General features: G+C 39.0%; 2 protein-coding genes and 1 long non-coding RNA gene across 10 annotated transcripts in view; 2 read left to right on the forward strand and 1 right to left on the reverse strand.

Annotated features, from left to right (window-relative positions):
- Positions 1-6,415: 6,415 nt before the first annotated feature.
- Positions 6,416-194,996, reverse strand: MSRA (methionine sulfoxide reductase A). 6 transcript variants are annotated; one of them, XM_034421299.3, is made up of 7 exons: positions 188,630-188,891; positions 187,047-187,171; positions 127,284-127,352; positions 113,036-113,155; positions 93,578-93,682; positions 79,905-80,011; positions 6,416-8,104 (listed from the first exon to the last, which is right to left on the reverse strand). In XM_034421299.3, the coding sequence occupies exons 3-7, from the start codon at positions 127,324-127,326 to the stop codon at positions 7,943-7,945; spliced, it is 537 nt and encodes a 178-aa protein (XP_034277190.1). In that variant the 5' UTR covers positions 127,327-127,352; positions 187,047-187,171; positions 188,630-188,891; the 3' UTR covers positions 6,416-7,942. The 6 variants fall into 6 exon arrangements, with proteins under 6 accessions (XP_034277190.1, XP_034277192.1, XP_034277188.1 ...); XM_034421301.3 differs by lacking the exon at positions 188,630-188,891 and adding an exon at positions 188,102-188,120; XM_034421297.3 differs by lacking the exon at positions 188,630-188,891 and adding an exon at positions 187,807-188,037.
- LOC117667709 (uncharacterized) lies at positions 45,991-73,781 on the forward strand. Of its 2 annotated transcripts, XR_009622938.1 has the most exons (4): positions 45,991-46,004; positions 53,129-53,196; positions 56,333-56,371; positions 73,515-73,781. It is a non-coding gene; the product is annotated as an uncharacterized LOC117667709 (long non-coding RNA). The 2 variants fall into 2 exon arrangements; XR_004592107.2 differs by lacking the exon at positions 56,333-56,371.
- Positions 194,997-265,254: 70,258 nt separating the features above from the next.
- The window catches only part of KIF13B (kinesin family member 13B), a 147,755-nt gene continuing 124,651 nt past the window's right edge, over positions 265,255-288,358 (forward strand). For both annotated transcript variants that reach the window (XM_060693089.2, XM_060693090.2), the window contains exons 1-2: positions 265,255-265,362; positions 276,977-277,070. In XM_060693089.2, the coding sequence (XP_060549072.2) occupies positions 265,308-265,362; positions 276,977-277,070 (149 nt within the window). In that variant the 5' untranslated portion in view covers positions 265,255-265,307. The remainder of the gene's footprint in view (positions 265,363-276,976; positions 277,071-288,358) is intronic.

The following is a 288,358-nucleotide window of genomic DNA, read 5'->3' on the forward strand; positions in this document are numbered from 1 at the left end:
CATGCAACATAATACCAGTTTTTTGGTCCTCTTTCCATCTCAATTGTAATTGATTATATTGTAACCAGGTTAAATTAATCCCTTCATCCAACAGTGTCTGCAATGTCTTCAGCTGCCATCTGCCCGCATCTGTAAAAAGAACCTCTTTGTATAAAACCCCCCCGAGTGACATTATATTTGTATTCCACAAGGTATGACCAAGATCCAGCCATAGCGGTATTTTATAATCCCATTTGAGTCGGTGCTTCTTCCAAACTCTCATCAAAGAGTCTCTAAGTATATGACTTTTAAATACTTTATCAACTTTGTCATCATAAAATAGGTAAGCATGCCATCCAAATTCAAGATCAAAACTTTCTGCATTCAATATTCCAGCCTTTTTACCCCCAAACCAATCACTTGTTAAAGTTAAAGCTGCTGCATCATAATATAACTGTAGGTTTGGAAGTTTAAGGCCTCCTCTTTCTGGAACATCTTGCATAATTTTCAATTTCACTCTCGGCTTTTTCTCGTTCCAGACGAACTTATTAAGTCCAGTTTGCCAAACTTTCAGTTGTTTATCACTTTTAAGCACCGGAATCATTTGAAACAAAAACAGAAATCTTGGCAAAATGTTCATCTTAACTGCTGCTATTCTTCCAAGTAAAGACAGTTGCAGCTTTTTCCAAGTCTCCATGTCTTTCTGAACCTCTCGCCACAACACCTCATAGTTATTTTGAAACAATTTCATGTTTGATTCTGCAACCTGAACTCCAAGATATTTTACCTTAGGTACAATTTCAAAACCTGCCCTCCTTTCAAGCTCATGTTTACGATCTTGTGTCATATTTTTGACTATCATTTTAGTCTTTTTTGAATTCAGTCTAAAACCTGAAACTCTACCATAGTCTTGTATAATGTCATTCATCAGGATTGTTGATTCCATTGGTTGTGATAGGGTAACCACCAGATCATCTGCAAATGCCTTTATTCTATAATCCTCTTGCCTTATCATTATGCCTTTCAAAATTTTTGAGTCCCGTATTGTATTTAGCAAGACTTCCAATGTTAAAATAAATAAAAGTGGGGACAACGGACATCCCTGTCTTGTTCCTTTTTCAATTTTAAACTCTGTCGTCAAACTTCCATTAATAATAATCTGTGCTTTTTGCTCTTGATAAATTGCTGAGATCGCCTGTGTAAATTGGTCCCCAAAGCCCATCTTTTTTAAAGTCTTTAGTAGAAAATTCCAATCCACTCTATCAAAGGCCTTCTCCGCATCCAAAAAGACCAGCACTGCAGAAATCTGTTTATTCTTATCAAGATATTCCAATAAGTCTATTACTTGCCTTACATTGTCCTTCATGTATCTGCCCTCAATAAATCCCGCTTGGTCCTCATGAATCACCTTTTGGATTACTGGCATCAACCTGTTGGCTAATACCTTCGCATAAATTTTATAGTCTGTGTTCAAAAGAGATATTGGTCTGTAGTTCTCTGGTTTTTTAGGACCAACTTGTTCCTTTGGTATCAAAGATATATAAGCAGTTGTCCAGGATGGGGGTATTTTACCCCCTTGTTGAATATTGCAAAATAAATCTCTAAGTTGTCCCACCATTTCAGCTTGTAAAGTTTTGTAATACACTGCAGTCAAACCATCCGTGCCAGGAGCTTTAGCTGTTTTTAGCTGTTTAATTGCTGCTATTATCTCCTCCTCTGTTATAAGATAATTCATTCTTTCCTTTTGTTGATCAGTAATTTTTGTAACTCTCTTATCCTTTAAATATTTTTCTATAAGTCCATTCTGCACCTCTTCTTTAGCATATAGTTTAGTATAATAATCCACAAAAGCTTCTTTAATTAATTTTTGTTGAAAAATTTCTTTCCCTCCAATATCGATACTGTCAATAGTCCGCATACTTTGTTTTTTCCTCAATGTGTAGGCCAACCATCTGCCCGGTTTATTAGCATTGCAAAATGTATTATGCTTCGCGTATTGTAAACTTGTTGCAACTTGTTCCGCCATAAGCATTTGGAATTGGTCTTTCAAAAGTTTTATAGCACTTCGTATTCTTTCATCTGTTGGGTTTTTAATAAGTAACTGTTCTTTATTCTTTATTTCCATTTCCAACTCAGATCTTTTCTTTTGTCGGAACAGTCTATGTTTAGAATTCATGTAGATAAGTACCCCTCTCATATAAGCTTTACTTGCATCCCAAACAATTTCAACTGGGGTACCTTTATTCAAATTTATTTCAAAAAATTCTTTCAAATGCTTTTTAAGTTCTATTATATTTTTTTCATATCTAAACAAGTTCTCATTTAATCTCCAAGAACGTCTCTCAACCTTATCCATCTCGATTTCTATCCATACAGGACTATGATCAGTCAAAGTTCTTGGAAAAATCTTTGTTCTTTTTGTCTTAACAAGTAGATCATTTGACAACAAGATAAAATCAATCCTAGAAAAGGATCTATGTCTATCAGAAAAAAAAGTGTAATCCAATTCATTTGGATTATGTATTCTCCAAACATCTTTTAGTTCCATATCTTCTTTCATATCAAAAAAGGTCTGTGGTAATCTAATTCTAGACTTTGCCAAGCTCTTTTTATCTAATTTAGAATCAATTACTCCATTCCAATCTCCCATAATTAAAATAGATCTGTAGTCCCATTGCAATATTTTAGTATGTAACATCTTGTAAAAATAATCCTGTTGTTGGTTGGGAGCATAAATTCCAATCAAAAGAATTTGACCATTTGCTGTAAACAATTCAATTGCTACAAATCTACCATCTTGATCTACTTCTATAACTTTTGCTGTTAATTTTTTATTTACATAAATAACCACACCATTCTTTTTCTGCGAAGTTGAAGATATATAATGTGCTCCTAGTTTTGAGTTTATCAAATATTTTTGATCTTGAGTTGTAATATGCGTTTCTTGTAAACATATTATATCATTATTAAATTGTTTCAAATATGTAAATAATTTTTTCCTTTTCTGTGCTGAATTCAACCCATTGACATTCCAAGATAAACACTTAAAGGTCATTAGCCTCTTTCTGGAGCGCAGAGCAATATGCTTGAAGTTCATCCGAGAGCTTCGATCTCGCTCCTCCCATAGCGCCAATCTCTTGTGCAGTGCTCTTAACTGCCTTCTTGTCTTGTCTTTCCTGTTGTTGTTGTTGCTTTTGTTTAAGTAGCTTGGATTGAGCTCTAGTTATACGTTGATCTTTAACTTCAGTCAACTGAATCAAATCCAAAATTGGAGAAGAATCCAGCGATGGCTCACTCAGAATACCTCCTTCTGCACCTTGCACGTTTTCTAATTCCTGCTTAGACTGTTCTTTCAATTGCCTCTCTTCACTCTCCTTAATCTCCAGAACTGTAGATGTACGTGGAGATGGTGTTCTTTCCTTAAGAATAGTACTGTAAAAGTGTTGCGCCTTCTCCACGGTATTCAACCGATATCCTTCTCCCTTATATCTGAAAATTACCCCAGCTGGTGCATCCCACCGGAAGGGTATCTGTAAATTTTTCAATTCCTTAACAAGAAAACCAAATTCTTTTCTAGCTTTCAGCATTTTAGGAGGTAATTCTTTAAAAATTACAAGCCGTGAGCCCCCCACTTGTATAGAAGTGTGAAAAGATTTTTGCAGGATATCATTTCTAATTTCTCTCTCAGTAAAGTATATGACCACATCTCTGGGTAGTTGTCTTTGCCTGGCCACCCAAGAGTTCACTCTGTAAATTTTATCTATTTTATGAAATACCAAATCAGGATTAACTTGTAAAATCTTAGCCAGGGCTTCAGAGCAAACTTGTCTCAAGTCCTGTCTTTCCTCCTCTCGAATTCCCCGAAGCCGTATGGCAAATTCCATCGCCCGGAATTGTATCATAACAATCTCATCTTCAATTCTCTGCATTTTATTGTCAACTTCATCAATTTTATAATCATTGTCTTTCATCCTAACATTAACTTCTGATTTAAATTCTTCAACTTTAAAATCAACTTTCCCAATAAAATCTGCCAGGCCAGACGCCACTTCTGATATTTTTTTGGTCACCATAATTTGATTCTGTTTCACCATGTCTTTAACTTCATTAATTTCCTGCAAAAATTCCTGATGTGATTTTTGAAGTTCCTGTTGTGATTCTTGAAATTTATCATCCAAAGTTTTAGAAATAAATTCTTTTAAATCTGCCACATCAAATTCTTTTTTCTGAGTTTGTAACTGTTGAGCAGGGGGAAGTTGCGTTTGATGTTTATGTGTGGGGGATCCCCCCCCTGATGCCTTCCCTTCCTGCTTCTTTGAAGCCATCGTGCCACGTAAGCTAGTTTTTTTGAAGAGGGAAGTTCTTTTTCCTTTCCCTCTTCCACAGAAACTTCTAAAAAAGTCCCCCAGATTTAATCAGGTAGAACTAGAATAAAGCAAAGTCAAATTTTAGCAAAAGAAATTTTTTCTTTAGATAGAGCAACTTTGTAGCAATTTTACAACTTTGTAGCAAAGCAGGGAGGCTTCACAAATCCACTTTCACTAGCTCGTTAACTCAAACGCTGGACGCCATATTTTTTCAAATCACTTTCACTCGCTCACTTTCTCTTTTGATTTAAAAAGTCAACAAAGCACCAATACTTGCAGTTTTCAAGTTTCTGGATTCAAGTTGATATTTCCGCTGTTTGTTAAAATTAATTCCTCTCACTTTAAAAGTTTGCTGCTGCCGGCTTGTTCTGCTGAAGGCAGAATCGTCCCACGCCGCCCGGAGTCTCCGCAGGTTGGAAGGGAGCCACACCTGTTTTCACCCCCAGAAGCAATTCCCTGGGGGGGTTACAGGGGCTCAACCTGTACCCTGCTGTCTCTGCTCCTGCAATCCTCAAGATTTCGGAGTTTTCGAGCCGCACCTCGTTCGCGGGGCGGCTCTACAGGCGGCGGGGCTGGCGGTCTTTAAAAAGTCACCGCCGTCGCCGAAGCTCGCAAACCGGAAGTCCCTACTCAGCCATTCTTGAGGTGGCAAAAAAATAATGCCAGATTGAATTTTGATGTTCCCATTGTCAAACTCTAACCTGCCTGTATTCTCAATCATTTCTGTCACTTGACTTCCCTTCAAGGTTACTGGTGACAAATCCCAATTGATTTTGTACCATTTTATATCTTGGATAGTGTTGAAATGGGGGAGGAGCAGCAGTATTTTAAATCTGGTAGGGATAGGAATTATTTAAGCTGTCTCACTTATGATTTGAAATAAGATGAATGTAACATCATGGGAGGGGACATGGCTGGCAAACGATGTTGCCAAATATGTTTATGCTGTGATTGGGAAGAAATGGAGTCAGGCCATGATTCTCTTTAAGGTACCAGAAGTCTCTCCAGTTTTCTCGCAGGAGGCAAATGCAGCAGCGCATCTGAAAATAAACTTATCCTATATTTGGTTTGGTTAGATCACATTAACATATAATGACTAAGGAGACAAATTATTCATTACCTCTGAACAAAGAGCACAAAGGTCAAGAAGCCAAAAGCAATGAATAGATCAGTAGCATTTCTAGGCAATACACAAATAAATACAATCTTAAGGCAGGCTGGGCAGGACCTGTTTGAAATGATGCTCCGACAGCATTACATTAAGCGACTACTATGAGAAATAAGTTTCCTGGTAGGAGAAAACCTCTCTTGATGCTTTGCTAAACCCAAAATCAAATGGTATCAAGATGTGCTAATGAATACAAACTCCAACAGCACTCTTCATCTTAAACAATGATGATTCTAAAGCTGTAATTTGTGATTGCTCCTTGGCAATGAACGCTGTTTTGCCAAAGAGATCCCACTCAGTAGAATACCCACACCCACACCAACCAATATTAGCCAGAAGCAAAGATAGCAGGAGTAAAGTACCAACATCATCATTATACCCGTTCTCCCTTTCATTTCCTTTTCACCAAGTGGCTGGGAAATTATAGATAGTGCTGGTTTCCTTGACAGTGAACAATAGAACAATTCAGAGGTATAATGCTCAACACAATACATTCTGTTACTATAGGAACCAGGCATTTCAAGTGGTGGGGCGATCCAAGAGGGAAGGCAGAGTTACACGTTAAGACCTTGCCAATGGCCGACACTGAAATGCATCATACGTTTTGCTGATTTCCATCACTGACCAACAGGATGAAAAGCAAATAGCTGGAAGTGGTTGTGTGAGTGTGGCTTAAAGGATGTGACCAGTTCACAATTTCACCATTTTCTTTGTTACAAGAGAGCATTTGGAAGAGAGATGCACCACAAAGATTGAGGCTACATATTTATGGCTTTGTGGAGACCTCCAGGAAGGAGTATCTGATCTAGAGTTACCAACCTGTAAACCAAAAGTCAAGTCCCAGACCTGGATTTCAAATACAAGATAATAGCATAACAGATAAACACAAAGAACCATTATCTATATTTGCAGCCCTTTTATTGTTATATATTTGATACAGTTTCCCTACTAATATAGACCAATTCTCAGGTCAACAGAATCTACTTTGCTTCTTCTGCATGTGATACATTCCCACTATTGAGAAACTGACTCTGTATGTGTGTGTTGGTGTAAGAGATTGCGACTGGTGAAAGAATTAGGGAACACCTTTTTAAACATGTTTGTATGAAACAAATATTTGGGGCATGAAAGAAATCTGTGAGTGGAAAACCTCCTAAAACTTCAAGCTTTCTTTTTACATTTCAGAATCAAGCTGAGAAATCAATTAAGAAACTTACTCAATATGTTCTCACATCCCTCACTTACTTTCAGCAAATACCCAATTTCTTGAATAATGTAATAGTTTTTAAGGGTAGTTATAGCTACATAATGTTCCCACTTGAAATTTATTTAGCAGTTGACTTCAAAAAGCATATATATAATGGTACCAAAACCTGGGGCAGAGCTATCAGGCTAATAGCTAGTTGTTAATATTGTAACTCTGGTGCTAATTTATAAAGTGAATTGCAAGATTGGATATTTTGAGTAAAGAAATGGGAGAGGTGTGGAGATGCTAACCCTGCCCTTGCCTCCTGTTTCTCAAATTCAATTCATTCCCAGGACATATTCCCCCCAATAATTTTGCTAATATTCTTTCTTGTTACTTAAACTTGACATGCATACATTTGCCTTAACTCTTCAGCTTATAGTATTAATGTAAAAAGTTATGTTAGCTTATATTATACAAAATCCCACCAAATCTTACCCACATGGCACTAATGGGATTCTGATGCATACATATTCAGCAAGATTATAAGTGTGCAAAATTGCAGCCTATATGTCACATATGACCATGACCACTTTTGCAAATCTGGCCAATGAACAGAGCCAAAAAATGAAAACTGTTCCCTCTCATTTTAGGGGTTGGGAGAGTGCTTAAGGAGTGAGATTTCCTTAACCTTAATCCTTGCAATAGTTTGTGCATTCATTTGTTTACAAAAAAAACCCACAAATCTTTTAAACACTGCACCAATGGATATTGTACAACTGGAGTTTAGCCCTCAACATGCCATAGAAAGACATTATGGCCTTCATGGCTTCAGAAATTGCATGTCTCTGATATAAACCATCATGGACTGGGCCACTTCAGATGTTCCTATATTTTTAAGAGTGATCCTTCACAGTTTTAGGAGGTTATTCATCTTCTGAAAAGGCAGGAATACTATGCTTAAGCAGAAAATCCTCCTCCACTATGCAGATTTTCTAAGTGTAATGAATTTATTTCTATTTAAAAATGTTTTTTTCCCCTATCTAAACTCAAAAGGATATAGTCCAAGGAAGATTGCACAATTAATTTTGCATTACTTGATACTATGCCTTTCCTTGAGAATATATGCCACTGATTTCATATTTGTGAAAACTACACTGAAGTCTGCGGTAAAAATCCAAAACACATTTCTTTAATTTTGACATGTGGTTTAGGGAATGATTGCCCTGTGAATAAGGATCATCATTTAATACCAATAGGACAGGAAACCCCTGTGCCTCTGAGTCCACAGTAACCATTAGGGTGCTTGCTTAGGTACTGCTGATGATATTCTTCAGCATAATAGAACTCTGGAGCCTCACGGATTTCAGTTGTGATGACCCCATGATTATTCTCTGTCAATGCCTGCCAAAGACAAAAGAAAGAAAGAGAAGGAAAGAATCTTATTAGGAATGTTTACAAGAAGACATATGATATGATTAATAACAGAACTTTGAACTTGATAAGAAAGAGAAAATATTTATCAGTTTAACGGAGAACATGCTTCCCTCTAAATCTAGGGTTAATGTGAACATGAGCAAATATAGCATGATGGGTAGAGAATTAATTTAGGAGTGGGCTACCCAAATTCAAATCCATACTTGTTAGAAGCTCCTGGATGACATTGGTCTACTCACTGTAGAAGGGGAGACGTGCCACTTTATAGTAGTCAAAAATCAGAGATTAGTTAATCTGAATAGATTCCTTCAAATTATAAATCTAATCAATATTCCTGAGCCCCGATTTTTGCAGGTGACTAGATACAATTGTAGAAATATGAATATTGTATATCTATAATTCTTTGGATAAAGGATTTAAAGACAACTATCTGTGATAGTTTTAGTTTACTATAGAAGAATTACAGGCCTTGCAGAGGTGTTGCAAAGAGACTTAAGATAAAATGTGGAGACTATCAGTATTAATACTTTCCTATTGCTTATAATAAAAAAATCACCCTCAGTAAAATATTTTCCTATGTTTCGGTTGAATGAAAACTAAAGCAATCATCTCCATAACTTTAGTTTAAATGGGGATATTTTAATAAATGAAATGGGAAAATAATCCTTGGAATGAACTCTCTTATTACCAGTATTTACTTTTCTACATTATTGTTACCATTCACTGCATACTTTTTACAATGGACAATTAAAGCAATCTGAAAGAATTCAACATTTTGTTTCTTCAGTCAGATCGTGATAGTCTTTTCCACCTTTTCATTTGCACGAAACAGATACCCATGGGGGTATTCCTTCAATTTGGAGAAAAGATAGAAGTTTCGCACAGCAAGTCCCCCTCAACTGAAGTGAGAGAGCATGCACTAAAGAAAATGTCAGAGCATTAATACATTAGTACTTTTGTCAATATACAACATTAAAGGAATTACTTTTCATTCAACCCGTTATGCCACTTTACAAAAACAAGAGATGGGGTGATAAGCACCCAAAATTTTGAGATAATTAGAAAATTGGATGAATTCTGGATATATACAGTATATTTGCTTCCTCTAGAACAGGGGTGACAAACTCACATTGTCACGGCGGTGTCACGTGACATATCGGGACTTCCCCCCCTTTGCTAAAATGGGCGTGGCCAGCGCATGACATATCCAGCCTGCAGGCTGGGAGTTTTGACAGCCCTGCTCTAGAAGGAACAAAAAGAGATTCTGCTTGATCACGGAGTTGGACTAGAAGACCTCCAAAATTCCTTCCAATCCTGTTATTCTGTCAATTCTGTAATAATCTGATAACGGCTTTTATCATTAAGATGCACAAATATTAGGGAAACTTTTCCCAGATGGGCATCCTTGAGACATATAAACTTCAACTTTCAGATTCTCAGAACTGCCTACATTGGCAGCCTAGCTTTAATTTTGATACCAATTAAATGAGTTTGTACTTTTGATGCCAGATTTCAGTGGATTGGGAAAGTAGAATTTGCTTGAAGCTGGGTTGCACTCAAGCTTTTGAGTAATATCTAGAATAATACAATATGGTTTTGGAAAGTTCAAAATCTCTTCTTCTAGGGACCCATCATTTAAGATTGGAAATGCAATTTGGTCCAGCATCCCGATCCAGCTGGCAGAAAAGATTCTGTCAGTTTATAATTTTCCTAACAGATAAAAGTCCACAAGTCCCCATGCTGCAGGATCAACTTTCAATCTTAGTTTGCAAATAGGTTCTTGGCATCGAATAAAATTGGGAATTTTATTAGATGCCAAGAACATATCAGAGCTAGCTGATTTCCATGCTCTTCCTCACAGGGATCTGCTAGCAAAACAATTACTAAAATATCAGCATTGGATTATGGTTTCCATGAGCCATTGAGAACTTCAGACAATTCTATTATGTACAAAATTAAAGTTCACATTATGCAACTTTTTTCAGCAATCAAAAATTAAGAAGAATCTATAGCACTTGAAGCAGAAATAGCGCCTTTAAACATCTAGGGTTCTTATTAAACTTGATGACAGAGAATTTATTTTAAAAATAATTTAAAAGAAAAATATCATGTTGAAAATTTTGCCATGGATAAGGTATATGGTTTTTAAATTAATTTAGCTATAAGGTAGCCATGGGGTACATGTGATGGTCTAATTCTCTATTGTACAATAATTTTTCCAGTTGTGTGTAGTTTCACTGGCATTCCATACTTCAGTTAAATTCCCTCCACTAAAAAAGGCAAAATCTTGAAATTCCTTCCATTGGGAGTTTTTCAGCAGTCCTACAGTCACTTCTATAGGTCATCTTCTCCTTGAGAAATTGTTGAAGATTTCCTCTTTCTCCTACAGTCTGTCTGTCCTCCTAACCTGTCCAAGAATTAAGTTTCTGTTCTCCAAAGCACATCCAGGTGGACCTGTTCTGCTGTGACTTCTCCAAAAAGGGGTGGGAGTGCCTATGTCTGTCTGAGGAACATCACTGAGCTACTTGGGTCATTGGTCTTACTATCATGAAGCAGCTTTCTGTGTTCTTCACTGAAATGTGAGTTTGTGTGTGTATTCATATAAAAGTGCTGGATATACAATGTTTTTTTTGCATTTGTGCAGAGGGAATGTGCTTCAGCGACTGTTTAAGGGACATGTTCCCAGAATTCTGCTATCTTACAATTTTAAGATCTTCATCTGAACCTAATTTATCCTTCAATGCTTACAGGTACAGGGCCAGCCCTTTGAGAAGTTTTTTGCATTTTTTCAAGCAGCTTCATATGCACCCATAGTATACTGGAGGAAAGGAACAAAACCAGTAGAAGAGGGAGAGACAGGGAGAGAGAGAGATGTGAAGAATGCATTGTGCCTTTCCAAGAGAACTTGGCATCAGTAGCCTCTCTCATCCATGCTAGCTATGGAACAGCAATGACTTGGCAAGAGTCAAAGAAGCAGATGTCAGCCTCATCTGGTTGCCTCGACTCCAGTTGTTTGTTTAAAATGAACAGCAAAACCAAGCTAGCATGGGGGTCTTGGTGCCCGGGGAGAAAGGAAATGCACCAATCCCTTCTGGTCAGTTCTTTTTCCTCTGGCTTGAATGAATGTGATGTAGCCATGGAGAAAAAAAACCCACCAGGAATCAAAGCTTAAACAAAGAAGATTATGGTACTCTTGAATGCAAGCTTCTCAGAAGGTATCGGCACTTAGCCAACTTGTGATGGTATGTGGGAGACCTTGGTCTGACCTTGGGAGACACCCACACACCCACACACAAAAGACCTACAGCCGGGACAACAAAGGGAACAAAGTCCACAGATTAGGGAAAAGCATGGGAAACATTTCAGGAGAGATCCTGCCTAGTTTCCCTGGAAGTTAAAAAGACAGGATGGGAGAAATATTTTCAGTCTGGCAAGATTCTGTTTAATGGTTCCTTATAATAAAGTTAGTGCTGATGCCCCTGGTTGTGCTCCTTGTCTGGATGAGCACAATTTGACTGACCTCAAAAAAGGTAAGCAGAGTTAAATCTGGTTAATAGTTAAACGGAGGATCACTCCAGAAAATCTCAATGATATAAATTAAAGTGGAGGACTGGGGGGAAAAATCCTCCCAAAGGCAAAAGACTTTTCACTTTGACCAGAAACTGCATGGGAACGCCAAAGGAATGGAGTGCAGCTTGAGAATCATTATGGTTATCTGATGGTATGAAGCAGATACGGTCTTTTAGCATATTCCAGAGCTGAGTTATTCACTCTCTGGAGGTGCTAATTGAAGCCTTAACTGGAGCCATTAGTTTAGATACCAGTGACTTCAAAGCAACAGGGTCATGAAAGAAAACCTGCTGTGAGGTATGAAACTGATAAAAGGGAAGCAAGGAGTTCAAGTTACACATATACTACAAAGCAAGAGAGGAATTCCATTTTTAGATAGCCCTGTGTATAACTGCTTCAGTTGACAGACACACAATGAACACTTCCCTTCCCTATGCATCCCATGTTATAACTGCTTCAATTTAAGCAAAGGAATAAAAGCTATTATTATTCTCTCCATTTCCGCACTTCGCAGAGCATGCACCTATCAAGACCAGATGAAAAATAATTTTCATCAACCCAATGGCCAGAGTTTCACTTGGTGGACTGCAATACAATTTAAAATATTAAAAGTACCAATACTAAAACTGTAAAAAGAAGCACAATGCATTTATAAATAATACAAAACAAAAGATGCAAATAAAAATTTACACAAGCCATTATTCCAAGTAAAATTAGGGACTAAAAATCGAAAATAGTTAGTTGGAAATAAGTACCATTTAACTGCAGAAAAAGATAAAGTACTTTTACAGGCAGGATTGTAGAATGATGGAAACATTTGTGTAGAGAGGACATATTCAGAATTGACTACTAAAAAGTGAGGTATGAAAAGTAATAGACCAGCTGTCAAGCAGAAAACACTACCAAATTGTTTGAAGCTGTATGAAAAGAGGTAGCTAAAGTATTAACAATTCTGTGCCAAGAGGTAGCTATGGAACAAAACAGTGTGGCCTAGATATTAGGGAAAAAATGGTCTATATATTTGTGCAGAAGAAAAAAAGGTACAAGAGAACAGATAAATTACTAACGATTTGTGAATCATTATATAAACAACTTATTGAAGATCTTACAAAGAATAATGGAGAGAAAAATACTAAATGAATACATGTTCTGCCCCAGCTACGGACCCCAAAGAACACAGCACACACAAAGTCTGTATAAATCTTAGTTTACTAAATTAAATCAGTCTTTTTCAAACAAAGGCTGTTAATTAACTTTCTTAACAGCCTATAAGAATCCAAAGAATAAATAATCGTAATCTTACTATGGTTGGCAGAAAGCCCAGAAGCAATTTGCAGGAAGCTGATAAAAGAACTAAGATCAAGACGAAAGAGAGTGAACGAAGTTGTTCCCTGCAAATTGCCTCAGTTGTCGTCCTTCCTTAAATAGGCTAAGGGAGTGACCAATTAGCCCCAAGCCTTACTCTCGAGGAGACTTCCTCCTGAGGAGCCACTCCTGCTTTTTGGCAGCTCTGCGCCAAAAAGAGGCTCCTCCTCTTCTTCCTCTTCACTTATAGGAGCTTCTGGAGGTTCTGAAGGCCCTGGCTGAATCCCCGCCTCTAGCACCACATCTTCTCCAGCCTCCTCATTGTCTGACTCAAGTGCCAGCTGCACAGGCTGCTGGTGCAGCACCACACCAGCCTCCTCGTTGTCGGAATCAGCTACTATGCACAGGCCGCTGACGGGCCACAACAATACATAGGTTTCCAAAAAGGGCCATGAGATCATGCTACAGTGAATACTTTAAAGCTAATGGTTATGCTAAAACACTTGAAAATGCCAAATGCTCCCTTGAGATGATGATGAGCAGGCAAAAATTCACACTCTTATTGTGGTTGATGCCTCTATATGGTACTACTAAATCTGAACTTTATCCTGAATGTGTTACAAAGGGATTGCAGTTGTGTCACAAAGGGTGGCATTTTACGTTGTTTGCCATTATATAGGATTCTGCTGTGGAAAAGTCAGTACATGCGACATTGAAACAGGCATATCTATGAAACCAGAAAGTCAGCTCCATGAACACAACCCATGGTCAAAGATTGAACAGATGCATTTGCACCACACATTAAACTGATTAGCAGTAACGTGGCTGGTTTCTTTGTAACTCAGCATGTTAAGGAAATCAAACTGTATAGGCTAGTCTCTAGGTTGGTATAATATTAGCGGATTAATTAACCAGATTTATTTATTAGAAACATATTCCGTTCAGTTTAGTAAGTAACTTAGGGCAAGTTACAATTTGCAAAGATAAAAAAGCAAGACATTAAAAATACAATACAATGTTATAAACACTATTTCTTATTTCTATTTCATTATAATAGAAATAAGAACAGCATTGACCAAGGTCAACTCACACATATCTCATTCAACAGAAATGTCAGCACCATATGAGAGAACAAAAATCCCACACATGTCTGTTGGGCTGTGCTTTCTTTTCTTTTGTGGCTATGCTTTTAATTCTTTGGCTGAATGTTTTCATTACAAAGCAATGTTGCTTTTTTTTTAAATGAGCTTGACTTTTGGTTTGCCACTGTTATCTTCTGGGATATTCCCTCAATTCTCCAATCGAGCCTACCATCCTGGAATTTCCTGCTGGATTCCTATTCCAGTGCTAACCAGAGAGCTCAATCTTTTGATACCAATCAAGATTAGCTAGGTACTCTTTCCTTGCTGATATTTAAAGTTGGCATAGTAAAAACTCCATTTTATAGCAGAGGCAGTTGAAGAATCTGACTCTTCAGAATGACAAAGCAAGCACTATTCAATGGAAAGTCTGCTCTTGACATATGTCATGGCACACACACAAAAAAGGGGGGAGGTTGCATTGTAGTGTCACAATGCTTATTTCATCATGTACCTCCGCTTCCTTCCCTCCCCATGCTAGTGAGTAGAAGTCAAACCTTGGTTTACTATACCATTTGGTGCAAATAGGCTATTTTTTCAATCTGAACATCCACTGCATCCGAATTTATGTTACTGACATCTTTTACATTATTTGAGTAATTGACTAAATAGTAAATCTATTGCATCAATTTATGTCATTTCAATATGTAAATAAACAGGCACACATAAAACATCATTTATGTAATTATACACATGAAGTAAATTGATATATATTATATCTGTCTATATTTTGTCTGATTGCCTTGGAAAAAAACAAAAACAAATTTAGTCCATTATATGAGGAGTTGCAGTTTAAATAACATTTTGTCCGTTGCATTGATCGTCTGAAGAATCAGGCATTTCCTGTACTACTTACTATTGCTGACTACTAATAAATGACATAAGCAGATACTTGAATATGCAGCCAATCATCCTCTAGCCTCCTTTGCCAGGTTTAAATTCTCTCATTGAGGGGAGAAAGCAACTGACAGCCAATGATGGGCAAATCTTTATGGCTATTTATGGGCTGTATCATTTTCATATCTGTTCAACCTGAAGTTAATCTATCCAATTCCCACTGTATTGGGGAATTTAAAAAAGGATTCAGCACATCTGTATATGAGTATGTTACTTCTATATCTATTTTCTCACTGGAAACATATTTTTAGCATATTTTAGCTAAATATGCAAATTTGTGAATACATTTAAGACAAAAATACAGAAACTTTCAGAATATTTCTTAAATTAAGAATTGCACCCTAAAATTGAACAAATAAATGCAAATTTTAGATTTAGTAGTTCTAATCTCACAGAACAAGATAGTTCACATCATAATTTACAAAGGTCAAATTCTGTAAGATCCCCACTAATGGGTGCCAAAGATAAAAACCACAGACTGATTACAGAGATACACCACTCACTATTTTTTACTTGATCAAATAACTTGCTTTTTGGGTACAGGAAAGGGCAGAGGCACGTATCATTTAAAACAGAGGTCCCCAACTGGGCTGTGTGAGCAGAGGGCCAGCATACATGCATATGTGCACGCAGGTCAACTTGTGCAAGTCAAGCTGTGCACAGATGCATGTGCGGGATGACCCACTGTTTGCACATTGAGCTGTGCACCCACCTGCCACTTGCATGGCCCAGTTCCCCCCTTCCCCTACCCCCCCGGGCCGTCAAGCTATAAAACTTGGGGACCACTGATTTAAAATGAAATGTGGGAAAGGGGAAATTAGGCAAAGCAAGTAAGCTACAATCAATATTACCCAGGTTGAATTGCCTACTTCACTTTAGGACCGATCTCAGTGGACCATGTTTTTATGTCTGTTTGCTGAAGAAAGTATCTCTAATTGGAATAATCTGCACTACCTCTTTAAAAAAAATTCAAAACACTCAAGCTTCAATATCAATCTAAAGATATTTCACTGTTTATTAAGGGCCCATCAATACATGTTTCTTTAAGTGAATTGGATATCATAGTAGGGAAAGCCTGAAGGCATTTGGTCTGGTCCTTAAACTACAACCCTTCTTAGGTCACAATAGTTATCAGGCCAAGTCAGAGCCTTCCTCTCACTGGCCTTCTATTGCAAACTGAAGTGCTCTATAACAAAAAAAAAAAAAAAAAATGGGTCTGACTGAGTGTGACACGTTGCATACACATCAATATATGTGAGAAGAAGGGTTGCTCTGCAGAGGCACTTGCCAACAAACTCACTTTTGGTGCCATCTGCTCTAAAGAGAGCCAGCACCTGTTCGGAGCAGCTGCCGATTGCAGAACGTAGGTAAGAGAAAAATCAGGCTCATTCTCGACTTGGCCGGCTGCAGGTAACACATGGCCTTCACCAACGGGAATGCCAACTGTTCCCTTTTAAGCATGTCCTAATTAGGAAACGGAAAGCATTGTGAAATCTCAAAACTGTTCAGTTATATGATCACAGGAAGTTTCCAGAAACAGGAAGTTTCCTCCCTCTCCTTTAATGTCAGGTTCAGTTGATTCATCAAAGTGAGATGGGAAATGAAATGAACAGTCTAATTTTTCTCTCTCCATCTTTTAACTGAGCTTGGTTTAACCTGGGGATGAATGACTACTCACATCACTTGTCATGTAGACTGACTGCAGGAATCATGAGCCATCAGGAAGGCATCAGCTTAGAAAAATCTGTCCTGATCTACGCCTCTTTTTTTTTCCCCTTTGGGGGCAGCTTCCCTCATTATTGTTCTTTTTCAGCCATTAAAACATAACACGTTCCCCACGCTTTTCATTTATAAGCAGCTCCTGTGCATCATTTGATATTTCTACTAGATATTAAAAATAGGATCTTCTCACTTGAAAGACAACATTTCTACAACCTTTTAGAAGACTAGGCTTAAACAAAAACATATACCCAGCACAGCCAGATACCTAAATTTCTGAAAGGACACAAAAGGCTTTTTTACCACCTAAAAAACCTAGACGAACAAGAATATAAAAAACACCCTGCTGTAGTAAATCAAGGATTCAAGTGAATCCCTCAAAGGACTCCTGCCCTTTAGAAGCTCCATAATGAGATTGCTTCTTTACAAGCCGTAGTTTTTTTAAACTTACTGCATCATCCAATAAGTAGACTTAGATAGTTCACCAAAGAACATTCCTAGTTTGTTTCTAGGAATGCTCTTTAGGTTAGTTGTGACTAGAAGAAACCTGTGGATGACATGCTAAGTTTAAAATAAATAACAGATGGTTTTTCTCCCAACTGCACAGCTCCACATGAAACATCTGATGACCAACAGCCCATTCAGAATCTCTAGCCATGCCTTGATATTTTTCTTTCCCTTTATTACTGTAACAAAGCCGAAAGAGGATAGAAAGTCAGAAAATAGTCTGTCTCTGCAAAGTGTTATCCCTACTGTTGTTACCTATAAACGTTTAGTCTCATTCTCACATCCCACTTAACCTGCTATGAAGATGCTCACCAACTATTCCATTCCCAGCCTGCTGCAGTGGAAGCCTTAAGTTGTCTGTAATTGTCCACTGTTAAAATTGTGTTTTCCTCTTTATCCTGCACAATGCTTGCTAAATAAATGATCAACATTTTCATTATAGGGCGGGTGATAATACACTCCAAGGCAGGGATCTGGCAAGTTCCTATTGGCTAACGTTTTCTATGAACATGACTTGCTCCATCTAGTCATTTGAAGCTAACCTCTATGGTTTGGATTGAGGAAGAGATCACACACCTGGTTTATATAGTGGGTAGTTTGTTTTTGACACAAAAATATCAATCTAGTGGAAGATTAGCACAATGTAGTATTCTGCTGACACAGGATGATAGGTCTACACATTAATATTAACATACTACAGATGGGGAAACTGCCTGATGATGTCATAATATGCACATCCCTGGACATGATCTCAGAGACCCAGTAATGTTGGCAACAACCCTGTAGAGCTGGGACAGAAACTCTTACAAAGCCCTTCAGTTTTGCTATTCTTCTTTCAACTTGCAACTATTTTTGATTTATTGCCTTCTCTGAGAAAATAGATGGGCGTAGGAACAAGGAGGAGGGGCACCCTCTGTGAAATACAGGGATTGAGGAAGCAAAGGAATGTCAGCAACTGTCAAAGACAAATGAGAAAGTTCATAGGTAGAAAGTTAGAGCTTCCCTTAGTTTAAGAGCCCCCTACCACTCAAGCCATCAATTCATTCTCTCAATGATCCTCTTCCTTGAGAAGAATTGAAATTATAAGCCAGTTTATGTTGTAACGTATAACAGTATAAAAATGTTTGCACCAGGCTTCAAAACAATTACCTGAGAGCAAAGGACAAAAGCAATACCACAACAAAACAAAGCCATTTAAAAAGAGTTTTACTGAAGAGACAGAACCACCAGATCTGGAACACAACATTTCAGACGGTCCCAGCTGCTGTCATTCAGTCTTTTATAGCCCAGATCTGATAGCGTTAGAAAAGGTGTGTGTATGGAAATCAGTGTAGCAGGAACCTTTCTCTTCACACAGGTTCCTATCCTCCCCTCCAGCTGTCCATTCATATGAGCCTGAAAGTCACAAAGTTTGCACTGTAAGGTCCTGGCCATTTCTTTGATTCTGACCACAGGACTTGCATAGTTCTGCCCAACACTGTTTATACTTTTCAAGCCAATTCCATTATTTCACTAGGACTCCCTGGTATACATGAAAAAGGTTTCCCTTCACTGAAGTGTGCAGGCAATATAACAGCAGGGAGGGACAGAAAGAAATCTCCTTGTTTTGCAACAGGAATTGAGCCTAACATACTGTCATGAGAAAAAGAAAGTAAACCCACTTTGAGTTCTATAGTTTTATATATCAAGACATAGTAAAAAATTATCTGGTCCTTAGCAGTTCTTAAAAGTAGGTAAATGCAACCTCAGATGGACAACAACACATGACATATAATACCATGTCATCATTTATTTTACAAAAAGAAAGCCAAAATGGATTTTAACAGATTCAACTGATATTTTTTAAATCACTTTCCCCTTTCTTTTTCTTTTTTCTTGGGCAAGTGATGTACTTACTTCAAACAAAAACTTGGACTGGGACAGCCTGCCTAGTTTAGTTTGTAAGAATAAAGATGGCACTGGGTGAGTGCTTTGCTTTTTCAGTTTCCTAGCTGCTAATATATATATATATATATATATATATATATATATATTAATATATATATATATAATATATATATATATATTAATATATTGTATATTTTTGGATATACAAACATATCCAAAAAATGCACAGCCATACGGGTTCAGGAATCTGACAGACACCCAAAAAGAGATCTTGGTGTTATAAGTGGTGGGTTGCCCCCAGTTTGGACCGGTTTGCAAGAACTGGTAGTAAAACTGGTGGGAGGCTCCGCCCACTGACCCGGACGTCATCAGGAAGCTTCTGCGCATGCAGCCCCGTTGTGAACTGGTAGTAAAGTTAAGTAGAACCCACCCCAGGTTTAGAACCACTGTTCAGAACATTGAGTTGCTGTGACTTATCAAAAAGCTTGAATTTTGTTTCATCTATCCAAGGAACATTCACCCAAAAATCTTGTGACTTATCAACATGGATTTTAGCAAATCTCCATCTAAGTTTTTGTGCTGGCTTTCAGAAGCCTAATCTTCCTGGGTCTTCTACCATGGAGGCAGTTCAACAGTAAGAGATGGTGGATTTGATATTGTTATTTCTTGATCTTAGAGGTCAGCTAGGGTCTCTTCTGAGGTTTCTTTTCTCCAGCATTCAAGTTTTCATTCCGTTCAGTATGGTGTCAGTTTTCCTCTTGTGGCCATGTCCAGGGTGGGTGGCCACGGTCCCATGTACTTTAAACCTCTTGATAACATTATCAATCATGGTCACAGCAACATGAAGCTCTTTGGGGGTAATTTTTGAGTCTTTACCTTCACAATGCTTATTTACTTTATTTATTTATGTATTATTTATTTATTTATTTGTTTGTTTGTTTATACAATGGAGAGCATTGTATGGAGAGTAATCTATAACTAAGGAAAACTTTCCTGACAATTAGAACAATTAAACAATTATCCTATATACTTGTGTCTGTTTCAATTCATTTCCATGGGATATTGGGATTCTCTGGAGAAAAGTGGAGGGGTCCAATACTTTTGACCATTTTTTTAGAAATGCCGTCCTCTTCACGAGGAATGAGAAGTAAACCTCAATAACATACACTGTTAAAGTAAAAAAAATAACAGTAAGACTTCTCAGCAGAAGTACACACATTTGTATTCTTCAGGGTGACATTGTATATATTGCCCTCCAAGATTTCATTAAACTCTGTGAGGAAAATGTTTTTGCATATATTTGTCTGCTGAAGTACACATGGCCCAGTTTAGGTTTTGAGACATAAGAAATCTATGTGCTTCGTTTAACATAGAAAGTAGAAACCAGTGTTGTGAGGGAAATGCCCACTTATATTAGGAACCAAAGGAATTCGAGGAAGATGCAACAAAGGGTTGTCATTGTTTTTTTTGTATGCACACCATAGAGATGACTAGGCTCATCAGAAAGCAGCACCCCCAAACCAACAAGATTACAAGTTACATATTCTCTGAAACGGTATATAAGACTTGCAAAAGCATGATAAACCTGGTTCTGCCAGTGGGCCCAGGGAACCCAGAGCGGGATGGAGCCCATTAAATGTCTCGTGTGATTGGCTGTCGCTGGGACGGGCGGTGGGGAGTGGGGGATGATTTTATTACATTAATTTGTTTGATTTTTAAATTAGTTTTACTGTTTTTAAATGTGGTTTTTATATTCTGTAAGCTGCCTTGAGTTGCCATGGGAGAATAGGCGGCAATATAAATTTAATAAGTAAATAAATAAATAAATAAATAAATAAATAAATAAATAAATAAATAAATAAAAATTATAGCATAGCCTTTACAGCTGGAATGTAGCATCTGATAAGAACAATCAGGTGACCTTAGTACGGACTCACCTGCTGAGTCTAAATTCTGTGTTTTTAAGGAGGCTCTAAGCCCACTCTTTCTACTGACACCTTCTTATATAAACAATGTTCTTTCATGCCAAGAAAAAAATAACAACTTGGTTTCTTTTCTCTATCTCGTTCACTGTCACCGGGCAGTTTCATTTTGCTTGCTCTTTCTGCTGTGCAATTCAAAATCCCTCACAGCTATCAGATATGTAAGAATGGAATATTTGTCCCTCACTTCAAACCTGTGTAGGGTGAGGTGTGAAGGGTCACAGTGATGAGGTAATTCATGCTACCAGCAATAGGGTAAGGGTTTGTTTTGTTTTCTTTTTTCTTTTTTGAATATAGAAAATGAAGTGAGGGGAGGAAAGGCAGTCTTTCTGTTAAAAGGAAGAACCTTTGGTTTATTTTTAAAAAAGATGGTGGAGTGCTAAATATTGCCTCTTCTAATGTTTCAGCTGAACTGAAAGATGCTTCCCTACCAGGCTGTTACAATTTAACTTCTGCTGGCATCTCTATTTCCAAAAGGAAGACAAGCAGGAAGTTGAATGCTCCACAGCTGAGAACACGCAGATTTGGAAGCAGCAGGCTGGACCAGATGGAAGAGTGATTACTGACGCTGAAAAGTTATCGTCTTTCAAAAAATCTTGGCATTTGAAATGACAGGATGGGAAAAAAAATAAATGAAAAAGAGAACATAAAAGTGGGTTAGGCTTGTTGCTGGAAAGTTTTCTTATCACACTCCCTTCCAACAGTGTGAAGCTGAGAAAAGTTCCTCCACTTAAAAACAGGCCATGGCAATAAAGCACCCTTTCTCTAAACTGGTTTCCTCTCTGAGCAGCATTTTCTATCCTGCTATGGTCTGGAAGTACTAGACTACAATCTCCATTATGGCTGTCTGGAGATGATGAGAGTTGTAATTCAGGACCCTGGAGAAACAGCAGGCTCATATATTTTTTTGCCCCTCCTCTCCCATTTCTGCATTAGAAGGCAGCTTCTAAATATAACACAAATCCAGGTGTGTGGGTTTTTTTAATGTAACTGGTGACACTAAAATCAGAGTAAAACAACAAGTTACGATAGATCAATATGGGATCTAAAAATCCCCATATTGAATCATCTCAACTTGTGTATATTTTCTCATAAAGCAAGGCTTTTCACAAATTTGAAAAGGAGAAAATCAGGCAGTTGCTACTGAGGAAGTTCTTGAAAGTTGAAGTATAAGCGGAAGACATCAATGGAGAGAAATCACAATGTAATAAGGCCTTTAATCATGCTGCAACTGAAAAGATGGGGTACCAAATCTAGACTGCAAAAATCCAGATAGATAATTACTGTTTTCTGTATTTTTTTGCTCTCACCTTGTTGCTTGGATTTCTGAAATGCAGATATGGTAACTATACTCTTACTTATTCCTTACCCACAGATTTCACTGGCATCAACTCAGTGCTTAAAAGTACATGAAGGTTTGTAATATCTAAATATTACAGAATTTGCTTCCTCTAATTTGCTGATAAGGAAACACTTTCTCTCCCAACAAGGGAAGTAAGGCCAACAACAGCAACAACAGTGAAAGCCTACATAAACATACACAGAACATGAAAGTATTTCATATACATGGATATCTAAGGATATGAGTAACTCTGGGGAATTTAGATAAAATAAGTGACATAACAGTCACACGGTTGCCAATTCCAAACAAATGAATGCCTTTGTTTTGATATGTAAACATTTGTGCCAGTTGTGCAGAAGAAGCCTGAAATCACACTGTTCTTTCAGCCTTGCATCTTCAGATCTAGTCTGCTACATGTCAAACATGATATCAGAAGAGAGAAATTTCTAGAGAGTATGGGTTAGAAGGAAGCATGCTGAGGTTTTTTTTTCATTCTATAATTACTATCACATTCCAGAACTGTCTATATTACAAACCTTGGCCAGCAATAATCCTGGGCATATAATTTTCCTGGCAATTCTCATTTCCTAGGCTTTTAATCATGGTATCACTATAGACATTTTTTCCTGGCTGAAATTTCCAAAAAACAAGGAATGGAGTAAACAAAGGTTCCTCCAATTTTATTCTGAGACTCAACAACTTAACCCTCTCATACACCAATTAAACTAAGAGTGTGAAGTATGACAGTGTTAGCAGATAAAAAGAAAATCCTGTATCTTGGAGATGTACCACTTACACCAAGGACAAACATTGTCAATGGGCACAAATGAGAGAATTTTCCCAGGCAATTTAACTGAATTCAGAGCAAGGTAACCTAAACCATAGGTAAAGAAATTCACCTGATAAATACACGTCCTTGGGGTAGGGGTGACTAATCAGAGACTGAAGTGTTTGCTGTGTAATGGTGAATAGACTGCCATGGCATTGTGCCAAAGAATAAAACATTTCAGGAGAAGATGACAAGAAATTCTTGTTTAACAGTAAATGGAATTAGCAGGGAGTAGAAGCTTAAGAGGACAAAAATAACATCATGAGAATTAATTTCCCTGAGATGTCTTGCAATGCAGAGAAAGCCAGTTTGTTTTCACCGTAGGTTTCAGGTTAAATGCTACTTAATGAACCAGTGAAAGCAAAGTTTTTGAAGCTTCAGAATACTGTAAGCCTACATAGATAGGCCACTTGATAATGCTTCCTAAATAACTGAAATATCCAAGAATCGTCAATTATATGAAGCTTCCATTGCTTAAAAAAAAAAAGCTCATTCAAAACCAATTTAGCATTGTCAGGGCAGACAAAGCCTCTGTGACAAGATACTAATTTCTATTCTCATTTTCAACTAAGAGATACTTATAGATCAAGGAAAGCTGCTAGCCCACATGCATGTATAAAGGAAGGGCCTTGTATCATGTTTGATTACTGGGCCACCTAGCTTGGCATTGTTGATACTGATTTGTAAACATTCCCCAAGGTATCAGGCAAGAATCCTGCCCAATTTTATCTGGATATCCCAAAGACTGAACTTCATTTCTGCATGCAACTTCAGAGGAGGTTTGAAAAGACAAACCTTATTGTTTTTTTACCCCCTGCAACTTCCCAACTGAAGATATTATGAGGAAAATGATAGAACTGTGGCACTGATTACACATCCAGAACTTGCAAGCTACTCCACAACCATTTAGGACCATGCTTTAAAAAAAGAGCAAAAGATAAAGAACTAAGAGAAAGGGGGAGAGGGGGAATGCTAGTGTTGTTGCTAGAGAAGACGGAGGGGAGGAAGAGCAGAGACAAAAACACAATGGAGGGAATGACATCTGAGATCCTGTGGCCAGATGCAGCTGATGTCTGCAGTAGCTGTGAGATACCCACAACCCTCAACAGCTTTATGGTGTTTCTGCTATAAGCCAACCTGAGCAGAAGGACAAATATAATTTATCAAAAGCTTTAAGGCCAGCAGGACTTCTTGTTGACAATAGGAAGAAAGACAACACAAGGCATTATGTGACTGAACTAAAAAAGAAAATCTATTGCAAAGAAACCCACAGTAAAATACCTCCTAACCCAGCAATAGCAATGTGTGTGGAATGAAATATAAACATTAAAACGTCAGAATAGGACAGCATAGCTTTAATGGAAGAGCAAAACCACAGAATGGTAATCAAACTTCTTTTCCCTATTGGTATTGCTCAGAAGTGACTGTTTTAAAGAAATATCAAGTCACACATATAAGCATAGGCATACATATCAAACTCCTGCATCAACCATTCCAACTTTATGTGGAACCTGAAGATGTCTGAGGTATTATTTACACTTCATCTATTTATCCATACCTCCTCTAAAGGTCATTTTTAAAAAACATTATAAATGAATAAGAAGGTTCTTCTTGTCTGCTGCCATCCGAAACATGAGGTAAATTCCATTTCAAAACACTTTTTAAGGGAGAGATGGCGCAGAAAGAAGAATGGATTGCTTAGGCACACATTGCAACTCTTTCCTCTTCAGTTGCCCCTAACAGGGATGGGAAAACCGGCAGGAAGACAGAAGTTGTGGTCACATGAAATTCTTACTTAATGACCCATATAGTCCTCATTTAACAACACTAACTGAGAATGGCAGAACTGCTTGTGTTAAACAGTGTGATCACATGACAGAGGACAATTAATCAGTGGAACAGTTTGCCGCCAGAAGCTGTGGGTGCTTCATCACTGGAGGTTTTTAAAAAGAGACTGGACAGTCACTTGTCTGAGATGGTATAGAGTCTCCTGCTTGAACAGGGGGCTCAACTAGAAGACCTCCAAGGTCCCTTCCAGCTGTATTCTGATTGATTTAATAGCTTCACTTTGTGATGGAAATTCCAGTGCAAATAACAATTATTAAGGGAGTTTACTTGTACACATAAAACTAATTGCATTTTGATATCTGTGATATTGAGTTCATGCCAAGCGAGTTATGCCATGCCATTTATTTTACCTATCATGAGTAGACTTATTCCCTGTAGGACACACAGAAAGAAGCTAAGCTGTTAGCTCAAAGAGTTTACAATCAGAACAATAAAGTACAGGCTAATGCCCAAACAGCGGTACTATGCTTATTTTCTATATAAATCAAAATCTGCATTTCTTTAATTAATCACTGGAAAGAAAAGGCACTTCTCTGAAAAAAAGAGTCTATGGATGATTACCCTTAATACAGATAATGTGCAAATGATGCCAACAGCCTGCAAGATAGATGGGGCTGAGAGAGAGTGACTGGCCCAAACCTACCTCTTGAAATTTCATGGCTGAAGGTGGATTGAACCTGGATTGAACCCCAGTTGCCAGCCAATATTTCATTACCCATACTTTCTCTTTATAAAATTTCTAGCTTAATGTTTCAAAGCAAGTCCTTTGCACTGCACTCTGAAGAGTCTGCTGCACTGTAGCTGCAGGAAGAAAAAATAATAATAGGATGAATCAAAGCAGCATATATCCAGATGATGCAATATGGCAACAGTCTCTAGAAGAAAGTGATGCTGGGTGCTGCCAAGTTTCAAATTAGCTCCCTGCTTCATTAAAAACAGCAGTGCTGTTGACAAATTCCCCCCACGTCTTACCACCCACATCACCCAGTGGAGGCAGAGAAGCCCAACAATTGTTTATTTCTGTTGCTTTCTGTTTTTTTTTCTTCTGAAATTTTTTGTCTTCTGAAAAGAATTTAGGAGGGCTGAGGACTCCTGTTAACATTGATTCCAAGGTAACAGCTAATATTCAGACTGTAACTGAGATCCTTTGTTGCTGTATAGCAGAGGTGTGCACATTTTCCAAGCCATGGGCTAGCTTTGATCTGTAAGTATTGTGTTGATCATACAGTACAAAATTTAGTGTCATGCCATGCAATTTAATATTAGCATTTGATTACATTAACGAAGGCAACATGATTTTCCCTCTAGCAGTGATGGCAACTTTTAGAGGGCATCTGCAGGCTCATCCCAAACCACTCCATAGACTGTAGCTGGTGTGCTGCCGTGTGTGGCAGCAGCCAGAAAAGCTAATATAATCCTTGGTTGTATAAACAGAGGCATAGAATCAAAATAATGTGAAGTATTACTACCACTTTATAAATTCTTAGTGAGACCACTCCTGGAATACTGCATCCAGATTTGGTCACAACATTACAAAAAAGATGCTGAGACTTTGGAAAAATTGTGAAGAGGAGCAACTAAGATGCTTAAGGGCCTGGAGACAAAAACATATGAAGAACGGTTGCATCAATTGGGTACGGCCAGTCTAGAGAAAAGAAGGACTGGAGGTGACATGATAGCAGTATTCCAGTATTTGAGGCACTGCCACAAAGAAGAGGTGGTCAAGTTATTTTCCAAAGCACCAGAAGGCAAGACGAGAAACAATAGATGAAACTACTGAAGGAGAAAAGCAATTTGGAATTAAGGAGAAACTTCCTAACAGTGAGGACAATTAACCAGTGGAACAGTTTGCCTTCAGAAGTTGTAGGTGCTTCATCACTGGAGATTTTTAAGAGAAGGCTGGACAGCCACTTGTCTGAAAAGGTATAGAGTCTCCTGCTTGAGCAGGGGGTTGCACTAGAAGACCTCAAAGGTCCCTTCCAGCTCTATTCTGATTGATTGGTTGGTTGGTTCTAAAATACCAGATGGTCTGTGAATGGTCTGGAAGAGTTTCCCAACCTCTCACTCACTTCTGTATATACATATCTAGATACATATCCATCATGCTGTTCTCTTTTAAAGTATTATGCACAGCCCAGAAATGGAGTAAATAATAGAAAACAACAGGCATTAAAGATATGTGGTAAGAAAAGGAAATACACACACACACTCAGGAAAGAAAAAGAGTAAAAGTGCAGAGAAGAGAGAAGTTGGGGGGGGGGGAAGAAAAAAGTTAGAAAAAATGACTTCTCACTTTTTAAATAAGATATAGATGTCAAAAGTCTTTTCATTCATGAGGATTGTCAATTTTTCCATCTCTAATTCTCCAGCTTCACAATTTATTCTACCAAAATGTATTCAATTTGTTGGTATTTGTAGATCTTCCACCTTTAAGTTTATACAAGTCTCACTTCATTTATAGAATGCAGGTATAGAAATAAAATTATCTATCTATCTATCTATCTATCTATCTATCTATCTATCTATCTATCTATTTAGCATACATAAAAAAGAGTCCCGTAACATTTTTCTATTTGTTTGTTCATTAACTCCAAAAGAAAAGCATCCGGTTTCAATTGTACATTCACTATTAAAATCTTCTGCATCAAAATACTGTATATACATGACTCCAATATTATCTAGCTTTGTTACATGTCCATCCACCAAATATGAAAAAATGTTCCTTCAGTTTGATTACATTTCCTACAAATATTTGAAATGTCTTATATATTTCTGACAATTTCTCCAGTATCCTGTATTAACCATGCATTGTTTTATAATAATCTCTGTAAGATTATAATTCAGTATACATTTCAACCCTTTCTTCCACATACTCTCCCATAGGTCCAACTATATATTACACTTATTTGTAATATAAATTTATATTTTAAAAAATTGCCCATTTTATCATGCAATCTTTAACTTGTTCATCCTTTATTTCCATTTTCAATAGAAGTTTAAATACTTCTAAGGAATAATATGATCAGCATTGCTACAGAGCTGTACATCTTATTCAATTTCATCTTTTTCAAATTCATAAATTAGCTGAGCATAAGAAAACCAACAGCATGTAAAATCTTCCAACTCCAAGTTTTCTTTTTAAGTTAAAACTTCCTTGGGAAAAATGCAGCAAAGCAGCATAAATTAATCGATTTTGTTTAACTATCAATTCCCTTCTAAAAAAGACCTTAGGGGTGACAACTATAAAGGGATTTTAGGAGACAATTTTGCCTTATACCTATTCCAAATTCTCAGTATGGTACGACTAATAAAATTGATTTTGAAACCTACATTCACCTGAATTTTGTTGTAGCACAAATAACTGTGCCATCCAAACTTTAAATCATGCTCTTCCAGTTCCGCTAACCTCTATTTCTTAAAGTCACCCATTCTTTCATCCAAACTAAACCACAAGTTTCAAAATACAATTTTAAATTTGACAATCTTAAACCACCATCCCCTTTCTTTAGCATTGTGCAGGAGTTTGTATTTAATTCTCAGTTTCTTGCCTTGCCAAATAAATTTAGAAATACCTTTTTGCCATTGATTACATGGTATCTCAGGTTCTGTCTCAATAAAAATAACATTATAGGTTATTTTTATTTATTTATTTATTTTAATTATTTTAATTATAGGAATTCTTCCCAACAATGATAATTGTAATTTTCCCATTTCAGCATATCCTTTTTTAACTTCATTCCATAACTTCACAAAGTTATTTTGCAACAACATGCAATTCATATTAGTCAAAGTAATTAATCAAAGTAACACCCAATTATTTAATTTTTCTCAAATTTAAAACCACATTTCTTCATCAGAGCATCTTGATTTCGTGTAGTCATATTTTTAACCAACATCTTTGATTTCTGTTTATTAATCTTAAAACCCACTAACCTGTTAACATATCAAAATATTTCAATTTTTTCATCAAAGATTCATTCCTTTACAAAGGGTTCTGTAAGATCTAAACCAAATCGTCAGGAAAAGTTCTCAATTTTAAAATCTCATTTTTAACTTTTAGACCTATTATCTGCTCATCTTGTCTAATAAAAAACTTCAAGAACCAAAATAAATAAAAAAGGGGACTGGACTTTCTTGTTTTTTTTTTCCTTGAAAATATTTTGCTTCATATCTAAGAAATTTCTTCAGTTCTAATTGAATGGTGGAAAATGGTAGGATTTATATCCATTTTTCACCATTCAGTTAGAACTGTAGAAGCTTCTTGGATTAGAAGTAAAATATTTTCAAGGAAAATAAAATCCAAGAAAGTCCAGTTACCTTCTGGAAAAGCATCTTTGGGACAATCATGACCTGGATGAATGAGAATGTCCATAGATATTATATATGAATGAGTCAGATGACAGTGAGATAAGTGGCAAGTAAATTAATAAATAAGAATATAGTCACTATGATTTATAAAACAGAGTTTATAGATTTGCCTGTTCTACAAAGCAGATCATTATGGCTTATTTTTATAACTGAAATAAATCTCAGTTTAGAGAAGTGGTTTGATTATAATATTGGCTTAGAAACCAGGAGACCATGAGTTCAGCTAGGTGACTTTGGGCCACTCACTCTCACTCACAGGGTTGTTGTGGGGAAAATAGAAGGAGGAAGATGTGTTGGATATGTTCACCGCCTTGAGATATTTGTAAAAATAATAAAGTGGGTTACAAATAAACAAACAAACAAACAAATAAATAAATGATAAATTATGTGAAAACCTTTTCTACAAGATTCCTGGTGGGAATATCTTTCAGATTTATCTCAAGGGGTCAAGGCATGGTATGATGGGGTGTTGTTGTTTGTATTTTATTCATTGAATTTATTTTCTGCCCATCTCACCACAAGGCGATCCCATTGATGTAGCCCAGAAGGCATAATGCATTTATCAAGTTGACATATTCATCATTTTTATGCTGCACGTTTTTCCAAGAATTGGGTAATTTGAGAAAAATAAAAGAAAAGAGGATAATGACAATATGATTTATTCCATTTTTATTCAAACAAATAAACCCTTGGGGGGGTTGCCTCCCATACACTTCCTTCCTATTTGTAATAGAGCTTTAGTTGGTAGACCGATGATATTTCAACTGAATGATGCAAAGGATTATGCTTTTGGGGGAAACAAATGTCAGAACTTTTAAAAATCTGATGGCAGACAAGACAATACGCAATGTCATTTTATCTGATGAAAAAATTAGTCTAATAAAATGAAGTAATAAAAATATGGTGAGATGGAGAGACAAAGAATGCTGCAAACTATGGGGCTCATTGTGTGCCCAGAGAGCCAACCCATTTTCCTCATCCCGATCAGACTTGGAATATGGGAATGACCGTGACAGAATACTCCTTTTTGATGCTTGAATGGAGGCTCAGACCATCACTGATGAACAAATCAATAACAGCAAAGTTTTACACACACCCCTTTCAAAATGGTAGATGAGATATTTTCAAGGGCTCCAAAGTTCCTTTATCAATACCTGCTTGAACTGAATAGCAAGATTAAAACATAGCACTCCTTCTGATAAATTTTTGTTAGTGCTGGCAGTGAATACAAACAAAGGCTTGTGACCCCTAGCATCCACCCTGCAAACCATAAAGAATAGATGTAGAAATATAAAGATGGCAGCTTTATAGGCAACTCAAAAGGATAAAAATGAGACCTTCACACACAATTGAATTGCACCTATATGTCGCATTCTCCTCTTTTTGATGGGCTGGAGTTAAAGCAAAAGGAATACTAGATTACATTCCCATTATCCCTTCAAATTCATTTTTGTTGCCTTGCAACATAAAAACTGCATGAGGAAAGCAGAAAATATATTAATATTTGAAGGAATTTTAAAATTTATTTTTATTTGAGAGTCCTGTCCTACCATTCCTAATGATTTTGCATCATTCAGAACATTCTGCAACAATTTAAAGCTGTGATACAATATAAACAATGCATTTAGTAAAAAGGAAATAATATAAAAGAAGAAAAAATTATCAAGATAAAAACCACAATCAAAGGATCTGCATGTAGTAGACAAAATCCTGCTGAAATAAAATGGCTCCCCACAATTTGCAAAACAGACATGAGGTCATCTGTCAATCATACCTATATTCTTTGTGGAAGACAGAACTTCCAATGAGGCGAGGAAAGCCAGTGACTGCATTTTCTCTGCTCCATGCTGGTAGCAGAGTATTTCAGCCTTAAAGGCAGCTGGATGTCTGAAAAGAATGCACCAGTTCTGGAAAAATAGTACTAATAGTCATAGGTGCCTTGCATGCAATCCCAAAACAACTGAAGCACTACTTGAACACCATCGGCATTGACAAAATCATCATTAAGTCAATTGTTAAAGGCAGTTTTACTCAGAACAGCTTACATCCTACAATGATACCTTTAATGTCATCAAACAACAATATCTTCATAGGGTGGGACTCAATAGGCGGATAAAAATCCTACATCCAGTTTAAACATCTGACTGACTGTGCAATGAACTGTCAAGCACCAGAGAAATCAGAATATTCAGGCTGTTCAAATAAGTATAAAGATATATATATAAAGCTTAAAAATCTATTAACAGTTAAGAGAAATTAGTGGGAGTTAAGAATAGAAAGGAATTCAAGATGGGCTGGACTCATGACTGATGACATATTTGACCCCACCCTCAGGCTCAGCCTGGTCATCTCATACATGAACCATAATAAATAATAACTAAAGAACTGGCTTGCATACTGGACAATAAGAACACTCAGCACCATCCTTCTCCCCTCATTGTGTAACATCTTGTCTTTCTTTTTATTTTTCATTAAACTAGAAAAAAAATCCAACTAAAAATATGTACCCATACAAACTTGGCAAGTTAGAAAAGTGAGAAAAATTATTTAGAAGAATACTGCAGGAAAGTAGGTCCCTCTTTTCAGAGAAAATATTAGTACAAATTATCACCTATAACTCTATGGTTTTTTTATGGAAATATATTGCTACAAAGTTGTATTATGATAATATACTTCATGAGTCAGGGAATGCACAGGAGTTGCAGAGAAGCCTTTTCCTATGTAGGCCACCATATAGTGCAGATCTTCCTGCTTTCAGCCAGTTTTTTTATCTCCATGGCACCAAAACTGTTCCAAGAAATGTCATTTTGGAATATCTGTGGTCTGTTCCCTTCATGACTGTAACAGAAGCAGGGTTTTTTTTAATAATTATGTTATCAAAGCAAGTTTTGCAGTAGAACCTATTTATACCTCTGTGGGGCCTGAAAATTTGATTCATCCCTGATCCAAAATAGTAAACATCTGGGCATTTACATTTATGGATAATGTCCCTGCCCAGAACAAATACAGGTAGTCCTTGAAATATAACCATTCATTTAGTGACCATTTGAAGTTGCAATAGGACTGAAAAAAGTGACTTATGACCATTTTTTACACCTATATCCATTGCAGCATTCCCATGGTCACATGATCAAAATTCAGATGCTTGGCAATTGTCAGGTATTTATGACGTTGCAATGTCTGGGGTCATGTGATCATCTTTTGAAATCTGCTGACAAGCAAAGTCAACGGGGAAGTCAGATTCACTTAAGAACCATGTTACTAAATTAACAACTACAGTGACTCACTTAAATGGGGGTCAATCAATCATGAACTTGCACTTTCAGTTATAATTTTGCATGTGGTTGACCAACTAAACATATTTTATTTTTAAAACCCAGCTTTTATAAAACAAATAGGTAGAAGATGATTATATTCTTATATCATATTATAAATAATAAACTGTCAGCCTAGATCAAGTACTGAAAGAAGCAACCAAAGGCAACAACTAAACATTGCAACTGGCTTATAGAACTTACAGTTTAATAATAATCTACACATTTTAACTCAGTTTGTTCTTTGGATGTGTCCTAGATTTGATCTATACTAACATCTACTACAGTTCCTGTTCCAAATCCATATGTCCTTCTGGAGGATAGTTGATAAGTTGTCTTTCCATCATATCGTCACAAACTTTCCAAACATGGACTGTCTCATTACTCACTTCCAATGTTTGCTGCTGCTTTGGCAGTGCAGAATTGAACAATACAGGTGGAGGTTAAAATACTGCTAACTTTGTGTGTGTGTGTGTGTGTGTGTGTGTGTGTGTGTGTGTGTGTGTGAAATCTCTACTTGCATATACAGTTTTTGAGAAAGCAAGATAAGTTACATCTTCTCTTCTCTCCCTTTCTCCTTCTCATTTGCAAGCGAGATGCTCAGCAACCCACCTTCCAGGTTGCAGTAAACAGAGAAAGAAGAATTTGTAAATGACATTGTGCCCAAAATATAAAAGTAGCTATAAATACCATACAATATCATATTTCTTTCCTACCTATTTAGATATAGCCTGGCATGCTTGCATGAGTCTCTGCAGCGCACCTGCCCTTTTTCTGTGCAGTATTATGATCCAGATTTTGCAGGATATATGAACTGGGAATGATGGGGGAAAAGTCCTGCATCCTTGAACTTTCTGCTATCTTTTTTCTTATTCTGGGTTTCTATAAATACATAATATAGACTGCAAGGAGAGGGAAAAAGCAAAACAGACCTTTCAATTCTTTAAAGGTGTCTGTAAGTTTTTTCTCTTTCAAGCAGATTTGGGGAGGTCTATTTCTCTATTGCTCTCTCTTTTCCTTCTTTTAAATTCTGGCTGACTTTCATCACTGAAACCTGATGCAGAGAGTTACTTTGTATTCTAAAGGCGTTATTTTAAGAAGAAACAATGCAAATTTTGATTTGGATGGCAGATGGCTGGCAGTTCACTGCTTGGCAGTGCAACATGTATTCTGTGTTAGAAAGTCAGAGCAGCAGGTAGTGCAGCTCCATTTGAAACAATCACAGATGCTAGGAAAGGAGCGGGGGAGGGGCACAAGCTGGTCAGGAAATTAAGAACAGTAGTCAGACTCACAGGGGGAAAGAGAGAGACCATCATTAACTGAAAGTTTCTTTTTTCAATCAGCACTTTCTTTTTTTAAAAAAAAAAGTGCGTGCACACACAAAAGTGAACAGAGTGATGGAAATCAGACCTCCTTTGAGTTCAATGGTTGCCAAGTTGTTTCTAGAAGTCTGAGGTCTATGCGCATCCTTGCTTTTAAAAGGGTGGTATTAGCACCAGGGATAGAAAATGTTTGGGACAATTCATAGATAAATAATGAGGATCAATTTGGAAATGTTCCTGTGGTCTATTTCTCTCTGAAGGCCCTTTCTTACTGAACACAGAACATAGAATAACAGAGTTCTTCTAGTCCAACCCTTGCTCAAGCAGGACGCTCAATACCATCTCAGGCAAATGGCTGTCCAATTTCTTCTTTAAAAGTCTCCAGTGATGGAGCAGCCACAACTTCTGAAGGAAAGCCATTCCACTGGTTAATTGTTCTCACAGTTAGGAATTCAGTTGCATCATATGTCTGTACAGATCCAAAGCAAATCTGTTTTGTGACAGAGATTCCCAGGTGTTTCAAGTACAGCATTACAATTTATGTGAAATTGACAATGGCAGAGCTTTAGGAAGTGGATAACACTTCTCACCATATGCTGCATATACTCCCACCAGCCCTGAAGGTCTCAGAGGGCAGTTCCTGGAAGTTACTTTTCCTGCATAATTTTGATTTTAGGGAAGAATGTGGTTAGGACACTGGACAACTTGATGGTAGCAGACTGGAAGTGTGCAAATACTAAAAGCACAATTTGGATTGGAAGCCATCTTGATTCAACAGGATACAGTTTAAAATGAGAATAATTTAAATACCTCCTGAATCAGAGTTAAATAGATCTTTTGAAAAGAATGCAGGTGGATGGGAAAATTTCCACTGGCAATGGGAGTCAATTTATGTATTTCTTCTGTAAAAATTTAAATGTAAATTCATTTCTGTGGTAAATTCACTTATCTGGCAGTGATTTTGATTAAATTTCCTCACAAATGCAAGAAAAAGTATGATCAATTGTCATGCGGATTCCAGATTGATGGAAGATGCTCATGGATGAAGAAAATACACTGTCCAAAAGAGACTGTGACTCATTTCTGAGATCCTGCTACCTACATCTAAATTAACACTATTTTAACTAGTTAATTCCACTATCCCTTCCAAATACTGATAAATTTCAGGCATTGCAAATCACATTTTTTCCACTACAAAGTTTTTTCAATATTCAAGTTAGGGGACACATTTGGAATTGCAATCTTTGTGTTTTTAGATCTGGAGAGGAGTAGGATAGCTTCTCAGACCATTTTTTTCCTGAATGCTAGGTACTGATAATACTTATGGTACCTCTGATTAATATTTGCAAGCTAAACTCTCGAATATTAAGATCGAATTACCTAAATCATTCACTAAAATGATGTTTTGGATTCCCCCCCCCCCATTTGATGATTTGTTTGATGAAAAACTGCTAAACTTGAATTTTTGTGCCTTCTTTTGCGACTTTTTAATTAATCATAATGACAATATTCTCATATTGTGGATGTTGGATACCAAATATTTTGTGGGAATATATTCTGGATATATTGTGGGCTATTTTCTGTTCCATTGCCATTGCACTGGCATAAAAGTTAGTACAACTATGGAATCTGGTTTAGGATGCTGTAAATTGCTTTGTAATTCTGGTTTTTTATCCATTTTTGAGTGAGAAATGAGAGAAAAGTGCCCAGAAAAGAATTACAGTAGATCAGGGGTGTCAAACTCATGTTGTCACAGCGTCATCACAATGGTATTGGGACTTTTCCCCCCTTTGTTAAACCAGGCATGGCCGTGGCCAGCGCGTGATGCATCCGGCTCGCAGGACAGGAGTTTGACAACCCTGCAGTAGATAAAGAAGTGGAAGCTACTGTACACCCTTGAGACCCTCAGCTATTTCCTAATGCTTACATTGGGGAAGCTTGATGATTATTTGTTGAGATTTTTACAATGTAGCTACCAAAACCAACCAATCATGCCCACGGACAATGTCAGAGACCCTTCAGAATTTCAGACAAATATTCTCCATTAGAAGACATTGGAGACATTAGGAATTGAATCTGTGGCAATTTATAAGAAAAGTGTTTTGTGGAGCCATTGATATTAGCTGAGCTTGACTACCTGACTAGGTAACATTATCAGTAGTACTGATTGTGATGTTTGCTGTTTATATATAGTAGCTTTCCTTGCCATTGTTTGATGTGAAAGAAGTTTTTTTTCCTCAGTAGTTCCTTGATTAGGGTATTGTTTTCTGTTTGATTGTCTGGTGCTAATCCCTACATACCTAGGTGTTGTCTGCTGGAGAGGATGTGTTCTAGTCTTTTTGTTTCCTTCTTACCTTTTTTATTGTCCCTTTTCAATGATGTGTAAATGTGGTTTATTTATGTGTCTATTGATGGTTGATTGGTCTGAATGCCAAGTTTTCGGGAATTCCATAGTGTTTTTGGATTTGACTTGGTCTAAGATACGCACAATTTCCCAACTGTAACTATGGTTGAATCTATATATGTGGTTAAGGAGATTTCAGCCTGTCTTCTTACCACTAAGAAGTATCATAAATATACTCTGCTAGTCTTTTGCTTGTCTGTTCTGCATAGTGGCTGTTACAGTCCTTACAGTGTGGGCTGTAAATGATTCCTGTTCCCCCCCCCTTTTTTTTTTGATTCTTGGATTTTTTGGTTTGCTTAAGATGTAATGGCATCTGGTTGTAATACTCTGCTGTTTGTTTCTGAGATGTTTCAATGTATGGCAGTATTATCCTTTTCATAGTTTGTACTGGTTGTGCTGTAGTGAGTTGAGTGGTGAGGCACTATTTAATAAAGTTGCATAGGTATTCATTTTATTGGAAGGAATTGTATAGGTTATTATCAATCATGTTTTAAATGTATTAGTTCCTGAGAAAATCATACATATAGAATTCAGAGCTGTTAAATGTTAAGGTATAAAGCTTAATTCTTGTCTTTTAGGACTGGGTATATCTTAGTAATGGTTATTAGACTCTAGAGCTCAAAACAGCTGATTCCAGAATTATAAATACCAGCAATTGCCACACTAAGATATGCAGTTCAGTTAACAAAGCCTGAATATCTCAAGTCTAGAGATTTGTAGGATTTATTTCTTGGCTCAGCCATCAAAGGATATTTGAACAGGGAAAAGCCCAGAAATTCCATTGCCAAATCAGTAATGAGCGATCTGGTTTTCTCCAGCTGTTTAGGGCTACAAGTTCTACATGCTGCCTGGAGTTAGTAGGGTATAAATTCTAAACATATATGGGTACCAGTTTGCATACCAAGCACAAATGGAGCATGGTAACTATTATTTCATATATATTGTATACATGCATTCCCATCTAGGGGTAAGCAATATTATGCAGAATATAAAAAGGGAAAAAGCAGTAAAGCCAATAAAATTAAGGGCAGTAGATAAAAAAAAAAAAGAACATGAAGACTAGCTGAAACAATTCACACCAAGATAATTCACTGTAGCTGTTCTTACCTCTCTTTCCTTATAAACCAGTCCTTTTCTTGCCAATCCATTCACTTCTTCCACTCTTTAATTTGATCTTCATTTTGTCATCATATATGATTAAATCACCTCAGTTGCTCACTTCTCTTGCAACTGTAATTAATTCAGCACTCATTTGTTATTGACACTTTTCTTCTTGTTTCATTACACAAGCATGCAAATCCGCACTATACTGTATTTATCTTTATGTTTACTCTGGCATATCTACCTCTCAATTCATATAACAGAGTGGACAAAATCATACAATGTCATTTTTGCTTCCTTTAACAAACATTGATCAAGCATTAGCCACAAGCATCCTACCAGCATTTGCATATCTTTAGCATTCTCTATCCATTTTCCAAATTTTAATAAACATTTTACCTAGGTATATAAATTCATCTATTTGATCCATTTTTTGTCAGTTATGCGCAATTTACAATTGTTCACTCTATTTTCCTTCTGTCAGTATCACACAACCTAGTTAGCAGCCATTGCTAAGTTCACAGTCAGTATGAAGCAGGGCTGAACCAGTAGTGATGACGGCCGGTGGTTCGGAGAACCAGTAGCGATGGCAGCTTGAGGCTCCGCCCACCTGCCCGGTCGTCGTTACTTCCTGGTTTTAACACTATGCGCATGCGCAAAAGGGTTTGCATATGCGCAGAGAGTTGGTGCGTGCACTTCTGAAGCGGTAGGGAAGGTAAGTAGATTTCACCCCTGGTATGAAGTATTTGAAGATTCAGGTTCTCTGCACACAAATGTATTTATGTATATTCATGTTGTCAACCAATATATTTTTAATATCATTACAAACATTTTTGAATTTTATTTATAAATACATTCAATAAATCACTTGTCCCTTATTTTTTGCTAATGGAGGTCTCATATACTTTCACTTTTTTTCTTCCACATCCAATTTTTTCTCAAGAACTACTCCTTGCACTGCCAAATAATGGCCTGTCACCACATTCAGAACTTTCTCCTCCCTTGACTCCTTCACTAATTCTCCTAATCTTTAATCAGAAATAATCACAAACATGCATTTCAATTCACTCATTTGCCATAAGAGCATATTAATAGTTTTTCCCATGAATCATCTTTATTCAGAATATTACACATTTTTTCCAAAATGCAATAGTGATCCTTCAACTGTTATTATTTACTGGAGTAGAATATGCAATTGTCACAAACATATGGATTCTTTCTTTCAAGCATGCCCACATCTACCTAGATTACATCAATTGAAATTTTCTGACACATTATAGCTGTTTCATGATAAGTAACCTAACTTACACCTTCAGTTCACAAGATACACATTAATCAACTCATCCCATAAGATCAGACTACCTTCATTCACATCAACCACTCCCTTCTCTGTTCTTAGTTCCATTTAGCGTATTTAACTTTCTCTCTTTTACTTCATTTGTTAATAAGTTCTAATTATCATGCACTCTTCCTATATTCTATTGTATCATCATGAGATGGAGCCATATATATGGACCGCTGCTGCCCATTATGGTTTTAATCAAATAAAGCCTTCAATAACTTTTATTTTGTCTTAAATGTTCAGTGTTATATATAAATAAAAAACAGAATACAGGGAGGGAGGGAGGGAGGGAGGGAGGGAGGGAGGGAGGGAGGGAGGGAGGGAGGGAGGGAGGGAGGGAGGGAGGAACGAAGATCTCCAGCTCAGTCTTGTCCAATCTGTACATTTGTAGATGTTAAATGAATATAACTTTCAGAAGCCTCAGCTACAACTCTTACAGTATATTGGCAGAGGCTGCCCTAAATATTATGTTTGCAAAGTATTGTTTGAAATTTGTGGGTCAGGTGAGGGAAGCAGGCTAACGATACAATATCTGTTGCTCCCAAGCTCTGTAGTTTCACCCTCTAAGGAGTTGCTTTCTCCTTCAAATGTCTGTTTATAAGGAAGGAGCCTAAACATTCTTTTGCTTTATCAATTTGAAGAAGTTGATTATGACTTTAACTTTTAAAAACTTTTAAAAACTTCTTTTATTGTCAGCTATCATGGGCAGAGAGAGAGAGAGATACATTGTGTAAATAAGGAAGTGGAGGAAGGTTATAGATAAGGCTGTGGTTCAACATATATATTATATTATATATGGATGTGGTGGCTCAGAGGCTAAGACGCTGAGCTTGTCGATCGAAAGGTCGGCAGTTCAGCGGTTCGAATCCCTAGTGCCACGTAACGGGGTGAGCTCCCGTTACTTGTCCCAGCTTCTGCCAACCTAGCAGTTCGAAAGCACGTAAAAAATTCAAGTATAAAAATAGGGACCACCTTTGGTGGGAAGGTAACAGTGTTCCATGCGCCTTTGACGTTTAGTCATGCTGGTCACATGACCACCGAGACGTCTTCAGAGAGCGCTGGCTCTTCAGCTTTGAAATGGAGATGAGCACCGCCCCCTAGAATCGGGAACGACCAGCACATATGTGCAAGGGGAACCTTTACCTTTACTTTATGGTTCAACAATGAAACTTTTGCAAAAAAGTTCTTAGCCTTTCATGGAACCCAGTTAAAAATGCAATACAGGTAGCCTTTGACTTATGACCACAACTGAGCCCAGAATTTCCATTGCTAAGCGAGACATTTGTTAAGTGAATTTTGCCCCATTTTATGACTTTTCTTGCCACAGTTATTAAGTGAATCACTGAAGTTGCTAAATTAGTAAGATGATTGTTAAGAGAAGCTGGCTTCCCCACTGACTTTGCTTATCAGGAGGCCACAAAAGGTGATCACATGACCCCAGGACATTGCAATCATCATAAATATGAATCAGTACCAAGCATCTGGATTTTGATCACATGACCATGGGGATGCTGACATGGTCATAAGTGTGAAAAATATTCATAGGTCACTTTTTTCAGTGCTGTAATTTTGAACGGTCACTAAATGAATGGTTGTAAATCGAGGACTACCTGTAGTAACTCCAAGGGTTGCAGTTAGTTACTTCATATATTCAGAAGCATTTTAAAAATATTTCTAAGCACATAATTTGATTACAAAAGAACATAGTTTTTCTCTGCCACTTGGGGAGACATGAGAAATTGTTTTAAAAAAAAAGTTCAGAAAAAAATCTAGGAAAGGAATACTCCCATTCCTGTATTCTCGCATGCCCTTCTGTATTATTCTGTCATTTTCAATGGCTCTTTCTTGACATGTATTGTAATATGCATAATTTCTTGGTTTTCAGAAGGAACACTGAGGAAGAAGAAGAAAAGGACTGTCATCATCATACTGCTGCTTTGGCTAGTTAGAATTAATAAGACAATCTCGCCCAGAATGCACTTTCCTATGACTGACATGATATCTAGCTATTGTTACCACACTGGATTATTGCTTGACCCATGGTGGCAGTTTAGATACTGTATATATGAAGGCTGATGCTGCAAATTGGATCCCGTTAATATAAAAATTATTTTGAAGAGGTGCTGAACTATACATTTTTTTTTCTTTTCCCAGACTATTTTCTTGCCATAGTTTTGTCTATCATTTTGCTGCTAATGTCTTTCCCACACACAGCTAGAAAATCAGGACTATTAAAATGACTGTGCTAAGTATACTGTATTGGCATGGAAACTGTATCTTGGCTCTGCAGAATACTTCTCTTATTCACTTATGTTTCTTGTTCCCCACACCTATAATTACAGTCTTCTGATCATGACATCACAGTTAATTACCATAGGAATGACTGATGAGGGAAGGAGGGAAAATTCTGATCCTCCAAACAATTATTCCAGTGTGGTTCTTCCTGCCTCCCACTAAGGTCAAGGTAGTCAATATTATTCAGAATACAGCAGGTTTGTAAAACTAGCTTCACTATATTGCAGAACTGGAAACTGATTCAAAGAAATGAAACCACTCCACAAAATATGGTTGTGGAGAATGTTTTGCTTTCAAGCAGTTATTGGATTTACTACTGCGATTAGAAAACCAAGTTTCTAGCTTATTGGGCTACATGAATGTAATCACAATGGCTTATTAAACAGATCACTGTAAAAAAAAAATGTGAGCACAGATGTGCTAATTGGACTTTTGCAATTAATGTATCCCTACAAACACAGCTTATGTATGTGTATAGTTTAAAAGATTTAATTAAGGATGGACAATTGAACAATGGCTAAACCAATATAAAAACATAAAACTTTAAATAAATATAGGATGACTTTCGATATAGAGAGGTTTTTCTTCCTGCTGCAGGACACGGACCATTTCTTTTGAGATAGAAGAATCCCCCCTTTTGAAAGCAGAAAACTCCCATTCAACTCAGTTTTAACCTGCCAATAATAAAGCTGGATTGCAAAACCATTTACATATTCTGTGAAAAGAACACAGATTTACACAGAGATAGTAGCTGCAGCCCAGATATGCTGTAAAAGAAAGATAATTAAGAGAAGGAGAGAAAGAAAAATATCTATGCAATTAACTGCTGCCTACCCACCCCAGGTCCTCAGTACAGGCCCTGGCACCTCTCCCCATCCCTGGAGTTTGGTCCATGTTTTGATTCACAGACTGCATCATGTTTGTACCAGATGGCCCAGAGTTAATGAACACAAACTCATCTCTTTTGTTCACCAGGGAAATGTGCAATACTGTACAAACTGATTCATACATGATGGCTAAAAATATCGGAATATTTTAGGAAGCATTTTAACTGCTAAAAGGTGCTGCTTGAGAGGAAAGTGTTAAAAAGGACATGGTGTGCTTATGCAACATGTTCACATTGTGGCTACGCTGGAGAGCTGGCTTTTGATTAGTTTTTGTTTAACAGCAGCCTCAGATGAAGTGCTCAAATCTGAAAAACCTGCCTGAACATGTGCCATACCATAATAGGGATCATATGGACCACTGGCTGTGTTGGCTGAGGATGATGGAACTCATACTCCAGCACGTCTGACAGCAGCAGGTTGAGAAGGCTGCCATAGAAGGAAAATTCTCACTGATAGTTCATGATCTTAAACGTACTGATATTTATCTAATTCAACTTCAAGATAGGAAAGCCTTATTCTTTAAAATTTATTCCATAAAAGAATCAAACTATGTTGGCAGATCCATAGGAGGTCCATTTCAAGCAGTTATGATGAATTTTATAATAATCCCCATAATGAAGAGTGGGGGGAAAGATAGACACCATGTCCTGTTAATTTCCTCCACTTTTAGTTTAATACTAGAGCTATTTTTTTTTACAAATATATCTTTGAGATATGAGGCATATCCCCAAAGTCCCCAGTCAAGATGGACTATGAATGTTGCTGTATGAAACAGCCTGAGAAATTTCTCTTGCAATTTGAACTCATTTACCTTATTTTAAGGTAAAAAAGTGCCATACAGAGAAATGGTTACTAGTTTCTGGCAGCTCATGATGTCCAGGTTATAAACTTTTGCTGTGCAGCTATTTTACTGGCATAAGGCAAGAGTCCTCTCACTAGAAATGAAACAATAAAAGAAGAGTTTATATCAAGCAAGTCATTTTGAATTTTTTTTTTTAAAGTCAGGGTGTCAGTGTTCCAGAAAAAAACCCAACTCCAAGTAAAAACTCTGAAGCAAGCATTTTTCAAAGTTCTATTTACTAGAATAGGTAAACTGGCACATCTGGGAAAACCCAAATCTGAGAGGTTTGGGTTTTCCCTCAGTAAATCAAAACCCCCCAAACCATCCCCTTACTCAGTCGATCACATGCTCCAATCACCATCCGTCCCATCTCGAGACAGCACTCCGACCACTCCTTCTCCAAATGCAGGATCGACCTGACCTTGACCGACAGTATGAATGCTATTATGTCTAAAGACAACCCCTCTACTAAATCCCCCCTCTTACTTCCCCACACATGAAAAGGTGGCAGCATGGAAGCTTCCGGATTAATATGGCTTCCAAAGCTGACACAGAGTATGTCAAGCCACACACACAAGCAATATACAAGGCTTCATCAATCCTTCCAAGTGCCCTGATGAAAAATAGCAATGTTCTTTCTTGCGACTTCAAGGATGAAAATACACAAAACAGTTGATCAGGTTAAAAAAAAAAAGCCCACAAAGCTTCAAAGCCCTGACTATCCAAACTCCAGCCATTATGCATCATGGCTTCCTAACTGTCATTTTCCTAAAACACTCATTATGGACCAGTTGAAGCTTCTGGTTAGTCTTCAAGGTCAATACCTTCTAGAGCTCTTTGGAGTAGTCCAATTGGAAAATAACTAAAGTGTGAGTGATCGTAAGTGGGGCCTCCCAGCCCAGGAATGAGTGCAACCAGCACAGAAGATGGATCTATGTAAAAGCACCTCCTAGCCATGGATGCCATTGGCTGCTTAAGCAAGAGCCATGAGTCCAGGAGGGCTTGGCTTTCTGGAGTTTTAAGACCTGACTGTTCCCCTGGGTTTGGCCAGGATGGGGGCTGAGCAAGAGCATCGTACATGGTTAGAAGTGCTATGATGCTTGGTTGTATGCAATGGTTTTAATTTTCCTGAGTTTTGTGATTTCGGTATGTTGTGATGAGTTTCCCAGAATTATGTTGCATAGATGAACAGCCATATAAATCTTCTAAATGGATAAATCAATGAAAAGGAGCATAAGGTACTACTTTACACAAAGTTTGGAGCAGTAAAATGTCATTAAGCAGTTTTCTTAACTCCTACAATACAGACACTGCAGAAGAAATAATGTAGCAAGACTAGAGATTAAGACTGTGAAATAAGAATCCTCTCATTCAAATCTTCCTATAGGCATTAACTCTAGTGGAAGGTCTGAGAACATGCTGCATTCTCTCACTAGCTTACATTAAAGAACAATCAAAGTAACATCCCTAGAGCATGAGAGAATAAAGCATGATGATGCATATTACATATTATCCCTAGTAGTTAGATTTCTTTAAATCATTTGTTTTATAGCTTCATGGAATTGAGCAGAAAGGCTAGTGATATATGGTAAATGAGTTACCATATATCATGATCCAGGTTCCATCTGCTAAGGAGTGTCAGGTATTAGTAGGGTTCAGAAAGAGAGCCTTCTCTGAAATGGCACTATCCCCTAGACTATCACCCCTCTGGGGTGATTGGCCCTGCTCCATTGATCTTGAAGACTTGAATCTGTGCTCAAGCTTACTGTAGGTCCTGGCTGTGTTAATGGAGCCATTTTCTTGGCTGTGTCAAGTGACTGTGTCAAATGCAATTTTTGTAATTTTTCTGGTCTTTTATGTCTTGGAGGAAAGGTTGTATAATTTTTAATATTATTAGCTGTCCAGAGTCATGTATTTGAGATGGATGGCCATACAAATCTAATAATAAATTAATACAGAAATACAGAAAAATATTAATATCCTACAGTATGTTTCTTCCAGGAGGTCATAGCATCCCATGCTGCATGAATGTGAATCTTATAAGAGTGAATGGCCTAAAATTATAGAAAGGCAGACTTAAAATAGGGTCTCACTAATCCTATTTCAAAACCCTATTACACTACTCTAAATTCACGTATTTCTTTTATAGATCACTAAAGCTTTGCACTTGTCATACGACTCCTGATGGCTTACAGGGTTAAAAACAATTTTAAACAATATTACTTTCAAAAAGAAGAAAATCAGCCCCCCCCCACCCATATACCCAATACCTAGGAGTGTACTGCACAAACATTAAAACAGCCAAACACAATATTCAATTTGATTCTTGGCAATGTGGTACTGAAGAAGGTTTGCTAATATTCAGAAAGAAGAGATTAGTTGGAACTGGGCAGCTGGGCTTCACAGCTGCCAGAATCACACCAATAAGCAGCCTGTGCCAAACCAATATACAGTATATAGGAAAAGCACATTCTTCCTTTCCCTCCATCAGGAGGAAGTCATGCCAGGCAAGCACTACTCTTTTTCATATCTATAGACAATGCTGAAAACAACACACAACATGGAATTTAGTTTATCTTCTTGAGGAATATTCCCCAAAGCAAAAGTTTTTTTAGAAAAAAGCAAAACATTTCCATTATTTCTGTTTTGAAATAATTTTGCAAGCAAGACAAGACAAGCAAGCAAGCTCCAAAGACATGGTAAAATTACCGTATCACTAACTAGAAAATGTTATCCAGATATCTGTGTCGGTATCTATTTCTCTTTTTCCCTATTTCCATATAAAGTCACACATATCTTCCATATCTCATTGTGCAGATTAAACAATTTTAAACTACAACATTGGAATTACAGATGAAGCTGTTCGAGTTAGATTTGCCAGAGTTGGCCGCTGGAGGATATAAACAGAAAATTAACCCATATGTGAAATGGACTGGAGAGGACTAGCATTCTCCGTGTGATGGAGAATGTATGTATTAACACTTTGTTTCCCAAACATCTCTTTTTATCAGCTTGCTCATGGGAGGAGAGGAGAAATTTATCTAATAGACCATCCTTATACTGTATGCGCTTTTTAAATACATTTTCATTTTCCCTTCATTCTAGTTAGTTGAATTTACTGGCTCCATATTCTGCTCTTCTCTCAGGAGATGATTCCTAATCAGGTGGTTCTTTTGGATTGACAGCTTCTGCTAAAACAGCTGGGGGAAACTCCAGCTATGAGTGCTCCAGTGCCTGTTACATTATTCCTGTAGTGGAAAACACTGTCAAGTTTCACTCATACTTTTATCATTTTTCAAATGGACTTCCCTACGACTAACCCTGAAATCATTCTAAAGCTGGGGCAGAATGCAACTGCCTATATAATAATGGAAACATCTCAATATTGCCATATAACACTTGTACCCCACAGCACAACACACATTGGCTACTGGTTAATTTCTGGATAAACTGAAGGGACTAATAACAACAACATGGCTTGGGACAATGGGATATGAATCTATTTATTTGAAGAAGAATCTGCCCATCCCTGATAGAAAGTCTCTCCCCTCTCTGAGGTCCAGTGAGAAGGAACTTGAACCTGAGCATTCTCTGCCAGAACTCCCATTATGCTGAATTCCCTTCCCATGAAATAAGATCTTCCTTGTTGTTAATATTTAGAAAATTTAGATTTAAAGGGTTTGTGAAAGATCAGCATTTAGGGATTAATATGGTGGAATTATGATCCTAGGAGGAATATGGGCTTTCCTAATGATGATTTTGGTAAGCAACTGAGATTTGTTTCTTGACCAAAGCAATAGAAAAGCATACACACTGAATAAACGAATACAATATTGATATTACATTATTTATTTATTATTTATTAATTAATTTAATTTGTATACCGCCCTTCTCCCAGAAGGGACTCAGGGCGGTGAACAGCCAATTATTATATTGATATTGTTTATATTGGGTCTTGCCTGATTCAAATTTATCCAGCTGGTAAATTCATCTATATTGGACATATAGAATTAGAAATACACTACCAGTTGAAAAATGAGTCCTAAAGAAATGTTTACAGAACCTTGAGTGGAGGAATGGACATATAGATCACATCACTGCAAATTGGATATTAAATCATGTTCAAAATCTTACTGCTAGAATCTAAAGCCCAAAACCACTTGGGACCAAATTATCTTCCCTGTTATAAAACTGAGTGATGGCTATAAAATTGATTTTTGGAGGCAGCTTTCCTGATTATGAATATAACATTGAATTATGAATGTAATTTAATATAACTTATTATGAATACTTGATAACTTACAATTACATGTTCATTTATCATTTATCATATATCAATTACATCTTTGGAATCTTCTCTCTCACATACACCTGGTATTTAAGAAATTTCAACTTTGTACTGCCTTAAACACCTGCTAAAAATATCTCTCTTTCCCGAGGGTTTCTTTATATGCATGCTAAACATGTAGTTTGTTTCTTAAATAATTTATAAATGATGATTACTTATTTCTTCCTCTATTTTCATTATTTCATATTTATGTATAGCATTTTAATTGAAGTTTTCTAATATCACTATGTTTATTTTAATTTCTTATACGCTGTGTTTGAGAAAATAGGAAGCCATTATAAATTCCTTAAAGAAATAAATAAGTATTTAAAAGAAAATATAGGAAATATAGGAAATATAGTGCTCAATGCATGTCATATCTTGCTATGCTTCTTTAACCACAATCATGAAAACAAAGTTATGTGTTAACTGTTTAGCAAATCAAAGGTGATACGTTTCATAAAAGCACGACGCCCTTTATTTATTTATACTCATTCTTATGATATATCTACATCTTTAAAATGTGAATTATTACAACTGTCTCACCATGCATTATTAAATAGATGAAATATGACATATATGCTTTGATGGTAGGCTCTAAAATGATTATTTTACTATTTGAAATTTTCTCTGTATTTGTTTTCATATTGAAATTCTTGTGGCGGCCTTCTTTTCCTAAATATAAGTAACTGCAAGAACAAGGATGTATAATACAATGGTGGGCTAATGAGCTGTTTTTCAAATATTTTTTAAATAAGAATTTCATTTGTTTTTTTTGAAAATTTTTCTTTTTCAAGCATGATTGTCATAGAGTGACCTTGAGCAAGTTATTTTTTTATCCAAACCAACATTCAACAAGGTGGCAATTACAGACCCTATGCATCTGTTCCACACTAAAATGGCAATGGCAGCTCACCCATTCCCCCATCTAGAGACAGAAAAAGAGACTAAACTTCTTGCTAAGATTGCCATAATTTTGTGCCAATTCAATGTTTTTGAGTAAAATCTTAATTAGAAATATTGACATTCAAATATGAAATCTTGTGGTAAGAATGCTAAATCTCTCAATATTTTGACCTTTCAGAAGCCAATGTTGAGATGAGATTTGGCAGGTATTCCAATTACTGGAAAAGTGAAACTTATTTAGTATCCAAAATCACACAATGGTATCAGGCATGTAAGACTATGTTAACCCTATTCAAAGCTATAGTTCAGGAGTGTGATAAGCATAAAATTGGATAACCTGGTACAGGTAGTCCTTGACTTATGATCATAATTGACCTCAAAATTTTTGTTGCAAAGCGAGACAGCCGTTAAGTGAGTTTTACCCCATTTTAAGACCTTTTTTGCCCCAATTGTTATGTGAATCACAGCAGTTGTTAAGTCAATAACACGACTGTAAAGTGAATCTGGCTTCCCATTGACTTTGCTTGTCAGAAGGTTGCAAAAGGTGATCACATGACCCCGGGACACTGCAACGGTCATAAATATGAGTCAGTTGCCAAGCTGCCAGTTTTGATCATATGACCATGAAGATGTTGCAAAACATCTTCATGGGAGATGAAGGAGCCTGGTTTAGCTCAACAGACAGAAGCACTGTAATTTAACCCCAGCTGTCTGCAATTAAAGTAAGATCGAATCTCGCCAGGCTCAAGGTTGACTCAGCCTTCCATCCTTTCTAAGGTAGGTAAATTGAGGACCCAGTTTGTGGGGGCAATAAGCTGACTTTGTATAAATATACAAAAGTATGAAGGCTATTGCTTAACGCACTGTAAGCCGCCCTGAGTCTCCGGAGAAGGGCGGCATATAAATCAAATTTTTAAAAAAAGTTGTAAGGGTGAAAAAGGGTCATAAGTCACTTAAAATGGTCTCTAAAACAAACTGTTGTAAGTTGAGGACTATCTCCACAGGCTTTCCAACAAAACCGTGAAGAGCTATACTTTCCCATTACATGCTGCAATGTGAACATATTAAGAAATATGATTCTTTGTTTACCACAGAATTATTTGTTTCATCTGCAATTCCTTTCATCAGAGCTTCAGCTCTTCTATTATCTGACCTTTTAAGCTAAAGATGCCATATATTAAACTGGTAGTCTTTGTGACAGAGCTATATTCTTTCACCATTAAAACAGAATCAGCTTTATCTTAAAGGGACTTTGACAGAGTGATAATATTGGTAAGTGGAAAATACATTGGCAGAATGTGCTACAGCACACACTTATTCATCAAGATATAAAAGATGCTGTCCCTGAATTATTTTCAGATGAAATATTCTATAGTGTTCTACAGAAGATCTATTGCAGTACAAATTGACATGTAGTATCTGTCTGCATTCAGCAGGAAAAAAAGTATTGGTTTCAAAAAAGCGTACAGTATAATTGTTTGACGCTGGGACACAGCAAAGGTCATAAATATGAACCAGTTGCCAAGCATCTGAATTTTGATCACATAATCATGGGGATGCTGCAAAGGTTGTAACTATGAAAAACAGTCATAAGTCACATTTTTCAGTGCTATTATAACTTTGAACGGTCACTAAATGAACTGTTGTAATTTGAGGACTACCTGTATATCTGTGCTCTACTAGGGCCACGGGGTACAAAGCAGTGGTAAAATCCAATTTTTTTTTTACTACTGGTTCTGTGGGTGTAGCTTGCTGGGTGTGGTGTGACTTGGTGGGCGTGGCTTGGTGGGCGTGGCAGGGGAAGGATACTGCAAAATCTCCATTCCCACCCCACTCCAGGAGAAGGATATTGCAAAAGCCCCATTCCCTCCCCACACCTGGGGGATGGATATTGCAAAATCTCCCTTCCCACCCCACTCAGGCCAGCCAGAGGTGGTATTTGCCGGTTCTCCGAACTACTCAAAATTTCCGCTACCGGTTCTTGGAACTGCTCAAAATTTCTGCTACTGGTTCTCCAGAACCTGTCAGAACTTGCTGGATTTCACCCCTGGTGCAAAGGTATTGCCTTTGAGGATGACCAGGTTGCCCTAAATAGTAGAAAATGAACCAGCATTTATGCTTATGGATTTATAATAGCAACCATCGACCACTGGCAACACCTGCCAGTCTTGCTCGTGTAATGTGGTCCTACTGCAAAGACCACTACTGGTTGGTTTATGGATCACTATTACTTACATCAAAATAGAAGCCTACTCTTTCCCTCTGCATATTTTCTAATTTAAATGTCCCTTTCTTTTTCATTTGAAGGAAATTACATGTATGGCTTGATGCTGTAGTTGAATTGTTAGACTGGGCTACTATGATTCATTACACAGATGTAATCTATGCCCTTCCACAAGTCCTATTCAATGTAGTTTATACAAAGAATCTATGCTGAGCAGAGTGTATTTTTAAAAGCTAGCAATGCAAAAAAGCCACTAGTAGATCTTATAAAGAATCAGAAGATGAAATTAAACATCAAATTAACATCCTCCTCCACTTCCTCCTCCTCCTCCAAGGTCTATAGATATTCCCCAAAGCAAATATATAGCTGTGATGGCAGAAATTTCCCTCCCTGAAATACAGGAGGGATAGATTAAGAATGAAATGCTAGTTCCATTCCATCTTTCTTCTTCTTGGAAGAATTCTAAGTACTTTTATTATAAATACCTTTATTTTGTTTTAAGCTACATGAGACCACCTGGAAATTAAATGCATCTGTTTTATTTTCATTTCTATTTTAGTGGAAAATTATATAGGTTTGCAGCACTGATAAATCAAGCATAAATTCAGCTGCTTGCTTTGAAAGGGGGCAAGAAAGATACAGTTTATGACATACATGCCTTAGGTTGTCCAGCTTGGCCATCCCGTAGCAAATTCTAAGCCATGTGTGGAGGAATTTAACTTTGAATGAAGCTAGAGAAGGGAAACAGTTGCCTGACCCTAGAATGTAGAAAGCTCGAGAAAGATTCAGAACAACTCTGCCTTGACTTAGTTGTTCTTAAAAGAGTCAGAGAAAGTTTTAGACAGGCTTTCAAGACTGTGTTAATAAACCCTACGACAATAAAGTAGTGACCCACCTGAAATCCCTGCTTCTCTGTCTTTTGACCTTCCCTACCTTGAAGAGTTGACACCATGGCTTTGTAGTGGACAGGGTTACCAACCAGCAGTGCAGCAAGAACTCAGGAGAAAATCCATCAAAGAGCCTTGATTTTGAGGAATCTTAAGTTCAAATAGCCTTTGAAAGCTACATTTGGGTCCCAACCTCATGACACTGCAAATTTATCTGCCTGTAGCAGAAGGAAACAATTTTAAGAAGGTTTTTCACATATTTCCCTTCTGCAAGGCCATTTTGCCTAAATTCTCCAGGGTATCTCTGTACTTCTCTATCCCATCTTCATTCTGCTCACAAATAGGATCTCCCCTCTGTTCATTTTCTTTCCCCCAACTCCCCATTCTTGGGATTTAGTCTCTCCACTCAATTTCCTGTCTACCTAATATAGCTCTCTAGTTTAAAGTCTTATTAGTATTGCATTAGAAGCACAAAGACTAGCACTGTCATAACAAAGAGACAGAGAGCTTGTAGGCCCACTTTGCAAAGGGATTAAGAGAGAAGCAAGGTACCTTGTTGCATACTAATGATGCTTAAATAATGCTATTCTAGCACCCTTGTGGCTATGTTAACAGTATGTATGCTGCACAATAAGCAAGGAATGCAATTTGCATACATATAACACGTTAAGATAATGGGCAAATGTACAATTCAGCCAAACAAGTTTGCCATAAACAATACTATGTCAGAGACAAAATGCTCTTTGTTTCATTTTGTTCACTTCCTTCTTTCCACTTGCTATATTTTTACTTATGGATTAAATGAGATTTTTCACAAATTTCTCTGATTCCAGCTAAAGAAATAACGTTACCAATATGTTTCACATCAATAGTTTGAGAGGGATTTTTTTTTTCTTGAAAAGATGTACTGCTTTGTGGATTAATTATGATGTGTCAGGGTTAAAATTTGCCATTTTTTAAAAGTAATACTACGTGAAAAGAATAAAAAATTCCCTGCATATCTTTTGCGTGTATGGAAGCTCTCAGAACAAGAATGATAAAAGGCCATCTGGATCATTTACAATTAAGGGAATCCCACAGATGTGGAAGAAATTGCTGCACTGTTTCTTGATTCACTGATACATTCATTCAAAGATTTAATGCCCCTCCTTTCAGAACAATGTTTTTCAAGGTCAAGTACAACAAAAAATAATGCAACATTTTTTAAAAAGAAAAAGAAATCAACAATTAAAATCAGACACCCCTACATAAGTATTAGTGTTCAATAATGTATTAACTGAACTATATATGGTAGCTAAGTAAACAGGAAAATCTGAAAATATGTACTAGTCAATAAATGTGACCATTTTTAAATGTTAAACAAAACAAAACACTGAGGACAAAGACAATATGAGCATTTAAAAAATTACAAAGTTTGAAGGAGCCATTTAAATTATGAAGTCCATTGCTAAGATTCCAATGAAGGCATCTATGACAGATGATCGTCTACCTTTTCATATCAAGGGAAGGGGAGCCCACCATTGATAAATTACTATTATGAAGGGTTTTTTTAAAAAAACCATTCATCAGAATCTCGTTTCCTGTAATTTACATTCATTATTCTATATCCTGTACTATGAAACAATAGATAACAGGTCTTGAAGACCTTCTGCTGTGCAACTATTTGAGAGCTATTACATGCTTATTTATCAGCTTCTAGTCCTCAACTAAATATTTTCACTTGGTTTGTATTTTCACTTGGTTTGTAGATCAAAGATGACTTATATCAACTGTGCCTCCTCCCACCCTCTGAAGGAGAAAATTGTTAACAATACAGGTAAGGAAGGATCATGTTTGTCGGTTTTTCTCCAGACAGGTGTCAAGGTAATTAAAGACTCCCATCACTACTGCTACATGACTTTTGGAAAGACAGGTATAACAGGAACAGGAAAGACAGGTATATCAATATCTTTTAATCTTAGTTATTGCAAATTAACAGACAGGTAAGCAAATAGCTGCAATATTGATGAATAAATTGTAGCTATAGTCAAAAGAAGGGGCCGGTAATACTATGCTGCCATGATTGAACAAGGAAAAACAAAGAACCTTAATTTCAGCAGGATGCTTTTGGCTATGTTCATTGAGGTGGGGGGACGACTGTCACCTCAGATGCATCTCTTGGCATACTTGAGTCAAAGTAGCAATAATCTTGGAATTGCTGCTTAAAAATTTCTTATTAGCCTGAAAATAAAGCTTTTCCCTCTCTCTCATTTGACTTTGAGTTAATTTCATCTAGTGCCAGACATGAATAAAATACTGCTACTAAAGTTTCAGTTTCCCCATGTTGATCCCCTATTGTCCCATTTCATTAAAAAACAGGTAGTGAAGACTTTTATTTGCCTTCCTCTAATAATGTCCAGGAATGGCAAACGACCTTGTCTTGTTGGAGGACAATGGCTCCTAGCTCCTGATAAAAATGCTTTTGCATGCCCTCAGCATGACCAGTAACAATCTGCAATGTGTTTTAGAAAATATTATCTCCGTGTCCTCTTTGGCTGATGAACAACTATAGGTACCAATAAAAGTATACCTTTTTTTCATTACTCACTTATTTTAATCCAGATGCTCTGTACATGTCAGCTCTTCGAGGTAGATCTGACTAAAAGAACCAAATCATGTAAATCAATATTGTTTGTGTGTTTAAATTTATTGGCTGCCCAATTCCAGTGGACTTCAGGTGGCATACAAAACTAAAAACCTCATAATAACAGCAAGAAAAATTAAATCAACAGGCAGCCAAAACTAAAATATTCTACTAACAAAACCCACAAAACAAAACAGGGGTCATTAAACAATGACAAACATCAGTCCTGAGTGTGGGTTTTTTTTTTTTTTTATAAACATATAGTAATTTAATCTTGAAAGTCTGAATATATGTCTTCCTCCTTCCTTTTATCATCATGTGGACTAGGAGAGGGCTAAGATATACCTTATAATTTTACATCAGATTCAGATTTTTTAAATCTAACCTGTGGCTCTTCCTCCTATTCCTCAAGACTTCTATAGTACAGTATTACTTGCATGGACTTCTGAGCAAATGTAGATACTGCTAGTTGTAAATTGCAACTTTTTAATTTCTATTGTTTCCACTCTTTTTCAATCAACTGAACCTCAGGAATGGATTAACATAAGATGTGGTGAGGGGCATTAATTTGGAAAAGGGAAGTAGGTACGAAGTGTGGATCTATGAAGAGCCATAAGCCTTAAAATTCAGTGTTACCATGGAGTTGGTGTGGGGTGGGGGTGGGAGCAGCAAGAGGAAATGGATATATCGGTACTGTATTTCCAGACTCTGTTTGCAAGCATCCCATTGGCAGACCACTATGAGAAACAAAATGCTGAACTAAGATGCACTTGCCCTGATGCAGTTGGGCTGTTCTTCTATATGCTTCATTTGTTATATTCCTATTAAGGGAATATAATTAGATAATTAAATCGTATTTCCCTATCTTTAATAAATGTTCAAGCTCATTTTGTGTACCTTCCAATGTTTGAACATTAGTGTTTAGACTACAAATACTTATGAACCTATGCCCCAATGTTCTTGTTTTTTAATTTAGAAGTTTTTAATTTAATAATTTCATAAACACGATTAAAGCAATGTGTACAGCTCCTTCTACCTCAGGTCCTTAGTTCAGGTTTTATCTTCAGCACCCATAGATAGAACTGAACTTCTAATCAAACCTGTCATGCTTTGCCTGAAGATATATTTTTTAATCCTTGTGAGGTGAAACCGACCAGGCCTGCAATGTTATCATCAGACTACAGTTCCAGACTATGCATGCAGCCAGCCATTCATTTGCAGTTTTATTTTCCCCTTTCCAGTATTTTTCCATGGAATAGAAGGACTAATGACAAACCACATGAACTTTTCCCTAGATATTCAGTGACCATATTCAGATCCACTCCTAGCTGTCCTTGACCAGTGCTGCAAAAGAATAGCAGTGCTAGCAGCAAATTGTGGTAGCACCAAAAAGTCGGTCGTGGAATAGATAAATCCATTATCCATTCCTTTTTCATTAATAAAAATAGTAATAATTATAGCCATGTGAAATGCCTTCTTGACAGAAATAATGGAAACCTGTAATGCACTAAGTGGTCATAGAATCAGCCATTCATAGCTGTAAAGATCTGTCTTTCTTCCCTGGTTTAAATAGACCTTCTGGGAAGCAGAAGTGTAGTTTACAATACAGGTCTAGTGCTCTTCCAAAAGACTACTAAACCTGTGTATACCAGGACCTTACAAAACTCTACTAAGGCATTTCACAGGTAAATATTTCTGAAATCCAAGCCAACCAGGAGAAGGGGATTACTTCTCTTGGTTGGCTTGGATACTAAATATGGCTACAAGGCAGATCTCAGCCTGACTCTCTAATTCAATGAAGCATGCTACATCATGTTTACAACAAAAAATATATCAGGAGAAAACAAAGTACTACATTAGACCAAGAGGAGCTAAAAATAATAGAATCAGTGTTGAAAGAGATCTTGGACATCATCTAATCCAACCCATTGCTCAGTGAAGGATTGTCTGCTTGTGCAACATCTCTGATGGATTCTTATTATTGTAATATTTGTGATAAATCAACATATCAAAATACCAGAAATGTCAACTTCTGAGGAAGAAATGGCAAATTTTTGCAAAAAGCAGTACAGATGACAGACAGAATGATTAGCTGGCGAGTAGATCAGTTGTTCCTAATTCCCCTCTCAACAAGGAGTGGACTGGAGATCACACACAAGTGTTCCAAACAGTTGCCCCTTGTGAGACACAAGATACTGGTTTCTGGCAGGTTTAAAGCTGGGGGGGGAGGGGGGAGTGGCCATTTTGCTCAAATCACATTGCCTAATATTGGATTTGCATATTTTCTTTTCTAATCACTTTCAAAAATTGCTTATTAACTGCTTTTCAGCTATTAGGAACCTATGGGTCAAGAGGTTTTACAGCACAGGTGAGTTTCCTTCAATATGTAGCAAAGGAAATTTTAAATACACATTTAAGAACTTCTTTAAAATGTTGGGGAATAAACAGCAATTACAACTTTGATTAAAAGTTGTTTATATTTGCTATGATGAAGGGGGAAGAACGTTTATATATATATTCTATTTTTTTATTTTTATTCTTTTATTTTTATAGCGTGCATTAATGTTTATTGTAAATATCAGTCTTTAATAAAATTGATTAAAGAAACAGAAATCTCACAAAGTCAGAAATTAATTGCTTTCTAAAACTACTGAATTGCATTTTTAAAGCCATCTCCTTCAAAAATAATAGAATGAGTGAAAGACAAACTCAGGTATACTTGTTTTCAACTGGCTATTTTTTATAACGGCAAGTGGGGGGAGGAACACTCATTGATTTTTCTAGAAGCAGGTTGATGAGATTTAGTTGGAAGCCCATTAATTGGGCAGTACCAGTTTATTCATAGCTGTTGTTCCACAGCAGGACCAGGCTGAAAAAAAAAAAAAGAGCCTTTTTATTTCCTTTAAATCCTAGCAACCACGCCTTTTCTGCTTACTGTTCTTTTAAAATTTCTGTAATTCTTTCTTAGAAATTTGCATCTCATCCATTTCTTTCTTTCATCATGTGTACATCCTGGGGAGGAAGCTATAATAAGCATACATGCTGGCAATGTTGTTTGGTTGTGGGGTGGGGTGCAGTTGGGTGGAGAGGGGAGGGGTAAGGAGGATGGGGAAGGGAAAGAGGAATGGAAATGGAAGCTGCTTATCTAATTTGAAGGAAAGATACCTCCATTTATGCTGTTGGGTTAACTTAAAACAGGTAGTGAAATGCTTTAATGGATAACACCAAGAAGCATTTCCCAGATGCCAAGTGTAGAGTTTAAAATGCATGAGGCGTAGCTGTTTAAAAGCAGAGGAAGGAAGACTGAAGACAGTGCAAAACAGTTGTTTTTTATTTTCATCATACCAGTGGTCACCTTTGATCAAGTTATCTTTGTCGGTCAATTGTAGGCAACCTGGTACCTCCAAATTTGTTGAACTACAGTGGCCACAATCCTGGCATGCTAATCAGGGCTTCTGAAAGTTACAGTCCAATCTAGAGAGTTCCAATTATTTTCCTCCTAGATTTTTCCTCTTTTTTGTAAATTATTAAAACTTCTAAAACTTGCTAAAATTTCCAGATTTGTTGATATGGTTTTCGATCTCTATATCTCACCAAGGAAAGCTTTCTTCTGACAAATGCAGAACCCTTTAAACAAATAAGGAGCAAGCGGTTGACAGATTAGCTGGAATGCATCTATCTTGCATGCATAAGGCAACATATTCATATTAACATATTCAGTTAGCATCGTCAAGCTCAGTTTACATGGACAAGATCTTAAATTTGTCCAGTCACCTCCAACTCCCCTATTTCAATTCTTAGCTATCCTACCTACTTTTAGCAAACATTTCTGTCTCACTCAAGACAAGAAAAAGATGCTGTGCCGAAACATTATTTCAATGAAAGCAATGCTCCTATTCACCAACAGTGGAAAAAAACCAGGAGTTTTTTTTTCTTTTTGTTTTTAAAGCAAGTGCCATTACTTTTGTCACAGTGTGCAAGTGCCATTATTTTTGTCACCTCCCAACTAAAGCCCAACTTAAAATTGTCTCGGTTTCTTAATTATGCTACATAAAGACAAAAAAAAAATCTAGAAACATCATTAAGCGAAGCAGTCACTAAGTGAAACAGCAAGATGTGTGATCTTACTTCAGCTTTTCTTTGCTTTGCAAACCTGCAAATGTTGCAAATGTGAGGACTGGTTGCTTTTCATCACCATCCTAATAGCAAATGATCATTAAATGAGTCAGTCGCTAAATGAAGACTGGCTATATAGACCTATCTAGTATTAACCAGGCTGATAGGTACTATAGACACCTTTACTGAAAAAGTTAGGGATGGCTTGAGCAAAGAAAAATCTGGCTGAGGAGCCAGGTAGCTTTAGAGAGGCAGATCCATAGTTAACTGGTCCTTTGTGCTACAGCATGGGTGTCAAATTTGCAGCATCATGTTGTTGTCATATGTTTCGTGACATTTTTTCCACTTCGTGGAGCTGGGGTGGGCGTGGCTTGCACATGATGCATCTGGCCCGTAAGCCACCAGTTTGACATTCCTGCTCTACAGTATCATTGAAAAACGCTCTTCCAACAAGCCAACCTTCTTATATATGGCACTTATAGATCTTAAATGCCACATACAAATGCTATTCTTTTTTTATTTGAAATCTCAAGTCAGACTTTGACAGAAGTTGGAAGGCTCTTCAACTGACCAACAGACAATCCTTTGATTTTCTCTCTTCATGCATATCTATCAAGGTCAGGCACAATCCCAGAGGCTTTCTTCTGAATGTCATTCTAACGCAGAAGAGACTCAAACAGGATGTATATTCCCTCCTCTTTCACTTTTACATTAATAGCATGGTAAATTATCTACAGAACCTAAATTTCCACTCTTGCAAACTGGCCAACAAATGCATTTCAAACCTGCTTTATGCAGGCTCTGCTGTTATTCTCTCAAGGATAGAGAATAAGCCTCAATAGGCCTTTAAAAGAACATTGACTGCCTTTGGAGATTATCATAAAATAAATCAATTAGATATAAACTATCTAAACTATAAATTTATAGTCTTTGCCAAGTGGCTTAAGCCCTGCTTTTGAAGTATTGAGGGACACAGGGTAAAATATCTCTTGCATTTTAAATTCTTAGGGATGGTTCTTCATAACTTCACCTCCAAAAAGGCCAACACCGATCATGCCAAACAGACTGCACCGAGGAGCTCATCTGCTGTTTTTAATTTCTTGAGATCAAGAGGTAGTACATGCCAGCAACACTTAGAATGTTTGATGCTGAACCTTTAGCCCAGCTTCTCTGTGCTGCACAGGAGAGACTTCTCACTGCTTTGTCTTGCGAGGGATTGGATCTTTCCTAAATTTTTGTTTAGCCCTCCATGTTTTGTGCTCTATCTCTAATGCTATCCCATGCCTTGAGACAAGAATAGTGAATGGCCAGTTCATCTGGTGTCATATACATTAGCTTTTATAAAACTTCCAAAAGTTGCTATAGTTCTGCCAGACATCTCAACCATTTATCAGATGGGGCAGTCAGCCTCTGATTCATGTCCCATTTGTGTTGCCAGCGTCAGAGATGGAAGTATGGTAAATTCTCCTCCTCCTTTCTACATCTGAATTGGCAGAGAAATATCAGTCTTCACTCTTGAACACAGAATGCTAGTGACTAAATTTAGTGCGATGCTTTGTAAAATGGCTTTTTCCTAGAAAGTTTGAATAAAAATAATGTACTTCCAAAAGAAAGGATTCCACCATTTGTCTCCAGGTTTATCACACTAGAAAGGAAGATAGAAATGTCCCATGCAACTTTTGAAAAGTGATATTTGCTAGATATTCCCTTGATGTAGTGGGAATGGCTCAATAGTTTCAATTATCCTTAATAATGCCAGCAGGACCATGAGCTTATAATAGAGTCATCCTTGCTGATAAGGTCAAAGGGGAGGGATGAAAGTAAAGATAATCAGATAAAACAGTAAGTAAGATTTTGCAAGCATCTGAAAAGCTAACCTATCTATAAGAAGGAACTACAAAATCAAACACAGAGGAAAATAATGACAAACACTATGACATAGTGTTGCCATCAAAATAGTATGAAAAAGGCTATAATATTTAGACAAATTTGCCAGATAATGACATTTTAAATCAGAAAGCACTCCTTTGGTTACTGGAGAAGCCACTTTAAATAGATAATTAGATTACATACTATTTAGGGCATGAGACCAGATGAAGGAATGGAGTGTCAATGAAATGTTAAAAGGATATTGCTAAATATGTAGTTGACTATACTTCAATAAGTGGTGATATATACATTAAAGTTTGTGTATTCAGTGAGAATCACATAATATACTATTATGTATACTTATTAAATGCAATGGAGAGAGAACATTTATTTAGTTATGAAAATTCATATGACCACCCAACTCACTCTCAGTGATTCTGAGTGGCTTACAAAGATAACCCCCCCTAAAAAAACAATACAATACCCCCACCCCCACCACCAGTGACAACAATCAAATGAGCCACTTGATGGGCTCCATATCATTCCAGAGTCCCCAGGCTTGTTGACAGAATCATTAAAGAATGCTATGGCAAATTGACCATAGTGCTAAAAGTAACACCTTACAATAATGTAGTAATGTATAACATCTAAAACAACTTACTAACATATAATTGGAACATAAAATTTGGAAAAAATAGAGGAACCTGGAACTATAAAAGGGCTTGGATTGGATAAATTCAACAATGAAGATAGATTAAGCTTTGCAAACAGACGTGTTTATTTTCGGTTGATTATAGCATAAATGTATATTCTACATTCAGACATCAGCAGATGATAACATCAGAATCAAACTATCTATTGGAAACAGAAGGAAGTGAAATCTAATCAGCAATTTTCAGATGCTGATGATAAAGCAGAACATGACTTATTAGTGTCATATGTAGAGGTTAAATTTAGAAAATTAAGGAGATCAGGTGAGCCTGTAAAATTTGGCTTAGAAGACATTATTAAAATATAAGTGTTAACATATGGAACAGTTTAGTATACTTATGCAAGAAATTTGAGAAATTATGGAAAGAGGAAACGGCCAGTATAAAAATGAACTGGAAAAAATATTCCAAAATTTCAAAGAGGAAAAAAAATCAAAATGTTTTTCAAAATATACTATCATAACAACTAGAGAAAGACAGATGAGGAAAGCCTTGAGCAACAACAAGAAGGATATATAAGAACTATACAGACTTTGAGCATGAAACAAGAATGATAATTCATTCAGCTGATTACCACAGTGATATCAAACTAAACAAAGAGAAACTTTTACCAGCTAAAAGATATGGTCTCAGAGGGTTCAATTCTAGGTTTTGTTCTCTTATCCTGATGTTGCAAGCAAAGTGTAACCACCCTCTTCTCAGTTTTATGTTATGGCAACAGGATAGGTGTTCAGAAAACTTTGTATTCCTATCCTTCCCTCTTTTCAGTTTGCTAACTTCAATCCTGGAGTTACTTTCTTTTACAGCTTCATCCTTCCCTCCTTCTTTAGATCCACAAATGCCAGGAGATTTTCATTCCCCTCCTTTTTTCATCTGTTCTTTGACATGTTTCTCTCCCTTCAAAGGCACTATTACCGGTACTTCTTATCTTGGCTGGGATGGGTAGAGGGGGGGGCTGTTAATGTACATTTTTGTTTACCAGTCTATATCTCTTCTGCCTTCATAGCATGGGCACAATGGGGAAGTGGAGACTTTAATTTCTTTAATGGACTCCAGGCAAGAGAAAACCCTCTATATCTTCATCAGTAGCTTCTCTCACTCCAACACCTTCCCCCTCTAATATTGGGTAGGGCCATCTCTACCTTTCTTTGGGTAGTAGAAAAACCACTCCCCCCCATAACCCTTCTCAGAATCAGCTGATTGCTGGTGCAGAAAACAGAATGCAGGACAAGTCCATAAGATTGAACATATAGGGGCTAGAAAACTGATTTCACAAGGAAGAAATGTACCAAAAGCATTGAACCAGCCATAAAATGGAGAAAGTCCAAGCCTGAAGAAATGTTTACTGAACTATTTGAAGCTGAAAGAGAAAAGGCTACTAAAAGGTTAACAGTTCTCTCAGCTAATATAGAAATATTTGCCTAGAGACTGACAAGGATCAGAACACATGCCTATATAAAAGAAGAGATGCATGTGAATCTGCCTTGTATACTGTAGATCCATTATACTTAGTCCCCACATAACAAAAGCAAGACTCTTCTTCTGTAGCTCACATTCAAATGTTAATACTAATAGGTGGGTCATGAATCTGCTTATTCTTCTAAGGATGCTTTGCAGTGAACAGTGAATTATCGTAAGAATGGTGGGATTAGAAAAGGTGACATTTGAAATCAAAATTGGAAGCCAGAACACAAACAATTTGAAATATAAAATTTCCACTTGATTCAGATTAACTGAAAGTAAACAACCACATAGATATCATTATTAAAATAAATATAGAAATCTGAAATCATATCAAATATTAAAATAAAGGTAATATTAACCAGCAGGTGAATGAATTTATCGCTGATGGTGACAAATTATTAGATTATTTCATTTTCTTCGGCTCAAGAATAGATAGATAGACAGTGTGCTGGAAGCGGTTCTATTTTAATACAAATATGGAAATAAACTTTTTCCCCCAATGGTAATGTAGGACTGTGAAAGTTGGACACTGTAAGCAAAAAGTTTAAGATAACTACCTTTGAATTAGGTATTTTGAGAATCTAAAAATTCTCAATCTAAAAGATTACTAAGAGAATCACAGACTATAAAAGAACCACTCAGTTGATCCTAGATGATATAAAAATCAACTGCTCTCTTGAAGCAATAATCAACCATTAGAAACTCATATACTTTGGGCATATGATGTGAGAAGCTACTAAGAAAATAATTGATTGAGGGAAGTAGAAGCAGAAGACAATGACTTAAGTAGATGGATGGAATCAGAGATCACTGAATTACATCTAAGTGTTAAATATTCCCCCAACAATTTTTAGTCTGGAAAAACATCTTGATAGCATAGTGTTGTAAAATTGCTACACACATAAATACAGTGAACATTAAAATGATTACAGAACTGGAGGTGGAAAGATAAAAATCATAAAAACGTCTAAATGAAATGGAACTTTTTCTATTTTCTGGCAGAACAGAAACTTTCAGTGGAAAAATTCTCATCTGCCTCCCTAAAGCTTCATTGTTTTGTAAGATTTGAAGACTGCAAAGAAGCTCAGGCTGTTGTATGCCAGGATGCTAGAAGTATTAAGATTGTGCTGAGTTTATTTATACTTATATTTAAATATTTCTAATTTTACAAATAAAACACCATCAGAATCTATATGCATGTGTGGGTGTATATATGTACATATATGTGAGGAGAGAAGATCAAAGGAGAACCAAGTTTAGAATTTAATCTGGTCCAGGTGCAGAATAGCCCTCTTGGTTGCTCAATTGTCATAGCAATTCTGATGACAGCTGTGCTGTAAATGGAAGTTAATTATAATATCTGAGGCCTGTCATCTGCATTTCCGCTATTTGAACTGGCAGGAGGAAAGGCCCCACTTGCAACTGCATCTGAATCCTAAACAGTTCAAAAGGAAATGTGGCAAGATGTTAAACAAAAGAAGTTCCCTGCTTGCATTTCTCTGCGGGACTCCTGTTCTTTGGCAACATCCACTTCCAAGGGTCAAACTAATGGTATTGACTCAGGGAGAAGGAAAGGGGCTCTTAGTGACACAGCAAGGCAAGTAGGGTATACAGCTGGCAATTCAAGTGACCTCCGGGTGTTGCCCTTTCTTCCTCTTAATGGGTTCTGAGCTAAGAGTTGATAGGGAACAATGGTGGGTAGCTTTTTTCCTTCTTCCTCCCAAAGATGCATCCAATGGACATGGTTTTTAGGCTGGTTACTATGGTAACTATAGCTGATTCTGCAGCATATTCAAGGTGTCACATGGAAGAAGATAAATGTGTTGCATGTAAGGGTGGAGGCAGAAATGAGAAGAGGGAGGCTGAGTAGAAGATCAGATTTGGGATTAAACATTCTTATCAGAAGGAGCAAGTCTTGTTAAAGTGCTCCATTTCTGTCTTCTTTATAAGTTTCACCCTGCCAACACAACAAACTTACCCATATTTTTAAAGAAATGTAGTTTTCTCAACAGGACATGTGCAGCCCCTCTATATAAAAGAAAGGAATTATTTTAGTTAATTCAATGTAAGTCTTTCATGTTATTTTTAGAAAAAAGAGGGGAAACGCCAGTCTCTTTCATAGAAATATACTGTATAGAATTTATTTCTGTTCAAAAGTTAATAATATCTGAAACCAAAATTTCTTCTCTGCTTTTAGGAACATTTCCTTCACTATTGTATATTAGTTATTACTGTATATTATTCTTTACTGTAAAGTTATTTATGAGAACCTTGTCTAATTGTCTGATTTTAAAACTGTATCTATAGTGGTTTGATGTTGGAGCATCAGGCTAGAAACTGGGAGATCCGTGAGTTCTACATGGAGGGAAGCATGCAGTAGGGTACCCCAAGGTTCTGTCTTAAGCCCAGTACTCTTCAACTTCTTCATAATATGATTTAGATGAAGGATAGAAAGGGAATTCACCAAAGCTGCAGACAAACCAAGCTTGGAGGAATAGTCAACACTTTAGAAGTTAGGCTCAAGATTCCAGAACAATCCTGACAGACTTGAATACTGGGCCCAATCCAACAAAATGCAATTCAGTGGTAAGAAAAGAAAGGTTTTACACTTAGGCAAGAAAAACCAAATGCCCGAGGATTGAATAGGTGGTACCCAACAGCAGTAACTATGAAAGAAATCTAGGAATCCTAGTAGACAACCACTTAGGTATAAACCAGCAATGTGCTGAAGCTGCTAAAAAAAACCCCTAATGCAGTCCTAAGATGCATCAACAGAGGGGTAGTGTTGTAGTCTGCCAGCAGCCTGCAGAGCTGCCAGCGGAGTCAGACAGTGAGGAGGCCGGGGAGGACAATGGGCCAGTCCTGGAGTCAGGGGAAGGCCCGGACAAGGGCTCTGCGTCAGAGGCAGAGATGGGACCAGGGCCATCTGGGAGCGATGCGCAGACTCCGGAGCCTCCAGAGGCGGATAGCAGAGAGGCAGAGGAACAGGAGGAGCTTGTTCCTAGTGCACGCATACGAAGAGCTGCCAGAAGGCAAGAGCAACTAAAGCAAAAAGGACGACTTGGGAGTAAGGCCAGGAGATGATTGGCCCCGCCCATAAGGCTTAAAAGAGCAGCAACGGCTCTTGGGATCTTTGTAGGAAAACAACGTTGTTACAATTGTCTCTTGTCTTGCTACATTTGTTTTGTGTCGGAGTCTCTTGCTTCTGAACTTTTGCCAAGAAAAGCCTTTGGCAGGGTGCCAAAGAAGGCAAGGTTGGTGATAAGGCCGAAGAACTGTTTATGAAGAATTTGTTTTGGACTTAATTTGGACTTAATTTGGACTAAGATGAAAATGAAGTAATTCTCAGTTGTTCTAATAAAATGTTCGTTTAGGACTGATTGTGTCTGGTAATAACCACTTGGGCCTAGGTCACAACAGGTAGTATCAAGATAATGTAAAGTATTAGTACCACTCTATGCTTCTTTGATAAGACCACACTTGGAATAGTGTGTCCAGTTTTGGTCACCATAATACAAAAAAAAGACATTGAAACTCAAAAAAGAGTGCAGAGAAAAGCACTCTTGGGGCAACATATGAGGAAAGGTTGCAGGAACTGGATATGTCTAGTCTAACGAAGAAAAGGACTATTTATTTATTTATTTGATTTGATTTGATTTCTATACCGCCCTACTCCCGAAGGACTCAGGGCGGTGCACAGCCAAACAATAAAACACATGCATACAAAATTTAAAAGTAGAATAAAATCAAATTAAATAATTTTGGCCCCGACAAATTTAAAACCCCAAACTTTTAAAACCAATTTAAAATTGAATATATAAAATACTAAAAGATATTTAAAAATTAAAAATCTTTTATAAAAGAGGGAGAAAATTAGGCCGCCTGGTGAAATAGTAAGGTCTTTAAAACGCGGCGGAAGGTGCGCAGATCCGGGATCCTCCGTATCTCTGGGGCGAGCTCGTTCCAGATAGTAGGTGCCCCCACAGAGAAGGCTCTCCCTCTGGGGGGAGTAACTATGGGTAACATGATAGCAGTCTTTTAATATTTAAGGGCTGTCACAAAGAAGAGGGAGATGACCTATTCTCCAACGCACTTGAGGACAAGACAAGAAGTAACAGATGGAAACTTATCAAAGAGAGATCCAATTTAGAACTAAGCAGAAATTTCCTGTCAGTGAGAAACAATTAGCAGAATAGTTTGCCTTTGGAAGTTGTGGGTGCTCCATTCCTGGAGGTTTTAAAGAAAAGATTGGACAACCATTTGTCTGGAATTGTATAGGTCTCCTGCCTGAGTAGGGGATTGGACGAGAGCACCTCCAAGGTCCATTTCAACTCTGTTATTCTGTTGTTCTTGTTCCACCTTAGACATAAAGACACTTGAGTAATCTTGGGGTAGTCACTACCTCTCAGCCCTAGAAAGATGGCAACAGCAAACAACTTCCAAAAAACCTTGCCAAGAAAACTGTGATGATTTGTCCAGGCAGTCATCAGAAGTCAATACTGACTTGAATGAAATAAAACAAAATAAATAAATAAATAAAATAAAATAGCAGAACTATTTCCATCATACCTGTTAAGGATATTGTTGTGTTACCAACCAGCAGAGTAAGTGCACAGAGAAACGGTACTGAGAGCAATGAATACAATACATACAAACTGGTTTAACAAAGCTTTTACTTTGTAGTGAAAAACAATTGCATAGTCTTTTAGTCAACCCAAGTCTTTAGCCATTTAAATCAGTCCGAAGTTACAGATATTTTCTTACCATACAAACAGCAGTTGGTAATAAACAGCAATTTAACGCTGGTAACAAATCACGATGGTAGCATATCCATCCACAATGAAAACTCCTTCATACATGATGAGAGCAGGTCCAAAACAATGAGAGAAGGTCCAACCAATAAGTCAAGCAATAAGTCAAGCAACAATGACTATAGCTCGGCTCCCTTCTTATATACAGTTTACACTAGTAATTTTTTTTTTTTAAATTTGATTTATATCTTAAATTATCCACTTAAGATAAGTGAAGTCAGCAGTGTGATGACTCAACAGTACAATTAGGATAATTGCAGTCAGCTGTTAGTCAGCAGTCAGTTACAATGACTCATCAGTACAATTACTCAGCATTACATCTTAAAGTTACAGAATACATTTAAAGTGATAGAACATATATATTGCCTGGACAACTTGTTAGACTTATACCATATCCTAACATTCTCCCCTTTGGACAGGCTAATATATCCTGTTCAAATTCTCAAGCCATAGCTTTCGCAACATATTTTATGTTTAATTGCACCCTGCGCTTTGGTGAAATTATCAGCTACATTGTTTTCAGACATACAATATTCTAACTGAACCATATTACTTTGAATACTCTGACGAACATTCAAATAACGAATATCAGTATATTTTGATCTTGTCTTAAGTGCTAAATTTGTTGCCATTTTTATAGCAGCTTGGTTATCCTCATAAATTACGATGGGATAATCTACCTTTAATCCGACATCAAGCATCAACTGTTTATAATAAATTAAATCAGTACATACTAGTGACAAGCAGGAAAATTCTGCTTCCATAGTGGATAAACTAATATGTTTCTGCCTTATTGACTTCCATCCTATTAAACAATTACCTAACATTATCGCAATACCTGATATAGACTTTCTGGTAGTCAAATCAGTAGCGAAACTAGCATCAGCATATGCGCTCAATATAAGATCACGGTTAGGTTCTAAATATAATGCATAATGCATTGTCATCTTTAAATATCTCAATAGCCGCTTTGCGGCTTGCCAATGCCTATCTGATGGTTCTGCATTATACCTTGCTAATTGGTTTATGCTATATGAAATATCAGGTCTCGACCAACTGCTAATATACAATAGACTCCCTATCAGAGATTGATAGATCTCCTTACTAAATCCAGGACTTTGGATTTCTTCATGTTGAAAATCCTGTGCCATTGGCATTTTAGCTGGCTTACATAGCTCCATGCTATAGCATTTCAACATCTGACTTATTTTGCTAGCCTGTGACAGTTTATACCCTCTAGCTGTTTGAACAATATCAAGACCTAAATAATGTCTAATATGTTCTAAATTTCTAATTTTGAATTTATCTTCTAACTGTCTAACAATATCCATTGCTTCCTTGTCAGTTTTAGTTTCAATTGCTACATCGTCCGTGAACAATAGCAAAAACGATACTAAACCATTATTCTCTCTTTTAAAGAGACATTTGTCTGCTACACCTTCCTGAAATCCAATATTATTAAGCTTTTTAACTATACATTGGTTCCATTCAAACCTTGATTGTTTTAAACCGTAAAGACTTTTATTTAACTTCCAACAATCAGTTTGATCATTTGTTTTCACTCCTAACGGCTTCCTCATATAAATGGTATGTCTTAATGGAGTATGCAAGTATGCTGTCTCCATCTATATGATTAATAATATACTTATTCTTTGCCGCCCACACTAGCATAGTTCTTAATGTGCTAGCTCTTAAACTTGGAGCGAACACCTCATCGAAACCTTTCTCTGTTTGAGCAAAATCTTGAGCTACAAGGTGAGCTTTATGGGCTACTGTCCCATCTATACTTTTCTTTACTTTATACACCCATTGACAACCAATCAATTTCTCTCCAGGTGGTAATTTCATATCCTCATAAACACCCAATTTAGTTAATGAGTTGATTTCTCTACTCATTGCCTCCTTCCAAGCATTCTGTTCTTTTTCAGGATACATCCTGATAGCCTCATAACTTGAAGGTTCTATATTAACCTGACAAACTACCATTGCTTTATACCTATTAGGTGGATGTCTTTCCCTACTGGATCTCCTAGGTAATACAGGACTCATTGCAGGCGATTCAATTTCATCCTCCCCTAAAACTACCTCCTCTTCTTCAACCTTAATAGAAGAATCTACATTATCTATATCCTCATCAGGAGTATCGTTACTCATTTGATGCTCAATGCTAACAGTATTATCATCCTGTCTATAATCTGCACATTCAAGTTTCTCCCATCCTTCGTGCTCTAGAAATTTTGCATTTGCACTACAGTGCACTCTAGTAGTTCCCTTTGCCCAAAATCTAAAAGACCTATGGTTTGAATCATAGCCTACAAAAAACATTTTTCTGGCTCTTTGTTGTTCCTTCCTTCTCACATTTGATGGAATATGCACCCAAACTGGGGCTCCAAATGTGTGTAAGTAACTAAGATTTGGTTTCCTCCCATTCCATAATGTAAATGGTATTTCAGCAGTAGATGAATGTACCACATTGTTTAATACATGATTAGCACACATAACAGCCTCATCCCATAAAGTTTCAGGCAAACCAGAATCTGCCAACATTGTTCTAGTCATGGCTTGTAATGTTTGACCCCTTCTCTCAACATAAGCATTGTGTTGTGGTCTATACGGAGCAGATCGTTATGCTGTATTCCTGCCTCTTGCAAAAACTTCTCTAACCTTTGGTTAGTGAATTCCGTACCGTTATCTGTTACTAAGCACATTACTTTATACTTCTGTTTCCTTTCAACAAATCTCAGCCAGTTAGTTATATGGTGGAATGTTTCACATTTCGTTTTCATAAGATAACAGAATCTGTACCTCGAGTAATGGTCTACTATGCTTAGAATATAGCAGGCACCTCCAGTACTGGGTTTCTTGGGTCCAATCAAATCTACAAACACTACTTCTAATGGCTTTTTGGTTTTAAAACCATCAAAACGATTTGCTGGTGTTACCTTACTCTTTTGCTGATTACAGGCATTGCAATTCAAATACTTACTACATGATTGTAGTTTTATACCTTCAGATAGCTGAACTGTTTTCTTTAACGTCCTGAAATTTATATGCCCTAGTCTCCGATGTAATAGATGAATACATTCATCATGTGGTTTATCATTCCTGTACACTGACTTAGAATTTGCTACTAATGCTGGGTTCTCTCTTAAAATAAATAAATCATTTTCTAATATTGCAGTAACAACCTTTCCATCTTTTTCAATTATACATTTATCATTTCTAAACGTTACTGTAAACCCAACTTGCAATAATCATTTAACAGAGAGCAAATTATATTTTAACCCAGGAATATATAACATAGGCAATGGTTCATTACTAAATGACCAACGTGCAACACCCTCTCCAGCTACCTTAACCTTCCAACCATTTGCTAATCTAACATGTTGGTTACTCTTATTCATTTTCACAAAGTTGTTTTATTCAAATAAAAACAGTTTTATTTGACTAAAAGTGTACATTGCAAATATTAATCTTTCCTCTACAAGCCCAACTAGAGCAGTTGTACGTCAGGTTTCATTTGCTTCAGGGATGACTAGCTCTACAGTTTAGAATCTGCCATCTGGGTACAGTTCAACACTGGAACATGAAAATAAAATGTCTCAACTGGGCAGACTGAAACTCTGCCATTTTTGAAAAATACCAATCCTTCTGAATAAAGAGACTTTGTAACTGAAGGCATGCATTCCAAATAAGTTTCAGCTGGAGTGGGGTGAAATTGTGATTCAATTAAAGTTCTGTGAAGTTGATCCAGTAATTCAGAGAATTTATTTCCCTAATTCTCTAGCATAAATTCCAGAGAGCTCATAAGATCCAATTTTGATCAGACTGACACTGAACTGAAACTGGAAATTTCTAGTATCCCCAACCCTGTTCAAATATTAAATAAAGCTATGGAAGGGAATATCTCCAGATCTGTCAAACCTAGCCCAATAGACTAATGCTCAAGAATGATTGAAGGTGGTTCAAGAACAGCTGGAGAATACAAATTTCCCATCTTTGGTATAAAAGAATCTCAGTTTTTTCCAGGGTATTCTTGAAACCAAATTAGCTTTAAACAATTTGTACTATTACCCCAAAATAATATAACTGATTCTTCTCATGAAATTTATTTATTATATTTGCAACTTGCTTTTTCATTAAAAGGACCTAGAGTAAATTAATGAGCATATCGCAGTTAAAATACTACAGTAAAAATTTAATGAATAGGGAATATAAACGTCTACCTCAAATTGAGTTCCATCTTGATGACCCATGCTATTTTCTTGCAACAATAACAAAAATAGAATATGCTGTAGGCTTCTTTTGTTTTTTGTTCTTTTAAACTTTCCAGCTGAGTGTACTATTCAAGTTCTAACTACATCCAACACTACTGGATTTTTTTTGAGATTGGTCAAGTTTGGCTAGGTGCCGCAACATTGAAATAATAAGCTGTCAATATTTGCAAGTCCTCTATTAGCCCACAGTAATATCTCAGATCATGTTCACCATATAAGTAGGAAGACTGATTCATAACCATCAACATTTATAAACTGCTTTTATCTCCTTACAAAAACTTGTCCTATACTACCGGAACTGGTAGTAAAAATGCTTTTAAAAAGTTTTTTTAAAAATTCGCCCGAAAAGGTTATAAAAAATGCTTTTAAAAGTAAAAAAAAAAAAAAAAAAAAAAAAGAGGCTCTGACGATCACAGCAGTGATGTGCGATCGTCAGAGCCTTTTTTTTACTTTTAAAAGCATTTTTTACAACCTATTCGCCCGAAGTTGGATGCTTTTAAAAGTAAAAAAAAGGCTCCAAGATCGTGCGCCACAGCTGATCACACACACCCCGCGCGCTGTTCTACTTACCCCATGTCTCCTTTTGGTGTGCACTGTGTGCGCGTGCACACCTTGCATTTGGTGCATGGTGGGTACTGTGCATGCGCGTGCGCAGGGTGCGTTTGGCACGTAGTGCGCATGCGCAGCCAGCAAACCGGTAGTAAACCGGTTCAGATTTCACCACTGCTTCTATCCTTCCGAGGTCAGTAAAATAAGGACCCAGATTGTTGGAGGCAATATACTGACTCTGTAAAGTGCTTAGAGACGGCTGTAAAGCACTATGCGGCGGTATATAGGTGTTAGTGCTCTTTTGTTTTCCTCATGCTATTGACAGAGCTTTTTTGAGAACTGTGCTCAGTCTCTTTAGCTTTCAGAAAAGGACTTAAGGCTGCTTACTTTTTGTTTTATTTTCTCAATATTGAATACTCTTGAAGATAAAGTCAGAATACAAATTAAATAAATAATTTTCTTAGCCTTTTAAAAAGAAAAAACCCTATTGTCAGGCTAGATTAAAGCTTTTCTGACTATCATATTTAATTATTCAATTTATAGGCTGTCTGACTCCCAATGACTTTTTCTTTGGATTCAGAGGCATTCCTTTCAATTGAGCTAGTTGGATGTTGATTTTCTACTTAATTTCTCAGTTGCAAAGAAAAGCATATCATGTTTTTTTATATGTTTGCAGTTTGAAAAGACACTATTATCTATTTCTTCTGGATTCTGCAGCAAGATGAACTGGAATTGGCTTAGCTTCTAATACATGTTAAAACATGGGGAAAATATGATACGTACAATATGATACTTAGACGTCAAGATTATTTCTGCTACATAATGAAACATGCTCAATGCAGGGAATCAAAATGGCTTGCATTATTTCCTACAATGAAACATTTTTTACATAGCTTCTCTTAACTTCTCTGAATTGTCTCATACTGTTACCAATACTGAGCAATTGGCAAGTCCTAGAGAGAAACCTCTTATAGACTATTTGCATGAAACATAAAAAAAATGCACTTGTGACTTCTAGTTTTGATGATTTAAAAAATGGGTAATAGAAAAAAGTGAACTTTTTTAAAAATCATACAATAAGAGAAAATTTTGTACTTATATTTGGTGCAGACCTTCTTTTTATTTTTTTATTCATTTTTATTGCAGTTTTTTTCTTTCTTTCTGTATTGCTTCTATTTTGTATTACTTTGTGCCAGTATTTATGGTCCTTTTAAATTTTTTAATAAAACTTATTTATTTATTTATTTATTTAAAAAAGAGGAATATGAACTGTTCTCACAATGTTGCAGACGTGTCCTAGGGCCACCAGAGGGCAATGAAATAAACCAAGTTCTGCCTTGATCAAAATTCTGAATTTCCATACTATTTCTTGGAGCTGGCAAGTCAGTCACAACAGTATTTCTCATTTTTGCAGTAATAAAATGCCATTGAGTAATGTGAATGTTTATTTGCTGCTTAAGTTGACGTCTAACACCAATTTGCACATGTGGAAGCGCTGATAATGAATTTGGAGTGGTGGATGATCTGTCAAAATATAATTAACTGAAATAGTTTAAAAAAGAAATTATACTAACACAAAGAATAGGGAATGTAACACCTATATCATGACATACTAATGCCATTGTAGAATGTAATACAAATACAAAGTGCAGAGATGTTAAACCAAAGATACATTCCACAAAATATCCTAACTATTCTGTTGTCCCCAAATTCAGGTCTTACCCTGGCACCAAAGCCGATGAAGACTACCAGACATGAAGTGCAGGATTGATTTCCTTTTATTGAAGTGCTTCAACAAAGGGGGTCCCGGCCAAAAAAATGCCAGAACCCACAACAAAGGATTCAACAAGCTTTTATAGTTTTTTTAAGGTGGGATAAAAAAAACTGTCTAATAAGCTTTTTGAAAGTTATCTAAAGAGTCCTCTATTGGCTCTACACCATCCCTATTTCTAAGTCTTAACTAATAAACACTTCAAAAGTTATCTGACAAGTATTCTATTGGCTCTACTTCAACCCTATTCCTAAAAGTTAACTAATAGGCATCCTAGAAGACTTTTAGTAAGTCTTCTATTGGCTCTGTCTTAGCTCCTGTTTTCTACATTGAAAGGGACCCCACCTGTCCACACCCCTCTTTCTTTATCTTTGTTATGCAGGCTTTGCAAATATACATCTCCTCCCTTCCTTCTGAGTTCATGCCATAACCTTGCATTTTTACAGCAAATGGCCCATCAATTCAAACCCCAATCAATATAGCACTTGAATCCTGACTTATTCTAATCATGTGTTTGGATTGGGAATTTGTATCTTTTTGTGATCCACTTGCAATGTATTTTTCTCTTGACAATAATTAGCTATTAGACAATAAACCCCTAGGGATTGATCGGTTGTTGCAAGATGCTGTGCATCTTTTACACACAGCAGCAATCCTGAGAACATTGTAAAATTAGTCCGTCTACGTTTCAGAAAGCCTGTATTGAAGAGGCTGGAAAATGCAAACTTTTCCTCCCTATGTCTAAAGAGAAGCACAACTGTATGTGAGGATTTTTCCTCTGTTTGGTGCTTTTTGGAGAGAAGTGAAGCTTTTGGAATATAGCAAATTCTTTTTTGTATAGTAGATCCACAACTGTTCAAAAAAAATAAAATAAAATAGGAATGTCTCTATGTTCCCTGCCTACTTGCAAGTGATAACTAGAATTCAGAAGCAAAAGACGGCTGAAGATCAACACTGATTAATGGCTAAGTGACTGTGATGCTGGAGTGTGGAGCGTGTTAGAGGCAGGACTGACATTTTTGATCTTACAGCGTATTTGTTTTAGAAAAGAGAAGACACAAGTCCATAAGAGAATGGTACGTGATAGCCAGAAGGAACGCTAAATTGTTATGGGCTCAAAAAATATATATATGAAAGAAGTAGAGTCAACTGAGAGCTATATTAAGGATAAGCAATCTAAAGTCTGAGGACAAATGAAGAGAGACAGAGAGAAAAGCAAGTGTTTATACCATGAACTGGGAGGCTAAGAAAATACTGCACAGTGTGTAAAGGACTGTAAAAGTAAATACATTTTAGAGAGAATGGGGAAAAAATTCTACTGCTCTTAGAGGAATAGAGTTTGAAACAAATGCAGAGACTGTTTGTGAGCTGGACTCACTCTATTTTGCAAATGGTGAAAAATTACTGAACATTTTTGTAAATAAATTAATAGATCTATAGAAAATAAATAGGGTGCAGAGTAAATTAGACATAAGAGTATGATTAAGATGATACATAAATAAAACCTAAACACTACCTGTGAAGCAACAAACAAAATACTTCACAGGCAAAACATATGTACCTACAAGCATGTGCCTGCTTTCCTCTGTAGGAACAATCCAAAACAATTATGTGGCAAATTCATACTCTTCAAAGTTTTCTAAAGGCAAGAGTCTGGCAGCATAACTCTGCAGAGAGCCCTATTCCCAGACCCAGGAAAAATTACATCAATTAGAGAAAATACCAGGGGTGAAATGCTCCTGGTTCAGACCGGGTCACCCGATCCAGTAGTGATGGCAGCGAGTGGTTCGGAGAACCGAATCGGAAATCCCCCCCCCCCGCCGCCCAGCTGAGCCGCGCAATCATCAGAGGCTTTTTTTTAATTTTTAAAAGCATTTTTTCTACAACCTCTTTGGCCGAAAAAATGCTTTTAAAAGTAAAAAAAAAAGCCTCTGATGATCGCACGGCTCAGCTGGGATCATCAGAGGCTTTTAAAAGCATTTTTATGGTTTTAAAAGTTTTTAAAAAAATGTTGACCATGCCCACCCAGTCACATTATCCCCCCACCAAGCCACCCCCACAGAACCGGTAGTAACAAATTTTACATTTCACCACTGGAAAATACCCACATAAAGCTTATTTTATTTAACCTTATAAAATGATTGGCAGTTCCCCATTGTGCTTTTAAATCTACCAAACAACAACCAAATGAAATAACTGTCTACAGAAGTTGCTCACAGAATATTACAGGCTGAATATACATAAAAGTGATTTTAAAACAGCCGGATTACAGAGAGATAACTTGACTTGAGTTAAATATCTAAAGCTTAAATCCAATACTGCCAATCCCCAGGACAAAATTCTTTCAATCTCAATAAGACTTTTTTTCTGAATTGTTGTCCATTTTATTTAAATTCGATAGACACAACTGATAATGTAAAAAATTATATGAATAATTCTCAGTGATCTGACCTTTTAAAAGCTTCTTGCATCTGACTGGAGAAACTAAGATGTAAAACATTATATTAAGAAAAAGAGATATGGAGAAAGGGTCTGATTAGGATGCCTGGAACTACTTCAACCTTTTCTATTCCTGAAAACATCTTAATACTTTCCATTTAAATGGTCAAATACCTACCCATAAAATTTATTTATGAAAAACTACCACATCAAGAATGAAACAGCAGGAAAGAAGAGGGAAAAGTATGAATAAAAAAAAAATCTCACAATTTGAGCAACTTCTTCTGATTAAAGGACCTATACTGCCATGTTGTCAAAATCACAGATGACCTTGTAACGGTCAGTCACAAGGCAATACTTCTCTCTCCAAGTTGACAGAACAAAACAGATAGACAATGATAGCATGATAGGCTGTGGTCTAAGCCCAGGACGAAGTAGAGAAGAGTTGTTGGCATGAAACCTCAGTTATGTGAGTGCTAAAGCGAGACTCAATTGCTGACAATCTGTAAGAATGACAGATAGCAAGCTTTCCCCCATTTTTTATTTATTTATTTATTTTTCAAATTTATATGCTACCCTTCTCCCATAGGACTCGGGGTGGCTCACAAAACAAAAACAACACAACAATCCCAATACTAAAATTAGTCAATTTAAAATCCCCAGACAATTAAAAACCCCGCGACAGATTAGGGAATTTGCTGAAAAAGCTATGTCTTCAGCTCGGCGCGGAAAGTGCGGAGGTCAGGGGCCGTCCGGAGCCCGGTGGGTAACCCATTCCAGAGGATCGGTGCGGCCACAGAGAACACCCTCATCCTGGGAGCCGCCAGCCGACACTGTGTGGCCGGCGGCACCTGGAGGAAGGCAGTCCTATGTGAGAGCATTGGGCAGTGGGAGGCCAGTAGGAGGTGGTCCTGCAAGTACCCTAGGCCCATGCCATGAAGGGCTTTATAGATGAGTACCAGCACCTTGAAGCGGATCCGAAGGGCCACCGGCAGCCAGTGCAGATCACGCAGGAGAGGTATTACATGGGAGTAGCGGGAAGCTCCCGTAACAACCCGCGCAGCTGCATTCTGGACCAGCTGGAGCCTCCGGGTGCACCCCAAGGGCAGCCCCATGTAGAGGGCATTGCAGTAATCCAACTGAGAAATGATGAGAGCATGAGTGACTGTACGGAGGGCATCCCTGTCTAGGAAAGGGAGTAACTGGCGCACCAGGCGAACCTGTGCAAAAGCCCCCCTTGTCATGGCCATCAGATGATCCACCAAGGACAGCCGTGAGTCAAGGAGGATGCCAAGATTATGAACTCTTTCAGAAGGAGTAAGCAACTCCCTCCCCATCGGAAGTGATGGGGATACTAGATCACGAGATGCCGGTAACCACAGCCACTCAGTTTTGGAGGGGTTGAGTCTGAGCCTGTTCCTGCCCATTCAGACCCGTACCGCCTCCAGGCATTTAGACATCACTGAGAGGGCATCCCTGTGTTGATCCAGGGTGGAGATGTACAGTTGGGTATCATCAGCATATTGATGATACCTTACCCCGAAGCTGCGAATAATCTCACCCAACAGTTTCATATAGATGTTAAAGAACAGGGGGGAGAGAACCGACCCCTGCGGCACCCCACAAGTGAGAGGCCTTGAGGAGGATCTCTGACCCCCCGCCCAAACAAACTGCGTACGGCCCGAGAGGTAGGAGGAGAACCACTGTAAAACAGTGTCCCCCACCTCCAATCCCTGGAGCCGTCGCAGTAGGATACCATGGTCGATGGTATCGAAAGCCGCTGAGAGGTCAAGTAGCACCAGAATGGAGGAATAACCCCCATCCCGGGCCCGCCTGAGATCATTCACCAGGGCAACCAATGCCGTTTCCATGCTGTGTCCACGCCTGAAACCCAATTGGTACGGGACTAGATAATCCGTTTCCTCCAGGAATTGTGGAAGTTGGTATGCCACCAAAAACTTCCTTTCAGTATATAACAGGAAAGATTTTCTGGGGCAAGAAAAAAAACCCAGACATTTTTCAACCTTAAACCCATCTGTTGAAAACTACACATAAAACTAGAGGAAAGAAAACAATATAAATTAATGAGAACCATCCTTAGTCCTCTTGGGAGGGGGAATGAATAATAATGATGCAGGTATTCCTTAGAATAAAGTTTATAGTTCACTGGAAAGTAATAAGGAGACGACTTTGGGAAAGGACATTAATATAGTAGCAGACCACCATTTTTTTCCATGCCATACCTGCTTCTATCTCTGCTATTTCAGATATAGTCAATATATTCAGGATAAATACAAAAAATAAAGTATAAGAATTTTAGAGTTTATTGTGTCAGTTGATTTGTACAACTGTATGGGAGCTTGAATTAGAAATGTCCTACATTTCTAACTATGTAAATATAAAATATTTAATACTATTTCACAAAGTAAAATTGTTCTCAAGTGAATAAACAACTCAAGCTTGAAATTATGAGAGTTACATGTTTGTCACTGTCTTCCATTCTTCTTTTCTTTATATCTAACTGTTGTGAAATCATTAGCCAACAAATCTCCCTGCAGCCCTGCTGATATTTTACTTTGCTCGCTATCTCTTGCGGAAGGAGAACTCAAAGGCAGTGATGTCAGTCATCACATATTTTATAAAGAGTCTCCAGCTATTAGCTATTCAAACAGACAGCAAACAATACTGGAAGATATTCACAGTTCTGAATGGAGCTTCTCCTCATTATGAATGATAGCATGAAAAAGTACAGCAATGCCAAAACAATGTCTGATATAAATACACTGACCTTAACAGTGCGATTGGAAGTAAAATAGGTAGCTAGTCTTCAAGGAGTCAAAAAAAACCCTCTTCTCAGCAAAGTACAGGCTAATGCAAACCTGGGCATTTTATGGCCTGTGGGCACAGGCGGTCCTAATCTGATCCATAGCATTGACAGCAGGGAGCTGGCATCAGCAGCATCAATTGAAGGGCAGCATTAGCGGGTGGGGTGTAGAGCAGTGACAGCATTGGGGCATCGGTGCAGCATTGGCAGAGGAGAGCAGCTTCGGGGGCAGAGTGTTGGCAGTGGCGGGTGGGGCAGCAGCAATCCTCCACAATAGTCTCAGTTTCTCATCTGACCCTTTTAGAAAATTAATTGCCCATCCCTGGGCCAGTGGCTACAAAACTGATAAAGGTAGCGCATGGCATACAACCAGTAGTTTATAACCATTCAAAGTTATAAAGGCATTAAAGGCTGTCAAGCACATCATAAAACATGACTTTGTGTTTGTGAAGTGTTTGTGATCTGGGTGCTTGCCAACTTTGGATATTATAACTGATTGCCAAGTGCTCTGTGGTCATGTGATCATCATTTGCAATCTTCCCTGCCAGCTTCCCCAGAAAGTCAATGGGGAAGCTGACAGGGAAGGTTGCAAGCTGCTACCACATGCCAAAGAATCCCCTCTCCGCCATGCATGGCAGGAGAAGGGACAGAAGTACTTTGTTGAGCTGCACAATCCCCATCATCTCATCTCTCTAGCTCACTGCATGAGTTCCCTTCTGAACACAGAGAAGAGAGGAACCTGTGCACTGTAGTGGAGAAACAAAGTAATAATCTTCGCGATCCCTGCCTCATTTCTCCAGCCCAGCATATGCGTTCACCTTCATGCATGAAGAGGAGCTACCTGCCCTTTTTCAGCAGGCAGCTGTTTCACTCTACCTGTTTAGCAACTGCAACAGGGAGAGCTGGGATTGAAGTCATTGAAGGAAGTAGTCACATGGATGTCTTTCTTAATTACCTTACCCTGAGACTCCAGCTCCAATTGTAGACATAAGTTGAGAGGATAAGTTGTAATGGCTTTTCTCAGTCTGAATATTGTAAGGTGACCTGGAAGCACTTTAAGTTTATCCTTACCTTTTGATAATCATTTTTAGATTTCAAGGCAGACTCCATTTGTTCTGGGGTGACTGTATAGATGGCAGACCGATATTGTGTCCCAGCATCATTTCCCTGCCGCATCCCTAAAAATAAAAATAAAATAAAGGAAGGGAAGAACGTTTAGTTACAGACCTCCAGTGTAGTTCAATAATAATAACAGTGGGATGCCAGAACTCCAGAGTAATGGATCCTATAAGATAGAAATCCATATGACTTGGAACTTCTTCTAGAAACCCTTGGGTCTCCTCCCCATGGTCCTACTTCCTGCATTGGGCCAGAACCTTGTGACTTCCAGTTGATACAATATCTCCTCCAGGGGTCACCTCAAATGGTGTTCGCTCATACCTTCTTGTGTGAGAAGAAAGCTTTCATAACCTGTGATATTTTTCTAGTGATTAAAGGATAAAAATGCATAAAGCAAAATAATAATAATAATTCAGTCACCTTTCTATGTAATATATAAACATGTGACTAGAGATTTCAGTCCTTTTTCCTTCCTGTGGGAGGCAGACCAATCTCAAAAATGATAAACAAAATCAAAATTTATTATTAAAACAATAAAACAAACCTGAAATAAAATCAGTTTTAAATACCTAAAATGCAAATGCAAAGGTTTTGAAGGAGATAAATTCAGAACTGCTTAGATCATGATTAGCCATTTGGTTAAAATTACAACACAAAATTCAATTCTGCAGCAAATCACAAACCGATAATTATCAGACAGAAATGTTATTGTTATATGAAGATTCTATCAAAAGAGATAGTGTTTGGGAAGGACAGTTGGCTCTTGGCCTCCCTATACAGTGAAGGCTGTGTGGCACCTTCCTGGAAGTGGGTGCCATTTTGGAGCAGCCACAATTCATTCCATCTGCTCCCAAAATGGTATCCCATTCTGGGATGGCACCACACGGTCTCTACTGGGCAGGAAGGCCACATGGTAGAGCAGATGCTTCCCAAAGACCTATCAAAAAAATAAGTGACGGAGCCATGATGGGAGGGGTGAGGAGGAGAGTGTGGAACCAGTAGGTTGGGAAGCTCAAGGCCTTCAGAGAGACCCACCTGCCCCTGTGAGGTGGGGCGGCTTGAGAAAGAGTGATTGTCCTAATGTCATCCACCAAGGTTTCATGCCTAAGGGAGACCTAGATCTCATAGTCTTCTGGTTTTTAGACTATACCACTGCACCAAACTACTACAGGTAGTCCTCAACTTATGACTAAAATTGAGTCCAAAATTCATGTTGTTAAGTGAGACATTTGTTAAGTGAGTTTTGCCCCATTTTACAACTTTTTTTGGCACAGTTGTTAAATGCAGTTGATAAGTTAATAACCTTGTTAAGTGAATCTACTTTCCCCATTGACTTTGCTTGTCAGAAGGTTACAAAAGGTGATCATATGACCCTGGGACACTGCAACTGTCATAAATATGAGTCAGTTACCAAGCATCTGAATTTTGATCACATGATCATGGGGATGCTGCAACAGTCGTAAGTGTGAAGAGCAGTCATAAGTCACTTTTTCCAGTGCTGTTGCAACTTTGAAAGCTCATTAAACAAAATGTTGTAAGTCAAAGACTACCTGTATTACAATTTAAACCATCATTGAAATTTAGCATTAACATCAAAAGCAGAACAGCTTGGATTACTAAACCATAACGAATAGGAAGAATAAAATGTTTTTCAGTTATCCTGGAAATCATTTGGGATTTCACACAGCTCTCCATTCCCTATATTTTAAAATCCTAGAAGAGTTTTCCACAGAGAAGCAAATGGATATTTAGAGTACTATTAGGGCTAGTGATAACTATTATGCAAATTGTACTGGTAAAATTAGTAAAGATATTAAACTGTTTAACATGACATGCTATTTGTCATTTAGGCATCATGCAAATATCATAGTAACATTAACATGCTATCAAATAAATATTTTTGAATAGTGTTGGTCTTAAATAGCTGGGCCTTTTAAAAGTATAGACAAGAAAGCAGAAAACTATGAACTAAAGATGCTGTACAAACCTGAATTAACCTAATGAAAGGAAACTGTATGAAGAAAACCAAGAAGATTTTTTACTACTGTATTATAGTAAGCACATTTGTTGATAACTTATTACTGTGCACTGACCCATATAGAATAAAGGTAAAGGTAAAGGTTCCCCTCGCACATATGTGCTAGTCATTCCCATCGCTAGGGGACGGTGCTCATCTCCGTTTTAAAACCGAAGAGCCAGCACTGTCTGAAGACGTCTCCGTGGTCATGTGGCCGGCATGACTAAATGCCAAAGGCACACTGTTAGCTTCCCACCAAAGGTGATCCCTATTTTTCTACTTCCATTTTTTACGTGCTTTCGAACTGCTAGGTTGGCAGAAGCTGGGACAAGTAATGGGAACTCATCCCATTACGTGGCACTAGGGATTTGAATCGCTGAACTGCCAACCTTTCAATCGACAAGCCCAGCATTTTACCCACTAAGCCACCATGTCCCTTCCATGTAGAATAAGACCTCTCATAATTTATTTAGTATTTTCATTATTGTCAAGAGTTAAGTATTTCAATGTAGGGAGTTTACTCCCTACTTATCAAGACCAGTGTTGATTTTTGTATATTTTTTTCTGATTTAAAACTTGTATGCTATTTCCTAAATCTATGGAATAGAACTCATATTTGCCCTTCCTGGAATTCACTTATGAAATACCTAGTTCTCTCGTCTTTCTTCTGTATGTGTCTCTCCCTTGTGCTTATATTTTATTGTTTGTGGTTTGGGCTAGTTATTCCTGATATATGGCATCCTATCCTTTTATTAAAACTGTAAATAAAGCTGAATATTGGCAAAAGAGATAGGTACCTCTTAATCAAAGCCACCAGCAATGTGCAAAATATGTTTGGCAAGTCAAAAAGAATTACTAAATTTTGGTACAACTCCGAGGAAAGCAGAAATCATATTACACTGCAATAGTTTGCATCTAGATGAATTTATTTTAATCTGTCAATCTCTTTGTTGAGGTTATGGAATTATCAGTTTTTTCTCCTTTTTAGTATTAAGGTGTAGTGATATTTTGAGTGTCATACCTGTAGCATTTCTAATTTCTTTCCCATAAGTGACAAGAAGCTAATGGTTCTTTTTTCTAGTCTTTCATTCCCGAAGGAAATTATACTAATAATGGAGACAAATTACTACTTTCTGGAACTCTCTTTGGTGTGATGTAGTGAAACTGTAAAGGGCAGTTCATAGTTTCTTAGACTGTAAAAAATAGAGCTTTGATTTAAATTTTCTATATCTACCATTTGCTTCCTAATATATTGATCCACCATTTTCTTTTTCCACCCCAATCAATACCTGCTGAGTTAAGACTAATAAAAACTCCTTTCCTGCAGCTCCTCATATTATTATCTAGCAAAAGTTATCTATATTGTGTTGCCCTGGTTTGATCTCATCACTCACTGTAACGATTATGTGAACAAAGCTTAAGAGTTGCCAAGGGAAAAGAAAAGTGAAAAGAAGGTCACAGTATGAAAATCAGCTAGTATGGTAAAGCCATTTGTATGGCCAATGCAACATAGAGATGAACCGCCCTTCAACATTCAATAGTTGCTGCTTCCCAGGACTGTTTTGATTGCTGGAAGTATTCAATGATTTTATAATTTTTTGAACAGGATTTGTTATTGAACATAATGGAACATAATAGATTTAATAACAGGACTAACAACAATAAATTACAAAGGTGTGAAAAATAGACCCAAACCTCTCCAAAATTTGCTAATCTATTTTGTAAGCTGTCCAGAGTTGCTTCATTAGTGAGGTGGATGGCATGTATATTTAATAAAATAAATAAATCCTATGATAGTCCAGATTAGAAACCACATGAAGACTATAACTCTACTTTATTGAAATAAGCCCGGGGTGTCAAACTCAAGGCCCGCGGGCCAGATCCAGCCTGTGGGCTGCTTAAATCCAGCCTGCGGCCCATTTTCGGCCTCCCCGGCCTCCTGCAGCATTCTGCTGACCAAAAATGGGCCGCATGGAGGCCTCCCGAGGTCCCCATGCGGCCCGTTTTTGGCCTTTCCTACCTCCAGCAGCACTCTGCCAGCTGTTTTTGGGAGGCCTCCGCGCGGCGTGCGTCCCATCTTTCCCCCCACTCCCCGCCCCCCCTCCCGCCAGCCCATGGAGAACTACAATGCTGATCCAGCCCTCAAAGAAATCCAATTTGACACCCCTGAAATAAACTATAAGAAAAGAATTTTGTAAGTCTGCTTGTATTATATTTCCCTCCCTCTTATTTCCCGTTGAGTCAGAGAAAAGCACTCTGAGTGTCTTCCTAACAGCATCTCCTTTCCCATAATCTAAAGGAGCACTTCTCTTTTATTGTTCCTGAAATAATTTAAGAATATTCCCTTCAAAGCCATTCCTATAGCTTTTTGCAGAATTGTTGAGATGCCTATCAATTTTAGCTAAAAGCTTACTTCATCTTTCTTATATAATTTTTCAATATTTTTTTTACTCATTGAATGTAATCTTTCAAAGCTCCTGTAGCATAGGGGAACTACCAGAAGACTGGAAAACAGCTGATGTGGTTCCTATCTACAAAATGAGAGAAAATGGATCCAGGAAATTATCGCCCAATCAGCTTGATCAATACCTGGGAAAATCCTGGAAAAGATAATCAAGAGGCAGATTTGTGAGCATCTAAAAATGAACAAGATGATTATTAGAAGGCAGCATGGGTTTGTTAAAAACAGATCATGCCAGACAAATCTTTTTTTTTTATTTTAGTGGATTAGTAGATCAGGAAAATATTGTAGACATAGTATAGTTGGACTTCAGTAAAGCACTTGACAAAGTAAACCACAGCTGCTTCTTGATAAGGTAGAACAAAGTGGAATAGACACTGCCATTGCCAGATGGATTCACAGTTGGCTGACCAATTATACCAGCATACAGTCCTCAATGGAACTATGTTTACATGAAGGGAAACATATAATGTCTCTCAGGGTTCTGTTTTGGGCCCAAAACTCTTCAACATTCATAAATCATCTAGAGGAGAGAAGAGAAAAGCAATATCAAAAATTCCAGACAACATCAAGCTGGGGGAAATTGCTAACACTTCAGAGCATAGGCTGAAGATTCAGAAGGATCTTGACAGACTTGAGCAATGGGTCCTATCCAAGAAGATGCAGTTCAGTGGTGAGAAAAGTAAGGTCCCACACTTGGGCAGGAAAAAACAAATGCATAGGTATAAAATAGGCAGTACCTGGCTCAACAGTTGAGCCAACTGTGAGATGGGTCTATGTGTTCTGGTGAACTACCACTTATGTGTGAATCAGCAATGTGCTGCAACTGCCAAAAATGCTGAAGCATCTTTGGGACTGCCACTGCAGTCATAGCCTGCATCAACAGAGGGACAGCATCTAGATCACAAAAAGTGATAATACTGTTTTATACCGTATTAGTGAGGCCACACTTGGAAAACAAATCCAGTTCTGATCAGCATGACACAAAAAGATGCTGAGACTCTAGAAACTGTGCAGAGAAGAGCAACAAAGGTGATAAGGAATCTGGAGGCAAAATCATATGATGAACAGGGAGCTAGGTATATCTAGTCTTTTGAAGAGAAGAATTGGGAATGACACAATAGCTGTCTTCCAGTATTTGAGGGACTGTCACAGAGAAGAGGAGATCAACTTATTCTCCAAAACACCAAAGGATAGGGAAGAAGTAATGGGTGGAAGATTGTTAAAAAGAAATCTAACCTAGAACTAAGGAGAAATTTCCTAACAGTAAGATCAGTTAATCAATGGAATGGCTTGCCTCCTGGAGTTGTTTGTGCTCCATTGCTGGAAGTTTTCAAGAAAAGACTAGACAACCATTTGACCAGAATGGCATAAAGTCTCCTGCCTTGGATAAGAGACTTAGGGACACTAAGGTCCCTTCCTGCCCTATGATTCTATGTTCTAGGATTATGTCAGTCCCACTTGGTAGACCAGACCAAGAAATCAATTCCATAGGAAGTCTAAAAATACTTTTATTGAGATCAGCTGTTCTGTAATATCAGAGGCCATGGCTTGTCACTAGCCATAAACTGAAATATTAGTTGAAACAAGAAATTATGTTTTGTGTGACCGTGTTTATCAAGTCTGAAGATAGTACTTATCTTAGTATTCCTCTGTATCCATAGAGAAGTACGGGTAGTCTTCCTTAATGGACTACCTCTGCAGGGCTACTTATGAGCTGGATTTGAGACTCCAACAACCATACCCCATCACACAATTACATTTTGGGCACTCGGCAACTGGCCCATATGTATGGCTGCTTGTAGCATCCTGAAGTCACATTCTGCTTTACAATGGTTTTTTTGGTAAAGATCATAAAATGGTGTAGTGACATGGTGACTAGCTTTTAACGACTGGCACAACTGTAATTCTGTGCACAATAATGGTCATAAGTCAAGTACTACCTCTAGAGAGATGGTTTTGAGGGAAATATGCTGCAAATCTTGGAAAAACATGAACTTCATTTGGGAAAACAGGAAGGTACGAAAAGAAAATGAAAACTGTCTTGCCTGACTCTCTTTGGTAAAAGAGGGAGGGAAACAGAAACCTGACAGGCTTTCAAGATTCTTTTATTATTGCTTATAACAATAAAGAAACTCCCAGCATTTATTGCACTATTTGCTCACTGACCTGGTGTACATTAAAGAGCTGATAATATCAGTTTAACTTTGGGGAGAAATTGTATCTGCTTAGCAATACCCTTGATCGAAAAGCAAATGTCTAAGATTCATTTATAATTCTAGAATTAAAAGAGTCAGCAACAGGGAGTGGGAAGGATCTCTCTTTGCCTGGAGAGCCAATGCCTATTAAGGGATGCTTGCTTGCATAATACATCAAGCCACAAAATTAGACAAACCCATTACACCTAACAGATTGTGAGAACCTCACATATGTAGTCAGTAATGCAGAGTATCATACAAATCCATAAAACTGGGTTGACCAAACCATAGCACACTTAGAGACGAGCTAGATGGATGAGTTGCTTTCATACAATATGGCTTCCTAATGCACTCACTATTTTGTTTTACTTATGCACTGAATCACTCAACCCTGTCTAGATTATAGCGTACTGAGGATTAAGACTTCTACAAAATTCCTAGAAGTCTCTTATGTTATCATTAAAGCAAGTTATTACTGCATTACATTTATGGGAAGGTAGAGGCGTTAGGTAATAGGAAAGAAAAAGTCATCTGAAAACGCTGTTTCAGGAAAAAAGGAGAAAGAAAATCAGGTTTGACCTCTTGTAACTAATTAGACATGAAATCAAAGATTAAAAGCCTACTAATAATCCATGTAGCATTTACTCTTGAATTTTAATACAGCATGTAAATCAAACTGACCAAAGGCAGTGTTCACAAACTGCCATGAATAATGCATAAGTAACGAAGGGGCTTATTTTGTCCCTGTATCACATCTCTCCCCAATTCCCTGGTTAGCAAAAATGTGAAAAGCAGGTCAGATTATTATAAAAACCTTCTGAAAAACCAAAACTGTGCTGGAGCTTATTGGTTACACTAGCTGAGTTTTATTTTGTGGACTGCAGGCAACTATTTTATTTCCTGCCTGAAATGACGAGACGTATAATGCCCAGAATTCAAAACCTGTCTTGGTAAAAGAAGCTTTGACCTTGTGTTCAGTGTATAAAGTAAAAATGTCATTTGCCTTATGTGATAAAATGTGTTGGAAATTGGGGAGAGATAATAGCAGCTTTTGATGGGCTTCACCTGGTGTAGAACCTGGCTATGCAGAACATTTCCTAAAAAGTGCTAGTAATTTAGTTTAACTGACTGTCCCATGAGCATGGAGGGGGCAACAGATGATGAATAGTAGCAGGACAGAATAGAGGAAATAAAATAATGAAGAACATCCTAGAGGAAGCACAACTCGTGTGCAAGAAGAGAAAGGGCAGAGCAGTGTATCTGACAAAGATGGAAGCAAAGGATAGGGGACAAAGTGCAGGTGAATTAGGGAGAAAGGAGACACGTGGAAACAAAAACCTTACATGAGGCATATGGAGTCTTCTCCTTCCAGGACTATTTTATCTTTGATGCTAAATGGGGTTGCACTGCCCCAGGAAAACGTTAATATGCAACTTGGGGATCCCAGAATGAGAAAGCCTCCAAACCCTGAGCCACAATAACACAGTGCAGGGATATCTTTTTTCTGACCCAGAACGGCTCCTTTACAGCTGAAGCAGAAAAGAATACGTCATGTCAATAAATCTTGGTAAATAGGAAGTACCATCCCAATAACTGAATTTACTTCACTTCTACAAAGGACCTCTGTTACTGAGGTCTGGGTTTCTTATATATCTTTTTTCAAAGTTCTGGAGGAGCCATCTTGAACAATTTATGCAATGATCCTTTATGTAATGACCCATTTGACATTATAAAAGTAGGGTTATCACAAAATGGGCAATGTTGGTTTAGGCTTGCTTTCACATTTGTATATGGGTACAGCTGTCCTCCTTCTCCAAGTAGACACATCTGCTCATTAGAAAAACAATGTAATTTCTAGTGTTTAATTCTAATTATTTGCAGATGATAGATTCCTTGTGCAGCCTCCATAAAGGGCTCAGCTTTTCCCACTCAGTGACTAATAACCAGGGCCTTTAGGTAACAAGAACCAAAGCAGTAAAAGACCTGATACAAATTTGTGTCCATTTCTGTGTGTATTGAATGTGGCAGTTACATCTCGATAAGAAGAATGAGGAATCTTCTGGTCCAGAGCCTTGTAGTATTTGATATTAGCATCCTATATTAAGCAGTTTCATGCACTTGACTTGGTTTACAAAATCATGTAGTCTTCTACTGTGATAATTTATTACCACAGATGCCAAAGGCACTCAAACAGCTGGGAAGTACCTATTCCTCCCTGACTCTCTTTTTGCTTGTGGTCATGTGTCAAATGAAACCTTGTGTTGATGGGGAAGGTACCAGAGCTGCATCCTTTTTGGGAAGAAAATAACAGCTCATCAAAACAACATCCTATGCTCGTGCTTGCTGCACTGGTGATCCTGACCCAAAGTGAAACAGCAACAGCACAGCATGAAATATTCCTGTCTAAAAATACAGGCCAGGCAATGCATTCCTGGAAGGAAGATCAGCAGTTTGCAGAAAAGATGAAGGGAAGGGAAGGGAAGGGAAGGGAAGGGAAGGGAAGGGAAGGGAAGGGGGAAGGGGGAAGGGGGAAGGGGGAAGGGGGAAGGGAAGGGATTCCAAAATGAACAATGAGAAAGACAGACAAGAAAAGAGGTGGCAAAAAAAGGCATTTTGCTAAGTTCCTATTTCACTTCTCTACACTTTAGCTATCTTCTTTATAGTGGCAGAAACTGCATTTTTCTCTCTGTTCAATGACAGCTAAATAAAGCATATCATATATTTAAAAGCTCCCCAAAACTTTAGGATCAGATACTGTATTTGATATTTTGAGAACACATCATGGATGCTCTCATAAAATGGTTACTGAAGGAAGCTTGAATTTTCCTCAAAGCTTGAATTTCCCCTTGAATTTTCCTCAATCATGGAGCTGGAAGGGACTTTGGAGGTCTTCTAGTCCAACCCCCTGCCCAAGGCACCTTATTGCATTCTGGACAATCTTTTCTTTTTTTTTTAATTGAAAAGTTTTACAAAAAAGAAATACAAAAAAAAAATCCCCCCCTATCCCCCCACCCTTCATCCCACCCTCCCCACCAGACTTCCCAGAGCAAAATACAAGGTATTTCATTTAATCAATCATAAACTAGATTAATCTACTTATCCTCAAAGTACTAACTCCCCCCCGGAACCTTAACTCCACTATAAATAACCTAATACTTCTAATACTAACATTCATTCATAAGCTATTTGATATTTTCTTGTCTGATACTTATTTTGAATATAATCAATCCACCTTCTCCATTCCGATACGTATCTTTCTTGCGTGTGGTCCTTCAAGTACGCTGAGATTTTCGCCATTTCTGCTAGGTTTGTTACTTTCAATATCCACTCTTCAATAGTAGGCAGAGTCCTTCTTCCAGTATTGAGCTACCAACAGCCTAGCTGCTGATATTAAGTTCAAAATCAATTTAGTCTCTGATACTGTACAGTCCGTCGTTATATCCAATAGGAACAATTGAGGAGTAAATTTCAACCTTCTTTTTCCTCCATCTAGCTTGAAGCTGACCATACTGAAACCACGTATAAATTATCCCTTCTTCTTTTAATTCATCTAGAGATTTCAGTTGCATCTTACCCCTTTCCAAAAGAAGAAGCTCTTTATAAGTAATCACCTCTATTTTTTGCTCTATACTTATATTTTCTATTGCATGTCTGGGATTTGCCCATATAGGTATCTTATAGTTCAGCTTATATTGGTACTTTTTCCAAACCCTCAACAATGCATTTCTGAGTATATGACCCTTAAACGCTTTATCCACTTTTTTTTCATATAACAAATAGGCATGCCATCCATATAAGAAATCATAACCTTCTATGTTTAACATTCTTTCTTCAGTTAAATTAAACCAATCACTAATTTGTGATAAAGCTACTGCTTCATAATACAATCTTAAATTAGGCATTTTAAGACCTCCTCTCTCATGTATATCCTGTATAATTTTCAGTTTCATTCTTGGTTTCTTCCCAGCCCAGATAAAAGTATTAACCCCTTTCTGCCATTCCATCAGATTTCCATCTTTTTTAAGCACACGTATTGTTTGGAACAAAAATAAAAACCTAGGTAGTACATTCATTTTTATTGCTGCTATCCTTCCCAGTAGTGATAGTTGTAATTTTTTCCATTTTTCCATTTCTTTCTGTACTTTTTGCCAAAGAATTTCATAATTATTTTTAAACAATTTCATATTTGAGGCTGCAATATATACTCCTAGATACTTAACCTTTTTAACTACTTCAAACCCCGTTATTCTCCCTAAATCTTCTCTTTGAGTTATGGTCATATTTTTAGTTATCATCTTTGTCTTGTGTAGATTTACTTTAAATCCAGATACTTTGCCATATTGAGCTACTATGTCCAGCATATAGGGAGCCGCTTCTATAGGTTGAGATAAGGTAAGAACCAGGTCATCTGTAAATGCTCTTAGTCTATAATCCTGCTATCTAATTACAATTCCTTTTATTTTGTCAGAATCACGTAACTTGTTCAACAAAACTTCTAAAGTTAAAATAAACAACAATGGTGACAAAAGACAACCCTGCCTCGTACCTTTCTCAATTTTAAACACATCTGTTAAACCTCCATTAATTATTATTTGTGCTGTTTGTTCCTGATATATTGCTCTAATTGAATGTATGAAATACTCCCCAAAGTGCATTTTTTCTATTATTTTAAACAGGAATTGCCGGTTCAATCGATCAAATGCTTTCTCTGCATCCAAGAATATGAACGCTGCAGGGACCTGGTTATTTTTTTCCAAATATTCCAATAAGTTTATAATTTGTCTAACATTATATTTCATCTGCCTCCCTTTTATAAAACCTGATTGGTCATTGTGAATAACTTGTTGCATAACTGACATTAATCTATTTGCTAATATCTTAGCAAAAATTTTATAATCCGTATTCAAAAGTGAAATTGGCCTAAAATTTTCAGGTTTAGTACAGTTTTGATCTTCCTTCGGAATCAATGAAACAAAAGCTATTCTCCAAGAGGGTGGAACTCCTCCCCCTAATTGAATTTTACAAAGTAGAGTTCTAAGCGGCTCTACCATTTCAAGCTGTAAGTTCTTATAATAAACAGCTGTTAGTCCATCCGTTCCTGGAGCTTTCCCTGTTTTTAACTGCTTAATTGCCGCAACAATCTCCTCAGAAGTTATTGGTTGATTCAAACCTTCCTTCTGTTCCAACGTTAATTCCAAAATATTCCCTTCCTTTAAATATCTATCTATATCTACACCTTGTATTGAGTCACTAGCATATAACTTTGTATAAAATTCCAAAAAAGCCTTTTTAATCATATTCTGTTGGTAAACTTCCTTACCTCTATATTCTATCTTACTAATGACTCGTGACAATCTTTTCTTGAAGATCTCCAGTGATGAAGCACCCACAATTCTGGGAGGCAAGCTTTTCCATTGAGTAATTATTCTTATAGTCAGGAAATTTCTTCTTAGTTCCAGATTAGATCTCTCTTTAATGTGAGCTGGTATGTGCACACTGTTATACATGCAATATATAGGTTTGCAATATAGTCCACAGGAAATAAGCCTCTTAAAAAGAATGATCCAAAAGCCTGAAACTATATTTCCTTCTTATGTTTCAACATTCTATTTGAAAGAGAAGATGACTGGAGAAGTATTTCAATGGAAGATCCTGACATATCTCAAACTTCTGCAGGAGAAAGCTGTCACACCCTCATGTTTTCTTAAAGGATGGTCCAGTAGTAGCCTGTCAGTGACACTTATAAATTGGGCTTGCAAATAAAAAAAAATTCAAATTTTCTGAATGCAATCACCCCAATCTAAATATTGGAATATTTTTTGAAATGTATCAAGAAGAACCATTGGAAAACAGGATTGTGGGGCTGAGACCATTGTTGACCAGTTACATACTATGGCAGAGTATAGATGAAGGTTGTAGAGCTCTAATATCTCTCTATATATATTTAATGATTTACATTAATAATAACAAAAAATTCTGAATATCACTATATGTTAAGTTACTTCAAAATCTCTCAAGAGGTTTTTCTGAGATTTTGCAGGAATTCAGCATTTTCATATGAAACTGTGAAATGAAATATGTGAAATAGATCTGTGATGTTCTAGTCATGCCTTACGCATTGAAGCTGGCTGGGCAACTTTGGCCTAGTCACTCTCTTTCAGTTCAACTCATCTCACATGGTTATTGTTGTGGGAAAAAAATAGAGGGAGTATTAGGTATGTTGGCTGCCTGGAGTTATTTATGAAATAATAATAAAAGCAGGATAAAAATAACTGTTACATTAAATCTCACACAATGTCAGAGATTTAGCCATAAATGTATGTTCATGCCATCATGAAATCATGACAGTATTTACCCTTTGAAAAGGTGCCAAACAAAAACATTTTCTTCCTTCCGTCATGCTAATGGCATATTACATGCAACCTGCAGACACCTTCAAGGAAGAACTTGTTACAGCAAAATACTGATTAAAAGAACTGCCCACCACATTGTTATTCTAAGTGCCTCAATATTTTTATTTATTTTTTTTCGCAATGTAAAAGATACTGCAAAAAAATAATAATTGAAAATAGACCAAACTTAAAGAGCAACATTATAATTGAAATGATCAACTGTATAGCTATGTAGGAAGAAGACCTTTAATTTGAAAGGCGAGAGATTGCATTAAGGAAGAAGGCATAATAATCTAAAGGTGAGAAGAATTTCTATTGTCTTATAAGTCTCTCTGTGGGAATTTTCACAGCATAGACATCTATTGGGAGCCGTGGGGAGAAGGGAGGCTTGTGAAATTCTAGTTCCTCGTGCTTCTCATCCCATCAATAAATGCCTGCAATCATACTCTTGAGCTGTGGTGTGATTTCAAGGTTCATCTCTTCCAAGCAGCTCAAACACAAATTATCCCAGCTGTAATTAGTAAGATAATTAAATACTGGCTCACTCATCACTCTACCTTGTGTCGGGTCATGATTCTCCCAGAAGACCTTGAGCAGTTTCTCAAAGCTGATGGTTTCTGGCTGAAATACCACTCGCACAACTTCAGTGTGGCCAGTTTTGCCTTCAATGAAACAATAAGAAACAAGAATATTAATCACTGAAACCAACACAAAAAAAAATATGGATTTATTATTCCCCAGTATGTTAAACAAGTAAAAATACGTGGACAGAAAAAGACACATGATTAACAGTTGTAAGCCATGCCATTTTTTTTGGTAGTTTCAGAAATGGCAATGCTTTATTTCATTAGGAAGCTGCTTTTTTTGCTTCGTTTTTTGCAGCTCTGCAGGGCATGGCAATAAAATCATGAGCTCATATGGGTGACGGGTGGGGGGGCGGGCAGGAGGAGATGGCAAGAGAGAGTTTCAACTCCTTTTTGTTCTAGTTCTGTCCTTACTTTTTAGGCTCTGGGTGGATTCATTTTTGAAAGGAAAATTGATATGTTACATCTAGGATATAAATCTAGATTAACATGTTTTGCTGGTTTTCTTCTAAACCATGAGTGTCAAACTCAAGGCCCTGGGGGTGGATCCAGCCCGTGGGGTGCTTAGATCTGGCCCATGGTGCTACCCTGGAAACCGTGGTGCCTCTGCCAGCAGAAACGGAGCTCGGAAGGGCCACTTGTGAGCTCTATTTTCGCTGGCAGTAGGTTGCAGGACCAATGAAATCCCAGTTGAAAACAGAGCTTGTGAGGGCCAAGCCCCAAGCTCCGTTTTCACTGGCAGAGGGTTGCAGGAGGCTGTTGCAGCTGAAAACGGAGCTCAGGAGCCTGTTTTCACCGGTGCCCCCGACCCGAATGATGTTATGCTGGCCATGCCCACCCAGGCCCTCTGAGATCAAACACAACTCTGATGTGGCCCTCAATGAAATCAAGTTTGACATCCCTGTTCTAAAGTAATAATAAATAAACAGAAAAGCATTCTGCCAAATTTTCCCAAAGGTGCTTTTTTAGGAGGCAACTGGACTTTGTTATTTTTTCTTTTGAGGATGTTTCGCTTCTCATCCAAGAAGCTTCTTCAGTTCTGACAGGATAGTGGGGAAGAGAGTTGAAGAAGCTTCTTGGATGAGAAGCATAACGTCTTCAAAAGAAAAAAACAAGAAAGTCCAGTTGCCCCCTGAAAAAGCACCTTTGGGACAACCATGACCTGGATGACTGAGAATCTCTACAGACTTTTCTCAGCACAATTTTCTCTATTTCTGAAAGTGGCATATAAAGAGTTAGTAGTGACAGGTGTCTGAAGGTTGCCCTTCCCTGCCAGTTCACTGCAGGGGAGTTGAGCTGGAGAAAATTGCTAGGACATTTAATAAGAATCATATATCATAGTTTGTGGGCAGAAACTACTTTATTAGTTTAATATTTGTTCTTATTATCAAAGTGCTTCCCATTTTAACAGCTGCTTGGTACAAAACTCATATTATTTCAGCAAAGTTTCTTGTAATCTCTATTGCTTTTTGCTTTTAGCTTGGCCTCACTGTTCTCAGCTGTATCACCTCTGATTAAAGAAGTAAGCTATGAAAACAAATGTACTTTTATTTATAACATTGTAATGTCACAAATAAAAAATAGCATTGTTATGCTATTTCTGATGGAATAATAGTGATATAAACTGCAAATAAAGTAATAAAGGTTTCCTTGGCCAAATTCAGTGGTAATGAGAGATAGAAGAAAATGGTATTTAGAGGATGCATTAAATAGAGGATTGCGGCAACATCCAAGAACATAAGACTTTGACTGTACAAACAGCACAAGCCTTTGGCAGGGAAATTATTCTTTAGCACTAGGTTTGACCATGTAAAATGTCAGCACAAATATTAGGAAACATTTGACAGAGCCCTAACTATCCATACCCATAATAATTACCTGTTTTTTCAAATGCCCTAGTGCTTCTCTTTTAAAAGGAATCTGCTGCCATGCCCAGTTCTACCCTTTACTGTATTGTCACTTTTTCAGTGCTAAAAAATCACTGATTTTTCAGTCACCTAGCCATGTTCTGACTGTGGCATTCGAAGTAATGAACAGGCTTCCTTCTCAATTTAGATTCATTCCAAACAATATCATTTTGATGCAGTGTTATGTTTTGATATATATGGTATAGTGTAAGTTGGTCTGTAAAAAAACTCAAATGTCTTCTCCTGGTACAAACAATTAAAGGATCTCAAACTACAAGATTGGCTGAAAAATTCCCCAAGTCTTTTAACAACAGAACAAACAGTTGTGAACAACTTAAGCTCAATTTAGAGCATACCTAACAGGAGGTAAACATAAAAATGCTACTATGAAATGCAGCATATAATAAATGTCAAATGTATCCTTCAACATAAAATGTAATGATGATAGATTCCTGGATGGGAGATAAAAGGTAGTATGCTATAGTGATTTTGGATATAAGAGCATAATTTATTAATACAAACTACCTTCTACTGGGCTAGATCGCTTTTTTTTAGTCCATGTGAGAATGTCTCTTCTAATCAGCCACAAAATAAGGGATAATTCTATTACCTAGAATTGTTTGCAATGCTAAGTAATTTTTATTTTATGGTTTAAAAATAAGTACAAATTAATCCCTTGTTTTCTTTTACTTAAGAACTATTTATTTATTCAGTTTATATGACCATCCATCTAAAATTCATGACCTTATTTATTTAATAAATTTACATTACCACCCATTTTCTAACCAACTTTGAGCAGCTCCCAATCAAAAATTAAAATTACAAATAAAATCATATTAAAAATATAAAACTAAACATTAAAATATTAAAATTTGTTATATGGGTGTTATAATACAGGATAACCCAACCAAATTTGTTTTTGGTTCTGGGGGGAGAGAAAGTGCCCCCCTCAGAACGGGCTCGCAATTTGGGTGTCCTTCTAGACTCACAGCTGAGATTGGAACAACATCTTGCAGCTGTAGCTAGGGGGACCTTTGCACAGGTTCGTCTGGTGCACCAATTGCGACCCTACTTGGATCAGGAGGCTCTCCTCACAGTCACTCATACCCTTGTCACCTCACGGTTGGACTATTGCAACACGCTCTACATGGGGCTACCCTTGAAAAGTGTTCAGAGACTACAGTTGGTCCAGAATGCAGCCGTGCGAGTTATAGTGGGTGCACCTAGATACACCCACATTACACCAATTCTCCGCGAGCTGCACTGGCTCCCTATCGGTCTCTGGGCGCAATTCAAGGTGTTGGTTATTACCTTTAAACCCTATATGGCTCAGGACCAGGCTATCTTCGAGATCGCCTTCTACCACATAGCTCCCAGTGACCGGTAAGATCCCACAGAGTCGGTCTCCTCCAGGTCCCGTCAGCTAAACAATGTCAGCTGGTGGGCCCGCGGGCGAGGGCCTTCTCTGTGGCTGCCCTGGCTCTCTGGAACCAATTACTCCTGAAGTCTGGACCGCCACCACCTTATTGGCCTTCCGGAAAGCGGTGAAGACCTGGCCCTTCCGGCAGGCCTGGGGCCATTGATCTCGTTATAGTGATCTTGCGAGACCCGGCCACAAATTGGAGTGTATGTGTTTTAATGTTTTAATGTTTTAATGTCTTCTTTTAACTTTTGTATGGGATATTGTTGCATTGTTTTATTCTCTGTTGTAAGCCGCCCAGAGTCCCTGGGGAGTTGGGCGGCATAGAAATGTGACAAAATAAATAAATAAGTGTCATGCTCCCCTTGGTCAAATTTTAAAAACAAAAGAATATAAAATGACACATTATCAACACATCAGAAAATCCATATCCAGTTATTTTTTATTTTTATGTCATAATTTACTTATTTTAAAAGACTACAGAGCAGAAAGTATCTGACTAAATTTGGAAGAGTCAGGGGCTTGCTGGAATTTCTCCTCCCAATAATTTAGGTGGGAATTCCCTCCTAAATTAGCACTCTCAGTTTTTCTCTTAGTTTTTTTCACCCACATTATCTCTTTTTTCAACTTAGTTCTGGCCTCCCAGTTCGTGTTTGAGCCCCTATTGAAAATACATCTTTAACTTCACACCTGTAATATATAACATCCTTAGTTTATTTCTTTAAATAAGACAAAGACTTTTTTTCAGTTTGCCAGTGGTTGCTTCTATGCTAAATATCAGAAGGCATCCTAAAGTAAAGAAAAACTGACCCAGTAATGTAACTTCCACACAAAGCTAATAATTATATCAACATAACCATGCATACATATCAGTTTCATTTCTTGTGCAGATAACATGCAAACCTATCAGAATGATCTTATCACACGTTACTATCGACCTGTACAAAAAGTATGGCCGGAAACTTGTTTGTGATTTGCCAATATCTCTTGAAGTTAAACCTTTAAGCCTTTGCCATCTGAAGATGTTTGTAGAGCTTTTAGAGGCAAAATGAATGCTTTAGGTTTAGGCTTTATAGCACCTACTTTACAATTTGGAGGAGAGTACAATTTTGGACTCTCCTCCAAACATGGTCCCTTGACTTACCTCGCTTTTGAATTGTGGACCTCACGTTCCTCAAAAAAAAAAAAAAAAAAAAATCTGCATGAAAATCAATAACTGCATGAAAAAACTGACCTGTATGAAGTGGATCTCCAACAGAATATAGTAATATGGAATTCTCCTCTTTATAGAGTTCTAGTTAGTGATGCCCTCTTGCAAGATATTCTACCATATTCCAATTTAATTCCTTCTTCTACCTTCCATTGTCAATGATTGATCAGGATTTTGTGTTCGCAGAATATGCTTAACTCTAATTACATGTTTGGAGGCTTCTTTTTTCTTTCTTTCTTTCTTTATTAAATTTATATGCTCCTGATTTCATTCTCCAAAAAAACTTTGGTTGGCTTCCCTCATAATTATTTATAAATTATATAAATTACTTATAATTATTTTTTTTCAAAATGTGTCTGTACTTTTCAAGCCCTTACCCTGTTGCAGATCTATCTACCTTATGTTTGGCTACATAAAGATCATCGATCAGAAAATGAATTTGTATTAGTTCATAGTATAACAACTTCAAAGTTATCATAAATCAAAGCACTCATTAATATGTACAAAGATAAAATGTAGTCCTAATTCTTGCTGCAGGATTTCCTGCTCACTGAGGACTAGAATATTATCAAGTATATAAATGAAAGATTATATCTTATACCTTTTCCCCCTCAAAGATTGTTAATCACTAGCAAATGATCAAACAGCAGCTTCTGTATTTCTGTTGGGACTCGACCCAAATTTAAATTCCCAAGTTTAACAGATAAAATACTGTATACATCAATCATTAAGCCTTTAAATAAATCTTTTCAGGGTTTTTTGTGATAAACCTTTTAGAAGTCATTAATTCCTATCCCTTTCTTAATGAATTGCTATGCTCATATTTAACTTCAGGAATCCACATAAAATAAATTATTACTGATGATTAATTATGCTGTATGGGACCAATAAGACTAGGTTAGTTTTGAGCCATACAGGGAATTAATTAAAACTGGCTTTGGTAAACAGTTTGCTATTTACCTGCCCCTTTTCTAGAATAGAAGATTGCTTCCCACAACCTGCTATAATCTTATCTTTTTGTGAACACAAGGCAGAGGGACAACATCCTCAATGGTGATTGCTTGTCTCTTTGGAATTCCATATACACTATAGTTTCACATTCACAGTTTAGAAAGGTTCTAAACTATCGCTAGGTATGAATTTAATTCACACAAAAACTGCCTTCATCCATATTAATTTTCTCTCTTGCGATCAAGGCCACTAGTGATTGTGGGAGAAAAGGAAATTAAATGCTCATGGAGAAACAGCTGCTCTTATTTTTGAAGTGCAAAGTCTACTGTGGTACAGGGAAAAGAATTGGAGAAAGGTCTGCTTCTGCATCTGTTCATCAAAAGGATGGGTTTTGTTATTGTTTTGTTTGAAACAAGACAGCAAAAACTGCTGTGAACCAAACCTTTGTGAACTCAAGCAACCAATCATGCAGGATGTGTGAGCTAATTGACAATCAAGGGGTGGCACCACTCATCACTGCAGTGGTGATGAGAAGAATGATACGTTGGTCCCTTGCCAAAGGGATTTCTTAGGGCAGGAAGTTTTTCCTATGTTCATTTGGTCAGTAATAATGCTTCTTGCAAATTTATTTACAATGATTCTTGCAAAAAGAATCAAGATGTTTACTATGGGGCTACCTGAATGTATTATACTATGCACTAATTCCAGAGCAAAAGGAGTAAGCTGTGAAAGAAAGTAGCCTTCACAAACACAGTGATGCACAGTGCCTCCAAATCAGTGGTGGGTTCCTCCCTGTTCGGCCCGGTTCCCCCGAGCCGGTAGCGGTGACGATATGACATCACCGAACCGGTTCTGCCCCCCCCGCCCCCCCACCCCCCACCCATCCACGCCTCGCATTATTCTTACCTTTTATTTGACCCCACCCCCAATCTATTGCTGCCTCCTGAGTCCCAGCTGATGGCTAGAGGGAAAAAAAACTGTTTAAAAACTCTTGCCACGGGGCTTCAAAGGGCCGCCCTACAGCTGATCAATGTTAAAAGAAAACAATTGAGTAGACCGGTGCCTGCAAAAATACATGAATAGATCAGTGCCTGCAAAAATACATGAGTAGATCAGTGCCTGCAAAAATAAATGGGTAGACCAGTGCCTGCAAAAATACATGAGTAGACCAGTGTCTGCCAAAATACATGAGTAGATCAGTGCCTGCAAAAATAAATGGGTAGATCAGTACAGCTCTGCAAGCAGTTAAAAGCCTGGTAGACCAGTACCTCTGCTAAATCCTAAATAATTGTCACATGACCATCAAGCCATGCCCACAAAATAAGCCACGCCCACAGAACCAGTAGTAAAAAATTTTAGAACCCACCCCTGCTCCAAATGTGATTGTGTAAGACTTCAGGCTCTCTTATAACCTCTTAAAAACTTCAGCAAAATTCAGACAAACAAAAGTTTCAGAAAGGAGCAATAGCACTGATCAGGAAGCAGAAATTAAATTCTATGAGGGGGGAAAAGATTGAAGGAACATTGTAAAGATCATCATCATCATCATCTTTGTCATTTGGATTTATATTCAGATGCAGGTGTCTTCCTTCTTTTTAACTCCAGAACAGCAATCTTATTGGGCTGAGTGATATTAATGGGCAAAAACCTACCCAGGGAATATCTATGGCAGACTGGAGACCAGTTTGGTGGAGCAGTTAAAGCTAGAAATCGTGAGACTGGGAGTTCAAGTTTTGCCTACACAAAGTCACTTGGGTGATCTTGGACTAGCCACTTTCTCTCAGCCTTAGGAAGGAAGCAATAGCCAACCAATTCTGAAAAATCTTGCCAAGAAAACTGCAGGGACTTGTCAAGGCAGCCTCTGAAAATCAGTCATGACTGGATTGGTTGGGGGGGGGAGAGAAATGCAAATTAAAACCTGGGTTTCCTCATAGTATTTTATCAGTATAATCACTATATCCCTTCCCATTTTTATTTTTGCCTTTTTCTTTCTCCTTTTTTTCTTTTGTGTTTAAAATCTTGAACTCTCCTCTTTTGCCCTAAATTTCCCATTGTTTGCACCTACCTTTTTTGCTGAGGAAAAAGAAGAAAAAGAAATCTCCCTCTGCCTCTGCCTAATTTTGCCTCCTTACAGCAAACAGCCTGCTTTACTTTCAGTTTTGTTTTCAGCATAGCTTGATTAGCACAAGGGGGAAAAATCTGCTGCAGCAGTTTACTTCTTTGCAGCAAGCAGAAGAGCTCTGTGCAAAACAGCTGAGAGCAAATCAGCTTAGAGTTGGGAGGCCAATCTAATCAACTTGTGCTAATTAGTCTATGCTGAAGCTGAAAGGAGCTGTTTTTTCTTGCTGTTTGCTTGCAAGGAGGTAACTGCTGCGAGGCAGAGGCCAAAGGGTGGGGGCTAGTGGGTGGGCAGGGCTACATTCGGTGTATAAAACGCACCTAAATTTTCCCCCTTTTAGGGGGGAAAAAGGTGCGTCCTATACTCCAAAAAATACGGTAGTTCTTTAAGAGGAAAGAAAATAGAAGTGTTGCAGGATGCAAACAAGACTGCAGAACCTGAGACAAAAGCAAAGAGTTACAATAATTAATAGGCAATCCATTGCCCTGTGAGCATATCTCCACAGTTCAATGAATTGGGAATGATTAACTTACTGAGATACATTGAATGATGTATCTCCACACTTAAGGATCATCCTTAAAAATTTAATAGCTGCTGCCATGAAATACTGTACATTCATGTAAGCATTAGTTAGGTTACCAACTAAAATTGATTTATTTAAAAAAAGACTGGTATAAATACAATGATTATCCTTGTTCATTGCTCACAGAAAATACTCACTTTGAAGTTCTAGAATAAAAGAAATAGCCAGATTTCCAGATTTGTTAAAATTTCAACTTCAGGAATTATCTAGGCAGCATGGCACTTATTGAAAAGTCATGATACAATGCATTCTGTTCAGTTCAGAAAGTTCAGCTGTATATACTTTATGGAAATGTGATATTAGAACAGAATCATTGGAAGGCTTTTCAGCCACAATTAACATTTGATACTTCTTTGGAAAGGGAAGACACTTAATTTCTTATTTTGCCATTTCAGTGAACAAATACTGTCTTAAGCCAACTGGGAAATTCAATACAAAGAAATAAAACTTATAGGAAAGATTTCTGTTTGCTTTGCTTTGTTTTGTTTTGTTTTGTTTTGTTTTGTTTTGTTTGACATTGTAATGAAATGGGCAGCAAACAAAATAAATAAACAAATAAATAGCTTGTTGGCTTATGCTGTATTCTGTACTATTAGCAGTGCTACTAGTAGTACTATTCTATACTACTTGCGTAAGCCAGAGAAACATGAGTGGATGGACAAAAAATGCAATATCTGACCAGACTTGGCAATGGTTGCCCAAGAGTCAATCCTTTGCCCACCACATATCATCTTGAATAAGATAGTGTTTTCCATGGCAGTTAATGTGGTGACCCCCATTTCAGCCAGAGCTCAACTGGTCTTATCTTCTTGAAGATGAGTTCTGTCTTGCTGGACTTCCCTCAGCCTGTGATGAAGGGGAACTGAAATTTAACAAAACAAGCTCATGCCATACATAAATATTGCAAATAATGCTGGCATATTGAGGTTTTTTAAATTATGTTTCATGAAAGAAAATAAAATGTAAAAGAACAGGTTTACTTATCGTAACCTAAATGTATGCATTATGTTTAGGAACATGATTTTTTCAACATATACACAGAAAAAGACCTTTGAAACCCCAAGAATTCACATATGGAGTTTATCTTTCTTATTTACTTTAGTTCATGAAACCAGGATAAATACAGAATTCACTATGAAGGCCCCCTAATTTGAAAATAACTTGAAAATCATTATCTTAAAGTGAAAGAAAATGCATTCAGCCATATGGAGCTTTTGTTCTTTGGGAATAGTGGCATATAAATGGTGGATATAATATTACACACAGTAATTACTGGAACATCATGAATTCAGGGAAACAGGATGTGTCCTATAAACATCATTATTGTTATTATTATTGCTCCTTTCTGATGGGTCATTAAAGGAACCTGAACTTTGACTTTGAGATAGGAGAGGATGAGGAAGAAAACAAAGTATTAATTTAATCAAACAAAACAATACAAATAATGAGAAAGATGTAAGAAATCTATACCAACTGTGGCCCTTTGTAAATTTACATTTAATAGCAGTATTGATCATTCAAGATGCTCAGCACTGGTCATTTCTTCTTTCAGTATGAAGATTCAGGATATACCATTACATTTGGCTACTGGACCATACCTATTCTTTTTATTCATCTCCATAGCAAATATGCATCTTTGTTAAAATGTTTGATCCATTGCCATGTTCAATGGGAAATAACAATATACAGATTGAAGTGGCTAGGCAAGCAAAATAATTAGCAGCCTAAAATTCAATTAATAAATAAATCATATCATTTACTCAGAGAGCAGCATCAGGATTTTAGTCCTGGTATCATCATCTAGACCTATATGGTTGCTAAGGAACTTACAAATTGCCAAATTGTAAATTTGTCTATTTAGGGCAATAGTGGCAGAAAACAGTAGCAGAAATCTCTGGGTGGTTTGCATTATACCCACAAATATTTCTGTACAATGCAAAAAGATTGCTGAAAAAGTGTACTTCAGGGAACCAAGGACAATCCATGACTGATTACAAATTTTCGGGCTGAATATCAGTTCAGAAGGATCTTAAGCATGATACAAACCTTCCTTTTCTATTTGAGTCTGATCTATTTAATTTAGAAATAACCTCTCCGCTTAAGCCTGATAACTATCCACCGTAAGCCTAGGAAGACAAAGTAATGCTAATGATTAGGGGTTCAAAATTGTCCCAGGTGAATGGAACCTTAGAACATATTTTTTTATGTTATTAAATTTCTATACCGCCCTTCTCCCGAAGGACTCAGGGCGGTGTACAGCCAGAAATAAAACCATGACAATATAAAAATTAAAAGCAATTTACACTCCTATGCCTACAGTACATATTGTAGAGCAATGACAGAAAGAATTAAGTTGTCTTTCAAAGTGTCTGTCCTCTTACTAATCTTTTAGTTAAAAAGAATATTTCCAAGGAATCAAAGTGTTCAGGATAGAAGCTATTAGCAGTGAATGCTTTGTTATCAAGCCATTTCCCTTGTTTACAACAATAAAATAATGGAAAATGAGAACTGCTATCATTCTATACTGTGCTATCTAAGATTCTTTCAAAGCATACAAATTACTTTGACAAACTGACCTGTCTCTCTTTCAGCCCATATGATATAGCCTAACAAGCAGAAGGTTTTGGAATGAGCAAGGCTGCACTCTATACAGACACTTTCCATATTAAAATCCTTGTATCCTGTTCTTTTCAGAGAAGCTGTAAGACAAATAGTCACAAATCTAACAGAAATCCATTTCCTTCACAATGAAAAAGTATGCTTCAACAAAAAAAGCATCAACTGTGATACTGCTGGAAGACTTCAGGCCTGTAATCCTCAAAGTTTGTTCTCACATCCAGTAGGCATCATTAGTAGTGACAGAAAACAGGGATAATGTTTATAGTTTTATTATGCAGCTAAAGCATCTTAAAAATCTAGGCACATCTGTCAAGGTGAAATAATATCTCAGTTATATTAATAGGACAGTTATCTTTCTTCCCCTTCTAGCTACATCTATTGGTACATCTGATATTTTAGTACTAAAAATTACTAGATACAAGATGAATGAAACTGGAAGAAATACTATGAACATCTCTTTTTCTGAAGTATGTTCAGAAAGACATAATTAACAAAAGATTGCTATGTATTTTCTTTAGAAAAAAAAGAAGTGATATGGAATCATAGAATCATGGGGCGATCAATTCCAATCCCCTACCAAGTGCAGAACTCCACAGAAGTTTTAATGTATTTTTCCTATAATTTTATTGCCCCTTGTTTTTAGTGTTACATGCTGAAAAAAATAGATCTCGTAATACATTTGTAATAAATGAACAACAATCAACAAACTCTCAGACAATGAACAGGATAGAAGCGTGCATGAAATTATAATATAATAGTAAAGAATCACTTCTCAGCTGTCTCGAAATTCTAAAATTGAAGGAAACTTTTTTAAAAAGCTAATTTTGAAACAAGCATAATTTCTTAAACAAAACTGTAGGTATCATGGCAACAAATCTAAAAACAGGCATTTAAATTGCCATTAATTTTCAAAGATCATTCACACATATTAAAAAACAAAGTGACAGCTGCTGAGGAAAAAAATGTTACAGGGTGCTCAAATACAAACTAAATGACTTTTAGGGTACTGTATCTAAATAAGAAATAATGTTCAAAACTCATGTTCCTCCATATAATTATATTCTGAAAGGCTACCCAAAATTTCAGATAATTACTTGGTTACATATTTTGAATCAGAAATATAATGTAAAAATATTTTGATCTCAAGCAAACTACATGGGATGAAGACAGAAGCTAACAACTACCACAAAGCAGCTGTTGAATCAACAAGTTTTTCTTTCCATCAGGCCTCAGTTCCACTATATATGTGCCGATCTGAAATCATTTTTGAATACACTGATAAATAAAAAGTTGTTCTGAACATCTGTAAGCAAACTATAAAGAGATACTTCATAATAAATGAATATCATGAATTTTATACAATACTAGCCAAAAAATGTGCATTTGTCTATTGAGTCAAAGGCACTGGAAATAGCCCAAAACATTTATCTACTACAAATATCTTTTCAAACATCCATCTGTAAGACAATTTACAGAGATATAAAAATAATTTTCTATCAGGGTACTTATCTTCAGAAGTCAGAGCAATTTGATTATGGTTTTAGCTCAGAGCAAGATGGTTTGTATTTTGCTAACATAAAAGGTGATAATCATTCTTAAAAGTATAATACATAATTCACAAAGATTTGCTTCTACATTCTGCTACTAAAATACTATAATCCACAAGAAGTCAAGTAATCTGTGAAAGAGTACAAATTGCTGTGGATGTAATTTGATGCACAACGAATCTTAAGAGAGTTTTGCAGTGTTTGGTAATAAAATATCTCATCATGAGATAAGGCACATTCTGCAAAACTCCATTGCACCAAATGGCTATGTTTGCATGAGATGCAAGATTATATTATGAGGTCCCTTGGTACTTTCTGGCCAGGAGCAAGCTGAATTGGCACAAATTTCCAAACATTCCACAGACTTCTAAAATCCAGTTTTTATATCACACCACTACATTAATGAAAATACTGTTGATGTAACTGATCACAATACCTACAAAGATAGTTAGGATCTGCAGAAAACACTGCATTGAGGTATACAATATTGAATCATCATCAAAGAACCCACAAAGAAACCACATTCTAACTAACAAGAGATAATGCAGATATTACCATCAGTTTTATTTTCATGGGGAGGAAGTGAACGTAGAAGGCTGTTAAAAGAGCAAAAAGAGCTGTCATAAAGGAATATAAAATTGTACAGAAACTTGCTTAGCCGAAATGAAGAATACAAGCAGAAAACAGCAAATCTAGATCATAGTCTTACTTTTGCTTTCAAGGAAACAAGAAAAACCAAGGGCTGCAGCTTTGCCCCCCAGGTGAAGGAATGTATTATCATTTTAAGATGCAGATTATTGTTAGGAAACAATATTCGGATAACTACTTGCAAAAGAAAATAGCTTTCTTCAGTGATGGCATGGGGTAGGGCAGGGGTGGGCAAATATGGCCCCTTTATGACCTGTGGACTTCAATTCCCAGAATTCCTGAGCCAGCTTGGCTGTCTCAGGAATTCTGGGAGTTGAAGTCCACAGGTTGTAAAAGGGCCACAGTTGCCCACCCCTGGGGTAGGGAAAGCAATTGCTTCAAAGGGACAATAGATTTATTTAAAATGGGTGTAAAATCAAAGGAATCTCAAAGGGAAAAAAATCTATTTCAATGGGTACAAGATTAATTCATTTCAAAGGGGAAATAACAACATTGTTTCTAGGACCAAATATCAAACAATGTTTCCAAAATTTGCACCATCTGTGGTCCTAATACTTTTGTTGTTGTTTTTTAAACTAGTGGCTATTTTGGGGTCAGAACATATAGGAGAACCCATGAGATGATTATCCTGATGATTGCTTGTGGTTTTTATCCCAGATGCTAATTATATATTTATTTTTATGTTGCTGTTATGCTGTGTTTTTAACTGCTTGCTATTAGGCAGAGTCATAATGTTGAGATGGGAGGCTATATAAATTGAAACAAATAAATAAGACAGCCCAATTCAATCTAAAAAGTAAGTTTTAAATGGAATGGTCAAAAGTTTGTGCTTGGTTGTTGTTTTTTAATTTTTATACTCACTATATATTCTTTTTACAAATTTATTCAGATATTTAAGTTGTCCATTTAAAAATATTTTGCACATACAATATTTCTTTCCTTTTTTCTTTCCTTCATTCTGTTCTTGAAAAATATGCTAATATACAGTCCTCAAGAAGAAAAAAATATTGGACAATGACTGTCAGTCCTCCCAGGTAAACCAGGCAGGAAACAGGACTAGATGAACAAATTCTATTTTATTGTAAGGCTACATTAACAGAATATTGCAAGTCTGTTGCCACAAATATCCCAACACCATTTTTATCTGCTTCATCCATTAAGGTGGCCCCACTTTTTTTTCCCCCTGAAAGTTGCATTAAACCACTGAGGGCTCCTGCCTCTCCAATGCGATTGGCCCCTAGACCAAAAAAAATTCTCCTGCGCATGTCCAAGATGGCGGCGCCCGCTGGGATCGCGATCTGAGGATGGGGCGCCGACCTACCCTTTGGGTCCTTTGGCGGTCGTTTTGAAGAGCTCCGACCCCAGGACCAGTCAGGGGAGCTCCTGGCCAGCACGGAGAGGGTTTTCTTTCCCTCCGTGACTGAGCAGAGAGGAAGGGGCGATGCATGGAGCGTCAGGCTGATCAGCTGGGCGTCGGCAACGTCGGTGGCGTTTTTCTAACAGCCGGAGGCCAGCAATTAACTGGAGCGGCAGGCGCCCGCCGCGCAGCGAGCTTTCCAAGACCGGGGGGGTTGCCCGAAGGGTTGCAAGATGTGTCGGGCACCCCCTGAAGATCTCTGTGACGTCGCCAGGCTCTTTCGGGGGCTGGCGACAAGGGCGCGGGGGCAGCGGTGATGGCGGTTGCTGTGGAGGCAAGCTGACGGTCAGACGGCGCTGGGGAACCCCCCCCCTTTGGAAAAGGAGCTGGGGGGGCAACAAACCAACAGGACTGGGAGACCTGCAACCACGGTTGGGGTGAAAAAGACCCGGAGTGACCTTCGGGGCCCTGGGAGGCCTCAATTTGTGGTTGTGGGGGGGGGCTGGGGGCTCGAGAAAACTGCCCCATTTCTGCCCCATTTCTCTCTCCCCCAGCGTTCCCTCTTTAGAACTGGGCCCACCTGGACCAACTGTCAGCCTGTGGGACTCATTGGCGCTATGCTCTATTACTATTCTGAACCCCCCTGACTCTGGAGAGGGCTATTTCCACCTGAATGGGAGACCGGTACATGGCTGCATCCCGTCGGCTGAGGGGGCTAGACATTGCCTGACCACCGTGAGAGGGTGGCCAGGTGTCAGAGCCCCTGGGGGCTAAACCGGGACGCTTTTTTACATATATGCACTTTACCAGCTTTCTACATATATGCACTTTACCAGCAAGGGGACTTTACCAGCGAGGGGACTTTACCATCGGTCTTTACCACTGGACAAAACGCCGTGAGAGGGCGATTTTTGGACCTGACCCCCGGACGCTGTCTATATGCATCGGTTCATTGCTGCCACCCCACCACAAGAGGGGGCTGTCCAGCTGACCTAACCACCGTGAGAGGGTGGTTGGATCTATTTCCCCCTTGGAACTGTGGTCGTCCTGGCTTTGGACTATGTCCTCTGTTGTGAGGGGACAGGGGACTTGGTCCTGCAAATATGTCTCTGAGATTTCCCCCATCTCTTTGTCTTCTCCTCGGTCCTTTATATACACCCTCAGGATATGGTCGTGTCACCCATTATGATTAATGTACTCAGCAGCGGAGCTTCTTGGTCTGCGAGACTCCCCCCTCTCGCAGGCTTGGCCCTCCATTCTATCGAGGGCCTACCTCGATGACAGGCTCTGGAGTCCCGAGAGGTGGCATGCCGCAAAGAGGGGGCTGCGGGGTTTTTTAAAATTGTCCTTGTTTAAACTTTTAAGGGGTTCTGGGAGGGGGGAGGGGGGTGGGATTGGAATTAGGGTTGTGGGTTTGGGGGATAACCCACTAGGGGGAGAGTCGGGCTTGGCCAGGACGTTCGGCGGGGGGGGTGAGGGATCCGGAGGGGGTCGAGCTGGTCCAGACTGCGTTTCTACCATCGGTACTGTGTGTGGGAGAGGTAGATATGGCGGGAGCAGGGGGCCATATCATGTTAAGGGAGCACGCACCCGCTGTCTTCAAGCGGTAGAGTGCTCCGGCCCCCAAGGCTCCACCCGTTCTCCAGGTAGTTCAGACCTCCAGGGCCCGGGCCTTCGCCTGATGTTGTGCAACGCCAGGTCTGTAGTAAATAAAGCCCCCCTCATTTGTGATCTTGTTTATGAGGGGGGAGCGGACCTGGCGGGTATTACGGAGACCTGGCTGGGCCCAGAGGGAGGGGTCCCTCTGGTAGAAATGTGCCCACCAGGTTTCCACGCATTCCATCAGCCAAGGTCGCAGGGGAGGGGCGGGGGAGTAGCGGTTATTGAGAAGGCCTTAGGCCGAGGGAGACCACTGTACCTCAGACAGCTGGTGGTGAGTCCCTCCTTGTGAAGTGGGGCCATGGGGTTCAGATGGGCTTGCTGATCACGTACCTGGCTCACTGCCACGTGGCGGCAGCCCTGCCCGAGCTACTCAACGTTATTGCCGCGGTGGCGGTTGATACCCCCAGACTTATGGTCATGGGGGATTTCAACCTGCCATCCGTGGGTGAGGCGTCTGAGGTGGCTTGGGAGTTCATGGCTTCCATGACGGCCATGGACCTGACCCAACTAATTCATGGCCCTACGCACACTGGGGGAAACACACTGGACTTGGTTTTTGTCTCTGGACAGTGGTTGAGTGATCTCGAGATAGGGGATATAGTCATCGAGCCCTTGTCATGGTCAGATCACTCGCTCCTTCACCTTGACCTTCGAACCGCGGCACCCCGCTGCAGGGAGGCGGAACCGGTAAGATGGTACCGCCCCAGGCGCCTGATGGAACCTGATAGGTTCCAGATGGAGCTTGGGCCAATCCCGGAGGTTCTGGCTCACGCCTCATCTGGGGACCTAGAGGCCGCCTGGGATAGGGCGGCTGCTGGAGCCCTGGATCGAGTCGTGCCTTTGCGGCCTCTGACCCGGCGCCGATCTCGCCTGGCTCCTTGGTTCACCGAGGAGCTGAGGGAGATGAAGCGCCGGAAAAGACGCCTAGAGAGCTGTTGGAGGGCTAGTCTTTCTGAATCTGACCGAACACTGGTAAGATCTCATATTAGGAATTACCTAGTGGCGATAAAAGCAGCAAAATGTTCTCATTTTGCTGCTCTTATTGCATCATCAGATAATCGCCCGGCCACCCTGTTTAGGGTGACCCGCTCCCTGCTCCACCAGGAAGCGCGGGAGGACCCCTTGGAGGGAAGAGCCGAGGATTTTGTTCAGTATCTGTATGACAAAATCACTCAGATTCGGGCAGGTCTGGACTCTGACGGGATAGATCCAGAGAGGGTGATGGAGACAGGTCTTGAGACTGTTATCTGGGATGAGTTTGATCCTGTGACCCCAGATGACGTGGACAGGATTCTGGGTAGATTGAACGCGACCACATGTTTGTTGGACCCGTGTCCCTCCTGGTTAGTGCTGGCTTCCCGGGAGGTGACGCGAGGCTGGCTCCAGGGGATTATAAATGCTTCGTTGGGTGAGGGTGTCTTTCCCGCCGCCTTGAAAGAGGCGGTGGTAAGGCCTCTCCTCAAGAAGCCTTCCCTGGACCTGGCAGTATTGGCTAATTATCGTCCAGTCTCCAACCTTTGCTTCGTTGCAAAGGTTGTTGAGAGTGTGGTTGCGCGACAGCTACCCCAGTACCTGGATGAAGCGTCATATCTAGATCCGTTCCAGTCGGGCTTCAGGCCCGGGTACAGCACGGAAACGGCATTGGTCGCGTTGGTTGATGATCTCTGGAGGGCTCGGGACAGGGGCTGTTCCTCTGTCCTGGTCCTGTTAGACCTCTCAGCGGCTTTTGATACCATCGACCATGGTATCATGCTGCACCGGCTGGAAGGGTTGGGGGTGGGAGGCACCGTGTTACAGTGGTTCTCCTCCTTTCTCTCTGACCGGTCGCAGTCTGTGTTGACAGGGGGGCAGAGATCGACCCCGAGGCCCCTTATATGTGGGGTGCCGCAGGGATCGGTTCTCTCGCCCCTTCTGTTCAACATTTATGTAAAGCCGCTGGGCGAGATCATCCGTGGTTTCGGGGTGAAGTACCATCTGTACGCTGACGACACCCAGCTGTACATCTCCACCCCGGACCACCCCAACGATGCCCTTGAAGTGATGTCCCAGTGCCTGGAGGCCGTACGGATCTGGATGGGGAGAAACGGGCTCAGGCTCAACCCATCCAAGACCGAGTGGCTGTGGTTTCCGACGTCCCGATATAGTCAGCTGGCGCCATCGCTGGCTATTGGGGGCGAATCATTGGCCCCCACGGAAAGGGCTCGTAACTTGGGCGTCCTCCTGGACTCACGGCTGTCTTTAGAAGAGCACTTGACGGCCGTGACCGGGAGGATTTTTCATCAGGTTCGCCTGATTCGCCAGTTGCGTCCCTTTCTAGATCGGGACTCGTTACGCACAGTCACTCATGCCCTCGTCACCTCTCGTCTGGACTATTGTAACGCTCTCTACATGGGGCTCCCCTTGAGGTGCACCCGGAGGCTCCAACTGGCGCAGAGTGCGGCCGCGCGGGTGGTTATGGGAGCAACATGGAGCTCCCATGTAACACCTCTCCTGCGCGAGCTGCACTGGCTCCCGGTGGTCTTCTGGGTGCGCTTCAAGGTTCTGGTTACCACCTTTAAAGCGCTCCATGGCTTAGGACCTGGTTATTTACGGGACCGCCTACTACCACCAACAGCCTCCCACCGACCAGTACGCTCCCACAGAGAAGGGCTCCTCCAGGTGCCGTCGGCCAAACAATGTCGGCTGTCGGCCCCTAGGGGGAGAGCCTTCTCTGTGGGGGCACCGACGATCTGGAATGAGCTCCCCCCAGAGATACGGAGGATCCCAGATCTGCGCACCTTCCGCCGCGAGTTGAAGACGCTTTTATTTCATCAAGCGGGCCTCGCCTAAATCTTCTCCCTTTTAAGTGTAAATTTTAAATTTTTAATGTATCTTAAAATTATGGGTATTTTAAATTATGGGTATTAATTCAGCCAAATTTATTTAATTCATTTTATTTGATTTTAAATTTTGTATATCTATGTGTTTTATTTCATGGCTGTACACCGCCCTGAGTCCTTCGGGAGTAGGGCGGTATAGAAATTCAATAAATAATAATAAAAATAATAATAATAATAGACAGTATCACTTCCCCTTTTCCCCCAAAGACATCCACACAATCAATTACAAGGACTGAACAATCCTGTTACACTGGATATTATAAATAATGTAGTTTGCATAAGAAGAAGGATACTGATTCAGTCAACCATATTGACCTGTAGAACTGTCAAAGTTTTACAGAGAAGGAAGCATGAAGCACAAATAAATAGGTATAAAACAATTTCATAAATTTATATGCTAATAACTTCATCTGTGTAGATTCCTCTTAACCTCTTGCATGTTATTTTCTTTCTTGCCTTCCTGAATATTTATTTCTTCTTTTAATTTTGTCAGTAAGAGATATCTAATCCATAAAAATATGAAACTTACCTGAACAGACTTCTTCATATGTCGGATTTGGGGTATATCCTCCTGCATAACCTACTTGAGTAGAGTAGACACCTTTCTGCTTCCAGAATTTCTTCTCTGCCCCCCAGAAACAGCCCATCCCTGCAATAAATGTAAACAAATATAATACTAATGAAGCTGAGTTGCTTACATTATATATAGAATAAAATAGAATTCTTAACCAGCCAAGGAATTTGTCTCCTGTGCATAAGCTCTCAGTGTACATGCAAGTGACAAGTGATAATTCATGATCATAATCATAAAATACAATCATACATCATAAGATACAACACTCAGTGATAGTCATAGGATACTAAATAAAGCAATCAACATAAATCATAAGATACAAACAACAAGTTATATATCAAATATATAAATGATATAATAATAATGTATTTATTCTTAATAGCATATGGTGATACTTTTCATTTTGTCTCACTAGAGATTTTTATATTGGTGTATTAAAAGGTATTAAAAGGTCTCTTTGTGTTTACTGAACAAACAAAAATAAAATATTTATGACAATTTAACTATAGACCCCTGTTTTAGGGAAACAATTATATTTGGATTTCCCTTTCAATTAAATTAAAATGTTACTAGTATGGAATTTTAAAGATTTCAATAAAAAATAATATCTTGACCCGCATAATGCAGATGAAAATGTCCTTTGAACATCAAGTAATTCATGGGAAAACTCTTTTTCTGAAAAAGCACTCATATATTCAGTAAGATGTCTTTTCCTCTTTTTTATTGCCTGACAAGCTTTTTCCTTTGTAATTCACAAAAGCTCATGCTCTTAAGTAATGTTAGTGTTTAACAAAAATAACTTAGGCTAGTTAAAGACATGACAGTTAAACAACATGTAAAAATTGACCAGCATTAAGCTAGATGTTTGTACTTTAGGGTATTATACAAATTTGGTTAGCTTACTATCTAACATACTGAAATGAAATGAAATAAGTTTATTCCATTATCAACATGATAATTTGACAACTCTATATTTAAATTTGATTTCTGGATTGAAATATGAAGCTAACTGAATAGGAAAAATTTAAAACGCTTTTCAAAAACTCAAGTATTAAAAGTGCTGATACTCCCTAATTTTAGATGCTGCACTTTATCAAAAATTGCTTACAAAATACAGAACCTTTAGTGAAAAGACCACATCCATATAACACCTTTAGGTAGGTTAAAAGGCAATCATACATATTTTTACAGCATAATTTTCTTTTAGTTGATTAGCAAACTGTCAAAACATAGTAATCTGTATTAATGGCAAACATTCATTTAATGTTCTGCTTCCTGGCATCTGCAATCTTTAGAGGTGGCAGAACAATAATTAACTAAATTAGAGCTCATGCAGGAAGGAGGTGGGAAAAGCCCTCTCAGCCTAGTCAATTCATGTATGCAAATAATATATAAAGTGCATACCAAAATGACGTATTTATTCACTGACATGACCAGTCTGCAGGTATAATAGTTATTGGCAAATAACTTCCTTATAAATGATCTTGTAGTCTCAGAAATCATTCTATGAACTTGAAATCTCCCAAATGGTACTAAATTAACAGCAAGTAGAGATAAGAGCCTTTCTGAATCCATATTGCATTGACAGATACTCGTTTCCCCCCGAAAATCAGACCGGGTCTTATTTTCTTTTGGGCCCCAAAATAAGCACTAGAGCTTATTTTCAAGGGGGTCCTATCCCCCCCCCCCCGGTGTATGGGAGGCCACTTCTTCTGTTTGCTCACAGTGGAGCAGGAGACCGTGAAATATGCACGAGGCAGGAGGTGTGGAGTGCCCCACATGCCCGCACCAGCTTACCCTCAGGGTGCCTGCAGCCAGCCCACCCATGCCCTGACACCTGCCTCACCTAGCAGCCAACACACCGCTCAGTTTCCTGCTCTGTTCCAGCCACAAGCAAGCAGAAGAAGTGGGCTGGCGGCCATGTGGGCTCCTCCTGCACATGGTTACTGGTGCTGCCACCGCGAGGCAGGTGTCAGGGCATGGATGGCATTGCTGTGGGGGCCTGAGGTAAGGCAGTACAGGGCATGTGGGACAGTTCCAGCATCACTCTGTGTAACCTTGTGACCGTGGCACCGCAAGCAACCAGATGGAATGGCCGGGAGCTGAATGTGCAGGGTCTTAAGTAGGGCTTAATTGGGGGGTGGGCAGGACTTATATTAGGCGCACACGTAAAAAAACACACTAGGGCTTATTATGAGGATAAGTCTTATTTTCGGGAAAACAGGCTATTAACATTTTTGGACTAGAAAATATATACCAACAAGGAAAATTCATAAAACATCTCAAAAACAGCTTCATTTAGTAGCCATTAAAATTATCTTGAATGTTGTCCTAAATACCGTGAGAGGGTGGTTTGGCTTGAGCCCCTCGGGCTGAGTCGTTATGGTTTTGCTCACCATTTGTAATTTGCCAGCAGAGGGGATTGACCATCAGACCAATCCACCGTGAGAGGGTGGTTTGGTCCTTAACCCCTTGGACTGTGTTTGATACTTTGGCATTGGTTCACTACTTCCATCTCACCAGTAGAGGGGACTGTCCATCAGACCAATCACTGTGAGGGAGTGGTTGGATTGTATTCCCCTTGAACTGTGTCGACTTGGCAAGAGACTTTGTCCACTGTTGTGAGAGGACAGTGGCCTTGGACCTTAGTTAGACTTTGGATGCCCCCATCTTATTTGCTCCCCCCTGGACTTTTTTATTTACCATCTGGACCCTTGGGACTTGGTCACTTCATCCTCTTGTAGCAAAATGTATTCGGCAGCTGAGCTTCTTGTTCTGTGAGACTCCCCCCTCTCGCAGGTTTGGCCCTCCACTCTATCGAGGGCCTACCTTGATGACAGGCTTTGGAACCCCGAGAGGTGGCATGGTGCGAGAAGGGGGTTGAGGGGTTTTTTAGCTAAATTTTTAATCAAAATTTTAAGGGGACCCGGGAGGAAGGGAGGGGGCTATAAAAGTGGACCCGGGGGGGTTCAGATAGCGACTGAGCGGGGTGATGGGTCGATTGGCTGCAACAGAGGGGTCGTGAAAGGAAATTTAACTGGGGAGCAGGGGGACGATAGGAAGGGCAGTGTAATTGAAATAATGAGTGGGAGGGGCAGGTATGATGGGCGCAGGGGGCCATATCATGTGCTGGGGGTGCGTACACGCTGTTTACGAGCAATTACGCACTCCGGCCCCCAATGTGCAACTCGTGTCCTGGGTTGCACAGAGTCTCAGGCCCAGGGTCTGCGGCTGATGTTGTGTAATGCCAGGTTGGTTGTTAATAAGGCCCCCCTCATTTGTGATCTTATTTTGGAGGGGTGTGTGGACTTGGCAGGTATTACGGAGACCTGGTTGGGCCAAGAGGGGGGGGTCCCCCTCATTGAAATGTGCCCACCAGGTTTCCGTGCATTTCATCAGCCAAGGGCCCAGGGGAGGGGTGGGGGAGTGGCGGTGATTATTAGGGAAAGTCTTTGTCCGAGGGAGACCACTGTTCCTCAGATAGCCGGATGTGAGTCCCTTTTTGTGAAGTGGGGCCGTGGGGTACAGATGGGTTTGCTGATTACACACCTTGGTCCCTGCCACGTGGCAGCGACCCTGCCCGAGCTACTCGACATCATTGCTGGGGTAGCGGTTGATACCCCCAGACTTATTGTCATGGGGGATTTCAACCTTCCGTCTGCAGGTGAGGCGTCAGAGGTGGCTCGGGAGTTCATGGCTTCCATGACGGCCATGGACCTGACCCAGTTAGTTCAAGGCCCAACTCACATAGGGGGACACACTCTGGATCTGATTTTTGTCTCTGGTCAATGGTTGAATGATCTTGGTAGAGGGCACCTAGACATCAAACCCTTGTCATGGACAGATCATTCGCTCCTTCACTTGGACTTTCCTACCGCTTCCCCCCACCGCAGGGAGATGGAACCGACCAGATGGTTCCGTCCCAGGCGCTTGATGGACCCCGAAAGGTTCCTGACGGAGCTTGGGCCGTTCCCTGAGACTCTGGCACACGACTCGACTGAAGATCTGGTGGCTGCCTGGGAGAGTGCGGCCGCCAGAGCTTTGGACCGCGTCGTGCCTTTGCGGCCTCTGACCCGATGCCGATCTCAATTGGCTCCTTGGTTCTCTGAGGAGCTGAGAGAGATGAAGCATCGGAAAAGACGCCTAGAGAGCATTTGGAGGACTAGTCAATCCGATTCCGACCGGACACAGGTGAGGTCTTATATCAAGACCTACCTAGTGGCGATAAAAGCGGCAAAATCTAACCATTTTTCCGCTCTTATCGCATCTGCAGAGAACCACCCAGCCGCCCTGTTTAGGGTAACCCACTCCCTTCTTCGGCGGGGAGTGCGGGAAGATCCCTTGCAGGGTCGTGCTGAGAATTTTGTGCAATTCCTGCATGATAAAGTCGCTCGGATTCGGGAGGGCTTGGACTCCAATTGGATGTGTCCAGGGGAGGAGACAAGGGCAGGTCTTGAGAATATTATCTGGGAGGAGTTTGATCCTGTGGCTCCCGAGGATGTGGACAGGGTTCTGGGTAAGATTAGTGCCGCCACGTGTTTATTGGACCCGTGTCCCTCCTGGTTGGTACTGGCCTCCCGGGAGGTTACACGAGGCTGGCTCCAGGGAATTATAAGTGCTTCTCTGAGAGAGGGTGTCTTTCCTGCCGCCTTGAAAGAGGCGGTAGTGAGGCCCCTCCTCAAGAAGCCTTCCCTGGACCCGGCTGAATTAGCTAACTACCATCCAGTCTCCAACCTTCGTTTTGTGGCGAAGGTTGTTGAGAGCGTGGTGGCACGACAGCTTCCCCGGCACCTGGATGAAGCTATCTATCTGGACCCATAGCAGTCGGGCTTCAGGCAGGGGTACAGCACTGAAACGGCATTGGTCGCGTTGGTGGATGATCTCTGGCGGGCTCGGGACAGAGGCTGCTCCTCTGTCCTAGTCCTATTAGATCTCTCAGCGGCTTTTGATACCATTGACCATGGTATCATGCTGCAGCAGTTGACAGGGTTAGGAATAGGGGGCACCGTTCTGCGGTGGTTCTCCTCCTTCCTCTCCGACCGCTCGCAGTTCGTGTTGACAGGGGGGCAGAAGTCGACCTCGAGGCACCTCGCATGGGGAGTGCCGCAAGGGTCGGTCCTCTCGCCCCTTCTGTTCAACATTTATGTGAAGCTGCTGGGCGAGATCATCCGTGGTTTTGGGGTGAAGTGTCATCTGTACGCTGATGATACTCAGCTGTACATCTCCACCCCTGACCACCCCAACGATGCCCTTGAAGTGATGTCTCGCTGCCTGGAGGCTGTGCGGGTCTGGATGGGGAGGAACAGGCTCAGACTCAACCCTTCCAAGACTGAGTGGCTGTGGCTCCCGGCATCCCGATATAGTCAGCAGGTGCCATCGCTGACTATTGGGGGTGAATCCCTGCCCCCCACAGAGAGGGCTCGCAATCTGGGTGTCCTCCTGGACGCACGGCTGTCTTTAGAAGAGCATATGACGGCCGTGGCCAGGGGGGCCTTTTATCAGGTTTGCCTGATTCGCCAGTTGCAGCCCTTTTTGGACCGGGACGCCTTGCGCACGGTCACTCACGCCCTTGTCACCTCCTGGCTGGACTATTGTAATGCTCTCTACATGGGGCTCCCCCTGAAGAGCACTCGGAGGCTCCAGCTGGTCCAGAATGCGGCCGCGCGGGTGGTTATGGGCGCAACTCGTTGCGCCCACGTGACACCCCTCCTGCACGAGCTGAACTGGCTCCCAGTGGTCTTCCGGGTGCGATTCAAGGTGCTGGTCACCACCTTTAAAGTGCTCCATGGCATAGGACCCGGGTACCTCCGAGACCGTCTTCTGCCACCAATAGCCTCCCACTGGCCAGTTCGCTCCCATAGAGAGGGCCTCCTCAGGGTGCCATCGGCCAACTTATGTCGGCTGGTGGCACCCAGGAGGAAGGCCTTCTCTATGGGTGCCCCAGCCCTGTGGAATGAACTGCCCCCGGAAATATGTAAGATCTCCGACCTCCGGGTATTTCATTGTGCACTCAAGACCCTGTTGTTCCGCCAGGCTGGGCTATCAACATAACAATTTTAAATTGGGTTTTAAAATTCTGGGGTTTTAAAATTCAGCCGAATTTATTTAATAATTTTAAACTATTTTAACTGATGTTGTTTTGTGTTTTTAATAGGCTGTACACCGCCCTGAGTCCTTCGGGAGAAGGGCGGTATAGAAATAAAATTATTATTATTATTATTATTATTATTATTATTATTATTATTATTATTATTATTATTATTATTATTATTATTATTATTATTATTAATAATAATAATAAAACTTGTGTCAACATTTTGCAAGATATCCCTTTCTCCCTAATCTGGTTTAAAGTCTTTAGAAGATCCTAAAAACTGGGAAATGCAGAATTCGTTGGGATTACCAAATAGCATTAAAACATACTAGTATATAAAAAAAAATCTGCAGCTGGAATTGAAGAGACTGCATTTTCTTTGTGGATTTGTGGATCAAATGAGAAACTGTCCCAAGGAACTAGAAACTGATGTATTGACATTTATATTGTTAAAACAGAATCATTATGTTGTCATTTGGTATAATTATTATCATGTTGATATGTTTCATGGCAATTAATGCTTTGATGGGTCGTCTGCTAGTAAATCCTATTTTTGCAGACCATAAAGCCTCCCAAAATTGGGCCACTGAAATATGAAATGGGGTAATTTCTTTTTTACAATGTAAATAAAATAAAAAAAAAACAGGTGCATTATTCCTCAGACTTTAGAGCACTCTTTTTTCTATTCCTCCCACCTAATAATAATAAAAAATGGAAATTTCAACCCTGCCCACTCTTATGACAACAGTAACTGGCAGGATGACCCCTGCTGGCCATGATGCCAGTAGCTATGAAAGTAAAAAAAAAAAAAAAAAAATTAAAATAACAACACTATCATTCCTAGACAAAGTAAATCACTCATCTCTTTTACATAAAGTAATCACTTACCAAATTTTTTTGCAGTGATAAAGAAATCTGTATGTGTATAAATATTGAACAAAATATAGTTTATATATAGACCATTATTTTCAATTAATATGAGGCAGCTTCACACCTTCCTATTTTCATCGTTAATATCAAAGTGCAAAAACATCTTCAAGTTAAGCTCTTAAATTTCATTGGCAATGGAGGAAGTTTTTTCATGTGAATACAGGATACTACCTATCTTTATTTTTATTCTCCAATTTTAGACAGATTTTTTTACTTTGAAATGTTTCTTGACAGTTAGAACAATTAATAAGTGGAACAACTTGCCTGCAGAAGTTGTGAATGCTCCAACACTGGAAATTTTAAAGAAGATGTTGGATAACATTTGTCTGAAGTGGTGTAGGGTTTCCTGCCTGGGCAGGGGGTTGGACTAGAAGACCTCCAAGGTCCCTTCCAACTCTGTTATTCTATTCTATTCTATTCTATTCTATTCTATTCTATTCTATTCTATTCTATTCTATTCTATTCTAATGTTTCAGTCCAAGTCCTGTCGAGAAATGAATCAGGACATCTCTGCTACCTCCTGTCATTTTCAACATTTTTCTTAGAAACACAGTTAATAGATAAAGCCAAAACTGTCATCAAATGGATCACAAAGGTATGGAGTTCTTTTGAATCTTCAGAAACCAACTTCAAACTAAAGGGATGTTCTCTGGCCAGCTCTTATCTATGTTGCTAGTATAAAAGTACTAAAAACAGAATTTCAGTTCAGTCTAAAAATAATTATACAACCAGAATAAATCTAGCAATGGATAAAAGTAAAATTACAATTGTGTCCTGTATCTTGAAACTATTCAGTTTCCAGTTTACCTGATATTAGAGAAATTGTTATTTTCATCTTCATGGCTATAGAAGGTGTCATACATTCTAAATTCTTCCATACTTCTTATGTGAACTGGAGCTCATGAAAAGCAGATGCTGTTTTTTGTTTAATATGGTCCATATTCTAGAGCAACATAATTTAAAGCAACCATAGACTCTAGAGACCCCAGAATAGGAATTTGAAAATTTAAGTCAATTATTGCCCCTATCTATCAGATATAAATATTAGAATTAAAAAGTTTTGAAGTTGGGATACTCAGAAAGTATGACATAATTAATTTTCTCCATGGACTCCAAAGTCTCTTACTGACATGTATGTCTGGACCCAAAATTCTGCCTTGTTTAACAGACAATGGCCAAAGAGAACAGATACACCAGTCAGTGATAATAGACCACACATCTGGAATAGTCATTATTTATTTATTCATTGAATTTATTTACATATACCATTATCAATACAGGAAGAGTTTTTTGGCATATAAGAATTGCTCCCCTTTTAACTTCTAGATGATCTTGTTGCCCCTTCCTTCCTTCCTTCCTTCCTTCCTTCCTTCCTTCCTTCCTTCCTTCCTTCCTCTCTCTTTGAATGAGAGTTCACTTGTAGCAACTGCCTGAACAAGTCCCTGCAGTTTTCTTGGCAACATTTTTGTAAGTGGCTATTTCAGTGTATAAGAATTTATGAACTGAAATAGCCATAACAACAAGTCAGCCAATAGAAATTGTTTGGTGACTGAGACACAGGATTTCTTGTGAACCATGTGAGATGGCTCAGAGCCTGGGCGTGGTTTAGCTTAACTGTTCTGTGTATATAAGAGTTTGTTTTCCTTTGCTTGATTGCTTCTACTTCTACTTCTTGTACTTGTACTTGTTACTTCTTCTTCTCTCTACCACATTGCAAGAGCTGCATGGGTATTATATACATGCATCATGTTTTATACTATTGTGTATAAAGAAGTTTCTTCTATAAATGAATCCTGCTGAATTATTTATTTGTGTGCTGGCTGGATAGCTACCGATTCTGACAGTTTGTACTGCCTCCTTCCTAGGGAGAGTGACTTGGGCCAAAATGGCCCAAATGATTTGTACAGCCTCCTTCCTAGAAAGAGAGTGACTGGCCCAAAATCACTCAGCTGGCTTTATGGCTAAAGCAGGATTAGAACTCAGGGTCTCCTAGTGGTGTAGCTTGGTGCCTTAACTACTATACCAAACTGGCTCTTTTTATTTATTTATTCTTTTATTTATTTATTTATTCAATTTCTATAGCTGCCCATCTCAATCCAATTTTTCTTTAGTGCTCAAAATATTACGCAGAAGAAATTAACCATAAAAAATAAGGTACATTGTATTAATGAGAAAAGAGTTGAATCTTTGAGCTAAATGCCAGAATTTCCACTATTTGTTGCTTTAAAAAACAAAACAAAAAGAAAAGCTACTAAAAATATTATATTTAATTTCTAACTTTCCCTTTGTCGTACTTGACAGATATATAATATCTCTAAACATTTAAAATGTTTGTATATTTATTAATTCAGTTCTTTCATCAGTTCTTTTTCCCCTTAATAGCCATATTCTGAATACTTATAATTTACCTTGCTATGGTCTAAGTATGGAAACCGTTCTTGCTTGAATGAGGTAAAACTTCTGCTGTAAACACACACTCTTAATTTTGCCATTACTACATATTGTCTACCTTTAAGTTCTTACCAAGTTATCATCAATAACTCTTTTCTAATGTTGTTCTAAATTGATCCCTGCAGCTATGAATATTTATTTAGTAAATTGTGATATTTTTGTTAGTATATTTAAGAATTATGCCTAGTAAAAAGAATGTGGTTTCATTTCAAATATGATATCTAAAATTCTCTGAATAATGATGTGTATTTCTTTCAAGTACTTTGGAGGGGTTTTTCCTTGTTTATCATATATGGTAAAATGTTCCTTATAATAATAATAATAACTTTATTGTCATTGTACATGTATATACAGTATAACCATACAATGAAATTCACTTAACACCCAAAGACCAGGTCCAGCACACATAATCCTCAAACACACTCCCACCCACCACAATTCCCACCCCTAAATCATCCAAACATCCACACAACAGACCAAGTAATGCTGTCCAACAACTCACTGATGGAGGCCCTTTAGTTCATTGTTGAGTGAAATTATAGCTCTGGAATAAAAACTATTCAGAAAATGTGTGGTCTGAGTTTTAATTGTTCTGTATCTTATGCCAGAAGGCAACAGTCCAAAAAGATTGTAAGCAGGATGGGAAGAGTCTCTGAGAATGTTATGCAACTTCCTCAAACAGCGAGGTTCGAAGATGTTGTCCAGGGCTGGTAGCTGGAGCCCGATGATATTCTGGGCAGTTTTAATGATTCTCTGTAGAGCTTTTTTGTCCATTACAGAGCTGCTCCCATACCATGCAAGAATACCGTATGTCAGGACACTCTCAATGGTGTTGCAATAGTAGGACAGAAGTAGATGCTGAGATAGATTAATCTTCCTGAGCGTTCTCAGGAAGTACACCCTCTTCTGTGCCTTATGTCTCATGGCATTTCCAGCATTTATTACTTTATGACTTAGCAATTATTGATGGGGTTGTATACCATATGTAAAACATTTTATATCAGTTTCCCCTTAAATAGTAATGTGGGGTAAATTTTATAAATTTGTTCCATAATTCTTCTCATTATTGTGTTATGACTATTACTTTAAAAATTTGGCATCCATTTTATCACACTTTAAAAAAAAAGTGCTCTGTTTCCATGTCCCAAAGGTGATTTTCCAGTCTCCATAGACATTCTATCTCCATGTCATATCTGAGTGACAGTTCAACTAAACAACCTACTAAATCCGTGATGGCGAACCTATGGCACACATGCCACAGGTGGCACGCAGCGCCCTCTCTGTGGGCACGCGAGCCATCGCCCCAGTTCAGCTCCACTGCGCATGCATGCATAGAGGAGCCTTGGTGGTGCAGCAGACTAAAATGCTGTTAAGTAGCACTTAGCTGCCAGCTGCCTGCAATTACTGCAAATTCAAATCTCACCAGGCTCAAGGTTTACTCAGCCTTCCATCCTTCCGAAGTAGGTAAAATGAGGACCTGGATTGTGGGGGCAATAAGCTGACTTTGTATAAAAAAGGGGGGGCCCTACTAAGTAGGTATATACAAAAGTATGAAGGCTATTGCTTAATGCATTGTAAACCGCCCTGAGTCTCCGGAGAAGGGCGGCATATAAATCAAACCAATAAATAATAAATACAATAAATATGAGCCTCCCACAAGCCAGGTGGTCGTTGGGTCTCTGCCTCGCATGTGGCTGGAGATGGGGCACATGCGGGGGGCCATGCACACATGCGCAGGGGTGGGGCACATGTAGGGGCATGCGCATGCACAAGGCAGGGCACGTGCGTGGGGTGGGGGGCTTGCGTGGGGTTGCGCATGCATTGTATTTCAGGAATATGCACACGTGTGCGCCTGCTTTGGGCATTCGGTCCGGAAAAGATTAGCCATCACTGTACTAGATGGTCTTGAATCTGTATGAACACTTCAACTTAAAATTAATCAGACTGATCCCAACTGAATAAATACACAAAGCACTGGAAAATTAGAGTTGATTGTGTTTTTGGTATCAAGCCTTCAAAGTCTGGGAAAGATTTTTATTATTCAGTTTACCAAATATATAAGGAATTTTACATTATAAATCCATCCAACTATTTCAGAAATTAATGTTTTCTTATTAAAACTACATTATCTTTTATGTATTTTCTATAAGCTATATAGAATATATTGAGGCTAATTTCACTATTTCTTTTTATGTACACTGAGAGCATATGCACCAAAGGCAAATTCCTTGTGTGTCCAATCATACTTGGCCAATAAAGAATTCTATTCTATTCTATTCTATTCTATTCTATTCTATTCTATTCTATTCTATTCTATTCTATTCTATTCTATTCTGGTAGTCCTCAACTTACAACAGTTCATTTAGTGACTGTTCAAAGTTACAATGGCACTGAAAAAAGTGACGTAGGACCATTTTTCACACTTATGACCATTGCAGCATCCCCATGGTCACGTGATTTACATTTGGATGCTTGACAACTGACTCACATTTATGATGGTGGCAGTGTCCTGGGGTCATGTGATCTCCTTTTGTGACCTGGTGACAAGCAAAGTCAACGGGGAAGCCAGATGCACTTAACAACCGTGTTACTAATTTAATAACTGCAGTGATTCACTTAACAAATGTGGCAAAAAAATTTGTAAAATTTTTTCACTTAACAAATTTTTCACTTACAGTAGCAACATAAATTCTGGGCTCAATTGTGGTCGTAAATTGAGGACTACCTGTATTATAATACCATTCTATTCTGTATTGCTGATCTCTATTTTTATTTTGTCTTAAACTCTTTATATCCCTGTTATCTCTCTAGAACTATATTCCTTTTCTATAGGGTTCAACTTTATATAATGAAATATGGGAATGACCTTCAGGGAAAAAGGAAAGAGATGCTGCCTGGTAAACAGTCAATTAAGTGGGACAGGAAACCCTAATATCTTACAAAATATTAGAGAAAAAGAAAGAAATTTAGAAAAGACCTACCCTTATGGATCAATCAGTTAAAAGTGGTGGCAGGAAGTTTGTACTTTCAGACTTGCAAGATTCTGTTAACATAGCTCATCCAGATGGTTGGTTTCCTGCCTGGTTTACCTGGAAGATCTTATACTTACTTTCTTTTTTAGTTTTTGTTTTTTATTTCTGTTCTGTCAAAGTCTTTATTTTTTCTTTGGCTTTTCTGCTTGTTTTTTCTGCTTGGCTTGTTTGACTGTTCTCCTTTTTCTACTTTTGGCTCCAGCTGAGAGAAATAACTAGTTCCCACTAGGTCTGAGGGAGGAAGAAGACTGCAGAGTTTCCAGGCAAATATCTCAAACCACCCCCGCTCCTCTCCTCTCCTCTCCTCCACCCCACCTAACTGCTCTTTGATTGGCAGCTGCTGGATCATCCTGATACTCAGGAAGGGAAGGAAGCTCTACAGGACAGGTGTTTGTAATCTGCTCGGGCAATCTGTGCTTTTCCAGACCACTCCAAGATGGAAGATCCTATCAAACTTTAGCCCCACTATGAATAATAGCAGACATCTGTGTACTTGTTTGCAATTTGTGGGGTGGGAGCATGATGTACCGATTCTCTTTTATTTCTGTTCAATGTGTTTGGGTGTTGTATCTCACCCAAAGTCTCATGATTGAGGCAATGAACAATCTTGTAAATAAATATATAATAAGTCTCTCATATTACGACTAATGGTTAGCACCTACTTGGAGTTAGATAAGGGTCAATGAAATTTAAGGGGAGTTGGCCCTAGTCCACTGGTGGCTACGTAGGGATTCTAGTCTGATTCCTCTTTTAATTCTGTCCCCAACTTCGGCCACTCTTTCTCCTATAAACACAATCTTAATTCTCTACAAATTAGATATTTCAAAGTTCCATTCAACTGTCAAGTTATTCCATAAGCCTTATCATAACTAAATTCTTTACAAGGTTGTAAATTACCATTAAGATAATAAAACATAAATCCCTTTTGAGAAACAGCTAAGTCAGTGCAAACCATTGACTAAAAATCCTTAATCATAGAGGTATATTTGATTTCTACTGATTTCTAAGAACCACATTTATATTTGCACCCTGTAATGTTTAAAATGGCTTCTGGCTAAACACAATAATGATTAATATCTTTTGCCATTCCCTTCTAAAAAAAAAAAACTAGGAGCAATAGTGAATGTATTCTTTATTATAATGCAGTAAATTTGAGCTTTAATCCATTAGTATATGAATCCTTTATTTAATTTTGTGCGCGTCTACCTTCAGATCAGTTTTTACTCCTGGTTACTGCATGGACATGTCCCTCAATTTTCTTGGCAAAATTTCAGAAGCAATTTGCCTTTTCTTGCTTCCTAGGCCTTAGAAAGGGTGTCTGCCCTAAATTGCCCAGCTAGCTTTGTTCCCAAGGCAGGCCTAGAACTCAGTCTTCCAGTTTCTAACCACTATATCAAACTGGCTTCCTCATTCCATATCGCAATTTTCACTCATTTTTCATACCGGGTACAATACCCATATCTGTGTGTATTGGAGGGGTCTTTCTATTAACAAGTCTAAAGACTAGACTGTATATTGAAAATTTGAATTCATCCATACTTGGATGAGTTATTTTAAAAGGAGATAATAGTGGCAAACAGTTTCTTGAAGCAAAGAATTATGGTGATATTCATTAATATTAATAATAGAAAAACAGCATAATTTAATGTAAGTCTAGTCAGAAATAAAGTCTCAATATTAGACAAACTGAACTTACCAAATATTGCCATGTGCATTCTCTCTGGAAAGGGTTCAACCATACTGTTCCCATTCACGTGATGTTTATCTGAAATCAAAGCAATATTACATTATCAAATAGGAAAATTTGTTTGATTTATATGGCTCATTTTATATACCTGGGGATCTTCATGTGGGCAGGGCCCGTTCACCAACTGTACCAGTTTGTTGTTTGTTTTGCTTTTTACCTTGGCTAAATATTTGAGATGGATTATCATATAAATTGAGACAATACATACATACCATAATCCTAGCTGGCTCATAAAGCAGCAAATAAAAATATAACAGAAAATCTAAAACTAACATCCAAAACAACTCTCAATTTCCTAAAAAAAATTCCCTCTCTACATAAACAATCACATTGTCTAGGCTTCAGTTTCCCCCTAACCTGAAGTTGGGGGGAAACAAACCAGCTTTTCAAGATTTTCTAGAGAGCTAATAGGATGGCCTTCTGGATCTGTTTTCCACAGGGCAGGGATTGCTATCGATCTCATGTTTATTCTCTACAATATATTTCTGCCATGAATCTCACTCACATTATCAGAGTTCTGTTATTGATTTTTAAAATTTATATTGCTTCTATTATTCTGTTCAAAATGGATATCCAAAGAGCAAGATATTCTGTATCTACATTAATTTACTGCATGTAATTCCATTGGGTCTTACTTTTAAATACAGTTACATAGGACCGATCAGTCTCACAATTAAAAAATGAACAAAACCACAAGATAATATTCCCAAAGTAGCAGCAATTAATCAAAAGTTCAAACAAACTGGCCTTAAATTACCACCTAAAAATGGAAGGACTGATTATGTGCCATCAAGTCATTTTCAAATCTTAGCAACCACATACAGTAGGTATCATTTTTTTTTCCTTCTAAAATGGAAGGAACCAAACTGATATTTTAAACAAATGCCATTCCATCGAGTAACTTCTGATCAGAAAGATGAAATATAGATCAATCAAATAAATAACAAATAAGTAACTACAGATTAGACAGGCCTTTACAAGAGGAAGTTGATTAGCCTCTGCCAGCGAAAATGGAGTTTGGGAGGCTGCACATGGCCCTCCTGAGCTCCATTTTCGCTGGCAGAGGGTTGCAGGAAGCTGTCAGTCAAAAACGGAGCTCGGGGGTCCGTTTTTGCTGGCAGAGAGCTCAGGCCACCACGGGTTCCCAACATGAGTGACATTGAGCTGGCCACGCCCCCCCAGCCCCCCCCCCCAGGTCAAACACAACCCTGATGCAGCCCTCAATGAAATAGAGTTCGATACCCCTGCCCTGGTGGAATAAGAATGTTTTCACTACCTTGCATATTGCAAAGAAGAAGAAGGCTATATTCAGAAAGCCATGTTCCAGAGCATAGGAGCCACTACAGAGAAGAGCTGCCATCTACCCAATTACTTTAGGAGGCTCTCTCAAGATGTTCAGATCAGATAAGCAGAATCAACCCTGTTGAGCCCAGTACCTGATGTACCAAAGTATTATGCCAGAAAAGGCTTTGAAGATAAAAACCAGCCCTTTAAATTAGACCTAGAAGCATATTAATATCCAATGTAGTGATCTTGTAATTGATACTAGCTATAATTGTGAATTTATCTGGCCAATTATCTAGTCACTACATTCTGAAGTTTCAGTTTCTAAGGCATCTTCAAAGACCATGCAGAATGCACTGCAGTAATCTAAATGCATGGCAATTAAGGCTTGAGTAAGCTGATATTGGAACAGAAAGGGTTGCACTGGCATGCCAACTATTCCTAGGTAAATACCTCCTTGGCCACAACTTTCACCATAAAGACCTGGATGAGCTCCAACTCACAAACTGTTGTTTCAATGAAAAAAGACACGTAGGCAGGATGATGATTCATGGGAAGGCCCCTCGGTGTGAAGGTACCTTGGGGAAGGCACACTCACCCCATCCAAAAGGCTTCCTTTTATTGTCATTTTACAACTATCATGGCAAAACATCAATCAACGTTTACTTGTCCTGATTGGCTAAAGAAAGCTCGTGAATTCCATATGGATCCCTCGTATTTCCCTCATGTTATTTCCTGTGACAAACAATGCCTACGTGTTGGGTCTCTATTCCTTGCATATCTTGATATAGGGTCTCTGCCAGACATCCTGTCTTTGATGAGATTAGGACTTTGTGCTAATGTTGTTTACCCAGCACGGTTTGCCGACAACTGAGATTACACCATTCCCACAACAAACCAACTTCTTTGTGTATATCTAAAGTAACTATCAGCATCCCTTTTATCAGTTCACTCTAATGTGAATTGATGGAAAACAACTTGGTCTCGATAAAATTGAATCTGAACCGATTAAATCAAGATTCTGGATCCCTCCAGATCCTGACAGATATTAATTCAACCTTTCCAGGGCAGCTCTGGTTTGGCCCATGATGGCAAAATATACGGTAGTTAAGTGTCATCAGTATATTGAACTGACAAATGACCTTTTCCACCAGCTTCATATACTGTAAATATTAGATAACATGAGGAAAAGACCTCTGCTAAACATCACACTAAAGCAACCAGAAATGTAAGTGCTGGTTTTCCACAATTCAGATAGAAGAAAACTACTCTCAAGCAATGCCCCCCAATTGCCACCCCTTGCCAATGATTCAGCAAAATGCCATGAGTGATGATATGAAATATCACCAAAAAGTCCAAAGAGACTAAGAGGGTCTCTATATTCAACTATATTTCAACAAAAGTCATCCACTATAGCTAACAATGTCATTTTTGCAATGTCATTTTGATTTGAGCATGAATTCAGAAATACAGATAATCTGTTTTTTCTAGGAACTTCAATAACTGGGTTCCACCAAGGTAGGTAGCATTATTCACACTTTCAAAAAAGCATTGACAGTCTCCTTATCAAGTCACTTACACCCTACTGGCTGTCCAAAGAAGCTGGAGAGATATGGATCCAGTTCACAGGTATCAGGACTCCATACCACACCTAAACCTGTTCATTTATTTGAACACTACACTAATGAAAGGAATCTCAATAATACACACCACGATATTAAAAAGATGTTGAGACTCTAGAAAGAGTGCAGAGAAGAGCAACAAAGATGATTAGGAGACTGGAACCTAAAAGTTATAAAGAACGGTTGATGGAATTGGGTATGTTTAGTCTGATGAAAAGAAGGATTAGGGGTGACATGATATCAGTATTCCAATAACTCAGGAGCTGCCACAAAGAAGAGGGAGTCAAACTATTCTCCAAAGCACCTGAGAGTAGGACAAGAAGCAGTGGGTGAAAACTAATCAAGGAGAGAAGAAACTTAGAACTAAGGAGAAATTTCCTGACAGTTAAAGCAATTAATCTGTGGAACAACTTGCCTCCAGAAGATGTAAATGTTCCAACACTGGAAGTTTTTAAGAAGAGATTGGATAACCATTTGTCTGAAGTGGTGTAGGGTTTCCTGCCTAAGCAGGGAGTTGGACCTCCAAGTCCCTTCCAACTCTGTTATTCTATTCTGTTCTGTTCTGTTTCGTTCCATTCCACCTTGTTCATCACAGTGGACACCGTCCAATTGGTAGAGGAAATTCAAGCAACTTTATTTACCAAGAAACCCACAAATTCATCCATCATGCTTGAAGAAGCTTTGTCTTACCCATCTTTTCTTAAGAGTCTCAATAACTCTGAATAAGGCTTCCAGGCAAGAGTCTGCAGATGCAATAAGTGGAGAAGAACAATCTCATCATGTGGATGACATAATGATGCAAATGATGAATTTCCATCAATTACATCATTGCAATGAAGTGCTATTTGACTGAACAGACTTTAGGGAATTACAGATATCCTGTGCCTCACTTAGTTCTGCAAAACCAAGTTTTATTATAATTATAAATCTATTCTGACCATATTTATATATCATGCTAAGCTGCCTGGCAGACCTGGCATTCAGAATAGCTTTCATTTCATTTCTCAGTGCTCTTCAGCCAGTTTCGTGGTGATGGACACTGAAGTAAAATACAGGTAATCCTTGTTTTACAACAGTTCCTTTAGTGACCGTTCAAAGTTACAATGGCACTGAAAAATTTACAACAGTACTGAAAAAGGTTACTTATGACTGTTTTTTTCAGAGTTACGACCTCTGTAGTAGCCCCATAATCATGTGATCAAAATTTAGATGATTGGCAACTGATTCATCTTTATGACCTTTGCTCCATCCCATGTGATCACATGCCCTATGTCCCATGTGATCACATACCCTCGTCACTTCCCGCCTGGACTACTGCAATGCTCTCTACATGGGGCTCCCCTTGAAGAGCACCCGGAAGCTCCAACTGGTCCAGAATGCGGCCGCATGGGTGATTATGGGAGCGTCATGGCGCTCCCATTTAACACCTCTCCTGCGTGAGCTGCACTGGCTCCTGGTGGTCCTCCGGGTGCGATTCAAGGTATTGGTGACCACCTTTAGAGCACTCCATGGCTTAGGGCCGGGATATTTATGGGATCTCCTTCTGCCACCGAGAGCCTCCCACTGGCCAGTACGCTCCCACAGAGAGGGGCTCCTCCGGGTGCCGTCGACCAAACAATGCCGACTAGTGGCCCCCAGGGGGAGAGCTTTCTCTGTGGGAGCACCTGCCCTCTGGAACGAGCTCCCCCCGGAGATACGGACGATTCCGGACTTACGTACTTTCCGTCGGGCCCTCAAAACCTTTTTATTTCATCAAGTTGGGCTGGCCTAATCTCTCCAATTGTGTATTTTAATTTGGATTTTAATGGGGGATTTTAACTGTTGGGCCAAATTGTTTAATTCATTTTAAATTGTTTTTATATTTTGTATTTGATGTTTTTTTACTTCTGGTTATTCACCGCCCTGAGTCCTTCAGGAGAAGGGCAGTATTTAAATTAAATTAAATTAAATTAAATAATTAAATTAAATTAAATTAAATTAAATTAAATTAAATTAAATTAAATTAAATTAAATTAAATTAAATTAAATTAAATTAAATTAAATTAAATTATTAAATTAAATTAATAAATTAAATTAAATTAAATTATTAAATTAAATTAAATTAAATTAAATCATTTTTGTTATCTTCTGACAAGCAAAGTCAATGGGGTAGCCAGATTCACTTAACAACTGGGTTAGTAACTTATCAACTGCAGTGATTCACTTAACAACTGTGGCAAGAAAGGTCGTAAAATGGGGCAAAACTCATTAACAAATATCTCACTTAACAACAGAAATGTTGGGCTCAATTCTGATCGTAAGTTGAGGACTACCTGTACTTTTGGTGATATAGGAATGTACTTTTTGTTTCTTATTATTTTGAAGATAATATGAAACTTATACATTTGAACTGAATATAACAACATATTTTTCTGGCCACTGCAGCTCTTCACTTTTAATCAAAGAGGTAAATATACCACAGCTTAAGTTATTCATGTTTTTTACCATGTATAATTAATATTTCTTTCCCAGATACATGGTATTTAAAATAAACTAGTAGACTTCTAAAATACTTTCAGTTATCTTATTGGAATGAAATTCACATCTACATTTCAAAACCAATTTCTCGTGTTCTTCCTATATGTCTTAAAAAGATGAATGGTTCTCCCTCCTTTCTTTAAACCACTATCCATTAAGTCACAGAATTAAAATGCACAACAGCTCCAAGATGGCTTGGAGACAGCTGGGTGACTTTAGACCAATCACTCACTCTCACCCCAATTCACCTCACAGGGTTGTTGTTCTTGGGAAAATTGGAGCAGGAAGGAATATTAGATATATTTGCTGCCTTGAGCTGTTTATATAAATAATAAAGGCAGGATATAAAATAAATAAATCAATCAAAATAAAATAATAAATAATAAAGGTGGGAACAAGTGAAAGCCCTTTCACATTTACTTGTGAAGTTACAAAACACAGTCTGAGAACTCCTATGTTTTTTTTTTTTTCCTTGAATTTCTATACCGCCCTACTCCCGAAGGACTCAGGGCGGTGCACAGCCATAAAATAAAACACATAGATATACAAAATTTAAAATCAAATAAAATGAATTAAATAAATTTGGCTGAATTAGTACCCATAATTTAAGATACCCATTTTTTAAAATACATTAAGAATTTAAAAATTTAAAATTTACACTTAAAAGGGAGAAGATTTAGGCGAGGCCAGATTGATGAAATAAAAACGTCTTCAACTTGCGGCGGAAGGTGCGCAGATCCGGAATCCTCCGTATCTCTGGGGGGAGCTCATTCCAGATCGTCGGTGCCCCCACAGAGAAGGCTCTCCCCCTAGGGGCCGACAGCCGACATTGTTTGGCCGACGGCACCTGGAGGAGCCCCTCTCTGTGGGAGCGTACTGGTCGGTGGGAGGCTGTTAATGGTAGTAGGCGGTCCCGTAAGTAACCAGGTCCTAAGCCATGGAGCGCTTTAAAGGTGGTAACCAGAACCTTGAAGCGCACCCGGAAGACCACCAGGAGCCAGTGCAGCTCGCGCAGGAGAGGTGTTACATGGGAGCTCCATGTTGCTCCCATAACCACCCGCGCGGCCGCACTCTGCGCCAGTTGGAGCCTCCGGGTGCACCTCAAGGGGAGCCCCATGTAGAGAGCGTTACAATAGTCCAGACGAGAGGTGACGAGGGCATGAGTGACTGTGCGTAACGAGTCCCGATCTAGAAAGGGACGCAACTGGCGAATCAGGCGAACCTGATGAAAAATCCTCCCGGTCACGGCCGTCAAGTGCTCTTCTAAAGACAGCCGTGAGTCCAGGAGGACGCCCAAGTTACGAGCCCTTTCCGTGGGGGCCAATGATTCGCCCCCAATAGCCAGCGATGGCGCCAGCTGACTATATCGGGACGTCGGAAACCACAGCCACTCGGTCTTGGATGGGTTGAGCCTGAGCCCGTTTCTCCCCATCCAGATCCGTACGGCCTCCAGGCAACGGGACATCACTTCAAGGGCATCGTTGGGGTGGTCCGGGGTGGAGATGTACAGCTGGGTGTCGTCAGCGTACAGATGGTACTTCACCCTGAAACCACGGATGATCTCGCCCAGCGGCTTTACATAAATGTTGAACAGAAGGGGCGAGAGAACCGATCCCTGCGGCACCCCACATATAAGGGGCCTCGGGGTCGATCTCTGCCCCCCTGTCAACACAGACTGCGACCGGTCAGAGAGAAAGGAGGAGAACCACCGTAACACGGTGCCTCCCACCCCCAACCCTTCCAGCCGGTGCAGCATGATACCATGGTCGATGGTATCAAAAGCCGCTGAGAGGTCTAACAGGACCAGGACAGAGGAACAGCCCCTGTCCCGAGCCCTCCAGAGATCATCAACCAACGCGACCAATGCCGTTTCCGTGCTGTACCCGGGCCTGAAGCCCGACTGGAACGGATCTAGATACGACGCTTCATCCAGGTACTGGGGTAGCTGTCGCGCAACCACACTCTCAACAACCTTTGCAACGAAGCAAAGGTTGGAGACTGGACGATAATTAGCCAATACTGCCAGGTCCAGGGAAGGCTTCTTGAGGAGAGGCCTTACCACCGCCTCTTTCAAGGCGGCGGGAAAGACACCCTCACCCAACGAAGCATTTATAATCCCCTGGAGCCAGCCTCGCGTCACCTCCCGGGAAGCCAGCACTAACCAGGAGGGACACGGGTCCAACAAACATGTGGTCGCGTTCAATCTACCCAGAATCCTGTCCACGTCATCTGGGGTCACAGGATCAAACTCATCCCAGATAACAGTCTCAAGACCTGTCTCCGTTACCCTCTCTGGATCTATCCCGTCAGAGTCCAGACCTGCCCGAATCTGAGTGATTTTGTCATACAGATACTGAACAAAATCCTCGGCTCTTCCCTCCAAGGGGTCCTCCCGCGCTTCCTGGTGGAGCAGGGAGCGGGTCACCCTAAACAGGGTGGCCAGGCGATTATCTGATGACACAATAAGAGCAGTAAAATGAGTACATTTTGCTGCTTTTATCGCCACTAGGTAACTCCTAATATGAGATCTTACCAGTGTTCGGTCAGATTCAGAAAGACTAGCCTTCCAACAGCTCTCTAGGCGTCTTTTCCGGCGCTTCATCTCCCTCAGCTCCTCGGTGAACCAGCTCCTCGGTGTTAATTTGTGTTCTTTAAATTTATTTCTCTTAGGTTTGAATCATGTTAATAGGATGTGGTTAATGGCAATTTAACTAAACCAAACAAAGTTTATCCTTTGTCCCCTTTGCTATTTATCCTGGTTCATGAAGTGTTGAATAGAAATATTTGACAAGATAAGAAGATAATGGGACAAAAAATTAAAAATGAGAATTTTATGTTCAGAGCTTTAATGGATTATTTGGTTATGATTTTACAAGACTCTCGGAAAGGTTTTGAATTTTTGATGAAGCCACCTTGCTTAGCAATGGAAATATTTGTCTCAATTGCAGTCATAACCTGAATAATACCTGTACTTTTTGTCCATATTTCCTCATCAAATAACTGCTAGCCCCTTTCTGGCTTTATTCCTCACCACGATTCCATGTAAACGTTTTTCACTGCTATGAGTGAACATCAGTATAAATCTGTAAGCCAGTGGGTTACCTTTCAGCCTTTGTACAAATGCTAACCAATTTCAGTGTTGTCATCGGATAGGTAATAATTTATCTGTCTTAAAATGTCAGGAGAAAATGCTCCAAATGCACACTGAACGTATAGCAACAGGACTAAGCATTCTCACAATATGGTTGAGAAAGAACTAATGACATGTGAAGAAAAGAAAAAAGAAAAGAAAAGGAAGTTGTGTTCATTTACTATTGCTGCTTTCCAACTGAGTACTTTCCCTCCTAACAAAAGTCTCTAGACTTTTCTGTCTAGATAGAAAATGGTAGCCATCCTATGATCACAGTTCCAATAATTGTCCAAATAGCTTCACAAAGGTCTTTGGACTTTTCAAACATCAGCTCTTCATGCAACTGTACAACTGTACATAAAGGAAAATTGTGGGAAAGGGAGCTATTTTAATTTTTTAAAACTACTGTTCTTAATTTGGCTCCTGGCCCATTATGATTTTCATCAAGATAAGGAGCCTTGGTAGTACAGTGGTCTAAGGCACCCTGTTATTAAGACCAGCTGCCTGCAATTACTGCAAGTTCGAATCTCGCCAAGGCTCAAGGTTGACTCAGCCTTCCATCCTTTCTAAGGTAGGTAAATTGAGGACCCAGTTGTGGGGGCAATAAGCTGACTTTGTATAAAATATACAAAAGAATGAAGGCTATTACTTAGCGCATTGTAAGCCGCCCTGAGTCTCCGGAGAAGGGCGGCATATAAATCAAATTTTAAAAAAAAAAGATAAGTCCAGTAAATCACAGACAAATATGATTTTTGTCCCCAAATAATTCATTGGTGTTTTAAAAAAAATCATTGGTAAAACATGGCTTGCTGAATAAACACTCTTTACGGCTCTTTCTTTGCACTAAGCCATAAAGCATGGTTTTAAAACCACAGTGCCTAGATTTACACAACATGCTCAGCCAAAACAAAATGCGTTTTTTTTAATGATGTAGCTAAGTATGATGTGCAAACAGAAATACAAAGAACATAATCTGAATCTGCAGCTTCTCTAGAATTAAATTACAAAATTAAATTAAATTAAACTTTAATACCAAGAGCTGCTCTTAGAACTGAGATCGTTTCAGAGCACCTCAAGCAGCAGAAGCAGCAGCCACCTTCCCACTTGGAAATGGGGTCCCAAGCAAAGAGTTATATTTGCAGCCATTGTACTTTTCAGAGAGAAATAACATAAAGTAAAAAATGAGAAAACTTCCAGACCAACCAGGTGACTTTTCACCTAGTTAGATGGAGACTTATGAAAAACAACACGGTTTCAATTTATACTTCAGAACAAATTATCTTTAGTTATTAAAAGCGACAGTGACAAAGGACACTGTGCTAAGTTTGAGTAATTTGTTCATATAGTTAATGTAGCACAATCTGACACCTCACATGCAATTGGATCTATTACAGCAAGAGAACTACTGTCTGCATACTGATCAATATTACAAAATGTGATATATGTGATATATTTCAGCACAGTATTTCTGCAGATTATTCCAAAATTCATTTTAGAATGAGTTGAAGATATACCCAAATTCCTTCCGGATTTGTTTCTTTGTTTGAAAGCAGCTATCAAAACAAAAAAAAATAACTTACAATATATTACTATCAGTGGGAAAATTAAGTGTAGAATAAAATATCCATACACTTTTAAATTACTGGTACTCGGTTTTTGGAAATCAAGAATACTTTCACAACATTACAGTCCATATGTTTATACTTCAAACAATACACAACTAATCAGCCTTTGAAATCCATAACTCTACTGCACATTTTCCTGTTTTCATCTATTATTTTGATTTTCTCCTATACCATTCATTTTCTAGACAGAAGATGCAAAACCCAAAGGAGCTACATAGATGTAGCTGAAAAGCAATTGTCTGATACCTTCACTCACACAGTAGCCCAGACTCTTATCCGATTATTTTCTCCAGCCACGCGTTCATAAATCCAAGGCATCTAGAGAAAAGTTTTTCATGAACATAGCACCATCTGTCACAATGTAAGACTTCAGAAAGTCTTTGGAAAGAAATCTGAAGGCCTGATTCCTACATTACTAAGACATGATGTGGTTTAGTTTATGGTATAGCCACGTGTACTGCAAATCCAGTAGCTGGGATTTATTCAGTAAGTCATGGAGAAACTAACATGGCATAGCATGATGTGTAAACACAGTTAGAATACTGTGGTGTTATAAAGGCATATAAACTCATAATTTATCTTCATTTATTTTTAATTCTTTAATTTTGATTTCTTTTCACAAAACAGGTAGATAAGGATGGATATACTGTCCCTTCAGCCATGACTGGATTGCAGTACCCAAGCCTTCCCCATTGTCCAAGACATCCAGGGTGATGAGCATGAAAGTTCAAAATATCCAGAAGACCACAGTTTACACTAGGTAAAATGTTTGAAATAATGAATTACAAATAAATAACAACTGAAAAAATAAATCCTGAATCCCTATTTTTAAAAAGAGTCAATCAGGGCATATTACAGTATTATATATCACAGTCAGTCCATACTTATACTACAGATGGGGATCGAAGTGGCAGAAATAGGGCTTGTCTTATGAAATCAAATAGATTCATAGCAGTGATGTGATCTATGATGAGGGATTTCCCTCATTATACCACCATTAGGCTATCACCTGCTGACATTTGATGATTACATCTGTACAAATGAGGACAAAAACTTTCATATTTTGTCACCTGTTGGCTGCATTATTATTTTAGAACTTGAGCCCATATTTTCACTATATTGTTAATATAGCACAAAAGTTGTGACTCAATTCTTCCCCAATGACATATCTCACAAGAAGCCATTGTTCAGATGTCAGTAGCTGAAAGCAATGTGCAGGCTGTGAATACCCTATGTATATACACTGGGGCCCAACTACGCACACCTTGATGGCAGATTATCTGTCTAGAGGTATATTAAAGTTACATTCAACTGCCAGTCAACAGATGAGTCGCAATGGTTCACTGCTTCTCCTACATTCCTGTCCCTGCCCCCATTGCCTCCTGACAGTGACAAATGAGCAGAAGGAATGCTCAGATAAGCTTCATGGTATCAGGCCTGTCCTTTACAACATGTTTTAGACTAACCTCATCAGACTTAATCACTACCGATACCCTGCAGCGCTTCCAACATGGAGGAGTTCTTTGCAGCATTGAAGTTCAGCATATCAAATCTCTTTTCAATACAGTGAAATTTCTGCTTCTCACAATTGCTTTCAGCTGGTAGACCTGAAGCTTGCATTGATCCATTAGCTCTGGGCAGAGTTATCTTCTGTTTATTTGTATATCACTTTTCCATAAGAAGCCCAATGATTCATACCAACACAGAAAACCTCTACTTTTGTCAGTCACAAGGCTTTGTGACAGAGATTATCTTCTGGTTTTGGAAGACTGTATGCAAATATAATTACATTGTAACAGAACAGCAACTTCATCAATTAACTTCACAAAATTCAATATTTACCATTTATCAACTTTTTAAACTTTTTCTTTTCATTTGCAAGAAAAATGTCCCTTACAGCACTCCACTATAATAACATTTTTCAAAAGATTTTTGTTGTGCTGAAGGCATTATAAAATTATGTATAGATGGTACACATCTCCAGATAAATTGGCTAATCTGTGTAAATGATTTCCAAATATTTGTTATAAAAAATTTTTTATAACCTCAGAAAAAGTCAAAAATCATTCATTATATATATGTTTTCCTTTTGTTTTATATCTTTCTGCATTCTGTTTCTCTCTCTATTCTGACTTCTCTTTCTTTTTGATATTGTTTTATAAGCATGCTCTGTAAAAAAATTAATAAAAATATTCAATTAATTATATTAATTTAATTTAAACAAAAAGGTAGATTTTATTTAAACCAAAATAATAAGGTGTCAGAGAGATCATGGATATTGGCTATCTCCATTTATTTTGGGTTCTGGCCCAGGCCCATGCACCATGTTGTTCTTGACATACCCACCAAAATTCTTTATCTGTCATTCTGATCCATTCTCTATGCAACATCTAGGTGAGTTAATGATATGTAAAATCATAACTATGTTCTGTTAAAACGATGTTCAAATATTGAAATTTCTTCCAGATTTGCCCAAGTTCTAATTGTCAGTATGCAGATCTTCAGCATATCTCTCTCAGTTTCAGTGAGGCAGTAAACTACCTGGCTGTATTATAAACTATAACGCCTGGACTCATACCACATAATAATCCAAAACCAGAAAACTATCTTGTAGTTTTATATGTGAGTAATATGTGAACCTAATCTTGACTCTTTTTATTTTACACAGCTATACATCTGTCTAATGGCCTGGAACACATTTTCCTCTCCCTATTTGCTTAACTATATAAAGGCAGGTTGTTCCTAATCTTAGAAAGATTTAACACATGTACATATTAAATTACTGCCATCAAACACAGGAAAGGCAGATGGGCAGCATTATTCTTTGCCCTCTCTCTTTTGGGAAAATAATCCATCAAGGCAGATATTAAGATGAAATAGAACGAATCTCATCTTGAAAAGAACTCAGTCCACAAGGTAGCTCCTTAGAGTACTGCAATCTGACTTGGAATCCGAACTCACTTCTTGGAACTTCATCTGCTCCTCAAGCTGCCATGCATGTAGATTTTCTTTATAATTATACATAAAATACTATTTATAGAAAAGTGGCAGAACCAACGAATAGCAAATAATGGACAGCTAGCTAGAATAGTAATTATACTACTGTAGTGCATGAATTTAAGAAGCTGCCATTATGTTCATAGAATTAATTTTAACATACCAAAGTCCTTAATTTTACTACACTGTGGGAACATAAAATATTTCATTCTGTCTCCAAATGCTTATGTTTTGATGTAAATCACATTGCCTTTTTGGAACTTGCCTTCAAAAATATAAGACTAAAATCAATGTATTTTTCTCTTTTTCTAGAAGGATTGGTAGTATTAATTTATAATTTTCTTACAATGCTCTTGAAAATTTTCTGAACCGAAACCCACCCCCACCTTCACCCCCCAAAAAGATTATGCTCTTTTCTTTCAAACTGAATAACACACTTCTATATTAAATACAGATTTCCATTATTACTGACCTAATAAGCCTATTGTCATCTTGGCTATCAGCAACTCAATAAGTAATTATCATTCACCTTAGGCTGTTCCAGTCCATTAGACCAATACTGATGACTCAGGAGAGAAAATAAATGAAGAAGGGAGCACTGATTAAAGATCGAGGAAGAACCTGGCAGTGGGAGGGGGAGGTTAGGTAGCAAATTTGGTTGCTGTAATACTCTAATTCTTGGATATGTTTGCTGGAAGTTTGTGCAACAATGAATATTAAATACTTTTGCTTTTCACGTTTGAATGAGATATTAGCAGATCTGAATAAATGGGATACTTAAAAAATAAGTCTTGGTATAATACCGTAAGAACATTGTTCCAGTCCTACTCTCTTACATAATATAGTTGCTGTAAGAACCTTATCAGCAAAGAAAAGCCCAGGATTAATATAAATACTCCTTAGTCTGCATGACAGAGCAAATGGTAATGCCCTCCAAGCTATCACATGGTGTGCGTTAACGCTATCACATATTAAGGTTTTTTATCATATGCTGCACTGTCATCATCTACCAGCAACCATATTTTAACATGAAATACTGGTAAAGAATAGGTATTGTAAGGAAAGGTCAGGGAGAGGTTTGCAAATGGCTTTCTCACGTGAATGCAGGAGGCTACATTAATAGAATTATTTGTCATGTGAAAACGACTATATGGAAGGAGATTTCAGGTAACAATAGCATCAGATAGACCAGTGGTCCCCAACCTTTTTATCGCCGCGGCCCGCTGAGCGCGCGCAGGGGTGGGGGCACGGCCCAGGAGCTTTTGCGCACGGCCCATTGCGCACGGCCCAGGAGCTTTTGCGCACGGCCCAGGAGCCTTTGCGCTGCAGCGTTCATGTCCCCCGGCCGCTGCGCGGCCCGTGCCAGGTACTCCACGGCCCGGCACCGGTCCGCGGACCGGGGGTTGGGGACCACTGAGATAGACTGTTCCAATTTAGAACAGAAAAATACCTCCACAGTACAGTTCACATGGAATACATTTTTCAAAAATTCCCATAGTTTAACTGCAATACAATCCATACAAATGACATTACTTCTGCTGCTGCTACTACTACTACTACTGCCTAAATTCCAAGCAACTCTAGACAGTTCACAAATGAAGGTTCTTTGCACAGGCTTTGTGCTAGGGCAGAAGTAAGTCCAGGAAAAGTAAGATAGAGAGTATATAGGATCGTGCATTTATTGATGACGCACTTAAACAATGGCACGATTTATGACCATAATTCCAGGCTCAATTACAGTTGTAAATCGAGAATTACCTATATTATGGAACTCATAATTGGGAAACACTGATGGAAGGCTTTTTTAAAACGAAGTTTCATTTTAAGTAAGGTTTTCAATCCAAAATTAAGACTGATTTATCATTTTTAAACTGTACTGTGCACTTTTTCTTAAAAAGGGAATGAGGTGAAATCACACATTTAAATTAAATTGCTTGGTATTTTTCTGTTGTTACACATATAAATTGAAAAACAATGTAATTTTTCTAAATCAGAACCTATATGGGGATGCAGCATAACTATATAGATAATATAGCAAGGCTCCTAAATATTTCATAGACAATCCTGCAGAAATAAAAGGCAAAAGTGTTCAGAAGAGAATTAGGGATTAATAAATATAATTATAGCAATATTCCCAGCAATATTCATTGGACCCTATTTGAATCAAGATCGCAAAATAGACAGAATTGGGGAATTTCTAGAGGCTGCTATTAGTGTTGCTGTTTAGTTTCAGTTTAGAACTGAAAGCAGAGCAATTCAAAAATTGGAGAGCAAGGATTAGATTAGTTCTTTTTACATCAGTTGCTCTGCTTGAATATAATAGTTTGCAGTAATTATATCAAAAAATGGTTTATTTGTTGGCACAGTGATTCAAACCCTAATTGGTGCACTGAAAATAGCTAACCAGTAAGCAAAAGCCGCAATTTTAATATTACAACTTTGGCTTTTTAATGTAACTGCCTTGATGTATTTTCCAGGTGACACTTAAAAGAACAAAATACTATATCAAACATAGGTTGGTAAGATATTGAGCTATGAACATTGCACAACTAGCTACGTTTTGGAAAATTCGTCAGCATGACACCTATGGTAGCAATATATCAGCAGATATATTGCTCTTAATGCCCACCAATTTCTTCAATAAATGTGACTTAAAAAAGAAAAGAAAATGTAAAAGTAGTGTTTTGCAAACCATCAGATTAAAACACAACATACCATATTTTTCGGAGTATAAGATGCACCTTTTTCTCCCCTAAAAGGGGGTGAAAATTTAGGTGTGTCTTATACACCGAATGTAGCCCCGCCCACCCACTGGCCCCCACCCTTTGGCCTCTACCTCGCAGCAGTTACCTCCTTGCAAGCAAACAGAAGAAAAAAAAACAGCTCCTTTCAACTTCAGCACAAGCTAATTAGCACAAGTTGTTTGGATAGGCCTCCCAACTCTCAGCTGATTTGCTCTCAGCTGTTTTGCGCAGGGCTCTGCTGCTTGCTGCAAAGAGATAAATTGCTGGACCAGATTTTTTTTTTCCCTTGTGCTAATCAAGCTATGCTGGAAACAAAAATGAAAGTAAAGCAGGTTGTTTGCTGTTTGCTGCAACGAGGCAAAATTGCTCAGAGGCAGAGGTAGAGGGAGATTTCTTTTTCTTCTTTTCCTCACTAAAAAAGGTAGGTGCGTCTTATACTCCGGTGTATCTTATACTCCGAAAAATACGGTACATTCACAACAAGTATCCCGGGGTACTTTTAGAGTCTCATATGCAGAACTTGAGAAAACAACTGGCTACTTATTCACATCTGCTAATAACTCTTTCAAATGTGAAAAGCAAATATTGTTACTTAAGGCTCAGGAGTCATTTTTTAAATGATAGGAAACAGATAAGGAAAAAATAAATCAAATAGTTCAAAGATAAGACTAAAGTAGTCCTCAATTTACAACAGTTCATTTAGTGACCGTTCAAAGTTACAACAGCACTGAAAAAAGAGACTTATGACCATTGTCCCGTCCCCATGGTCATATGCAGGGGTGGGATTCAGCCGATTTGGGCTAGTTTGGGAGAACCAGTAGTTACAGTTAGCGGCTGGGCCCACCCACACTCCCTGGAGCTATCCCATCTTATATAATTGCCGTGTTTTTGACGCAGTGTGCATGTGCACAAGACGCACATGCACAAGTGAAGCGATCATGTGTGTGCACGCTCTCACATTTTCGATTCTGGGCAAACCAGTTGTTAAATTATGTGAAGCCCATCTCTGGTCACATGATTTACATTCGGATGTTTGACAACTGGCTCATATTTATGATGGTTGCAGTGTCCCAGGGTCATGTGATCACCTTTTGTGACCTTCTGACAAGCAAAGTAAATGGAGAAGCCAGATTCACTTAACAACTGTGTTACTAATTTAACAACTGCAGTGATTCACTTAACAAATGTGGCAAAAACAGTCGTAAAATGGGGCAAAATTCACTTAACAAATTTCTCACTTAGCAACATAAATTCTGGGCTGAGTTGTGGTCATAAGTCGAGGACTACCTGTATAGTATAGCTTTATCTCCTATTTTAAGCAAAATAAGTGACAATTTAAAGTTACTGTAAAAAAAAAACCACCTATTTTAATTTGGACAATTTAGCATCTATCTTGTGGTTTTGTAAATGTGTTTTAGAAAAGCAAGTCTGAGATATTTGAATTACAAATGATGATGGAATTTAGCATCTTTCTTGGGAGGTATGGCACAAGCATCTGAAGTAGCACTTGCCAGACTTTTAAGCATCAATGCAGCAGAAAACCAAATGATTTCTGCAAAAGGAACATTTCACAGAATAATTTATTTGCTATGGCAAAGCTGTATGTTGTATAATTTTCCGCTGTTGCTATGGAAACTTATTTTAGTGTTGCAGTGATTGTTAATAAGGATTTGTAGTTATATCATTTTCATCATAGGACTCCACATCGTTATAGATAGAACCATGGTTTTCTTTGACAATAGCACAGATCAACCCTTATTGCAAAATGTGAAATTGTACTACAATAAAACAAATAAGCTCAGAGAGCATCAAAGGCCCCTTAAATCCTACCAGTTTTCCTGTCATTTTAAAATTATTGTTACTAGAAACAGTTTTCACGTTTCCTAGTTCCTTGTTCCATAAATATCCTTAATTCTTGCAAGATTCTGGTATGAACAGTAGACTGATTATGTAAGATCTTCAGAGGAACATAATTTGAAGGCACAGGATGTCTTGGCTGCTGCTCTGTGTAAGTAGAATAGGGTTTCAGGTCACCCATGGAACATTCACACATTATGATTTCATTAATCAGGTAGAATTTTAGGAAGAGATTAATTCTTGATGTGCTTTGCAGATTAGAACATAAAAGTGAATAAGGTATGCTGAATATAAAATAATTCTAAAACAGGTGAATGTTTAGATAATAAAATATTAATATTTACATAATTTTAGCAAAAGCATAGATTATTAATTGGATTCATACAATATATTAAACCAAAACATATTATGGCCGGGACATTATGGTTCATATACCATGGTATATGGTTTAATGAAAGTTGACCTCAAATCATATAAACATTTCAACAATCATACCATTAGGAAATCTTTAATTAGTACATGGCAACAAATTCAAAGTAAGCATTATATGAAAATCCCCGGTTGGTTGTCAACAATAGAAGCAATTACCCATCCAAATACACTATCAGAACAAAAAATATTACGATATAGAGAAATATTAGATACACAGGGCAAATTAAAAACTAGGGAAGAATTAAAAGAACAAGGAATAGCAATAGACTGGTGGCCCTATTCACAAATAAAGATAAGATATAGGAAGGATCAGGAGGAGGGGGGAATAGATTTGAAACAAAACAGGTTGGATAAATTATTAGAATCTAAAGAAGGGAAATTAATTTCAAAAATCTACAAATATTTACTCGAATATGATTTGGCAGAAGAATTAGTGAAAGGGCAGATGATAGCATGGGCGAGAAACATCGGGCACAGCCTACAGCTAGAAGACTGGGAAAGAGTTTGGGAAACTAATTACAGCATGACAAAATCGGTGGCCTACAAAGAAAATCATTATAAGATGTGGTATCGATGGCACCTGGCCCCCGCAAGACTTGCGAAAATGTACCCAAATGTAGATCCGACCTGTTGGAAATGCAGAAAAACACAGGGAACCTTCTACCATGCTTGGTGGCTTTGCCCCGTCATTAAGAAATACTGGAACAAGGTAAGGATATGGATAAGAGAAATTACAGATTGTGAAATTGAATTAGAACCTGAGATTTTCCTATTGGGCATGATCAAAAAGAACATCCGAAATGACATAAAATACCTAATACTTCATATAATCACAGCGGCAAGATTAGTATTAGCACAATTCTGGAAAAGCGATGGATTGCCAACAGATCAGGAATTAATACAAAAAATATATACATGCGCAGAGATGGATAGACTAACCTTAGAGTTACAGGATAAGGAAGACTCTAAATATTATGAAACATGGAATAGATGGTACCAATGGATAAACCAGAGGAAAGGAAATGGCTAGAGATGAAATTTAGAAGAAATCAATATAACAAAAAACAGCACTGTCAGAGGTATAGAATATGGAATACTTTATTGTATGTTTATATATATGTACATATAATATATATATTTATATAGAATAATGGAAATTAGTTAATAGGTGACGTTTGTGTACTGTATATGTAAATTTGTCTCTCAATTGTGAGAAACTTGTACGTGTTTTTTTTTAAATGTTCTTTCTTTTAAACAATAAAGTTTATTTAAAAAAAAAAAAAAGAAAGTTGACCTCATGATGCAATTGGCTTTTAATAAATTAATAGTAGATTTATTTATTTATTTGCCCATTTAACACAAGGTAACTCTGGGTAGTATGTAATAAAACCAGTAGTTAAAACATATCACAAAGAGCACTTAATAAAAGTAAATGAGCCCATTCCAAGCCCATTCTAGATCACCATCGGAAAAATCCATCCCTATGATAAAACCCCATAGGACAGAGTCATTCAGCTATTGGATGTTTTTCTTTTGTCAAATACGGCTAGTTTGATGATTGCAAATAAATCTAAGGAAAAATAGGATGTTCAGAAGTACAACATGGCTTTGCATAAAAAAGGTCCATAATATATTGCTGGGACCTTTAGTTACAAGGACTAGGATAAGACTGAAAAAGACCTCCAATTGTAAATAAGTGTGTGAAGATGTTCATGAGCATGCAGTTGGAGAAGAGAGGTTATATATGTGTGTATATGTAAATATGTGACCACATTTGTATCTATGTGTGTATATGTGTTTTGGAGGGAAATTATAAATTATAAACCAATTTATGCTCACTCATATCTGTACTGAGAAAAAGCCTGATTTGGTATCATTGTACTTCAAAAGTTTGTTTATTTCTATCATCTTTGAACACCCTTCAGTTCAGGAAACAGTGTAAGGATTATAGGAATGCTACCATATTGTTTTAAGGTATAACAATGTAATCTTAAAAGCTTGTCAGAGTTCCCCTCTGCACATAACCTCCGAAAACTTCAGAACTGGGGGTATTTTGAGTTTCTTTACTTTTCTTTTTCCAGAACTGAGTTGTCTCTTACTTTACAATAACTGTCCTTGCAAACTTTTTTCAAGATATCCACACATACCTCTTTTTTTGTCTTCCAAGCATTTCATCACAAGTTCAGAGTCTGGGATTTTTGTTTTTGTTTTTCAGATCAACTATTGGTTGTGACAGGAATTAACTGATCAGCTTGTACCAAAGATGGTTTTTCACGAGGCAATTGGACTTTGTTTTTTCTTTGAAGACACTTTGCTTCTCATGCAGGAAGCTTCTTCAGCTCTGATCTTTGGGACAACCATGACTTGGATGACTGAGACTCTCCATAAACATTTAACTGACCAGCTTGTTACCTGAGCCTGATGTCATGGGCTGAGAGAAAGTGATTGATCCAAAGTCAACCAGCCAGTTTCATGCCTGCAGCAAGACTAGAACTCTTAGTCTCCTGGTTTCTAGCTGATGCTTTCATCACTATACCAAACTAGCTCTCATATCGACACATACTATACCACCTTAATATGACTACATGTAGACTTCTCAAAATGGAAGTAAAATACCCACATTCTTACATATTGCTTAACCTTCCTTCTAATGAATCCAGAACTCTGAGGTCATTGCAATTGGGATTAAACTGAAACTAGGATCCTGAAAAAAATTATATAAAATGTTGAACATTCTTTGTGTATCTATACCATTTGCTCTGTGCAGTGCATGTATGCCAAATGAAACTGCCTAAACTCATAAAATACTAAGCTAAGAGGAACAGAATCCTGCTCTAGGTGGATTCTGTAGGGCTAAGCTGTCAAAGTTGGGTTATAGTTCAAGTGACCTAGGAAAATGAAGGACAGCTCTGTGGATTTGGAAAGATTTCAGCAATATACAAGAAGCCAAGTATTTCAGATTAAAATAATCTTAAATCAATGGTTTATGTGAGACTGCAGAAGCTTCCTCCATTGTGGAGAGGGTGCAGAGATATTTTCTAAGATGATGGAGTTTAGTAGTTTTATTGTATTTGTTTTATTTTAATAAGAAAGGAATTTTAAATGTTTTAATAAAATCAGAATAAAATAAATTTTCCCATCACTGTAATGAAAATTTGGAGGCATTTGTTCTGGAGATGATTCCTCCAGTATGCCTTTCTTTGGTATGCGGTAGTGACAGATGGGCAGCAACCGTCAAGGTCTTAATCAGAAAACTTGTACCTGCTCTTTTTAACTGGGATGCTAGAATTTGAAATGGGAATGCTCTGTGTTCTACCTTCCCCATATTCCCCTGGATTAGATTTTTCTTGCATGTCTGGAAACCTCTTAAATTGTTTTAGAAATTTTATTGCATCACAGCTAAGGAATTTACATTTGTCGATTGTGAGATTTATATAATGTATCAATAATTACACTCATGCTGTGGTATAATGATCCCTGTTCACTGTTTCTCCAATTTCAAGATGGTTTAAAAGAGCCAAAGACCTTCATAAAATAGTTTATATTTTCAGTTGGTTGACTTCCAGTTCTAGTGAATGATGAATAATCAAAACATTAGCAAAGTAAAGTTGCATTTTTGCTCCTGTCTTTCCCATATATGCTTATCTCGCCATATCCAGCCTTGCACATGCCCATCCCCCAACTGTAATTCTGATTGGCTAAATTAATTCTGCAGCATCCTGCTGTGCATAATTATGTTATCCCTGTGTCAATTCAAATGCCTCCTCCTTCTCCCAACCTTTCCTGAAATTAAAATGTGGCAATTGTAGTTCACAGCTGGCTCATCAGAGGTGGCCAGTTTAAGAATAGGCACATCTGACTCTGCTTAACTCTCTGCTTTGATTGCTTAAGTGTATACATGATTATTAGTATTTTGCATGTTTCAAAAATGTGCTGCTTCACCTGCAAAACTGAGCTGCCTTAAGAGGAGACTTGAGAAGAAATGTATTTCTTCTCCAGACCTAGTTGACAAAGGACACTGTTTGACTTATGAACAAATCAGGCATTGGCAAAAAATAAATAAAAATGAACAGACTATAATTAATATGCTTCTAAAATATCTATTATTATTTTTTGCTTCTGCAAAGACCAACTACATATTTAGATTATAGTAGGCCTGGTCTTGAAATGTAAGTCTGGCAGAGTGAAGGGAATTTCAGATAAAGAAGTAAGAGCAGAAGAGAGTACTAAGCTGTTCCTGTATCCATTATTTCCTGCAGTTATTTGAGATCTTTTTGGATCTCTGAATGATCTAAAAATTGGTAAATTCTTCCTGAGCAACTAAATTTCATATTCATCAGAATTGTTACTATGGGCTGTGAACCTTTGGCTTCAGAGGTATAAGCAGCCTCAAAGACACAAGCATTCTTTCTGGCTAAACTACAAATGTGGTAGCATGACAACATCAAATTTACAGTGTGGTTTTTTTTTTATTTTCATGCTGGAAATATATAAGAAAAACATAGCATACAATGGAAAATGAAACTTTTCAGCTGCATATCCAAAACTCTTAAAAATGGAAGATTCTATTCCTATTTACATACATGGGAGGCTTCACACTTCCTTCATCATTGTCCATCCACTGCAGCCTTTAGCCACCAAATGTAGTTTCCAAGAATTTGTTAACAGCAATATTGGACTGGCTTTAAGTTTTGAAGGAGTGCCAACAACTGTCTTCTTAATATCTTGTCTCCACAGCCCCAGCTGCCTTCCCTACTGGAGTATTAATTATAGTGATTTTTTTAGGACAATTATCCTGCTGAAAGAGAAAGTCTCCTGCACTTTTATACAATTTCTGTCCAGTATTATTTGTGTATATTAATATACTGAGTATACCTGAAATATATTTTGTATATTTAAATGAAAATGTTGGCTTTACAACTGCCTTAAGATGCCAGGGGTTGACACTGACCGCACAAGTAACCTAAAACATCAATTATTTTCCAAAACAATTTAACTATGTAAATAAATACCGTGTTTCCCTGAAAATAAGACATGCCCAGATAATAAGCCCAGTCGGGCTTTTCAGCGCATGAGATGTCACCCCTGCAAAATAAGCCCCCACCACCAACTACTTACACGCATGTGCAGCCAGTCCTGCCATTTCTTCTGGTTGCTTGCCGTGCAACCAAAATGAGTTGAGGAGGCGAGTCCGGGGGGAAGGGGGAACATGCCCTCCCCTCCCTGTTTTTCATGCCGGCCAAACCCGTCCCACCCCACCCCAATGACAACAGCAACCTGGCTGCTTCCCTTCCCCACCGTCTCTTTATCAAGAGGGGTGGCAGGTGGGGCAGGGGAGAAGCAAGACATGTGGAGCGAGACATGGCTCCCCTTGCCGTCTCTTCTCCCCCTTCACCAGGCATGGCACGGCTCCTGCCCCTTGCTTAGCCACCTGCCCCCTTTAGGGATGCAATTTGGGGGTGGCAAGTGGGGCAAATGAGAAGTGGGATGTGCATCTTACCTTTCAAGCGCCATCACTTTCCTTGCCATCGTGTCCAGGGAAACACGCTGTAAAAGAAAGCCTTCTCATGAATTCAATCAAACTTCTGAAACTCACGAGGTTTTCTTTTACAACAGGACACAACGGCAAGGAAAGTGACGGAGCTTGAAAGGTAAGAAACACGTCTCATGGCCCAACAAGTCCCACCCCACCCCAATGGCAACAGCTGCTTCCCTTCCCCACCGTCTCTTTATCAAGAGGGATGAAGCAAGACGTGTGGAGTGAGGCATGGCTCCCCTTGCTGTATCTTCTCCCCCCCTCGGTGGGCATGACATGGCTCCTGCTCCTTGCTTAACCACCCACCCCCTTTAGGGATGCAATTTTGGGGTGGCAGGTAGGGCAGGTGAGAAGTGGATGCACGTCTTACCTTTCAAGCTCCATTGCTTTCCTCGCCATTGTGTCCAGGGAAACACGCTGTAAAAGAAAGCCTTCTCGCGAGTTCAAGAAGTTTGATTGAACTCATGAGGCTTTCTTTTACAGCGTGTTTCCCTGGACACAACAGCAAGGAACACGATGGAGCTGGAAAGATAAGATGCGCATCCCGCTTCTCACCTGCCACCCCCAAATTACATCCCTAAAGGGGACGGGTGGGTAAGGGAGGGGCAGGAGTCCTGCCCGGCAAGGGGCGGAGAAGAGATGGCAAGGGGAGCCACGTCTCATTCCATGTGCCTCGCTTCTCCCCCGCCCCATCTGCAACTCCTCTCGATAAAGAGACGGTGGGGAAGGGATGCAGCTGTTGCCATTGGGGTGGGGTGGGAAGTGTTGGGCCACTCGGCTGGCGCGAAGAACAGGGAGGGGAGGTGACGGCAATGACGGGACATCCAGTCTCACGCTTGCCGCATCCTGTACCCCCAAAATAATATCCCTGATAATAAGGCCAAGCCTTTATTTGGGGGGTCAAAAGGAAATAAGACCCTGTCTTATTTCCGGGGAAACGCGATAGTGATTTCACACTCCAATGTTTGATTAACTAAAGGCAGAATTTTCAAGCTAATGTTTTTAATGTTCATGATCGGCTGATTGACTGAGTAAATGAGAACTGAATGAAGAAAATAATTCACAAGAGCAAACCTTAGTATAAAAACTGATTTATTGTGGACTGCTGATAGTGCCGCCTCTGCAAAGAAGCTCAAGAAACAGTGGACTACCTAGTTAATTGTTGCAAGTTCACACAGACTGACTACAAAGTACAGCATGACAACATTAGCAAGAATGGTGTATTGGAATATCTCAAGAAATACCATTTGCTTGCAATCAAGAACTGGTGGAATCACAGAATAGATAAAGAAACAGAAAATGAAGTAGCTAAAATGCTCTGAGACTTTAAAATGCAGACAGAGAAGCACCTGCTAATAACACCCCTGTCTTTACAAGTGTTGATAAGAAAGACAGACATGTTTGCGCAGTAGGTGTGGCAATATCTAGACACAGAAGACTAAAAGAGAAAGAACTGGAGAAAAATCATAAAAGTCAAAGTCATGAAAATAGAAGCAAAACTATAGTGGCAAAAGAAAGCAAAGATAGTACCAATAATGATAGGCGCCTTCACTGCAATCCCAAAACATCTAGAGCAGTGGTTCTCAATCTTTTCTTCACCATGAACCCCCTTTAAAATACCTTTTGTGGACACGGATCATGGATACAGACCCCCAAGACTTAACTCAAGATTTAAATCATAACATTTCTTCAAGGGTTCGTGCACCCCCCCTGACATCGCGGCCCATCAGCCTTCCATGAACCACTGATTGGAATCACTGTTCTAGAACATTATTTGCATGCCATCAACACTGACAAAATCACTATTAATCAATTGCAAAAGACATCTTAACTTGGAACAGCTTACAACCTGTGAGAATACCTTTAACACCATCAAATATCATATCCCAGTCCTTGGGAAGGAAGGACTTGATAGATAAATAAAAATGCCATTTTAAATATCTGTCTGATTATGTAAAGAGTTATTATTATTGTTGTTGTTCTTGTTGATATATTTTTATATCAAAAGAAGACATTATATCACTTTTGACCAAATAATTTTAGAAAGGAAGGTGGATCAGATTCACCTGATGATATATAAACTGATTTGACAATTCTGTATTTACTTAGTTTTTCACTGCCAGTTTTCTAGCAGATATAAGACATACAAGTCATATACATATGTACTTTCCACAAGGTTAGATCAAATGTTTTAATAAGAACAGAAGTGTTAACAGGGACAATTCACAAAGGCTCTTCAGAAAAGATCAAGTTTCAAGGACCTTTTTTCTCTTTGGATGAACAATGTAGTACATTTTTAAAGGGGAAAATGAGTTTGGTTCACAGAAAATAATGTTAATGCCTAGGTTAAACCATTGTGTTAATTATATGGAGGTCATTTGGAGAAAATTGCTACCAAACATAGCGAAAAGGTTTTATATTTTTGCAGAAATAGTGATCATCTGTTTCTATGGAAACAAGATAAAAGCTTTTTAATGGAGGTCTACAAAAGGTTAATACTGAGAAATTTTGCAACATTTGTTTTTAAAAAACAAAACAAACAACAATATAGAGCAATTTTTAATGTTAGAAGTAATGTCTCTTTAGTAAAATAAGAGTCTTGTTTAGTTTATTGTGGCTAACATTACAATAACTAATGGTTGTTTCACAATATTTAAGTGTTCATTCCAAAGAAGTTTCAACCTCGTATAATTTCTACAGCTCTTTTGAGAGGGATAGGGACACTGTCTCATTATTCTGTCCTTAACATACATAAAAGCTGTGTAAATGAGACATCAGAAATTGATTGCAAGTTTTCATTCTTGGATACATAATCCAAAAGATAATAGAATGGGGAGAAAGGAGAAAAATCCAATAATGAGATGTTTAAGTAGAAAAGTCCAGCAGTCATAAATATGCACCTGAATATAACTAGAAAATGGATGCTTCCTATTGGTTAGTAGCAGGAGGGAGTTGCATCCAATCACATGATAGCCTATTGTTACTTTGCCCCCTTGAGATAGACTCAATAATAGCAGTTAGCTGCCAATTACCTAACTCTCAGACATGCATGAGATTATGCTGTTAGAAGCAGAACTACAGAACAAGACAAATTCCCAGCCCCTTTATCTAATATTGACCAAAGAAAAACTCAATTTTGTGAATTTGGGCTGCTAAACATATTTGGAATTTGGACTGGCATGATGTGGATATTCTGATCCTGAGCTGATAGGTATTGGCAACTATATAATACAATTTATCAGAAGATTAGCTGATGATGTCTTCTCCCACTCATGTCCCAGTGTTATCTGGTCCTTCAGTTTACCGTTGCTTTTTCTGGTCTGTAGCCACTTATTCAAACAAGGCCCCTGACTAATAACAATGTCACCACAATGAAAGAGAAAATAGCTGTAATGTTACCAACATTGTACAAGTTATTTAAGTTCCTTGTGGTAGCACGTATTTTTTGGAGTATAAGACGCTCCAGACTATAAGACACACCTACCTTTTTTGGTGAGGAAAACAAGAAAAAGGAATCTGCCTCTGCCTCTGCCTCCCAGCAATTTTGCCTCATTGCAGCAAACAGCAAATAGCCTGCTTTACTTTCATTTTCGTTTTCAGCATAGCTTGATTAGCACAAGAAAAAAAAATCCGCTCCCAGCAATTTACCTCCTTGCAGCAAGCAGCAGAGGCCTGTGTAGCAATAGGCAATGGGAATCCCTGCAGCCTGAAACAGCTGAGAGTCTGGAGGCCTATCCAACAGACAATCAATTTGTGCTAATTAGGCTGTGTTGAAGCTAAAACAGGTTGTTTCTTCTTGCTACTTGCTGCAAGGAGGTAAACTGCTGAGAGGCAGAGGCCAAAGGGTGGGGGCCAATGGGTGGGCAGAGCTACATTCGGTGTATAAGACACACCCAAATTTTCACCCCCTTTTAGGAGGGAAAAGGTGCATCTTCCGAAAAATACAGTATATATTATATCAGCATTATGTGCTTGATTTATCAGCTCAGAGTCACTTAGGTGAGATATGTGGTAGAAAAGTATGATGAAAGAATAAATAATCCATCTACTGGAGAACTACCACTTTTCCCAAAGAAAAAGTAATAGAATGAAAAAGCATACAATTTAAGGTCAGTAGTGGACAAAGCATGTTTTTCACCAGAAATTGTTTGAATCTCAGAGGCTGCTCATCAGGTAGAATGGTGGGGGGAGTCCTGCCAGCAGGCTATTCACTCCATGGGATGATTACAACTTCAGGGTGCAGAATTCACGGAGAACAGAGGAGGCTAATGGTGCAGTAACCAAAGTGCTCATTTTACTTTCTGCTGTCCAAATGCTTGCTGGCATTTGTGTACATAGGCACTTAAGTAGCTAGCCAGGCAGGCAGGATGGATAAATACACTGGTAGGAGCACTTAGGAGCACTTCAAAGTATAGTGCTAGCCTCCAACAACTAGCCATCTTTATTCACCCAAATACTTTTGAGCATAAAGTAGACCTTAACCATTCCTTGGAAATAGAGAATGCTACCAATAGTTTATTAAGGAACAAATACTACTGTCCTTTCCTGGTTAGAAGAAAGGAGGTTTCAGTTTGACCATAGGAAAGTTGATAAAGGACTCAAGTTGTAGAGTAAGAAAACAAGGGACTTAGTTGGGACAAACAAGGAGAATGCACGGTGACTGGATCTAAACAAAAGAAAAGTATGCAAGGGAAGGGAAGGGAAGGAAATTATTTACAACAGTGTAAGAGAGAGGTAGGATTGGAGTTAGGGTTCACAGAGTCATAACCAGCCTGCTGAAATTCTGGGTTATAAATCCTGCATACACTTATTATCTATGTTGTGTGGAGTTACATATTTTTCAGTTTCAGCTGACTAGGAATTGTAGTGTAAGTGTAGTGTAATGTAAGATCAGATTAGAGAAGAACGAAGGGGCTAGCAAAAGATTGGCCTAGACTGCAATATTTAATCAGAAACAGGAGTTAAAGTTCAGTGGGTGCTCAACATTTGCTCTTCAAACAAGTGAGTTCTCAAGTGGTTTACTTGAGATTCTGTCTTAAGCCCTATGTTCTTCAATATTTGTATTAATTACTTGAATAAAGAAGTAGAGGAAATTTGCAGATGACCCAAAACTGGGATAGCAATATGGGATCATTCTGCGGGCATATCACACTTCAAAAGATCCAGGCACTAAACGGATTAAAAGACAGTTATCTGGCCTGTCCATCCTGTAATGGGTGCAGGCAAATGAAGTCCAGCAAAATTAAACACCAAGAAACTTATCAGGAGGTGGGTATCCCTTCTCAGGCAGTTTCCATTTTGCCTTTAACTTTTGGGATTTGTGTTTTCAACTCTGAGGCTGATAGAAACCAGAGTGAGGGCAGAAAATTACAAATGAAGTAAGGATCCAGATATATTTGAAATAAAATTTTGGAATTTATTATGAAGAGTCCTTTGCATGGGAAAATGTTTTTGTTTTGAATTTTAAAAAACATAAAAATTTGATTTTAAAAATTGGACATTTCGGGGAACTAAAGATTACAATTAAAGGAGAAGAATACCTAAACTCAATTTAATGAAATGCAATATTCTACATTGGACATAATGAAGGATATTTTTGAAAAAAATATACTTAGAATATTAATAGTGTCAACAGAGACATCAGCCTCTATGTAGAGACAGTGTCTAAAAATGTTATGGAAGAGGAACAGGTTTTAACTGACAAGTTCAAGTCTGAGTTGAAAGTGGATTTACAAATGACAGGTTACAAGAATGACATGGAAAACGATGTTTCCCTGGACATACAAAAACTGGCTGATTTTGTAATAATTAAAGGAATATATAAACAATAAATCAAGAGAATGACTTGGATAATTTTTCCATATTCAATTTACAAAAAAGGCTTGTTAAAATTTTGAAAACTCTTTTGAGAAGGGACAAAGAAAAATGGAGGGGGGAGAATCAAGTTCTGCAATGTTTTAATGGACTAAATGTCAACTCTGAATCTGACCTGGCTGAAGCCATCTTGGAGCTTCAGTGTTGCCACACTGGAGAAAGGGATAGGGAGAGCGGATTAGAGATAGCTGGGGTTGTGAAGTCAAAATAAAATACTTTCCCGTGGAAATGAAGAATGTTCTCACACCTGGCCAGAGGAAGAAGGAGTGATGTCACCAGACCTGCGGACGCTGCCATGATTCTAAAGATTGTTAGGAGTAAGAGGAAAGAATATAAAGATGGCTTAATTGATCAAGATTAACATAAATATATTGTTATTTCTGGTAATCCTTAATGGACTTTCACTGACACCAGGACTGAAATGCAGACCGGTGCCAAGTGCCCAAAACATGGTCACAAGACCAGTAGGATAGCCACTGCAACTTTGAAACTATGTTGTAAGTACCTTCTGGGGGTCCATCAGAATTTTGAATGGTTGCTAAGTGAATGATCATAAATTGAGGACTACCTGTAGTAAAAATTCAAATAACTAATTAATATAGAGACTGTTATCTGGGAGGAGTTTGACCCTGTGACTCCTGAGGACATGGACAGGATTTTGGGGAGGCTTAACGCTATCACATGTTTACTGGACCCGTGTCCCTCCTGGTTGGTACTGGCCTCCCGGGAAGTTATACGAGGCTGGTTTCAGGAGATTACCAACACTTCGCTGGGTGAGGGTGTCTTCCCAGCCGCCCTGAAAGAGGCGGTGGTGAGGCCCCTCCTCAAGAAGCCTTCCCTGGACCCGGCTGTTTTAGCTAATTATCGTCCTGTTTCCAACCTTCGCTTCGCGGCGAAGGTTGTCGAGAGTGTGGTGGCGAGACAACTTCCTCGATTCCTGGATGAAGCTGTCTATCTAGATCCGTGCCAGTTCAGGGCGGGTTACAGCACGGAAACACCATTGATCGCATTGGTTAATGATCTCTGGAGGGCTCGGGACAGGGGTTGCTCCTCTGTTCTGGTCCTCCTAGACCTCTCAGCGGCTTTTGATACCATCGATCATGGTATCATGCTGCATCGGCTAGAGGGGTTGGGAGTGGGGGGCACCATTTTTCAGTGGTTCTCCTCCTTCCTCTCTGACCATACGCAGTCTGTGTTGACGGGAGGGCAGAGGTCGACCTCGAGGTTCCTCACTTGTGGGGTGCCATAGGGATCGGTTCTCTCGCCCCTCCTGTTTAACATTTATGTGAAGCTTCTGGGCGAGATCATCCATGGCTTTGGGGTGAAGTGTCAACTGTATGCTGATGACACGCAGTTGTACATTTCAACCCCAGGCACCCCAATGATGCCCTTGACGTGATGTCCCGTTGCCTGGAGGCCGTGCGGATCTGGATGGGGAGGAACAGGCTGAGACTCAACCCCTCCAAGACTGAGTAGCTGTGGTTTCCGGCATCCCGATATAGCCAGCTCACACCATCGCTGACTATTGGGGATGAGATCTTACCCCCCTCAGAGAGGGCTTGCAACTTGGGCGTCCCCCTAGACTCACGGCTGTCTTTGGATGATCATATGACAGCCGCGGCCAGGGGGGCTTTTTATCAGGTTTGCCTGATTTCCCAGTTGCGCCCCTTTCTGGATCAGGACGCCTTGCGCACAGTCACTCACGCCGTCACTTCCCGTCTGGACTATTGTAATGCTCTCTACATGGGGCTCCCCTTGAGGAGCACCTGGAGGCTCCAACTGGTCCAGAATGCAGCCGCGCAAGTAATAATGGGGGCGACCCGTCGCTCCCATGTAACACCCCTCTTGCGCGAGCTGCACTGGCTCCTGGTGGTCTTCCGGGTGCGCTTCAAGGTGTTGGTTACCACCTTTAAAGCGCTCCATGGCTTAGGACCTGGTTATCTACAAGACCACATTCTGCCACCGATTGCCTCCCACCGACCAGTACGCTCACACATAGAGGGCCTCCTCAGGGTGCCGTCAGCCAGACAATGTAGACTGGCGACCTCCAGGGGGAGAGCCTTCTCTGTGGGGGCCCCTGCCCTCTGGAATGAATTAGCCCCGGACATACGAAGGATCCCCGACCTCCGCGCCTTCCGTCGTGCAGTGAAGACCCTGTTATTCCAGCAAGCCACTCTGATAGGATAAATGATTTTAATTTGGTTTTAATGGGGTTTTAAAATTGGTTTTAAAATGAGAGTTTTAAATTCGGCCTATGATTTAATTATTTTAATCTGCTTTTAAATTCTATTTTGTATATTGTTTTATTATGGCTGTTCACTGCCCTGAGTCCTTCGGGAGAAGGGCGGTATATAAATTAAATAAAATAAAATAAAATAAAATAAAATAAAATAAAATAAAATAAAATAAAATAAAATAAATAAATAAATAAATAAATAAATAAATAAATAAATAAATAAATAAATAAATAAATAAATAAATAAATAAGGCTGGTTACTTACTGAAAGAAGCGAACCATATCATTAAACAGCAAACAGAACAATATAACACCTTATTTTTTTATTTTATATCACACACAGTGGAATCAGTTACAGTGTTTAGGATGGAAAGCTTCTTAATTGACTAGCACTGTACTGATTATTCAGCACCACGTAACAAATTTTCCTTCAGGAAAATGAAGCCATGTTTTCAAAACTGAATTATCTCAAAGAGGAAGAAAAACACCAGTAGAAAAGTTGGGAAGTTATTTTTTAGCATAAAAAAATATGAATGCATCAGAAAATAAATCGGCATTTACTGAAATAACTATAGTGTAAATACAGTGCAAGATTGTTCATTTTTTTTCCTTCCAAAAATGGCCAGCAGACCTTGAGTACAAATGTCTATGATGAAACAATAGTTTTCAAAAAGCATACAGCATGCCTATCTTGCTCCCTGTAATTATGCAAGAACACAAACAAAAGCACACTAGGAACAGAATAGTAACACATAACTGCATCTCATCAGGGAGGTAACATAATTGCTCTAGGTCAGTTCAAGGGGAAAAGCATAGGGGAAGAAGCCACTACAGTGCCTTTGTTTTGCAAAGCTCAGAATACTTAAATGTGATTTTCCCCTGCAAACCTTGGTAATAAAAGCACGAGACAAAAAAGATTAACAGAAATATATTATTAGAAGGGCATTCAGATTCACAATGCAGAAACAGGTCCAAAGTGGCACATAATTTTTCTTTTAATGGGCAATGACAACAGAGAAATAGGGATTTGTTTAATTCTCTTTTAACTAAAGAAAATATGGTAACAACTTATTATCTCTCAGTAAAGAAAAAACACATCAAATGGAAAAACATCGGATCCAGTCTCAAATTTTCAAACTTGAGGAATTTGGGCTAAAAGCTATAAAGATATTTTAACCCTTAATTCCATATTTAGAATTGAAGGGAAATTGCTTTCCAAAGAAGAAAAATTGAAAGTCTGCTTTGAAGATCTTGACATAGTGGTATGAGTATCTACTTATCTTTTTCTAATCTTAATCCATTATCATTTTCATTCTAAATAATTGGAATTTTATATTTATATAAATGACCCCTTTCTTCCATACTCCTCTGCTCACAAACTGGGGCCTGTCTCTTTATCTTTTATCATACAGCTTTTTTAGATTATCTTGCAAACCATGGCCTGTTCATTACAGGTAGTTGTTTAGTGATCACAATTGGAACCAGCAGCTGTCCATTAAGTGAAGCAGTCACTAAGTGGGAAATAATATTATTATTTAATATATATTATTAAATATATAATAATATTATATATATATATAATAAATAATATTGACCAACAGAGTGGTCAATGCCTGGAATGCTCTACCTGACTCCGTTGTTAAATCTTCAAACCCCCACAGCTTCAACCTTAAACTGTCTACCGTGGACCTCACCCCATTTCTAAGAGGTCCGTAAAGGGGGCGTGCATAAGCGCACCAGCGTGCCTACCGTCCCTGTCCTACTGTCTCCATTTATTTGTACTCATTTCCTATGTTCATGTCCATGTTTATACTTATACCTGTTATCTTGTACTTGTTTGACAAACAAACAAATAAATACATAAATACATAAATAAATAAATAAATAAGCCAACGATAGAACTTTCCCTTTCCTCATTCCCCCATCTTTTTCAATGCTTACTTACCCAGACAGTGGAATAATTATCAAGAAAGGAAGTAATGTTTATATCATCATTTACTGGAGAAGAAGGGATTATGTGTGTGAGAAAACAGGCCAGAAAAAAATTGCTTGGTTTTTTTTTCTTTTTTTCTCCCCTTGTAGAGAGGAGAGATTGAAGAACACAGATGGAAAGGGTGAGAGGGGAAAAACAATAAGTGATTTCTGTAGGCAATCTCTCCTGTGCCTGACTTGTTTCCTCCCATCCCCTTACAAAGCATAGAGATTATAGTGAAAGGAATTACAAGAGAGTAAGCAGGTACACAATGGGAAATGCATTGGATTGTTTGCGTAGCATGTTTGCAGCTGGCAGCTCCCAGCCCCAAACACACTTCTGTATTACTGATATTAAAGAATTAAAATTCAGTAGTTTTAGTTAATGATTTGGAGTTAGAAAATTAAAGCTTTAATTACATTAAATATTAATAAAGGTCAAGTTATCCAGTGAGATCCAGGACTTTAAAAAAAAGAGAAATTAATTCCATATTAAGATATATGAAGCAGATATGCAGTACGTAGCTAAGCAAAATCATGTACCTTCATGTCAAAAAAAAACAATCCTGGAGGATGTGAAAAGAACATGTATGGTTCACATGAGTGACAGATTTAATTTGATTATTTTGGACCCAGACTTGGGAGTAACCCATAGTTGCAAACATACTGAAAAATATTACACTTGACATATAAAACCCCTAAGATTTTGTGGCCAAGGTATCTTGGCAATAGTCTCTTGTATGAAATTAAATTATTTCCAATCATCTGGGGAGATCCTCTTAATTGTATATTTCATATATGACAGTTGAAGATCTGGGCATTCAAATAGAGATTAAAATGCTTCTGTTCTGAAACTCTGCTACTTCCTTGACACAAAAGATCCACTAAAACTGATCCCAGTATCTTCTTAGAAAGCCATATACACTTCTTTAAATAATTATTTTGCAATATGGGAGTCTTGAATTTCAATTCTGAGCATGAATAAATGAATTAGAAATCAAAAGAAATATGAACATTTACTTTATTTTGAACAAAAGATTTAATCAGGGCAATAATTAGAGCAGTAACACCCCAAATTAAGAAGTAAATTCAGTGGAAATGGACCTAATCACTTCAGCTAACATTAAGCCAGCTTTAACTGACAATCATATGTGGGGGGAAGAGGAAACAGTTGGAGTTCCTAAACTCATGCTGAAAATCAAGCAACTCTGCCATTGCCAACCAAGAGGAATCCAAGGACAAAGGATTAGCCCCAGACCCAATTAACTGCCACATTATGTTTAGAGTAGAAATTTTGATTAACATAGATCCATAAATTTGGAAATAATAATTCAAGTTTTTGTTCCATAATGTAACTGCAGGAATCCATATTAAATAATCTGCAACAGGTTTTGCTTGAACACATTGGGTAAAGAAAAGCCTGTCATGTTGTTTGGAAAAGTTTAATTTCAGCAGAAATTTGCCTTTGGTAAAAACTAGGACATTATTTGAGGTCTTGCCTTCTAAAATGTAAGGTGGTTTGTCCTATTATTTCTTGTAAATTAGAAACTATTTATGTTGATATAGTCTAAAATTATATTTACAATTTTTGGGGGAGAATCATTATCATCACAACTGCTGATTAGCACTCAGTTTGTAATCAGCTACTAACATGTTTCCTCGGGGGGGGGGGGGAAAGACCCAACCAGAAAATAAGCCCTAGCATGATTTTTCAGGATGCTATAAGCTCTGCCCCCAAAATAAGCCCTAGTTAAGATCGTCAACCAGATGGATGTATTTAGTAATGTATTTTCCCAAAAAATAAAACCTAACTAGAAAATAAGCCCTAATGTATCTTTTGGAGCAAAAATTAATATAAGACTCAGTCTTATTTTGGGTGGAAAACAGTATTTCCATTACAAATACAACCAGCAGCAAGGTAGATATTCAGTTACAATGGTGGTGCAATGGTGCATCATTGGAAGACCTGAAAAACCAGGTTAAGAATAGATTATTAGGAGAGAATATTTATACATATATGTGATCACTAGGAATCCAAAATAACTTGAAGGTACATAATCTATCCAGATTTCTCTCACAACAAATATTAACCCAAATACCCTCCACTTACATATTTAGATCCTGTTTCCTAAATGAAAAACTTTTAACATTTTCTCTACTAAATTTGTTGTTTTTGGCTTTTTTTCTAATAGATTCAAAAATAACTAATTCCCTTTTTTTTAAAATTTTAACTATTTTTCTAATTTTTAATTTCATTTTGATCTTCTAAGAATTAGCTATTCCATAATTCTTTGGCCTATCTACCAAAAACATTGAGATACTATTTTGCAAGATGCTTTGTTTGCATTATATTTTTTTTCTTTTATCTATTGTAATCTTAATGCAATCTTAAATATGAACACTGGTTACCAAGAAACTACATGGAAGTAATTATTAAATTTCATTCTCTGAAAAAGAAACTAATTGCTACGTATCATTGCTGTATACCACATTAAACCATTGGTTTCTTAAAATAAGCTAAAATAGCTGACATACAAATCATGCTATGCCACAAACCGTGTTTTAAGAACAATAGCTGTTAACACAAGAATGATATTCATTTTTTTACCAGGATATATGCATTCAGTCACTCACACCTTCCACTTATATGTACAGTGACCATATTTCCTTGAAAAAATAAAGGATAAACCTGAAAAAGGGCAAATCTGAAAGAAGTTCATAAGGATTAAAAAATATTCATGTTTATACATTATAAAGAGCAAAACAAGGGAAAACTTTACCAAAAAAACCCATATTTTAATAAAATATCTAAAATCTAAATAGTATATGTAAGTTTATTTTAAAAATACAATTCAGTTTCCATATTTTTCACACAAATGTGAAAGATTGTGCATTAAGTGGTGAAGGTGATAGTTTGAAAGAGAAAGTTAAATAGGAGTATTTGAATAATAAATAAATCTAAAGGACAGATTTCTGAAATAAAGGACTGTACTTTATAATAAAGGACATATAGTTCCTATTCTGATTGTTTAAATGTATGTTGACTATATATTCCCTAAAATGGATAAATATGAAGAAAAGTAATAGAAGGATGGCTTCACTTCTTCTGCAGTGTAGATAATTCTCAATTTATGACCACAATTATGATCAAAATCTCAATTGTTAAGCAAAGATGTCATTAAGTGTTCCCACATGATTGCTTCGTTCTATGACTGCAATCCCAGAATTCCTGGTTGTGGTCATTAAGTGATCTGGGTTGTTAAGAGGATGGAGCAAAAGGATTGCCTGTGGGGAGGCAATCTCAATTCCATGTGGAGCTGAGATTACCTCCTAGCATGTAGCCCTTCAGTCCTCTTTCAGCTCTGAGAGTCCCTCTTGGTGATACCCTTGCTCTAAAGGCATAAAAGAACACTTAACAACAACAACGAGAACAAGATTTCCCCCTTCTTGGACAGAACATACAGGTAGCCCTTGACTTACGACCACAATCGAGCCCAAAATTTCTATTGTTAAGTAAGACATTTTTAAAGTGAATTTTGTCCCATTTTATTACCTTTCTTGCCACTGTTGTTAAGTGAATCACTGCAGTTGTTACATTAGTAATACAGTTGTGAAGTGAATCTGGCTTCCCCATTGACTTTGCTTGTCAGAAGGTCACAAAAGGTGATTACATGACTCCAGGATACCTCAACCATCATAAATATGAGTCAGTTGCCAAAAGTCTGAATTTTGATCACGTGACCATGGGGATGCTGCAATAGTCGTAAGTGTGAAAAATTGTCATAAGTCACTTTTTTCAGTGCCATTGTAACTTTGAACAGTCACTAAATGAACTGTTGCAAGTCAAGGACCACATGTGTCCCAGTCTTTTACAAAGTCACAGCAAACCTTGACTTATATTTGTAGCAGAAAAGCTGACTTCCACAAGCTTTGATGGAAAAGAAACAAATATCTGCCAAGATGCAAAATAAATAATAAATACTGTGAAGAAAATCATATTTATATCTTGATCATGCTATTGAACAGCAGGTTAAAAAGAAGAAAAAGATAAACTACAAAAAATAAACTGCACAAGTTCTATATAGAAGAAAAGAAAAATGGAGTCATAAAATGTTTTCTTCTTATAATTTTCCTAAATGATTAACTAGTATAAGATAATTCCAATTCTAAATAAGCCATAATCAAATATATGCTGTTAGTTTTTGTTTTTTTTAATTTGATTTATATGCCGCCCTTCTTCTTGTAAGACTCAGGGCAGCTTACAATGCGCTAAGCAATAATAAGTTAGAAATATAAATATATACAGCATTTTTGAGAGATTTTGACTACATAAATCATATTTTAACACCAATGGGTGTGAGGTTAAACGAATAATATAACGAACTTATATAGAATAAAACAAAACTTGAGATATAATTTAATCTTTATGATTCTGTTGAAACTATAAGAACATTATTTTCTAATTGCTCTTGCACATGTGCTACAACTATCACCCTGTGTCATTTTGGAGTTGAAGTAAGAATGCTGGAAAGTCTTTGGAAATATAGTCTGTATATAAATTTATTCCAAACAATCTACAATGTGTGATCCTCTTGGTTCTAAATGTATGTAATTTGGAATAAATTTATATACAGACTGCATTTTCTGCCTTGGGGGATGGGGAAGCCAGATCTTCAATGCCTTATGGGAGTCTAGGAAGCTGGAGTCTCAGAGTGTGTTTTGGGGCAGGGGCTGCCATAGAAAAGGCATACTTCCTACTTCCCATCAGATGGCAATATTTAGGGGAAGGGACTAGGAGCATGTCTACCCTATCTGATCTGGTTAAAAAAAATCTTATTTTAAGATTAAAACTGTAAATGTGAAAGTATAGTAGTGCATTTCCTTATCTATAGCACCTCTGTTTTGTTTGGAGTGTCAAAGAAAGGAAGACTGTGATTGTCAACTGTATATTGATACTTCAGCCCAAATCTCCAGATTTCTTTTCTAAAAATACTGACATGATATGAGATGGTGTCATAGCCACCAGCATCACCTTTTGAGGCTAATCCTTTTGGATCAGTTATATCAACTTCTGTGGTGCAAGCAAAATCAAAGAAAAACTGTTACCAAAGCTTTGCCATAATTAACTTCTGCCATTTGAATAACTAATAATTGAAATTTGACTTCTCATCATACCAAGTTGAAATTGAAGCCCATTCTCCTGGCCTTCCACAAAGAAATCAAACTTGGCTCTGTGGCCTTGTATGTAACATGCTAAATGGCCATTTTGGAAATATTTATCTTTTTGAAATTTTATAAAAAAATTAAATATTAATTTTAATATTTTAAAGCTAATTTCATACATTGTTTATCTACACCACCCAGAGCCCCTCTCTGAGGGAGATGGGTAGATTAGAAATATGATTGATAAATAAATAAATAAATAAATAAATAAAGAAAGAAAGAAAGAAAGAAAGAAAGAAAGAAAGAAAGAAAGAAAGAAAGAAAGTCCATTTTAAAAAGCATTTATTTTTAAAATAAGTAATGTTTAAATTTATCTTATAAATCCTTTTAATCTTTAGGAAATAATCATTTTTTAAAAATTGATCACTCTGAATAACTCCCTAGTCACGTATATAGTTTTACATCTTCACTAAAGCCATATAATTTCTTCCAGCTCATTAAAAACCATATAGAGCTGTGATGTCATTAAATAAAACCATTATAAAATGTAATTTTAATTTAATTTCCCTTGTGGAATGTATATAATAGGAGGAAGGTTTAAAAAGGTGTGAAAAAGCACCCAGAGAAAAAAGCCTCCTGATAAAATTTAATTAACTCTTTCATATTTCAACTAGATTTCAAGATCAGATTATTTTTTCATCATGTTTTCCTCCCTCCTTTATTATGCAGTCAAAGAAACCTGGGATATATTCTTGCCAAAAGGTGGCAAATGCAGTTTTAAAAAAGAAGGCAGTCCTCAGACTTCATAAAACAATTCTATTCATGTATTCGGCTATAGCTCTATGTTCAGTGTTCTTATCTGTGCATAATTGTATATAGAATTTAGGTCTAAAGCATTAATTATAATTACTTTCTGCTAAATATCAGCAATTGGATGCCTATTTGCTCCACAATGAAGGCAATAATATCAGAGAATTGTCAAAGTTGTCTGTTTGTGTTACCCATGAGACTTAACCTTGTGATCATGCAAAAATTTACTGTACATTCTTCTTCTTGTGCCATATTCGTCATCAGACATTAGCAATTATGTTGGCAACCCTATTTTTGTCAACAGCCGCATGAAAAAGTGCTGCTGAGTTTTGTCCAAACCAGTCCCTTAGGTTTTGAAGCCATGATGTTCTTCTTCTGCCTGGACCTCGTTTGCCTTCAATCTTTCCCTGGAGGATTAAGTGAAGGATGCCGTATTTTTCTGGGTGTCACATCATATGTCCAAAATATTCTAACTTTCCCTTTTTAATGGCTTTGATGATTTCCCTTTGCTTTCCCAGGCGGCTTGTCACCTCCTCATCTGTGATTTTGTTAATCCAGTTTATACGTAACAGCCATCTGTAAATCCACATTTCAAATGCTTCTAGTTTCTTCAAGTGGTTTTCTGTCAGAGACCAACTCTCTACTCCGTAGAGCAGGATAGAAAAGATGTAACATCTGACAAGCCTGATTTTCAGTCTTAGGCTTATGTCATGACTGCAGAAGACTTTTTTCATTTTGAAGAATGCTGTTCGAGCTTTCTCTATCCTTGTCTTTACTTCACTGATCATGTCCCAGCTTTGATGTAAATTAAAACTGAAGTACGTGATCCTTTCAACTTTTTCTAGTGGTATTCCTTCCGAATTTATCAGTGGTAAATTATTGTTTGCTGATGACCATGATCATGGTTTTTGCGGTGTTAAGCTTCAAGCGATATTTTTCAGATATTTCTGAGACTCTGTTGATGGGGAGCTGAAGGTCTTCATGCTTACTGGCAAGCAGAACTGTTATCATCAACATACCTTAAATTGTTGATCTGAACACCGTTTACTTTGATGCCAGCATCAATGTTTTCCAGTGCGTCATTGAAAATTGACATACTGTACATACTCTGTTACACTTAACTGACTGAAATTATTGCAAGTCCATTGCAAATAGCCTCAGTGAGGACTACAGGTCCTAATTAGGACCTAATCCTATCCCATCCTAATTAGGAGTAGAATTTTTATTGCTAAGCGAGCCGTGTAAGACTACTATGACTGTACGACTTAGCCACTAAAGTTCTGGTAGACCTGGTTATGACTGTTATGCCATGATTGCATATCATTGGGAGAGGACCTCACACTTAATGTTCATCTCTGCCTCGGTTTTCCTCACCTGGCAGAGATTGTGGGATATGGGCAAATGGAAGGAATTGAAGTGCATTCTGGGGTCATAAATGTAGGCACACACTACCAAATGCCCAAAATTTGATCATGTGGCCATACGGTTGCTGCAACGTCTGTAACTTTGAAAACCAGTCATAAATATAATTCATTCAGTGCCTTTGTAACTTCAAATGACTGCTGAACAAATCTCCTTAAGTAAGGTATTCATGAAGTGAAAATTCAAAAGGGTTCACAAACTTAAGTACCATTGTACTGGACATTTTCACCAGTTGGATGCCTACTGTATTCCCACAACACCCTTATCAATTTTCTTAAGCTAGGTGACAGTCAAGCACCCAAGTTTAGACAGTGCAACGTATCAGAATTTACAATTCTAATCTGAAGCCATAATTATGAAACCAAATACATACTCTACAGTCCATTACTCTCTCCACTACTAATAGACATAAGATTACGAATATCACAGGTTATATTTTGTTCCTTTGTTGTCCTCCAAAACTCTCAGTTGCTTTACCTACTTCCACAATAAATCTTGACAGAACTTTCATTAGTTCTCTGCACCTGAATGCAGGAAATTAAAGGTCATAGTGCATGCTCCTTAATTAAACCCAATTACTTTGTATTTTTCCTTCCAAATATTCATCCTCCCCTCGTGGAAATGTTTTTAAAAAGAATATAAATTCTCAATCCCTCCTTTCTAAGTCCACATTCAATGGGAGGTTCAGCACTGAACTTTCAGATAATTTCCCCTGTAGCAACTACAAAATGGTACTTTATGATCTTCAAAACAGTGTGAACCTGCTTTTGAATTTCATGATCATGATCATTAATAGAGCTAAATATGTCCCTGAAATGCCTTTGGTAAAAGACTCTAGATTGCATTAATTAATCATTTAATTTTCTTTTGATTTCTCTTCTCCCATGGGCAATTCCTACACTTCAAAGGCATCTATATTATATTATTAGGACTATAGTTCATAGGGACACCACAAAATGTGATACAGGAACATAGAAAGGCAGATGGAATCTATTAGGATTGTGTAATTATAACAATTCTGCTATTTTGAGTTATGATTTTAAAATGAACTCTAATTTATAGCCAATCTTACTGCAACAGATCATATAAATTTCAAACAGTCAATTAAAGACATCTAAAGTAATTAATCTTTAGAACTCAGTGCATTAGTTAATTAATCAATTAGGAGTTTCCAAAGTACTCAGAATACCAAGTGTAAGAATAGCTGAATACATAGGACTAATTTGTAATTTGTTTGTTTTTAAAGGAAAAAAAGAAGCATTAAATAACTCAGATGCATCAATCTACTACTAAATTAACAAAGAATGTTTTAAATGTTTATCTAAATGGTTTCACTCCACAGAAGAATAATAGCTGCAGGCCATAAAGATTCAGTTTGGTCTAGTAGTTAAAACACCAGGCTAGGCAACAGGAGAAAATGAGTTCAAGTCCTGCCTTAGCCATAAAAGACAGCTGGGTGACATTAGGCCAATCATTCTCTCTCAGCCCAATTTCACCTCATGGGGTTGTTGTGTGGAAGTAGGAGGAGGAAGGCATTTTGGATATGTTTGCCATCTTCTGTTATTTGTAAAACTTAAAGGTGGGATACATATTAAATACATAAAAAATAAACCCCATCTTTTATATAATTAAATCCACCCATTTGTGGGTTTTTTTGGAACTCTTTTCTGATCTGGATAGATGGCTACTGCCAGGGGTGGGATTCAGCTGGTTCGGACCGGTTTGGGCGAACCGGATGTTAATTTTAATCTGGTTTGCCGAACCAGTAGTTGCAAGGACTGGCTGACCCCGCCACCCTACTCTGCCCCTCCCAAGAGTCTCCACGCAGCCCATTTTGGATGCCAGGTTAAGTGCAGGGCCCATGTGGAGGCTCTGGGAAGGCAAAAAATGGGCCTACCGGAAATACCAGAAGTCAGGAAATGAGCCCGTTTCTGGCCTCCGGAGCCCAGGGGAGGCCGTTTTCGCCCTCCCAGAGGCTCAAGAAAAGCCTCTGGAACCTGGGGAGGGCGAAAAACAGGCCTACTGGAAGTACCAGAAACGGGCTCTTTTCCGGCCTCCGGAGGGTCTCCGAAGCCTGGGGGAGGCCATTTTCACCCTCCCGTAGGTTAGAGCAAAACCTCCAGAGCCTGGGGAGGGCAAATCCCACCATGGTGCAGGAAGCCAACTAGACCACTTCCCCATGGCCACGCCTACCCAGCAATCAGGCAGAGAACGGACGTTGCTTACCTGAACGTCCCTTTTCTTTGCGCTGCATGTCACTTCATTATAGATGGGATTTCGTCATCTTCCTGTCAGGGACTGAGCGTGGTTTTTTTTTTTTCATGAAATCCTTTAACCACGCACCCTCTGCTGTCCTTCTCCTCAGTTGTTTCGCGAAGTCGCGTGTCAAACCCAGGAGCTGATGAGAAAACAGAAACAATCCCGCCGCCCAGGACCAGGCAGCTAACAGGGAGGGATGAAGTGACATGCAGCGCAAAGAAAAGGGACGTTCAGGTAAGCAACGTCCGTTTTCCATTGCGCTGCTAAGTCACTTCATTATAGATGGGATATACCCAAGCGTCAGGAGTTAAAGGGGGGGAAGCTGACTGGTCCCCTCACTGGACGCTGAAACCACTTGTTGTAGCACCCTGCGTCCGAAAAATGCCTCAGAGGACGCAAAGGTGTCTATTTTGTAGTGACGAACAAATGGAGTCAAGGAAGTCCAAGTGGCCGCCCTGCAGATGTCCACCACTGAAGCCTGGGTAGACCACGCAGCAGACGTTGCAGCACTTCTCGTAGAGTGGGCCCACACTTTACCTGGAACCAGCCTATCCTTAGAGGCATAGGCTAGGGCTATACACGCCTTGATCCAACAGGCCACCGTTCTAGAAGAAATCTTCTGACCCAAGGACGAGGGATGGAAAGACACTAGGAGTGCCTCCGACTTACGAAAAGGTGATGTGCGCGCGATGTATCTCCTGAGTGCCCGATGCACGTCAAGTGTATGCCACTGATCTTCCAACTTATGCCTGGGAGAAGGGCAAAAATCTGGCAAGATTATTTCCTGAGATCTGTGAAAGCTGGAATTAACGTTCGGCAGAAAAGCCGGGTCTAATCTCAGAACCACCGTGTTAGGCTTAAAAATGCATAAGTCCTGGTGAATAGATAATGCTGCCAACTCAGACACCCTCTTGGCCGAGGTAATGGCCAAAAGAAAGGTGACCTTAAACGATAAAAGTTTGAGACTGGCCGAACCTAAAGGTTCGAATGGTGGAGAGGTAAGGGCTTGTAGAACTAATGTCAAGTCCCAAGTTGGGTACCTATGGATAATCGTAGGTCGAATATTTGAAGCTCCCTTCAAAAACCCCTTAATGCTCGGGTCAAGAGTTAGCGGGAGAGTGGCTTCCTTGGATAAAACCGTCGATAAAGCAGCCACCTGTCTTTTCAAGGTAGAAGGAGCCAACCCCTTGTCAAACCCATCCTGCAGAAACACCAGGATATCAGGAATACTGGCCGATGTAGGGTCCACGTGATGCAGACGGCACCAACTGCAGAAGGTCTGCCAGGACGACTCATAAATCCTCATAGTGGAGGGCCGCCTAGCGGCCTGAATGGTGCCAATCACCCTACCCAGAACATTACGCCTCCTCAGGAGGACCCTCTCAAATGCCACACGGTTAAGCGCAGCCAACTAGGGTCTGGATGTTGAACTGCCCCTTGGCTGAGAGAGATCTGGTCCCGAGGTATTGTCCAGGGGGGTGACACCGACAGGGCCACTAGGTCGGCGAACCAGGTTCGTCTTGGCCAATGAGGGGCTAAGAGGAGGACCTCCGCCCCTACTGCTATTAGTTTCCTTACTACCCTCGGGATGAGGGCTAGAGACGGAAAGGCATACAGTAGACCCCGGGGCCACCGACAACGGAGGGCATCGTGACCTAGAGCCCCTTGACTTGGGAATCTTGAGATGAACAGAGGAAGCTGAGTATTCTCCGGGCTGGCGAAGAGGTCTATGATTGGAAGGCCGAACTTGCCCACGATGCACTGGAACAGGTCCGGGTGGAGCTTCCACTCGGAGGGGTCTAATTGCTTCCGGCTGAGCCAGTCGGCCCGGACATTGGCAGCCCCTGAAATGTGTTCTGCCCTCAGGGAAAGAACATGAGTCTCGGCCCAGGTCATCAACATATCTGTCTCTGTCATTAGCAAGAGGGATCGCGTGCCTCCCTTGCGATTGATATGGGCCTTGGTGGTCGTATTGTCCGTCAGAACCAGGACATGCTGGTGGAGAAGCATGTCCTGGAAGTGTCTCAAGGCAAGGCGTACAGCTCGAAGCTCTAGCCAATTTATGCTGTTCTTGGCTTCTAAGGGAGACCACAGACCCTGGACAACCTCTGACCCCAGGTGTGCACCCCAGCCCAACAGGCTCACGTCTGATGTCACCGCAATCCTGTCGGGGTCCTGGAAGAAGCAACCCTTGCTGATCGCCTCTGAGTCCCACCACCTGAGGGACGCTCGTACACTGGGAGGAAGTCTCACCTTGGATGCAGATGTGCCCTGGCCCGACTTCTGCGCTGGCAGGAGGAACCACTGGAGTTGGCGACCATGCCTTCGCGCCCATGGCACTACTGAGATACAAGAAATAAATTTCCCGAGCAGCTTCGATAAGGTCAGAAATGTTACCTGTGGATGATCTAGGACATGTCGAACTAAGGTCCTGATGTCGGCTTGCCGTTCTGGCGACAGGTAAACCAGTCCCTCCTCCAAATCTATCAGCGCCCCCAGGTGAGCAATTCTGGTTGTAGGCTGAAGGCGGCTCTTTCGATTTATGGAGAAGCCGTGACGAGTGATGATGTTGGTCACCGTCCTCAGATCCTGCAGAGCCTGTTGAGGAGACTGAGAAAGCAGCAATATATCATCGAGATAACAGAGAATCCGGATCGGAACCAGCCGGATGGTCGCAGCCACCACCGCCAACAACTTCGTAAAAGTTCGTGGTGCGGAGGAAAGACCAAATGGCATGGCCCGATATTGGTAGTGTACTCCCGCATAAGCAAACCTCAGGAAGCGGCGATGGGCCGGGTGGATTGGCACATGCAGGTAAGCTTCCTGGAGGTCCAGCGACGTCATCACGTCGTTCTTCCGCATGCAATCCAGAATAGTCCTGAGGGACTGCATTTTGAACTTTCGGAATAGAAGAAACTTGTTGACAAATTTGAGATTTAGGATGGCTCTCCAGCCCCCCGAGGCCTTGGGAACTAGGAACAGAGCCGAATACACCCCCGACCCTTCTTGCCCTGCAGGAACAGGTTCTATAGCCCCTATATCTATTAAATGTTGGATCTCCTTCCTCAACTGCTGATGTTTCTCTGGCTGACGAGGAATAGGGCAGGGAAGGAAACGGTTGGGGGGCCTGGTTCTGAATTCCAAGGTAAGACCTAGTCTCACAGTCCGAAGGACCCAATCCTTGGACGTGGATTCCTCCCACTGACTGACAAAGTGGCTGAGTCGTCCGCCAATGGAAGGTGGGGGAAGCGAGTCATTTGCCTCTCCTTCCAGGCCTGGATCCAGAACCCCTGAAGGGTCATCTAGAGGCAAACTGGAACCTGCCTCTGTCCCTAAAAAACTGTCTGTCAGCTGGTCTGTCATACCCCTGCATGTAAGGTCTGGAAGCATAGAACCCACTGGGTCCTGGGTCCTGACGAAAGGGCTGCCTCTGGGAATATGGCGTAAAGCGACGCTCAGTCCTACGGTAGGCCACCGGTAGGACCTTCTTCTTATCTTTACCCTCAACTAAAATGGGGTCTAATGCAGAGCCAAACAAATTATTACCCTGATAAGGGGAGGATGCCAATTTCCACTTAGCTTTTAAATCAGCCCGCCAGGGGCGAAGCCATAGTAGTCTACGAGACGTCACCGAAGACGCCATCGACCTAGCCGTAAACTTAGCTGCGTCCAGAGAGGTGTCAGCCGAATATTCGGCTGCAGCCACCATCTTATTTATGTCCTGCTGAAGACGCAGGTCATCCGGGGGAAGGCGGTCCCTAAGCTGCTTGAGCCAAACAAGATTTGCCCGATTAAAAAAGGAGGCCGAAGTGGTGGTCCTTACAGCCCAGGCAGCTGCCTGGTGGCTCTTTCTGAAAGCGGCCTCTGCTTTCCTATCCTCTGAGCGGAGCACCTCCATGACATCTGAGGAAAAAATAGTAGACGATGATAAATTTACTACTGGAGGGTCCACAGACGGAAGGGCCAAAAGGCTCTCCAGAGTGGGGTCTACACAATAAATTTGCCCCAGAGGGGGCAGAAAGGGCCCCCGGGTGTTCCCATTGTTTCTTAATGACCCCAGAAAATAACTCTGGACAGGGAATAAAGTCCTGATCCTGGGAAGGAACAGGAAATAAGTCATTATGAGATTTCTGACTGCCAGTGTCTTGGGCATGAGAACTGGAGATAGAGGCCATGTTGGTTGCCAATTTAGCTTTACGCAGCAACGCTTTAAACACAGCAGGCCGGAATAAGGTAGTGAATGCAGGCTTATCAGGTTCAACACCTTCATCTTCTGAAAACTCTGGTTCCTCAACCTCCCCTTCAAAACGCTCTGCCTCCTCACTATCAAGAGGATCCTGCGAGATAGCCTGACTAGCCTGACTAGGTCCAGGAACTGTCTGGTTGGCATGAAAATGGCAGCTAGCAGAAGAAAAGGGCAACTGGTTAGCATGAAGATGGCAAGTCGCAGGTGCAATAGGCATCTGTTGACTAAAACTTGAAGCAAACGCTTGGGCTAGAGCATTGGTAAGAATAGACTGAAAACTAACAGGTTGGTTCATATCCATAGCCTGCACCCCCAAGCTCATACTCTGGGCTGCAGTCAGACCATCTTGCTGAGCAACCTGAGAGGTGGAGAGAGGCTGAATCGGATCTATATGAGTTAAGTCATCCTCCACCTCAGACTGGGGAGAAGGTGGAACCAAGGAGGCTTGAACTTTCTTTTGAGCCCTCTCGCATTGCCTCTCCAAAGCATTATGCCTTCTAATGGCATCTCTGTCCATAGCAGCAGAAGGAGGAAGCCTGGATGAAGAAGCCTCAGGATCCTGTCTGGCAGACACTGCAGGGGCTTTAGACTTCGATTTTTTACTCTTTTTTGCCTTAGGCGGTGAGTGAGGTTGCTCACTGTCAGATGAGAATTCCTGGTCTGCCATAGTAAAATAAATTGAAATGGCAGCAGGCTTCAGTTAAGTAGAAACAGTTTTGGCACCAAAAAGAAAGTCACAAAATGGCCGCCCAAGTCAAATGACCCACAGATGAGTACCTCAAACAGAAGTAGGAGTCCTCCCACTATTGTCACTCTGCTTCCCCCTCCGCAGCTAGCAGGCAGCCAGGGCGGTCAAGATTGATAATCTCCTCACACCGCCAATACCTCAACTGTCAATCAATTTCAAGGGGAAAAGGGCGCGAAATTATTACCAGCACCAGCGTCTCGCAGCCTCTCCAGGACGATCAGCTCCAGCGAAAAAAAGCAATGTTTGAAATTCTGCTTCCCCGCAGCGACAGTGAGGCAAATACACGGAGTTTGAATAGTCAAACTACCAGGAACTCCGGAGCTGCCCTACTCTAATTGGAGCTGTAAAATGGCGGCCGCGGTTTACCAGGCTCACCTGGAACCGACGAGCTCACCAGTGGCTAAGGAGAAACGGCGCAGACCGTTTTGGAGCTGCCCAGCCAGGTCAGACTCCAATCGCTTGCATATGGACAGTGAGGCGATGGTCTGGAGCCCCAGAACCAGTCCCCTCACCACCAGAAACAAGGGACAGCCACAGCCGCAAGCTGTCCCAAAGCAAGTCTTCTGCTCCACTAATGAAACGCCCAGAAGTGAAACAAAAATAATAAAGTCTAAATTCCCTAACACTAAGACTAAACTCGAGCAGAGGAAATTCACAGGTCCCTACAAGTAGACTGAGCGAAATAACTGAGGAGGACGACAGCAGAGGGGGCGTGGTTAAAGGATTTCATGAAAAAAAAAAAACCACGCTCAGTCCCTGACAGGAAGATGACGAAATCCCATCTATAATGAAGTGACTTAGCAGCGCAATGGAAAACCGGTTGCTACAAATTTTCAACCCCAGCCCTGGCTACTGAGGAGAGGTCTTGCAGCAATTGGCTATCTTGTTTGGATTTGGAAGCTAAGCAAATCTTTTTAATAGTTGGATAGCAGATGACTAGGGAATACCAGACTGTAGGCTAGATTTATGATCTGATGTACAGTCAGTCCTTAGCTATGTTTTTGCTGTTATAAGTGAGATTTTCCTCCTCCTTGTACCAATAATATAGTTAAATTGATTTCTATATATCCCATCTGGTGATGTCCAGGTCTATAAAGATTATTTCAGTTGCTTTAAGATTGTGTTAGCAATGAAGTAATAATTGGATTGGCAGAAAGTTATTCTTCTGCTTCATTTGTTTCCCAGATCACATAGTCCAAGCATACAGTGTTTTCCTTCTTGCTGTTTCCAACTTAGACATCCTAATCACCACACACAAGCAGCATAATTTCAAATTGGACTTGATTACTGAAGTTCTCTTCATCAATAGTTAGAACAGATATTTGGATAAACATATGAAAGAGTTGTCTGCAGTCTAAATAGGATTTAATCATTAATTGCATTGTACCCAAATATCGTCTTTGCTATAACGTTCCTGGCTGTGAAAGCAATACTATTCCTTCTTCATTTTTCATATCCTGAACAGTACAATAATCCTCAGTTTACAACCTTTTATTTAACAATGATATGGAATTATGAAAAGATTGAAAAGGGTGCTCCATTAAATACTTCTAGCCATTTAAAATGGGCGTTGGTCCTACCTGATACGCCCGTTCTCTCCCGCGGGAGGGAACGGCAGGCAGCGCTGGGTAGACTCCGTCAGTTGACCAATCAGGACCAGGTCTGCAATGATGTTAAGCCCCGCCCTTCCTCTTGCTCTCCAGTTTATCGGCGAGGTAATCACTGCAGACTGGCGTGTCTCCTGCGGACAGTAAGGAAAGGTAAGTACAACCCACCCCACCCCGACACCCGACGGCTCAGCCCCACTAGGGAGGGGGCTGCCTGCCGTTCCCTCCCGCGGGAGAGAACGGGCGTATCAGGTAGGACCAACGCCCATTCTCCTCCTGGTTGGGAACGGCAGGCAGCGCTGGGACATCCCAAAGCTTGATGTCCAACGGGCGGGCAGTGTCAGGGCGAGCCGCAGATCAGGAAACATGAACCCGTTGCAGGACCCGTCTGCCGAAAGCCGCATCAGCCGACGCGTAGATGTCCAGACGGTAGTGTCTAATAAATGGTGTCGGGGTAGACCAAGTTGCCGCCTTGCAGACTTCTTCCAATGACACTTGAGTCGCCCATGCAGCGGAGGTGGCCGCACTCCTGGTGGAATGCGCGGTCACTCGACTGGGGGTTGCAAGTGACTGCAACTCGTATGAGAAAGCAATTGTGGCACGGATCCAGCGGCCTAAGGTCGGAGCAGAAACCTTGGTTCCCATCGTAGAAGGTTGGAACGAGACGAACAAGGCCTCGGTTTTACGGAAGGAGGCAGAACGATAAATGTAGATCCTTAAGGCCCTGCGGACGTCGAGCGTGTGCCACACCCTCTCGAGGCGGTGAGACGGGTGAGGACAAAAATTGGGCAAGGCGATTTCCTGCGAATGATGGTACATAGAATTTACTTTGGGGAGAAACGTGGGGTCCAAACGGAGGACCACTTTGTCGTGATGGAAAACACATAAGTCTTGGCGGATCGACAGAGCAGCCATTTCAGAGATGCGACGGGCGGAGGTCACCGCCACCAAAAATGCCACCTTAAAGGAGAGAAACTTCAGAGAAGTCACCCGGAGGGGCTCGAAGGGAGGTTGTGTGAGGGAGGACAAAACCTTTGAGTGGTCCCAAGTAGGGAAACGGTGAACAACCGGGGGACTCAGGTTGGAGGCTCCCCGCAGAAATTGGTGAATCAAAGGATCTTTAGTAACGGCTGCCAAAGATTCACATGCGGAGACGGAAGCCAAGGCCGCGACTTGTCGCTTCAGAGTAGAAGGAGCAAGACCGGAGTCGAAGCCGTCCTGGAGAAAGCCGATGACGTGAGCCACTGAAGGCGAAGTAGGAGAGATCTGGCGAGCCGAGCACCATGATGAAAAGGAGCACCAGATAGACTCGTAAATACGAGCAGTGGATGGGCGCCGAGCAGCCTGGATGGTTCTAATAGCGGCAGGTGGAATGTTGGCCCTCGTCAAGAATCCCCGCTCAGTCTCCAGGCGGTTAGTTGTAGCCATTGGGGCTCGGGGTGCACCAGAGCCCCCTGCAGTAGGCAAATCCGATCGTCCGGTGTTCGCCACGGACTGGCCGTGGACAGGGAAACCAGATCCGAGAACCAGGGCCGGCGAGGCCAGTGCGGCGCTATGAGAACCAGTTCCGACTTCTCCTCTAGGAGTTTCCTGAGGACCTTGGCGATGAGTGGCAGGGGAGGAAAGGCATAAAGAAGTACACCCCGAGACCAGGGTGACCGAAAGGTATCCACCGCTTCCGCGCCTGGGGATGGAAATCTGGAAAGGAAACGCGGAACCTGATGATTGACGTGGGAAGCGAACAAGTCTACTGCAGGGCGGCAAAAGCGGCTAGACAGTTCCAGGAATAGATCCGGATGAAGCTTCCATTCGGAATGGTCCACTATATTGCAACTAAGAGAATCTGCCTGAATGTTAGACTTGCCAGAAATGTGAGAAGCCCGTAGGGAGGCTAAATGAGACTCGGCCCAATGCCCTAGCTGTAGGGATTCGTGAAAAAGGGCCCAGCTGGAAAGGCTCGCATTGGTAGTAAGCAGCAACCTATGGGGCTCTCTAAACAGGGTACTGTTGGAGATGGTCCGTGTGATTCGGGCCGCTAAACCTCTTACGATGGGCTGCTAAGCAAAGGCTTGGAATTGCAGCCAAAACCGTCCTCCAAGCCGAGGAGGAGGCGAGCGCGGTGCAGAACAGGGCTACAGAGCGAACTCGTAGGCCCTGCCTGGTAAATTGCCAGCTGGCAGCCTGAAGCCGCGAGCGGCCATCCACGGGACAGGAGAGAATCCTCCATGCTGAAAGCGCTCTGCTCGATCGCCCCGATAGCTCTTAAAAGAACTTTATATATAGATATAGATATAGATATATAGATATAGATAGACAGATAGACAGATAGACAGACAGACAGACAGACAGACAGACAGACAGACAGACAGACAGACAGACAGATAGATAAGCAAGACGTAAAGCCAAAGCAGGAGACCAAACTCCAAGTCGACCGAGTCGATAAACTGGAGAGCAAGAGGAAGGGCAGGGCTTAACGTCATTGCAGACCCGGTCCTGATTGGTCAACTGACGGAGTCTACCCAGCACTGCCTGCCGTTCCCAACCAGGGAGAATATTACACCACCTCTCCCCGGCCATGTGATTTCAATCTCAGTCAAGATGGGCAACCTTCGCACTTATGACCAGTTGCCAGTTGCCCTGTGACCATGTAATCAACATTTGCAAACTTCTCTGCCAGCTTCCCTAGAAAGTAAATGGCAGGGAAGGTTGCAACTTCTCTCTCACCTCCGTGGGTTGGATGAAAGAGCTGCCTGCAAAGGAAAGCTGAACTGCTTCTGTGAGGAGCAGGAACAACTGAAATACTTCTGTTCCTACACTGCCAAAGGAGTTGCCTTTTGTGAATAAGAGCTGAACTCTTCTGGTGGGGCACAGGAATGGAACTGAAACTTCAGCATTTCAGCACCATTTCTATACCCCACTGAAGAGTTCTGTTCCACAGAGCTGAAAATCTTCAGCAGGCAATTCTTTCAGGGAGCCGAAATCTAAGGAAGAAGAAAGGCAACATGATAAGAGCACAGGGTGCCTCAGGGAAGTAAGGGAAACCCTCTGGTCAGGGGCTGAAAATCCTGCTTGGGTTTCAGCAAGGAAGACTTTCAGTTCCTGAGCAGAGACAGCATAGAAGGAGTGCAAAGTGCAGGAATTGCAATAATTGAAAGAAGCAGTCACATGGGCATCTTGCCTAATGATTGTTTCGCTCAATTGCCAAAATTCTGTTCCCAATTGTGGTTGCAAGTCATGAATTACCTGTTCTGACTAAAAATGTCCAATTCAATTCCAATTTGGTGAGATCACCAAATTGTATAGTTCGTTTCATCTTTATTGTGTTGAACTTTCATGTGTTTCATGTTCCCTCTGTAATTCTGTCTTTGAAGGTTTTCTGCATGGCAACAGTGGCAAACAGGTGTCCTTAAGGCTTCAATCAAGACAACAGATTCTCAACTGAGGGGCCTTTCATATCTGGTACTAGCATCATCATTTACTTTTTCTTGTCTATGTATATGATTTTCTAGTTAAATACAGGAAAAATTTACCATTGTGACAGTCCCACATTGTCGTTAAGTGATCATCTAGCTCTAGCACTGCTCCTGCCTGATAGGTGCTTGTTTCATTTGGGCAACTGGGATGACCTTTGGGTCTTGGGTGACTCTAGTAGGAGCATATATTTTTGCCCTGCATTGCCAACGTTCTTCATTTATGGGATGACTATTTATAGACAACGCCTTTAAATGACTTTTCTAATAAGAGGAAGACTAAACCGAGTTATATTTATAGTGTAAAACTCTTAGTATTTATATAAAATAAATCCCATCTTGAGGCATGAAAAAAAATCCAAAAATACTCTAATCCGATAATAGCATTTTTCAGGGAAACTGCATTCAATTTTGTGGGTCACATTATATAAGCAACATGTAATAATGTTTAAAATGATTTTTAATAAAACTGTCATTTCTTTATTTTACCAACTCGTTTATCCAATAAAAATATATTTTAAGATAATATGTAAAATTCCTTGACTTACACAAGTAAGAATATTATATTATTTCACTGGTAATTCAAGACAAGGGAGAAAATATATAGCAATTACAATTAGCAGCCATTCATAACCCCAATGAAAAAGTGAATTCCTCATAAAATGTTCAGGTACGTCTATCAGCCAAATTAGTTATTGTTAAATAATGGAAATATTGAGGTAATGTTTCAATGGACAGATCTGATGATAAATCTAGTCTGTAACTTTTCTTGAACAGGTTTCTGAAGAGAAAAAAATAAACGTATAAGTAAAAGTAATAAATTATTATTTTACAAAGACCAGTGGGGTTTTATTGTTTCTATTAAAAGAAAAGCACATTTTTATCCAACTTTTGTTATCAAAATAGGGACTATGTGCCATCAAGTCATCATTAATTCTTAATGACCACATAGATTTTCTCTATGATATGTCCCTAAACTGGTTCTTAAGGTCTTCCAACAGTGCACTCATCACATAATAGTCCATCCAACTTGCTGATCATTGTCTTCTCTTTCCTTCCATCTTTTCTAGTATTACAGCCTTCTCCAGAGACCCAGGTCTTCATAATGTGTCTAATGTAGAATAATTTGAGCCTGGTCATTTGTGCCTTGAATGAGAACTCTGAGTTGATTATTCACTTGTTTGTATACCAGCACTATGTATTTTTTTGAAAGATAAAAGTAAAACAAAAAAATGCAAGTTCATGGCTGTGAATTCCATTATTTTAACTATGGATCAAGTGTTACCTCATATTTTCTTTTTAATCAGTCCCAATTCTGATATTTTAACATCACCTGCATAATTTTATGCATCTCTATTATATACTCTTATGTGCTAGTTTTCTAAAGTAAACTGTAAATATTGATGGTGTTGGCTTTCCTTCTTTGAACTTGATGGCATAGGACCTAGTTATCTTCGAGATCGCCTTCTGCCACCGACGACCTCCCATTGACCCGTGCGCTCCTACAGAGAGGGCCTCCTCGGGGTGCCATCAGCCAAGCAATGCAGGCTGGTGACCCCCAGGGGGAGAGCCTTCTCTGTGGGGGCTCCCACCCTCTGGAATCAGCTGCCCCCAGAGATAAGGAGAATCCAAGACCTCCGTGCCTTCCGCCATGCCCTTAAAACTTACCTTTTCCAACAAGCCGGGCTGGCCTAACAAATCCTTTAAATGATTTTAAATTTGTTTGTCTTTTTAAATTTTGGGCCAAATTGAGATATTTCCTTTTAATCTGTTCTTAATGTATTTATTATGTGTTTTTATTTGGCTGTACACCACCCTGAGTCCCTAGGGAGAAGGGCGGTATATAAATTTGAAGTAAAATAAATAAATAAAAATTTCCAAGTTTTAATTAATCTCTGATTCCACTCTATTAAATGAGTCTTACACAAATTTTAATCACTGTTTTTCCCAGGCATTATGGAGAGTAAGTATTAGGAAAAAATAATTTCCTTGTAAAGTATATGGGAGTTTAAAAATAATTTTCAGCCAATACCGTTGCTATTTTTGCCTTATATAATGGTTTTCCACTTAATCTAAGCCAAAATTGAAGTATTCCTACTGAAGAAAGCAATACTTGTTAATCATAAAGATGTTTTATAGGTAAATTATTTAAAAAATGAGAGTAGAGTAGAATAGAAAATATTCAGATATATGTTTGCTTGCATTCTCAAGTATTTAAGCTTGCAAATAAATCTTGAATAATGTGTATGACTCACTTTGTTGTTAATGTTCATAACAAATGAATCAAAAAGCTTTGCACCTGGAACCAATTTTGATAGAAATTTTAGTTCCTGATCCTAATCCAACACTGCTGGACCACATTGGCTCTGTAGCATCACTATCATGCAGAGTTCAAGTTTATTTATAAGTGGACTACATATTTAGAATAAGATATCCTCAGAAATATTGAATTTAAGAAGATTCTGATATTGGAGACAGGTGCATTCTACTGTAAAATCCATTATAAGCATTTAATTTAGAGTATATCAAAGCTGACGTTTAAGATTAAGAAGTTATCACTTCTATAGCAATTTGCAGCTTAATTCTTTTCACTTTTGTTCCAAGCCACTTCCACAAAATACCTACTTTCCATTCATTTTGTGGGAAGATTCATCTACTTTCTCATATCTTCTTTTCTTTCCACAGTTACTCTTTGGCACCCCCCATCACAATCTTTTTCACAAGATGTGTACTTGACATCACTAAACAATGGTCTGTCACATATTCAGATCCTCTTATCCTCCTTATCTTCTCAATCTTTCATAACAATAAATTTAATCTTTCATAATAAATTACAACTCCATCATACTTTATATTCATTTCTCTGTTATGCATATAAATGAATATTCTTATGGTTAAAATACATTTTCAAAACATGCCCTTTTCAAAGCAGATATTTAGCAAATAATCAATTGTACTTGTTCTTGGGTCTCTAAATGGCCTAGTTAATTTTGCTGTATTCTCTTTGACATTTATACTGCTTGCATGCTGCCCATTCCCTCTGTTTGTAGGAAGCCAATATCCATCTACGTATGTTACTCCATTAAATAATTTTTAATTCCAGATCACCTGTACTGGAAATGTTGCACTATTTTTCCCCAAAACTCATCCTTTGTTCTCTTATTAACACTATAGGAGTATAACTACATTAACGCTCTAGGAACATCATTTTTTTTTTCCATTTCACTGGAAAAAAGTTGCCCAAAGTAGCCTCAAAACTCTGCTGTTTGCTCAACTGTTGTTATAGAGAATCGACTCCATGAAATATTACTTCCCTAAAAAACAAGTGGTAAGAGTTTTTTATAAGATTATTTTCCCTAAAAAAAAATGGTGAGTTTTTTGTAAGATTTTACCTTGATTCATTACTGCTTTCATGATAATTTCTACGAACATGTTTTTCCATATTATTAATTCTTTAGTATAGTACATTCTATCACAATTAGTGCTGTTATTAAATGTTATACATTGTATTATTGGTTTTATCTGCAGCTATTAACTTTAATTTTTATAATAAAAGTTAAAATGACAGAAAGTTATCATGTATATAAATAAAGTCTAGAAATAATTGTCATCTGGAATTAAATAAAACAAAACCATCCAAGACTATTATACTGTTCAAGATATGTTCTAAGACAGAGACCCTGTTTGATCAAGCAGTCAAGGCAACAGGCTAGGAATTAGAAACTGTGAGTCCTAGGCACAAAGCTAACTGGGTGATGCTGGCTAGTCACTCTACCTTAGCTCTAGGAAGCAAGCAATAGCAAACCATTCCAAAATGTGCCAAGAAAATTGCAGAGATTAGTCCAGGCAGTCACCAGGACTGACTCAACACTGACTCAAAGACACCAAAAACAAAAAATGTCCTGGGATATAGACAAAACTTAGTTGTAATGAAACCCTTTTCACAAATGATCTATGATGGTTATGTCTGGCAATGCATACTAAATATAGAGGGGAAGTAGACTAAATTACATTTAAATTTGATTAAAACTAAAAAATAAAATACTTCTTTAAATAATAGAATATTGTTCAAGTATTATAAACATCTTTCTCCATATTAAAAATTAAAACTCAAATACAGGTTTTGCACAGGGTCTGAGGACTACATCAAAGGCATTTGAGGTCACATAGTAGGCTCAGGCTGCAAACTCTGCATTCCTAATTTTGTAATTTATCCTAAAGGTTACATATTCCAAAACTTAAGGGGAAAATGACTAATAATTGTATCCATATAGTACATTAACAAAGCTAGCAATGATACTTTCTATTAGAATAAATTATTCCTCTTTTATGTCCTGAAAATAGTTTCTAAATATACATGTTTATTGAGAGTTAAGTCCCATTCAGTACAGCTTACTTCCTGACAAATTTATATAGATTAGAGCTTAAATATTCAAAAACTTTTACGTATTATTTAGTCCAAAACCATACTATGTTAGAAATGTGCTTCAATCAATAATGCTGAAAATATTACTGATTTCCATGAAACTTGCTCGGAACTTATTCTGGTCATATTTCACTGGAAATTATATCTTTAAAAAGCATTTCACATTAAATAATGTAGTTTTACCTATTCTCATATTAAGAATCTGTCTTTTTATGTAGCAAAGCTATCAACTGGAGTCCTGAACTATTGAGAATTAATCCCAAATCTTCCAGAATTCCAGAATATGGATATATAGATTTGTGCTATTATGCAATTTCCATTTGGAAAATCAGAATTACTCCTTAATTCTGTAACCACTCAGTTTACAAGGTGATTTAAAGGTTTTGGAAGAATAACAAATACATTAATACTTTTAAAATTAATTATCCAAAGTATATTTAAAGCACATTATTTAGCTGTAAAGTATTAAATAAAAGTAGATTTTTTTTTTAAATAATAAGAACATATTTCATCCTTTGTTTGGGATTTGTATGCAAAACAGAAAACATAACACACACACACACACACACAAAAACCCCAATTGAGTACAGTAAGGATAATCTAATACAGATCTTGAAAGTAGTACTTCCCAAATTTTAATCTCAGATAGATGGTTTATAAGCGTAGCAGGAACTTGGTAATTATTAGAATGGGTCCCACTGGATATAAGGATATGTCAAACGCACAGAACTGAACTGTCAATCCCTTTCATTTAAAAAAATATGTTTAAACATTTAAATCAATAGAATTTTAAAGTTTAGACATGGACTGGATTGAGTTAAATGTATATAATGAAAGATTAACCAAAATCTTAATTCCATTAATTGTAATAGTTTTTCAGTTATAAAATATACAATAATACTCCATTAATAAAATGTTAATTTTAGAAAATGAAGTAGAACATGAAATATCTCCTTTTAAAAACATATATGGGATTTATCTATTCAATGAACCATTTAAGAATAATGCTGTAATGATTTCTGGAAATAATACAACTAAGCAAATTTTCAGCATTTTTTTAATCCAAATAAAACAAATCAATTTTCATACTATATAAATTTAGAAAACAGTCTATTTTAATGCTTTGTTTTTAAATTATATTCACTATTTATAGATTTACTTCTGCCTAAATATCTTGATAATTACAGCTGTGATATCAACAATAATATACAAATAGAAATAAAAACATTTATAAATATGTTCACTTGTACTCACAAATTTGTATGAAAACTGTTTTAAGAAACTTAATTTTAATACATGACACATCACATCAATCATGTTTCAAAAATCAATCAGGAATAAAATAATTCAAGGCTTGATTCACGATATTTCATACATGTGCTACAGTAAAACATAAACTATTCCTCTTTTATGTCCTGAAAAGAGTATCTAAATATACATGTTTATTGACCATTAAAATCCATTTAGTTCACTGAAACTTACTTCCTGCCAGTTACAGATTCCATCTTAAATATTCAAATCCATAGTTAAAATTACAATGAATCTAATTTAATCTATTGTTAACCAATTATTATTGTGGCACTTTTTCTTTCAGATATAGCAATTACAGATACAGCCAGTAAAAACATTCTTCATCAAGTGATTAATTCTGCCACCATCCAAACACAAGAGAAGTAACTTTTTCTGTTCTACAATTTTTATCCAGAAATAATATAAAAAGAAGACTGATCTCACACCTGTGTTATAAAAGGTTAATCCCCAAACTTCTGGTGGGCAATAGTAGAAATCCCATCTTCAACACTGCTTGTTCCTTTTCAAGCACACAGTGGTTTCTTCCAATTGCATGTTCTGGTCTTTCCCACTGACAGTTAATAAATAGTGAAAGGAGAATGTAAGCCAGGAGAGGAGAAAATATAAAAAAGAAATGCTTTTCTTTAAGAAAATATTCTGATGTATTCTTGCTTCACAGAAGATCTCAGGATGCATCTTAGAAGGGGCTCCTTGGAAAGTTTTTTTAATAATATTTTATTATTGTAATTGTTATTTTATGATAATTAATAAGGAACTATCATTCCTAGTTTCCACTTTGACTTTTTAATCAATTTAAACATCATAGTTTTTAGCCTTTAAAAGTTAATAACTGCAGTGTTATGAAGATAGAAAAGGAAAATTTATATTCTTATTTCAAATTTTAAAGCATCCACCCAATTTTTTTTAAAAATAAATCAATAACTTTTATCATACAAACTAATAGCATTCTTTTCTATATAGAATGTTTTCACTTTTAGAATCTTCATTTTTGCCCCACCTCCCATTTTGAAATCTTATACATACAAAATTCAGATACCATATGCATTATCTTACATGTACAAAACAAACACTATGATAGCTTCTTTTTAAAAAAGGTTGCTTCCCAAGTCACTTATGAGCAAATTTAATATATCATCTTTTTTTAAAAATCCCAAGCGACTTTAATATCATTCTAAGTTTGAATACCAGAAACTTCTGTTTTTTTCCTCTATCCCAAGATGGTTTTCTTTTCCGAAGCTCAAGCCGAGAAAATAGACAAAAGAAGCCGATTCACTGAACCTTGCCAAGTCTTGCCTTTTTTCCCCTCTTTTCTTCAGCTTACACTACTCATTGCTCCCAGGATGGCAACCTTCCCAAGCAGTCTTGGCGGAGCTCCAGTCTGTGCTAACCTATCAGAAGTCCTTGTTTCTAATAGAAGTCCTTTGAAAATCAATATATTATGCATATACTCTGCACAATAATCGTTGTCCAGTATACCAACCATGATATCTGTAAGACAACTTGGCTGAATGAATAGGTGCTGATGCCGGGATATGGTTTCTGACCAACGATGGTCAGAAACCATATCCTGGCAACAACTTCCATTCTCCTGCCAAACTCCAGTACAGACTTCATGGATTTTATATTGTAGGATAGTAACTTTTTTTTTCTTTACTCAGTAAGCCTGGGCAATTATAAGCAGCACTCAGCAATAAGAAATTTTCCTAGAAATGTCAGCAGAGAAGCTTTTCACATAGGAGGAGCTTCCTATTGCATAAACAACTCAAAACACTGTTATTAAGATTTTCTTGACATCAGCTGATAGGATGGGACAGAATAGGATAGGACAATTGTTATTGTCACTTTTTTTCTATGAACACACTGGCACATATTAAAAAATGACATTCTGATGCCCGTTTTCAAAAGAAAATAAGCTGAAATGTTGAAAATCCACCGAGCTTACAGCACTATCCAGAATAGAATGCTTTATCCAAGTTTCTGTTGCAATGATAACAAAGCAGTTTCTCACCTGCCAGTTTGTTAGTAACTCTACCTTCCTGTACTCCATTTTAGGCTCTAAGGAGCACATTAGCAAGCAAAATAGATGGTAATGAACTCTATATGGATTAGCCTTTAGCCTAGTTGTTAGCCCTCCATGTTTGCCTCGTTTCCTCTTTCGATCATACCGCCACCTCCTCAGAAGACGCTCAGCACCAGAGGGAGATTTCCCTGCTGCAAAGGCTGCTGCTCCCACTGCCTCCGCCACCTAAAACTCTGAAAGTGCTCTGCCAAGCACTTTCAGAGATTGCAGTCTATCTCATACCCTCCACACAACCCACCGACACTTCTGCTGCTTGCACCTTCAACCAAAGCAGTCCGAAGCAACACACTCTCCAGAATAGCTTTACCAATAGTTCCTCTCTTGCAAAATATCACCAAATCCAATACAGACTGACAGTCATAACAATTTTGTAATACAATTCCGCTTGTCACAATTCCCAAAGAATCACTCAAACCGGATGACACTTTCATCTCCAAAACCCCAACACTCTTGAGAGCCGAAGCAGCTGCAGCTAAGCAAGATGCCACCATTTTAGAAAAGAACACAAACCATGAAAATTTAGATTTTAATTTAAACTAACAACAATCTTAAATTCAAATTATATTTAAGTATTTTTCAAAATGAAGCCAACTTACAATATCAGCTGTCTGGTTAGGTTTTTATAACCAAAATAAAACACTTACATTATGACTTAATGCAATACAAAATATTGAACTGTTTATTCATGTAAATCACTGTAAATTATGAATTATTGTTCATTAAATGCGTCATGGCTACCTACTCCAAAAATACAGAATTAAAACAGTTAAAAACATAAAACAAGACAGCCTGGACTTTTAAAAATCATAAAAATAAAAGGATGACAGATGCGCCACAGACATATTAACCCAGACTTAGGAGCAGAGCCAGGTCTTAAGGGCCTTCCAGAATACCAGGTAACTGGTCACTATATGTATCTCTGGGAGGATATGCTAGAGGGCAGGGTATGCTACAGATAAGGCATATTTCATGGTCCCATAATATATCATGAATTGAGGGGACCTGTAGCGTACCCATTCTGCCCAAACATAGCAGGCAGGTAGAAACAACTGAAGATAGGTAATCCCTCAAATAACCAACCCCTATGCTATTATATAGTAATATGTAATACCATGTTATAGTAATGTGAGCAGAATAATGTAATGCATGAATATAACCATAGTGTTTTATTCAATACAAGTAGTCCTCAACTTACAACCACAATTGGGACCATAACCTTGGTTGCTGAGTGAAGTGGTCAATAAGCAAGTTGTTAAGCAAACAAAGGGAAAGATGCCTTGTAAAGGAATTTTACAAGGAAATGAAATCTGGGTCTTCACAATCCTCACTTCCTTTCTTCAGCCCAGTTCATTTACCCTTGCCACTGCTCCCTATTTACAAAGGGCCATAGCAGCATAGCCTAGGGTTGTCTACTCAGCCCCCTGCATCTGCTCCGATTGGGCAGGTCTCTGTGGGGACAGAAGAAAGCCTGACCATACTGCATCTAGGGAAGTAGAGAATTCCTCAGTATTCATAGTATCCTCCCAAGATTATTCCTCCTGCTGTACCCTTTCCAGTCAATAATGAAGTACTCAAGATGACTCAATATTGATGGAAGTCCAGGATCTATCTGACCTCATGTTTCTTCAAGTTGTCTATCAACAATGATGGAGATGAGGCAGCACTGTTATGTGCCTGGTGTGCTGGCACATTTAGGACCAAGAATGGAAGTGAATGATAGGATGGAGCAAACAGATGAGTGGAGCTGGGCTTATAGGGACAAATTTGATCTGTGCTCCACACGATTTCATGTCTCAGATTAGATTGATTACAAAAGCATAGGGCAGGTAGAGGGACCCAGAACTCCAAAAATTGTCCATATCTATCAGTTCATCTTTCATTTTTATAAAATAACTGTTGACAAACAACTTTTATGAACAATCCATTGCTGCAAACCAGCAGCAAAGATTTCTTCTTTCAGCATTAAATGATAATTCTTTAAACTATCCTCCATGTCAAGGAATCCACAGTTCTTGAAGTTTCGATAGATTCCAAAAACTGAGGATACAGGCAAGAAAGCATATACTTGTTTAGCAGATAATGATTGCCTAAGAATCATATTAACAACTGATAGTCACACTGGACTCAGTCATAAAGAATCCAATATTTTATATGTGGTAAAATCAAAGAGTCATACAGTTATTATAATTCAATGTAAACCACAAATTAAACGAATGACTTGAATGCAACTTAATTGTTAAGCAGCATCAGTTTTATTCACAACAGACATTACACTAAAATTGATAAGAAGTTTCCCGTAACAGGGATTAAGAAATTATTATTTGATGTAATTCCTGTTACGTGAGAAGTAGAGACACCATAGAGACTTAATTAAAAGAAGCAAACCCAGAAGCCATTGTGCACAAGATATAATGTAATCTCTAGTATGCTGTTTTATTAATGTTACTAAAGCTCTTAGCATGGCTTGATATGCCACATCAACATTTCATCACCCAGTTATAACACATGAAACACTATCCTTTTAAAAAATGTAATATTTGGGAAATAGGTATAGATGACTGCAAGATTTTTTTCTCACTTTGGCATTTAGTGTCACTTCATTCATGAGTAAGTATTTTCAATAGTATTTTTAAGATGCTGCTTTTGCCAGCAGTTTTAAATTCTCAATGCATTATCAGTTTGCAGGAGGAATATAAAACTGTACCTGGGTTTAGATACACATTGCATAACTCTATTTTGGTTTATTGTGCTTTGCCAGATGCAGTTGCTGTCTTAAGTGTTCAATACTCCACCAAATGCAATTTACTTGAATAAATTAGTTAAACAAATTGCAAATTAGCCTGCGATACGAACGTAGCCAACATTACATAGGATTCCTCACTAAGCTTTGACAAAGTTCATATAGAATCTACTGCATGTGAATGTTGAAACGGAGATGAATGTTGCCGCCCTGCAGTCGGCAAAAACTAATGGAGTAAAATCCACAGGGACTCCCATATGAATGTTATTAAAAATTATTTAATGTGCAATGCCATTGTCTAAGAAATATAGAGAAAATACTTAAAATTATCTCTGCCATTGAGTTCATGAATCCACAAATATTTGGATTCAAAAACAAGCTGTTGTATATTTAATCAATTCACAAAAGAGGAAATTCTAGCATATAAATTGCATTGCTGACCTCCAAAATACAATGCCCAACTGTCAGAAAGTGAAATCCAAATAGCATCTACTTCAGAGTCTCCAAACCAATATATCTACAGTAAATATTCAGCAGTCCCTTCAATTCACCCACTTTCCAGGATTTTTTTAAAAATGTTCTGTAAAAATAGAATAAATTCTCAGTCCAACACAGTTGAGAGAACTGTTTGTTTTTTCTAGATCTCAACAGTGGGAAAATAAAATCCATCTCCATCTTTGCTAAAGTTAATGAAAAATCAAAGTGCTATATATATATATATATATATATTCTTTTTTATAACTTTCTTGCTCTTAAGGAAGAAAGACTGTAAAAAACAAATAAAACTACATGATATTTTCTTTCAGCAAACTGTACTCTGATTACAAAGCCATCATAAATCTTCTCAGAGAAGAAATCCAGCTTCAGAATTTCAGTATAATGCAAACAGCAATGTAAGAGGACCTAATAAGCAACTTTTCAAGAACTGCAGGAATTGAACTGGAACAGAATCTTCTAAATGAGAAAGGCTTACCAATGAATACTGCAAGATAATAAGAATGTGCCAGATATCCAGATAATATTACCTCAGAAATTGTAGCTGTTAAGTATGTGCTTTGACATGTTGCTTTCTTTAAAGCTTTTATATTAAGAAATTCCAAGTGCCAGTCATAAATTCTCTTTGCACTATTAATCCATAAAAATATATTTTATTTTCAACAAAAGAATGTAATATAAAGACTGAGTGCATATGAATGAAATCTTTTAAAGATATTTTTTAACCATTTATGTTTCATACAATATAAATGCTAGAAGGCAGTGAACTGATTCAGGGACTGTATTAGTTACAATGCGGTTTACTGTACTCATAATGCATTATATGAACCCACCCACTGTATCTGTAAACTATGATTTAACATGTGTGAATTGAGCCAACTGTGGTTTTCTTGAACAAATTTCATTAAGAAAACCAGCTAAGTGTGATGTATGGAGCTAGCCAATTTATTGGCAATCTAGTCCTAAACGTATAGATATAAAAGGCTCAGAAAGCTTTAGGAAAAAATTATCCTAAAGGACAGGACATCTCCACTTGGTAGTTACTACAGATGAATTGTAGTATTTATTACATGCATTGCATAAGGCCTCACTTCATTTCACATTCACTTCTATTTCCCACTTAAAACTGAAAGGATTACTGGGGATAAAATAAATGTGCCCTAGAGAATATGCCCAAAATTTCTGTTACTAAGCAAGACAGTTATGTGAGTTTAGCCCATTTTACGACCTTTCTTGCCACAGTTATTAAGTGAATCACTGTAGTTACATTAATAACATGGTTAAGTCAGTGGTGAAATCCAAATTTTTTTACTACGGTTCTGTGGGCGTGACTTGGTGGGCATGGTGTGGCTTGGTGGGCATGGCTTGGTGGGCGTGGCAGGGGAAGAATACTGCAAAATCCCCATTCTCTCCCCACTCCTGGGGGAAGGATATTGCAAAATCTCCATCCCCACCCCACTCTGGGGCCAGCCAGAGATGGTATTTGCCAGTTCTCCGAACTATTCAAAATTTCCACTACTGGTTCTCTAGAACCTGTCAGAACCTGCTAGATTTCACCCCTGGGTTAAGTGAATCTGGCTTTCCCATTGTTTTTGCTTGTCAAAGAGTGATCACAATAGCACCGGGATTCTGCAATCTTCATAAATACAAGCCAGCTGTCAAGCATCCAAATTTTGATCATATGACCATGGGGATGCTGCAACAGTCATGAGTGAGTTAGGTCACTTTTTTCAGTGCTGTTCTAACTTTGAATGGTCATTAAACAAATGGTTGTAAATTAAGGACTACCTGTATGCATTTTCTCCCTTGACGTACCAGAAAATGTGCAATAAAAGAAACCTTCCTAGCCTAGATTCATAACCTAACCTAACCCAGCCCAGCCTAGTCTAGCCTAGATTCATTCTTAAACAGTATCTTAAAACATTCATCAAGCATATTGTATTGAATTCCCTATCTACGTGCCCTGTTGGCTTTGGCAATGCTAACTAAGGAAGCAGGAACATGACGTTAGTATACCCGTAGTAAGCAGATATAAAATGCAATTAAGAACAATATAGTTACAGAAATAAGAGGAATAATAAAAAATATTTCAAGAACCCTACAGTATTGGATACACAACTGGAGAACATAAAATGCCCTTCTAATAGACTTTATACTAGTTTATTTTCCTATGTCTGTAATTGCAAAATCTTGAGCTGAAATTGACTGCTAAAATCTCTACCTGCTGATTTCTGCGGGTTGAAGCTTGTTACTGTGTTAAAAGCAGGCCAGGTGCTTTTTTTTCTCATTGTTTTTGTCTAAACACTTGACATTTCAAGCAAATTAAAAACACTCACTATAAAAATAAAAAACCCCTTAGCAATAATATTAAATCAAAGCTGGTAACAAATGAATAATTCATTTACTGCAAAGTCAAAAATATCATATTAATAAAAGCACAAACCAAACGCAATAAGCAAGCTAACCAAGGCTACACGCACGAATAAGCATGCGCAATAGACTGAATGGCTTGGCTTTACTTTTCCGGAGCAGTCGCGCCAGATTCAGCCTCACACTTGAAGGCATGCTCAGGCGCATGCGTCAAGCCCTACTCGGACGAGAGAAAGCAAGCGTACGCCCTCCAGGCTTCAAAAACCTCGTCGACGTTTTCCCCGTCAACTGCTTTCTCAAAGCGCATGCGCAGGGAACTGCCTCACGCCAACAGTTAAGATTAATTAGTGTTTTCTTTCTCCTTCTGCCTACCCGGAATACGGACGAGGCTCTGGTCTCTGCCAGGCAAAGCTGCTTCTTTGCTGGGGATTTTTAGAAAAACCGAAGAGGCTTCTCCCATGGTGGCGAAAGTACGGAAGAGACGGCAGGCAGTAGCAGCAAAAAGCATTTGCCCCTCCCGCCTTCTTGTCAGCCCCCAAGGGCAAAAAGGAGGAAGAGGCGGTAACGAACTTGCCTGGCGGCTTGCGTAAGTGCCGAGCTCGAGACTTGGAGCACGTGGCCAGCAATCCGCGAGGGAGAGAAAAAAGACCGGAGCCCGTCCAGGCACCGGCACTGCACCGGCACTTGCCTCTGATGATCCTGCTGCTGGTTATGTGTAACTTTCGTTTGACTCATAGGCAATATTTACAACGGGATCTCTGGCCCATAGGAAGATATAGGAAAAGTTTGCACCTTAAACGAGGGGTCTCCAACCTTGGCGACTTTAAGCCTGGCGGACTTCAACTCCCAGAATTCCCCAGCCAGCTTTGCTGGCTGGGGAATTCTGGGAGTTGAAGTCCGCCAGGCTTAAAGTCGCCAAGGTTGGAGACCCCTGCCTTAAACTACGAGATAGCTGCCTGCAGTTTAGCATAGTGGTGTCGTGGAAAACAAGCACCCGTGCTTAGTTTGTGGTTAAACCCTGGTTGTGAGTGCTCGGAAAACGAGTTAATACTACCTCCCAAATCTGGATAAGTTACCCAAAATTGGATAAAAGAGCTTTTTTCTTTGGGTAACGAACGCGACATGAATCCGCTCATTAGCCAGTCACAAGGACGTTCAAATCGAAGTGTTTTACCTGGCTTTGGGGAAAAAAGGACTTTGTGATAAGCAGTTTTGGGTAATGAAGGCAAAAAGCTTGCGAACTACTGGAATAAACCATTGTTAAATCAGTCGTGGGGATGTTCTTACTTAACACCCCGGTTGGATAAAAGTTTGTTGTTGTTTTGCTTCCTCTGTAAAATGTGGATTATATCAGACAGTAATCTAAGCTTTTACTGAAGTATGATTTATGAAACAAGTGGCTTTGCACAATAGGGCCTGGTGGCTCAGCAGACTGATAGCATTGTGATTCACACCAGCTGTCTGCAATTACTGTAAGTTCGAATCTCACCAGGCTCAAGGTTGACTCAGCCTTCCATCCTTTCTAAGGTAGGTAAATTGAGGACCCAGTTTGTGGGGGCAATAAGCTGACTTTGTATAAATATACAAAAGTATGAAGGCTGTTGCTTAACGCATTGTAAGCCGCCTTGAGTCTCTGGAGAAGGGCGGCATATAAATCAAATAAAAAAAAATACAATGAATGTGACTGAAGGACGTACTGCACTATAGTTAGTTTACTAATTTGGGAAATTCATCTAGTCTTTTGCCTTCTGGCAGAAGATACAGAACAATTAAAACTCGGACCACGCGTTTTCTGAATAGTTTTTATCCCAGAGCTATAATTGCACTCAACAATGAACTAAAGGGCCACCATCAGTGAGCTGTTAGACAGCATTACTTGGTCTGTTGTGTGGATGTTTGGGTGGTTTAGGGCTGGGGAATTTGGTGAGTGGGAGTGTGTTTGGGGATTGTTATGTGTGTTGGACCTGGTCTTTGGGTGTTAAGTGAATTTCGTTGTATGGGTATACTGTGTATACAAGTACAATGACAAAGTTATTATTATTATTAGAACATGTAATTTGAAAATGCATATACTCAGTTTCTGCATATTAACATGGTGTCCTAATACAGTGTTTTTGTGCCAGCATAAGATCAATTGTAATCCATAATTCACAATTCATAAATTGCAGTGCTTTCAATTTGTACAACGGTAAACTATGACCAAGGAAAGCATATTGTGCTATTGTACTATTTGTAGTATAAATAGTAGTAGGACTATTGTACTATCCTTAATTTCCCACAAGAAGGTTTTTTGACCAAAGAAATTGGAATTTCTTCATGAATAAGGAATGCCCAAATGTTACCAGATGCTAGTCCAATTATTAAGATGTATTTTCGAAATAGTACAGTTGAACTTCACTTGTTTCAGTTTCTATGATATGCCTCTCAAAACTGACATTTATTTATAAAGAAATAAAATTTATTGGACCCTCATCTTTTCTCAAGGTAACTCTGGGCAGTTTACAATCATAAAAAATAAAAACTACAAAGATAAAAACATAAAGAACTGCACACAGCCAAATAGAGCAGACCAATTAAAAGATGGGAAGGATGGGAGCAGGATGAGGGGGGGAGATGGAATCTGTGGTTAATCGAATAAGCACCTCCACTGTGTTTCTCCCCCATTGGAACCCCAAAACCAACTTTCAGAGCCAGGTCTTTAGGCTCTTACGGAAAGTTAAGAGGGTTGGCGCCAACCCCACTCCAGGTGCCAAAATGTTCCCTGCTCCACAGGGCAGGAGCCATGTCAGAGGGGGCCCTTCTCCTGGACCCTGCCACCCAGAATAATTGGGCCAAGAGGGCCTGCAGAACACCTCATCTGCCAGCACAAGTGGGTGGGTCACTCCCAGTGAGAAGAGACTGGTCCTCAAGTAGCCTGGAGCAGGGCTTTAAAAGTGATTACCAACAGCTTGAATTGTCTATGGAGATTCTGGGTCATCCAGGTCATGGTTGTCCCAATAAAAACCCAATTAAAACCAGGGTTTTATATATAAAACCAGGGTTTTATATATATTTATATATAATAAAACCATGGGTTTTATTGTACAACCCATGGTTGTACAATAAAAACCCAATTAAAACCAGTTAAGATCGAATGATAAATAATAACACCCATGGTTATTATTTTCTTTGAAGACATTTCGCTTCTCATCCAAGAAGCTTCTTCAGCTCTGACTGGATGGTGGGGAATGGAAGGATAAATATATCCTTTTTAAATAGGAAGTATAAACTTTTTAATGGAAGGAGTATAAATTCCCCACCATCCAGTCAGCGCTGAAGAAGCTTTTTGGATGAGAAGCAAAACATCTTCAAAGAAAAACCCAGAAAGTCCAGTTGCCTCATGAAAAAGCACCTTTGGGATAACAGTTTGAATTGCAGACCAGCAGCCAATGCTGCTCTCGGAGCAGTGGTGTTACATGGACCATTCTTGGGGCCCCAAGAACTGCCCACGCCAAATCTTTAATAGTACTAGCTTTTAGCATGGTGAACCTGCACAAGACTATTTTCTGTTTGGAATCAATTGAATTGGCAGATATTTATATAATGGTCCTCAGGACTTCATTCAATGTATTTGGTGCCATCAGTATTACTAGTAAGATGACTAAGTTCTTGACTGGTATCCTCATGTGCCAATTGCATTATTGTAGCGGCCTTTTGGCCAGCTTGCCAAAGACATCACTCCTAGCCTTGATTCATTTCTAGAATTTTATTCATACTACCCTGGACAATGTATGTATGCAGTAGGTATATATGAGTATATGTGTGTTTTTGTATAATGTGTATATGCATATATTGGTGCATGGATGTGTAAATACTGTATGTCTATTGTATCTGAATACGTCTCTGTATTTAAATGAACATATATTAAATTGGATCAAATAGATGTAAATTAACTTGGATTAAATGGATATAAATACACTGTATTTATATATAAATATAGTGTAGATGTGTGTCAGTGTACATATATGCATACACATACATATAATATGTGAATGCGTGTGTGTTTTAGTGTGCACATATGCATGTGTAGGTATATAGATATGTGCTCAAAGTACCAGTTATCTTTAAAGCCTATAAAATTTGATTCCAGAAAAATTGAAGAAATGTTTTCTATATAATGCCTCCACATATACAAAAAATGCACACACTGAAATCTTCCTAAGTGCTTTTGTTGAGTTGCCCAAGACCACAAGAATTAGGAATCCTGTAAACAAATATCTAAAAGGATAGCTCAACAGAGTCTTGTGACACTTTCCATGGACCAAATAGAGTTCATACAATAAAATAGCAGACTCTTTTTCTTCAATTGGCGGAGGTTACATGAGATTCAGCTGAATCATTAGTCACCAGTGCAACAAGAAGTTACAATATAAAAGATAAAGGGGAGGGGGGGTTACGTCTCATGTAATGTTTTTTGCAACATGAATGAAACAGAGGCTGAAGTGGAATTTTCTTGTCATTCTATATCTAAAGGATAACACCGATGTTATTAGAAGGACTCCCCCCCCCACCCCCTTGGGGTTTAATCTTCCTTCTAGGAAGTTTTCAGTTTTAGTTATGAGTTCTTCAAAGCCATCTGGTGGATTTCTAGAGGAAGCGCAGCAACGCACTTCATGCTGGTTTACATCAGGAAATTCTTTTGGATGTCAAAGCTTAAAACCAGACCCATCCAATGGAAGAAGAAAAGTGCAAGAGGATATATAACAGCCACTTGATAAGCTTTCTGGCCATGTTTTTTTTTTTTTTTTTTTGTAAAGATGCATTTAGAATTATGAAAAAATTGCCATTCTAGTCAGACCAGTTTTTAGCATGGAACATCAAGACAGAGACATAACTCTACTGTGGCTACACTAGAGAAGAAGCAGATGCACACTGAAGCATAGTCCAGAGTTAGCTTATGAATCTCTTGGCTAATACATTCAGGTCTTCAATTTAAGATGTTTATAGTTCTGGACAAGTCAGATAATGTGTACTTGATTGTTAATAGCAAGTTGGTTTTCACAGAAAAGCAAATCCACCATTAAGAGTTATCAAAATTAAGAGTTATCAAAGCAGATATCTCTTGTCTGTTTACATGGTAGTCAGATTGGTATGCTTGCCACCAACAGTATATGCAGGAATTCCCTCTAAAGAATATGTTTTAACTGCAGGGCATTTAGTTAAAGGCACAGTTATTTTAGGCAAGGTTGCTGAAGATGTGGCAGCAATCCACATTATTCTCTTGAGAATAGAAATTTCTTACTTGCATAGTTTCATAACTGTAGCCAAAATGAGCTGACCACAAGAACAATGATTGGTGTTGATTAAACTGTATAATGCTCAGCTCCCTACATAAGCAAATCAGTAGCAATATTTATTGTAAGCTGGCCAGTATGTGATCTGGGCAGCTATATATGTTCAATAAATAAATATCTCAAAGTACTCTTGGACGCTAATTCTGAATATATTATTTAAATAAATATGGGTAAACATTGAAGTCTGCATATCCAATTCTTCTAATGGAATATATTTATTGCAATAAAGTTTATGCCTCAATCATGGAAAAGAAATATGGACATCATTGCAAGCATGTAGACCTAGATATTCTACCTTCTGTTGCCTCAGGCAATATAAACATATTGATTAGTTGGGCGATTGTGGTTTTTTCTTGACTTAATAATATATATATATATAGCTTATTTTCCAGCAAATTACATATTACCATAGAAAATATGAGAAGGATCTCCCATCATTCAAAATTGACAATATTCAACAACTTCCAAGTGTTCAAATGGGCATTGCTCAGCATAATTGAAGTAATTAACTCTCTACAGGTGGAGATTGATCCCCTTTGTAATTATTACTTTCCCGCCGCCTTGAAAGAGGCAGTGGTGAGGCCCCTCCCCAAGAAGCCCTCCCTGGATCCAGCTGTTCTAGCAAATTATCGTCCAGTCTCCAACCTCCGCTTCATGGCGAAGGTTGTTGAGAGTGTGGTTGCGCGACAGCTCCCCCAGTACCTGGATGAAGTGGTTTATCTTGATCCATTCCAGTCGGGCTTCAGACCTAGGTACAGCACGGAAACGGCATTGGTCTCATTGGTTGATGATCTCTGGAGGGCTCGGGACAGGGGTTGTTCCTCTGTCCTGGTCCTATTAGACCTCTCAGCGGCTTTTGATACCATCGACCATGGTATCATGCTGCGCCGGTTGGAGGGGTTGGGGTGGGGGGCACCGTGCTGTGATGGCTCTCCTCCTTCCTCTCTGACCGGTCGCAGTTTGTGTTGACGGGTCAGAGGTCGACCTTGAGGTGCCTTATATGTGGGGTGCCGCAGGGGTCGGTCCTCTCACCCCTTTTGTTCAACATTTATGTGAAGCCGCTTGGTGAGATCATCCGTGGTTTTGGGGTGAAGTACCATCAGTACACTGATGACACTCAACTGTACGTCTCCACCCCGGACCATCCCAATGATGCCCTTGATGTGATGTCCCGGTGTCTGGAGGCCGTGCGGATCTGGATGGGGAAAAACAGGCTCAGCTCAACCCATCCAAGACCAAGTGGCTGTGGTTTCCAGCATCCCGATATAGTCAGTTGGTGCCATCTCTGACTATTGGGGGCGAGTCGTTGGCCCCGCAGAGAGGGCTTGCAACTTGGGTGTCCTTCTGGATGCACAGCTGTCCTTAGAAGAACATGTGACAGCCGTGGCCAGGGGGGCTTTCTATCAGGTTCGCCTGATTCTCCAGTTGCGTCCCTTTCTGGATCGGGACTCCTTGCGCACAGTCACTCATGCCCTCATCACTTCCCGCCTGGACTACTGTAACGCTCTCTACATGGGGCTCTCCTTAAAGAGCACCTGGAGGCTCCAAGTGGTCTAGAATGCAGCCGCGCGGGTGATTATGGAGCGTCATGGCACTCCCATGTAACACCTCTCCTGCGCGAGCTGCACTGGCTTCCGGTGGTCCTAAGGGTGCGATTCAAGGTGTTGGTTACCACCTTTAGAGCGCTCCATGGCTTAGGACCTGGATATCTACGAGACCGCCTTTTGCCGCCGAGAGCCTCCCACCGGCCAGTATGCTCCCACAGAGAGGGGTTCCTCGGGGTGCCGTCGGTCAAACAATGTCAACTGGTGGCCCCCAGGGGGAGAGCTTTCTCTATGGGAGCACCTGCCCTCTGGAACGAGCTCCCCCGGAGATATGGATGATCCCAGATTTACGAACTTTCTGCTGGGCCCTAAAGACTTTCTTATTTCACCAAGCCGGGCTGGCCTAATTTTTTAAATTGTTTAGTTTTAATCTGAATTTTAATGGGGTATTTAAATTGTTGGGCCAAATTATTTAATATATTTTAAAGTGCTTTTAAATTTTTGTATTTTGTGTTTTTTACCTTTGGCTGTTCACCGCCCTGAGTCCTTCGGGAGAAGGGCGGTATATTTATTTATTACATGCCACCCTTCTCCTGAAGGACTCAGGGCAGTGAACACAAGTTAAGAAACAAGTACAATAAAATCATAATTTAATCCAAATAATTAATTAGTAGTAAATAATAAAGTATATATAAACTTAAATATAAAATAAAATAAATAAAAATAAATTATAGTAAGTATATGTCCATTGTCTTTCATGGTTCACCCCGTATTTGTCTGTATATTTTTAAAAAACACTTCTATAACTGCTTATAATTATTATCCTTCTTTAGGTGGCAGCTCAGTATATGAAAACGCCATTCCATCTTCGAATGAATCCAAAGTAATACATGGCCTGTAATAATTGAATCAGCCACCCTTGGCATATACTAATATTTCTCCTTTACATTTGCCAATTTAATTTCCTTTATTTATATGCAGTAGTGTATAATTATATGGAAAGAAACTAAGATAAGGGCTATTGCTACTAAAGAAGCTCATGCACCAGATTTATTGACCTGAAACTGTGATTTTTAGGCTAGCCTTTTCTAAGATATTGTCCTCCGAATATATTGGACAAATTTCCATGGTCATCCTGTGCTATCTGGGAAGTAATCATAGTTGATCAAACACATGTGAAGGATATCAGATGAACGCTGGAGTTATGAATGCTATGAAGTTAAATTTTTCACTGAAAGGTTGGTGAAGTACATACAGTTGTTAGGAAATTACACATATGCTAGAGAAATATAAAGGCATCCATTGTATCCTTTAGACTAGGGAAGTCACAAGATTCCTGGATGTTTTGGAATCAGGTTTCTGTTCTACAGCAAATAAAGAATTGAGAGTTCCAGCTGTAGATAAAACTTTACACAATTTCACAACAGGCCTGAAAAAATTATCAGTTTCTCTCTCAAACTTTTTCAGTATGGAATTCCTTAAGATTCTTTGAGCCTACCTGCTCAATATGTTAAGAAAAACATATATTCCGGAACTTTCCAAAAACTCCTTCGCTTCCTTTCCATTTATGAGAGGATCAAGGAAAAGATGAATAAATGCAGATTGACCTTCTCTAGTACGAGTTTTACAACAATCTCAATATTAGTTGGTTTCCAACCTATTAGCTTATTGGAAAGCAATTAAAAACTGCCCTGGAATAGATATTGATAAAGTCCCTTTTCCTATGGATTGTATATTATAGCTTTTCCTCAGGGTACCTCAGACTTTTTATTGCTGAATTGTTTTGTGGAGTTCTTGGTACTCTCTGGGTTTAGTTTTGTTATTGTTTTGGGCCATTTTGAGCCTTGCTGGCTTGAGGAATGTATAAATTGTAATAAATAAACCATCCCAAGCATGTTCTCTGTCCTTATGATGTGGCAAAGAGATCCAGCAAATTTGGCCAAATACTTATGCCTCTATGAGAAGATATGGAGAAAACTCTTCAGTGTTTATACCCACTTATATAATCACTAATATATATATATATACCATATTTAAAAAAAACAGAAACTCATGGGATTTGCATTTAAAGTTCCAACAGCAGATTTACCTTGATTTTTGAATTAACCCCTTTATGGGGGTCACACCATATGTTGATTATACAGAAACCAACTAGTTAGATAACAGTACATTGAGCTCCAAAAAAACAAAACCCAAATCAAGGCAAAACTACCAGTAAGTATATTACACAGGGCTGTCTTAACGCATGGGCCTGATGGACACTTGCCTGTGGGCCCCACGAGCATAGGGGCCCCATACTAATCTGTGTATGTTAACCCCTCAATGCATCTTGTATCATATAAATTCAGCAAACATATTTATTACATTTCACTGCATTTCTTCTTAATACTAACATGCAAATATATGTTTAATTTTATCAACCATTTACATTTTTATTCCTGTGAGTAGTTGTCATAGGGGCCCCAGTACACTGCTTTGCCCAGGGCCCATAATGCCGTTAAGATGGCCCTGATATTACATAGATATAATGGTATCTCTCTTTCACCTGGTTAATTTTGAAATGCAAATCTGACCATTAATGTAGCTAATGTAATCTTTAAAAATTGAAGAAAGAACCATTTCGTGGTGTGAGGCAGAGATCATACTGCCCAGAATCTTAACTGCTAATCAGTAAAAGTTCCTGCTCTTCCTTTATAGGATTCTTTTATTTTTAAAATGAAAAATTGAGCTGCGGCCCTTCAGATACCTCCAAATGGGAAGAGGGCTGTCCTTTATAAAGTAAAACATATAAGCTACCTACAATATATACAGACCCTGAAAATACTAAAACGTAAAACATTACAGCTGTCCTCCCCAGCCTTCTCCCCTACAGATATATTTGGGCTACAGTTTCAATAAACTCAGGTCCTAACAAAGACTGACCATCACTTCCAAATGACTGATAATCTTGAGGGTAGAAATCTTAAGTTGGAGAAGGCTAGACTTGAGATCAGAACTAAATCAAGAGCTTGTACTCCATTTTCAAGATGAAGAGGGATCAGTGTAAGAAATAGAAAAGGGCATTGTGATTAAAAGAACAAGGTCAACCTTTCTTTGATAAGTTGCCTTTCCTCCTTGACTCTAAGGCTCAAAATCTGTCTTAGTAATGAATAAAAGGATCCAGCTAAATATCAAGTATGAAAAGGGAGAAATGGCTATCAGAACAATACCTTCAAGGGGCCTCTGTTAAGAAGTTAAATATTAGACATTGACCATTTGTAGTCCTGACTGACAGAGAAGGCTTGAATAAAAAATTTCATATAGCAATATCTCACAAGGTTATAACTATAACAATGCCATATGATGCATAAGGACCATTAAGAGGTGTGTATGTGTATAAACGGTTTTTATTTCCAAGCAGTTGTCCTCTAATATGGCAGAGATGAATAGACACTATATTTCAGAGGCTAGTTAAAAGAGGGGTACACAATAATGAACTGCAGATGCCACCAAGGTCCCCTTCTGTTTTAAAGTATTACTTTCCTTAGTACCATGGTCAAGAGGAAAGATAATCAGCAATTGATCCAGATGTCAATGAAAATAAAAGGGATAAAAACTGACCAAATTATCAAAGATAAAACTAAAAAAGTAAAGTTTTCTGTGTGTTGAATTTGACTCCTGGGGACTTCATGGATAGGTTCATGAAGTTTTATTGGCAACGAATAAAAAAGCTGCTTGGATGAGAAGTGAAACGTCTTCAAAGAAAAACCAAAAAGTCCCATTGCCTCCTGAAAAGAAGCATCTTTGGAAAATGAAAATGGTTTTCAATTGTCTTCTTCCAGGGTATGTTTTATTTCTGCCTAGTCAACAGACCTGGAATTCCCTGGTGATTCCCAACCAATATTAACTAGGGCTCATTCAAATATGTTTCAAAGATCAGTTAAGTGTTGCCATCTGCTGATACATCAAAAAAAAAAAAAACCCCAAAAAACCCCCGAATGCTTCCTTAAAAAGGATGCAGCAAATGCTCCACCCAACATGGCCAGTAACAAACTATTTGGTTATTTATCCCATAAGTAAGACAAATTAATAACAGAGAAGTCAGGTCTTGATAGGCAAAAACCCTTCCATGAGGAACTATGAATGATAAGTTTTATATTTAGTAGAAGGTAGGACGTGAATTTAAGATACTTTTTTTTCCAAATAGGAAAAAAGTGTATCCTTTCTTGTATTCCCAACCAATGTAATATGGACTTCCCATGATGTAAGGAGTAAGAGGCTGCAGCTAGCGTAACACCTCAATCATGGCTAGGATAGATTACCGCAACACATTGCACAGAGTCTGCATTTGAAGACTAAACAAAAGCTATTGGTGTAAAATACAGCAGCCAATTTGCCATTAGTCACATAATACCAATTTTGTGGGTGCTGCCTGAATTACCAATAGACTTTCAATAACAATTCAGAGTGGTAATATTAACCTATAAAATCTTCCATGGTTCTGCATTGAGATACACCCAGGATATCACAGGAGCCATGGTGGCACAGTGGTTAGAATGCAGTTTTGTAGGCTGATTCTGCCACTGCCAGAAGTTCAATCCTGACTGGCTCAGCCTTCCATCCTTCCAAGGTTGGTAAACATAGACTTTATATAGGCAAGTATAATGAAATATGGGATTTATGCATAATAGAGTAGGTTAAAAGCAGGGGTGAAATGCTACCAGTTTGGGCCAGTTCGCCAGAACCGGTAATAAAAATGCTACTAGTTCGCCCAAACCGGTAGTAAAAAAATGCTTTAAAAAGTTTTTTAAAAGTTCTCACTATCCCACGGCACAGTTGATTGTTGGAACTTTTTTTTTACTTTTTTTTAGCATTTTTTTACTACTGGTTTGGGTAAATAGGTAGTGCTTTTAAAAAGTTTTTAAAGGGTTGTATACTTTACTGCATGCCTTTATTTGTAAAATTTGTACTGTATTCCACCGTAATCAAAAAATACCCTAGTGGTTGAGATACATTGATATAAATGCAATAAAAAGTCTATGGTAAATTATCAGTGTAACTCAGTCTGATGGAACAAACTCATCCCTCCAATGAATTTTACCTTATGTAAAACATGGGGCCAGACTGAATTTCTGGGTGAAGGCTATTCCAAAATGTACACACACCCACACAGAAAATGTATCTGCACACCATCTCACACCTTACCTTATAGAAGTGAAGAGTCACAAAGAGATTCACTTTTCATTCTTTCCACCTTTTCCAGTATTGGAGCTTTTTCCAGAGAACTAGGTCTTTGCATAATGTGTCCAAAGTAGGTTAATTTGAGCCTGGCCATTTGTGCCTGTACTGAGAACTCTGGGTTGATTTGTTTGATGATACATTAGTTTGTTTTCTTCATTGTCCATGGTGTTCTCAGAAGTCTCCAAAATCAAAGTTCAAAAGCATCTATACTCTTCCTATCTTGTTTCTTCAAAGTCCAATTTTCATTTCCATAGAACGTCATCAGAAACACCATGATTCTTGCATGATTCTGATTTTTACATAAAAATAGAGGGGGTTATACACTCTATGTTTGACATTATTATGGACAATACTTTAAGCATAAAAAAAGGCCAATCAGAACACATTCATACAAGCTGAATGGTAAATTAGCATAGTGCTGTGGCTCACATTCAAGCCAAAATGTAGGATCACACATATCACACAAAGCCAAAAAGGAAGAAATATATTAGATCTTAGTGTAATGTGTGAAGCAGGCCTTTGTTTGAATTCAGACTAGTGGGTGGGAGCTGTTGCAGAGGAAATACACATCTGAATAGTAAATGTGAAGTATTACTGAGAAGGAAATCATAAACTGGGCATCATTCATATACATAGAGGAATAGTTTTTTCCCCCTGATGTGGAGTTTCTATGCTTAATTGGCAGCGATAGACAACAAACTATAATAATTATATAATTAGCAAGAAATTACAGATCCCATTAGGTACTTAAAACAAGCTAGATTAAGTTCTGATTATTTTTTAATAGAGAGGAAGCCTGATGCATCACTGCGGCTCTCTGCATGCCAACATCCCTCAAAGAAATTGCTCACTCTGTCTACAACAACTTCACATAATAACAGCATGTGCGAAATGTCCTGTACATGTCCTGGAGGAACCAGGAACCTCGGTCACATGTGAAATATATACTTTATGCAGAAATGTTCTAGGTGGAAAACATGCATTATAGCAACAGCAAGGCATTGCTGAAGCAACTTTCCTAGCTCAGAAATACTTACATACCTTGAACATCCTAAGTGCCTCCTTATATGGAGCCAGAAAAGCATTGCCTACCATTCCTCTTCTCAGAGCTATGATAGGATTAGAATCATTCATGTACCAAGGCTTGTTCCTCTTCGTCACTCACAATCTTACTATATTACTCTGTAACAACATTGAAATTTGTAGCAACCAGCTATACAATAGTCCTGGCCACGGGTGAAATCTACTTACCTTCCGTACTGGTTCAGAAGTGCACATGTCACATGCGCACACGGACCAGGGGTGGGTTCTACTTACCTTTACTACCGGTTCGCAATGGGGCCATGCATGTGCGCTTGCTTCACTTGTGCACTCTTCTGCACATGCGCAGAAGCATTTTGAGGACATCAGGGTCAGTGGGCGGAGCTCCCACCGGTTTTACTACCGGTTCTATAGAACCGGTGCGAACCGGAGGCAACCCACCACTGGCGCAGACCCTCTGTCATGCGCAACCCTCCTGCACATGCGCAGGGGGTAAAAAACAGGTTACGACAACCGGGCGGGTGGATGGAGCCTCGTGCTGCCATCGCTACTGATTCTCTGAACCACCCGTCACCATCATTACCGATTTGGCCGAACCGGTCCGAACCGGTAGCATTTCACCCTAGTCCTGGCCTAATTGGTGAAAGATTTTAAATCAAAGGAAATTATTCTAAATAGAAAATACAGAGAGATTGCAGTTCACCCACTTGAAAATTTTGGGAGGTGGGAGCATGAGGAAGCTAGGACAACAGTGAGTGGGGTGATGATGCCAACTGGGTATTTTCTTAGGTGGTTTTTTTCCTGTGTTTTTGAAGATATTTTTTTTCTTTTAAAAAATCTGCATTAAGCCTTTTTTAAAGGGTTTTTTGCTACAGTTTTCAAGAATTTACAAGTCAAAATAGGAAAACAGGCCAGACTCAGTAGCTAGAAAAAGGAAAAAGAAGCTAGATACCTGAGGTAGCCATCTATCTGCAAGGTGTTCTAGTATGAATCACCCTCCTGCAAAGTAGCCTTTTTCGGTACTAATTTTTGATCAAAATTAAGGTTCATTTTACAAAATTGAGAAAAGATGGTGTTATAGAGAAAGCAGCACAAGATTTGTCCTTCTTACATCTTTTTTCCTCCTGAATGTGTTATTAACAAAAGCCCATGAACTAGAGAAAAGTAATAACTTGAAAAACTTTCTGGTGGAAAAAGTGGGGTATATAAATAATTAACACAACATGTCCCAGAGTGCAATATTATTATAAGTAAATCCTTGGGGAAATTCCTTGATCTAGTCATGCACCCAGTTTCCTGATTTATACATGATTTATATCAGCTTCTTAAGCTAATATATATTATATGTAGAATATCGGATACATTTTGTTATCTTATGAAAGTTGGGCCAGACCTGGCTTCTTCTCAGAAGCCAGGAAGCAATCCCTAATATAAACTATAGTCAGGAATATTAGCTCAGAACACAAGTACTGTAGTGATTATGTTTGCACAACACATAGCACCAGAATCTAACCAGCCACATTTTAGACTAATGTGTTGTGCAAATCCATCCAAATAGTTGAATGTCAAGTGAACCAAGAAAATAGGACTGTTAACTGACTTAAGTAATAAGTGAAAATGTGGTGAGAATAACCAATTATGTACTATATGGTATGTCAAAAGCAGTAAAAAGAAGGCAAAAAAGTCTAATGAAAAGTCTGGAGTTTGGAGAAGATGGAACAAACATAGAAAGATAAGATTTTTATAGTCATGTTTCAATGCCAGGTGAACTTGCACATCTTTTATGAGAAGGCCGGGGGGGGGGGAATAAAATTGATGGCATTTAAGTGTGTTCAACATTAAATTGTTGACTAAATACTTTTAACATTACTCTCCCCACATCGAACATTTTTTCTCTGTTGAAGAAAAAATTAAAATTCATTGGGAATTTTTAAAAGGGCTCTAGGAGCTTCTCCCAGCCCTTGGGCCTCAGACTTTCATCTCTGACTTAAATAGAGCAGCTGGCAATGCAGCCAAAGCCTGTCAAAGCTCTAGGGTGGCCCTTCTAGCCCTATTTGACTTTAGCCTCAAACTCTAGTTACAACAAAATGAGGTATAGGTGAAACCTGGAGTGTCTCACCCTCTGTGGGGGTCTCAGATTGAAAACAGATCAAACTATATTCAGGGAAGATTTTTCCCAGTTTAGTGCCTCTGGAGGAGAAAACTCCCAAACTTCTAATAATGAACCCTCTGATTGAGGAATTCTGGGAATTTAAATCCACACATCTGGAAAGCACTCTGATCAATAAAGACTAATCTATTAGATGTGGTGGTAAAATAATCTCCTCACTGAAACCTGAGACATTCTCCTAGATGCAGATGTTAAGGGACCAGGGATCATGAGATTATATTGTCTTTCCCACTTCCCAGAGAAATCAGATCTGACCCTTGCCTTTGAAAGCCTCACTTTTTCATAAGAAACTATACTGATGTTCAGCATGTCCCGTCCCCCACCCCTATAGACAAAGCTTCATCCAACAGACTATGAGTTACTTGGGCTATAAGAAATGGTTTAAGGTCTGTCATAAACCATGAGTGACCTATCCCTCATCTATCTTACCACTTTAGACTATTGACAGGACTTGACTAGAGTTCCAAGAAAGCAGGAGGGAGGCCTCTAACCAACACCTTAATATATGCGCATATGAAAAATGGCCAGCTTTTCCCAAAGGAATATTCACTGACAGAAGGCACTTGAGGTCATTCAAGAGCAGATGTCACCCCAGCTGGGGACATAGAAAGAAAGAGAGAAATTAAAATGAGAAAACTTTGATGAACCCAGCAGTTTTTTTCATTTATCATCCAGCTTTTTATTCTTCTGGGAATAAAATAAAGAAGCTAAGAAGAGACTGTGTCACCCAAAGGTCTGCCTCTTCTCCCTTCTTGCACTGATAATCAGCCTAGGTAGTTGCTTCTTGCAGGGGTGGAGGATGGGGGTGGAAGCAACAAAGAATTTTATCTGTGATCAGCACTCTGGTTTTGCTGTAATGAAAAGATTTGCATAACAAATACTTCATTTGTTGCTCTTGTTCAGGTTGATATAATTCATTTTCCCCAGCTAAATAAATCCATCTACCACTGAGGGGTAAAAGAGAAAGTGGCCTCTCTTCTTACTTTTCCTCTAATTCTATTCTATTCTATTCTATTCTATTCTATTCTATTCTATTCTATTCTATTCTATTCTATTCTATTCTATTCTATTCTATCCTATCCTATCCTATCCTATTCTCTGTTCTGTTCTTTTTAATTAGGTTTGTGTTTATGTTCTCCAATACTCTGTGGTTTATACTGGTTTTCTATTACTATTCTAATATAATTAAAGATTTGAGGTTTGGTAATAAAATTAGTGGTCCATCTTGTATCTACTACATTCACTTAAGAAACTACATGTGTTCCACCATTACACTTTTTAAAAAAAGATTTTATTGATTTTCTGTTGTTTATATTTGGTTAGTGCATAATAAACACTTTCTATGCTCCATCAATGACCTTCTATGGATTAAATTTTTCACTAATTTTAATCCTAGAAATCTCCTTCAAAATTTGGAAGTTTATCCTCTGTAGATCTGCCAGATCCATTTTTTTTGTGAAATTATCATGTAGGCTTAAAGCTGAAATGCTGAATATGTCCTGCTCTGGAACAGTTTGGTCCTAAGCAATAGTACCTGATGTAGTAATACGGAAGACAAAAGTCACTATGATATTCAACAAGCATCGGTCAGTCAGAGCCAAAGGTAAATAAAAGGCCAGAAAATCTAATTTCAGGCCGAAACAAACTATCAAGAAAATATCCAAATCAAAAGTCAGTCCAGCAACAACCAGTCTAAGACAGTGGTGTCAAAGTCGTGTAGTCACAGCAGCATCACGTGACATATCGCAACTTTTCCCCCCTTCGCTAAACTGGGCATGGACACGGCCAGCACATGATGCATCTGGCCAGCAGCCCACAAGTTTGACAGCCCTAAGAGACGCTTCTCAGGATGGATATATAATCTAATCTAAGACAGGGGTCTCCAACATTGGCAACTTTAAGCTTTGCTGGCTGGGGAATTCTGGGAGTTGAAGTCCGCCAGGCTTAAAGTTGCTAAGGTTGGAGACCCCTGATTTAAGAACATTGTTCCAGCACTGATATGTTGCAAACAAAGAGCTTTTATGCTTCTCTTTGTAGACAACTACCCAACTCAACTGTTAGTATTTAGGCAACCAGAAATTAACTTTTAATTGTTCAATCCATTTTCCCTGTTAAGCATGTTAGTGTTTAATACATTAATTTTCAGAACCATATGCATCATATAGTCTTCATCAACAGTGTGATATCAATTGCATGAAGAATTCCTCATAAGTTCATGATCCCAGCCAACACAGCGGTGTACGTCAATGATATATGATATAGAGGTATATCAGAGATGCATCAGTGTGATTTTATTACATTACATTAAATAGCCAAGGGGACATTTTACTACCTAAATCAATATTAAATCATTCATTAAGTTTCTCAGTTCTCTCTCACACACACACACCTTACCTTCTTCAGTACCGATCTTATCATATTCAGCAGTTCCATCTTTGTGAAAGTATTCCATAATTCAGGCCTATTTATTTAATCATATTTTTATCATCAACAAACTTGCAATAAACTTTCTTTCTTATATTCTATTTAGTATAAGGCCTATTCAGGAGCAAAAATCTGTTCTGCACACCAGCCAGCAACAACATCCCATCGCCCGGTTCGCGCCCATAGAGAGGGCCTACTCAGGGTGACGTCGGCTAGAGAGTGGCGGCTGGCGGCCCCCAGGAGTAGAGCCTTCTCGGTTGGGGCACCCACCCTCTGGAATCAACTTCCCTTGGAGCTCCGACTAGCGCCTGACCTTCGCACCTTCCGCCGGGAATTAAAAACTTGGCTTTTCAAATCCCTTGACCTGGTCTGATGACGGGGTTTTAAGGGTTTTAAGGGGTTAATTTTAAATTTTTTAAATTTTAGTCTTTATTTTTATTGTGGCTTGTGTTTTATTGTTGTGAGCCGCCCTGAGTCCATTGTGAGATAGGGCAGCATATAAGCCGAATAAAATAAAATAAATAAATAAATCTGCCCTGCAAAAGGCTACACTATACTTCCAGTTTGTGCTCATTGTTCCAGCTTGAGTTAATGTTCTATTAAGGAAGACAAATTCATTTACTGGCTGTGGTTTTCATTATTTATGTGTAACCTGCAAAATGTTCACTTTATTTTCCCTTAAAATGCTTTCAGAGTCAAAGAACAAGAACAAAAAATGAACGTGGTGGTGGCAGTGGTTAGAATGCAGTACTGCAGGCTTCTTCTGCTGCCTGCCGGCTGCCTGCAGTTTGGCAGTTTGATTCTCACCAGCTCAAGGTTGACTCATCCTTCCATCCTTCTGAGGTCGGTATAATGAGGACCCAGACTGTTGGCAGCAATATGCTGACTCTGTAAAACCGCTTAGAGAGGGCTGTAAAGCACTGTGAAGCGATATATAAGTCTAAGTGCTATTGCTAGTGCTATTAAGTCAGCCCAAAAGATTGGAAAAAGGACAATGGGATGAGTCTGCTCTCAGCCATATTTTCTTATTGGCTTTTCCACTATCCATGCACCCAGATAAAAATATTTATATACACTTTGCTGATAAATAGACAAGAATAAATATTAGTTTAGGTTCTAATTAAAAAATAGTTGTAATAGGAGAAGGAGTAGCTGATGGAATGGAAAAGGAAGTTGAAAATTTTACAGGAGGACTGTGGGAAAGAAAAGTTGAGACTTGAGGATTATGGCTGGCAGCTAAAATCACCAACATGCACATATATCATAAAACTGATGAATAGGAACTGTTGGTTTCCATCCAGAGAAAAGTGATGGATGGAGATACCTTAAAATGGATTATGCAGGGTTTTTGCACTGCTGAAAGCGTTCATGAGCCTGAGATTCATGAAGAATTTGAGGGGACAATCTGAGGAAAAAGTCTTCAACAAGAAACGGATATTTTTTAAAGGTAGGTAGGTTGAAGATGATGGAAAAGAAGATCAAAGGCTTTATTTATCAAAGGATCTCCAGATCAAGGCTGGTGGTAGTTTATCTGATTGAGAGAAAAAGAGGAAAAATTGACCACTAATATTATATGCTCTTTCTTACCTTCAAAGTAGGCTGCAGCTTTGCAAAAAAGCGAGTTTTCCATTCTTAAAAGAACAAACTATTTTTTTCAGAGGGGAAAGGTGACCTAGGACCCATCCATAGGTGGCATATTGGGAACCAGAATGGAAAGCAGTCATCATTTGTTTCTTTCCAAAGGTGAAAGAAAATTGCTTTACCAAACAGAAGAAATGGCATGCTGAGAAGGGACTACAAAAAAAATTCTTTCATGCTTTAAAAAGTAAGGCATTTAATCCATGAAAAAGCCACTATCTTTGGAATTTGTATCTTTGGAATTGTATCCTGCCCACATCCACACCCAAGTCCCTCTGGCTTCGGATATATTTAGAATTGCAACTGCTAGAATTCCCAGCTAGCCTTGCAATTAGCTGACTGGGAATTTAAAGAGTTATGGTCTCAATTTATCTTCTCTCAGTCTATTGGGGAAAGCTGGTTATGTTTGCAGCAAGTCCAGTATGAATAAAAGCCTTCAAGTCAGATTTGTATGCTAACATACATTTTCTTCATCAGTATTGTTTTATACATATTGTGTGTATGTAAAATCACCTTTTCCTGTATAATCTCACAGCCAGTGACAGATGAAAGTATAAAAGTCCTGGTGTTACACAAGTCAGAAAGATCAGAGTTACCCAGGCAGGTATTAATACAATAAAGCAACTCCTTCTGTCAAAGACTGGAAATGAGTGATTAGGGCCATTCTGTTCTAGTTCATTCTGCCAGAACAGTCCATCTATTAATGGCATCTATGAGTCAAAATAGATGAGCTTCTTTCTTAGAGAGGCAGTTCTCGCAATGGATAATCACAAATGCTTCCTTTCTGAATTTAAAGCCTTGGTGCACAAACCATCTTTTTCAGGGAAAAAAAACTAGTCTCAGTAGAGCTGCAGGTTGAAACACTCTCTATATCTGGGATTACTTCTAATGAAACAAACTGCAGGCAGGATCCAGTAGAAAATTTCCACTGGGAACTGTTATAAAGCCCCTGCACCAGCCCCACACTACAACTAATGATCAGTGTGATGGATTATAGATCTCTTCTTGCAGCTAGAGTGATATTCCCAGGAATATCACTAGAAGGGGAAAGGCCGATTTACATGATTTTACCAGGTTGGCTCTAGAAGGCATCAAAATCAGATGTCACTCAGAGACTAGCAGTTGATGCACTGCTCCCACTCCATGAAAAGTCAATTATGTATGCTGGAATCACATATTACTATATCTAGATTAAGCTCTCAATTTAGGGATGCACAGTGGTCCCCAATGCAACCCAACACTTGAGAGTCACTTTCATCAAACTGGCCCAGCAGGTTTCCTTGAGGTTTCCGCCCTCTAAAACTATTTGTTAGCAGTAGCATTTTGTTTTGTTGCATCAAGAGAGACGAAATACCATATGCCTCTTCCATTGGTCTTCTCCCACCCTCCCCAAACAGTCTCCAGCATTAAATAGGATGCTAGATTCTTCCTCCCCTCTTCTTTCTTTAATCTCTTAATATGCACACTATTATTCTGATTTGTGCATGTATTGGACAAGACCCTATGGAAATGAATATTTCAGAGAAAGGTGAGCAGTCTGATGCGCCAGAGAGATGGATATAGCCCTAAAAATACAATGATTATAAAATTTGAAACATTGCTAGTTGATTCATAGTAGTCCTTGACCAATGTAGCTCCTGGCTTCCCAAAAAAATTCCATCCCTGCTTTAATATAACATTTAGTTTTCTGATTTATACAGAAAGAGGTTTAAAATGCTTCTCTCTCTCTTTTTTTTTTTTTTAGGTAAGGCCAATTATCCATCATACGTGGTCTTCCCCTGGAGTGATTCTTGCTAAGAAGGAGGGCAGCCAAGGAAACAGCAACCTCTAGTGCTAAGTACTCCACCCACACCATGCCAAATTTAGCAGTGTCACTGAGTCAATTTCAGTGCTCCAAAATGAGATCATGAAGCTGAGCACTTCCTGCCTCTCAGCCATCAGCTTGGGAGCTTAATCTCCAAAGTCTGCCCTGTAATCTGCCAACATTCTCTTCCCCCATTTAAAAAAAGAAAAGAAGGATAATGTGAAAAACACTTTTTATATTGGTGTGTTGTTGTTGTTTTTTTACTTCAATCTCAGGAGGCTGAAGAATGTCATTCCATTGTCTTTTGGTGTTTTGAGCATATTTTAACCCTGGAGATAGCTATTGTACCGCTCATTTTTCCATCACACAAAAGCATCCCTGCCTGTCTCGTTTTTCCAGACTGAAAAAGCTTGTGGATGGAATTCAGATTGCTGAAGAGATGGCGGTACTATCCAAAATAGGACATCCTCACAAGCACACCTTGTGGCATTCCAGAAATAAATAAGTGCAGTAGCATCACACCCACTTGTGAGAATTTCACCAAAATACTGTTCTTCTCTGAAATAATTTCTAAAAGCGAATTCTCCTTCCTCCACTTCAATGAACAGTTTGAGCTTAGTGCTGCAGATCATAGTGTCAGTATCATGAGATCTGAAATCAGCCAATAAACAGTGCATGAACTGGACATCGTTTTTATCTTTCATAAGGGCTTAAATAATATGGTGCAAAATTGTTATGGGTGGCAATTACCCTTGAGCAGGTGTTCACGCTTTCCCTGGGTTTTAAATGGCAGATATAAATCCACAAACCTAAAGAAGACCCGTTAAATCAAAACTAATTCCCAACACATTGATTGCTTTCTGGAAATGTTTGATAACATTCCATCCTTTCAAAAAGTCTGTCAAATCTCCTTTGTGTGGCAATTGTTGGGTTTTTTCCTCCTTATAACACTTCCCTCCTGAGATGGGTGCCAATAAAAATACCTCAATCCAAGCCATATAATCCAGATATGCTCTCCTAAATGCAGATTTGTTTTGAGTCTCTTTGTGGCATCATTCTATTAAATCATTTTTCAAGCTTCTCTATGCAGCTGCTGACTCTCTGGGAGACCAGCTTCTGCCACACAGAGGCCCAATGATGAAGTATGAGGGACTGGCAACTAACTCTAGCTGGAACCCACAGGCTTACTGGACTGCAATTCACCTCACCCCAATCAATATAGTCAATGGTTGGGAGTGAGCATATATAATCCAGAATATTTGAAAACACGGCAAAGGTTGCTCTACAGCAATGCAAAAGATCCTGCAATGACATAAGACTAAAGCTTGAAGGATAGAGTGCCTGTTTACATGAAAAAGTCTTTGAGTTCAAATTAGAATTGCCCAGAGACACATGTCTGAGTTGGGCAGCTACAGAAAATAAATACATACAAACATGTAATCTGATAAAACTGGAAAGCTCTTATCAAAATCCAGGAAATTTATTCTGATCAATAAAGACAATGTTGGGCTAAATAAACTAATATTATTATTCTAAGGTATATTTTAGAGTCCTAATCCCATCCTGCATGATGTAGCATACTTTATAATACTATTAAAATGATACCAGAGTTTTATTCAAGAGACAGAACCCTAACAATGAAGTCTCTAGATCTCAGGTTGTAATAGTCAGTACAAGTAAATAATGTTGATGTGAGTCCATTTAACCCCCTGCAGGAACATTCACAAATGAGAAGAAAAGAAATACCTTTTGAAATATTTCAAGGGATCCTGTGGTAGGTAACCTATAGCAGCACTCTTTTTGGGTGGATCCTGTATTCACCGAAATTCAGCGGAATAATTCTTAAAAATTGGTGTTGCATTTCCTTGCCATTTTGAGGCATGACACATACAAAACTGCAGTTGTGGCGCAATAAACTGTAGTGATTAAGGTGCCGGACTGGGACACACACAATGAAATCTACACTCACAGATGGAAGTTCATTGAATAAGTTTATGCTGGTCTCCAAATTCCAATGGTATGGTTATATGGAGAAAAATTCAGGGGAAGCTGGCAATTGATGCAATTTTGAGCTCTTAACAGGAAAGCCAGTAAGTAAATTTAGTCAATAAACAAACAAATTGGGCTGAAAAAGTAAAAGGTCCCACAGGACAAACTCAATTTAGGGTGAGTTTATTGACATATCATAGTTTTTCTGCTGATAAGATAGAAGAAACTTGCTCTTGTCTTCTACCAGGATGTCTGTCTGTCCTCCCACTCCAGCCTACAACTTTGGCCCTTTCCTCTGATCTCCTCTCCATGTACAAGCATGTCTGATTTCTTAATTTTTCAAGATCAGCTAAAATCTTTTTAAGAGATAGGTGAAAAGATTTTAAGCATCTTTTTAAGCATCACCACCAGATGGATTCGTAACTGGCTGACCAACCGCACTCAACGTGTAGTCCTCAATGGAACTGCAGCTACATGGAGGGAAGTATCCAGTGGAGTGCCCCAGGGCTCTTCAACATCTTCATCAATGACTTGGATGAGGGGATAGATGAGGAACTCATCGAATTTGCAGATGACACCAAGCTGGCAGGAATAGCCAACACTCCAGAAGATAGGCTCAAGATACAGAAGGATCTTGATAGACTTGAACATTGGGCGCTATCTAACAAAATGCAATTCAGTGGTGAAAAAAGCAAGGTTCTACATTTAGGGAAGAAAAACAAAATGCACAGGTACCGTATATGTGGTACCTTGCTCAATAGTAGTAACTGTGAGAGGAATCTTGGAGTCCTAGTGAACAACCATTTAGATAGGAGCCAGCAGTGTGCAGCAGCTGCCGAAAAAGCCAACACAGTTCTGGGCTGCATAAACAGAGGGATAGAAGCAAGATCACATTTTAATACCACTTTATAATGCCTTGGTAAGGCCACACTTGGAATATTGCATTCAGTTTTGGTTGCCATGATGTAAAAAAAATGTTGAGACTCTGGAAAGAGTGCAGAGAAGAGCGACAAAGATGATTAGGGGACTGGAGGCTAAAACATATGAAGAACATACCCAGTTGCAGGAACTGGGTATGTCTAGTTTAATGAAGAGAAGGACTAGGAGAGACATGATAGCAGTGTTCCAATATCTCAGGGGTTGCCACAAAGAAGGAGTCAAACTATTCTTCAAAGCACCTGAGGGTAGAACAAGAAGCAATGGGTGGAAATTAATCAAGGAGAGAAGCAATTTAGAACTAAGGAGAAATTTCCTGACAGTTAGAACAATTAATAAGTGGAACAACTTGCCTGCAGAAGTTGTGAATGCTCCAAAACTGGAAAATTTTAAGAAGATGTTGGATAACCATTTGTCTGAAATGGTGTAGGGTTTCCTGCCTGGGCAAGGGATTGGACTAGAAGACCTCCAAGGTCCCTTCCAACTCTGTTATTCTAGTCTATTTGATTCAATTCAATTCAATTCAATTCAATTCGATTCGATTCGATTCTGACTTGTAGTGAAGTCAGTGAGGCCATTTTACATGAATACCCATAGGCCTTACCCTTCGTTCCCCAAAATTAAGTGCAACCTCCAGCCACTGAAAGGCCTTAAATGGATTCCCTCTTTCTCAATCTGTACCCTTCCAAATGTGTAGGATTCATGCAGTTCCCAGAAATCTCAGCCATCATGATTTAAGGTTCTACAAAAGCATCTACATTTGCATTTTCCCATTTGTTCTGAGTTTGCACAATTTGTCAAATCATATCAAGTGGATGGATGGATGGATGGATGGATGGATGGATGGATGGAGATAGATAGACAGATAGACAGACAGACAGACAGAGCTTCCTTCCCGCATCACACCAACTCACTTACACCCATCTCCACCATCACTTCCCTTCTCTCCATATATTTCTGCAGCAAATTCAACAAATCACTTGGATCAAGAGACAGTCAGGGAACGAGATTGTACACTCTGTTCCTTGGTGTGTTTTCCCTGCATTAAAGGCAGAAAAATGGCAATTTGCTGCAGTCAGCGTTTCCACTTTTCTTGCAGCAGCCTTGGGCAATGAATCAAGGGACAGGGCGGAGGGGAACAGAATGGAGGTAGGAGATGAAGTCAGACTTGCACCATTTTCTGAGGAGCATCTTATTCAAACAAAAACAAGAATAGCCTAGAGCTGATTTAGGAAGGTTTAAAACCTTCATTTCAAGAATTGAATACAGCAGCAAAATGCAGTTATTACAGGGGGTAGATTGAGCAGAGGCTATATACTGCATTGTGTGGATCTGCATAACTCTTAGCTTCAATCCCCATAGAAATGAAAAGCTGGCTGCATTTTTGCTATTTCTGCCTCCCATTCTTCTACTTTTTATCTTCCTTTCTGTTCTGTTGTCGCCATTTGTGGAAATATAGACATTTGTATGCATCCTGCAGACACAGAATGCAGTACTATATGGCTGCATTCACCCAACTTGCTTTCCTTAAGTTCTGATTTAATACATTTTCAGGATTGTATTTATTTATTTATTTATTTATTTATTTATTTATTTATTTATTTATTTATTCAATTTATATACCGCTCTTCTCCCCAGGGGGACTCAGGGCGGTGGACAGCCAAACTTAAAACACATATAGTACAAAAGTTAAGAAAAACTAAAATAAATTAAATCATCGGCATTTCCAATTTAAAATCCCAGATCTGCAAAATCGAAAAGTTCCCAATTTAAAACCCAGAATCAATAAAATCGAAAATTTAAAAACCCCATTAAAACCATTTAAGCTAGGCCAGCTTGTTGGAATAATGTTGAAGCGCACCCGGAAGACCACTGGGAGCCAGTGCAGCTCGCGCAGGTTTACGTGGGAGCGCCCTGTGGCTCCCATAATCACCCGCGTGGCTGCATTCTGGACCAGTTGGAGCCTCCGGGTGCACCTCAAGGGGAGCCCCATGTAGAGAGCGTTACAGTAGTCCAGGCGAGACATGACGAGGGCATGGGTGACTGTGCATAAGGAGTCCCGATCCAGAAAGGGGAGCAACTGGCGCATCAGGCGGACCTGATAGAAGGCGCCCCTGGCCACGGCTGTCATATGCCCTTCCAAAGACAGCCGTGAATCCAGGAGGACACCCAAGTTGCGAGTCCTCTCTGTGTTGGCCAGTAACTTACCCCCAATAGCCAGTGATGGCACCAGCTGGCTATACCGGGACGCTGGCATCCACAGCCACTCGGTCTTGGAAGGGTTGAGTCAAAGCCTGTTCCTCCCCATCCAGATCTGCACGGCTTCAAGGCACTGGGACATTACTTCGAGGGCATCATTGGGGTGGTCAGGGGTGGAGATGTACAGCTGAGTATCATCAGCATACAGTTGGCAACACACCCCAAAACCACAGATGATCTCACCCAGCGGCTTCACATAAATGTTGAACAGGAGCAGCGAGAGGACCGACCCTTGCGGCACCCCGCAAATGAGGCGCCTCGAGGTCGACCTCTGCCCCCCTGCCAACACAGACTGCGACCGGTCGGAGAAATAGGAGGAGAACCACCGCAGCACGGTGCCTCCCACTCCCAAGCCCTCCATCCAATGCAGCATGATACCATGGTCGATGGTATTAAAAGCTGCTGAGAGATCTAACAGGACCAGGACAGAGGAGCAACCCCTGTCCCGAGCCCTCCAGAGATCATCCACCAATGCGACCAATGCCGTCTCCGTGCTGTACCCAGGTCTGAAGCCGGACTGGCATGGATCTAGATAGATGGTTTCATCCAGGTACTGCGGGAGTTGTCGCGCAACCACACTCTCAACAACCTTTGCAATAAAGCGAAGGTTGGAGACAGGACGGTAATTTGCCAGAACAGCCGGGTCCAGAGAAGGTTTCTTGAGGAGGGGCCTCACCACCGCCTCTTTCAAGGCGGCAGGCAAGAAACCCTTGTTCAGAGAAGCATTTATAATCCTCTGGAGCCAGCCTCGTGTAACTTCCCGGGTGGCCAGTACCAGCCAGGAAGGACACGGGTCCAATAAACATGTGGTTGCATTTAATCTCCCCAGAATCCTGTCCACGTCCTCAGAAGTCACAGGATCAAACTCCTCCCAGATAACATTCTCAAGGCCGGCCTCAGTCACTTCGCCGGAATCTACCCAGTCAGAGTCCAAGCCTTCCCGAATCTGAGCGATTTTATCGTGCAGATACTGTGCAAAATCCTCAGTTTTTATCTCCCACATCTGCCTGCCTGCCTGCCTGCCTATCTATCTATGGCCCAAAGTCATCCAGTTGATTTTCATGCCTAAGGTAGGCCTAGAACTCACAGTCTCCTGGTTTCTGGGCCAGCATCTTAACAACTAAGCCAGGCTGGCTATCAATGGTTTGCACAAACCATTGAACCATAAACTAACTAAATTGTCTAGGTTCATACAACATACTAAACTCTCCACTAAGAAACCTAAACAAATACACTGGTATCTATTCAGAACATATAACCTAATCAGGTCCAACATATTGTACAAATATAGCTAAGAGATGTCTAACGTTAAACTCCTTTACAAGGAGCTGATAAGATTGGACAGTAAAGTATATACATTTACTTTGTTTTTTTACACCTATGCAGCAATGTATTTCAAAGCTCTTATGGGAAGGATATACGAATATTAATGTTACTTTACTGTTATTTACATTGACAGCAAACTGAAATTTGAAAGCTCTGAATGAGAATGGAATGTAAAACTCACTTCAGTTTCCACACATCTCACATACAGTGTACTGTAAGTGTGACCCTGTATTTAGAAACAAAAGATATACATTAGGAATCTGAGAATTTGTTTTGGAGTCTTAAGTGAGCAACATTACATTAACAGTTCTGGGCTTCATAAACAAAGGGATAGAATCAAGATCACGTGAAGTGTTAATACCACTTTATAATGCCTTGGTAAGGCCACACTTGGAATATTGCATTCAGTTTTGGTCGCCATGATGTAAAAAAGATGTTGAGACTCTAGAAAGAGTGCAGAGAAGAGCAACAAAGATGAATAGAGGACTGGGGGCTAAAACATATGAAGAACAGTTGCAGGAACTGGGTATGTCTAGTTTAATGAAAAGAAGGATTAGGGGAGACATGATAGCAGTGTTCCAATATCTCAGGGTTTGCCACAAAGAAGAGAGAGTCAAACTATTCTCCAAAGCACCTGAAGGTAGAACAAGAAGCAATGGGTGGAAACTAATCAAGGAGAGAAGCAACTTAGAACTAAGGAGAAATTTCCTGACAGTTAGAACAATTAATAAGTGAAACAACTTGCCTGCAGAAGTTGTGAATGCTCCAAGACTGGAAATTTTTAAGAAGATGTTGGATAATCATTTGTCTTGGACTAGAAGACCTCCAAGGTCCCTTCCAACTCTGTTATTCTATTCTATTCTAACAATAGGCAGCAAGGGCAGGACCAGAAAAAGATACAAAACTGAGGATGAATCCACAGTGATGAATCTGTGACAATAATATTCAAATGAGTTTACAAATGTATCCTGATCTGACATGGACAACTGCCACATGATAGGTGTCGGACAACAAATTGAACAAAGACTTGTGGGGAGATTCAATAATCTTCCTTGCAGTGAGGTAATATATAAGAAAGCTGTACAAGTTAATTCCTTCTCAATCTGCCACTTCAATACACTCAGCAACCCGAGTTCTCCTTTGGATGGAGAAGTACTGTATCTCCACACCATGGTGCAGCAGAAACTAGCAAGTGCTATCTTCTTTCACGATGTAAAGAGCTTCTTAAATCTTCACCCCCATATGTGAACCAACCAAACACGTCAAACTAGGGGGATGGAATTTCTGATTCCTGGGCAGGTCCAGGAGAAACTAATTGTTCCAATGGCATTGAGATCTGACTTAAACTCTCAAATCACTCCTCCATTATTAGTTGTTTTCCAGATGATTGGGACTATCATATCCAGAAATCCCCACTATATATGGTAGGGATGGAGATATTTGGAATTGTAATTCCAAATGTGGAAGGCACTGGTTTAGAAAAGTACAATATCACAAGTCTACCTGACTTACATTTGTAAAATATTTTGAGACTTTTTTCACTGGATATCAAAAACACTAAAGTTGTCTAGATAGATTAAATAGTTGCATGAACACTATCACTCTGGTAATATTGCAATCTCTTTTTAACAGTAGTATTCAGACTGTAATGGAATTTCTAAGCAGGTCCTCAGTGAACCTGCTGCAGAGGTTATCATCACTCAGCAACATTATTATCTACAACAACTTGGACTGAAGCATTCATTTGTTGTGATACATGCCCCTTTAGATTATTTTAAAAAACAGCTGGACAAATCCATGGAGTTATAAACAGATGATGGCCATTAGTCTTGATAACCATATACTTTCTTCTGAAACAAAGATGGAACAACTTAAATACCAGCTGTTGAATGAAACAATGGGAGAGAACTATTCCTTCCTGTCCATACTGATGCACTTCTTGAGTACATCTGGTTAGCCATTGTGTAGGATAAAATAGTTGGGCTCTTTATTGGATCCAGCATAGCTCTTGTTATGTTCTTACAAAAGATTGGATGGGAGAATGGATGGATGGATGGACAGACGGACAGACTGACTTATATTTGGTATGACATATGAATAATACCATGTACCGTATATTGTTCATAAGATATGAAAGAGCTGTTGGGCACCTCCATGGTTCCTTTAGGACACTTTTGCATGCCTCAACAGCATTTTTGAAAATGGCTTTTCTGTGGTTTCTACCCAACAGACACCAAATTAAAATACTTACAATTTCTTAAAATGATATGTGTTGATTGAAATTGGAAGTATTTATACCAAAATAGACAGAAATACATTATTCTGGACCTATGGTTATATACATTTTGGAATAACTTGTTTGTTTGTTTATTTGTTTGTTTATAACCTGCTTTTGTTTCCTTTCATATCTGCAAGTTTCTGTTCATGTAGTTTACAATAAAATAGAATCCGCTTATCTGACCATGTTTCTTCTCTGATCTGACTGCTAAAGCTGGCATTAGTCTTGCAGGTCTGACAGTACAATTCTCCCACTGCCACATTTACAGGCCAATAACTTAAGGACCATGCCTCCTGAGCCTCTTATTCCAACCTCTATCCAGCTGTGGACAGTCGTGCAGGTATTCAGGTGTCAAGCCATAAAGGGTAGCATGTTAAAGAAAAGTGGTTATGTCAGTGCTTCCCAAACCTACCTAAATGCCCCCAAATTTAGCAAAAGTGGTTTTTCTTTGGGTATGAATCACGAACCCATTCCCCAATCACAATGAGGACACTTAAATTGACTTACAGTGTTTTACTTGTACTGGGTGACCTTGGGCCAATCACAGTCTCTCAACCCAACTCACCTTACAGTGTTGTTTTTGTGGGGACAATAGGAGGAGGAAGGTGTGATGGATACGTTTGCTGTCTTGAGTTATTTGCAAAAATAATAAAGGCGGGATACAAATAAACAAACAAACAAACAAGACTTTCTGATTCGTGGTTTTGGGTAATGAAGGAAAAGGTTTGGGAAGCAATGTGTTACATGTTTAACTTCTGCATCAAAGCCTGCCAGAGAGCTGTCTATGGTCCTGACTACATGATTATGTCTAGCAACTTCTCTTGGGTTTCTGTGACAACCACCTTCTGTCAACGCAATCAACTTAGCTGGTCAAAGCAACATACACATACATGGAATTGTTTCATGTGTGATCCTTTCTTAAGAGAGTTTGTTTCTTAAAAGAGTTTTTAAAGCACCTCATCTTAGCACGGAAATATAATATTTCTCAGTACTTGTCCCCTTTTTGATATGCAAATTTTGCAAGTAAGGAAATAGAAACTTGCTGATGATGTTTTAGTTAAACATATACAAACCATACTTAATTAGATATGGCATACCAAATTAACTGTAATTTTGATGTAGGAAGAAAATCAAAGAAATGCTTTGTTCTTGCAGTGAAGGGGAAAATCCATCATTCTATCATGCTGTATAGGTTCAGGGACACAATGCAAACTGACATGGGGAAAATTGCCTCCAGCAACACTGACTTATTGTAAAAGCCTTGCTCACTAATAAGGCTCTAGAGCATATTTATAGTATATCTGTGGTATATCAACTCTGTTTCTAACAGAGATAAGAAGAAATTGAAAAGACAATTGCTAGAATTTTTCTAATTGTCTAGGTCAGATATACAGGTTAGATAGACTATTTCTTAAAATATGTTCACACTGGAATCTTGTAACATTTATCATTTTGTAAGGTTTATTTAGTGTTCATTGCTTGTTATTCCAGGATATCTATTTGTGGACATTTAAAGTGTCCAACAATACCACATCAAATACAAAACAATGCATAATATTATTATTCATCCAACTCCAAAAACCTACTGGAAGAGGAAAGTTGTGATTTCTTCCCTGAAAGCTGAACAAATGGGGTAGAAGAATAAAACAATTGTTGAAAGAATGCATTCCATAATTAGAATATTTTTAGTTATTGATTTATACAAAAAAATGTTCAAGTGCCATAACCAAGCTGGGATGGCCTCCTTAGCTACTGTTTAAATATAATTATTAGAAAGCATGGGATGGCTAAAAGTGAATTGCCCCTTAAATGTGAGGCAGTTTGGTGTTGTGGCTAAGCAGAGGACCAAGAACTGATTCCACCTTAGGCAAGACACCATCTGGGTAACCTTAGGCAGTTATATTCTGTCAGTCGTAGGAATAAGGCTCGGGCAAATCACTTCTGAAAAACTGGCCAGGCAATCACCAGAAGTCAATACTGCCTTGAAGATTCCAAAGCAAACAAATAAGCAAACAAACAAACAACTCCTATTTGGATGGGACCAATATATTTCATTAAACATCTCCTTCCTCATTTTTCCACTATCTCTGCACTGAATGTATTATAAAACTTTCATTGTAGGCAAGAAGACCCCAAAAAAATGTTGACATGGAATTCAGTGCTTGGTCTCAGCTTGACCTTAGACAGGTTTTGCCTATTGTTAAGAACATTAATTTGAATTGGCCTAGGGATTCAGACATATTGACTTTTAACAGCCTTAAAATTGCATGAATGTCTGACTAATAAATCACTTACCTTTGAAACAATTAATTGATGAACTGCACAACAATAAACAAATTCAAACAGTCACTCCAGCTAAAACAAATCCCTCTTTCTGATCATGTAAGATTTGTTTTCTGGGAGTTGAAGTCCGCAAGTCTTAAAGTTGCTAAGGTTGGGGACTCCTGCTCTAGATGTCTCTTCTTCCATTTCCCTCAGCTCCTTCATAAACAAAGAGCAACAGGAGCCAATGGAAAGAAGGTGTTGTGTGGACACCATCTGATCAAGGCCACAGCTGCTCTCTTATTCCAACTAGCAACTAAGGCCTCTACTAGATAATGCATCAAACTATAAGGAACAACCCACAGTTCCCTCTGGAACCCTTACGGTCCATCAGTCGCTGAGGACAGATCAATCTAATAGGTTGAGCCTCCCTGCGGCATGGTTACCAGGGCATGATCTGATCATAATGGAGAAGGCACAGAGAGCTCCTCTAATCCCAGATCACTTTATCACTACTCTGACAGATACTCAGATCAGGTGTGTGACCACTGCCCCATGTTGGGTACCATATGACCTGGTACAGGCCCATGATTGTCAGGGTGGCCATGAACTCTAAGCCATTTCAGACCCTGCTGCCAGGGTAGATAAAATGAAATCTCCCAAAGCCATGAGCCTAGGGATTTGTACTTTCCACCTTGAGATAGCCAGGGAGATTGCAGTGCAGCAGAGAAGCTGGCACTGTAGCAGCAGCCACAACTGACCCCTAAAATCCAATTTAAGGAACAGGGTCACACATCCAACATCTGATAGACCAGCACCAATGAAAGCCATAAGAGATACCTGATTTACAACTGCACATTCCCACCCAGCCTGGAATGTTTATTGATTCCATAAAATACCAGGTCTGATCTAAAAAGAGGAGGAAATTGAGTCCCTTTCAGTTCATATACAGTACTTAGTACTATGGAGGACTCAGAAGGACCCACTTCCTTTCACCCATGCCTTCTCCCACCTAGGCAGGGTCACCTTCCAAACCATACACCACACAGGTATACACACACCCAATCCTTTCCCCACCTCCACAAAAGCTCTTACCCAAGGGAAAATGGTTGGTATATGGCACTGATGTATATAGAGAGAAATTATGAAAAATCCCATTCTTTTTGCACTTCATGTGCTTAAAATCACTGCAATCAATGGAAGTGTTCTCATAATAGAATATCTGGATACATTTATATTTACTTTTACTTTTATTGTTAGTATTCAGGGGGAAAAAACCCTGATTCAATAGATCAAGAATCATATTAATTAACAATACAAAACTAAATGCAATAGTAATAAATATGGTTGTGCTTTCAAAAGGAAGACTTAGCATTGAGAGTTCATGTTTTGCGTAGTAATAAAAATTGAATTAGATTTGAACTTTAACCTGTATTCATTCATTACAGAAAGCCTTGATTTAAGTTGGGTTGATATGGTGGACTGAAGTTCATCTATGATAGTGTAACTGCATGAAGTCACAAAGTGAGCTCCATTACTGAATAGGAAAGAGCCTAGATCTCTTTGTTCCAAGGCTGACATCTTAAGAATTAATAAAGGAGAATATTTGTAGCTCAGGGTTGAAATGAGGGGTCCTTTGTGCTCTCTGAATGTGATTGTTTTCTTGCAGAGGTTTCATTACCCAAACTAGGTAACATCATCAGTGCTAGTGATGATGATGTTACCTAGTTTGGGTAATGAAACCTCTGCAAGAAAACAATCACATTCAGAGAGCACAAAGGACCCCTCATTTTAGGAAATACCCTACACTGGTTCTCAATTATGGAAGCCTTGCTTTTATTAAGGAAGACTATCAGAAGCCATGTTGTTGGTCATTCAATTCTCGTCTGGACTTCAGTTCAAATTCACTACTGTCCCTAGATTTCCAATGATGCCCCTGGAAGGTGATAGCACTAGCCAGATCTGAACTATCTGCGGGAGTGGAAGGGAGGAAGGTTAATTATATGTTATAGTTGATCCCTCCCTCCAAACTGCCAGATTAGGTTTGCTTTCTGGTTGGAGCATCTAGGGCAACTATCCAAGCTAGGTACAGATTCTTACTGCAAGGTTAAAGAGACAAAAGTAACTATCAGAAAGCACTAAACTAATCCTTTGATTTCATAAACTGAGACTGGTTGAACTGGGTCAAATAATAACATTTGTCTTTGTGTACCAAGACAATCACCAAGCAATCTTTGCTGCAAAAGCCATTAACAAGGGCCAGAAAAGATGTCTTTTGCCAATCGGTAGAAAGAAAATATCTTGAGTAATACAAATGGTCTTCTCAGAGTTCTTCCCTTGAGCCAGAAATTAAGAAGATGAAAATAAAATAAGTGTAGGACCTAGAAAGAAAATCTAATGTTGTTGATTCTGTTCATAATTGTTATGAATTTCTGATGCACCTATCAGGGTATTAATATCAGTTGTGTTTGGTTTATTGTATTAATGTTACTGGTTTGCTCTAGGAACGCTTCTATTTCTTCTTATCATCATATGTATAGAGACATTCATATCCCACTTTAAATTTTGATTTTTTTTTTCCTGGTAAGTTCAGGTTAAAGGTCTCTCTTTATTTAGATGTTTTGTCATTTGCTTCTGTATTCAAATATGGAAATACAGTTAAATCAGTAGGGTGTGGCAATGGAATTCCACCAACGGAGAAGCATCTGAGCTGCTTAAGTGCTGTCCTTTGTCCTGAAAACACACTCCAATAAGTCCCTCTTTTCAGTTTTGGAAAAAAGCAGGACCAAGTGTCCTATTGCACTTAACTGGAAAAATGGGGCATGGTTTTGCTCACAAAATATATTCAATTGTTCCAGAGTGGTTCTCCTACCTGAAGATCTCTCATTTATCTTGAATGTTATCATGTTTTAAGTCCGTGTGTTTATGCATGTTTAGCTAAATGCTACCCATGTGGAAGGATACATAAGCGGTATCCACATCAAGGGTACTGAGCAGAGGAGTGAAGTTTGATCAAAGTGCATACCACTTATAGATAAATTTCAATAGCCTCTAGAAGAAACACATGTAAATTGTAAAGATAAATATGAAGCTTACATATTTTCCCTGAATTTCAATCTCAAGACATGCCTGACATACACATATGTATTCTGACAACCCTCTGTTCAGTTCTATTTTTAGAGACAGAGAGCTCCTCAGCCAGTTAAAGAGCTCCTTTAAGACTAAAAAAAAATATTTCTATTGTTTAATCCAGTCTTTTCTAACTTGATGCCCAATCATTTCATGGGTTCCAATTGCCATCAGCCCAAATCTCACATGGCTATTCTGGTTGGAGATGAAGGGAATCAGACTCTGACACATCTGGAGACATCTTGTCAAAAAAGGCACATTAAATTTCCCCTATTCCCTCCAAGCTTAAACATCTCTTCTCCCCACCTCACCCCCCTTTCTATCAAAGAGCCGAGAAATATGGCAGTACTAAAATTCCTTTTTTCCCACAACTATCAGCACATCGTCCTTCTCTCCTTCCCACCCATCCCTTTTAATTTTCTTTTCTCTTTGGGGAAATGTGCCTCTTCCTTTAAGGCCTTTTTTTCCCCACCCTCCTCCCTCAATTTTCTTCCTCGTCTTTTGCATTCTTGGCCTGCCTCTGTGCCTCACTGCATCTTCCTCCATAAAAGCTTCTAATTCACCTTGGATGCAGGGAGGTGAGTGGAAGTGCAAAAGGGTATAATGGCAGCTGGAGGGAGGTGGGCGGAATGGAATAATTCTCTTCTCTGATGGAAAAAGGCTGAGGAAAGGAAGAAGAGAGTGTTATTAAAAAAAAAAAATTCCTAACCACTGCAGCCTGCATGTAGCCAACTGTCAATTCTGCTTTCACTGCAGTGCTGTCAGCTGCAAAAGATGGCTGCCCTTCCCTTCCTTAGCAACATTCTCTCTCCCCCCCCATGCACAGTTCTACTTGCCTTGCACACGCATACACACACACACACATACGCGCACTCACAGAGATGTACACACACTGAGATAAATTCCAGTGAAAGAGTGACAAGAGGTTGGAGGCAATTTGACTAAGCCCCCAAATCTACTTCCTAACTTACCCATCCCTGCAGTTCCCTCGCCCTCCTTACTCAAACCCTATAGCATTTGTATCTATGCGTGTTTTGCTTGAGATGGGTTGTTTTAGGAGATAGGATTAAAGCTCTAAAATGTCATTTGAATTAGACACATACTGTCCATTTTTCTCACTCTCTGAACACACAGATGCATGCACCCGTTCCATCCATCTGTCCTTCTAGCCATCTAATTTTCCTCTTTAAACTGGAGCTAACAAGCTTTTACAAGAGGCAGGATTTGAGGATAAATAAAGAAATGCTGACATCCATGTGACAACAAAATCTCCAAATCTGTGGTTTGACAATCCACACAGGACTGTTAACAACATATAAACATATTTTCCATACTCATGCATGATGAGAGTCCCCAAAACTTGACTGTTGAGCAATATTGCAGTGTTCCAAAAATGTTGCCTGTGATGCACAATTCCAAGGACACAATATATAGATTTTAAAAAACCCATTACAGTACAACCTTGAATGTATTTCAGATATGCATACAATGTAGCATATTCTGTATTCATCCACATTCATGAATGGCTGCTCATGTGTGCCAGATGTGTGTGTGTGTGTGTGTGTGTGTATTCAGTATCACCTATACGCACACATCATTACATGCAAGGAGAGGGAAAAGAGGATGGATGGAGGTGGGTGGGTGGGTGGGTGGGGAGGAAGCTGTGCATTATCTGAGGAAGGAAGAGGGTGTGAAATTAACACCATTAGAACCAGAAACCATGGGTCACTTGACATTCCCCAGTACAGAATCAGTCTTTATCTGTAGGTAAATGTTCTGGAATTCCAGAAGATTTTTTTTTTTTTTTTGTGGGTATACCAACTGATCATTATTGCTCCAAAAGGTTGTGGGAATGGTGGAAATCTTCCTGTTTTTCAGTCCTCTTCCTTCTCCTTTTCAGCAGGCCATGGAGAGAGAGGGAGGGAGGGAGGGAAGGAGTGACCTTGGGCCAGTCACTCTCTCTCTCTCTCTCAACCCAATCCACCTCACAGGGTTGCTGTGGGGAAAAGAGAACCAACACCCTGCCTTGAATTATTTCTAAAAATAACAATCAAGAAATAAATAAAACAGTTCAGTTGATGTTTGCAATTGATAGGCAGGTTACTGAATGGGGACACACCTAAGCCTTCAGGGCAAGCATGAAGGCAGCAGAAATGAGGTTGGGGGTGGGGGGACACAAGATTTGAATAGTGGATTTTAGGGGATGGCTGATAAATCCCTCCAAGAATAAAAAAAAAAACAAAAAACCCGGTGAAGGTGGGGGAGAACGCTGCTGGCAAGACTTCCAGAATAGTGGGTGAGCTCAGAGCAGGGGCTTGGCCTGGGAAGGGCTTCTGTAAGGGTTCCTCTGCCTCCTCCCTCTTCAGGTGATCCACAGCCTCCTCCCCCCGTCCATCCCCAGCCCCTCAGCCCACCCCCATCCCTCTGCTGAAGCTCGCTCGCTTGGGCTCCAACTTGAGGCACAGCCCGCAGTGCCTGGCAACCAGCAAAAACGCTGCGTGCCTCCCTGCCGTCCTCTCTTCCTCTGAGTGGCGCATCACATCTTGGATCTTCACTGGAGATGGCCGACCTCGCTTGCCCTCCGGGGTGGGGGGTTTGGGCACTGCCCCACGGACCACCTTTTGCCTGGCCAAGCCACGGAGGAGTCCAGTCCTACCGGCGGATTTTCAATTTTATTCTTTTCAAAACAGCTCCGAGGTCAACCTTCTTTCTCACCTTCATTCCTCCCCATCTTCATCCCTCACAGCTTCCACCCCATTCCGTCTTGCCCCTCCACCCCAAAGGAAGAGATTGCGGGGCGCAGCCCGCCTACCACCCAGAAGACGATCCGGAGAAGAGACAGAGGATGCTCAGCTTTCTGCTCTCGAGTGGTCGGTTTTATTGGGAGGAACGGAGCTGGGGTGGGGGTGGGGGTCAGAAGCGACCTCTTAAGAATGACATAGAGGAGAGCTCTAGCAACGTTTAAGTGAAGTCCCTCCAGAGGTAATCTATCTCTGAGTATCGACTCCTAGATGGGTAAACAGCTCAGGGGGAGGGGGCTATTGCCTAGTATGTGGGGGAATCTGTTGGTGGGTTTTCTGGATTCATCTGGCTGACGTCTGTTGGAAGCAGAATCCTAGACCTATTGGTCTGACCCAGAAGATCCTTTTGGATGTTTGGGCTCTGAAACTTGACGAGATACAAGGTTCTCTTTAATATTTGGGAAATGTGGAATTCTCTCCCTCTGTCTTTTTCTTTCCTATTGGGTTTGGGAAGGAGTGGTGAGGGTGGGGAGAGACCTTGGCACGGGGTAGGTCATGAAAGAGGAGGAGGAGGAGGAGGAGGAGGAGGAGGAGGAGGAGGAGGAGGAGGAGGAGGAGGAGGAGGAGGAGGAGGAGGAAAGAAGTTGTCCCCTTGTGTGCCTCAATATCTGTACGGTGTGCAAGAGAGAGATTTTGAGGAATTTAGCCAGCCTGCTGGGCTGGGTGTTGGAGGCAATGAGTTGGATTTTGGATTTAGTGGGGAAGGTGTTGGGGTTGTTACCCTCCCGCATTTAAAAAAAAGGGGGGGAGGGAGGAGACCGAGGCAACCCTTTCCCTCTCTGATAAAGATGGGAGGGGGTAGCTTGAAGGGATGCACGCAATGCAGTCAAGTAATCCCTGAAATCAGGTTCTCTTCTCTCTCTTCTCCCACCCCCACCCCCAACGTGGTGCAACCTTTGGTCATGCTGTAGTCAAGCACATCTACTTAGAAAGGCTTCGGGTGGGGCGAGAATGGGTTTTTGAGTGGGGGTGAATCTGGTGCTCTCCCTCCCTCGCTCGCTCTCCCTCCCTCCCTCCCCCTCCCTCCCCTCCCCCTTCTGTTTTTGCTGCTGCATTTTGCATGAGCTATCTAGGTCATTAGCATTTTAGCGTATGCAAGACTTGACAAAGCTGAGCGCAAGCCAGATGGGCCCCCGCTTAGCCCGTGTCCTTCCCCCTGCCTTTTTTTTTTCTTTCCCTTCCATCCTTGGGGGGAGGAGGACCGCTTGGTACCTTATCATTAAAGAGACGAATGCAGCAGCCCCAGCTCCCTCCCTCCCTCCCTCCCTCTCCTCCTTTCTTTCCTTTCCTCCTTTCATCTCTCTATTTCCCCTCCCTTCCTCCTTCCCACCCTGGCCTTGGCTGAGCATCTTTGCAGGCAGACCAAACAGCGGCATCTGCCACAGCAGCAGCAGCACCAGCAGCCGCCACCGCAGCATCAGGACCAGCAGGGATAAAAGAGAGAAACGGAGACCGAGAGAGAGAGAGAGAGAGAGAGAGATGGTCTAAGGGGGAGGTAAGGGCACGCCAGCCATCGCCTCGCCCATCCCAAGCTGGATGTTCTACCCCCCCCCCCATCCCCACCCCGCCCCCGTCTTCCCCGCTTCTCGTCCTGGCTGAGTGACTAGGGCACCTGCAGCAGCTCTTGTGGGACGGGGGTGGGGTGGGGGTGGGGAGGGCGGAGAAACAGGCCCCACCGCCTATTGCAGTGGCGGGAGATCTCCGCGGCGCTGCGAGGAGGCTGATAAGAACAAAGACGCCCTTTCGCAGAGGCAGCTTCCGCGCCTCTCCTTCCCCGCTTTTGTTTGCGGGTGGGGATCGGAGGATGAAGGCTCCGGCTGACCTGCCCGCCAGCCGCAACTCCCCCTCTTTGATCCCCCCACTCCCCCCATCCCCCACCCCCATCCCTCTCTACACGCCCACGCATTGCCAGGAAGGGATGGGTCCTTCTCGCTTTCTCCCACCACCCACCCTGGTCAGCATCAGGACCAGCAGCTGCTGGCAAAGGCCCCTCTCTGCGTGTTCACAGCGGACCTTGATTTAAATGTCCATACAATTAAGGCACGCGGTGAATGCTAAGAACGAGGCTGGAAAAACTTCGGGCCGGCCGGGAAGGGGGAAAAATTCGTGTGGGGGGGGGAAGGATGGGGAGGGTGGAGGACTGCAGGGAAGGATGGATAGGAACTGGAGTGTGTGTGTGTGTGTGTGGATGATGCACAATGGGTGCAATTTGGCCAAAGGTTGGGACCTGGATTTCAATAGCCTCAGCCTAGACCTGCGTCCTCAGAAAGAATTCCTACTTGAATCCCAGGTAAGTGTTATGCACCATAGGCCCTTTCCTCCCTTATCTTAGGATACAAACTGGGTTTAATTAGGGGAGGGAATATAAAAGTCCGGGATGAATTGGGGCCCAAAGCCCACCCCCACCCTTCTCCTGCACTAATACCCCCCCCTTTTTTTTTCCATTGGCAACTGCGGTGCGGATTTGCTGCACATGTTTACTTAGATGCAAGCTCCAACTGAGCTGGAAAAACCTTGCTCTCTCACAGAAGTGTGGCTGCAGGATATTCCCTGGCTCCTTCTCTCTCTCAGTTAGCAATCCTATTTGCATGATATTTTCAATCTGGAATGATGGCCTCCGTACTTAAAATTGCTGCAATGAGATGGAAGATGGGAGAACAAATCTAATATGCTTGAGACATTATGTTAGAGCTTAAGGTTTATTCCTTTTTTAAAAAAAAAAAACGACTTGTGATGGTATATTGTTGGGCATTTAATAATAACCACAATCATCAGATTTCATGTGGCCATATCCCCAGATATGCCTATTAATGCAGAGCATCGCTCCATTCTTAATGATATCCACTCCAATGGGCCAGGAATGGATGACAATTAAAGCAAGCATATTGGTGCCCTAGCTAGAAGCTCTTCCATGGCAGCCCCCCCCCCACTTCCCCCCCAGCCCAGGTTATTTTGCAAAAGACAGCAAATCCTATACAAAAGTAAATCCACTTAAGGTTAAATTTGAAGCCAGAACTACTATTTTAGATATGATGCGGTAGCATATACACAATGGAAGAGGAAAAAGAGATCCTTTGTAACCAAGAACAGATACTGCAATGGCTGGATGGATGAAGAGATAAATTATTTATATTATCTATTTATATGTCACTGCCTTTACAAAATCGTATTCTTCATTCATTCACAGTAGAAGTGGGAATATACCTGGGCAGAGACATAGATAAGTATTCTGACAGATGTTATAGGTGTAGAAACATGTATTTCTAATTATGCCCTAAATAAATGAATATTTAGCTTGTTGTATATAGGGTACATATAAAACTACTAAGTCAGAACACAGAGGAGCCAGGGACAAGTGTTCCTTCTAATGTTTGCAAATACAGAATTAAATATAATAATGAATCATTTAAAGCAATGGGACAACTGCTTCCATTACACATTGAATATCTGTGCCTGTATGTACCGTATGTATGCATATTAGAGTGATGGTGGTGATGGAGATGAAATTTGCATTGTATTGCAATCAATATCTTTCTTTAACTGGAATTTGTTTTTCAGTGGAATGGGGTCAATCAGAATATTCAGAGCATGGTAGAGATGAAAAGAGAAAAGCAGCATTTTAATTATTTCAGATCAAAATAAAATATATCGTTAAGAACGCAAGTGAGTTCTCAGAACAGAGTGTACGTGTATATGTATATATTTCTAACCGGGTCACTATAGGCTTTGTTTCTTCTCATTTCTGATTTTAAAAAGAGGAAAAAAATTAAATTGGAAGGAAAGGAGTAGCTCCATGTATGTATGTATGTATGTATGTATGTATGTATGAGGCGATGGTGCGGGGAGATGTCAGTCTGTTTAGTAAAAACATACTCATTTGTTTCCTTTGTATGGTAATATAGATCCCTCCTCACAATCTCCTCACCCCCAGCAGCTGCCCCAGCATTTCCAATAATGGGACCAATTACCCTCCAGAAATGACCCCCACCCCCTATTTAATTTGTTACAGAGCCCTCCCCTTCCTCCCCCACCAGCCAGCCAAGGAAAGAAGGGGAGGGTATCAATAAACTACATAATCTATCGAGCCAAAAGGAATGAAAAAGGAGAGGAATATGAAGATGAAGAAAAGGCATAAGCTGGCTCCTTGTAAATAAAGGGTGAAAAATTGCTCAGGGACATGAAGGAAAGGAGACTTGGTAAGACAATGCTTGGATGAGGAAGAGGGAGAAAAAAAAGGAAGTTGCCTTCCACAGAAGGAACTCCCTCCCTACTTTTTTATGGCTCCTATAGGACAAGGAAAGAACAATTGAATCGGGTTTGGATAACATTCGAAGACTTTTCTTTTTTTATTTCATTTTACTACAGTCTGTTTAAGGCAGCCACTGATTTAACTGATTTAAAGTTTCTACTCCCCAAGAGAATGCATTAGTGGATTATACTCTTACTCTAGAATTTCCTATTAAAAAGGTATTTGCTTCAGTGCAATGTCTGGCTGATACTATACTATATACTGCTTGGATGGATGGATGGATGGACCATTCGAAATATGTCATTGTATCTCTACGTCTTTCTATGCCATGGAAAGAGCCATATTTTTCACATCCGTTCCATTTTTTCTTCTTTCTTTAGACAGGACCTTAACATTCAACGTTTCCTCACTGAGTTACCTTTTTAGACTTCATGTCAGCCAGAAAGATACTTTATCCCAGATTACACTGTTTATCCCTTTGACTCAGGCCTGTCTGTTCTGCCTGGGAATGACTCTTCAGAGACTCATGTGGAGAAAGGGTTTTTTTTTTTCCATCACCCGCCATTGAGTGTTTTAACTGGAAATGCTGGGATTTGAATTTGGGGCTGATCTGCATGGAACGTAGAATTATCACTGAACTCTTAGTCCCCCTCATTTGCTGCAGTTTAACCACAGTGCAATAACTCAGTAAAAATGTGTATGCAGCCTTGCCTTGCACTGGGGATCAAATGGGTTTGTATTCAATAAAAATATATTTAGATTCAACTTCAGATCAGATCATTTAATGTTGCATGATGGCACTGCAATCTTGCACCCACGTCATAGATATCCTTCGAAAGCAATGGGGCGGAGGGAACCAACAATTCAGCCTAATGTAATCTGATAGAATGGAGACTACCATGTTTCAGAGCAAGGCTACACTGAATGCATAGTCATAGCTAGACGATATACATCCATATTCAGAACTAAATCCATATTAAATTCAATGAAGCTTCACTTCACTCCAGGTAAGTATATTAAGGATTGCAGGTTCATCTGCAGAGTAAATTTTATTAAATGCAAGGACATTTAATTCTGAATATCTGTGTTCAATATATACATATTTAGGGTTTGGTGGTCCAAAAGTGATCCAAATTGCAGAATTTTGCCTGATTCTTGTTATAGACTATTTACATTTTACTTATTTCTACTTTCAACATCCTGAAGAGTCTGACTTGGCTAGAAAGAAGCAATTGAGATTTATAATTTTTCAAACTCAAAACATGAAAGTTTTCATCGATGAGCGTGAACTAAAAAAATACAATAAAATAACATCAAGTTAAAATGTGTTACCCACAAATCATCAACAGCCATATGATATTTAAACAAATAACATAAAAACAAATGTTTCACAGCATTTCCTAAATTCCATGGAGATTGGCTAAAGTAAATTTCACTCAGCAAACATCAGGTTCTGGTTGATGGTTCAAACTCTTCCTTAATTTTAGTTCATTTGGTAAGACTTCCTTGATTTATGCATGAAATCCCAATATCAGCAGAGTGTATAAAACCATTTCCTGTGCTTTTTCAATAGAGTGGTTGTTTTTTTTAAAAAAAAAATTAAGTTTCATGTCATATGTGAATGCAGCAATGAGCTGCATACTAATCTTAATAGCTTGATCCAAGAGCAGGGTAGGCATTATTAATGCTGGCTTCTTGTACTCAAATTCTGACATTTGCAGCAGGGTGCTAAAGCAGGTGGGACATCAATACAATGTCTTGAAAAATATCTTTCCTTTAAAACTGAACTGTCATGAATGTATTTTTTCCAGTTATCATTACAGATGAAAGAGGCCTCCATTTTTAGCAATTTTACTATCCGCTATCATAAGTATTACTTCTTTTTTCCTGAATCAAAATATAAGCTTGGATTGGATCCGAAAATGGTTTATTTCGCAGATTTGAGAACAGGGCTTTAATTTTGATATATTGCCACCAAACGACATTCCTCCAGGATCCTGCTTCCTATATTAACAAACCAGATATCCCTGGACACAAAATAGTGGTCGTCTTCTGCTTTGTTCTCCAATATCTGATAGTCAAAGTTCTACTGTCTTGGTTGACTAAGGTCATATTTAGTTTCCAGACTGATGGCCTTTAACAGACATTTTCTCTTTTTTTCCCCTTGCATATGTTATATAGTTGAGAGTTGCTTTTTGTGATGGGTATAGAACCAAATTCTATGGCAGTATTGTGATAGTCAACCCATTTTACAGCAAAAGTTTCTGATACGGAAGCATCATCCATTAAGGCAAGCATCAAAGCCTAATATTGAGGAGCAGCTTCTGGGATCTAAGTATTCCAGCAAGGACCTTTCCAGGCCTAACCTACACTGGCCAAGATCTTTGCAGTGGCAGCTGGATCTAGGATTCACCTGCCCAGTTAACATTTTCCACAATGGCCTGGACTGTCTTCTTGGCTAATTCCTAAGGTGAAGAGGACTCTTTGTGACTAATCAGGAGTAACTTGCATGGGTTCTGCCATCTGTTTTTATTTGATTGGGCTTCCCAGGCCTGAGCTGCTCCCCTACATGGCTTTCACAAAGCATTAGACATATTCCTGGAAGATGAAGAGAGGATCAGCAGTTCCCTATTAGTCTAAGGCCATGGCTGAAAAATTCTCAGGGTGAGCCTTGGTTTGGTACAGTGGTATCCATTCACTTCCAGCTCATATTTAATCAAGTGGAGTTTATGTGTTTTCTTGGAATGCTAAACTCGGTGACAAATGTTTCTTATTCATCTTTTTTTAATGATCATAAATAAATAGGTTTTTTTTTAAAAAAAAAAAAACCAGTGTCTGTCCTTTTCTTTCTGCCTACATGTTCTCTTCACCGCTGAATTTTAACCTTTTAAAAATAAAATCTGAAGATCTACATCTGAAAATGGCTTGGCAGATTGTCCTAAAAATCTGTTCACAAGAAGAGATATGAAAAGGAAGCTGACAACACACTGGGCTTGGGAATCAGAGCACCCGATACAGATGGTCAAGATGGGATGAAACTGTTAATGCCAAGAGTGCTGGGCTGCCATAAGAATTACTGATCTATGAATTGCTTTGAGTACTTTAGTGCTCAAAGCATTTGTATTTATTTGTCTGCTTATTGAAAAGTTGCCTGTAGGAGAGGAATTTATTATTATCCAAAGAATTCTCTGTTGAGATTTTATCCAGTGCATAACCTACTATTAGCCAACCTTTTTTATTCTTTATTATTTTTATTTTTATTTATTGCTGTTGCACATTTCCCTAAAAACATTTATTTTGAAGGGTTTCTCAGAAGCAGAGCAGAGCAAAGCAAAACAACTGAATCCTTGTGAACTTAATAGCAATAGCACTTAGTATATACCGCTTCACAGTGCTTTACAGCCCTCTCTAAGCTGTTTACAGAGTCAACATACTGCCCCCAACAATCTGGGTCCTCATTTTACCAACCTGGGAAGGATGGAAGGCTGAGTCAACCTTGAACTGGTGAGACTCGAACTGTCAAACTTCTAGCAATCAGCAGTCAGGAGAATTAGCCTGCAGCACTGCATTTTAACCACTGCACCATTATGGCTCTTAATCACGCTTATACAGGTCTACTTTTTCGACCTGTGCTCAGGAGATCACACTTCAGATATTTGGATATGGGATCAATTTCCCATTTTGAAACTGTTAGAAACAAAGATGAACAATTAAGAAGGTAACAAAACTCACTGACCATCAAAATTCCTTTAAACAAATGCACTCTGGTTTCATGAAATATAAGTTTTTTAAATGTAAACTTTTTTCTATCACCATTCTTGTGCCCTCCAATTATATTAGCCTAAAACCCATAGAATGATTAGCCAAATGTGGTTAGAGGTTTAATTCTGGCAACTGAGCCAGAGCCTTGGTGGCGCAGCAGACTAAAGCACTGTTAAGTAACACCAGGTGCCTGCAATTACTGCAAGTTCAAACCTCACCAAGCTCAAGGTTGACTCAGCCTTCCATCCTTTCAAGGTAGGTAAAATGAGGACCTGGTTTGTGGGGGCAATAAGCTGATTTTGTATAAAAAGAACATGGCTTGTGGGGCCCGAAAGCCCTACTAAGCAGGTATATACAAAAGTATGAAGGCTATTGCTTAACACATTGTAAGCCGCCATGAATCTCCAGAAAAGGGTGGCATATAAATTGAACCAATAAATAAATAAATAAATAAATAAATGAATAAATGAATAAATAAATAAATAAATAAATAAATAAACTGTAGCCCAGTACACTTGAGGGGGAAAGATGAGAAAGGCTGGCTTATAAAATGCATTGAATAAACCTATAAAATACTTACAAAGCCCGATCTTTCTGCAAAGTTTCTTATCCACCAACTTTCCTTCTCTTTAATCACATAATTCTTGGGAAGAGGTTCCACCTGGGTAGCTTGGACAACAGGCTGCTGCTTGAGTATCTGTTTCCAAGGTGGTGAAGATAAAAGAGGTGAGTTCCCTGAGGCTTCCAGAAGATCACTGGCAGAAGGGAAAGCCATGAATTGTGGGGTTTTTTTTGCTAGGGCTGATAAAGGGAGGCTTCCAGAAAACTTATATAATTATCTGCTTAATGCCCCAACTGAAATATGGAAGGGACTATGAAAAGAGAAGGGAAGGATCAGCTTGACTGTTATGGCTGATCCTTCTGCTGTACCATAGCATTATCATTAATGTCTGTACAATCTTAATAGATTAAGTTGCATGGGAACTTTATAGTACTAATAGTGACATGTCTTAGTGTAAGTTGATATTCATTTTTGAATAAAAGAAAACAATAAAAACCAATATTTTAGTTGTAATTAGCAAGAATAGCTAAGAGAATATAGGGTAGAGTAGTAGAGGAAAAGAAACATCTGATTGCTATTCTTTTTGGTTTAATATCCAACCAAAAATGATTTGGTCAAATGATTTTGTTTAATGCTACATTAATTGTTTAATTTGAGATTCTTGGGCCCTGATCCCACAATATGCTTTAAAAACTGACTAAAAGAGCAAATTAATATATGTTGACCATGTTGAATAACTCTATAAGGCTAAATTTATCCCTAAACAAATCCATTCATGCACAAAGTTAAAGTAACTCCTTTCTGTTAGTTGTGTTCTGGGAAGAATTAAAACTAGTTGGTTAATTCAATTTACATATCTAGCCCTTAAAAAATAATAATAACGAGAATTAAAAGTGATTTAAAAATTATGCCTCTCATTGCCAAAGCCTGACAGCACAGAACACAAGTTCTAAACGAATGAAGGCAAATATACATGCCCCAGAATAATGTTGCAGGATCCAATCTGGGTTGATTTAGGCTAGAGAGGTTGATCTAGACTGAAGTTGGGCTCCAGCCTGACTCCGAAAGCTTGGAAGACAAAACCTCTGGTCCCAGTGGCTGACCCAGATTGGATCTTGCAACAAATTCTAAACCTTGATTTGCTGTATTTGGCAAATTATAACTACTGCTACTTATCTGGAGTTGAGATTAGTGATGCCATGAAATCTTGCCAGTCTTTTTCTGAGGCAAATACTGTTGGAAAATTTGGCACATTCTGAAAAAACAGGATAGAGATTCAGAATTACGAACACTGAGACTTTTTACATACCCAGTATAATTGTGTTTTGAAATTACAATTGTCAGCTGACCTGATTAAACATGGTATGGGATCAAGCTATTAGTTTGGATTCACACAACTTCCTATGACAAGGTCTAGAAAGGTTATGGTTCAATGTATTGTGAAAATTGGTTTTAGTAACCAGGCCATCACAATAAATTGTAATATGTTTGTTTGGACAGAAAACATCAATTGTGTTTATTAACTAGGATAGGGATTAGCATGTTGTGTGAAACCAACTACTATCTTGTATTGGGGGTTAAGGTTAGGGTTCTATGAACCTTTGCAGAACAGATGTCTCCCAAAACCTAAATTTAAAAATGCAGGCAGAAATCTCCTGAGGTTGTAACAATCTCATTCTTAGAACACTCCAGATCTCATCTAAGAAAGCTATTATCTCATGGCCTCACTTATAAGAATACTAACATCTCATTGCCTCTCATGTAACGACCACAAAATTTGGTAACACATTTTTATTTCAATCATGTGCATGTGTGTTGTTAGTGCAACAAACATCTTCATGCTTACACTGCTCCTAAACAACCTTGTTCTGGACACAGAGCAGTTCTAGATTATTAGAGATTTCATTCTCCATGCCCAGCAAAAGTCTGCTTACTGGAGCAGAGCCAAAATGAAATAGACTGTGGAATCTGTGGAATCTGTGCTGCAAATAACTTTACCAGGCAAAAAATTTCCATTCAGGACCATGGACAGCAATCATGCAGTTAAACTCCAGACTAGTAACTGCAGCATTAGCCTGAAGAAAAAAAATAGAATTTTATAGTCTGGCAAGCATAATCTTGAAAGAAACCTCACCTCATTAAGTGCTTTTTAAATAAAATGACAATTTTCTGTAGACACTGATTTCTTTTGGCTGATGGGGATTGGAGGAATATATCATTATGAAGGCCCTAATGGATTTATAAATGCCACTATTACTACTACTAATTAAATCTTGATCCCCTCCCCCACTAAAACCTATTAAAAGCCTTTTAAATTCCATCCATCAAAAGAGAGGCGTGAAGCATTTTAAAGCAAGTTTGCATAACAAAAACGTAAGAATCAGATATTTGAAAAAGAGTTTCAGGGATTTCTTCTTTTTTTTTTTTTTTTTTTTATTTATTTATTTATTTATTTATTTATTTATTTATTTATCTATCTATCTATCTATCATATTTGTATACCGCCCTACTCCCAGAGGACTCAGGGCGGTGAACAGACAAGATAAAAATACAAAGAACATACAAAAGTTAAAAACTATTTAAAATAGATTAAATAATTTGGGCTCAAAAAACCAATTTAAGACATCCAATTTATCTAAAAACATTTAAAACCCAATTTAAAAGGGAGAGTTAGGCCAGACCAGCCTGTTGGAATAAAAACGTTTTTAGGGCCAATAAATTTTATTTTAAAAAATGGATAACTTTTGAAAGTTATCAACTTTTAAATTGCTTTTATGTTTGTGAGGCACCCTTCCCAGGTGTCCTTAGGTTTTAATGTTTGATTTTAATCATTTAAGTTTTAATTTTATATGTATAGACATATTTTATGAGCTGCCCAGAGTTACCCTGTGGTAAGATGTCTGGCCAATAAATTTTATTTTAAAAAATGGAGGAGAGGAGTAGCAGAAATAGGCACAGAGTAGTAGTGATTATTGAAAATAATCACCTATTAACTTTAATGCAGAGAAAGGGTGGGTAGTAATCCTAAATTATATTATTTATACTGCTCAAAGTTGATTCATTCTTTAGTGGTCACAACTCAAGAAAGCATATGAGTGTGAGACCCAGAAAAAGAGGAAAAGCACTGTGGGACTTACCATACCAGTGCAAAGGACACAGTGGATAATCAAAAAGTAGATAAAAGACGAAAATCAAAGATTTAACTGTCAGGGGATCACCCATTAAATCCAGTTAGCTATCAGTTCTTCTGACTGACAGAGGAAAATTGCCAGTAAGTTCTGTAAATCCATTTCTTAATTTCAGATATGAGTGGCTCTGGTATTGACAATGTAAAAGAGTGGATGAAATCAGGGAATGCACATATCTTAAGCTCATATCAACTTGCTAAAATATCCATGCTTGGAATTGCCTTGAGCTAATAGAATTTAACAGGGAAATCTGCTGGTCTTCTGTACTTTTACAACAGACTGCTGAGCTGGGAGGGAGGAGAAGAGTTCACTATAGAATAAGTCGCAATTAGTTGGTTATAAATCATTTGCTTTTCACTGTCTTTGAGGATAAATACATAAATAAGAGGAAAAACTGGAATACTATATGGCACTGCCTCTTTCAATCAGATCCTTCAATTGTATATATGTACCCTCTGATGAGCCCACAAATATTAAAGGCCTGGTCTTTGTTGAAACTAAGAGCAGGGCAAATGCCAATGTGTTGAAATTAAAAGAAAACAGAATCAAGTTGAATTTTAGGAAGAATTTCCTGATGATATGGAAAATTAAGCAGTGAAACAGTCTATCTAAAATGGTGTTGGGCTCCTCATTTCTGGATGTTGTATGTCCACCTATCTGGGATGAATTCCTACAATGAATAGGATGTTGGATCAGATGAATGACACTGTCTCTTAGATTTAGTTGCCCTTTCTGAATAAGTTGCTCTTTGTATTTTTATTGACTTAACTTACAGTATGTGACTATACGATGATTAGTTTGATCATAGTCAATGTATTTGGAGAACTCCACACCAATTGATCTGATTTCTGAAGGATTCTTTGTTGACGGTCATTTTAGTTTATGCTTAGGGATGTGAATCCATTTTAGATGTTGCTTTGCTGACTTAATGTTTGCTTTTCCTCCTAGTCTATTTTTAGTCTTTTGTTGATTAGCCTTACTAGCTTTTAAGCATATTTCCTTTCTTTGAGTTTATTCAATTGTAAGTATATAAGACTTTCCTTTTTGCCAATGCCTTTATGATTATTGTTTGCATTCTAGCTATAGATATTCACAGATATTTAATCACCTCAGGCCATTTTACCACTAGTCTATAGCCCACTTAAAGTCAATATTGAATTATAGTAGATTCAGCATTTCTATCCCTTAAAGATACAGTATATACTCATATCAAGTGGTAGCTAGTCACAATTGCAACTGATTTTATTATTTTTTAAAAAAATACTAATTCATTGAGACTTACTAGATATTTACTGTGGCGATTTTTTTTGCATCTGTTAACTCAGAATCCCAACCCAGTTTAATGCTCTCTATTCTTTTTCTTCTTGATTTTGTAGATTGCTGACTTTCTGCCCAGTTAGTTGGCTCTGTACTAAGGCACTCTACTCTTTCCCTTTATCCAAGAACTTACAGGAAAGCGGAATATTACCTTTGTTTGAAAACACGAATTTTGATTAAGGTCGATATTTTTATTTTTCAACTGATCACAAGAAAGGATACAACATGGCAATGGCACTACACAAATCAAAGGTTAATGGGCAATGATTGCTGAACATAATGTGGTTTGAAATATTCAGGAGTGAAAGAATTAAAACGTCCTTCGCTTAGGGTACTTTAAGCATCCTCTTCAAAGTAGGGCAGGGCTCACCTCTTTCAGTTCAAAGATTATACTCTTTGGCTAAAGGGACAATCCTCAGCCTTTCTGGGTGTATGTCAGAACACCCATAGAATGTCCATTGATATGCTATAAGCATTACTTATTTAGGATATGGGCATAACATTGCAATCGGTGTAGAAAAGGGCTGAGGCTCTCTGGTGATGGTACAATGCTACTGTCAGTTTTGGAAGCCATTTTTTTCTTTTAGCTTCCTGACTGCCACATATTTTCACCTGGGAAATTGGGAGGTGGGGTTTTGTTGGAGCGGTGGAAGAATAGCCATAACACCATTCCTTGTTCTGGGAGTCAAGGACATTTGCCTGCACCTGGATGGGAGTGACTAGGGATTGTTTCCAGTTGAGCCTGAAGGATGGATTGGACCATGTGATGAACTTGTGTGTGTGGAGCAGGGTTGTGAACTTTAAACTGGGTGGGGAAAACCTGGAAGCTTTCAGATTCGGGTTTTCCCAGATGTGCCAACATGACATCTCTAATAAAGTGGAACTTTGAGAGAATCTACTGCCTTGGAGTTTTATTTCATTGGGGTTGTTTTTTAGAACCCTGACAGCTACTTTCATCAATCTGACCTACTCTTCTTCCAGCCTATGCTTGCATCTCCTGTGTAAGTGCCCTTTGTTCTGCATTTAGTAACCCATACTGACCATTGAAAAAAGATTACTGAACTTGATAGGCTTTTGACCTAATTCAGCATCGTTCTTCTTATCTTCTGGGATGTAGTCAAAATATTATTCAAGAGGATATAAAAGTCTGGTTTGCATCTTGGGCGTTTTCATCTCCTTTGATCTGATGACTTTTGACTGGAGTAGATGTCCAAATGTGTATTGTCTATATGCCTTCTGGTTTTGACTACCCATAGCAAAAAAATGTAAGTACTACATTGCACAGAGCATAAGACCATAACCTTAAGTTTTATTGCCTATTTATGTAATTATTTATCAAGCTCGTATGCTGCCCATCCTGCGAAAGTCATTTCAATCAGTATAGTCTAAATAAAACAATCTATATTGTAATCTTTGTGTTTTATGGAACAGATTGATAGTGCTCATAACTATATCCTGAAACAAATTTTTAAAAAACCCATACTTGTTGGGCAGTGAATAGTAAAAAAGAGTGTTCCATTCATTTCTTGCAGGTTCCTTCTAACTTATACCTTCTATGCAAAAAGAAGGGTGTAAAGAAGATAAATCATACAACGCAATGGTGAAATGTAAAATTTGTTACTACTGGTTTTGTGGGCGTGGCTTAGTGGTGGTGGTGGGTAATGTGACTGGGTGGGCGTGGCCAACTTTTTTTTTTTACTTTTAAAACCATTTTTTCTACAACTTTTTGGCTGAAGAGGTTGTAAAAGAATTGCTTTTAATATATAAAAATTGAATTAATTATAAATTGAATTAATTAAATTAAAAGCCTCTGATGTCCCAGCTGAGTTGCCTGATCGTCAGAGGCTTTTTTTTCTTTTAAAAACATTTTTTCTACAACCTCTTCGGCTGAAGAGGTTATAGAAAAAATGCTTTTAAAAGCCTCTGACGATCCCAGCTGAGCCGTGCAATCATCAGAGCCTTTTTTTTTTCCTTTTATAAGCATTTTTTTGGCCGAAAAGGTTGTAGAAAAAATGCTTTTAAAATTTTTTAAAAAGGCTCTGATGATTGTGCAGCTCTGCTGGGCATGGGGGGGGGGGCAGGGATTTTTGCTACCAGTTCTCCGAATCACCTGTCGCCATCGCTACCAAATCGGGCGATCCGGTTGAAACCGGAGCATTTCACCCCTGATACAACCCTACTTTCAACTCTGATCAAAACTTCCTAGTTTTTTAATCAGACCTAGCCAACATGAAGTTTCCAACTACTGTATTATCTCAGAGAGGATGCAGTTCAAAAGAGAAAAAAAAAATTCCTATCTCTGAATGTGTAGGAAGAAAGCCATATGAGTCCATGGTAATTCAAAATCAAAAGTTGTCTGGTAGTACCTTTTTTCAACTAACACATTTTATTAAAAGGCATAACATTTTGAGAGCAATTGCATATTTCAGTAACTGTTATTGTTCAGAAAAGATGTTCCAAGACAGCTTCTGGTTTTGGGCCACCCCTGAGTCCTGAGTATCAGAACAAAGACTTGAGAATGATTAGTTAAAAACTGAATCCAGTTAAAAATACATAGTGGAAATTTGGACCATTTAGACTCTCAGCCTAATCCATTTCATAGGACTGCTGTCAGGGCAAAGTAGCAGGAAGAATTTATATAACTCAACCTTGAGCCCTTCTGAGACAAGTCAGGATATTTAAAATTATGTAGCTCCATTATATCTTTTTCTTGTTCTTTCAACGTTCTTTATACGTTGCTGTATCATTTCCTCCATCCATAACTTAATTTTATTTCAATAGTTTTTCGCTTCAGGACATGTCCACCACATATGGTAATATGAACTTGGTAACTGGTGACATTTCCAACATTTAGCTGATTTATCTTTGAACATTTTTGCCAGTTTCTCAGGGGGCATATGCCATCTATAAAACATTTTATATAGATTTTCCTTATACGCAGTGGACATTGTTAATTCATAATTTCTTTCCCATAATTGTTGCCATTTATACAATTCAATTGAATGTCCAAAAATTTTTGCCCAGGCTATCGTTGTTTCTTTTACTTGTTCTTCCTCTAGTTCTATATTTAGTAAAAAAATTGTAACATTTTAAATTAGTTTATCCTCTGTTCCCATGAGTATCTTATCAAGTTCAGTCTTCTCTAAATAAAAACCCTATAATTTAACATCTTTTTCATATCTTGTTTGTATCTGCACATACATATACCAATCCATTTCAATTCCCTGTTCTTCCAGTTCATGTTTCCCTTTCAACTCCGTCTTATCTGTTAACAAATCTTTATATCTAACAATATTTCCAAGATTAAAAACATCTGGATGAATTAACGCTTCCATTGTTGATAACCATATTGGTATTTTCACATAATATTTGTCTCTAACTTTTTCCCATACCAGTAATAATGCATTTCTTATGTAATGTCTTTGAAAGTACGTGTGTATCTTATTTCTACCATACCATAAAAAGGTATGCCAACCCAGTTGTAATCATGTCCTTCCAATGTTAATAGTCTTATATTTCTTAATTCAATCCATTCTTTCAACCATATCAGTGCTGCTGCTTGATAATATAATTCCCAATTCGGGAGTCCGAATCCTAGCAGGAAGAATTTATATAACTCAACCTTAAGCCCTTCTGAGACAAGTCAGGGTATTTAAAATTACGTAGCTCCATTATATGTTTTTTTCTTGTTCTTTCTGGGAAGATTCTTAAAATTGGTTCCAAATAATACAATATTAGAGGAATAAGTAATTTTGATTATCATCTTTTTTAGAAAACTGAAGCAAAGAAATTAGGCAAATTTTCAGCAGAAGTGCCATTTTGAGGGAAAGAGAAGAATAGCAATAGCACTTAGATTTATATACCACTTCATAGTGCTTTACAGCCCTCTCTAAGCAGTTTACAGAGTCAACATATTGTCCCCAGCAATCCGGGTCCCCATTTTACTGACCTCAGAAGGATGGAAGGCTGAATCAACCTTGAGCCGATCAGGATTGAACTCCTGGCAGTGGGCAGAGTTAGCCTGCAATACTGCATTCTAACCACTGCACCACCATGGCTCCGGAAGAAATTTTTCGTATGCATAATGATAATTAATTAAAGATGAAATTAAAACTACTTTTTATTTTTGCACTTTTCAACTTGGCAGAAGAAGATATCTGCGTTTCTCAAACTATGCCACTTCAGATTATAGACAGAGCATGCAGCATCTTTGGAGACACACATATACACAAAAACACAAAGAAAAATATGTCCACACACCAAGAATTTTTCACATCAATACGTGGATAAAGATGGATGGATTGATGGATATAGACAGATGGAGATAGAAATAGAGATAGAGATAGAAAGAGAGAGAGAGAGAGAGATGATAGAGATGTCAGATATTTTAATAAAGGTCACGAAAAACACTGGAATTTCTAAGATGTGGAATTAGACAACTAACCAGAATTATGAACTAATCTAATCTTTAGTTCATTATAACCACACAGAATGGAAACACATGAATTCAAATTAGCTCAACAGTTATTTGATTAAATCTATAAAAGGTACAGTAAAAGAAGAATTTAGGAAAGATGGAGCAGCCTGCCAAAGGCAAGTAAAGGCAATGCTAATGCTGTCATATGGAGACAAGAGGACAGTAGACAGTTAATAGTAACTTTGTTCAACTGGAAGTGGCAGAACAGGATAATAACTAAATATTATTTTTATTGTAGATGTTATTAGAAAAATTGAATTCATGACTTAAACTTCATAGAAATTAGATATATGCTAAAACGTTATGCTGTTAGTTCAATTAGCAGGTGAAAAACATTTCTATATCATAAACAGGTAAAAAGGAAATCATTAATTTGTGAAACATAAACAGTCATTGGAAGGGCAATGATGTCATGAGATAGGCGATGTAACTTGCCCCCTTCCCTGCTCCCAAAACTTAATAACACAGCTTTGAAATGTAACAACTGACATCAACAACCAAGAACAAGAGAAGGTGAATAACATTATATAAAGAAGGATGTACATTCTAATAGTAACCACTGTCCCCATTTCTACTTAGTAGTGGTGGGTTGTCCCCGATTCGGATCAGTTCTATAGAACCAGTAGTAAAACTGGCGGGAGGCTCCACTCACCGACCCCCCATGTCATCAAGATACTTCTGGGCATGTGCAGAAGCATCTGCGCATGTGCAGAAGCATCTGCGCATGTGCAGAAGAGTGCACATGCAAGCGAAGCGAGCGCTCATGCAGGGCCCCATTGCAAACTGGTAGTAAAGGTAAGTAGAACCCACCCCTGCTGCTCAGTATGATGCAGCCTGTGTCTTTTGGTTATTTCAGAGGTTGTAACCTATCAAAACCCACTGGAACCCAGTGACAGAATTCTTACTTTCCTTCTATTATGGGTGGTAAATGTAAAAGTATAGAGTGTTCAAGAATGCTTTGGATCAAGACCCCTGATTCTGAAGGTTGTCAGGAAATATCTGGGTGTCTATGATATCAGTGATTAAGCAATGCTTTCTTCAAGACCCTTCTGCTCTCTGAAGTGTTAAATTAATCAGTTAATTAGGGTGCACCATGAGATTCAGTTGCATTAGGCAATAAGAAGGGAATAAGTTATTTACACATCCCGAAAGTCCCCAGCATACTGAACGGAGAATGCAAGCTGCACCTATTCCTACCGTCAGAGGAAAGCAAGTGTACACAGTGACCTACTTTCCTGAGATGATTACGCCTGCATTTTATACTACGTTCTAGCGAAACGGCGATTCTTTGAGCCAAGGCAGTACATAAAATGGTGGACAGCCATCCCTATTTGCTAATAAATTTTCAGTCAGTAGCAAGGCAGTTCTAATTCTCCTTTACTGAGTTATTTTTAAGGCGGAGATTAAAATTTTGAAACGAGAATAACATGTTATGTTCAATTCTGTTAAGCGGATGTTCTGCCTGCTTGGGTGGCATAGCAGGTGGCTGCATCTAGCTAACCTTGGCTGATCCCCAGAAAACCAAGTTTCAAGCCAGAAGAAAGAAATAGCTTTAAATCTGCGTTATTACTACTTTCGGTATACTACTCCCTTGCTTGTCATCTCTGCAGAATCTGTAAGCTCTTAAAGAAGACAAGTCTCTTTTCTGCAGGAAATTGCAACACACATAGAGTTTTGTCCCTTGTCTTTTTCCTGCCCCATTTCTCTCATCTATTATCTAGCAAGAAAAGATATTTTAAGAAATAAAATGAATCTTGTCTCATACATTAATCGTTCCATACTCATATCAAAAGAATTCCTTCCTCTATATGGCCACTACTCTTTCAGAAACATAGTTATTAAGATGCTCCTATAAGAAAACTAAGACCATGGCTCCCGGCCATCTCAATTCCTGGCAAATAGATGGGGAAGAAATGGAGGTAGTGACAGATTTTATTTTCCTGGGCTCCAAGATCACTGCACATGGGGATTACAGCCAAGAAATTAAAAGACACTTGCTTCCACCTGGGGAGGAAAGCTATGGCAAAGTTAGACAGCATACTAAAAAGCAGAGACATCACCCTGCCAACAAAAGTCCATGTAGTCAAGGCTATGGTTTTCCCAGTTGCAATGTATGGTTGTGAAAGTTGGACCATAAGGAAGGCTGAGCATCAAAGAATTGAGGTCTTTGAACTATGGTCCTGGAGAAGACTCCTGCGAGTCCCTTGCACTGCAAGGTGAACCAACCAGTCAGTCCTAGAGGAGATCAATCCTGACTGCTCTTTAGAAGGCCAGATCCTGAAGGTGAAACTTAGATACTTTGGCCACCTAATGAGAAGGAAGGACTCACTGGAGAAGAGCCTAATGCTGGGAACGATTGAGGGCAAAAGAAGAATGGGACGGCAGAGAATGAGGTGGCTGGATGGAGTCACTGAAGCAGTCGGCGTGAGCTTAAATGGTCCCCGGGGGATGGTAGAGGACAGGAAGGCCTGGGGGAACGTTGTCCATGGGGTTGCGATGGGTCGGACACGACTTCACAACTAACAACAAATAGTATGTATAGTCTGCTTTCCATCTGCACTTCATCCATCAGAAACCATTTGCTAATCAATAGTCAAATATTTCAAACACTTGAGATTTTAAGAATTTCAGCCATTTAGTGCCATGGAATCTTCTTGAGCTTAGCATCTACAGGTGGTCAATTTATGACCACAATTGAGCCCAAAATTTCTGTTGTTAAGTGAGACATTTGTTAAGTGAGTTTTGCCTCATTTGATGACTTTGCTTGCCACAGTTGTTGAGGGAATCCCTGCAGTTCTTAAATTAGTAACCTGGTTATTAAGTGAATCCTGCTTCCCCATTGACTTTGCTTGTCAGAAGTTCGCAAAAGGGGATCCCATGACCCCAGGACACAGCAATGGTGAACCAGTTGCCAAGCATCTGAATTTTGATCACATAATCATGGGGATGCTGCAAAGGTCATAGCTATGAAAAAATTGTCATAAGTCACATTTTTCACGGCCATTGTACCTTTGAACAGTCACTAAACAAACTGTTGTAAGTCAAGGACTTACATGGTTTCAAGATGTTCTCCATATGCATTTTAGTATGATTTCCACCATCCTCTTTCTAAAGGTCATATAGCTTTAGAATGCCTCTCCCATTCTCTGTACAAAAGCTTATTAGATCAACAATCAGACAGTGTCCTTTGCTACATCTGGAAATGCCAGATTGGCTTAGGGCAGGGGTGTCAAACTCGATTTCATTGAGGGCCACATCACAGTTGTGTTTGACCTCAGGGGGGTGGAGGGGGGTGGCCAGGTCAACAACACTCCTGTCGGAGGCACCTGGGGTGGTCCAAGTTCTCTGCCAGTGAAAATGGGCTCCTCAGCTCCATTTTTGGCTGCCATGGCCTCCTGCAACTCTCTGCCAGTAAAAACGGAGCTCGGGAGGGCCCCTGGCAGAGGGTTGCAGGAGTCCATGGCAGCCAAAAACGGACCTGGGGAGCCCATTTTCACTGGCAGAAGCACTGCGGACTGGTCCTTCGCTGTTTCCAGGGCAGCCCCATGGACCAGATCTAAGTACCCTGCGGGCTGGATCCGGCCCCCAGGCCTTGAGTTTGACACCCCTGGCTTAGGGGCACCAGGAAAACTGTACAAGCACAAAAAGCTTGCTTATCAACATCTTGCTGATCCTTGACCCTCCAGAAATTAAACCCAAGGCACCATCTTAGTTATTTAATGATAATAATTTTCTTTGTCTTAATATTTCCTAGTACAATGTCAGTAGGTTCAGAATCTCTAGAGGCAAGGAAGTAAAATGTGCCATATAACTATGTCCCATTAGCTATGTTTCCTTAGCTCGTTTTTTCCTTTGCAGAAAAAGCTTAAACATAGATAGATCAATATTTCTCAATGGCATAAAACTCTTCGCATAAACTATTTAGCTAAAGGTGTAGACTTCATGTCTTTCACAGAAGAAACACCAATCCATTCTTCGTAGAAAAGAATCCCCCTTTTTTAATATATGTGAGAATCCAGGTAGTATCTCAAGATGGAAAAGGTATAAAAGAGACTTGGAGGTTTCCTACTGAGAATAATAGAGGCATTTGTGTGTAGATTTGACATGTGATCTTAAGAGGAACACGTGTTCAGATGTGACAGGGAAACTGACACAATTCACAATTTACTATCAATCATTTTGTGATTCCTGTGGGAGTGAAGAGTACAACTTGAAAAAAAAAACTCCAATAGATTTCTAAAGAAAATGATGCTCTGGGGAATCTGTGAAAAAATTGGAGTAATGGGTAGTTATTTCACCCCCTCCTTCCTTTTAACAAGGCATTGTTAGGAAACGTAGGATACTAGAGATAGGTACAAGCGCTGGTGTTAGCAAGGAAGAAAAAGAGTTGTCCTGAATCAAACAAGACCATTTTGTAAACACAAGCCAGGTATAATCAACCAGCTAGCATGAGAAACAGACTGCAAGCAGTTCATTGTAACAAAAAAGAGGGGAAGAAATTCAGGATTTGAAACCTTAGGACTTGCACAGAAAGGGGGGCAGAGAAGCTGGTTTTTGTTATAATTGTTGTATCAGCAATAAATAGCTTATGTGTTGTGACTTATTCTCCAAAACACCAGAGGGGGCAGGACAAGAAGTGATGGATAGAAGCTTGTTAAAGACAGATCATAGAAGTAAAGAGAAATTTTCTGACAGTGAGAACAATTAATAAATGGAATAGCTTGCCTCACAGGGTTGTAGGAGCACCATCACTGGAGTTTTTCAAAAATAGACTGGACAACCATTTGACCAAGATGGCAAAGTTCTCCTGCCTTGAGCAGAGAGTTGGGACTAGAAGACCTCTGAGTCCCTTCTAGGCCTAAGATATTCTATGTCCTTGTTTTTGTGTAAGTGCCAGATTCTAGAGAAAAATTATTGGACGTTATGTTTTTATGTTTCTGCACTATTTTGTGTGGTTACCATATCTAGGCTGCAAAAATCTGGATCATCACCAGAATTAGGAGAATTTTATCTCTTTGATGAATCCAGATTTTCCCCCCGCCTTAGGCAGGCTTGCCTACCATGGAAACCACTCTTGCTTTCCCCTCCTTTGATGAAGAGAATGTTATTTTTGAGAAGGAATGTATGTAGATGTATTGATGGAGAATTCCAGGAGGGCCCTGATTTAGCACTATTTCAAGTACGATGTAGGCTCAGAGAATCTTTTCTTGCAAGCACGCGCCAGACTTTTCAGGGGCCAAACAAGAGAATACTGTGTAGTTCTGCTGGATCTATGGCTACATAAGACCCTCCTCTTCATACAGGTTGTTTCCTTGTTTCAATGCAACAGACTAATAGATGTATTCTGGAAGCAATTGTGTCCTATATTATATTTGCAGGATCCAGTCTGGGTCAGCCACTTGGACCAGAGGTTTAGTTTTCCAAGCTTTCAGGCTCATACTTGAGTCCATCCTCAGAGAATTTCTCTCTAGCAGGGTGTGTAGTAAAGAGAAATTCCCTGAGGATGGGCTCCAGTATGAGTCCAAATTTATAGTGGTGGGATTCTACCGGTTCGGATCGGTTCGGGCGAACCGTTAGTTCCAACTTTCAGCCGTGAGTGAACCGGTTAGCTCTGACTTTGAAGTGGGCTCGCCCACTTGCCCCTGTGTTATACTCACCTATATTTCCGTTTCCAAAGCACAGCTGATCGGCGCAGCAGAGTGGATTGCTGTGCATCAGCTGTTTTCCTTGCCGGCTGCAATGCAGAAGGTGACTTTTCTTGAAAGTGTGCACATGCGCACAATGAGCATCAGACGTGTGCGCGAGTGCAGCAAGAGCACACATGCGAAACGCATGCTCAGCAAACCAGTTATTAAACCGGTAGGATCCCATCCTGGTCCAAAAACTCAGAAGACTAAATCTCTGGTCCCTGTGACTGACCCAGATCTGGAACATTATCCTGGGACATGTATATTCACCTTCACTCGTATATTATATTTCCCTAAAATATTATATAACAATTACTATTGTAAAAACCTCTTTCTGAGATTGCTTGCAGGCAATTATATTTTGAGGTAAAGGTGATGAGCACCCTCTTGTGCCCAGCATCAAAATAACAAAGATAAATGGAATGCCTCCCATTTTAAATCCAGCCATTCTCTATCTTACATGAAGCCTTTAACATCAGGTGTGTACACCGGAGGCAAGGGGAGATGGATCTAACTATTTTACACCCACACAGTTAATTAATAAAAGCTATCAGAACAAGGACCCCTTCAGGCATTGCCAGAAGAATTGGTTCCACTAGGTCAGGCCTACTATATCATAGAACGACTCAAAAGCATGGAAAAAAAGATTATGGTCCTCTTCCAGTTGTGAAATCTAAAATTTGTTACAACCGGTTCTATGGGTGTGTCTTGGTGGTGGTGGGGGTTAATGTGACTGGGTGGGCGTGGCCAATTTTTTTTTTTTTTACTTTTAAAACCATTTTTTCTACAATCTCTTTGGTGAAGAAGTTGTAAAAAAATGCTTTCAAAAGGCTCTGACGATCCCAGCTGAGCCGTGCGATCATCAGAGGCTTTTTTTTTTACTTTTAAAAGCATTTTTTCGGCTGAAGAGGTTGTAGAAAAAATGCTTTTAAAACTAAAAAAAAAGCCTTTGATGATTGTGCGGCTCAGCTGGGCGGGGGGGAGGGGCAGGGATTTTTGCTACCGGTTCTCCGAACCACCCACCTCCATTGCTACCGGATCGGGTGATCCAGTCCGAATTCGGAGCATTTCACCCCTGTCCTCTTCCATTGTTATTCTCTAGGTACTTAATATATCCAGAGATAAATAACACCCTCAGACCTAGTAGCCAATGATAGGAGGCCAATTATAAAACTGATATTCACACATTAAAGCAATGTTTTATTTAAAGGATGACTTTAAACAGTGAGAGAGGTAGGAAAAACTTTATTCAGATTTTATATACTTTCTATAGTTTCTTATTTCTCTGTCATTCCTCCCTTTATCCACATTTCCTCAAAGCTACACCACAGTGATAAGATTAGCTGAATTTATTTACAGTTCCATTCCAAATTATGTGGTGTGCCTTGAAAAGAAAAAAAAGTTGTGGACTGTGTTAACATTTTCACTGAACACTAATGGACCATGTTCTGCTTCATTTTAGAAGGCAAAATATAGTTCAAGGTGATGAAACTCTTATGTACACCATGTCCGTACTACACTCTTTAAAGCAGCTGCATATTTTTCCAATGTGGCACAGTTGTCTTCTACAGATGCAGAACAAACCAATCAAAAGAGCTTTTAATGTAAGGAATTGCAGACAGATGCTACATGCTTGTCCATGAGTATTCCAGATAATGTTTTTCCCTTCAAAAATTGAAGTAGCGCATAGTCCTACCAACTAGAGCAATGTACAATTCAAAAATTGTTCAGAAGTGTTTTGGACTTCATCATAAATACTTGTAGAAGATATCCTCTGGAAATCTCTGCAACCTCTTTTTGATTTTGCCATCTTGAATATTTTGGTAACATGATGATTCTGTATTCCTGCCCAAAGGGGCAAAGAGAAAGACTCCCTCGAGATCATTTTGACTTCTTACAATTCCTGTAGCTTCTTTGGCAACAACACTAAACTATTTTCCCAACATTCTTTCCCAGGAGGCTTCACCATTCACATCTCTCCAAATGAAAAAATGCATGTGTAATTTTATTCACTGTTTCCTTTAATCAATCCATGATAGCAGCTACTCCCTTGCTGGGGGATTTAGCCAAAAGCTTTTGAAAGTCAAAGAATACAGTCTCTGATGGATGTTTTCTGTCTGAGTACTTATTGACCGTCTCAAAATCTCATAAATTAGTGAGACAAGAATCTTCCTTGTAGGTCATTTTGGCTTTTTTCAGCAAGGCTCATTTTCTAAATATCTGATTATTTATTTTCTCTTGAATAATACTCCCTTCACTCGTGCGCACACCACTTCTGTGCATGCGTAGAGTGTATTTGATGACATCCAGGTGGGTGGGCGGAGCCTCCCCTGCCGCTACTACCGGTTTGCCCAAACCGGGGCAAACCCGTAGCAACCCACCACTGGTGTGTGTGTGTGCTGGGCTTTACAAAGGTAGATAAATTGAAGCCTGTGTACTATAGCCCACATATCTTGTTTTGCAGTCCTTAAAGTCCCTTTACACCTTTTCAGCAGGTTCTGACCAGTTCTGGAGAACCGGTAGTGGAAATTTTGAGTAGTTCAGAGAACCGGTAGCAGAAATTTTGAGCAGTTCGGAGAACCGGTAAATACCACCTCTGACTGGCCCCTCCCCCATCTATTCTCTGTCTCTCAAATCCCAGCTGATCAGGAGGAAATGGGGATTTTGCAGTATCCTTCCCCTGGAATGGGGTGGGAATATAGTATCCTTCCCCTGCCACGCCCACCAAGCCACACCCACAGAACTGGTAGTAAAAAAAATTGAAATCCACCACTGCTTTACACCCTAGATGTGCTCATGGAAATCCAATCATCCATTAATGATTTTTGCTTTGTTAATTAAAAAACTAGTAAATAGATTTAAAATAAATGTAAATATTGAAAATTATGTTACTATTCATTAAAAAAAAGTAAGGAAAAAAGATTTAGCACACCTACTTTTTAAAAACTAAAATTTGAAAAATTGAAAACAGGTCAAAATTATTTATTTTATTCATTCATTCAACTTTGACATTGTCAGGTTCCACAGAACTCCTAGCCATTAACAATGTTCATAATATAAACATCTACAGCATATGAATCAATAAAGCCTCCTAGGTAAGCTAGACAAAAAACTGTGAACCATTCGCAGGAAGAATAAACTAAAAAATAATTTGCAATCATTAGCAAAACAAAACAGATATATTCTAACTTAGATGCCCTTGGTCCATGAACAAATGCTCTAAGGAAGATCTCAGATTTAAGCATCTTCCAAAATGAAATCAAGGTGGGAGGAAAGTCTAACTTCAACCAAGAGGCTACTTGGAAGAGCAGGTGCTGCTAAATCAACCCTTTTCTTCTCAGTCCCCTCTTACTTAATGGGATACTACAAGCAGCCTCTCCATTGACAACTGAGTGGATAACTTTGATTCTGGTTGGAGAATTCAATCATGCAAGTAAGTATATACCAATGATGGCGAACCAGTGTGGAAACGTCACGTGCACGCTCTTCAGGGCTGCACTCCGGAAAAGCCGAATTTCCAGGTTCTAGTGTGCATGCGCACCCAACAATCAGCTGGTCGGCACGCGTGCAGACACTGGTTTTTGGCACTGCTGTGCGCATGCGTGCCAGAAACCCAGAAGACAAACAGGCAAGGCTGTGTGTACCAGACGCCACTTTGGGCATGCGTGCTATAGGTTCGCAGATATATACCATATTTAAGTATCACAGATATATACCATACTTAAGTACCAAGCATACAAGTATGTACCAAGCTATATAGGACTGCATAGGTTAAAACTGGCACTTTGAATTGTACTCAGAAATTTATTGTCTACCAATAGCAGTCCATATAATGTGCTCTTAGTTACAGTCTCTGCTTAACAAACAGAGCACTGCATTTATACAAATTACAGCTCTGAGGTGGTCTCCAATCCCATGAAAAATGCTTTGCAGCAATTCAGTGAAGTAGTTGTGATAGCATTAATTATTCAGGAAAGATCTGCCTGATATGGCCATCACTGGCAAACAAGCTGCCAAAATCTCACAAGGTTTTGTAGAGAGAATGCTGAAATTTAATGAGATTTGATAATATAAGATTTCTACTATTTTGATTATTTATTGATTTATTTGATTTAACTTTGGCATTGCCTGACTCCAGAACACATTTACATATTGAGAGGGATGAGTAAAGACTGCCATGTTCTTGTAACAATATTGTACTGTCACACTACAAGATGCGTCTTCTTTTGCAACCCTTCAGTTTTTTCTAATCTTGCATTACATCTCCCAGGTTGCCTAAAACAGGGGTCCCTGAATTTTCAGTTGTCCATAATCTGACATTTTTAGCAGGATCATGTTGCAATTCACCATTGAGTATCTCTTTCTTTCTTGTTTTGGAGTTAGGACAAGAACCTAGAAGCCAGTAGAGTTGGGAAGGACAAGTCTAAATAGATGGAATGGGTAGCATTTTCCACCCAATCTCCTCTGAGGGCAGAACTGATAGGAGAAAACTATAAAAGAAATTAAAGTGAAGGGGTGAGGAGAGGACAAATTCTCTTTCTGTTGCGTGTTGTTGCTTTAATTTGCTTTCTTCTTCCATACTTTTGAATATTTAATTTAGTTTATGCTAGCAACTGATTCTGAATTAAAATTACAAACACATTGTTTTGCAAGAAACATGTTAAATTCTACAGTGCAGGGGTGTCAAACTCGTGGCCGGTGGGCCGGATGGGTCATGCGCTAACCACGCCCACCCGCTCCGGTTTAGCAAAAGGGAAAAAAGCAATACGTCACATGATTGTGTTGTCACAAGTTTGATACCTTTGCTATAGTGAGTCATCCTTTGATACTGATTAATTTAAAGCCTACATACTACTCTCTATTAATCTTTAAAATGGATTGCTTGTTGTTTTTTCCTAAAAGAGGAATTTCACTGAGGAAATTTTTATTTGAAAAGTACTCGTGTAGTAAGGAGAAACAAAAAAAGTATCAGCTTTCAGTTTTATACAACTCATTGGAAAGGTATCTACTTTTTACTAACAGTTGCAAAATGTCTGTAATTATCTCTTATATGCGTTATATGGATTCTTCTGAAAACAAAAGTTACTAGTAACAAAATAAAAGCACTTGTGTGAAATATTTATTTAGAGTGAAGTGTAATCACACCACCAGGTGTCAGTCTGTCTTACATGTAAAGTCAGCTATTTTTCAGAGATGATCTCCAAGCTATTTTGTCCCTAAACATTAGCTGAATGTAAATTCCTTTCCTCTGAACTAACAAAATAAGCATCTTTCTGCCTTTTGATTCCAGAAGTTGATTTTGCTTCCCTGCACTTATTTAATGAGATGCATGGAGATATTATGGCTGCTCAGGAACCACTTCTGGAAAAAGAGCAGGTAGACATTTCTTGAGTCATTTTAGATCCATATCTAGTCCTTGAAGCTCCAGGCAGCTACAGTAGGTTTGGAAATGTTCTGGCTGGTTGTTTCTATACAGTACTGAAATAGTTTGGTCCCAGTGACACATGCCTTGGTAATCTTGGGGCTTGGAACCGCAATGTGCTGTGTGGCGCTTCAGCTGTTTTAAATTCAGAATCCTCTTACAGTGTGGTCTGAACAAGCTAAAAAAAAGTAACCATGGTTATATGAAATGAGGAAAAGCTACCTGAATCCTTTCTCCTTTCACTGTATGAACCAGAAGGGCATAACTTCATTGCTTCCTTTAAACTTCATTGCATATCCCAGACAATTCATAGAAACAGAATTTCTCAATCATATAACTCTTCTGTTTATATATCCAGCCACTGAGCTCAAAAGTTGCCTCTTGGGAAACAATGGGGAATTGTTTTTTCCTTCCACAAATGATTGTCTGGGATTGTTTTCAGCCTTAAGGGTCCACTAGACAGTTTATCTTTGTGATAGACCAGGGTATTGGTCTGAAAGAAGCCTGCCTTAAAAAAGACAGCTATGTGGGACAATCAGGTGAACATGAGTCCTTTCTCAAGTGATTAAATGTGCCCCAAAGTCACCAAACAGACAGCAGGAGACTGGGGGGAAAAATTGAGGGAAAAATGTTGCCATTTCAGGAATTATTGTCCTCAAGATTTCAGAAAAAAGGAAAATTATGGAAGAACAGAATTAAAAGGAGAGCGAGAAGGCTGTTAGTGAGAGCTATAATCATCCTTCTGACCTCAGTTTCTTTCCTCTCATTCTTTGCCGAGGTGGCACGACTTTGACTGACACAATACTGAAGGCATTCTCTGCCATGTATTTGAATCATCTTGCACCTTGGCAATAAAAACTGGTTCTGAGGCCAAAACCAAATGAGCCAAGCCTTAAATTAAGCCCTAGATGCAACCCATCTGTCCAGTATCTATTCTTTGGTTCCTTGACAAACAAACAAACAAACAAGCAAACAATAACATACAATTTTGTTTGGAACAGGCATTGGTGGGCACGAACACATCAGCTACTGATGTGTAGCCCAAAATGTATCACACAGCAGGAAAATTCGGTAATCTCATCTTTCTTATTATTTTTAAATGCTCCTATTCTATAAGAATGAAAAGGTAATTGTGGGCAGTGTCTGATGTAACCAGGCCGGGTGTGGAGACAATGACGTTGTGTTGTATGTAAAGCAGAGGGTGGAACCAGACCAAGTTGATTCTGGAGCAGGATTTCCAGTACCTTCTGGGTGGAGGGGACTTGAGTGCCTTGAGTAATAAGAGAAGGGGTGTGTACGTCTATATGTTTGCATGCACAAAGTAAGTCAATGGCACTCCTGATGAAGCTAATAAAACAGAGAGCCTGATATGTATGAACACTTAAAGCATATTTATGCTGACTCAACTAACAGTCAGTCTCACTCAGAACAATTTCCTCTGAATGATAGCTGTTCATCAAAGTCGTAAAATGCAATCTTTCTTGACTGAACCCCAAGATCTCTTTAACTGGAAATAACAAGAATTGAATCAAAGATCATCTGATTGCAAAAGGTGCATGGCTGGATTCACACACTGCACTGAGACATAAATCAAAATGTATAAACCATAATGGCTGGGTTCACACAACACACTATGGCACATTTTTTTTAAATTAAAAAAAAATCATACTGTGGGTAATTTCAAGGGATGTCCTTCTTTTTTGTAGATCAAGGAACTATGAGAGACTTTCTGGGAGCTATGTTCCAAAGAACAGGATAATTGAATGGATGAGACTAGTGCAAAAAAAAATAATTATTGCATTTAAATGTAATAAATTAAATTGAATTGATTTAATTCAAAGTAAGTAATGTACGTAATTGAATTAATTCCAATGGACAACAGTACATTCAAAAAGGGTCTCAGAATCTAGCTTGGGCACAAGCTGAACATAATCCTAAAGGGTGATGCAACTGCAAATAAAATGAATGCATTGCTAGATGCATATGTCAGTATTACATCATCATTCTTCTCTATGCCGTACTGGTCAGACCACATCAAGAATATTTCAGGCACTATATTTTAGGAATTTATTGACAGACTAAAATGTGTCCAGAGGACAGGAACCAAGATGATAAAAGGTCTGAAAGGAAGCACTTAGGAGGAACACTTGAAGTCACTGAGTATATTTAGCATGGTGAAAAGGAGACAGATGCTGTTTTCAAGTATCAGCGTTCCGTCTCCTATGGGAAAAGGAGCAGAATGGTTCTGAGTTGTTCAAGAAGACAGGATAAGAAACAGTGGATTTAAATTACACGGAAGTAAATTTCAGTTGGATATCAGAAAAAAAAAACTTAACAGTAATAGCAATTCAACAATGAAGCACACTTCCTCAGGAAGTGATGGATTGTCCATTAGTGGTGATATTTCAACAGAATTTGGATAGCTAGTTCTTGACAAAGTTGTAACAAATAGGATTAGATTATCTCCAAAATCCCTTTCAATCTTTACATTCTATGATTCTATTCTTACCATAAGAGTTGATTGTTCCTAATTACACTTCATCCTCCCTGATTTGAGACCTTTCTAAAATCAAATTAGGTCTGATATAAGTACACACACACACATCATAACAGATTTTGTTGAACCAAGATAAAATATATCTTTTAACACGAATCTAATAAAAAGCAATGATTCCTGTTATGTAATTGTATTCATTCATTCATTTTGCCCTGTTCAATAAAAGGATTCCAAATTTATTCCCTCTCTGTTTATTCTCTTTATCTAATGTAGAATTCCTAGCTTGGCTGATTCCAGATTTGTTGAGATTGCATTCCTGGAAGCTGCAGATCCAATATACAGTATCTGGAAGAGACCAGCTTGGAGAAAATATCAGAATAACGTTTTGTCCGAAATTTCATCTTCTTACAAATATCACACTGCTCCAATATTTTGGGGCTAAAATTATGCACGTTGATTAAATCACACGTTTAGGAATTGCATCAGAATACTTTCAGTGTGGTATCTTAATATGAACGGGACATATCTGTGAACACCAGTTACTTGTTAAGAGTAAGAAGTGTAATGAAGAATGATACAGAAACTGAAATAGGATCAATCTACATACTGTATGCACTGTGAAAAGAAAAAAGAAATCAGAAATAAAATACAAATATTACTAATGCACTTGTTTTTCCCCAGAAACAAGATGGGATGAACTTCAAATTGGGTGAGGGTCCTCTGTTCTCAGATCAGATCTCCCCTTCCCCAGATCCCCTTCGTTCAGCCTAGCCTTGTGCAGTTCACAGGTGCGCCGTGAAAATGATAGCATTAGTATTTCAACTTCAATTATTTGTAGCAATAGCGGAACATGAACGGCGCGTTTCTTAACGCGGCCATAGACATATACATTCATGGTCTCCCACGTTCTGAAAAAATAATATATCTGGCGTAAAATAAGATTTCCCTCCCAATTCAATTCAGATGAAAGCCATGTTGTGGGCTTCTGTTTCAAAAGTCTCGAAAACACTTGTCAACATTTTGGTCTAGGTTGTGTTGCAATCAATTTTTATTTCGGACTTCCCACTTAAAAAGAGGATGGATTGTTCATCCATGAGAATACAACACGCGCATTTATGTTTACATCTAGTGCAGTGTTTCTCAACCTTGGAAGCTTGAAGATGGGTGGACTTCAACTCCCAGAATCCCCCAGCCAGCAACGCTGGCTGGGGGATTCTGGGAGTTGAAGTCCACCCATCTTCAAGCTTCCAAGGTTGAGAAACACTGATCTAGTGGATTAGAGAGGAGGGTCTCCATGATGTGTCATTTGTTCACATGCAGAGATTTTTTTTTTGTTCTTCTCGAAACAGCCATTTCCCCAAAACTGCAGCTCCAAATCACGCTCCCCTACTTCTCCTGGATCTACTCTTCCCGGGTCTACTCCTCGAGCTCCAGTTCTCAATATTAGAAAAGGCTTAAAAGTCTGTACAGAGAAGACCACATTTCCCAATAGGCAACGAGAAGAGAAGGAAAAAAAAATGCTCGCGTGTGGCGCAGAGACTGCTGGATGTTGTAGTCCTCGTGGGAGGGTTTTCCCCGTAACCATGCTCCTCCTTCTCCTCTTCCTCCTCCTCCTCCTCCTCCTTCGCTCTCCTCCCCGAAGACGGAAGCCTGCGGAAAAAAGTGAAGAGGAGCGGAGTTGACGAGATGGGGGGCTCCAAAGTGAAGGTGGCGGTGCGGATCCGACCCATGAATAAGAGAGGTGAGTTGCGGGGCGAAATGAGCGGACCGGGCGCCTTCCAGTAAATGTGAAGGGAAGAAGAGAGGAGATTCCCCCAAGCAGCGCCCGAAAAAAAGGATTCCCCCCCCCCCAATTCCAGGCAAATAACATTTGGGAAGGAATCAAACGTCGCGGGGCAGGAACCGAGAACCGATCCTTCCTTAAGGGTGGCCGGGCAGGTCTTTCTCCCCTCGTGTTGGCAAAGAGGTGCCCCCTCCTGCAGAGGATTAAACGCGGAGAGAACGAAAGACGCTTCGGAATGCTTGCGGGAGAGACTCCCCTCCCCAGGACCAAAAGGAGAAGGAAGGACGAATATCACTTCTTCCCCCCCCCCCTACTGAGTGGGTGAAAAGCATCTAAAAAGCAGAAAAGACTTGCCCCCCGCCTCTCCCCCCCCCGGAAAAAACCACTGCCCCAGTGCTGAAGCGTATATTTAAGGAGTTAACAATGCCCCCCTTTAATATAGGAGTAGAGGGAAGGGTGGCTTTCCCCAGAACTGAAGAAATGCAGAAGTGGGGGGAAAGCCTCAGCCCACATTTTCGGATTTGAGAAAGTCTGGGGAATCCTCTGTCAGAAAGTCCAGGAGAGAAGGGCCACTTCCTCCCGCCCTCCCCTCCACTGTATGGAAAAATATGTCCGCCACTGTATGGTAAAATATTTTGCCCTGGGGCAGGAGGCAGATACAAAAACAGGGGAGAAGAGTCAGAAGGAGCAGCAGCTGGAACTGTAGTTTGTGTGCGGCCCGCCTCTTTGCTGAGGTGAGGGAATCCCTTGCCAAGGTGAAAGTGTGCCCAGGAATCCTAAACACAGAAGATAGGAAGGAGCATTACCAGCCTGTGTTAGGAATTGGAGGGAAGTTCCCTGCTTGATAGGCACCGCTGCCCAAATAGCAGAGAAACTAGGTGGACCAGAATGAAACTGGCCAGTGTCCTATGTCCACCCGCCTCCCCTGGGACAGGAGCCGGAACAGAATAATCTGTGCTCATAAGGTAGGAAGTCCTTCCTTCACCTGGGACAGGAAAGCAACTGAAGATGTGGGACCCAAACTTTAAGAAGGAGTTAATAAGCAAACACTCTCTGTATGTGTGTGCAGATTAAAGTGAAATCTCTTCCTTCAAGGTCAGAAAGAACCAAGTAGATCTTGAGCAATTTGGAGGCCAGATGAGAATGAGAGATTGACTGCCTTTATACAATATGTGTTACCTGGTTGTTAACTTTTCTGGCTTTGCATAAGACCTGACACTACACATTAACCAGATGGCCACCAGACCAAACAAAAATCTAAGGTTAAAAATAACTAAGCTTCGCAAGTTATGAAAATGGACTGCCAACCTCATTTTAGCCTAGAGTAGTGAATAGATTGGAGAAATGGGTTTTCATTACACTTTGGAGTAGTTAAGAATTTCTATATTCATTGTCTTCTAATAACATCATTTTCTGCTTGATGCAGAAGATGACCTAAGCGGCTTGACAGGGATGAAAATTCATAGCACAGGACAGGTTTCTCAGTGCAGTCTCTGCCTCTCCAACCTAACAGACAAGAAAGTTTAGACTACTTGGCATTTGAGCATCCTGTAAAATGCAAAGCTTAGCAACTAGCTTTTTGAAATATTAATTCTCATAGGAGGGGAGGAGAAAAGTTGAGATACCATACTATCTGGGGGGGTCATACATTGGGTAGGGGGAAAGAGGATATTATATATAAAAAGAGCTATATAATGACCTAATTTTTTTAAAAAAAGGGCATGTCATGAAAATGCCATTTAATTGCTTATCTAATCAATTTAATAAGTTTAAGAACACCAGAAAATTTTCTCTCTCCCTTCAAACATTACCAAAGAAGAACTATTCATGTCTATCTTTCATGATAGGACATGCCTCAATTGAAATATTAGGAGACAACCTGTCTTAATCCCCATGCTTGTATTACCTCAACCAGGTAGTTGACACCTGCGAAGAAACATATAGCAAAAAATGCACCTCACTGGGTGCTTCCCTATCATCACGCATGCAGATTTCTTAAGGGTAATATTACGATTCATATTGCCAACCTGAATTAAAAGCAATGCCCTTGTGTAGCTGCACAAATGCTGTATATCTGGCTACAATGTAGAAATAATTGTGAGTAGGTGAAAACAAGAGACTGTGAAAAAGATATACCAAAGGGAAAGCTTGAAAAGCATACCAAAATCACCCAACACTTTTTAAATGTCTTCCCAATGCCATTTTTGTTACTATGAGGTTGTAATTATGTGATTATAACAAAATGGTAAGGTCTGAAATCTTTTTCAAGTCTAAAGAAACGCATATCTAGTTCTTATCAATAGATAATATTTACCAATATTCTGCCTTTTTTACATTTGTGCTTGAGGGCAACTGCCCTTCTGAATAGTTTGCATTTTGTATGAGCTTACAGAATCATCACTCAAGTAATTATTAGATGAAGCCCTCTAAACAAAACGGCTTTATCATTCTCTCTGGGCCCCACCCCCAAGGCCATAATACCATTGAGAATTTCAGCTGCTGCTTTTTTCTCTGTATGTGGCTTTTGTTCAGAAAAAGTAAAAAAAAAAAAAAAAAGGTCACTCTTATTAATTGCTTGATGTTGAGAGTTGAGATCCGGTAGACCAAAGCCATATCATTCACAATTCATTTTGGTTTGGAGATGGAGAATATTGTCCTTTTGGTTTGATCTAAGAATATTCTCTCCATCCAACCAGATGCTCAACTCTCCTCTTTGTTCCCAAGCGTAAAATTGTTAGTGTTGAATTGATGCCTGGCTAAAAATCTGCCAGCTAACATCTTGGGAAGTGAAAAGAAGGGGGGGGCGGAGTCAGGGAATTTTTAGTGGCAGGAAGGAGCTGATTTACTCCTCCTCTTCTACATTACTCTGGACAATGTCTGTTTCAGCTACACTTGCATATTTCTTTATTAAATTTGTACTCTAAAATTCGTATCAGTGACTCTTCTACACGCTGATTTCCCAGACAGAAACTTCTCCAATCTTTCTAAGATGATTGTTGGCATTTTTGCAGATATCATAAAGGCCATAATATTGCAGAAAATCATGGACTGGTTGAGGCATGTAACATTTCTCTATATTTAAACTTGTGAAAGTAAAAGGGTAAATGGATATGCATTTATTATATAGCTATTTTTTTAAAAGGTAAAGTGTTCAAACTCTTCATTACTATGCATGGTATCAAAACAGACATATTTTATATTTGAAACATACGTGTGTGTGTGTGTGTGTGTGCATCGTATTGACGAACTTGAAAATTTGTTTGACAGCTGAATTTTAAAAAGAGAAATTGACACTTGGGGGGAGTGACTGGGTTGAGATTCCAGTAACAATTGTGCTTCTGTGTTGGAGTGTGGCAAATATCAAAGCTCTCTCTTACTTTGGAGTAAAGATGTCTTATGCATGCCATTGTCTGCCCTAACAATAGCCTTATCTAGAGAAAAAATGCTTTAAATGATCTTTGTTTTCAATGACAAATGCTTCAGTTTCCTGGAGCCATATGTTGAAATCTCTCTAAAGTCATCTCACAAACATATAGGAAGAATAGTTTAAAAACTTTATTCCTTAAAACCAATGTTAAATCATAGTTTTGCCATTTGAAAAAATGGAACAATAGCTTAGTTTATCATAAATGAATCTTTTCCTCTGGTGTATTTTTAAGGAAACATTACCTCCCGTGTTCAACTAGTAATGATATGGAGTTACATGATCACAATTGGGGAACCCTCGGATGTTGAGCAAAGCAGTCATTAAGTGAGATGTTACTTCGCTCAATGACCACAAACATGGCACTCCCAATTGTGGTCCTTAAATGATCTTCTAGGTCATTAAAGGGATGGAGTGCAAGGGTTGCCTGCTGGGAGCACATCTCAGCTCCATGTACAGCTGAGATTCTCTCCCACCCACCCCCAATGCTCTGTCAGGCAGCCCTTTGAGAGCTGAGACTTCTCTGCTGAGAGCTGAGATTCCCTCCCAGAGAACAGCCCTTTGAGTGAAAGAGCAGGGCGACAGAGAAAGGAAAGGGGAAGGAGGTAGAGAGAGAGGGATTTTAGGCTCCCTGTAAGCTTGGATTTTGAGTGCCAAGGTTCAAGCAGGCACAGAGCTTAGGATCCTTCCTTCCCCATCTCTGGAGAGAGCTCTGTGCGGGTGAGGAGGGAAGGATTTGGGGTTTTGTGCATGCCTGGAAATCCAGGCAGACATGGAGCTTGGGGTCCTTCTCTCCTGCCTCTGTGTAGAACTCCACAGAGACTGGGATTGGGATTTGAGCTCTGTGCCTGCTTCAATTTTGACTACTGAGGTCCAGGAATAAACGGAGTTTGGGGTCCTCGTCTCCCTGCCTCTGGGGAGGTGTGGAGAGAAGGATGCCTGCTTGCATTTCAGTTGTCGAGATTCATGCAGGCAAAGATTGGCGGGGTGCTTTTTCAGCCACCCCCCAGGGAAAAGAGGGACCCGCTTGGCCGGCGGAAGCAACTGCCAGTTTCCCCCATTGACAATCTGAGGAGGCAGGCTCAGAGATGACTGCAAATGGCAATCATGTGATTGTGGGGCACTTGTAATGTGTGAACAGAAGAAGAACCCATATCACAAGAATGGTGCCAAGAACCTATATTATAATCACATGACTATGTTTGTGTGTGACATTTTGTAATAGTTGGAAGTCTTTTACAGGCCATAAAGCCCCTTTCCAAAGCCATCATAATTTCAAACACTAATTAAGCGACTGGTCTAAGGACGATCTATATATCTAAATCTGAAAAATTTCATATTCTCAATTTTGATTTATAAAAACAAGGCCATTTAAAGCCATAGTTTTTGATCTTGGCTAATTTTCTGATTCTTAAACTAATACATTGCCATCTATTAAACTGACAAACATATTCAAACTCCCCTTATAACGCATACTTTAAAAACAAAGTGACATTTCATTGAAGGCAGTGCATTTATGTCAGGCTACATTCATCGATATACTTTCATCAAAGACCATCAGCCAGCTTCCGAATTATACAAGTTTTGTTGGGAACTAGTTTCCCAAACAGGAATGCAAGTGGTGTTATTAACTAAATAGCCATGCCATATCAAATTTGGGTAGGTTCTGCTGAGTTTGAGTTTGGCTAAAATTAATGTAACGTTTATTTGAGCTGAAATAGGAATTTTTTTTTTACTTCATAGTAATCTTTACAACAAAATGTATTACCGGTAATACCTGCTTGTTGGTAAGTCATCCGATGGAAGTTATAAAGCTTTGGTTGGGGGAAAAAAGATGGATCCAGATTTGGAAATAACAACAAATCTGTTAAGATAAATTTATCTTTATCTACAGCTGGAGCAATGGGGTTGTGCAGTGAGCCGGAAAACACACCAAATGTGGTTGATTGGTACAAGAGTGCTGGTTCCTGCGTGAGGTGATCTGAGTTGCGATTGGTTGCTATGGGTGTGGAGGGGGTTTCCCCTTTTCCCATTTTTTTCTTCTGTGTGTGCCCTATGTGCTGTGATTTACCTGATGATGCTCCTGCCTGCCTGATTATCTACTTTGTTGTATAGTTGTATATAGTTGTAAATTATATTTATTTATACAAAATTACAAGTTCGTGTCAGTGTCTCTGACTCCATTTGGACATCGGCTGTGCAATTCCCTAACAAAATCACATTTCATTGAAAATTAAAGCCAAAATAAATCCTCTGATTGGACATGCTTTCTTGTATTCTGGATATGGGGCTCCCCTTGGGGTACACCCGGAGGCTCCAACTGGTGCAGAATGCGGCTGCGCAGGGGATTATGGGAGCGACGGGGCGCTCCCATGTGACTCCTCTCCTGCGCGAGCTGCATTGGCTTCCGGTGGACTTCGGGTGCACTTCAAGGTGTTGGTGATCACCTTTAAAGCGCTCCATGGCTTAGGGCCAGGGTACTTACGGGACCGCCTTCTGCCACCAATAGCCTCCCACCGGCCAGTTCGCTCCCACAGAGAGGGCCTCCTCAGGGTGCCATCGGCTAGACAATGCCGGCTGGCGACCCCCAGGAGGAGAGCCTTCTCTGTGGTGGCACCTACCCTTTGGAACAATCTACCCCCAAAGATACGAGTGATCTCCGACCTCCGGACTTTTCGTTGGGCCCTAAAAACTCATCTCTTTCAGTTAGCCGGTCTCTCTTGATTTTATGATTTTACGGTTGATTTTAAATTTTGATATGGATTTTAAATTGATAAATTTTAAACTATGGGCCAAATTTAATTATTTTAAATCTATTTTTAATCGCACTTTATGTATAAATGTTTTATTTTGGCTGTTCACCGCCCTGAGTCTGAAAGGAGAAGGGCGGTATAGAAATTTGAATAATAAATAAAATAAATAAATAAATAAATAAATATAATGTTCTGGATGAAACACGGCTGTTTGGGAGTTCAGTCACTTTTCAAAACTGTTCTTGTTTGGAAGGTCAGTTTAAAGGATCTTCTTGCATAAATTGCTGAACTGCCCCCTGGAAGAGATTGTCTGGAGGAAGTTTAACATGGTATGGAGGGAAATGGAACATTTTGCAGTTCTATACCATTCCTAGCCAATATATTTTGTACATCCCTACAACCATATCATCACTAACTGCTGCTTAGTGTGGGAGCTATCCCAACAACATTATGGAGGCAAGACAGAAAAAGGCCAAGCTATGCAGAACTTAGATAAGACTGATGACAAAGCATGGACTAGACTAGAGGTTCTGAGTTGTTAATTTCCAGTTTCTAGATTAAGGTACCATGCTTATGATAGGGGCAAATAAACTTGGGGTTGGTCTTTCATAAGGCAGATCATCTTCTGTTTATGTCTCTGTTCCCTCCCTTAATTATACAGTCCTTATTGGAGTCCCCTTTGAACCTCTTTACACAAATAGCAACACCCTTTCCTGCACAACACATGTTCCTCATGTGTGCATTGCTAACACTTGCAAACTTTTTGAACTTCTGTTGGGCTGTGTATCTTTGAAATAAGACATGGCAAATGTGTGGATGTAATCTGGAGACCAAACTTATTAGAGGGATTGTCCTTTTAACAAAATGGCACATTCAAGTTTGCTAGCAAAATACTGTAAGAGAATCCTATGGATTCTGTTCTCAATTATTCTTTTCCAAACCAAGAAGATTTTGCAACATAGGGCTAATTGATTCTGAACGTGCTCATAAGTTGCATGACAGAAGTAATAAAATCTGGGGAAACTGTTACAGAAATGAAGCACGTGTCCGTATAGTTTCAGGATGCTCAAAATAGAACAGTGATAAAAGCATGCAATTGCACATTCTTTTATGAAAGTCTCAATGCTCTCTTACAGTACTGTAGTGGATTAAATATGTCTATTTTGAAAGGAAGCAGTTAGGTTATTTTATATTAAACACTTGAAATTGGCTCCCAATACATCTCAAGTTATCAGCACAGTTAAAACGTTTTTGTCCTTGTTTAACCCCTGCGTTTAAGTGACTTAAAACATTAATGTAAAGATTACAGGAATACAAAATTTAAGAACATATTCATAACATAGCTAGCCTCAAGTGACTGATGATTTTCATTTAAAGTACACTTTAAAACTTATTAACTTTTCTTAGCTGAAGAATAGATTTGTGAGAAGAAAATATGACTCATTTGGATTTTATTTTACATTATTGCAAACACTTAGAGCTCAAAACAATGTTTCTAAGTATATTCTTCTTCCGCAAGGAGCAGGGCTACTTTTGGGGTTTCTATCTTACCCAGCACTGGAAATCTGAAGACAAGTATTGTGTGTTTTCTAGCTGCTGTACTCATACATAATAAATGAACTATTGTAGCCTGAAATTTTAATGGATTGTAACAGGGACATCCTTTGTAAGGTGATTAGAAAAAATGTTGATTGTAAATCCTGTTTTAAGCTTTTTATAAATTCCCCTTTCCCCCAACTTTACTCTTAACTGTAGGTTCAGATAAAATCAGTGTCACAAGCAGCAGACAACTTCACATAGTATTCAGAAGTAGGTCCATTTATTTTTAATAGGAGACCCTCAAGAATTGTATTGAATTGCATTGTATTGTAGAGTTAATCACTGAATCTACATAAAACATTTTCTGAATCCCCATCCCTTCCTTCCTTCCTTCCTTCCTTCCTTCCTTCCTTCCTTCCTTCCTTCCTTCCTTCCTTCCTTCCTTACTTACTTACTTACTTACTTACTTATCTGCAGAAGAATAATGTCTTTAGCATTCTTGGCAACATATTTCATAAAACTGTGGTTTCTCTGGATTTCTTTCTAATTAACTGCTGTTGAGTCATTTCAAATTTTACTTTTCAATCAGGGATGGTGTTAAAGGAAAGATATCTCAAGAATAGCATGCGGTCACCAAGGAAATTGAGTAGAGATATGGTTATCTTTCATACCTTGTTTCTCTAATCGGTAACGATATTTAGATCTCCCTTTAAGAAGTCTGTTTTTTTTCCCTTTTGGAATGCCAACTGGTATCTATTTGAACCTGTAGGATTTATTTCCAGAATCACTGAAGCTTTTTATTATAAGGATTTTGAAGTTCCTTGGAAAGTGATTGAAAAGAGTGTGAGATCGCATTTGTGAGAAAATTGATAATCCTGTGACGTTTACTGTTAACTTTGCTGTAATTGACAGCTGCAGAAGTGTGTTTCGTGCATATATCTATTACATTTGGGACTGCAGTTAAGCTTAACTAGTGGTAGTTATATTCACCTGAAAATGGATGGCAGCATGTTCCATAACATACATGAGCTTTGTAATTTTATACAGAGTCTTTTCAGCAAGTGGTTTAGTGTAAAAGTTCCCTAATATTAGAAAGTTTTAAAACAACTACTCCAATTACACAATGTTTCTTATTTTTGTAATGAAAACAACCCCTATTACTAGAATTACCTTTGGAAACATCATTCTTCATGCTCAGTTCCTTAAATATATATGAGCACTAATATGATATGTCTAGTTTGGCTTAGTATATAGTTAGATTTAGATTTGTTTGTCCTGCTTTTATTATTTTTATAAACAACACAAGGCAGTGGACATATCTAATACTCTTTCCTTCTATTTCCCCCACAACAACTATCCTGTGAGTTGAATTGGACTGAGAGTGACTAGCCCAAAGTCACCCAGCTGGCTTTCATGCCTAAAGTGGGACTAAAACTCTCAATTTCCAAGTTTCTAACCAAGTGCATATGTGGTTTATAAACCATACTTTATGGATTAATGGTATCAATTCAACCGTTGCTTGTTATCTAAACCATAATTAAGCAAACTGTCTTAGAACAAACTGTGAATCCATTGATGAAATTGGAAGGGGCTACTTGGATCATCAAATCCGGTTCCTGTCAGTGCAAGTGCTTAAATCAAAACACCCCTGACAGATGGTAATCTAGCCTCTAATTCAGTGTTCCTCAACTTTGGCAGTTTGAAGACATGTGGTTTCAACTCCCAGAATTCCCCAGACAATCAATGTAGAGCCTACTACTTCATCAGATAATTGATTCCTGTTAATAATTGCTGTTATTGTTAAAGCATTTTGCTAAAACTCAGAGGAATCTTCGTTCCTATATTTTAAAACCATCACATTCTACATTCCCGGATGATGCCGATTAGTGTGCATTTTTTTTTATTTGACCTTCTTTCAAATACTTGTATGGGATTCAAGTATATTATCACTTACCATCATAGTCAAATCTCATTCTCATGGACTCCAATTGCCAATCTTCTGATCTTGTCATTTTGTTTTAATCCTTGCCAGTTTGATGGAGTCCTTTAATAAAGTTTGACCCTCAGGCCTTGGATAGATTGTAAATCATTTTGCATCATGTGTGTGTATGATTTGAAGTTGCTTGTATCTTCAGAATTAATTATGTTTTAATATTAATACATATCTGCATGAAAGATATAATTTTGGTCATCCTATTCAGTTCAGGGAACTTAAAATGATATTATAAGAAATCTGCCTACAGTTTTCCAGGGTGGATATTTTGAAAAGCTATTTTTATATCTGAAGTGCTTCCCACATGCCCTCTGTTATGTTTATTGAAAAGAATTAGCATGCTGCCTTAGGTTACCTTCTCCTCCTTCCATCTTATGTTCAATAAGAAAATATTATATCTTTTGTTTGAACTAATTCCTGCTCCCTTTCAGTAGCTCTCATTTGCAAATGTGAAAGAAGAAGGCTGAATATATTTGATTTCTTTAGTGTAAGCTAAAAATGTTCAGGTATTATTAATTTGGAATATTTATCTGCTGCACAAATGTAAAATATGTTTAAAATGATTCAAATACCAGATTATACTTCATTTTTCTAGAAGACAATGGTTCTCCCATCTTTTCTTTCTTTTTACCAATAAAACTAGTTTGTGGATGGATGTTTTAAAAGGTGGATTTTCAATTAACTGGGCTTACAACTTCCACTTGTAGAAATGTAAATGATACATACTTGAACCTGCAATATAGGTTCAATATTATTGACAATTTCCTGCGATTCCAGGAAGAAGTATTTCTTTGTTCCCAACTTCTCTGTAGTGAAACAAAGCTATATGTTTCTTGATATCTAGCAATTCAAAGCTTTCCCCAGCCACAAATGTGAAAATTTGAAAGCTGCAGTCAACACAGGATACTGTAGTTGTGTACAGTGTCATCACCTTCAATGTCCTTTCTGCATGGAGGCTCAGTTTACACAAAATTTGAAAAGTGTTGAGCAACAAAGAAGGGGACTATCATCCTCATTCAGTAGAACTTGAGGAGAATGTTCTTCAAAATGAAAAATGGGGATAGAGAAGTATAATCCTTCTTGGATTATTTATCACTAGCTTGTACCCTGATCTGGACCAATCAGAATAGGGGAGAGAACATGGCTGCAACATTTTTATTAGGTAAACTTGTACCAGTCTTTCACAGTTGGTCTGTCTAATCCAGTATTATTTATCTGTTTTGGTCTGACTGTCAGTGGTAGATCTATGAGAATATTTGCTCTGTGTTTTCCTACATTGTTTGATAAAATCTTCATGAAAGACTGGTTCTTTACACTAAGGAAGTCTTTCTGTTCTGGATGTAACAATGACAAAATATATTGAAACTAGAGAGGAAATGTTCTTTTCCCACTTACCTAATCTAAATAGTTGTGTGACAGCTTTTGTCTTCCTTCTTCTCTATTTCTGAACTTTACAGTTCCTTCACAGTCCTTCAGAATGTCTCTGCAGATTCTATACAACCAGATCTTTGGAGATGGGAGGAGCAACAGAAAGAAGCCTGCAGTGGTTTCCCAAAAATTGGTTCCTTCTCTCCATCTGTTACATAAAAGTTCCCATCATTTTCATCTATTGGAGTTCCAACCATACTAGTGGAATGCCGACAGTTGTAATCCAACAGATGTGGATGATGCCAGATTTGGGAAGGCTGCTGTAACTCTTTTTTAGAACAAAGTATAAAGCTGAATATCCTGGTAGGCAATTATAGATAATCAGGGGGCAAATTGGTTAGCAAAATAGAAATGAACAGGTTGTGATACTAAAAAACTCTATGGTCCTAAAAATGGCATCTAACATATTTATCCCCTTCTTTTTTCTCATAATAGAAATAGATCTGCATACAAAATGTGTGGTAGATGTGGAGACAAACAAAGTTATTCTTCATCCTGTGAACACTAACCTTTCAAAAGGAGATGCTAGGTAAGTCCAATTGCCTTTTGAAAAAAGCACCTTTGGGACAGCTTGGCTCAAATATTTTATTTGAAAACAGCTGTTGAAAGTTAAAGCAAATTAGTTCCTCTGAATAGTGAATGGCTGAATGCAACAGGTTGGAGAAGGTATAGGTTTAATTGGAAGGCAATGGATAATGTGTTGTTTTCATGGATTTTGACATAATGATATGTTATGAGTACTGGAGGATAATTAGAAGATTGTTTGATGAGTTTACATAGTTCTATTTCCTTGGTTTAGTACAAAGTAATATAATGTCTGGCCCAGGTGAAATGCACCTGATTAGGTCTGTTGCTAATTTCCTGATCATATTGTGCCCTCTTTTTTGATTGATTGATTCATTCATTCATTTCCTCATTAATGGGATCCTGGGTGATTTAACTAATTCCAGTATAAAGCAAAACCTTATTATATTGAATCCCTAACTGATTTCTGCAGTGGTTTGGTTCAGTGATGGAACTCAAATTTTTTTACTACCGGTTTTGTGGGCGTGGCTTGGTGGGCGTGGCAGGGGAAGGATACTACAAAATCTCTATTCCCTCCCCACTCCAGGGGAAGGATACTGCAAAATGCCCATTCCCTCCACACTTCTGGGGGAAGGATATTGCAAAATCTCCATTCCCACCTCACTCTGCGGTCAGCCAGAGGTGGTATTTGCCAGTTCTCCGAACGACTCAAAATTTCCACTACCGGTTCTCCAGAACCTGTCAGAACCTGCTGAATAGCACCCCGGTTTGATTGCTGTAATACTTGGCAGGTTACAAGCATTTCATGTTTGCTCTGTGAGCCTAACATGTAGGGAAGAAAAGAAGAATGGAAAAAAGGCAGGTTAGAGGTAGCAGAGAAGATGCGCTAAGAATCATGAAGTGAAGTAAATTAAACTCTGGATAAAGAATGGAGAAGAAAGTGATATATATTTTGCTTTAGCACTCATTAATGTTAATATATGTCATTCTAGATAGTAACAAAATTCTATTTGAGCTGTCTTGGGTTAAACCAGAAGGTTGTAATCCAAAGCATGTAGAAGGTTCTGCTGTGGAAAAGATCAGTATCCTACCATATAGGACATTAAATTATTCTTACTCATTTTAAATGTCTCTTCGTTCATGTTCAGTGAGAACATATAAAGCAGAGATCTCTAATCTTTTGGAGCCAGTTGGTACAGCCTTGTAAATGGTTGCCATGCTGAACATGGCCAATAACATGTCTTATAGAAAGTTTTTCTCTTTATGTTCTAATTTATGGAACAATCAGAGATCCAGATAGTGGTGATTTTTTTTTTAGTTATAATGAAAGGAGAGAAAGGAGAGAAATGAACTGTTTTTAATGGTCTTATTCCAGTTTTATAAACTGTTGGGAATCTTTCTGAAGTAATCAATCAATCAATCAGTCAATGTGTAGGTTTAAATATGAATGAAATGTAGGTTTAATTCAGAGGTGGGTTTCAGCAGGTTCTGACCAGTTCTGGAGAACCAGTAGCGGAAATTTTGAGTAGTTCGGAGAACTGGTAGTAAAAATTCTGACTGGCCCCACCCCTATCTATTCTCTGCCTCCTGAGTCCCAGCTGATCGGGAGGAAATGAGGATTTTGCAGTAATCTTCCCCTGGAGTGGGGAGGGAATGGAGATTTTACAGTATCCTTCCCCTCCCACTCCCACCAAGCCACGCCCACCAAGCCATGCCCAGAGAACATAAAGAGAAAAACTTTCTATAAGACAGCTCAACACTGAATTTTGGTTAGGGCTGTTTCTCACAAAAGCATCTCAAAAATAAATTGTAAAATACAATGAAAGCTACTTCCTAGGTGCCCTTTCATAAAGCAGGCTGTCCAATTTTAGTGTAATGTCTGAGTTGTACACTAATGCTGTTTCAGCTCCTTCCTAAGTAGATGTTTTGAAAACTGAAGACCGTTATGATATACATCTGTAGTGGCAGAAATAAAAACATACAATCAAACTTGCTGAGCACATTGTAAGCCGCCCTGAGTCTTCGGAGAAGGGCAGCATATAAATCAAATTAAAAAAAAAACAAAACAAAAAAACTGTGTATATTATGAAGAACTGAAATTTACAGAAATAAATATATCAAGTCTTTTCAAATTAAATCAGGATTTTAAACCCATATGACTCTTGTCTTACCCTAGAACCAGATAAAATATTTAGAATCATACAGCACAAGTAAAAGTTGATATAAAAATACTTCATTTGTATGATTCTTGCAGCGGATAAGAGTGCTATTTTTTGTTGTTATTTTTGGTCCTTTCAAGGCAGTACCTGGCAACTACCTGGACAAGTGCCTGTCATTTTCTTGGCAAGATTTTGGAAGTGAGTTACCATTGCTTGCTTTCAAAGGCTGAGGGAAAGTGACTGGCCCAAGGTCACCCACTGGTTTCATACCTAAGGCAGGATTGGAACTCACAGTCTCCTGGTTTATAGCCTGGTGCTTTAACCACTATACCAAAGTGTTCACCATCACGATCCTAAGGTATTAAAATAATCTGATATTACTTTGTCCTTGTTTTGAATCAAACTTGTGCAAAGCCTGGCTCATTTATCCTTCATAGATTTTGGAAGAGCATTGCTGGCAGATGATGGCATTCATCAAATTAAGGCACCTCTAATCTTATACGTGATGTTTCTGGGGTCTGTGATGGCGCTATTGTTGTCAGTGTGGAGGGAAAATAGCCAGAATCTGAGTGTCATGAAACCCAAGCAGAATTGAATCCAATTTAATCGTAGAGAACTCTTGAAGACCATGTTTCTCAGGTCTGAATTCTTAGGAAGATCTTGTACTTTGGGCAGCCCACTTTGGTAACAGATGTCTATCCAAATGTCCAAGAAGCCCTTTTATACAGGGAAAATTTCAATCCAGCTGAAGAATATTTCTACTTTGGAACTGCCAATGTGTTCTATTCTTCCTAGTCATTGCTGTTGTATGATACCTAGCAAAGATTCCTTCTGTTTCTGGTGAGGTGTCGAGGAAAAGTGAGGAAGGAGGGAAATTTGGGAACAACTGCCAGCAGTTCACATGATTTCCACAAGTTATTGGCAGGCGGCAACCGTACCACAAACTTTCTCTTCTGTTTTTTGGAGCTTCTTAGATTCCACTTCCTTATTGGTAGTTTTTAGATTAGATAATCCTGATCTTGCTGGCAAATCTCTGTTTCATGAGCCTGTATTACTCCTCAAAATAATAAAGGGAAGATTCTGGCAGACAAGACAGTCTAAACACTATTTACCTCTTGTCCAATTATTATAAAGCCATAACAACAAAAATTACGGTTCCTGTGGTTGTTTAAGCAGAAATGCAAGTATGAGAATCGTTGGCAGCATAAACTCATAAACATGTAATTAGAATTCATGGCTCAAGGAGAACTGGGTGTCCAGCTGAGTAATGCCGTGTTTGCACTGAACTTTCACTTCTGCCAGCTAAGTCTGCTTACTTAAGCACCGAGCAAAGTTCAGGCATCTAGATCAAGATCACAAGGTTGGTTGCGTGCCTGGAACTTCGACAGCCAACCCACTTTTTAAATAAATAGCTTGACCGCTCCAGTGTGGATTTGCAAAGCCACAGGGAACATTGCTATTATTGTGAAAGAGATCAACCATATTGCTTGAAATGCGGGAGAGCAGAAATTCCTTTCCATTACAGTACAAGTAGTCCTCGACTTGTGACCACAATTAAGCCCCAAATTTTTGTTGCTAAATGAGACACTTGTTGAGGGAATGTTGCCCCATTTTGCAACCTTTTGTTCTGCCCCAGCTACGGACCCCAAAGAACACAGCACACACAAAGTCCGTTCAAATCTTAGTTTACTAAATAAACCAGTTTTTTACAACAACGGCTGTTAATTAACTGCATTAACAGTCGCCAAGAATTCAAAGAATAATAACTGAAAGCTTACTGTGGTTGGCAGAATGCCCAGAAGCAATTTGCAGGAAGCTGATAAGATAAGCAAGACAAGACACGAAGGTATGTGAATGAAGTTGTTCCCTGCAAATTTCTTCAGTCGGCGTTCCTCCTTAAATAGGCTAGGGGAGTGGCCAATTAGCCCCAAGCCTTACTCTCGAGGAGACCTCCTCCTGAGGAGCCACTCCTGCCTTTTGGCAGCTCTGCGTGCCCGTGCATCGAGAAGAGGCTCCTCCTCTTCGTCCTCTTCACTTAAGGGAGCTTCTGGAGGTTCTGAAGGCCCTGACTGAATCCCTGCCTCTGGCACCACATCTTCTCCAGCCTCCTCATTGTCTGACTCGAGTGCCAGCTGCACAGGCTGCTGGCACAGCACCACACCAGCCTCCTCGCTGCCTGAATCAGCTACTAGCTGCACAGGCTGCGTACGGGCCACAACACCTTTCTTGCCACGGAATCCCTGAATAAGTGAATCCCTGTAGTTGTTAAGTTAGGAACACGGTTGTTAAGTGAATCTGGCTTCCCCATTGACTTTGCTTATCAGAAGGTCGCAAAAGGTGACCCCAGGGCACTGCAACCATCATAAATATGAGTCAGTTGCCAAACGTCTGGATTCTGATCCCGTGGCCATGGGGGTGCTACAATGATTGTAAGTGTGAAAAGTGATCATGTCACTTTTTTCAATGCCGTTGGAACTGTCACTAAGCAAACTGTTGTAAATCAAGGATTACCTGTACATTATTCTTGGGTTGTATTTCTACCTCAGGTCTTGAAATTATGGCAATAAGTCTTGGATTGTGCATTTTCCTCTCCACAGTTCTTAGGAAGTCCTGGATTGTACCTAGATCAGTCATAAATGAATCCTACATGTTGGACAATGCTATTTAGATGACCAGTTTAAACACCCTCAAAAACATAAACAATTGCAGCCATTCAAACTACTTTCTGAAGAATGTAAAGATTCTGTGTCTGTAGCACCAGATACTAAAAAAGAAATAATGCACTTCCGAACTAAATTGTAATTTAATTTTTTTTTTTTGCTGTGGTGGCATTTCATAATATAAAACATATTTAGGGCTTTTTAAAAATAACTATTAAGTATGAGGAAGGATAATAGCAGGATCACTATACCACGTGCGAAGTATAATTGAGTTACACCCCTGCAGAAAAACATTTAAGAGGTTGGTTGTAGCAACCCAGTAGATAGGCCCCTTTTGCTGTAGTGCAATATATGCCCTTGGAATACTGCTCAATTATGCATAGTTGTTTTGATCACGATAAGTCAGATTTGCTCTTGCTATCCCTGTTCCCATAGCTGAATCTAGAATTTGTAACCTTCATATGTATAACCTACCTTTGCATTTACCAGGATTTGCTTGCTTGCCTTTTTGCTTGCTTGCTTGGTTTATTTATTTATTAAATTTATAAGCCACTTATCTCTCTAGGTGACATTGCAAACTTTTCAAAGAGAACTTCACAAAGCACATTAGCATTATGAAACGATCCTCTGGAATACTCAGCCCAACTGCTTTGAAGGCATTCCTGGGTTGTCTTTGCATATATGAAAAGAATATTTTTAAATTGCTAAGTGGAATGAAACATCCAATGGAAACCAAGGATATATGATTATAATCTGAGGTTATATTGGTGCCTCAGGGTAACATGAGGCCTGTCTCTGGTATAATCAGAAAAAAAAAAGAGTGACTTCTCTGGGTTTCAAGGAGAACTTCAGTGCTGCTTCCTGTAATTTTTAAAAATTGGATGTGTATTTTTCTATTCTTAAACTTACGCAAATGAAGAACATGTTCCCAAATCGATTGAAGACTTACCACTGAAACAGGTTGTCAGCGTTCCAGAAGAACCCAGCTTCTTAAAACTTCTTAAAAACTCAGAGTCAGCATTTTCTCAAAGTTCCTATTTATTAGAGTAGGTATACTGCCACATCTGGGAAAACCCGAATCTGAGAATTCCGGGTTTTCCCTCGGGAAATCAAAACCCCAAATCCAGCCCCTGCACCCATCAGTCCATCACATAGTCCAATCACCACCTGTCCCATCTCGAGCCACCACTTCAACCACTCCTTCTCCAGATGCAGGAGGACTGCCCTGACTTTGACCGAAAAGAAGAATGCTATTTTGTCTAACTACATTCCCTCTACTAAATCCCCCCCTCCTAATTTCCCAAGCACAAGAAGGTGGCAGTGTGGAAGCTTCCGGTGTTAATATGGCTTCCAAAGCTGACACAGGTGTTCTTTCTAGTTTTTTTTGTAAATTCTGGATAATTGCTTGAGCCAAGAACAAGATTGATTAAAGACAGCACAATAGTATATACTGTATTGTTGAATATATTTTTTCCAGAATTTCTTCCCTTGATACTTAGTCTCTGATTACTGTCCCAGTTGTAAATATATTTGGGAGTATGAGTATTGAGGCATCATTTTTCAGCGATTTTCCTCCACAGGCCGTTTCTCTCAGAATTGAGATGGTGGAGAGGTTCAGATTTGACCTCTTGTTTGAGGGTTCTTCAGGGTTCGATTCTCCACCCACTCCTGTTTAACAATAGCATGAAGCTGCTGGGTGAAGACATCCAGTATCATTTATACTCCTCATTTATACACCCCAGCCTCTAGTTGCTGAAATGATGCCTTCATAGTTCTGATTCAGTGTCTGAAGTCTGTCAACATCTGGGTGGTTCCAATCCTGCCTTGAAAACCTGATTTTTCCTCCAGACATTGGGCGAAGAAGATTCGTAACCTTGTCCTGTACAACTGCCTTATTGTTCATTTGCTTTCAACATATTTTTACATACATTTTATTATTTTATGAGTATTTACTTTTGGTGCTCTTTGTTTCAACTGTACTCTGCCCTGAGACATTTTTGAGAGGACAGCCATATAAATGAATGAGTGAATGAAAGTATTAATAATGTAAAAATTGAAGTTATTGATTTTTCTATGATAAGAATAGATGATAGATAGTAATGACGGATTTTTCCCCATCCCCTAGTCACATATAAAACTCAGAATGCTTATAGAAGTCATGGCTTGTTATGGATGGAGTTGTAGCCTCAGTAGTATAGAATTATTCCTTGTATATACCATATTTTTCGGAGTATAAGATGCACCTTAGTTTTTGGGGAGGAAAATAAGAAAAAAGCTGATTGGCGGGAGGATCGGCCTCCCAGAATACCCCCAATCAGCTGTTCCCAGAGGTGAGTTTTAGCAACAGGTTCCTTGGTTGTGAGCTCTGTGCCTTGCTCTTTTATTCAGCCTCTGAAACTTCTGAAACTCTGTTTCAGAAAAAACTTTTTTTTCTGCCTCTGAAAGCCTCCGAAACATAGCTTCAGAAAAAAAAAAAACTTCATTTCAGAGGCTTTTTTTTCTGAAGCTTCATTTCTTCATTTTTTCAGCCTCTGGAACCTCCGTTTGAGAGCCTGGGCAGGGCTACATTTGGAGTATAAGACACACCCAGATTTTCACCCTCTTTTTTGGGGGAAAAAGCTGCGTCTTATACTCTGAAAAATACAGTAATCATCATCATCATTTTGCTCTAGTAGATGCAAAACGTAACTCTTCTTTCTTAGAATATGTATTTAACAAAGTGAACGTTTGCTTATGAACATTTGCATAACAATACATTTCTTAATTTCTAAGAGAACATGAAAGGCTCTGTTGTCTGCTTCCATAGATTTTTGCAATGTTTCTTTCAGTGTTACTGCAGTTTAAAAGATTGGAGTTGAAAAGGTGGCTTTTGAGGAAAGCTTATAAGAGTAGAGTATAGCCTGCCAACTTGCACTCAAAAGGAGGAATAATGCCTGCCATTCTCATCAGAGCAGAGGAAAGACTGAAAGAATGGCTGGGGTAGAATTTCCCCTTCCTGAATTCATTGTCAGCTCCCTACATCCTCTTATCATCCGGTCAACCAAGACTGTTTGACAGTCTACTCATGGGGCTAGTTTAAGTGATATATGTCTGGAATTGGGGTATCACTACACAGATGTTTGGGAAGGAAATTCTAAATCTGAGAGTCAGTGAAACCATAGAGTTGCATAAAAGAAGAGAAAATGTTTGAGCAGTAGAGTTGGGGGAGGAAGGGCCACTCTGTATGTTGTGGGATAATGTAACAAAATGATTTGTATCATTTATATATTGCCTTATCTCATAACTTACACACACACACATACACACATACTATCAGCATCTGGGTATATATTTACTTTATTTAAATTGTTTTATCTCATAAAACAATTTAAATAAAATAAATATATACCCAGATGCTGATAGTATGTGTGTATATATGTGTATATGTGTATGTGTGTGTGTGTGTATGTAGGTTAGAAAACAAATAGCTTTTTAAACGTGTTTTTTTGTTTTTTTTAAATATGCCTAAACAACAAGTAACAATACAGTGGAGGCTGTAGTATTAAGTATTAAGGTTAAAATAAAAACCTTTATTATATGATAAATAATGTAATGTATTTTGTGGTTTATTAATGCTGCATTCAGCTTTAGATGTGTAAAATTTAATTCAATCTTATGCTTCTCAACATTAACATTTTAGAAATCATAGTTAATATTGATATACACTTTCTTTTTTCTTCATCTTAAAAGTTTTAAGTTGTCTAAAGCAACAAGGTTTTAATAATCTCTAGACAATCTTGTGTAAATAGCACTGTACACACCCCGTTTTTTTAAAAGACATAAAATAAGTATTATTTCAGTTTCTAGTGAACTATATACCTTTCAAGGTTCAAGAATAGACATACCTTTTACTTTTTCCTAATGAAAACAAGAAAAGAGAGCAAATGAACTTCCAGAATAATTATTCCATGGTAATAACAATAACAACAACCATCATCACACCACCTCCACAACAGGAAACATCTGCTTGCGGTAGGTACCGACTATAACTATGGAATCTGGATGAGGTCTCCTTAGTCAATCTCAAACTTCAGGAAGATGGATGCTTGGGGTGAATGCCATCCCTCCAGAACAAATGAGAGCATTGATGTGATGCTTCAGGATACAAATCAAGTCCCTAAAATTCAGGATATTTTTCGCTGCCTGTATCTTCCTAAATAACTGAGCAGCATGGCCCTTTATTTTCCTCTTGAGTTGCTACTGATAATCTATTGTTGGACTCTGAATATCAGATTTAGTCATCCAAACATGATCACATTAGTGTTTTGCCAGCAAGCTGCCTGGAGGAGAAATGTGCTCGTTCTTTGCTTGTGTATTTTGGGTTTGTGTGTGTGTGTGTGTGTGTGTGCGTGCGTGCGTGTGTGCCTGTGTGTGTGATGTAAGCCCTTGAGGTTGAGGAAAAAATTACTCTCTGTGATTTAAAAACAACCCAATGATTCTCAATATGCCAACCCCTCAGAATTTATACTGTGTATAATTTGCTCCTGAAATGACTTCTTAATTATTTCATTCTTTTCAAGGAATTGTTTGCTTTGAGCAAATATCATGCCTTCTATTATTGCATTAGGGCAGAAGGCTTTCTATTACACATTAACCCAATTGAGTCCTTCACACAATAAAGGCTTCTGCAATTAAAGTAACCTTGGGGGGAAAAAAACCCTCAAAGGTGTGGCTACCCTAAAAATAAAATCCCTGTAAAGAGACAAATTATTTTGGAGGAACCACATATGAAGAGAATGTTCACAACAAGCAATTTTAGTCAGCAAGCTGAATGGTTATTGCCACTCATAACTGGTAACTTGCCCTTTGCAGGCAAAAGTTAGCCATTTGCAATTGAAGCTGAGAATCCCACAAAACAGAGATTTGAGGCCGCATGATATGGTGATGGGCAACGTTAATGCTTTCACACAGGCAGCATGGATCCCATGGATAATTGGAGCATGGTCTAAATATGGAAGGGGTTGGTCTTCACTGCAGATGGTCATCCTTTACTTTCTCCTCCATAAAACATCTGGTCCCTTTGCAGAGCACAGCCTCCAGTATAGTGGCTTGTGGCTCTGAGACTGCTATTCTGTGGCAGGGGGAAAAAAAAGGTAAAAGAGAACTTTATATTATGAGGAGGGGACCATAGCTTTGTGAACAAACACATGCTGAAGGCCAGGAAGCTGTTTCTTCAAAACCTTCCCCGAGTCACAGGTTCTTTAGACACAAGACACTTTCCCCCCTACTTTTCATCTATAATTACATTGAATAATAACGATTTACCTAAATAAGTCGGTTGTAAATACTATTGCACTTATTGTAACTATTACAAAATATTGTGTAAACATTGAGCTGGTAATTATTGCATCAATCCTGAAGGCAACGGTTGATGGAAGCTACTGCATTTGAAAGGGCATAATATTAGTCTCACCATGTCATTTAAATAGAAACAGATGTGGCAACATTCAGTAAAATTCCATGTGCATCTTTCAAAAGAAATCTTTGATGCTTATGGATTGCATACATTTATTTATTTATTTATTTATTTATTTATTTATTTATTTATTTATTTATTTATTTATTTGGACTTATGTGTCGCCCTATCTCCACAGGACTCAGGGCGGCTCAAAACAATAAACAAAACAAGCAGACCGTTAAAAATAAAGTCCATAACAAAATTGACAAAAAATCCAATAAAACCCCATTAAGTTCTATTAAAAACCCCATCAGTCTAGGGCAGCTAGATGAAATAGCCATGTTTTCAGCCCACGGCAGAAGGAGCGAAGGTCAGGGGCCACCCGGAGCTCCAGAGGGAGTTGATTCCAAAAGGTAGGTGTGCCTACAGAAAAAGCTCTCTCCCTGGGGTTCGCCAGCTGACGTTGTCTGGCCGATGGCACCCTGAGTAGGCCCTCCCCGTGAGAGCGCACTGGGCGATGGGAAGCTGTTGCTGGCTGCAGATGGTCTGCCAAATATCCTGGGCCTAAGCCATGTAGGGCTTTATAGGTGATCACCAGCACCTTGAATCTCACCCGGAGGGCAACTGGCAACCAATGCAAGTCGCGCAGGAGAGGTATAACATGGGAGTGTCGGGACACTCCCATCACTACCTGCATGGCCACATTCTGCACCAGCTGAAGCCTCCGAGTGGTCTTCAAGGGCAGCCCCGTGTAGAGAGCATACCCTTTCCCCCCCAAAATAAGACATCCCCTGATAATAAGCCCAATCGGGCTTTTGAGTACATGGCAATAAGGCCAAGTGCTTATTTCAGGGTTCAAAAAAATATAAGACAGGGTTTTATTTTCGGGAAAACACGGTACATACATACATACATAAATACATACATACATACATACCTTTATCCAACTATTCTACCCATGTTTCCCCGAAAATAAAAATAAATAATAAAATGGCCTTATTGCCATGTACTCAAATCCTGATTGGGCTTATTATCA

Source organism: Pantherophis guttatus, chromosome 1, assembly GCF_059756535.1.
Source record: "Pantherophis guttatus breed Tessera chromosome 1, ASM5975653v1, whole genome shotgun sequence".
In the NCBI taxonomy this organism is placed as follows: Eukaryota; Metazoa; Chordata; class Lepidosauria; order Squamata; family Colubridae; genus Pantherophis; species Pantherophis guttatus.

Excerpts from the sequence above, each read along its gene's own strand:
- MSRA (XM_034421296.3), bottom strand. The coding sequence starts at position 194,814 with ATGCTTTTTGCTGCTACTGCCTGCCGTCTCTTCCGTACTTTCGCCACC. Across the intron at positions 93,683-113,035 it reads ATATGAAGAAGTCTGTTCAG|GCAAAACTGGCCACACTGAA; the intron begins GTAAGTTTCATA and ends GTTTCATTGAAG. Across the intron at positions 8,105-79,904 it reads CTAAAAATGATTATCAAAAG|GCATTGACAGAGAATAATCA; the intron begins GTAAGGATAAAC and ends TGTCTTTGGCAG.